The 243,235-nt window shown below is 52.7% G+C and overlaps 9 protein-coding genes, 6 long non-coding RNA genes and 1 pseudogene across 168 annotated transcripts; 8 read left to right on the forward strand and 8 right to left on the reverse strand.

The window, feature by feature from the left end:
- Nucleotides 1-2,959: 2,959 nt before the first annotated feature.
- G6PC3 (glucose-6-phosphatase catalytic subunit 3) lies at nucleotides 2,960-9,256 on the forward strand. Of its 7 annotated transcripts, none has more exons than XM_077969378.1 (7): nucleotides 2,960-3,001; nucleotides 3,927-4,105; nucleotides 7,075-7,181; nucleotides 7,597-7,687; nucleotides 7,882-8,000; nucleotides 8,223-8,364; nucleotides 8,593-9,254. In XM_077969378.1, exons 4-7 carry the CDS (start codon nucleotides 7,617-7,619, stop codon nucleotides 8,954-8,956), a joined length of 696 nt encoding a protein of 231 aa, XP_077825504.1. In that variant the 5' UTR covers nucleotides 2,960-3,001; nucleotides 3,927-4,105; nucleotides 7,075-7,181; nucleotides 7,597-7,616; the 3' UTR covers nucleotides 8,957-9,254.
- Nucleotides 9,257-11,193: 1,937 nt separating this feature from the next.
- Nucleotides 11,194-57,980, reverse strand: HDAC5 (histone deacetylase 5). Of its 50 annotated transcripts, none has more exons than XM_077969067.1 (29): nucleotides 57,836-57,973; nucleotides 44,816-44,887; nucleotides 38,033-38,212; nucleotides 36,216-36,265; nucleotides 27,633-27,717; nucleotides 26,833-27,092; nucleotides 26,565-26,736; nucleotides 26,342-26,456; nucleotides 25,934-26,064; nucleotides 25,639-25,785; nucleotides 25,430-25,542; nucleotides 24,954-25,085; nucleotides 24,525-24,747; nucleotides 21,968-22,179; nucleotides 20,994-21,278; nucleotides 20,085-20,250; nucleotides 18,524-18,657; nucleotides 17,440-17,560; nucleotides 16,676-16,725; nucleotides 16,411-16,518; nucleotides 15,620-15,675; nucleotides 15,440-15,527; nucleotides 13,650-13,769; nucleotides 13,288-13,385; nucleotides 12,994-13,112; nucleotides 12,049-12,182; nucleotides 11,695-11,779; nucleotides 11,400-11,565; nucleotides 11,194-11,315 (listed from the first exon to the last, which is right to left on the reverse strand). In XM_077969067.1, exons 6-29 carry the CDS (start codon nucleotides 27,061-27,063, stop codon nucleotides 11,276-11,278), a joined length of 3,246 nt encoding a protein of 1,081 aa, XP_077825193.1. In that variant the 5' UTR covers nucleotides 27,064-27,092; nucleotides 27,633-27,717; nucleotides 36,216-36,265; nucleotides 38,033-38,212; nucleotides 44,816-44,887; nucleotides 57,836-57,973; the 3' UTR covers nucleotides 11,194-11,275.
- LOC144335764 (uncharacterized) lies at nucleotides 36,827-41,574 on the forward strand. Its single transcript, XR_013406915.1, has 2 exons — nucleotides 36,827-37,006; nucleotides 40,865-41,574. It is a non-coding gene; the product is annotated as an uncharacterized LOC144335764 (long non-coding RNA).
- Nucleotides 39,902-58,250, reverse strand: LOC144335758 (uncharacterized). 2 transcript variants are annotated; one of them, XM_077972029.1, is made up of 3 exons: nucleotides 57,587-58,228; nucleotides 49,417-51,759; nucleotides 49,153-49,287 (listed from the first exon to the last, which is right to left on the reverse strand). In XM_077972029.1, exons 1-2 carry the CDS (start codon nucleotides 58,115-58,117, stop codon nucleotides 51,700-51,702), a joined length of 591 nt encoding a protein of 196 aa, XP_077828155.1. In that variant the 5' UTR covers nucleotides 58,118-58,228; the 3' UTR covers nucleotides 49,153-49,287; nucleotides 49,417-51,699. The 2 variants fall into 2 exon arrangements, with proteins under 2 accessions (XP_077828154.1, XP_077828155.1); XM_077972028.1 differs by lacking the exons at nucleotides 49,153-49,287; nucleotides 49,417-51,759 and adding an exon at nucleotides 39,902-40,013 and having other exon boundaries at nucleotides 55,207-58,250.
- Nucleotides 52,006-55,442, forward strand: LOC144335775 (uncharacterized). Its single transcript, XR_013406926.1, has 2 exons — nucleotides 52,006-54,810; nucleotides 54,949-55,442. It is a non-coding gene; the product is annotated as an uncharacterized LOC144335775 (long non-coding RNA).
- Nucleotides 58,251-75,657: 17,407 nt separating the features above from the next.
- HROB (homologous recombination factor with OB-fold) lies at nucleotides 75,658-99,649 on the forward strand. Of its 7 annotated transcripts, none has more exons than XM_015119838.3 (10): nucleotides 75,694-75,935; nucleotides 79,256-79,306; nucleotides 81,908-83,095; nucleotides 85,123-85,206; nucleotides 87,735-87,875; nucleotides 90,009-90,117; nucleotides 90,306-90,391; nucleotides 90,735-90,860; nucleotides 94,556-94,664; nucleotides 99,049-99,649. In XM_015119838.3, exons 1-10 carry the CDS (start codon nucleotides 75,933-75,935, stop codon nucleotides 99,108-99,110), a joined length of 1,959 nt encoding a protein of 652 aa, XP_014975324.2. In that variant the 5' UTR covers nucleotides 75,694-75,932; the 3' UTR covers nucleotides 99,111-99,649. The 7 variants fall into 7 exon arrangements, 6 of the variants coding, with proteins under 6 accessions (XP_077828107.1, XP_014975324.2, XP_077828108.1 ...); XM_028836565.2 differs by having other exon boundaries at nucleotides 75,696-75,935; nucleotides 85,126-85,206; XR_013406896.1 differs by having other exon boundaries at nucleotides 75,702-75,935; nucleotides 90,202-90,391.
- Nucleotides 99,650-106,687: 7,038 nt separating this feature from the next.
- ASB16 (ankyrin repeat and SOCS box containing 16) lies at nucleotides 106,688-121,984 on the forward strand. 7 transcript variants are annotated; one of them, XM_077971996.1, is made up of 6 exons: nucleotides 106,688-107,631; nucleotides 112,366-112,633; nucleotides 117,866-118,358; nucleotides 118,733-118,846; nucleotides 119,331-119,815; nucleotides 121,156-121,984. In XM_077971996.1, exons 1-5 carry the CDS (start codon nucleotides 107,331-107,333, stop codon nucleotides 119,514-119,516), a joined length of 1,362 nt encoding a protein of 453 aa, XP_077828122.1. In that variant the 5' UTR covers nucleotides 106,688-107,330; the 3' UTR covers nucleotides 119,517-119,815; nucleotides 121,156-121,984. The 7 variants fall into 7 exon arrangements, with proteins under 7 accessions (XP_077828122.1, XP_001114331.1, XP_077828120.1 ...); XM_001114331.5 differs by having other exon boundaries at nucleotides 119,331-119,740; nucleotides 121,260-121,984; XM_077971994.1 differs by having other exon boundaries at nucleotides 119,331-119,740; nucleotides 121,268-121,984.
- LOC144335759 (uncharacterized) lies at nucleotides 109,613-126,619 on the reverse strand. 2 transcript variants are annotated; one of them, XR_013406908.1, is made up of 3 exons: nucleotides 126,453-126,616; nucleotides 117,383-118,940; nucleotides 109,613-110,991 (listed from the first exon to the last, which is right to left on the reverse strand). It is a non-coding gene; the product is annotated as an uncharacterized LOC144335759 (long non-coding RNA). The 2 variants fall into 2 exon arrangements; XR_013406907.1 differs by lacking the exon at nucleotides 109,613-110,991 and having other exon boundaries at nucleotides 116,985-118,940; nucleotides 126,453-126,619.
- A 237-nt stretch (nucleotides 126,620-126,856) lies between these two features.
- Nucleotides 126,857-132,152, forward strand: TMUB2 (transmembrane and ubiquitin like domain containing 2). 13 transcript variants are annotated; one of them, XM_077969410.1, is made up of 5 exons: nucleotides 126,857-126,996; nucleotides 127,504-127,631; nucleotides 127,797-127,898; nucleotides 128,824-129,477; nucleotides 130,735-131,948. In XM_077969410.1, exons 4-5 carry the CDS (start codon nucleotides 128,936-128,938, stop codon nucleotides 131,096-131,098), a joined length of 906 nt encoding a protein of 301 aa, XP_077825536.1. In that variant the 5' UTR covers nucleotides 126,857-126,996; nucleotides 127,504-127,631; nucleotides 127,797-127,898; nucleotides 128,824-128,935; the 3' UTR covers nucleotides 131,099-131,948.
- Nucleotides 126,859-130,383, reverse strand: LOC144335774 (uncharacterized). The gene is made up of 2 exons (XR_013406925.1): nucleotides 130,155-130,383; nucleotides 126,859-129,822 (listed from the first exon to the last, which is right to left on the reverse strand). It is a non-coding gene; the product is annotated as an uncharacterized LOC144335774 (long non-coding RNA).
- ATXN7L3 (ataxin 7 like 3) lies at nucleotides 132,025-140,198 on the reverse strand. Of its 36 annotated transcripts, none has more exons than XM_077972024.1 (13): nucleotides 139,849-140,198; nucleotides 138,372-138,482; nucleotides 137,950-138,082; nucleotides 137,578-137,749; nucleotides 137,304-137,401; nucleotides 136,600-136,622; nucleotides 136,248-136,293; nucleotides 136,014-136,042; nucleotides 135,632-135,700; nucleotides 135,311-135,354; nucleotides 134,994-135,065; nucleotides 134,743-134,900; nucleotides 132,025-134,639 (listed from the first exon to the last, which is right to left on the reverse strand). In XM_077972024.1, exons 2-13 carry the CDS (start codon nucleotides 138,420-138,422, stop codon nucleotides 134,491-134,493), a joined length of 1,044 nt encoding a protein of 347 aa, XP_077828150.1. In that variant the 5' UTR covers nucleotides 138,423-138,482; nucleotides 139,849-140,198; the 3' UTR covers nucleotides 132,025-134,490. The 36 variants fall into 36 exon arrangements, with proteins under 36 accessions (XP_077828150.1, XP_077828136.1, XP_077828142.1 ...); XM_077972010.1 differs by having other exon boundaries at nucleotides 136,014-136,099; XM_077972016.1 differs by having other exon boundaries at nucleotides 136,248-136,314.
- Nucleotides 139,157-157,230, forward strand: LOC144335760 (uncharacterized). The gene is made up of 2 exons (XR_013406909.1): nucleotides 139,157-139,280; nucleotides 156,652-157,230. It is a non-coding gene; the product is annotated as an uncharacterized LOC144335760 (long non-coding RNA).
- UBTF (upstream binding transcription factor) lies at nucleotides 146,879-162,748 on the reverse strand. Of its 35 annotated transcripts, none has more exons than XM_015119844.3 (21): nucleotides 161,813-162,748; nucleotides 158,774-158,898; nucleotides 157,154-157,329; nucleotides 156,467-156,550; nucleotides 156,207-156,362; nucleotides 153,773-153,837; nucleotides 153,374-153,494; nucleotides 152,905-153,015; nucleotides 152,435-152,568; nucleotides 152,168-152,309; nucleotides 151,852-151,893; nucleotides 151,646-151,759; nucleotides 151,400-151,555; nucleotides 150,916-151,071; nucleotides 150,724-150,834; nucleotides 150,246-150,334; nucleotides 149,952-150,141; nucleotides 148,158-148,205; nucleotides 147,991-148,062; nucleotides 147,746-147,889; nucleotides 146,879-147,657 (listed from the first exon to the last, which is right to left on the reverse strand). In XM_015119844.3, exons 2-21 carry the CDS (start codon nucleotides 158,829-158,831, stop codon nucleotides 147,532-147,534), a joined length of 2,295 nt encoding a protein of 764 aa, XP_014975330.1. In that variant the 5' UTR covers nucleotides 158,832-158,898; nucleotides 161,813-162,748; the 3' UTR covers nucleotides 146,879-147,531. The 35 variants fall into 35 exon arrangements, 33 of the variants coding, with proteins under 33 accessions (XP_014975330.1, XP_014975328.1, XP_077828069.1 ...); XM_015119842.3 differs by lacking the exon at nucleotides 161,813-162,748 and adding an exon at nucleotides 161,345-161,484; XM_077971943.1 differs by lacking the exon at nucleotides 161,813-162,748 and adding an exon at nucleotides 161,345-161,484 and having other exon boundaries at nucleotides 150,916-151,138; nucleotides 151,377-151,555.
- LOC106994058 (uncharacterized) lies at nucleotides 162,730-164,333 on the forward strand. The gene is made up of 2 exons (XR_001440479.3): nucleotides 162,730-163,443; nucleotides 164,108-164,333. It is a non-coding gene; the product is annotated as an uncharacterized LOC106994058 (long non-coding RNA).
- Nucleotides 164,334-169,634: 5,301 nt separating this feature from the next.
- Nucleotides 169,635-171,154, reverse strand: LOC100427528 (SHC-transforming protein 1-like; annotated as a pseudogene).
- Nucleotides 171,155-187,870: 16,716 nt separating this feature from the next.
- SLC4A1 (solute carrier family 4 member 1) lies at nucleotides 187,871-208,452 on the reverse strand. Of its 4 annotated transcripts, none has more exons than XM_015119856.3 (20): nucleotides 208,262-208,452; nucleotides 202,307-202,389; nucleotides 202,090-202,180; nucleotides 201,041-201,102; nucleotides 200,101-200,281; nucleotides 199,870-200,005; nucleotides 199,282-199,396; nucleotides 198,942-199,026; nucleotides 198,608-198,789; nucleotides 197,850-198,060; nucleotides 197,409-197,621; nucleotides 197,085-197,233; nucleotides 196,769-196,963; nucleotides 195,174-195,347; nucleotides 194,712-194,801; nucleotides 193,996-194,162; nucleotides 192,612-192,865; nucleotides 190,906-191,075; nucleotides 190,646-190,819; nucleotides 187,871-190,025 (listed from the first exon to the last, which is right to left on the reverse strand). In XM_015119856.3, exons 2-20 carry the CDS (start codon nucleotides 202,319-202,321, stop codon nucleotides 189,945-189,947), a joined length of 2,745 nt encoding a protein of 914 aa, XP_014975342.2. In that variant the 5' UTR covers nucleotides 202,322-202,389; nucleotides 208,262-208,452; the 3' UTR covers nucleotides 187,871-189,944. The 4 variants fall into 4 exon arrangements, with proteins under 4 accessions (XP_014975342.2, XP_077828065.1, XP_077828066.1 ...); XM_077971939.1 differs by having other exon boundaries at nucleotides 197,409-197,658; nucleotides 197,791-198,060; XM_077971940.1 differs by having other exon boundaries at nucleotides 199,282-199,421; nucleotides 199,802-200,005.
- Nucleotides 208,453-243,235: the final 34,783 nt, after the last annotated feature.

The following is a 243,235-nucleotide window of genomic DNA, read 5'->3' on the forward strand; positions in this document are numbered from 1 at the left end:
AATAGGCTGGTGAAGGTTGAGGCTAGATCCAGAGCAAACTTTCAAAGACTCAGTAAACAATGTAGGCTTTCTCCTTGGGCAATTAAAAAACTTCCTGGTGGTGTCTGGGCACGGTGGCTCACACCTCCAATCCCAGCACTTTGGGAGACCAAGGCGGGCAGATCACGAGGACCATTCTGGCTAACATGGTGAAACCCAGTCTCTACTAAAAATACTAAAGATTAGCCAGGTGTGGTGGCGGGCGCCTGTAGTCCCAGCTACTCAGGAGGCTGAGGCAAGAGAATGGCGTGAACCCGGGAGGCGGAGCTTGCAGTGGCTGAGATCGGCGCCACTGCACTCCAGCCTGGGAGACAGAGCGATACTCCGTCTCAAAAAACAAAAACAAAAAAAAAACAACTTCCTGGTGTTGGAGGTATTGGTACAATCATTGTAACAGGAATAAAAATTCTGTTCACTACGAAGGCAATAAACTAAGATTTATATCCAGCTTCCCTCCCTTACCCTTTTTTTTTTTTTTTTTTTTTTTGACAGGGAGTTTTGCTCTTGTTGCCCAGGCTAGAATGCAATGGCAAAATCTCGGCTCGCCACAACCTCCACCTCCGGGCTCAAGCGATTCACTTCCCTCAGCCTCCTGAGTAGCCGGGATTACAGGCATGTGCTACCACATCCAGCTAATTTTGTGTTTTTAGTGGCGACAGGGTTTCTCCATGTTGGTCAGGCTGGTCTCCAACTCCCCACCTCAGGTGATCCACCCGCCCTGCCTGGCCTCCCAAAGTGCTGGGATTACAGGTGTGAGCCACCTCACCCAGCATCTTTTTTTTTTTTTTTTTTTTTTTTTGAGACGGAGTCTTCCTCTGTCGCCCAGGGTGGAGTGCAGTAGTGCAGGCTCGGGTCACTGCAACCTCCGCCTCCCTGGTTCAAGCGATTCTCATGCCTCAGCCTCCCGAGTAGCTGGGACTACAGGCACCTGCCATCACGCCCGGCTAATTTTTTGTTTTGTTTTTTGAGACGGAGTCTTGCTCTGTTGCTGAAGCTGATGTGCAATGGCTCAATCTCAGCTCACTGCAACCTCTGCCTCCCGGGTTCAAGCGATTCTCCTGCCTCAGCCTCCCGAGTAGCTGGGATTACAGGCACTTGCCACCATGCCCAGCTAATTTTTTGTATCTTTAGTAGAGACGAGGTTTCACCATGTTGACCAGGCTGGTCTGGAACTCCTGAACCTGTAATCTGCCTGCCTTGGCCTCCCAAAGTGGTGGGATTATAGGCGTGAGCCACTGTGCCCGGCTTAATTTTTGTATTTTTAGTAGAGGCGGGGTTTCACCATGTTGACCCACCTGGTCTGGAACGCCTGACCTCAAGTGATCTGCCTGCCTCCGCCTCCCAAAGTGTTGGGATTACAGGTGCGAGCCACCGCACCTGGCCCCCTACACTTTTCTAATTAGTGAAATTAATCTCTTTCGGAGAACACAGATTTACATTATCATTTTAATCTACCTATTAGAAAACTTTTAAAGAACTGGGCGCTGTGGCTCACGCCTGTAATCCCAACACTTTGGGAGGCTGAGGTGGTTGGATCACCTAAGGTTAGGGGTTTGAGGCCAGCCTGGCCAACATGGTGAAACCCCATCTTTACTAAAAATACAAAAATTAGCCAGACGTGGTGGCGCATGCCTGTAATCCCAGCTACTGTAGGGCAGAGGCAGGAGAATTGCTTGAATTTGGGAGGCGGAGGTTGCAGTGAGCCGAGATTTTGCCAATGCACTGCAGCCTGGGCAACAAAGTGAGACTCCGTCTCAAAAAAAAAAAAAAAAAAAAAAATTAGCCGGGCGTGGTAGCGCGGGCCTGTAATCCAGCATAGAAGACAAGAACGAAGATCCCTCTCAAAAAGAAAAAAAAAAAACTTTCCTTTTTTTTGTTTTTTTTTTTTTGAGATGGAGTCTCGCCCTGTCCCTGTCGCCCAGGCTAGAGTGCAGTGGTGCCATCTTGGCTCACCGAAACCGCCGCCTCCCGGGTTCAAGCGATTCTCCTGCTTCAGCCTCCCTAGTAGCTAGGACTACAGGTGCATGCCACCACGCCCAGATAATTTTTGTATTTTTAGTAGAGATGGGGTTTCACTATGTTGGCCAGGCTGGTCTGGAACTCCTGACCTCGTGATCTGACCGCCTCGGCTTCCCAAAGTGCTGGGATTACAGTTGTGAGCCACCGCGCCTGGCAAAAAACAAAAAACAAAACCAAAAAAAAAAAACTTTTCAAGAACAAAGTTGATCGAGGTAGGAAGAAACTAAGGAGACACTGTTCAACAGTCTTCTAGGCAGGACCTCGCCTAGAGTAGCTGAGATTTCTATTTTCTATGTGTGTTCTTCCAGATGACTGTTTCAAACTCTGTCGCGGGTGTGTGCCAATCCTCTTCCCATACCAACACTGTTACTATCTCTTGGTTTCATCTGCCTAAGCAGGGTTTTGGATGGCAGGAAGATGGGGGTGGGGGAAGCAAGGGAAGAACTGGGAGGAAGTGTGACTTTGCACTATATGTGAGAATTCGCCTTTTTAGGGAAGACCCCTCAAAATCAAGAGACTTATCTGTCAGCCTCCAAATTAATAGCGGGCGATTTAGAAAGGAAGAGTCTTGAGGTAGGCGAGTATGGGGTGAACTGATTAGGTGTGTATCCAAATTTAGGATCCCGCTTCAGCTCCCAGGAGGAGGGACTGTCTGCAGCCTTTTCTCCAGAGGATCTCAGATTTTTTTTTTTTTTTTTTTTTGCTTTTTTTTTTTTTTGGTGGGTATTGGTACTGGAGAAGAGGGGTCCGGTCGGGAAAGAATCCTGGCCCTGGAGATTACATATCTGCCTTCGCATCAGCAGAGCAGGGACGCTAGGAGCGCGGGCAGCCCGCCGGCTAGTCCGTCCCCTGACCCGGAACCGCACCGGTGCCGCCGCTAGCCGGCTGCCCACGTGCCGGCAACAGCGGCCACGTGGGGCCCTGAGGAAACGCCTTTATAAAGGTTTGTCCCCTACGCTGCCCAGTAGGAAGGAAAACTGGAGGAGAGCGCAGGAGGAAACAGTACCGGCTGGAGGCCGGTCTTGCAGGAGCCGGGGACTGCCGGGGGCGGGTCCGGGGGCGGGGCTTGGTGATGACCGCTGGCGGGGCGGGGCCTCGGACTCAGAGGGGTGGGCTTTAGAGAGCCGCGGGCCGACGCTGCTTCGGTGTCTGGACATTTTGGCTTCCGTCCTGGAGCAAGCCCTGGCCTCGTCGGTAGCTGGGCCGCCATGGAGTCCACGCTGGGCGCGGGCATCGTGATAGCCGAGGCGCTACAGAACCAGCTAGCCTGGCTGGAGAACGTGTGGCTCTGGGTCACCTTTCTGGGCGATCCCAAGATCCTCTTTCTGTTCTACTTCCCCGCGGCCTACTACGCGTCCCGCCGTGTGGGCATCGCGGTGCTCTGGATCAGCCTCATCACCGAGTGGCTCAACCTCATCTTCAAGTGGTGAGACAGAGAAGCCCTCCGGCATCCTGGTCCCCACCCCTGAGGGCCCTGAGTCATGTGTAAGCCCTGGTCTCTCTCAGCAACTGTCTCAAGGGCCTTCCCACCCCCTACTCTGTAGTCTCTGATTTTTTTTCCCTTTGAGCATCTTTGTGCCGCTTGGACTCAAACCTCAGAGTCTACCCATCCTTCTCATTAGACCAGTGTTCTTCAAACTGGTCTGATCAAAAAATCACCTAAGAGGCGTGCCTAAAATGTAAATATCCCGTCCTCATCTCACACTTTCTGATTTAGAAACTCCAAGGGTTGGGAATTTATTTTTGTTTGTTTGTTTTTTGGGAATTCATATTTTAACAGATATCTATGGTGATTTAAGTAGTGGAGAGCCCTACCTCTCAACTCACTTTTTCATTCATCTATTCACTCATTTGCTATAATTTTTAAGAAGCATGCTTTGTGCTGGGCATCACAGCTGCTACGGACAGACAGCTTGCAGGTTAAGGTGTGGTCCCTGGACCATGCCCAACGGCACAGGCAGCACCTGAAAACTGACTAGAAATGCAGACTCTCAGTCCCAGGGCCAGAATGACAGAATCAAAATCTGCATTTTAACAAGGTTCCCAGGTGATTCCCTGTGCGTGTGCAGTAAAGTCTGGGCTAAAGCACTGCTTTCCAGGGAACACTTTCCCTTCCTTCTCTTTCATTCACTAGTAGACTCTTCACACTGAGACTTAGAAGCCAGGGATCCCAGGAACGTGGGTGGAGGCCCTGTGACCCTTGGGGCTGGGCATGCAGCCACACCTCCCTTCACCTCAACCTCTGTTGCCAGATCCTCAGCCTGGGGGAAGAAAGGGAGGCTCATAGGAGGTATTTCAATGGGCTCGAATGACTTGCTGAAAAACAACATAGAGTTCCCCTCCCTTCCACTCTTTTCCACAAGAGCCTCATCCTTATGTAAAGGGAACCACAGTGGTCTATTCACTTCTTTCTTGCCTAATTGCCCTTTGCTTTGTGCTCTCTCCTCCCTCAAAGTCTGTATAAGCCTCCCCCTCTAGTTCTTGTCCCCCAAAGATCACAATCTCCCTCAGACACTATTAATGTCCCCCAAGTGGCAAAGTCCCTATTCATTTTCTTTTTCTTTTTTTTTTTTTGAGACGGAGTCCCGCTCTGTTGCCCAGGCTGGAGTGCAGTGGCCGGATCTCAGCTCACTGCAAGCTCCGCCTCCCGGGTTTACACCATTCTCCTGCCTCAGCCTCCCGAGTAGCTGGGACTACAGGCGCCTGCCACCTCGCCCGGCTAGTTTTTTGTAATTTTTAGTAGAGACGGGGTTTCACCATGTTAGCCAGGATGGTCTCGATCTCCTGACCTCGTGATCCGCCTGTCTCGGCCTCCCAAAGTGCTGGGATTACAGGCTTGAGCCACCACGCCCGGCCTCTTTTTCTTTTTTTCTTTTTTTTTTTTTTTTTTTTTTTTTTTTTTTTTTTTTTTTTTTTTTTTTTTTGAGACGGAGTCTCACGCTGTTGCCCAGGCTGGAGTGCAGTGGCGCGATCTCGGCTCACTGCAAGCTCCGCCTCCCGGGTTCCCGCCATTCTCCTGCCTCAGCCTCCCGAGTAGCTGGGACTACAGGTGCCCGCCACCGCGCCCGGCTAATTTTTTGTATTTTTTTTAGTAGAGACGGGGTTTCACTGTGGTCTCGATCTCCTGACCTTGTGATCCGCCCGCCTCGGCCTCCCAAAGTGCTGGGATTACAGGCTTGAGCCACCGCGCCCGGCCTCTTTTTCTTTTTTTCAAGACAGAGTTTCGCTCTTGTCACCCAGGTTGGAGTGCAATGGCGTGATCTTGTCTTACTGCAACCTCCACCTCCTGGGTTCAAGCCATTTTCCTACCTCAGCCTCCCAAGTAGCTGGGATTACAGGTGTGTGCCACCACACTCAGCTAATTTTTGTATTTTTAGTAGAGAAGGGGTTTCGCCTTGTTGGCGAGGCTGGTCTCAAACTCCTGACCTCTGGTGATCCACCCGCTTCAGCCTCCCAAAGTGCTGAGATTATAGGTGTGAGCAACCCGGCATTCTTTTTTTTTTTTTTTTTTTTTCTTTTTGAGATGGAGGCTTGCTCTGTTGCCCAGGCTGGAGTGCGATGGCACCATCTTGGCTCACTGCAACCTCTGTCTCCCAGGTTCAAGAGATTCTTCTGCCTCAGTCTCCCATGTAGCTGGGATTATAGGCGCCCACCACCACACCCAGCTAATATTTGTATTTTTAGTAGAGAAAGGGTTTCGCCATGTTGGCCAGGCTGGTCTCGAACTCCTGGCCTCAAGTGATCCGCCCTCCTCTGCCTCCCAAAGTGCTGGGATTACAGGCATGAACCACCGCGCCTGGCACTCCCATTCATTTTCTGTGTGAGCACTTGATGTATACTAGGCTCAGTTTTCAGAGGGGAGAGGCAAGTGCCTTCTGTGTTTGCCTCCCCAGCACGTGGTTTCCTGCCAGCATCTCTTTTGCTATCCCATCTTTTGTCTTTCTGGCCACAGCAGCCTCTTCATTGTGTGGTTCCCAGGGCCCAGCCAAGCACTTACTAGACCAGGGGATTTTGACATATTTTTTTCCTCCTTATTCTTTCTCAGCCTTCTCTGTCCATTTCCCACTCCCATTTTCAGACCTGAGAGGCTCACCTAAATAATTTAGGTGTGGATAATTCAGGCTGTAACTGGGGACATGGAGGCAGGGGTAGCAGGAGGGTTAGTGAGGGCCTGTGGGAGAGAGCTGGGTCCTGGGTTCCCTGTGGATGATAAGAGCTGGCCCTGCAGTGAGAGGGGGTGGAGTGGGACAACTGAGTATCTCAGAGCACACACACATGCTTACCACAATCTCTTGCCTCTGTATCAGTTTTATTTTTTATTTTATTTATTTTTTCTTTTTTTGAGACAGGATCTCACTCCATCACCAGGCTGGAGTATAATGGCACAATCACAGCTCACTGCAGCCTCAACCTCCTCAGCTCAAGTGATCCTTTCCACTTCAGCCTCTGGAGTAGCAGGGGCTATAGGCGTACCCCAAGATGCCTGGCTAATTTTTGTATTTTTTGTAGAGATGGGGTTTTGTCATGTTGCCCAGGCTGTTCTCGAACTCCTGGGCTCAAGCAATCTGCCCGCCCAGCCTCCCAAGTAGCTGGGACTATAGGTGTGCACTACCACTTCCAGATAATTTTTTGTTTTTGTTGAATCTGGGTCTTGCTATGTTGCCCAGGCTGGTCATGAACTCCTGGCTTCAAGTGATCCTCCAGCTAAGGCCTCCCAAAGTACTGGGATTACAGTCATGAGCCACTGCACCTGACCCCAGGCTAGTTTTTAAAAATAGTGTTTCCACAGGCTCTGAGGGTTAGGAAAAAAAAGAAATAGTGTGCTTTCTTTCTCCCGTTCTAAGGTAGAAAACCACGGCAAGGTATCCATGGATACCTTAAGAGCAATGGACAGAATCGTAGTCCCTTTTTGACTTCACCCCTCAGGCCCTCCAGAGTACTCTGTGTCCTGCCCACCTTGTACCCCCCTGGCTGTGTGTGCATGTGGAAAGTCATCTTGCATCTGTTCTCTTCCAGGTTTCTTTTTGGAGACAGGCCCTTTTGGTGGGTCCATGAGTCTGGGTACTACAGCCAGGCTCCAGCCCAGGTTCACCAGTTCCCCTCTTCTTGTGAGACTGGTCCAGGTGGGAAGCCTCAAACATTCTCCCTTTCCCAATGTGGTTAGGGTTCAGGTGAACATTTCAGGGTACTTTTCAGCCTGGGTGGCCCAACCAAAGGTCCAGCCTCTCAATTACTGGCCCAAAGAACAAAGGAACCCCAGGGAGACCAAGCTGAGTTATGGGAGGAGGGCACCCATGCTATGTACCAGCTGCCCACTTTGTGTAGAGTACAGCCAAGAGACGCATACCAGGACAGAAACCTGAGTGCAGTGACCTCAGGTGGCAGTAAAAAGGCCTCAGAACAGAGCCAGTTATGGATCAGTGCTGGGGAAAAGCTCTCTTCTCAGCCAGGAGAGACAGCTGTATTATTGAGGCATCACCAGAGGCCCCTGGGTCCTGCCTCCATCTTCTCACCACAAGCTTCTGGATTCACTGGCAGGCAGCCCTTCTGGACACTGCATGATCACAGGAGCAGCCCTCTGGCCCATAATGACGGCCCTGTCTTCGCAGGTGGCCACTCGGGCCCGCAGGTATGCCCTTGGCATTGCCCACCATTGGGAGCAGGGGTGATGGCACCCTGTACCTAAAAGACCCAGCAGCATGCAGTCTGGGAGCTGGAGTTTTGGGGACCCTAGGTTGTGTGGTTCAACCATGGGGTACCTGGGTGCTGCAGGCTAAGCTGTGTATGGACACGCTCTGAGCTCCTTGCCTCTCTTCTTTCTAGCCGCTGGGTAAGGGTGATGCCTAGCCTAGCTTATTGCACCTTCCTTTTGGCGGTTGGCTTGTCGCGAATCTTCATCTTAGCACATTTCCCTCACCAGGTGCTGGCTGGCCTAATAACTGGTGAGCAACTGGGGCAATGGGGTGGACTGAGAGGATGCCTTTGGCAGTGGGAGGTTCAGTCTAGGATCTTCCCATCGCTCCCAGCTTCTGTAGAGCCCAGCCAAGAGGCCCCCCGTTATATCTCAGTTTGTTCCCTTGCCAAGCTGCACTGCAGCTGGGGGTGGGTGTGGGGAGGGTCATATCCCCAAACTCCCTGAAGCTGCCGTCACTCCACTCTCCTAGGCGCTGTCCTGGGCTGGCTGATGACTCCCCGGGTGCCTGTGGAGCGGGAGCTAAGCTTCTATGGGTTGACCGCACTGGCCCTCATGCTAGGCACCAGCCTCATCTATTGGACCCTCTTTACGCTGGGCCTGGATCTTTCTTGGTAAGTCTCGCTTTGAAGCCTGGGCAGGCTGGGCCCTGTCCTATCTCGCCTGCACCTAGCCTGGTGTGTCTCTGGTTCATTATAGCTAAAAAAGGACACATTACCTATTCCCATAGACCCTCACAAGCACAAAGCAGAACATGGGAGTGGGCCCCAAGGGCAGATGGCGAAGAGCCAGTGGCCTTCTACGTTCCAGCCTCTCCTGGCAAGGACTCTTCTTCCCCACAGGTCCATCAGCCTAGCCTTCAAGTGGTGTGAGCGGCCTGAGTGGATACACATGGATAGCCGGCCCTTTGCCTCCCTGAGCCGTGACTCAGGAGCTGCCCTGGGCCTGGGCATTGCCTTGCACTCTCCCTGCTATGCCCAGGTGCGTCGGGCACAGCTGGGAAATGGCCAGAAGATAGCCTGCCTTGTGCTGGCCATGGGGCTGCTGGGCCCCCTTGACTGGCTGGGCCACCCCCCTCAGATCAGCCTCTTCTACATCTTCAATTTCCTCAAGTATACCCTCTGGCCATGCCTAGTCCTGGCCCTCGTGCCCTGGGCAGTGCACATGTTCAGTGCCCAGGAAGCACCGCCCATCCACTCTTCCTGACTTCTTGTGTGCCTCCTTTCCTTTCCCTCCCACAAAGCCAATGCTCTGTGACCACCACACTCCAGGAGGCAGCCCCATCACCTTCCAGCCCCTAAGTAGGCCCTCCCCTCCCTAAATCTGCTTCCCCACCACCTGGTCTTAGTCCCAAAGATGGGCCTTCTCTCTCCCAGAGAAGCTGGCCCTCCCTTTGCCTTTCCTCTCAAGCCCCCAAAGAGCAAAGGCAACAGCAAGACCAGCGGGTTCCTGCAACACTGTGAGGGGCAGCCAGGGCGGCCCCAATAAAGCCCTTGAATACTTTGAGATTCCTTTCTTGCCTATGCGCACATCTCCACGGGCCTTGCCTGTGTGTGCACAAGCGGAACCCTTGCCAGGCTGCTCCAGTGGTCTCTGTGCCACCTCCAGCCCTGTTTCCAGGGGCAGACAGGCAGGAAAGGAGAGGGCTGTAAACTTGGGTGAGACCTCTCAGCCCTAGGTCCATCCCCTGCCTCATCACTGGCTAGGCCACATGAGAGGTCCCATGAGATGCTGTGACTATATTCAGTGTAACCCTGTCTTTCACCTACAGGTCAGATCTTGCGCCCCAACCTCCAGTTTCCTAAATTGGCTTCTAGTCCAGGGACTGGAGAAAATAGTGTTTTTGGCTAGGAAGGAGGATGAGAACCTCTATTCCATTTGGGAGCCCAGAGAATAGACACACTGGCCCCAGAAGGCACTGCCAGAAACAAGTTTATTTACACAAGGACACACAGTGTAACGGGTTACAAAAAACTGAAATCCATATCCAGGGAGACAAAGCAAGGAGTGGGTTTACATGAGAACCAGACCAGCCACAGGGAGAGTGTGTGTAAGGGGCTGGGAGCCTGGGGCTCAGCACAGAGAGGCCTAGTACACTGGACCTAGCTCCATCCCCATCCCCCAGGAGGATCTAAAACACACAAGCACACAATGAACTGATGGTGCTGGGGCTCCTGCCCCTCCCCTGGCTCCCTCAATCCTGCTTAGGCCCCCAATAGGATAATAAATATGTAAACAGATTGGTGGGGCCCTGGGGATAGAAGGAGAGAAAGTATATGTGGTACTGGGGAGAAGGAAGGAAGGAAGAGTCAGCCCCCTAGGAGCCACTTCCCATCTTTGGTTTCCTACAGGCTGGATGGCATTCCCTGGAAGCCTTATAGGCCCACAGCTGCTGGCAGGGCTCCTGGGAAAGAGAAGGGACAGCACCCAGCCCCCTCCTGGTCTTAGCTCCCTTGGGCTGGTGGTCAGCAAAGGGAGCCCAGGAGGTATGGAAGCTCCAGCTGAGAGCTGACTCCTGGATCCCTGGGTTCTGGCCTTACGCCTTCTAGAACCTCCATTCTCACCATCCCCAGGCTCCAAAGCAAAAAGGCCCCAGGAGGGAGGTGAGCCCCTGCCCCTTCTCCCCGCAGCATGCTGGATGGCTGGGGAAATCTGGTCCTGACAGCAGAGGGGCTCTCACCAGCCTGGAGCCCCCCTGCAGGGACCACCTTCTCCCCCTGCCCAGGCTGTGCCAGCAGAGGGGCAGGGAGGCCATCCGAGTAAGGTGGAGAGCAGACCTGGTTCTGCGGCTCCTCCTGGCCTCTGAGAACCCAGGAAACCAGTCCTCTCCTTCCCCACACACTTTCACCCTCTCAGCCCCGGGGAGGGGGAAGCAGGCTGTGAGGAGTGTGAGGCAAGACAGCCCTCCTCACAGACCGCAGGCCACGGCTTGGGCACCAGCCTCCCATCAGTGCTGAGACCAAGAGGAAGGAGGGAGAGAGGGGTCTGTGCAGAGATGGTGAGGATGAAAGGGGAAAGGGTGGAGAATCACAGGGTGGGTGCCCACCTCCCCTCCACTCTGCATCTTAGACAGCAGTGGATCCTCCAGATCCTCCCCTGAGGCTGGAGAAGGGAGGAGGGTGAAATTAAGGCATTTCCCCCCAAGTCAGATGAAACCAAGGCACCGACTTCCTATTCCCTCCTCACTCAGGGGGGCCCCAGAACTGGAGAGTACTGTCTGGGTCCCCGTGCCCAGCTTGAGCTGACCGAGGCTCCAAGGGGGAAAAGGACAGAATGCAGGAAAATGGGTGGAGGGACACGTGAGACAGGGCTGGGAAGACGCCCCCACCCCCTGCAGAGGGCGCAGGCTTCTAGAGCTGAGGTGGAGGCCACAGGGCTGGGGGCCTGAGGCAGCGTAGAGGAGCAGGAGGGGCAAGGCTGAGAGACCCACACGGCACACCTTGTTGAATGTGTGACTTTTTGTTTTTAATAGAAAAAATAAACAAAATCACAATGGTGAAGCCCAGAGGGATGGGGGCCGGGGTGTCACAGGGCAGGCTCCTGCTCCATGGGCTCCTCTGCCGGCCTGTGGGGCAAGCACAGGGGAGGATATTGAGTGGGGCGCACCAGCAGGGGCAAGGGCAGAGAGGTGGTAGGGGTTGCTGCTTACCTGGGGCTGTGTTCCCGGGCTGCTGCAGCCTGGGCCTGCTCAGCCCCCACCGACAGCAAGGCCATGGCGCTCACAGTCTCGGCCTCCTCGGTCTCACCTGCCTGGGCCTCCCGCAGGGAACGGCCCAGACCAGCGGCAAACTTCTGCACACAGCTCCAGTGTTTGCCTGTGGACGAGAGACAGGCAAGGGGTCAGGGAGGGCAGAGGACACCCACATGAACAGCCCCAGTCCTGGTGCTCCCACAAGCTCCGTGCCCCCTTGGCAGCCTGAGCCCCTCTACGTGTCCCCACGCACTCTGGATCTCGATGACTTTCTCTAGCGTGGCCACTGCGTTGATGTTGGGCTTTTGCTGCAAGACTGCCTCGTCCAAGGGCTGCAGCTGGCAGGTGAAAGAAGAGAAGGTTTAGGGTGGGGAGTAGGGTTGCCATGCATACCCCTCTAACTGCCCCACTTAGCCCCAGATATCCCTCACGACAGGGGCAAACATGGCCTTTTTGGACAAACCCATACTCAGAAAGCCTTCCCTGGCCATTAGCTATTCCTTAGGACCAAGGAAAAGCTTCCTAAGGGGCTACCAGTGCTGGCTGACCCCTTGCTGGCCCCTCAGCCCTCTGGCCTGCCACCTCCCAGCTCCTTCCCACCCCTTACCTCTACACTGAGCAGAGCCGAAACACAAGCCTCAGAGGCATCACAGATGGCGGTCAAGTCATGGCCTCCCTCCAGGGCCAGCACCACCCGGCCCCCTGCCAGGGTCATCAGCTGCCTGGTCAAGTGGCCAAAACCTTTGGGGATGGGTGAAGGGAGGAAGAAGAAATGGCGAAAGGTAATCAATTCAAGAGCCAGTAAGAGAAGGAGACAAAAAAGGCCGGGCGCGGTGGCTCACGCCTGTAAGCCACTTGGCACTTTGGGAGGCCAAGGCGGGCAGATCACAAGGTCAGGAGTTCGAGACCAGCCTGACCAACATGGTGAAACCCCGTTCTCTACTAAAAATACAATAATTAGCCAGGCATGGTGGCACGTGCCTGTAATCCCAGCTACTCAAGAGGCTGAGGCTGTGAACCCGGGAGGCAAAGGTTGCGGTGAGCTGAGATTATGCCATTGCACTCCAGCCTGGGCGACAGAGTGAGACTCCGCCTCAAAAAAAAAAAAAAAAAAAGAGAGAGAGAGAAAAAGAAACACAAGAGGTGGGACAAATAACACAAAATATGATGGGAGATATAAACTCAAATATATCTATAATAAAATACAGCGTCAATGGACTAAATGCCCTATCACAGTCAAAACATTAACAGATTGGCTAAAAACTCCAATGACAAGGAGCATCACTGAAACACCAGGGACCAACAAGCCCATCTCTACAGCTCCAGCAGGATACATCCTCTATCCTCTGCTACCCCACCTCCACCTCCTGTCCCCTTAAGGCCAGGGTTGGCAGAAGACAAGTTGGGGGAGTTACCAAGATGATTCCAAGTCTAGGCTCTGCCCCCTGCTTTCCCCGTCCCCTGCAATATCAGTCTGTTTCCTGCCCCATGCCCCACTGGACTCCATATCCTCACTGTTTCACTTCCTCCCTCAATCCCCCAGCAGGCTTACATCTGGCGGTGACAGAGTAGCCACCCAGAGGAGACAGATGTCCTTCAACAGCATCAAACCCAGCAGAGACTAGGACCACGTCAGGTGAGAACTCGTGGGCAATGGGCATCACCACTGTCCTGCAAAGGGATGGCCCAAGCTGAGCCCAGCAGATGGCCAGGCCAGGCCTCGCCCCACTGTTGTCCTCCCAGAGACAACCCCCTCCACCCACACTAAACTGAGTGCCTTCTGCCCCTCTCACTGCAGGGCCCAGAGGGGCTCCCCTTGACTCCTATGGCCCTTTTCAGTCCCTACCTGAAGGCTGTAAGGTACTCCACGTCTCCAATGGGGGGGTCCACGCCTCCTGTCCATGCCACGTTCACATTGTACCCCACACCTGGCCCTCCACCAACCTGGAACCAGAGTCGGGGAGACGGCTATTCTCACTGCCTGGGGATAACAAACATTGCCCCTGCCCTCACCCCTGCCTCCAGGTCTCACTCCACTGACCTCTGTTCTGCCTGGAGGGGCAGTCAGATCAGTGTGGTCCTCCCACTAGGAGCCCAGACTCCCCAGGTACCAACACCACCATGGGCCTCCGTGGCTCCCCGCCAGGTCCCATTGTGCCACCTCCCAGAGGGGCCAGGAGGGTCTGCATTTACGCCCAGGAGCTGTACCTCTTCAGGAGCCCCAGAGCCTGGAAAGAAGTTCCCGTTGTCATAGCGATGCAGTGAGATGTAGAGCACAGAGGGGTCATTGTAGAACGCCTGCTGGGTGCCATTGCCATGGTGAATGTCCTATGAGGGGAGGTAGAAGCATCAGGAAAATGGCCCACGCTCTGACCCAACGATCAAATTCCACATGTCAGCTGGGCGCTGTAGCTCATGCCTGTAATCCTAGCATTTTGGGAGGCTGAGGGCTGGGAGAATCGCTTGAGCCCAGGAGTCCACCCTTGGCCACAGGGCATCCATATTCTGTTCACAATGGTATTGCCTACCCCACACTTCTCTAACTAGGTCTGAGCCTCTGTGGTGTGGCACTGTGTAGGTGATATTCAAAGCCATGGGATAAATGTGGCATATCTCCCTACAGAACCCATTCCACTTCAGTTTGTGGGAAAACATTAAGGCTAGTAGGGAATTTAAAACAAGCAGATAAGATTCTTCTTTTTTTTTTTTGAGACCGAGTTTCGCTTTTGTTGCCCAGGCTGGAGTACAGTGGCACGATCTTGGCTCACTGCAACCTCTGCCTCCCAGGTTCAAGCGATTCTCCTGCCTCAGCCTCCCAAGTAGCTGGGATTACAGGCACCCACCACCATGCTCGGCTAATTTTTTTTTGTATTTTTAGTAGAGATGGGGTTCACCATGTTGGCCAGGCTGGTCTCAAACTCCTGACCTCAGATGATCCACCCACCATGGCCTCCCAAAATGCTGAGATTACAGGTGTGAGCCACTGTATCCGGCCTTTTTCTTTCTTTCTTTTTTTTTTTTGAGACAGTCTCACTCTGTCATCGAGGCTGGAGTGCAGTGACATGATCTTGGCTCATTCCAACCTCCACCTCCCGGGTTCAAGCAGTTCTCCTGCCTCAGCCTCCCCAGTAGCTGGGATTACAGGCTCCCGCCACCACACCTGGCTAATTTTTTTGTATTTTCAGTGGAGATAGGGTTTCACCATGTTGGCCAGGTTGGTCTCAAACTGCTGACCTCAAGTGATTCACCCACCTTGGCCTCCCAAAGTGCTGGGATTACAGCCACTGTGCACCACCACAAGCACAGAAGATTCTGAAGGAGGATCCAACATTTACATGAATTTTTAAGCCAGAATTGGGCTTCCAAGAGATTTTGTCCTTCCTGAGGCTTGCTCCTGGCTACTTCCCCAGCTTACAGAGAGTGGCGTGTGCCTCTGCCTCCACCATTAGGAACAAGGTTTGAGAAGCACTCATGGTAGCAAGAGCAGAGTGCTGGGAACAAGAGGCCTGGTCTGAAACCCAGTGCCGACATCCCCAGCTGAGTGGCCTTGGGTAAGTCATGCAACAACACCTTCATTCACAGAAATGGACAACCTCGTTCTTACTACTGGAGGTGGCCATAAAGTACTCATTGGGTTCCTGGTATATAGTCTGCTCCCAATTGTAGGGGGTGGGAGGAAATATCGGCTACTAGCACTGGCAGCGGCATCACTACTGTTCAAGGTAGGAAATCCCCTTCGTTGTTTGAAGCTGCAACGTGAGGGCCAAGATGGAACAGGAGCTAAATGTCTTTCATAGTTGAGGAGAGCGCCCTGTTGGAATGTGACATTAGTCATCCAGCAGGAGCCCCAGCGCCCTTCCTTCCGCACCCGCACCGGGCACCCGGACGAGGATGACTGGGGGTGCTTGGAGGTGGGGCTGGGGGAGGGGACTTCCTGAAGGCTGACCCTGGTCCCAGCTCTACCCGCCCCTGCCCAGCCCCACCAGCTCACTGCCTACCCAGTCCACGATGAGGACCTTGCCCACGTTCAACTTCTGCTGTAGGAGTTTTGCAGTGATGGCTACAGAGTTGAAGAAGCAGAATCCCCTGAGGAGGGGAGAGAAGGGCGGGAGGTTAGCCTCAGCATGACGTTTGCAAGAGACAGGAAGGGGCGAGGGCAGAGAATCTAGGGCACTCACATGGCTGTGGATTCCTCGGCATGGTGTCCTGGCGGCCGGATGATGGCAAATCCATTCTGAAGAGGTGCAGGCCAGGCAGAAGTGAGGGACAAGATCCAGGCAGGAAGGCCGTGGAGGGGGTGGCACAGGACAGAAGCACAAGCCAGGCAAGGAAGTGAACACAAACCAGAAAAGCAGATCTATATGTTCAACGCACAGTTTTGTTGGGGTTTGTTTGTTTGTTTGTTTATGGTTTTTTTTGGAGACAGGGTCTTGCTTTGTCACCCAGGCTGGAGTGCAGTGGTGCGATTACGGCTCACTACAACCTTGGCCTCCCAGGCTCAGAAAATCCTTCCACCTCAGTCTCCCAAGTAGCTAGGACTGCAAGCACATGCCACCACTCCTGGTTAATTTTTTGTAGAGACAGCATTTCACTATGTTGCCCAGGCTGGTCTAGAACTCCTGGGCTTGAGCTATCTGCCCACCTCGGCCTCCCAAAGTGTTGAGATTATAGGCATGAGCCACTGTGCCCAGCCTCAATGGACCATTCTTAATGCCAACCATGAGGCTTGAGCAGGCAGACAGTATTTCTGCCTCGAGACACCCACGAAAGCAACTGGGCATTAGTGTCTTTTTGTTGGTCCTTCATAAACCTGAATCCCCAGCTGATAACTCCTTCCTACCCTGGTGCCTGAGAGTTGAGCTTGCAAAGGACAGTGCCTCACTGAAAGGATCTCAAGGCTGCCCCTGTCCTCTGCCTCTGAGGAGCAGGACCATGCCAAGGGGCACCGAAGTCACAAGCACACGCTCACCTTGAGCTCTCCTGCAGCCACCTTGAAGGCCAGCTCCAGCAGGCAGCCCACCGCCATGCGCACAGCACTGGAGGAATGCATCTCATTCCAGACGGTGTCACTGTCCACCTGCAGGGCAGGAGAGCAGGTTTCAGCGTGCCCCCTGTAGGGGGAGGGCAAGAACAGGGAGGGCACCTGGACAGTGGGCCAGTGACTGTGGCAGTCAGGGAAGAGACAGAGCTATGAGAGCCACCCACCCACCCCCACTGCTGCAAGCCCTACTCACCCCGATTCCCCCACAAGGCAGCACAGCATACATCTTCTGGCTGATGGGGCCTGCAGGGAAGAGGGATAGAGCTACTCTAGAAGTGGCCTCGGGCAGATCACCTGAGGTCAGGAGTTCGAGACCAGCCTGGACAACATGGTGAAACCCCATCTCTACTAAAAATACAAAACTTAGCTGGGCGTGGTGGCACACACCTGTAAACCCAGCTACTCGGGAGGCTGAGGTAAGAGAGTCGCTTGAGCCTGGGAGACGGAGGTCACAGTGAGCCGAGATCGCACCACTGCACTCCAGCCTGGCCAACACAGCAAGACTGTCTCAAAAAAAATAAAAATAAAAATAAAAAACGAAGTGGCCTCAACTGCCCCGGCTACAGGCTTAGCCACCAAAAATGAGGGCTCAGACCCGAGTACAAGACAGGCCTCTGCAGCCCACACCAGTTGGGAGCTGTCAATCCCCTGTCCTTGAGAACACCCTACTTCTGGGGGCAGATGGCAGGGAGAGAGGAGCATGATAGGCCGGGGGATGGGGAGGAGCAAAGCAGTCCCCCCAACCGAGCACTTTCATCCTCCTGCACCGTGCCCCACAGCATGCCCTAAGTTAGTGGCGCCCTCTGGAGGTGTGTGACGTGGTAATTGTGCCACCTCTGCAGCACTAATGCCCTGCCTGTGCCCATGGGGACAACCCTCCTAACCTGGCCAGGCGGTCCTCCTGAGAGCCCCCATCCCACCCTGACATTGGACATGCCCGCCCATGTGCCAGCTCACCAAGCAACTTCTTGTTGTCCAGCTTCTGCCGGTTGAGGGGGCTGGTCCCATACAGCAGGGTGTGGTATTCAGAGTGCACTGTCTGGATCTCATCTAGCGTGGCTTTGCGACCCCGGATTCGCTGCCAAGAGGATCAGTAAGAGGGGTCACACAAAGGCGCAGCTCTCTCAGACCCTTTTTTTTTTTTTTTTTTTTGAGACGGAGTCTCACTCTGTCGCCCAGGCTGGAGTGCAGTGGCACGATCTCGGCTCACTGCAACTTCCACCTCTTTGGTTCAAGCGATTCTCCTGTCTCAGCCTACTGAGTAGCTAGGACTACAGGCGCATGTCACCACGCCCGGCTAAGTTTTGTATTTTTAGTAGAGACGGGGTTTCTTTTTTTTTTTTTTTTTTTTTGAGACGGAGTCTCGCTCTGTCCCCGGGCTGGAGTGCAGTGGCTGGATCTCAGCTCACTGCAAGCTCCGCCTCCTGGGTTTACGCCATTCTCCTGCCTCAGCCTCCCGAGTAGCTGGGACTACAGGCGCCCGGCTAGCTTTTTGTATTTTTTAGTAGAGACGGGGTTTCACCCTGTTAGCCAGGATGGTCTCGATCTCCTGACCTCGTGATCCGCCCGTCTCGGCCTCCCAAAGTGCTGGGATTACAGGTTTGAGCCACCGCGCCCGGCCGAGACGGGGTTTCATCATGTTGGTCAGGGTGATCTCGAACCCCTGACCTTGTGATATGCCTGCCTTGGCCTCCCAAAGTGCTGGGATTACAGGCGTGAGCCACCGCGCCTGGCTCTCAGACCCTTTCTGCCCCATAGCCAGGGGTACACAGAGTCACTTCCTGGCCTCAGGAGATCCAAATATTTTTCAGAAAGTAGATCCTGGCTCTGTCATGACCTTACTCCCAGATCCTCCCTGACTCAGCTGGGGACCATGGGGGAAAACAGGCTGCAAAGGATGGAACAGGGGGTGGTGGGAGAACTGGCCCCGAAGTCTGGGGCTGAAGAGAGGATGAGGAAGAAGCATGAAGAGAGGCTTCTCTAATGGGGAAACAAAGGCTGAATTTAAGTTGAGGGCCAGAGGAAGGAGGGGCTCCCTTACCTCGCACTTGCTAAGCAGGCCTGTCTCCTGCAGCCGGGACCAGATGCTCTGGATCCGGCCAGCATGCTCAGGGTGCACGTGTGTGTTCCCGCACATGCACTGGTGCTTCAGCATGAACGTGTCGTAGACCACACCTGCGCCACAGACCTATGTGTCAGCCAGCACTGCTCTGGGCCCCGGGTCCCAGTGTGGCTACCATGATCCTCAGCAGGGCTCATGGAGCTCTCTCCAACCCCCAGGTCCAAACACCTCCCCGTGGCCACTGCAGCCACCCTCCCACACACCTGCACCCTCTCCTCTCCAGCTTTTTTTTTTCTTTGAAACAGGGTCTCACTCTGTCACCCAGGCTGGAGTGGAGTGTGCAGTGGCGCTATCATGGCTCACTGCAGCCTCAACCACTGCCCCCACCACCCTGGGCTCAAGCGATCCTCCCACCTCAGCATTCTGAGTAGCTGGGACTATAGGCGCTACCACATCTAGCGTTTTTTTGGTTTTTGTTTTTTTTTTTTTTTGAGACAGAGTCTTGCTCTGTCGCCCAGGCTAGGGTACAATGGCACGATCTTGGCTCACTGCAACCTCTGCCCCTGGGCTCAAGCAATTCTCCTGCCTCAGCCTCCCAAGTAGCTAGGATTACAGACATGTGCCACCACGCCCGGCTAACTTTTGTATTTTCAGTAGAGATGGGGTTTCACCATGTTGGCCAGGCTGGTCTTGAACTCCTGACCTCAGGTAATCTGCCCGCCTCAGCCTCCCAAAGTGCTAGGATTACAGGCGTGAGCCACCGCGTCCAGCCTATTTTTTTTTTTTTTAAATAGACGGGGTCTCACTATGTTGCTCACGTTGGTCTCAAACTCCTGGGCTCAAGTGATCCTCCCACTTTGGCTTCCCAAAATGCTGGGATTACAGGTGTGAGTCACTGCACCTGGCTTTTCCTCTCCAGCCTTTGCCCCCTCTCGACGACTCCTGAAATTCCTTTGCTCCATTACTGCCTGTCAGAAGCTTCCCTGCTACACAAGCCCCAGTAAGGCTGCCCTGGACACCCGCATGGGTCTGATCTCTGCCAGCTGTGCCTCCTTGGCTGCACCCTTCTCATAGCACCTCCTGCTTTCCCCCTCCTGCCAAACCCCTATGTCTTACTCCCCACTGGTTATACAGGCCCACCCTCAGGCACATCTGTGTCCCCGCAGAGCCCAGCCTGTGGCAGCTTCATGGGGAAGAGGACTCTGGTCTCATCCCAGACCTCACAGGGAGAAGGAAGGGAAGGTGGAAGGTCAGGGCCCAATAGAGACAGCAGGCTCTCTCTACCCAGCACTTCAGGCTGTGGGGCAGTCCTTCCCTCAGCGGGGTGAGAAAGATGCTACCCACTCTCCCAGCTGAGGCAGAAGGCCCTGCCACTACCACGAACAGCTCTGGGGAACTGGGAGAGAACAAAAGCCTGTGTCCCCTCCTTTCAGGGTGCCTAAGGGGCCCCAGCAGCCTCTTCCCCCTGCCCATGGGGCAGACACCACGCACAGGCCCTCTGGTGCCTGGTAGAAGGACATAACAAGTGGTGGGGGCTCACCTGTGGTGAAGAGGTGCTTGACGGGCTGGTCTGGGGGGCTCTTCATGCCCCCAGGGGCAGCAGGGGAGGACTGGGTGCGGCCCAGGGCCTGGTGGGGCACAGTGGCCAGGCTGAGGGGCGCCTGGTACACCTGCAGCGGCTGCAGCGGCTGGGCATCTGAGAACAGCTGCAGGGGAGGAGAGTGGGAGGGGGCCTGGGTCAGACTCAGCCAGGACAGGGGTGAGGGCAGGCCCTGTCAGGGCCTCCAGAGGGGCCCCAATCCAGACCTTTTCTTCCAAGTCTCCTCCTTCCCCCACCTCCTCCCACTTGCTCCCTCTAGGGACAGGAGACACATCTCCTGAGACAGGGAGGGATGGGGGAGATGTGATGAGTCACATCAAAGAGTAGCATTGAGGTAAGAGGCTGGGAGGGGCGGGGGCGGGGTGGGGGCGGGATGAGTCAGGCCTGGAGGGCTCGGCTGTGTCCGCAATGAATGGAGTGCCAGCTAGGCGTGAGGCAGACAGTAGTAACAGCGGGGGCGTGTGTGTACACACACGCACAGGCACGCACAGGGACCGACGCACAGCCGGCCCTACGCAGGCAGAAACGCAGATACACACAGGCCACGTGTGCACACGTGCACACCCGCACATGCACACACACACAGACACACATGCAGAGAGGCAGGCCAGTATCACAGAGACAGGGAGGGAACTGGCAGCCCAGGAGACACAGCTCTGAGATCAACACAAACAGCTCCCCCTTCTCCCCACTGGCCTCCTTCCCACTCCCCTTTTACTCTCTACAGAAAGCTGTTCCTGCACAGCCTGGAAACTGCAGATGGGGGAGAGGGAAAGACAAGGGCAAAGGCACGGGTGGGGAAGGACAGAGGGGTGGTGACTAAGGGCTGGGACCAGAGACGGGGCTCACTTTTTTGTAACCAGCACCAGGCTCCTCCGAGTCGGGCCCCTCCTCAGCACCACTCTCGCCCTCCTCGTCCTTGACCTGGATGCAATCCTCCTCCTCCTCCCCATCCTCTTCCTCCTCCTCCTCCTCCAGGTCTTCCTGTGTGCTCTCACTCTCTGTGGAGCCCTCCCGGGGCATGGTCAGGGCTCCCTCCCCCAGCAAGGCCTCCTGCTGCTCTGTCAGCTCCTCTTCTGTCTCCTCAGGGTGGGTGGTGGGCTGCCTGGGCAGCTCCCCTGTCTTGGTGAGGATCTGGTAACAGAATATGGGGGCACATAAGCTGGGAGTTGGGGAGCAGCTGTGCAGCCTGTAACCCAGAACAGTCTATCCTTCCCTCCCTCCCTTCTTCCAGGCAGAGCTTCTATGTGAGTTAGAAAAAGGCAAGGTGGCTCCTCTGAGAGGAGGACTTTTTTCTTTTTTCTTTTTGAGAAAGAGTCTCCCTCTGTCGCCCAGCCTGGCATGCAGTGGCGCAATCTCGGCTCACTTTAACCTCCGCCTTCCCGATTCAAGAGATGCTCCTGCCTCAGCCTCCCCAGTGACTGGGATTACAGGCGCATGCCACCACGCCCAGCTAATTTTTGTGTTTTTTTTGAGAGGGTCTCGCTCTTGTCACCCAGGCTGGAGTGTAACGGTGTGATCTAGGCTCAGTGTAACCTCCATCTCCCAGGTTCAAGCGATTCTCCTGCCTCAGCCTCCTGAGAAACTGGGATTATAGGTGTCTGCCACCACGCCTGGCTAATTTTTGTATTTTTAGTAAAGACAGGGTTTCACCATGTTGGCCAGGCTGGTCTCGAACTCCTGACCTGAGGCGATCTGCCTGCCTCAGCCTCCCAATCAAGCGCGAGCAACCGTGTCTGGCCTGAAAGGACACGTGCCAGCCTGGTGCTCTCCTGTGTCTTGCCCCCACCACAGCCCCAGGCCATTCGCCTTTCCAGGCTCACCTTGCCCAGCTGTAGCTGCTGCTGCTTCTGCTTCTCCAGGAACTGCTGGTGCTGTTGTTGCATGACCAGCTGCTGCAGGGCCTGGGGACTCTGCGGCAGCGGTGAGGACTGAGTGCGGCTCAGGGGCCGATGCCGCGGGAGCTTGCCCACCGTCCGCATGCTGGTGGCCACACGTTCACCCGTCACTAGTGGGGACTGCCCGTGGAGTGGCACTATGGAGTTAGGGGTGATGACTAAGCATCATTGTCAGGGCACCTGACTGCGCCCCCCCAACCCTGCATCTTCCCCCCATAACCCCCTCTGGAACATCACCACCTACATACTCAGGAAAAAACCTGGGGGACCTGGAGCACCCTCCACCCAAACCTGAGCTCCGTTCTCCCTCTTCCCCATGAATGAAGAGTTTCACAGCTCTAAGATACCGCCTCCAGCAAGTCTTCCTGGATTCACCATCTTTTCCCTTCAATTTGCTTAACTGAATAAACTGAGCACACAGTAGTCTTGAGCCCTCTGAGTGAACAATGAATGACTTGTTCTCCCTAAGTGCAACAAGGCCTCGCTGATCATGGACCCCGTGGATCCCGCCAGGCTAGGAAGCCCTGGGGCCAGGATCATGTATCTTTCAAGCAGAACCTCTTCTGGTGCCAACAGGTACTTAAGGGCTGTCTAAAGCTGTGCTGTCCAATCCCATAGCTACTATTACATGTGACTACTGAGCCCCTGAACACAGCCTATCTAAATTGAAATGTGATACAAGTGTGAAGTATACACTAGATTTCAAAGGCTTAGTATGAAACAAAAAGCAAAGTATCTCATTGGTAACTGCATATTGGCCAGGCACAGTGGCTCACACCTGTAATTTCAGCACTTTGAGAGGCCAAGGCGGGAGGATGGCTTGAGCCCAGGAGTTCAAGACCAACCCGGGCAGCTGAGTGCAGTGGCTCACACCTGTAATCCCAGCACTTTGGGAGGCTGAGGCAGGTGGATCACTTGAGGTCAGGAGTTCATGACCAAGTTGGCCAACATGGTGAAACCCCGTCTCTACTAAAAATACAAAAATTAGGCCAGGCGCAGTGGCTCACGCCTGTAATTCCAACACTTTGGGAGGCCAAGGCGGGTAGACCACCTGAGGTCAGGAGTTTGAGACCAACCTGGCCAACATGGTGAAACCTCGTCTCTAATAAAAATACAAAAAATTAGCCAGGCGTGGGGGCACACACCTGTAATCCCAGCTACTTGGGAGGCTGAGGCAGGAGAATCGCTTGAACTTGAGAGGCAGAGATTGCAGTGAGCCAAGATCTTGTCACTGAACTCCAGCCTGGGCAATAAGAGTGAAACTTTGTCTCAAAAAAAAAAAAAAATTAGCTGGGTGTGGTGGCACACGCCTGTAGTCCCAGCTACTCAGGAGGCTGAAGCAAAAGAACCGCTTGAACCCAGGAGGTGGACGTTGCAGTGAGCAGAGATCCCGCCACTGCACTCTAGCCTGGGCGACACAGTGAGACTCTGTCTCAAAAAAAAAAAAAAAGGGTGCAGTGGCTCACGCCTGTAATCCCAGAACTTTGGGAGGCTGAGGCAGGCAGATCGCCTGAGGTCAGGAGTTCGAGACCAGCCTGGCCAAGATGGTGAAACCCCAGGTCTACTAAAAATACAAAAATTAGCCAGGTACGGTGGCAGGCGCCTAAAATCCCAGCTACTTAGGAGGCTGAGGCAGGAGAATTGCTTGAACCTGGGAGGTGGAGGTTGCAGTGAGCCAAGATCGCACCACTGCACTCTAGCCTGGGCGACAGAGCGAGACTGTCTCAAAAAAAAGAAAAAAAGACCAGCCTGGGCAACACAGCAAGATCCTGTCTCTACAAAACTTTAAAAATAGGAAGAATAACTGCACGTGTATTACAGAAATTATAATATTCTGGATATACTGAGTTAAATATATGTGGTGAAATTAATTCCACTTGCTTTTTTTTTTTTTTTTTTTTTGAGACGGAGTCTCACTCTGTTGCCCAGGCTCGAGAGCAATGGTGCAATCTCGGCTCACTGCAACCTCTACCTCCTGGGTTCAGCGATTCTCCTGCCTCCAGCGATTCTCCTGCCTCAGCCTCCTGAGTAGCTGGGATTACAGATGCCCACCACCATGCCCAGCTAATTTTTGTATTTTTAGTAGAGATGGGATTTCACCATGTTGGCCAGGTTGGTCTCAAGCTCCTGACCTCAGGTGATCCACCCGCCTTGGTCTCCAAAGTGCTGGGCTCACAGGCATGAACCACTATGTATGGCTCTACTTGCTTCTTTTTACATTTTTTAATGTGGATGCTAGAAATTATATACATAGATTGTGTTGTTTCTACTGAACAGCACTGCTCTGGGATGTGAACTCCAAGATGGCAGCAGATTTTGTCAAGAACAGTGCCCGGCATCCTGTAGGTATCCCATGTTTCCAGAATGTGGAAGAAATCACCGATGCTGTTGATTCTGCTAAAGGGAACTGTGACAGGGCTGGAGAGTATCCCTGACTGTTGGTCCTGAGCCCCCTCCCTTGCACAGCTGCCTGTCCACTCACCAGCAATGAGGGTGCTCTGCTGCCGGGCCTGCTCCAGCAACAGCACATGCTGCAGCAGGGAGGCATGCCCGTGGGGGCTCCCGTCGCCCTCCAGTGCCACGCCCAGCAGGCAGCCAGGGATAGAGGATGTGCTCATGAACTTGCCCGTCAGCGTGCCACCCTGCCGCAGGGACTGGAGGGCCTGCCTCTCGGCCTCCTGCTGTGTCGACAGCTTCGGGGAGGCCTGGGGGGTGAAGGGAGGGGCTTATACAGCCTCAGTCCTGCCAACTTTGGACCAGCATCCCCATCTACCCACTATCTACCCCCCAGCTCTGGGTAGGGCCAACCGATCTCCCTTAGGGCCTTGGAAGGGGAAGACCCCAGCTGGGGGCATGCAGGACCTGTGACCTCAACACTAGAGGAAAGATGGGGTATGTGCCCTATACTTACAGTGAGGTGTGAGTTGGTGACAGTGACCGTGGCCTGCAGCCCTAAGGAGATGTTGGGCAGAGAAGGAGACGTGTAGAGGCTGAACTGGTTGGGGGAGCTGTCCAGAGGGAGGGCTCGGTGCTGGGGGAGCATCTGGGGAGCAGTGAGAAGAGACAGGAATGAGAGTGCGCAAAGGGAGGCAACAAGGGAGGGCAACCTGGGGCCAAGACCAAGTTCTCTGAATGGTGCCCAGTTCCCTCTACCCTGAGCTCCCACTGAGGGAGCCTGAGCCATCAGGGCTCTTCATAGTCCTGTGGGACAAATTCCCCTTTGATGCAACTAAGTCCAAGCAAGGACCCTCCAGCCTATTCATGTGGGCAGAGAGGTCTCTGCTGGGCACTCAGGCAGACAGACTGGAAGGAGCTGCACTCTTTCTTTTCTTCCATGGGAAGGAGCAGCTCTGTCCCCGCCCCACCAGCCCTCAGCCAGGCCTGTACCTCGGTGGGGATGTTGGGGACTGAGCCAGTAAAGCCATTCTCAGCGATGGTGCTGTGGGAGCTGTTGGGAGAGCTGGGGCCGGAGCCAGGTGCGCTGTTACACACGGACGACGCTATAGGAGAAGTGGCTGTCACCTGGGCCTGCTCTGAACTATCCCCCACCCCCGATTCCCAGACCCTCAGAACCAGTACATGAGAGCAGCCCTTACCCCCAGGCCCGGCACCTGTGATCTCAACAGCTCTTTTCTTAAAGGTGCTAATAACAGTCCCATCCTTGCGACGCAGGAGGGGACTGCTTCTCCGCTCGGCCACCTTCTGTTTTAGCCTTGAACGCACTTTCAAGTTGGGTTCAGAGGCTGGAGAGAAGGTAACCGAGGTTCAGATACACGCATAGCAGCACACATCTGCAGTCGAGCCCACTGTGGTCAGGGCTGACACTGCCACAAGCCCACCTCTGCCTCCCGGGAGCCATATTCTGGGAGGCCAGGTGGGGGACTCACTTACCTGTTTTGCGGAGGGGGAAGTCATCTCGACTGTCGTAGGGCCCAGGCAAAGGCAGTTTGTAGGAGGGAGGCGTCCCAGGGGGGCCGCTCTGGGGAGGGGAACTCTGGTCCAAAGAAGCATGGTGGGCTCCCCTGGGGGTGGGGGTGGGGATGGAAGCAGATCTAAGTTATCGCCCAGCCTGCTGTGCCACCTGGCAATCTACATTTATGAAAAATCGTTTGTATATAGGAAGAGGACATGGATCTCGGGGAAGGAATGAGGAAATAAACCAGGGATGGAGGTCCTGTCTCTAAGGAGAGATTGCAGGGCCCATATATGGGCACGGGGCAGAAGCCCCTTGCCATCCTATAGCCAGGCAGCCCCTGAGCAGCTCACCTATGCCCACCCGTGCCTGCCCAGGGCCATTACCAGCATTTGGGGTGCTGTGGGAGGGAATGGTTGAGGCCGCCTGGTGTGGGCTCCTTTGACTTCGACAAGAGGAATTCCTGGAGCCTCAGCTTTACCTCGGTGCTGGCAATGGCACCTGCAGGACAGGGCACAACTGACCTGGCTGCTTAGGGCCAGACCCCACCATGGCAGGGGCAGGCGTCATGGGTGGGGCCCTAGGAGGTCCCAGGACTCCCTGCCTTACTCTCTTTGCTCTTCTCCTTGTTCCGCAGGATGAGCAGCTGCTGCTCCAGCCGCTGCTTCTCCAGCTCTTCCTGCCGCTGCTGCTCCCGCTGCCGCTGCTGCTCCAGCTCCTGCTGCCGCTTGGCTGCCAGCATCTCCTGCTGCTGCTTGGCTGCCAGCATCTCCTGCTGCTGCTGCAGGGGCATGGGGAGGGAGGCAGGAGTGAGCCAGGCCCGGGCGGGGGGTGGGGGGCGGAGGCCTGGGAGGCCCCCCGCACCCCTCTCGCTCACCTTGAGGTGCTTCTGTAGCTGGACCTCATGCTGCCTTGTCAGGTGGTCATGCTGTTTCTGGAACTCAGCGAACAGGAGCTGCTTCTGCAGCTGCTGCTGCTGCTTGAGCGCCAGGAGCTCCTGCTGCAGTTGCTGCTCCCGCAGTGTGGGATCCACAGAGCCCACCAGAGCACCCCGTAGCTCCACAGGGCTGGGGCTGCCTCCACCCCCACCCCCCATGGAACTGGGCATGGCTCTTGGCAGCACCGGCTTCACCTCCACTGTGGGCAGAAGAGACAGGAAGGAGTTAGTGGGCCCAGCCCCAGACTCCAGTTGTGCCTGAGGCCCAAACGCTACCAGGTAGGATTCTAGGAGACCCAAAGAGATCAGAGACAGAGGGGAAATCAAATCCCTCTGCTCCATGGATGCAACATTTTACCTTAATTAAATGAGGCTGAAGCCATGAACTTCAATAGGAAAATATAGGCCAAGCACGGTGGCTCACATCTAGAATCTCAGGTTACCTTGGGAGGCTGAGGCAGGCAGATCACCCGAGGCAAGGAGTTCAAGACCAGCCTGGCCAACGTGACGAAACCCCCTCTCTACTAAAAATACAAAAATTAGCTGGGCATGATGGTGCACACCTGTAATCCCAGCTACTCAGGTGGCTGAGGCATGGGAATCTCTTGAACCCCGGGAGGCGGAGGTTGCAGTGAGCCAAGATCATGCAACTGTACTCTAGCCTGGGTGACAGAGCAAGACTGTCTCCAGGGAAAAGAGGAAAAAAAAAAAAAAAAGGGGCCGGGCACGGTGGCTCATACCTGTAATCCCAGAACTTTGGGAGGCTGAGGCGGGCAGATCACGAGGTCAGGAGATCAAGACCACCCTGGCTAACACAGTGAAACCCTGTATCTACTAAAAACAAAAAAAATTAGCTGGGCGTGGTAGCACATGCCTGTAGTCCCAGCTACTCAGGAGACTGAGGCAGGAGAATCGCTTTAACCCTGGAGGCGGAGGTTGCAGTGAGCCAAGATTGCACCACTGCACTCCAGCCTAGGTGACAGAGCGAGGCTCCGTCTCAAGAAAAAAGAAAATATGCATAAGCATGAAGCTGTACCTGACAGATTGTGAGTACTCAACACATTTTTTATGTGTGTGTGTGTATATATACATATGTATGTGTATCTCTCTACCTATATATATATATATCAGAGACAAGGTCTTGCTCTGTCGCCCAGGCTGGAATGCAATGGCATGATCATGGCTCATAATAGCCTCGACCTCAAGCAACTCTCCCACCTCAGCTTCCCGAGTAGCTGGGACTACAGGAGCATGCCAATGCACCAGGCTAATTTTTAAATCTTTAGTAGAGACAGGGTCTCACTATGTTGCCCCGGCTGGCCTTAAACTCCTAGGCTCAAGCGATCCTCCCACCTCAGCCTCCCAAAGTGCTGGGATTATAGGCGTGAGCCACTGCCCAGCCTTCAACACATAATATTGTCATTGATAGTCAACATCTCTGGGCATTTTACAAGAATGACTCATTTAAATGTCATGGTTACCTGTGACTTAGATGCTATTATTACCCCATTTTACTGATGAGGAAACTGAGATTTACAGAAGTTTAAGTAGCAACCAGACACAGCTAGGTGATCAAAGAACCAGAATATGAGTCCAAATCCTAAGCTTTTAACCACTGTGTCCACTCCTATTTCTCAACACCGTGCCCCGTGCAAAGCCTCATACTAGAAGAGAAACTCAGGCACAGAGGTTGGTTCTAGGACTGACAGTGCCCTTGGTAACCCCAAGAGAGGCTGGTGGAGACCTTCTGGATATCTCTACCCTCTGTCCCCTTCTGGGGCTTCATCCCTATCTGGGGCACACTGGGCAGGAGAGAGAGAGGCTGTGGGAATGGGAGTGGGGTGGGAACAGGAGGCCTTGGTGAAAGCGGGTGCAGGGCTGCACCAAGCCAGGGACAGGAGGGGGCTGGGAGTCAGACTCGCTTCCTTTGCTGGATTATCTCCTTTCAACAGTTTTATTGTAATTACCCTGAAAATGCCGCTATATATAGAGTGAGCCAAACAGCAGCTGTGCCTGGGGGGAGGGGGAATGAGAGGATGGGCGGGCAGGCAGCAGGGAGGAGGTGGGAGGAGGAGACAGGAAAGGAAAGGGAATCAGACAGGAAGAAGGGTAACGGCAGGGGGAGGGCGGGAGCTTCGGCAGATCTCTCAGAACTCTGGTCCTAGGGAGAACTGGCTGGGGAGAGGAAGGCTGCTGGCGAGGGGAAGGCAGTGGAGGACCTGCTGGGTTCCAAGACCTTGGGTCCAGGCCCCACATGAACACTGGGCCGAGTGGCTTGAGGTCCCAATGGGCTTATGGGAAGGCTAGGTCTCCACTTCTTTGTCCCTACACACGGTTCTCGGGTCACTGCATGTCACTCTCCACCACTGCCCTGTGGTTGCCAGGACAACTGGGCAAACACCACACCAGCAGGGAGCCCCAAGCACAGCCCACGCCCCACAAAGCCTCCAGCCAGGAAAGGGAAGGCAGGATACCACTGCCTGGGAAGGCGGAAGTGAGAGAGGCAGGGCCAACCCATTCCTGTTTCTCTTCTACTTCTTTCTCCAAAGAAAGCCCTCACTCTCCTCGCTACAGCCCAGAGAGGTCACGAGGGGCTGGGAATGCTCCTGTGGCAAAGTGGACCACTCCAGTCCAGGCCTGGGAAGAAAGGACCCCCCAAATCCTTCTGGCTACCAGTATCTCCTGCCCTCATGAGCTGGCCTCTCTCCAGATCACCCCCCAGCATTAAGAGGCGAGGGGGGGGGGGAAGTTTTTTTGTTTTTTAATATTTTGAGACAGAGTTTCGCTCTTGTCACCCAGGCAGGAGTGCAATGGCACGATCTCGGCTCACTGCAACCTCTGTCTCCTGGTTTCAAGCAATTTTCCTGCCTCGGCAGGCACCCACCACCAGGCCCAGCTAATTTTTGTATTTTTAGTAGAAACGGGGTTTCACCATGTTTGTCAGGCTGGTCTCGAACTCCTGACCTCAGGTGATCCGCCTGCCTCGGCCTCCCAAAGTGCTGGGATTACAGGTGTGAGCTACCACACCCAGCCGAAAAATTTTTAAAGAGAAAAGAGGGAGGTGGGAGGTAGGAGGTGGCAAAGGGTAGGCTAAGAGAGGCCCCCACACCTGCTAAGATGGGTCTGGATCTCTCCAGAGAACCTAGCACTGAATGGGTGTCAACAAGGCAGGAGCAAGGCCTGCGGGAGGCCAAGGCCACGCCACCCGCATGCCTGGAGTATGGCCTCTGGAACCCCCTGCAGGCAGGGTGGGGTGGGAGAAGGTAAAGGGTGAGCACCACGATGTGGCAGTCCCCACCAGCCTCTTCTCCCCCAAGCATGGCTGGGAACATTCCTTTGTGGTTTTCCCGCCAGCCGTACTGACGACTCTGTGGCCACAAGGCCAGAGTCACATGTGCAGAAGTGGCCAGATGTGGCCAGAGGGTGGGGTTACACATACTCATCCTCCTTCCCAACCCATGTCCTGCCCCAGCACCAGGCGGAAGGGTCCTTGGAAACTGCAGACGGCCTTCCTGGAGGTAGCCAGCCACGGTCCACGATGGTGGCAAGGAAATGGCAGCCAGCTCAGGTCTCCCCAGCCCGTGAAGTGTTCAGCAAGGCCCTGAGCTGGCCGGAGGGTTATCTGTTCTTAGTCAAGGCTGGCTTGGCCCGTGGCACTCTGATCACTCAGCCAAGCAACGGACGGGCTTCAACCTGCTGCTCCCGGCAATGCCGGGGTTGTAGGAGCAGGATGCCAGCCCGCCTGCCCAGAGAAGGGCAGGGGTCCAAGCACTCCTGGCTCCCAGCAGATAACCCTGCCTAGGGCTGGAACTGTCGCCAGCAGTACTGGCTTCCCTTGCAGGAGCCCTGCAGAGAGCACATGGGCTCAGGCAAGGGGAATCTCCCACCAGACTGTCACTGCCACTGCAGCAGCAGAGATGTTAGGCCCGGAGCTGCAGTGGGAGCCACTATTGGTATGCAGGTGGCAGGGCAGGCAGAGGGCTCTGCATGCAGCCTCGTTCCCATGCAAACGGGAAGCACAGGCGACTACAGAACATTAATTTGCAGGGGCTGCAGGGCCTGGGTGGTATGCAGCACCCCAAGGGTTTGCCAGGTAGCAACCTGCTCCACCCAAAGTGGAAGGGGCCATGGCTGCTCTGAGTCAGGGAAAGGAGGGGCATGGAGCCCCATGAATAGAGTCTGCCCAGGCACAGACCCTGGAGCCGGGCTGGCCTTGAACTCTCTCAAGGATCTGTGCCCTCTGCCAGCCTGGCATGAGCAGAGCAGGTGGCAGCAGCTGCCATCAGCACCAAGCACCTGGGTGTGTCATGATAGGAAGAGGCTCTTGGCCGCCTCCTGGTGGACCTAGGAAGGCTGGGGAACCTCTGGGGAAAGAAGAGGATAGATGGGCTTCGGCGAGGTGGCTCACGCCTATAATCCCAGCACTTTGGGAGGCTGAGGTGGGCGGGATCACCTGAGGTCAGGAGTTCAAGACCAGTCTGGCCAACGTGGTGAAACCCCATCTCTACTAAAAATACAAAAATTAGTTGGGTGTGGTAGTGGGCACCTGTAATCCCAGCTACTCATGAGGCTGAGGCAGGAAGAATTGTTTGAACCCAGGAGGCAGATGTTGCAGTGAGTATAGATCATGCCACTACGCTCTAGCCTGGCATGTAGCCTGGGTGACAGAGTGAGACTCCATCTCAAAAAAAAAAAAAAAAAAAAAGAGGGTACACAAAGGCACACTGTTCCCTAAGAGGACAGGCCAAGAGCTCTGGCTAGCAAAGAGTCTGAGTGAAAGGCCAGGCAGAGGGCGCGGTGGCTCAAGCCTGTAATCCCAGCACTTTGGGAGGCCGAGACGGGCGGATCACGAGGTCAAGAGATCGTGACCATCCTGGCTAACGCGGTGAAACCCCGTCTCTACTAAAAAAAATACAAAAAACTAGCCGGGCGAGGTGGCGGGCGCCTGTAGTCCCAGCTACTCGAGAGGCTGAGGCAGGAGAATGGCGCAAACCCGGGAGGTGGAGCTTGCAGTGAGCTGAGATCCGGCCACTGCACTCCAGCCTGGGCGACAGAGCGAGACTCCGTCTCAAAAAAAAAAAAAAAAAAAAAAGAAAGGCCAGGCAGAGCTGGGCACAGTGGCTGTAATCCCAGCACTTTGGGAGTCCGAGGCGGGTGGATCACTTGAGGTCAGGAGTTCAAGACCAGCCTGGTCAACACGGAGAAACCCCATCTCTACTAAAATTACAAGATTAGCTGGGTGTGGTGATACATGCCTATAATCCCAGCTACTTGGGAGGCTGAGGCAGGAAAATCACTTGAACCCAGGAGGCAGAGGTTGCAGTGAGCCAAGATCACACCATTGCACTCCAGCCTGAGTAACAAGAGTGAAACTCTGTCTCAAAAAGAAAGAAAAGAAAAAAGAAAAAGGAAAAGAAAAGAAAGCCAGGGAAAGGGTCACAGGGGAGGACAAGGCCCTGGGTCCTTCCCTCACCTGCCAGGGTCTCACTCTGATAGGAATCAAGAGGCCAGCAAAGCCACCTCCTGCGGAGGTCAGAGGCAAGGCTCCGGGGGAAAGCCCTGGGCCCCCCACCTGGCTCTATACTTTCCTCTTTCCCGGGACTGAGAACCTTCCTTCTCCTGGGAGTGGCGGCCTCAGGAACCAGCAGCAACACCATCCTGACCTCTGGTTTTCTGCAGGATTGACCACCCTGCCTCCATGGGAAGTCCCAGCCTGGGTTGCTGGGTAGGTGGGGCTATGTGTTTCTTTTTTTTTTTTTTGAGACAGAGTCTCGCTCTGTTGCCCAGGCTGGAGTGCTGTGGCGCAATCTTGGCTCACTGCAAGCTCCAACTCCTGGGTTCACGCCATTCTCCTGCCTCAGCCTACTGAGTAGATGGGACTACAGGCGCCCACCATCACGCCTGGCTAAGTTTTTGTATTTTTAGTAGAGACGGGGTTTCACCGTGTTAGCCAGGATGGTCTCCATCTCCTGACCTCGTGATCCGCCCGCCTCAGCCTCCCAAAGTGATAGGATTACAGGCGTGAGCCACTGCGCCCGGCCTTGGGGCTGCGTGTTTCTAGCCATGCGAGGGGCCAGGAAAATAGCAAGTTCTGGCTCAGGAGCTGCCCTGCCCAGCTCATGAGCACAAGTGGCCATGGGCAGTGCACCACCTGAGTGACACTTCTTTCCCATCCCGCTGGGCCTGCCTCCTCTTCAGGAACCCTATCAGCCCAGTGGGGGCTTCTGGGGTAGATTCAGGCAGCATGAGGGAGAGCCTGGTCCTCTGGGGGAGATGATGTAGGTGCTCGCGGGGCAACCCCTGAGACTACTGCCAGCACAGCCTTAGTCTAAAAAAATGGTGTCCAAGCAAAGAGACACTGCCTCCAAACAGACAAGTGGCTCTGGGCCATGAGGGACAGGTTTCAGCAGTGCCTTGGGAACAAAAGTTCACAGTAAAAAACAGATCTAGCTTCCCAAGAGCAAGGCCAAGCCTTCCCCCTGCTCTGAACACACCATGAGCTGCACCCCAGGTCCAAGCCCCCTCTCAAGAGACAGCATCTCCAACTCAAGAATCCTTGTGACAAGAACCCTGGCCAGCAAGGAAATGGGACCTTTAGTTCCCCCTAGATAAGCCCTCGGGGGAGGCAGCTGGCACAGTGTGGACCTGCCTGGCAGACCCAAGAGGCTTAGCACCTGGCTCTAAAAGACCCTGCTCCATAAAATAAATATAAAAATAAGACCAGGCGCGGTGGTTCATGCCTATAATCCCAGCACTTTGAGAGGCCAAGGCGGGCGGATCACGAGGTCAGGAGTTTGAGACCAGCCTGGCCAACATGGTGAAACCCCATGTCTACTAAAGGTACAAAAAAACCCAAATTAGCCGGGCATGGTGGCCCACACCTGTAATCCCAGCTACTTGGGCAGCTGAGGCAGGAGAATCGCTTGAACCCAGGAGGTGGAGGTTGCAGTGAGCCGAGATCGCGCTATTGCATCCAGCCTGGGCAACAACAGGGCGAGACTCCGTCTCAAAATAAATAAATATTTTTTTTTCCTTTTTTTGGGACGGAGTCTTGCTCTGTCACCAGGCTGGAGTGCAGTGGCACCATCTTGGCTAACTGCAACCTCCGCCTTCTGGGTTCAAGCGATTCTCCTGCCTCAGCCTCCTGAGTAGCTGGGACTACAGGTACGTGCCACCATGCCCACCTAATTTTTTGTATTTTTAGGTAAAGATGGGGTTTCACCATGTTAGTCAGGATGGTCTCGATCTCCTGACCTCGTGATCTGCCCACCTCGGCCTCCCAAAGTGCTGGGATTACAGGCGTGAGCCACCACGCCCGGCCTAAAATAAAATTAATTTTTAAAAAGACTCTGCTCCGGCCGGGCGCGGTGGCTCACACCTGTAATCCCAGCACTCTGGGAGGCCGCAACAGGCGGATCATGAGGTCAGGAGATCAAGACCATCCTGGCTAACACAGTGAAACCCCGTCTCTGCTAAAAAATACAAAAACTTAGCCAAGCGAGGTGGCGGGCGCCTGAAGTCCCAGCTACTTGCGAGGCTGAGGCAGGAGAGTGGTGTAAATCCAGGAGGCGGAGCTTGCAGTGAGCCAAGATTACGCCACTGCACTGCACTCCAGCCTGGGCGTCAGAGCGAGACTCCATCTCAAAAAAAAAAAAAAAAAAAAAGGCCCTGCTCCAGGAGCCACCAGCCCCAGAAAGCTAGGAGGAGTGGAGGGGACCCAAGGGGCATAGGGTACAAGGCACGGGGCATTATTACGCCATTTGGAATGTCTATACAGGACATAAATGAGGTCCGTGCAGACACTCCCTGGATCTGAGGAGCTGCCTTCACAAGAGAAGAGTGAGTGAAAGGGACCTTGGAGATCATCTGTTTCAATACCCTCAAGACACAGGTGAGGAAACCAAGCCTCTTAAAGAGGCTGCTCTGCAGATGATCCTACCAGCTAAGCAGCAGCAAAACAGGAATCTGAACCCAGGTGTCCTGACTCCCGGCAGAGGGAGGTTCCCTCTGAACACACACGTGTGCAGTCTGGTTCCCACGTGGGGGGTGTCTTATGTGCTCAGTGTAAGCCAGCCCTGGGACAGGTTAGGGTCTCAAAAATAATAGAGGAGATGAGGTAGGCGGAGGGGAGCAGGGGAGGTTGTACCGGGGCTGGTGTTCAACTTTGTTCCTGAGCCCCCTTCTCTCCTTGGGCTAAAATCCCTTCAGGGAGGAAGACCACAGACCAGGTGGTCCCCAGTATTTACAGAAAACAAAGCCTCCTCTCAGAACCCCACGAAGCCCCCAAGGCCAGAATGGTTCCTGTGCTCTAGGAGCACAAACTGTGGACCCACACTGACAGGCCCAGCACATAAGGCTGTGTAGGTTGCATATTGCACATGGGCTCTCATCTAAAGGGGTGAGTTGGGGCTGAAACCTAACCCAAGCTCCAATCGCCAGGCCACGCACACTGGCATGAGGACGTATCTACCCAGAAGGGCCACCTTTTAAAAATCTGCACAAAGAAGCTTTTATGTGGATTAGCAATGTTCCTACCCAGAGACCTGAGTTCAAATTCCAGCTCTCACTCTGTGACCTTGTGCAGGTTCCCTTTTTCTTTTTTTTTTTTTTGACAGAGTCTCGCTCTGTTGCTAGGCTGGAATAGTGCAGTGGTGCGATCTCGGCTCACTGCAACCTCCGCTTCCCGGGTTCAAGCAATTCTCCTGCCTCAGCCTCCTGAGTAGCTGGGACTATAGGCGCGCACCACCACACCCAGCTAATTTTTATATTTTTATAGTACAGATGGGGTTTCACCATGATGGGCAGGATGGTCTTGATCTCTTGACCTCGTGATCTGCCTGCCTCGGCCTCCCAAAGCGCTGGGATTACAGGCATAATCCACCATGCCCGAGCAGGTTCCCCCTTTTTTTTTTTTGAGACGGAGTCTCTCTCTGTGGCCCAAGCTGAAGTGCGGTGGGGTGATCTTGGCTCACTGCAACCTCCACCTCCCGGGTTCAAGTGATTCTCCTGCCTCAGCCTCCTCAGTAGCTGGGACTACAGGCACATGCCACCATACCTGGCTAATCGTTTGTATTTTTAGCAGAGACAGGGTTTCACCGTGTTAGCCAGGATGGTCTCTATCTCCCGACCTCAGGTGATCTGTCCACCTTGGCCTCCCAAAGTGTTGGGATTACAGGCGTGAGCCACTGCACCCGGCCCAGGTTCCCTTGTTTTAAGAGACAGCCCTGGGTAACTGGCCTACCCTGGAGGGCAGAATCTCCCACCAGCACCCAGGCCCTCAGGACCTCCCTCACCAGGCTGGGGAGTCAGCAGCTTCTAATTACCTTGTTCTGTCTCTTGGAGATTGGGGAAAGGCTCTTGTTCCTGTCTTGGCCTGAGGGAGTTTGGAAGGAGGCGGGAGAACAGCATTTCACACCCTGAGCCCATGACGCTGTGACACCAATGACCCCTCCCCACCAAGGACAGTTTCCCATGATCTATTTCTGTGCTCTTGTGTGACTAGTGAGGCCAATTTAGGCTCAACAGGTTCTACCACAATTCAGATACTATTTCCACATAGGCAAGCTGGGTCTGACTCTCACCTAGCAATTTTCACAATTCCTTAAGTAACACAAGTGATCACACATCACATAGTGGTTAAGAGCAAGGGCTCTGGAGTGAGAGGACGCTGGGGGTTCAATTCAGGCACCCCCCTTCCTAGGGCAAGGCACGGAGTACCACCCTGCGCTCCATGCAGGCATCTATAAACTGGGAGGCAGAAGAGCACCCACCTGCCAGGGTAGTTAGGCTCAGGAGAAGGTACACAGAGGAGCTTGGCACAGAGCCTGGGAAGATCAAGAGGTGCCAGGCAGGGCTATTATTAACGGCTCCTAGTATTTCTTGTGTCCTGAACTCTTTCGGCAATCTAGTGAAGCCTGTGGACCACTTCTCAGAATGTTTTTTTTTTTTTTTTTTTGAGACGTAGTTTCGCTCTTGTTGCCCAGGAGTGCAATGGCATGATCCTGGCTCACTGCAACCTCTGCCTCCCAAGTTCAAGTGATTCTCCTGCCTCAGCCTCCCAAGTAGCTGGGATTACAGGCATACACCACCACGCCCATCTAATTTTGTATTTTTAGTAGAGATGGGATTTCACCACATTGGCCAAGCTGGTTTCAAACCCGTGACCTCAGGTGATCCGCCTGCCTCAGCCTCCCAAAGTGCTGGGATTATAGGCGTGAGCTACCATGCCTGGCCTTCTCAGGATGTTTCTAAAGTGCATAAAATCGGTCAGGTTCAGTGGCTCACACCTGTAATCCCGGCACTTTGGGACCCTGAGGTAGGAGGATCACTTGAGGTCAGGAGTTCAAGACCAGCCTGGCCAATGTGGTGAAACCCCATCTCTACTAAAAATACAAAAATTAACCAGTGTGGTCTCACATACTCGGGAGACTGAGGCAGGAGAATTGCTTGAACCCAGAAGCGGAGGTCTCAGCGAGGTGAGACTGCACTACTGCACTCCGGCCTGGGCAACAGAGCGAGACTCTGTCTCAAAAAAAATAAAAATAAAAATAAATAAAAAATAAAGCACATAAAATGAAATACTTAGAATTCCCAAATCTTTTAAGTGGGGCCAACTTCACAGACCACCTGGATTCTAAGGGTGCCAGCCTCAGACTCCCACCAGAGGGAAGTCTTAGCACTCATTTCAGACTGTCTGAATGTCACTCTGTGGTCCTGTCACAAACAAAGCCCTTCTGTGGGTCACACACAACACAAGCCGGTGCAGCCAGTAGCTAGGTGTCAGTGCCAGAGGAGGAATCTCTGAGAGCTGCCTCCTTCCCACTCCCGCACTTCCAGGCCATCTCACCTGCCTCACTACCTCCAGGAAGGGCCACTCTGTGCTCTATGGCTCAGGCCACAGCTGTGGGATCCCTTTTGTCCCTCAAAAACATTACTTAGCACAGATGAGCACAAGTTTTGGGCCTTGCTCTCGGGGCCCCCAGCTGCAAGCAGTCCAAAATTCTTCCCTGGGCTCTAACGTCACTGAGCCCCACTGCAGGTGACACCTCTCTCCCCAGTTCTATTCCACATCCTCCTGGGTTGAGGACATGGGAGGCCCTAAGCCCCTCTTCCCACAAAGCAGATACAATGTGAAACTGACCTCAGAGACCCTTAGAGTGTCAGGGAAGGAAGGGCCTGAAGATCAGCAACTCAATTCCCCCAGTTTTCAGAGGAGGAAAGTGAGGCCAGAGAAGGAAGAGACTTGTCCAAGGTCACCTGGAAAGGAGATGGAGGACCCAGGGCTTAATACCAGCTCTTCCGGCTCTCTGTCTGCTCCCCACTAAAAAACAGAAGGGGAAACACTAAGGCCCGGTCTCAAACTGAACGAGAGAGATGCAACAAGGGGTCAAACTCTGTATTAAGGATCCAGAGGTCTAGACAAGGACACCTGGTTGGTCCCCAGAACATCAGAGCCCAGGAGTGCAGGGGAGAATGGGATCAAGTGCAGGGAACCCCCAGAAACCTTGAGGCAGACTGTGACTCTGAAGGACCTTAAGCTCGGGATGCAGAGCCCTGATGGTGGGCACAAAGCATCTCTCACTGGCACAAATAGAGTTAGCAGTTGATCCTGGGATGCTCTCTGGGGAAGCAGACTCACATTTCCCAGTCCAGCCATTTCTGGCATATACCTGTCCAGCCATTTCTGGCATATACCTGGGTACAAAGCTACAGGTAAGTAAAAGGCACACTAACCATTCAAAGTCTGCAGCTGTTGCTAGGACTGTTTGCTCCACACCTGGGGGAGAATGGCAGGGGCTCCAGAGCAGATCCACCTCCACTCCCCAAGCACAGCACAGCCCTGGGTGTCCAGCAGGGTGCCCTGCCCACCTGGCGGCTTGCCATAATCCCCCATTCCGCTGGGGTTTAGACACCTGCTCCCTGGTGGCTGGAAACATCCTTTCTCCTGACTAACAGGCAGCTGGGAGTTGGATTCACCTCTCTCTGGGGCGACAGCCTCCCTCCTCCTGTATAGGCCCTTCTCCCAGGAGTCCCAAGACCCACCAAGGCCTTCCAGGGATGCTGAGGACATCCACTGGCTGACTGCTGGGCCCTGTGACCCATGTCCACACAGCTCTTACTCCAAGGATGGGCTGAGTCTACTCGCATCAGAATCACCTGAGACATGAGTTTAAATCATTGGTTCCTGGGCTGCCCTACGGAATCCAAACCTTTGTGGGAGGGGGGAGGGTGTCAAGGTCTGAGAATCTGCATTTTAATACATTCCTTTGGTAATACTGATGCAACCAAAAGTTTGAGAACCACTGTCTCAGTGTCCCCAGGCTGCCTGCTGCCAACCTAACAGCTGTTACAGCTGTGTGTGTGGACACAGTTAATCTGATTTCCTGTCTGGCAGCTGTGTGGCAGGGAAGGGACAGCTGAGGGTCTCAAAAACAAGAAGAGGGGATGAGGCGGGGGAGGGGCTACAGGAGGTTGTACGGGGGCTGGTGTTCAACTTTGTCCCTGAGCCCCCTTCTCTCCTTGGGCTAAAATCCCCTCAGGGAGGAAGACCACAGACCAAGTGGTCCTCAGTATTTACAGAAAACAAAGCCTTCTCTCAGAACCCCAGGAGGTCCCTGAGGCCAGAATGGTTCCTGTGCTCAGCGCACTGACAGGCCCAGCACATAAGGCTGTGTAGGTTGCATATTGCACATGGGCTCTCATCTAAAGGGGTGAGTTGGGGCTGAAATCTAACCCAAGCTCCAATCGCCAGGACATGCACACTGGCATGAGGACGTATCTACCCAGAAGAAGGGCCACCTTTTAAAAATCTGCACAAAACAAGCTTTTTTTTTTTGAGATAGAGTCTCACTGTGTCGCCCAGGCTAGAGTGCAGTGGCACAATCTCTGCTCACTGCAAGCTCCACCTCCTGGGTTCACACCATTCTCCTGCCTCAGCCTCCCAAGTAGCTGGGACTACAAGCGCCTGCCACCACACCAGCTGATTTTTTTTTTTTTTTTTTTTTTTTTGACAGGGAGTCTGGCTCTGTCGCCCAGGCTGGAGTGCAGTGGCCGGATCTCAGCTCACTGCAAGCTCTGCCTCCCGGGTTTACGCCATTCTCCTGCCTCAGCCTCCCGAGTAGCTGGGACTACAGGCGCCCGCCACCTTGCCCGGCTAGTTTTTTTTTTTTTTTTGTATTTTTTAGTAGAGATGGGGTTTCACCGTGTTAGCCAGGATGGTCTTGATCTCCTGACCTTGTGATCCGCCCGTCTCGGCCTCCCAAAGTGCTGGGATTACAGGCTTGAGCCACCGCGCCCGGCCACACCAGCTGATTTTATATATATATATATATATATATATTTTGTTTGTTTGTTTGTTTGTTTGTTTTTTGTTTTTTTTTTGAGACGGAGTCTCGCTGTGTCTCCCAGGCTGGAGTGCAGTGGCGTGATCTCGGCTCACTGCAAGCTCCGCCTCCCGGGTTCACGCCATTCTCCCGCCTCAGCCTCCCAAGTAGCTGAGACTACAGGCGCCCGCCACCACGCCCGGCTAGTTTTTTGTATTTTTAGTAGAGACGGGGTTTCACCATGTTAGCCAGGATAGTCTCGATCTCCTGACCTCGTGATCCACCCGCCTCGGCCTCCCAAAGTGCTGGGATTACAGGCTTGAGCCACCGCGCCCGGCCGATTTTTTATATTTTTAGTAGAGATGGGGTTTCACCATGTTAGCCAGCATGGTCTCGATCTCCTGACCTTGTGATCCACCCGCCTCAGCCTCTTAAAGTGCTGGGATTACAGGCGTGAGCCACCGCACCTGGCGCTTTTTTTTTTTGAGGCAGAGTCTCGCTCTCGTTGCCCAGGCTAGAGTGCAATGGCGCAATCTCAGCTCACCACAACCTCTGCCTCCCAGGTTCAAGCGATTCTCCTGCCTCAGCCTCCTGAGTAGCTAGGATTACAGGCATGCACCACCACTCCGGCTAATTTTTTGTATTTTTAGTAGAGATGGGGTTTCTCCATGTTGGTCAGGCTGGTCTCGAACTCCCGACCTCAGCTGATCCACCCGCCTAGGCCTCCCAAAGTGCCGGGATTACAGGTGTGAGCCACCCAGCCCAGCCAAAAGCAGCTTTTATGTAGATTGGCAATGGTCCTACCCAGAGACCTGAGTTCAAATTCCAGCTCTCACTTACTCTGTGATCTTGGGCAGATTCCCTTTTTTTAAGAGATAGGGTCTTGTTACAGCGCCGAGGCTGGAACGCAGTGATCATGGCTCATTGCAGCCTCAAACTTCTGGGCTCAAGCAATCCTCCTGCCTCAGCCTCCTGAGTAGTAGAACTACAGGTGCATGCCACTATGCCTGGATAACTTTTTAAAAACATTTTCTTGTAGAGACAGGGTCTGGTTATGCTGCGCAGGCTGGTCTCAAACTCCTGGCCTGAAGTGATCCTCCTCCCTCAGTCTTCCAAAGTGCTGGGATTACAGGTATGAGCCACCATGTCCAGTAAGTTCCTTAACCTCTCTGATCCTTCTCAATTGTACACCACAGCTATCAATACTTTCCTAAAAGAGATATGGCAAGGGCCAGGTGTGGTGGCTCATGTCTGTAATCCCAACACTGTGGGAGGCTGAGGCAGGCGGATCACAAGGACAGAAGTTCGAGACCAGCCTGGCCAACATAGTGAAACCCTGTCTCTACTAAAAATACAAAAATTAGCCAGGCATGGTGGCGTGCACCTGCAGTCCCAGCTACTCGGTAGGCTGAGGCAGGAGAATCGCTTGAACCCAGGAGGTGGAGGTTGTGGCAACCCGAGATCGCGTCACTGTACTCCAGCCTGGGCAAAACAGCGAGACTCCATCTCAAAAAAAAAAAAGTAGGGAAAGTACCTGATAGCCTTGTCACTTAGTGCATTATAATAGTTCCATCTCACCCCTGAGTCTTGTACTTCTTCCCCTCCTGGCACTACACACACACAGTCAAACCCAGAAAGTCTGAAAAGCACAAACAAGAATATCCAGGGAAAGCCCTAAGACCAAACTTGGACCCCATGGCACTTCCCAGTGTCCACAGCATTCCTTCCTGGCACAAGCAGGATTCACACCCTCCCTCCATAGGAAAAGCAGACTCCTCCTCCATGCTGTCTCATAAAGCCTGCACATTGTCTGAGCATCAGCTCCACCCAGTATAGGACAAAGGGGAATCCAGGGTCTACATAAGGGAGGCAGAAAATTCCCCACCCTCTGTGTCCTTGAGAATCCCAGACTAGAGTTCAAACTCCCAGGCTCCCTAAGCCAGAACCAAGCTTGGATGATGGTGGTGCTCACTGTGTACTGGGGGGCTATGGCAGGGTGGCCAGGCAGAGACCCCATCCATCAAGGGAGATCTCTGATCGCTAAGAGCAGATGCTGAGATCTGCCCCGCTCTTCAAGCAAGAACAGCAGAGTGCCCCTGTCCTTCGGTAGGCTAAGGCTCTGTCTCACCCGCTGGGGTGACTCACTAAAGCTGTCTCTATTCAACCAGAGGTCCAAGCCCCAGAATAGAGCCCAGGAATCCTGCCAGCAATTCTGGACTCCAGCCCTCCCCATGCGACATTCATTCATCCATGTGCCAGGCACTGTGCTAGGTGCTGGGCAATGGCAGCAACCAAGACAGCCCAGAGAGCAAAGGCTGTCCCTAAAATAGGGTTCCAAAGATGCTGCTGGAGGTGCCAGGCAGGCACCACCCTCGAAAGACCCTCGCTCCAACCCCCTGGGCTTGGGAGACCTGCACAATTCAGACTGTCCCAAGAAGCTTCCCTGGACACCTGCCTTTTCAGCCATAGGCTCTTGCATCCTGTCTGGAGACCGATCAAGAGACGGGGAAAGCGGGTGGGGAGGGAAACACCAGGCTGCCTGGGCCCTCATGGCCGTGTTTATCCGGGGTGGATTTTTTTTAACCCAAAGGTTAAAGTGTTTCTATTTGAAACATCTATTTACATTCCAGAGTCCAAAAAAAAAAAAAAAACAAGGCAGCCAAGCTCCAGGCCTATATCTGTCCCTAGCCGCGTCACAGACACAGCATCAGAGCTGCGCAGGGGGAACATTCTTAGCCCTCTCCCCGAGCCGAGCCGCTGAGGTGACTCACGCCTCCCTCCTGCCAGCATGGACCAAGCCACCACTCTGAAGGCCAGCCAGTGTTGGGGGTGAAGCAGGGAGACAGGGATCTGGAGAGAGGGGCTGCCTGGAAGTCCATGCAGGGGCAGCCAGGCCTAGGGAGGAGATGAGAGAGCAGGGTCCCAGCCTGCAAGGTTTCTGGGGTACAATCTGAAATGAGGTGAGTGAACAAGCTGGGGAGGAAACTTCCGGCCAACTGCTGGCTCCTGCTGGTAGCAAAGAACAGAGGGGACAGGGCAGGAAGGGTGGACCTGATAAGCCAGATAGGGTGGAGCTGTCCCAAGAAGATGCTCTGTGATTATTCTGGCTTCCAAAAGACCACCTTGAGTCCCAGAGGCCATGGGCTGGGGGCCAGCAGGCAGGGTCTTTAGTTGGACCTGTGGACTCCAGACCAGGATAAGAACCAGCCCTCTGGGTTTATTCCTCATCCCAGGAACCTGTGTAGGTGGCCCCCAGGCATATGCCCCTACCTTAGGGGACTACCTGGGTATCTTGTAGAGCTGGTCCCCAAGGTTACGCCCCCATCCCCACCCCAGCCTACAGGGCTGGCCCCAGGGTAATGCCCCTATCCCCGGGGCCTGCATGGATACCCTGCAGGGCTAGTCTTCAGGGCCATGCCTCTACATGAGAACACTGCATGGGCATCCCTGCCTGGGCAGATGACAGTCCATGTTCCAAAGATTTTTTGAATCTTCCCAAAACATTCATGCTCTGACACATCCAAGTCCCATTGCAACCTTATCCCTGGGTAGCTCAGAGCCAAATCACAGGCACCTGCAGAGGCACACAGTTCCCACCTTCCAATGTGAAGCTTGGGATGCACACCCACATATCCAGAAGCAAGGACTCCCCATTCACATGCACACACACAGACACCCACACTTGAGTGCCAAGCCACTGCCAGGAGGGGCTGAGCAGGCATAGGTCCAGCAGGCCCCTCCCTGGAGGAAGCATCTTGTGGTGCCGGCCTGGTGGGGAGGCTGTGCCAGGAAGGCTTGATGCTACCAACAGGTTCCCAGGAGTGAGGGAAGGAGTGGCCCAGCTTTGGGGGACCCCACCCCTAGCCAAGAGCCAAAAAAGTTCCTGCTGAGAAGGTGGCAGGATTAGGGGGTCCTGAAGCCCATCTGAGCCAGAGTAACACCTCTTCATCCTCATGAGATGGTAATCAACCCAGACCTGGGGAGAAAAGCGCTATCGGGAGCCAGCTAGGGGCTAAGGCAGCCAAGCCCCTCAATTTCCGAGTTGGAAGCCTCTGCCTAACTCCATCACAACTGCACCAAGCCTCCCCAAGTGTCTGATTCTCAGGAGACTCCTGGCTGGGGACTTGTGGAAGTCACTGTACTCGATCCTCTAGCCCCAAGAACCAAGACAGAGGAGCTGGGGTAACCTTTATTCTTGTGGACACACAGCTACGCCCTCTTCCCTTGTCCAAACCTGGGGAGCGGGCAGCGTGGAGGCGGGTCACTGACCCACTTCCTCCCCTCTGACCACAGTGCCAACTAGGCCAGGATCCTCCAGTAACCCCCAGCCCCCAGCAGCGGATGCTGACCCTGCCAGAGACCGAGGGGACTGGAAGAGATGCAGCAGAGTACAGCTGCGGGGCACAGGGGAGCAGGAGGCTCTGGGCAGGGAGGACAGGGGCCTCTCTGAGCAGGGATCCCCCAGCCCCATGTATTCTCAACAAAACTCTCAAGACAGATCTATGCAGGACTGTATCTATGCAAGGCTCAGGGCCAGATGCTCAGCCCAGGGACAAGGATGCCTGATGACAGAGGGCAGGCAGGGACACCAAGGCACTTACCTGTCACAGGGATGCTGTGCAGAGAAGTCCGCGGCAGGATTTCCAAGGATGGTTCCCGGCCTGACATCCCATCTGCTGAGAAACAGGATTCTGTCTCATAGATGGTCTGCAGCATCTCCACGAGCCCCTGAGCCTTGGGCACCAGCAGCATGCCAGGGAGGGGGCCGCCAGAGGCGGGGAGCAGGCTGAAGGGAAGGTGGTCCGGCAGCCCGCACTGCACAGGTTCCCTCAGGCCACTGCCGATGGGACCCGCACTGTGGGGAAGTGCCTCATCCGGCCTGGGCACTCCTGGCGGCAGGAGGGGCAGGGAGTCCCTAGAGGTGCAGGCCCAGCTCTGCTCTAGAGGGGCATCTGACCACCAGCCTCTCCCTGATTCCTAGGAGCTGGGGTATGGCTGAGCACTTGGGACAGGAAGGGGAGCTCAGCGGGCAGGCGGGCTCTGTGTTCCCTCCCAACCCTGGGTGACAGCTCTGGGCCCGGCTCCCTGCTTCTCCTTCCCGAATGAGCCGCCGCCGGCAGCTGGCAGGAGACTGAAATAGCAGTTGGGGGAGGGCCCTGTCTATAAATAGGTGGAGCATGCTCAGGGAGCTGCGGGCCGGCTGCCAGGAGGCCCCATGGGGGGGGAGGCGGTTCTACCCCAGGAGGAAGCGCCAGGCGAGGGGGATGGGAACAGGGGAGGGCCTGCACTCAGGGCCAAGGCCACAGCGCTGGGTGGCCAGAGGCTGGGCTAGGGAAGGACGCCGGCTGGGGTACCCAGGCATCTGGGAGCGGCTCTGGCTGCTACTCTTGGCAAGCAAGCCAGGGGATAGAGACCAAGAAGCCAGACTCAAGCCTCCGTCTTCCTTCTTGCCTTCCAAAGCAGGTAAAGGAATCAGAAGGGCCTGGGAGAGGCTGGCAGACAGGCACTTTCCCTGGATTTCTAATAGCCCCATGGAGGTTTGCTTAACTTCTGCCCTCCCACAGTGTTGAGAGGTGTCTCCCCACCCCTTCGACCAGCAGAGAGTCCCCTAAACACTCCCGCTCATTCTGGAGTGTCACCTCCAGAGGCTGCTCAGCCTCAGCTTCTTTCTAGGTTATAGGGATACTCCTCCTGGGCAGACAGGTGTCCCCTGGTCCCCTTTCCTCACCCCAGTCCAGGAAAGGGGACCAGGGAACATCTGCCAATTCTCATAGTACAGGTAGCTCCTCCCTGGCAATGTGCCAGGTGCAGTGCTAAGAACATCATATACATCATCTCATTTATTCTGTGTGGTGACCTTAGGAGAGAGGTACAGATGAGAAAACTGAGGCACAGGGAGATGAAGTCACTCATGCTAGGTCATACAGCTGCTTACATGGCAGGGCTGGGATGTCTGAGGCTCAAGTCTGAGCTCTAACCACCACACTCCACTGCCTCCCATTTCCCAGGGTTTCTATTAACTGGTATAATGACCCCTGTGCTCAAGTAGGAAGAGACTTGAGGATGGAGCCTCGCTAAGGAGAGTCAAGAGTTTTTCAGCATCCAGCCATTCCCCATCAGTCAGCCCCAGGCCTGGCAGCACAGCCCCTGCTCCCTCGGTCCTGGGGCTGATGCGCCATGAGGACCAGTGCCACTCACCCACCCTCCCCACCACTGGCCTGCCCCTGCTCTTCAGGTTGTGCCTCCCACTGGTACAAAGATCCCACTTGGCCCCCTGACCTCACTAGAGCCTTTTAATAGCCTGGTTATTCCTGTGTCTGCATCCCCCTCCCGCTTCCTGATGTCACAGTTGCTATTTTGGAGCCCCCTCCTTGACCCCCACTCCAGGCATGCAGCCAGGGACACCTGTCCTCCCTCTGCACTGGATGACCTCACCCTCTTGTTGGGAGCCCAGGAGGAGCTGGCCAACCAAGGACACAGTGGCTGTGGCTCCTGGAGCCAACTTCCCAGCCAGCTTCTGCCAGTCAGGGATGGCAAAGGGGTCTCCTGCCCTCAGGCTGGGAGTGGGAGGATTAGGGGGACCACACCTATAGACAGAGGCAGGCTTTCCCAAGCCCTAGACTAGTGAGATGTATATGTTGCTAGAGGGTACCCAGTGGTGGACCAGGAAAGAAACAGCGGTCTGGAGCTGCAGCTTCTAAGCCAGGCAGATTCTAGAAAAAGGGCAAGGAACAGTACTCCCTTACAGGCCTAGCGCTGGTGGACATCTCATGGTATGGCTGGGGATCTCATTCACCACCTCTTGCCCCAACCTCATCCTGGCCAACCAGGCTCTCTCAAGAGGAAGGGAAGGGAAGGTCTCCATCAGTGGGGTGATGGGCAGCAGATTAAAGGGAGCCCAGAAAGCCGGGAGCAGCAACCCCTCCCAGCCCAGGACTCCACCCACCCACGCTAGGAGCAACCAGAAGGGCTGGCTAGCCCTGTCCCAGCTCTCTCTGCTTCCCCCAGGCATAGGAGAGTGTGGCAGGAGAGGCTTGTTCTAAAGAGGAAGGCGTCAGTTACCAGGACTCAAAAGTAGGGCCCCCAGAACCTGGAGCACCCAGACATCGAAGAAAGAGGCCTTCCTGCTTAGGAAAGATAGGAGCACCCAGGACAGGGACACCCAGGACAGGTGGCTGGAGCAGGGAGCTGGGCAGCCAGCTCCCAGCACCATTACAGCCTCCAAGAAACAGGAAGCAAAGTGTCAGACACAGCCAGAAAATCCTCAGTGCAATTCCCAGAACCCTCCAAGGGAATAAGAGAGGAGGTTTGGGATGGGGACAAATGTCTTTTTTTCTTCTGAGATTCAGGTGATACAAGGTCCTCCTAATGTCTAACTTTAATCCTTCATGCTTTAGCCCCCCTCCTTGCAGTTCACTTCTCTTTTCCATTCTCTCCCATCCAGCACACCCATGTATCATCCCACAAACCTTATGGAGCACTCACCAAGCATGGGGTACATGAGCTTCACCCAGAGCCAGGACTGTCCTCCCCAGACTCACTCTGCCTCTCCCTCAAAGGCTGCACTCTGACCTCCTAGCCCTCTGAATCTGAAGGAGGAAAGCACCTAACCCTGGCTCCAGGTTCCATTTCCTGAGCCCAAAGGCTGTGGGGGATGGGGGACCCTGACCAAAAGAAAGCAAAGTCTGCTTAGTGCACAGTGAAAAAGCCAAGGGCTGGCCGAGGAGCACCCTGGATGGAGTGTGAGATGCCAGCTTCCCTGAGCCCCAGACATCAGGCCTGCCCGCCCTCCTGTTCTTTCCTGCCCTTCGAGCCCAGTCGTGCTGGAGCCCATCAGCATGGTCTGGGAGCTGCCATGTGCCAGACCCCATGCTAAGTATTGGCTGAACGCTCTCATTTGAAGCCAAGTTCAGAAAAAATGTGAACACCTACTTTGGCATCTTCTACTTCCCCTCAGGGTTGACCCTGCCTTCTCTGGCCATTCCATTCTAAGCCTTCAATCCCTTTGGAATGACAGAGCAGGGAAGAGGAGGGGAGAAGCAGGTCCCACTCTGCAGTGAGCACAGAGGTGTGTCAGGGGACACACCTCTGTAGAGAAGGGACGCCAGGAGTCCACTTCCTAGACCCCAGCCCCATGCCAGGGCTGACCCACTTTCTCACTGCCTGCCGTCCCCGGGGGCTTAGAGGCAGAGCCCAAGGCTGGGAGGCAGGACACCGAGGTTCCTGGCTCCACCCTACACCCATGCCCCAGTTTCTTTGGTCACCCAGAGAGCAGGGGTTGGCGGGGGCTGCTGCCCTCCATCCTAGGAAAGGGAAAGAGAGTGTAAGGGTTCTGGGAGGTGCTAGGCAGGCAGGTGTTGTCCTGAAGCTTGTCTTCCTCTCACACTGGGGAGAAGGATCCTGGCCGCCTCCCCCATGGCCCCGCTGCCACCCAGACTGGCTTGCACAGTGGGCCTCACTCTTGCCTGCTCTTCTGGGCAATGGCACTGAGAAGAGGGTTCAACCAAAGCTGGCCTGGGTCCCAGGCCCCTGGGTGGCTCCTCCAACCTGGCTGGGCCGAGTCTGAGCTGAGGGAAACTTCTGTCAGCCTTTCAGCCCCACTGAGGAGAACGTGCAGAAGCAATCAGTTCCAGAAAAATAAAGAAAGCCTTAATCCTCAAGCCCCCTTTGGCCTGAAGAAAAAGCAGAGATCAGCTAATGGTCTCAGGGAAGCAGGTAACCCCATCAATAGCCTCCACCCGTGATTCCAAGACTGCAAAAGAGGTAAATAAAGTCAAAGGCTGGCAGGCAGCCCAAGCCAGAGGGAAGTCATCAGCTCCCACCTCCCTGGTGGGCCCCAGAAGGAAATCACTCACAGTCTCCACCTGCTGCCCCTCACCAGAAACAGTCTCTCTTGCTAACGTGTTCACTGTGAGGGCCAGGGATGGCCCATCTCATGTTTTCTTCTGTCTTCCACAGGCTGAGCCTGTTGGTGATACTCAGTGAAGACTTGCCAAACAGAAAAGCTCCTACGCTGAGAGGACTTGAGAGAAACCAGAAGCTCTGCCCCTTACCCAGCCTGCTGTTCTGTACTCTGGGGAAAGAGGAGCAAGTGTTCAGGGAAGTGAGGAGAAGGTAGGAGGCGCTCAGGGGCTGCAGCAGACCCTGGGGACTAACCATTTCCATCCTTCCCACCTCTTATCTCCTGCCCCGTGGCCCATACCTTTCCTTCTTGGGGCTCGCTGCAGGGTGTCTACGGAGAGTGGACACCCGCGTGCTCTGGCTACAATCGGTGGTTTCATTTTGCTTCCGCCGAGTTCCAAGGCATGTGGTTTCCAGGCTTCTGCCAGGCGCTGGGCAACCCAGCCCTAGCCCAGATGCCAGCCCAAGCTCTGGGAATGGCAGACGCTAGGCCCCTCAGAAAGAAAGAGCTGCGGGCAGGCTGGCTATCTCCCTGGCCCAGGGCAGCTGGAACCCCACAATTGGGAAAGCCAGTCCCAGAACCCCAGGAACACTCCGCAGGAAGGGCCTCAAGCAAACATCCCTAAGCAGCTGCCCCAGCTCCAAAGCCTCTCAACAATCCTAAAATGAGGTTCCCAATCCCTGGCCCCCTCCTTTTCTCCCTCTTTCCCCAACACAGAGAAGACAGCATCTCCCCCTGCTGGGGGGAGCTGGAAAGCCAGCCAGGAGGCGGGGCCCACTCCACAGGCCCACTCAGGATGCCCTCCTGGCCAGGGCTCAGCAGTGGCTCTTAAGCCACTGGCCTCCTACACTGGTGGACACATCCAGCAACTCCAACACTCCTGTCAGCTCCCGCAGAGGTAGCTGCAAGGGAAACTCAGCCCGCCAGCATCTGGAAAGGTAACCCAATAACTTCATCTATCCTGGGTTGCTTATCACATTTCCCTGCGAGGGAAGGAAACCCCAAACCTGGGAAAAATCCTCTCCAAGCCACCAACAGATGCCTCTCGGCAGCTTCAATTCCCATGGCCAAGAGTTAGACCCCAGCCCCACGGGAAGCACGGACTGGAGATGGCTCCTGGACAGGTCAGCGTCACAACTCAGAGGAAAGAAGCAGCTGGCACTACTGCCCGACATGGCTGAGCTTGCTGGGGTAGTGTTCAACCGAGATGCACGAGGGACAGATGAGGACCCAGGCCTCTCCTTTCCCTTCGCCACCCAGTCTCAGAGGGGGAAGCAAGAAGGCAGAGCCGGGCAGCCCACCCAGTCCAGCCCCTATGGGCTGAATGAGGGCAAGGGCAGAGGCAGGAATATCTGAGGGGGAACCGCAAACCCTGCAGGAAGGATGACGGGGAAGAAAATGTGGGGTGGTCTGGATTCCTCCCTCATGCTGCTTCCGTACAATCCTGCGAATGGGTATTCATCCTAGGCCCTAATTGCCCTATCTCTAAAAGGAGAAATATCCACTCACCCCTACATAAAAAGATGGAGCGTATTATGGGCCATGGACGGCTAAAGTTGAGCAAGATGGACCTTTAACACCTTGCAGAAGAAGACAGTCAAAGAGGAGGAGACAGCCATGACTCTGACCACACTGGCCCACGACCTTCCTGGGAAACTGCTGAGGGTCCAGCTCAGGCCACTAGAACACAGCCTCACAGGCACACATCCAGAAGCAGCTGCACATCAAGCTGCCTGGAGTCCCCCCAATAGACTATTTCTGGCAGCACTGGACAGGGTCCTAGAAGCAGACAGGAACAGGAAATCTCAGAGTAAAAGACCCCAGATTAGCAATCTATCATATGAACGGCCCAAGAGGAAGAGAGGCAGTCTACCTGGACTCAGAGGAGAGCCGAGACTCCTCTACCCACGTCACCCCACTCCCACCCAACACCACGCACCCATACACGGAGGTTAAGGCCCAGTGCCCTTGTAAACCTCCACTAAGAAAAAAGTGTGGAACACAAACATTCCACCAAGTAAAGAAGCCACCACCACAAAAAGGAAGCTGGGCATTCTGCTATAGTAAAGAAATTCCTCCAACTTCGTCTCAGACTGCCGAGAGAGATTCAGGGATACACACTGCCCCTTCAGGCCCGTCTGTCTTGGCTAGCAGGGGAAGGCGGAGGTAGAGCTGAATACCCCTAAGTTGAGAGGGCAAGCATGGGGGGCAGAGTAGGACCCATTGCCTTCCCAGGACCAGGCCGGACCATCAATCCATCAATTCCCAGGTCTACCTCATGGGCCTTTTCTTGCAACACCTCTCCACTCCTGACCCTCTCATTCCCTTATAGATCAGACAGTAAAGGTCAGCTGGCCTGGAAGGGAAACCCACACAGCCCATTGCATCCAAAGCTACCCCAGGGTGCTCTTCTCCAGCCTCCCAGCTCTTACCCGACTCGTTGGGAGAGTTCATGCCGGCTCTGGGCCTGCAGGAAGCTGGCGTTGGGGGCTGGGACGGGAGGGGGTGGAGCTGCGGTGATGTCAAGAGAGACAGACGATAACAGACAGACGGACGGGACGGGAGCCCGGGGCCGCCGTGCCTCTAATGCCCATCCGAGGCCATCCTTCGGGGCGAGGCAGTCAGGCACTCAGAACGGCATCCCTGGGGAGAGATGGAGCAGGGTTAGAGGCCCCTAACTCAGGAATCTGAGAGTCGAAGGAGACCTTGGAGCTTGTCAGTTTATACCTGGGGATGAGAGGGATGAGAGGGATGAGAGGGAGGGATACCTGCCCACAGCCACAGTGGAAATCAGCAGAACTGGATAGACCCTGGTTTCTTTCTTTTTTTTCTTTTTTTTGAGACGGAGCTCCGCTCACTGCAAGCTCCGCCTCCCGGGTTCACACCATTCTCCTGCCTCAGCCTCCCAAGTAGCTGGGACTACAGGCGCCCGCCACCTCGCCCGGCTAGTTTTTTGTATTTTTTAGTAGAGATGGGGTTTCACCGGGTTAGCCAGGATGGTCTCAATCTCCTGACCTCGTGATCCGCCCGTCTCAGCCTCCCAAAGTGCTGGGATCACAGGCTTGAGCCACCGCGCCTGGCCAGACCCTGGTTTCTTATCTTACTAACTGATGAGGCTCCCAGAGCCCAAGGGATAGGAAATGGCTATGGTGGTCAAACCCAACAGATCCCTTTTCAGGTGAGTGTCTACTGCCAGGTGGGGAGACCCTATAGACTCCCAACAGTGCCTGCCATGGTACTAGGTGTGCACCAAAGGAGAAAGTGCAGGGGGCTTCTGATCTCTGTCCATAGCAGTGGGGAGATGCAGGGCTGATCTAGAGTCCCTGGCAGAAATTAAGGGAGAATCCCAGCCTCCAAAGCCTAAGCTGGGACTTCTAGGGGTCTTCTCCCGACTTTCTGATCCTTGTGCCACCCAACTCTGGAAACATGGATGTATTTCCGTTTTGGTCTCGCCCAGTTCAACAACAGACCAGGACAATAGCTTCTCTTTTCAGGAACTGAGAAAATCAGAGACCTCTCCATTCCAAATCTAGTACCCCTGGCCTGGCAGGTGCAGGGCCCAAGCCCAGGGCTTTGTGTATATTGTACAGGTTGTGCTCTGTGTAAGGAGGTCTGGCCCAGGGAGGTATAAAATCCAGCCTGTGCCCTGCCTGCCAAGCCATGGCCTGACATGCTGAGTCCACCCAAAACAAGGGACAATTTTTTCCCAGTTTGTACAAAAGCAACAAAAGGCCCAGCGGTAACCCTGCTGAGGCCAGCATAGTAAAGGAGGAGGTATTACAGGACCATGGCTTTGCCAACCCATGCCCACTCCTCCAGCTCTCCCCCACAGTTAGTCCTCAAGCCTCAGACACTATACACACAGCCACCTGGCCCATCCCTTAACAGCCCACGATCCACCCCAGACATGATCTCATTCATTTGCTTCCAAATGAAGGCAGGCCTTCCAATACCCAATGAAAGCAAGGTAGAAGGAAGCCATCAGAGGAGGCTGTGAGCTGCTGCGAGTTTAAGCCCTAACTCTGCTCCCCAAGCCTCGAACCAGCAATCAGCTCTGCCCAACCTAGACAGCCCCACCTCCTGGCAGGATTAATTCTCAGTAAGCCTTGCATTCTCATCAGATTCCCAAGGGTGGGGTCCATTTGGAGTCCAGAAGCCAGCTATGGCAGAAACACAAGAACGTGAATACACATGCGCACGCGCATGCACACACGAGACCTTGAGGTCCCAGGCTTGCTGCTGTCTGCTCTTGCCCATAGGACTTGGACTCTATGGCTGGAGAAAGGTACACTCAGATTGGGGGGCAGAGTTGAAGGGGCTAAATTGCTCCTGACAGGCACAGGTATGGGATTAGGACAAAAAAGGCTACACAGGCAGGGCTGAGGCCAAGCTCAGGAATGTGGCAGGTAGGGCTGTTGGTGCTCTGGCAGGGCCCATGTGGGCAGGCAGTTCGGCCTGCGCACACACCAGGGCTGGCGCCCAGTCCCGCTCACACCCTTTCCCGTGGGCTGGGGAACACAGGTTCAGAAATTCCCACGATTCCCAGAAGCCTGAGTAGCCCAGCCCATCTCCACGTTGAGAGGCACCTCCACAACAAGGTGCTCAGAAGGGGCACAGCCCCAAGCGGCACAGAAACCAGATTAAGCTTAGCCCCCAGCCCCCATCATCCTAAGCCACCCACTGTCTCTCTGGGTCTTAAAGGCGCTGATCCTCACCCCTGAGGCAGAAGAGGAAGGGAGTAGCTCTTTGAATTCATGGTGGGCTCAGGACTTAGGTACATCTACTCCTCCCTATCCTATAAAATTCAGCAAGATCCCTGGGCCCCTGTCCACCTGTAAAGAGTGTCTGCCAACACCCCCATCAAGTCTCCCAAGTGAACCAGAGCCACAGGCTGGGCCTCCCTGAGAAACAAAGCAGTGTCCACGGTCTGATTGGGACAAGCACAGATTCTTGTCTGGGGTGGGGCATGAAGGGGAGAAGGGGAGTCTGATGTTTAAAACCTGAGCTGTTTGTTCCCACATCTGCCAGAGAAATCCGTTGGGTCTCAGTGGGCAGTCAGGGACCAGGAGCTGTGTCCCAGATGACCTAACACTTGGATGCCAAACCAGGGAGCGGCCCAACTTCCAGGACATCATAAGTAGGCAGACCCCTTGCCCACCCCAAGCGTCCTGCCCCACTACCTCACACCAACTCTTTCTTCCAGACAACCCCTACCCTACTCCAGGATCCAAAACCACCTCCCACATCCAGCCAAGACAGCTGGGCTAGGATGAATGAAGGAAACGGGCTGCATCTCACCCTACAAGCTCAGGGCTGAGCCTGGGGAAGTAGGGCGGAAACCCCAAACTCTGGCAAAGGGTGGGAGGAGGAGGACAGACAAGTGAGGGGCACATGGTACAATGCAATGCTCCAAAGGCCATAGGTTCACAATGTTACCCTGTAGCGATCTTGTCGCTCGAACAACTCCCTCAAAATTATTGGGGAGTCAGGTGTCCCTTGGAGACCCTCTCTGGAACCTGGACTCCAGTACCACCATGCAACCCCCTCCCAACACACCTGCTCTGGCCCCAGGCCAGGGCACCCCCTAGGTCATAGGTGACAGGGTCAAGCAGTGTGAACCAAGTCTTGGGAGTCTGAGATTGTTTCACTCTACCTCAACAACCTCATCAAAAAGTTACAAACCGGCCAGGCACGGTGGCTCACGCCTGTAATCCCAGCACTTTGGGAGGCCAAGGCGGGCGGATCACCTGAGGTCAGGAGTTCCAGACCAGCCTGATCAAAATGGAGAAACCCTGTCTCTACTAAAAAAAATACAAAATTGGCCAGGCATAGTGGTGCATGCCTGTAATCCCAGCTACTCAGGCGGCTGAGGCAGGAGAATTACTTGAACCCGGAGGCAGAGGTTGTGGTGAGCCAAGATTGCGCCACTGCACTCCAGCCTAGGCAATAAGAGTGAAATTGCGTCTCAAAAAAAAAAAAAAAAAAGTTACAAGCCAAGACATCCCACCCAAAGGTCAAAGGTACTAGGGACTTATCTTGACCCTTCCTGACCATGGCCACAGCCTACCACTTTTCTCAGCCTCCGAGAGCTTCTGTTGCCTAGTGCCTCCCTCAAGCTATGCCAACAGAAACCCAGAAGGATCAGAGCCATGAAGGGTGGCAGAGTCAGATGTCCAGGCCCCAAACCAGGGAAAGGGGGAGGGTGACAGGGAAGGAAAAAAGGCACCAGGCTGACAAATTCATTTTTGCAATCGGCCCATTTCTGTTTGTCTGCTCAGACGCAGCTCCAGGCATCTGCACAAGCCAGATGGAGGAGGCTGCTATTTCTAGAAAAAAAAAAAAAAAAAAAAAGAGGGGGGGTGGTGAGAGGGGAGGAAGGGAGGAGGCGGAGGCAGAGGGCAGAAGACAGGGTCTGTTTGCCCTAAAACCTCAGGCAGAATGATACCCTCTTCCCAGCACTACCAGACAGGGTCCCCATTCAAGAAAGGGCTGGGGCTGGGCCTGGGGTGAGGTGGGATGGGGAAGAAGAAAGGCAGAGAAAGTTTAATTAGCTAAAGTCGGCTACAATAGGCCCCCTCACCGGCTGCATCAGGTTTTCATTCATGAGCAAGCTACAGTGCTCCAAAAATGCCAAGAACCACCCCCCCCTTGCTGTCTCCCCCTCCCCCCACCACCGCCACCAACAGGAGTGCGTCCTCTAGCAGGCTGGCTGAGCCTGATGCTGTGTTCCAGACATCCCTCCTCAAAGGGATGTGAGTAGGAAGAATTAATTATTAAAGAGCAGCTGGTACTTCAGCACCGACCGCGCTACCCCCAGCTCCTATAGCTGATTCCCCTCCCCCACTATGCGGGAACACAAATGACACCCCCCAACATTCCCAGGCCCCATTTCTAAACACACAGTTAAGATGCCACCCCTAGAGAAGGGAAAGCAAACCTTTGTCTCTGCAGCTACTTGGGGTGGGTGGGGCATGTGAAACTGCTGCCCCCCTCCAAATTACACGATCCAGCCAAAGTAGGAGGATATACTGGAGAAGAAGGGGAGGCTGGCACAGAACTAACATTTCCTCCATCCTTGCCCCCAAGTAACCCGCACCTGAGATCTGTCTCTCTGGTCTCCGGCATGCCCACATTCCCAGGACAGAGTGGAGATGCTGGGAGCCCATTTCTCTAACTCAGAGAGACCCCTACTGCATTGTCAAGAAAGCCCAGATCCAAGTTCAAGTGAAGAGAAGGCAAAGAGAGGAGTCAAGAAAAGAGGAAGGAGACAAACCAAGATCTCCCCAAGCTTTGTGTTTAGGAAGGGAGAGGAAGGAGGGAAGACTGGAATGAAGAAGCAGGCAGTCCCCAACATGGCTCATCCACCATCCAGCCCAGCCAGCCCAGCCAGCCCAGCCCAGCCCAGCATCTCAACAGCCAGCATCGGCTCAGGGTGCCTAGGACTTGGGAGACTGAAGACCATCCCTGCCTGCCTACATCCTCCGAACCTAAGAGGAGGCCGAAGGCAGGACCCAGACCCAGACTGCAATCCTGCAAAGCAATCTGGCCAGGGGTCCCTCTGACCAAGACTCCTGGATCTCACCCTCCCCCCAACCTCCTTTTGTTCCCATAATCTAGCTCCATCCTCCCCTCCCAGTTGGACACTGAACCAAATCATCACCACCTACCCAAGCTCCAAATCTAATTCCAGGTCCCAAAAGCATGGTAGTCACTGACAAGAGTGATGGGTCCCTTTTGCACCCTCCTAAAAGCAACTGCAGCTGTTACCTTTCCTCTTTAGGGACACACCTCATCTCAGAAGGGGTATCAGTCAGGGATATCAGGTGGTTATCTCCTCTCCCAAAGGAAGCACCCAACCTCTCCACTCCAACAGCCCCCACCAGGCTCCCAGATTAATTAATTACACCCAGCCACTTCTCATCTTCCCCAGGGCCCCAGGGAAGGGTGGGGTGGAGAAGGTGACTCCCCCAAGTTAACAAGACACTGGTAGTGCTCCCGCTTCCTTGAGATACAGACCCGGGATGAAAAATGGGGGGCATCCACCCCAGACAAGAAGGGGTTGGGGGAGAGCTCCATTTCATCTCCTCGCTCTCGTATCCTGGCTCCAGGGTGTCAGACAGGAGAAGAGGGTGGAAACAAACGCAGTAACGCCTCAGAGGGGACGGGGTGAGAATAATGGAGAGAGAAGTAAGGTGGACTCCGCAGTCCCCCTCCTCATGCACACAAGTCAAGGGCATAAAATCAAGGATGCGTTCGTAGCTATGGGAAGAAGCGCTGTGGGTGGGCAGCACACCTCACCTCAGAGTACCAAGAAAGGGGTGTCCAGCGAAGAGGGGTCTGCACAGAATCCGGGTGCAGGGCTCAAATGGCTCTGCAACGCAACATGCGCCGCCAGGGAAGGGACAAATCTGACAACCCCGCCCGGTCTCCGAGCCATTTGGGGGCGCGGGAAGGCGGGCCCCTCCCTTACCTGCAGGGAAGGCGCCCCTGTCTGGGAGGGGCAGGGAGGGGCGCGCGCAGCAACCCCGATGCCCAGCTCCCGGGCTGGCGACGCTCCCGGGGAGCGCCGGCTGGCACCCGGGCCCAGGAGGAAGGAAGGGGGGCGCGGAGCTCGGCGCGCGCGCTGGGAGCCTACGGACAGAGACGGAAGGCGAAGGGGGCGCCGCCTCGCGTCCCGGGGGCCGGGAAGACGGGGTCTGGGCCGGGGCGGCGCGCTCACCCGCTGCGGCTCGAGCTCCGGCTTCGCGGGCGGCGGCGGCAGCAGCGGCGGCGGCAGCGACGGCAGCGCCTCCTCGACGGCTCCTCCATCTTTGCGGCGGCTCCTCCGGCTCCGCTCGCCGCCGCCACCAACAACAACATTCGGAGACGTCACTCCCGTCACGTGACCCGACCCGAAGCTAAAAATAGACCCAGACCCCCCCTCCCGCCCCATCCCCGCAGCCACCACCAACCCCTCCCCTGCCTCTCGGCCCTCCCCGCCGGGCGGGGCCAGCGACGCCATCGTGACAGCTCCTTAAAGGGCCAGTGCCCAGCATAGAGTTGGGCTGAGACGGGATGGAAGGGAAGGGAAAGGAACCCAGCGAGTAAGAGTGGAAGGGTCGTTGCAGGGGCCGAGTGTGGATGCTGGGACTCAACCTTTGGGTTGTACAAGTTTCCTCCTTGCGCTTCCCGGACTTCCTTTTCAAACCGTGGATGGTGCAATCGTTGCCTGCCTAAGCTGCTCCCCTAACACGCCCTCCCGCGGTCGGGGAGGGGACCTGGGGATGAATTCCCAGGGGCTGGGAGTGCCACCGCAGCTGCTGCAGCGGGGCCTGGCTGGGTGTTGATGGTTCGGACAGGTCTCGAACTCGCCATCTCTGACCGCACACACTGCATCCGTGCCAGGGAAAGAAAAGCCTGGGAAAGGCCAGGGTATGGCTGTAACAGTCCAAGGCCTTCAAAAAGGCAGACCAGCAGACCAGGAGCCGGAAAGACTTCCCTGACTTTGGTGCTATCCACGTCACATCTCCCCTTGGTACACAGTATGAACATGTTGAATTAGACCTAGACAATTTGTCAATGACCCAGCAATTCCACTAACAAAAATGTATTCCAAAAAAATAAACGTTGTTATGTTAAAAAATGAACATGAGATCGTGTGTAATGATGTGAAAAGTTGAAAACAACCGAAATATCCATCAATAGGGAATTGGCAAACCAAGCAGGAGACATTGATTCAGTAAAATATTATCCAGATATTAAAAGTTTCATAGGGGACGGGACTTGGTGGCTCATGCCCGTAATCCCAGCGCTTTGGGAGGCTGAAGCAGGCGGATCACCTGAGGTCAGGAGTTCAAGACCAGCCTGGCCAATATGGTAAAACCTCGTCTCTACTAAAAATACAAAAAATTAGCCGGACAGGGTGGCAGGCACCTGTAATCCCCTGTACTCAGGAGGCTGAGGCAGTAGAATCGTTTGAACCCAGGAGGCAGAGGTTGCAGTGAGCCAAGATTGTGCCATTGCACTCCAGCCTGGGCAACAAGAATGAAACTCTGCCTCAAAACAAACAAGCAAACAAAAAAGTTTTATAGGGGCCAGGCTCATTGGCTCGTGCCTGTAATCAATCCCAGCATTTGGGAAGCTGAGGCGGGAGGAATACTTGAGCCCAGGAGTTCAAGACCAGCCTGAGCAACATGCAAGACACTGTCTCTATTTTTAAAAAGAAGAGGCCAGGCGCGGTGGCTCACGCCTGTAATCCTAGCACTTTGGGAGGCCGAGGTGGTCCGATCACGAGGTCAGGAGATCGAGACCAGCCTGGCTAACATGGTGAAACCCCGTCTCTACTAAAAATACAAAAAAAAAAAAAAAAAAAAAAGACGGGGGTGGTGGTGGGCGCCTGTAGTCCCAGCTACTCAGGAGGCTGTGTCCCAGCTACTCAGGAGGCTGTGGCAGGAGAATGGCGTGAACCCGGGAGGCAGAGGTTGCAGTGAGGGGAGATCATGCCGCTGTACTCCAGCCTGGGCAACAGAGTGAGACTCTGTCTCAAAAAAAATAAAAATAAAAAATAAAAAAGAAGAATAAAAATTGTATAGGTCTACACCGACCTGAAAAGATGCCCATGATATATTGTTTTCTTGGAAATCAGGACTCAAGCAAGCATTACTGAATTGTTCCATTATTATAAAAACAACAAACTAGATTCATATGCCTGAGTATATGTGTATATCAAAAAGCCTGGCCAGAGGCCGGGCGCGGTGGCTCAAGCCTGTAATCCCAGCACTTTGGGAGGCCGAGGTGGGCGGATCACAAGGTCAGGAGATCGAGACCACAGTGAAACCCCGTCTCTACTAAAAATACAAAAAATTAGCCGGGCGCGGTGGCGGGCGCCTGTAGTCCCAGCTACTCAGGAGGCTGAGGCAGGAGAATGGCGGGAACCCGGGAGGCGGAGCTTGCAGTGAGCCGAGATCGCGCCACTGCACTCCAGCCTGGGCAACAGCGTGAGACTCTGTCTCAAAAAAAAAAAAAAAAAAAAAAAAAAAAAAAAAAGCCTGGCCAGGGGCCAGACCTGTGTTCACGCTGTGGGGCTAAGGTGGGAAGATAGCTTGAGCCCGAGAGATGAGCTAAGTACACACCACTGCACTCCAGCCTGGGTGAAAAAGTGAGATCCTGTCTCAAAAAAAAAAAAAAAGCCAAACCAGGCATGGTGGAATGGTGGCACATGCCTATAGTCCTACCTACTTGGGAGGCTCAAAAGGGAGAATTCATTGACCCTAGGAGTTCAAGGCCAGCCGGGGCAACATAGAGAGACTCACACCTGTAATCCCAGCACTTTGGGAGGCCAAGGCGGGCAGATCACGAGGTCAGGAGATCGAGACCATCTTGGCTAATACGGTGAAACCCCATCTCTACTAAAAATACAAAAAATTAGTCGGGCGTGATGGCACACGCCTGTGGTCCCAGCTACTCAGGAGGCTGAGGCAGGACAATCGCTTGAACCCAGGAGGTGGAGGTTGCAATGAGCCGAGATCGCACCACTGCACTCCAGCCTGGTGACAGAGCGAGACTCAGTCTAAAAAAGAAAAAAAAGAAAGAAAACAAAAAAAAAGTCTAAAAGAATAAATACCAGAATGTTTGTCTTTACTTTTTTGTCTTATTTATTTATTTTGAGACAGAGTCTCATTGTGTCTCCCAGGCTACAATGCAGTGGCACAGTCATAGCTCAGTATAACCTTGAACTTCTGAGTCCAAGCAATCCTCCCACCTCAACCTCCCAGGTAGCTGGCACTACAGCTGCACGCCATTACATCCATCTAATTTTTTTTTTCAGGGTCTCGCCATGTCACCCAGGCTGGAGTGCAATGGCACCATCACAGCTCACTGAAGCCTCGATTTCCCAGGCTCCAGCGATCCTCCTGCCTCAGCCTCCGAGTAGCTGGGACCACAGCTACACGCCACTACGCCCAGCTAATTTTTGTATTTTTTTTAGAGATGGGGTTTCCCTGTGTTGCCCAGGCTAGACGACTTTTTTTTTTTTTTTTTTTTTTTGAGATGCAGTCTCGCTCTGTCACACAGGCTGGAGTACAGTGGGGCGACCTTGGCTCATTGCAACCTCTGCCTCCAGGGTTCAAGCGATTCTCCTGCCTCAGCCTCCAGAGTAGCTGGGATTACAGGTGCAGGCCAACATGCCCGGCTAATTTTTGTAGTTTTAGCAGAGATGGGGTTTCACCATGTTGGTCAGGCTAGTCTCAAACTCCTGACCTCGTGATCCGCCCATCTCAGCCTCCCAAAGCGCTGGGATTATAGGCATGAGCCACTGCGCCCGGTCTAGGCAAGTCTTATGCTCCTGGACTCAAATGATCCACACATTTCAGCCTCTCAAAATGCTGGGATTACAGGAGTGAGCCACCACACCTGGCCACTCCAGGGGATTTTTACTGCAGCTGGTCCTTTCCTCATATTTGCGGGGGGAAAAAAAGAGAAACATCCAAAATTTCTGCGTGATCTGATCCCTGCCCACGTCACCTCTCTTTGCTAGCTTTCTGTACTCCTGCCATGTGACTTTCTCTCAAACAATGTGCTCTCTGCTCTTCAGGGCCTTTGCACAGGCTGTTTTTTATCTTTCTAGAATGCCTCCCTCCCTTCTTCTCTTTACCTGGCTAACTCCTACTCATTCATCAGAGTGCTTTTTTTTTCTTTTTTCTTTTTTCTTTTTTTTTTTGAGCCAGGGTTTCACTCTTATTGCTGAGGCTGGAGTGCAATGGCACGATCTCAGCTCACTGCAACATCCGTCTCCTGGGTTTAGTGAGTCTCCTCCCTCAGCCTCCCAAGTAGCTGGGATTACAGGCACCTGCCACCATGCCCGGCTAATTTTGTATTTTTAGTAGAGATGGGGTTTTTCCATGTTGGTCAGGCTGGTCTCAAACTCCTGACCTCAGGTGATCCACCTGCCTCAGCCTCCCAAAGTGCTGGGATTACAGGCCTGAGCCACCGCACCAGGCCATCAGAGCTCATTTAAATAACACTGAAAGAGGTCTTTCTTGGTTCTTTAATTAGAATAGATCCCCTTGTTATATATGCTTTCATCAACCCTGCTAACAATGTGTAAATACATATCTATTTATGGCATTATGCTTCATTGTCCATCTTGTCCTCTAAATTACAAATTTCTTTATTATTATTATTATTTTTTGAGACAGTCTTGAACTGTCACCCAGGCTGGAGTGCAGTGGCACAATCGGGGCTCACTCCCAGGTTTAACTGATTCTTGTGCCTCAGCCACCAAAATAGCTGGGATTACAGGCGTGTGCCACCATGCCCAGCTAATTTTTGTATTTTTAGTAGAGACTGGGTTTCACCATGTTGGCCAGGCTGGTCTTGAACTCCTGACCTCAGGTGATCCACCCACCCCAGCCTCCCAAAGTGCTGGGATTACAGGGGTGAGCCACCACGCCCCGCTTTAAACTATAATGAAATTGGCCTCAGCCTCTCAAAGAACTGGGATTACAGGCATGAGCCACCACACCCAGACAACTATAAGCTTCTTGAACACAGAAACTATACATCTTCGGGCAGTACAGTGCCTGGAACAAAAAAAGAATGAGCATGTGTGGAATGAGATGAATGAGTGAATGTTAAAAGATTAAAATATATACATATATATATATATATATATTTTTTTTTTTTTTTTTTTGAGACAGCGTCTCACTCTGTCACCCAGGCTGGAGTGCAGTGGCGCAATCTCGGCTCACAGAAAGCTCCGCCTCCCGGGTTCAGGCCATTCTCCTGCCTCAGCCTCCCGAGTAGCTGGGACTACAGGCACCCACCATCACGCCTGGCTGATTTTTTGTATTTTTAGTAGAAACAGGGTTTCATCATGTTAGCCAGGATGTTCTCGATGTCCTGACCTTGTGATCCACCCGCCTCGGCCTCCCAAAGTGCTGCAATTTCAGGAAAAGATTAAAATATCTAGCTGAGCACCTTCCACCTGGACAATGGACTCTGTGCAGAAATGGCACCCCATGGAGTCACCCACATCACTCCAAGATAGGGGTCCTCCTGCCTCCTTCCTGTAATGATGGCATCATCTATTTGTTTTGTTTTGTTTTGTTTTGTTTGAAACAGAGTCTTGCTCTGTCATCCAGACTAGAGTGCTGTGGTGCAATCTCAGGTCACTGCAACCTCTGCCTCCTAAATTCAAGCAATTCTCTGGCCTCAGTCTCCTGAGTAGCTGGGATTACAGGTATGCACCACCATGTCCGGTTAATTTTTTTGTATTTTTTAAGTAAAGACAGGCTTTCACCATCTTGGCCAGGCTGGTCTTGAACTCCTGACCTCATGATCTGCCCACTTCAGCCTCCCAAAGTGCTGGGATTACAGGCATGAGCTACCACACATCACCTATTTGTTATTGCATTTGCACAGCCTTTCGCCGTCTTCTGGCAGTTAGGATGAGTTGGGTTGGGATTTTGCTTTCTCAAGGCTTGTGCTTTGTCTCCCCAAACGGATTATGAGCCATTGAGAAAAGAGACAAAATCATATATCTTTTTGTCTTTCTAGCACCTAGCACATCACCTCGCACATAGTAGGTGCTCAGTAAAGATTTGGGAACACTGGGAGATTCCAGAATCTTCTCTCTGGGGATCTCAGAACATGGGAAAAGAATCTCCCCTGTAATATGACAAACGATGGTCAATAACTGCCTCATGGAGCACATTGGCTTGGCACTTCCCACTTTACAGATGAGGAAACAGAAGCTCAGATAAGTTTAATAATTGCTTGCGGCCGGGCGCGGTGGCTCAAGCCTGTAATCCCAGCACTTTGGGAGGCCGAGACGGGCGGATCACGAGGTCAGGAGATCGAGACCATCCTGGCTAACACGGTGAAACCCCGTCTCTACTAAAAAAATACAAAAAAACTAGCCGGGCGCGGTGGCGGGCGCCTGTAGTCCCAACTACTCGGGAGGCTGAGGCAGGAGAATGGCGTGAACCCGGGAGGCGGAGCATGCAGTGAGCTGAGATCCGGCCACTGCACTCCAGCCTGGGCGGCAGAGCGAGACTCCGTCTCAAAAAAAAAAAAAATTGGCCGGGCGCGGTGGCTCAAGCCTGTAATCCCAGCACTTTGGGAGGCCGAGACGGGCGGATCACGAGTTCAGGAGATCGAGACCATCCTGGCTAAGACGGTGAAACCCCGTCTCTACTAAAATACAAAAAAAAATTAGCCGGGCGAGGTGGCGGGCGCCTGTACTCCCAGCTACTCGGGAGGCTGAGGCAGGAGAATGGCGGGAACCCGGGAGGCGGGGCTTGCAGTGAGCTGAGATCCGGCCACTGCACTCCAGCCTGGGCAACAGAGCTAGACTCCGTCTCCAAAAAAAAAAAAAAAAAAAAAAAAAATTGCTTGCCTAAAGTCCAGATCACCTGAGGTCAGGAGTTAGAGACCAGCCTGGCCAACATAGCAAAAACCCATCTCTACTAAAAAAAAAAAAAATTAGCCAGGCGTGGTGGCACACACCTGTAGTCCCAGCTATTTGGGGAGGCTGAGGCAGGAGAATCACTTGAACCTGGGAGGCAGAGGTTGCAGTGAGCTGAGATGGCACCACTGCATCCAGCCTGGGCAACAGAGGGAGACTTCATCTCAAAAATAATAATAAATAAATAAATAAATAAATAAATAAATAAATAAATAATTGTCCAAAGTTACAGAGTTTCTACAAGCAAGAACTGAGGTTCAAACCCAGGTTTCTCTGTTCCCTAACACAAGGAACAGGGGCTGATGGAGCTGGACTCCCAACCCCAGAGCTTTAGCCTTCTTCTCCGGAGGCCTCTGGGATTATCATGTCCATATCCCAGTGGCCGAATTCCCAGAAGTTACAAAAATGTACCTTATGGGGCCCTGATAAGTCTTCAGATTTCCTCTTCTCAGGTAAGTGGGGGCTAAGTAATTCAGCATGCATTTGTCATGTTTCTTGAGTACCTGTGAGAGATGCTGGAGATATAGAGATGATTCTGCCTTCACTCAGTCTCAAGTTCCTACAGAAAACATAACTGTCTTTTGTTGTGAGTCCCTAGGGTAAGCAGATATCCTTGCCAGCACCATTCACCATGGAAACAGGGGTCACGGGACTGTCTCCTTCACCCCTGCCTCAGTTTCTTGATGTAGAGTGAGCCTGCAGATGGGATCTAGAAGCTGGCTGGAGAACTTCTGACCCTGGGAACCAGTGGTGAATTTGGCCTCTGGGTAGAAGGAAATAAATCTCAGAGAAGAGCCAGGTATTTAACCGATAGCCTGCCAGATGGCAGCATGATTGGACTTTGGAAGGGGGCAAGGAGAGGAATGGGTGTGTTGAACAATGCTGCTAGGCTGTCTGGGAGTTGCTACTCCTATCTAGAATCACAAAAAAAGTCATAGGCTCACGCCTGTAACCCCAACACTTTGGGAGTCCAAGGGGAGTGATCACTAGAGGCCAGGAGTTTGAGACCAGCCTGGCCAACATGGTGAAACCTCATCTGTACTAAAAAACACACAAATTGACTGGGCGCGGTGGCTCACACCTATAATCCCAGCACTTTGGGAGGCTGAGGTGGGCAGATCACCTGAGGTCGGGAGTTCAAGACCAGCCTGTCCAACGTGATGAAACCCCGTCTCTAATAAAATTACAAAAATGGCTGGGCATGGCAGTGCACACCTATAATCCCAGCTACTCGGGAGGCTGAGGCAGGAGAGTTGCTTGAACCTGGGAGGCAGAGGTTGCTGTGAGCCAAGATTGCACCATTCCACTCCAGCCTGGGCGACAAGAGCAAAATTCTGTCTCAAAAACAACACACAAAACGAAAATTATGCCGGGCGCGATGGCTCATGCCTGTAATCCCAGCACTTTGGGAGGCCGAGGTGGGTGGATCACTTGAGGTCAGGAGTTCAAGACCAGCCTGGCCAACAGGGTGAAACCCCATCTCTACTAAAAACACAAAAAATAGCCAGGTGTGGTGATGGGTGCCTGTAATCCCAGCTACTTGGGAGGCTGAGGCAGGAGAATCGCTTGAACCCGGGAGGCAGAGGTTGCGGTGAGCCGAGATCCTGCCATTGCACTCCAGCCTGGGCAACAGAGCCAGACTCAGTCTCAAAAAAATGGATAAATAGGCCGGGCGCGGTGGCTCAAGCCTGTAATCCCAGCACTTTGGGAGGCCGAGACGGGTGGATCACGAGGTCAGGAGATCGAAACCATCCTGGTGAACACAGTGAAACCCTGTCTCTACTAAAACTACAAAAAACTAGCCGGGCGAGGTGGCGGGCGCCTGTAGTCCCAGCTACTCGGGAGGCTGAGGCAGGAGAATGGAGTGAACCCGGGAGGCGGAGCTTGCAGTGAGCTGAGATCCGGCCACTGCACTCCAGCCTGGGCGACAGAGCGAGACTCCGTCTCAAAAAAAAAAAAAAAAAAAAAAAGGATAAATAAATAAATAAAATACAAAAATTAGCTGGGAGTGATGGTTCAGGCCTGTGGTCTCAGCTACTTGGGAAGGTGAGGTAGGAGGATTGCTTGAGCCTGAGAAGCGGAGGTTGCAGTGGGCCAAGATCAGTACACTGCACTCCAACTTGGGCAACAGAGTGAGACATTGTCTCAGTAAAAAAAAGAAAGAAAGAAAAGTTATGAAACCAGCACGATGTTAGGTACTGCGGGGAAGGCAAAAAATAAAAACAAACAAAAACAACAGGACAGGAGGTAAGAAAATCTGGGTCTTAGGGATGGAGACAACTCCGTGCTGGCCTGCTGTTGGAGGAGTCATTTGCCCATTTCCTTGGTCTTATCTGGAAAATAGGACTTGAACTTCTGTTCTTTGAGGTCCCTTTCAGTTCTGACACTTCATGAGTCCTAAATTAGATATGATGGCAGATATGACAATGTCCAGCATGGAGCTGGGTGGCAAAGTTTAAGCTGGACCTTCATTCCTCCAGGATATTCAAAGTCCAGTCCTGCCCTTGGGCTGTTTACAATGAGCTCTGGAGACAGAAGAGAGTTAATTTCCCGGCAAACAATCCATGTGCCCCAGGCACAAAGCAAAGGCATTGTCATTGAGGATGACTTATGCAGAGTACAATGAAAACTGAAAACTGCCCCTAGGATGCCTGAGTTTGGCCCAGGTTTCCCTGTGTGACCCTGGGCAAGTCCGTCTCTCTGAGCCCCTGTTTCTTTTTCTTTTTTGAGATGGAGTCTCACTCTTGTTGCCCAGGCTGGAGTGCAATGGTGCAATCTCGGCAACCTCTGCCTCCTGGGTTCAAGCAATTCTCCTGCCTCAGCCCCCCCAAGTAGCTGGGATTACAGGCACCTGCCACCACGCCCAACTATGGGGTTTCACGATGTTGGCCAGGTTGATCTTGAACTCCTGACATCAGGTGATCCACCCACCTCAGCCTCCCAAAGTGCTGGGATTACAGGCATGAGCCACCATGCCCGGCTTCTGGGCCCCTGTTTCTTTATGATTAGAGGGTTGGACTGAATTTCCTTCCTTCCAGCTGGAGACTTTTCTGGGTGGTTCAACAAGGTGAAGTTGAGAAGGAAGGGTGGAACAACAACTTCTTCCTCCTTTCTTTTTTTTTTTTTTTTTTTTTTTGAGGCGGAGTCTCGCTCTGTCGCCCAGGCTGGAGTGCAGTGGCGCGATCTCGGCTCACTGCAAGCTCCGCCTCCCGGGTTCCCGCCATTCTCCTGCCTCAGCCTCCCGAGTAGCTGGGACTACAGGCGCCGCCACCACGCCCGGCTAATTTTTTTGTATTTTTTTAGTGGAGACGGGGTTTCATTGTGTTAGCCAGGATGGTCTCGATCTCCTGACCTCATGATCCGCCCGTCTCGGCCTCCCAAAGTGCTGGGATTACAGGCTTGAGCCACCTTGCCCGGCCTCTTCCTCCTTTCCTTCCTTCCCCTGACTCCTCTGGGCTTGAGGAGAAGAAACCAGTTTCAGCCCAGCATCCACCATGTAGTCTTGCCTGACTGTTTGAGATGTTTAGGGGGAGAGCAACAGGCAGGGTCCTTGGGCAAGTCACCACCCATCTGAGCCTCAGTTTCCCTGTCTGTAAAAGGGCATGGTTGGATAGATGACATCTGAGGATTTTTCCAGCTCTGCCAGCTAACTCTAGAATTGGATCTCAAAACAAACAAACAAACAAGGAGGACCTGGCTAGAGGCAAGAGCCTCAGTCATTCCTCACCGGAGAGCCCTACCTAACCCTTGATACCTTCTGTCCATTTTCAGGCCTCCCACCTCCTGCCTTCCTGGTCTAGAGATCAGGAACAGGCCACTGTCTCTATACTCAGCAATGGCCAACCCTGAGGAAAGCCAGAATAAACATGGCTCCTAGAACAAGCTGTGAATTTGTTTAAAAATAAAGACTATTCTGGGTGCAGCTGCCACCGTTTGTCATGGCGCCTAAAAAAAATAAAAGATTTCTAATATATGTAGAAAGAGAGCAGAGCAAAGCTGTTAGTCTGCTGGTCTGTAGATCCCATATCCACCAAGAGCCGCCATCAGTAGCCAGTCACCAGCTAGAGGACAGCAGATGACCAGGAGGCCTGGCACATAATTGGGACTCCAGGACAGGCTTCTCAGCCCAGCTCCCTCCAGGTTCCTGGAGTGCCCCAAAAGCCTTCTTACCCCTCCCAGCAGCAAAAATAGCAGAAGTCCAAGGGGATGGCTGAGAAGGAAGCCTGCCCTCTCCCCTACCTCCCTGCTGGGATGAGGAGCTGAGGCCCAGGGTTTCCTGGACTTTACAGAGTTCATGCCTGCCTGCTCAAGAGTCAAGGCCACATGGCCACAACATTGCAAGTGACAGTGGTGGTCGATCACATCCCGCATGTCTGCAGGTCATTCCAGAGTGTCCTCTCTGGGCAGGGTGTGCCCAGATAATGTTGGGAGGGGACAATGGGAGCCCATGTACCTGCCCTCAGGGAGCTTCCCATCCTATGAAAGCAACATGGCCACATGAAGCAGGGTGGAGCAGAGTGGGAGAGAAGGGGCCTGGAAGTTCAGGCAAATCACTTGCCCTCTCTGAGCCTCAGTTTCCCTTAGAGAGGGAAAAAAAAAAACTTAGAGAGGGTGGACCCTGTGATTCTGGAAGACCTTCTGAGCCATAAGGTTATGAAATGATAGTGAACAATACACAGTGAGCTTACAGGCTATGTGGAGAGGTATGGACTACTGGCACCCTAAAACTCACCCACATGCCTTCCCTCCAGCCTGCAGTTTTGGGTTAACACACATTTTGTACATCTTTTATTGTAATCATTTATTGAACGACTTCCTTTCGAAAGACTGTCACATATATTATCACTGTCATAACAACTCTGCGAGGTAGATATTATGTACTCCATTGTATGGATAAGGACACGGAGGCTCAGGGAGCTTAAGCAGTCAGTGAGTGACAGGGCCAAGGCAGGACCCAGACTCTCTGGGTGCGTAGCCACATGAGGTCTCCCCCAAACAGGCAGAGACAGCCTGAGGACCCAGAACACTCTGGCGGGAAGTCCTGAATTGATGGTGTATGGAAGGCACATTCCATCATCCTCCAGCAGCTGAATTTCTGCCACATCCATGATGACACACTTCTGCCCAGTAGACACACAAGCAGATGTAATCCTCCCAAAAACTCCTCAGGGTGGACATTATTATGATTGGTTTTATTGTTGTTGTTGTTGTTGTTTTTTGAGACGGAGTCTCACTCTGTCACCCAGGCTGGAACGCAGTGGCCGGATCTCAGCTCACTGCAAGCTCCGCCTCCCGGGTCCACGCCATTCTCCTGCCTCAGCCTCCCTAGTAGCTGGGACTACAGGCGCCCGCCACCACACCCAGCTAATTTTTTGTATTTTTAGTAGAGACAGGGTTTCACCGTGTTAGCCAGGATGGTCTCGATCTCCTGACCTCGTGATCTGCCCACCTCGGCCTCCCAAAGTGCTGGGATTACAGGTGTGAGCCACCGCGCCCGGCTCTCTCTTTGTTTTTTTTTTGAGACAGAGTCTTGCTTTGTTGCCCAGGCTGGAGTGCAGTGATGCCATCTTGGCTCACTGCAACCTCTGCCTCCTGGGTTCAAGCAATTCTCCTGCCTCAGCCTCCCAAGTAGCTGGGATTACAGGTATGTGCCACCACACCTGGCTAATTTTTGTATTTTTAATAGAGACGGGGTTTTACCATGTTGGACAGGCTGGTCTTGAACTCCCAAAGTGCTGAGATTACAGGCATGAGCCACCGCGCCTGGCCCATGTGATGCACATTCTTTTTTTTTTTTTTTTTTTTTTTTTTTTTTGAGACGGAGTCTCTCTCTGCCGCCCAGGCTGGAGTGCAGTGGCCGGATCTCAGCTCACTGCAAGCTCCGCCTCCCGGGTTCACGCCATTCTCCTGTCTCAGCCTCCCGAGTAGTTGGGACTACAGGCGCCCGCCACCGCGCCCGGCTAGTTTTTTTGTATTTTTTTAGTAGAGACGGGGTTTCACCGTGTTAGCCAGGATGGTCTCGATCTCCTGACCTCGTGATCCGCCCGTCCCGGCCTCCCAAAGTGCTGGGATTACAGGCTTGAGCCACCGTGCCCGGCCTGTGATGCACATTCTTATAGGTAAATCTTGGCACATGTCAATGACTGTATTATGTTCTCAGGATGAATTCTCAGAAGTGGAGCTGCTTTGTCAAAGGGTCTACACAACTTCAAAGTTTTTGAGGGTATTTTCTGACCCAGCGAAGGACACCACTATGGTGCCCAGTTGTTCAAGTCAGAAGTATCAGGTAATGTTAAGTCCAAGAGAAGAAGGCTAATTGATGAAAGAATGAGTTGGGGTGAGTACCAGCGGGTATGCAGAGGAGAGAAGTTACCAGGCCCTGAAGATTGTCAGCCACTGGGGAGATACTATGAGGGTCTTTCCTGGAAACCTGAGGAATACTTTTGTCCCCTGCCTACCTGGTCCTGCCCAGAAGCCACAAGTGCTCCAGGTAGCAACCCTGGGTAACTCCTTTCCTGCTGTCCAAGCAAGCAAGATGCCAGTTCCCCAGGATCCAGCCAGCTGCAAATGACCCTGAGCCAACTCCCATAGCCTTGCGTGGGTCAGCTTTGCTTATGAAGCAGGACTCTGGCACCTCACCAGGGGGTCCAGCTTCCCTTCCCCCAGCCCCCAGCCTCGAGGCGGGGGGCGGGGGGGAGCAACTGGGATAGGCTTGGGGAGGTGGGTGTCGGATGGGGGTGTAGAGGATAGAGGAGCTGAGTGTCTCTGTCCTCAGGGAAATCTTGAGATGACTCACATGCCACTGGAGGGGAAAGAGAAGCTGGGGGATGAATGGATTGCAAACCAGAGGGAGGGGCCGAGCTTCCGTGCCTTGATTCGCCCGCGTCAGTTGCTTCAACAACATCTGCAGTGCGTGGGGTTGAGCGATCCCACCGGGGAGGGGCTAGGGCGGGTAGGGCTTCCAGGCTGGCTGACGTTTGCTTCCCGCCCGCTGGGCCAGCCCGGAGCAGTTCATGAATGACTCACCTCATTGTCAGGCTGATTCACTGCTCCGCTGGGGACTTAGGTAGGGGGGCGGCTCCCTCGGTACAGCTCACACCCGCACACAGGCGCACATACATGCGCACAGGCCCAGGCGGGGCTCCACACGAGGGATGGGATTTCTGTGGTAAGAGGCAGGGGCATGCACACCACCTAGTGTGTGAATAACCTTGAAGTTACAGTCTGTGGTATACCAGTGTTTACTCACATTTAAATTAATTAAAATTGGCCGGGCGCAGTGGCTTAAGCCTGTAATCCCAGCACTTTGGGAGGCCGAGACGGGCGGATCACGAGGTCAGAAGATCGAGACCATCCTGGCTAACATGGTGAAACCCCATCTCTACTAAAAAATACAAAAAAAAAAAAAACTAGCCGGGCGAGGTGGCAGGCACCTGTAGTCCTGGCTACTCGGGAGGCTGAGGCAGGAGAATGTCATAAACCCGGGAGGCAGACCTCACAGTGAGCTGAGATCCGGCCACTGCACTCCAGCCTAGGCAACAGAGCAAGACTCCGTCTCAAAAAAAAAAAAAAAAAAAAGAAAATTAATTTAAATTAAATGCAATTAAAACTTCAGTTTCTTAGTTGCACTAGCCACATTTCAAGTGCTTAATAGCCACACATGGTTAGTGGCTACTCTGTTGGGCAGTGTGAATAGAAAACATTTCCATCAACACAGAAAGTTCTATTGGACAGCTCTGGTTTACATAGCTGCCTACACACCAACTCAGAATCCACAACCTTCACACACAAAGCCACACAAACAGATCAGTCCTCCCTGTCCCCATAGGAAGCAAACAACACACATTTAATTCCATGCACATATTCAACAGGTAATATGCAATCACCAACACAACACAAGATTCTCAGTGTGTACACATACTTCCTATCCAAATATGCCACAGTCCATACCAAGGCAAATGTAAAGATAAACACATAAAAAAAGTATGTCATCACACTGACTCGAATACAACTGTTTGTTCGATAAAAATGCAAATTAGGGGCCAGCCGTGGTGGCTCACTCCTGTAATCCCAGCACTTTGGGAGACCAAGGCGGGCAGATCACCTGAGATTGGGAGTTTGAGATCAGCCTGGCTAACATGCTGAAACCCTGTTTCTACTAAATACACAAAATTAGCTGGGTGTAGTGGCACACACCTGTAATCCCAGCTACTCAGGAGGCTGAGGAAGGAGAATCGCTTGAACCCAGGAGGTGGAGGTTGCAGTGATCCGGGATCGCACCACTGCACTCCAGCCTGGGTGACAGAGTGAGACTTCATCTACAAAACAACAACAACAACAACAAAAACAAATTAGGGTGAAATGCATTTGCAAGTTTACTGAAATAGATACAAACCCAAGCCATGCGGTTCCCATAACAATTCCCAACACATGTTTGCAAATTCAAGTAAGGGGGAAGGGAACCCACGTTTGTTGAGGTCCTGTTAATAGGCCAGGCATGGCGTTAGCCATTTCAATGCATTAATTCATTTAATCTCACAACAACCTTGTGAGGAAGATTATTCTTTATTTTATTTATTTATTTATTTTGAGACAGAATCTTACTCTGTTGCCCAGGCTGGAATGCAGTAGCATGAGTCCAGCTCACTGCAACCTCCGCCTCCCAGGTTCAAGGGATTCTCCTGCCTCAGCCTCCCGAGTAGCTGGGAATACAGGCGCACGCCACCATGCCCAGCTAATTTTTTTTTTTTAGATGGAGTCTTGCTCTGTCGCCCAGGCTGTAGTGCAGTGGCGTGATCTTGGCTCACTGCAAGCTCCGCCTCCCAGGTTCATGCCATTCTCCTGCCTCAGCTTCTTGAGTAGCTGGGACTACAGGCACCCGCCACTACACCCAGTTAATTTTTTAAAATTTTTAGTAGAGATGGAGTTTCACCATGTTGGCCAGGATGGTCTTGATCTCCTGACCTCATGATCCTCCCCCCTCGGCCTCCCAAAGTGCTGGGATTACAGGTGTGAGCCACTGCGCCTGGCTAAATTTTGTATTTTTAGTAGACACAGAGTTTCACCATGTTGGCCAGGCTGGTCTCGATCTCCTGACCTCAGGTGATCTGCCCACCTCAGCTTCCTGAAGTGCTGAGATTACAGGTGTGAGCCACCGTGCCCAGCTGTATTATTCTTTTTTCATAGATGAGGCAGCTAAGATTCAGAGAGGTAAAGTAACTTACTCAAGGTCACACAGTCAGTTAGCAACAGAGTCAAATATAAACCAAGATTTATCTGACTCCATAGTTAATGCAGCAGGCTATCTCCAAACTTAAACACAGAAACACACACACAGACACATGCCAGATCTGTCCTCCTTTGCACCTAAGAGGATGGGGCTCCTCACCTAGCAGTTGCAGGTATTTGTGGAAGTGAGCATTGAGTTGCCCAGCCATTCACACTCCCTCCTGACAAATGGCATCAAGTCATTCAACAAACACTTGTCCAGCCTGGGCAACACAGGGAGCCTTCATCTCTACAAAATATAAACATAAAAAAATTAGCTGGGTTTAGGCCGGGCGCAGTAGCTGACGACTGTAATCCCAGCACTTTGGGAGGCCAAGGCGGGTGGATCACGAGGTCATGTGTTCGAGACCAGCCTGGGCAACATAGTGAAACTCTGTCTCTACTAAAAATACAAAAAATTAGCCGGGCGTGGCTGGGCGTGGTGGCTCACATCTGTAATCCCAGCACTTTGGGAGGCTGAGGCGGGTGGATTACCTGAGGTCAGGAGTTCGAGACCAGCCTGGCCAACATGGTGAAACCCTGTCTCTACCAAAAATACAAAAATTTTCCGGGCATGGTGGCACACGCCTGTAATCCTAGCTATTTGAGAGGCTGAGGTGGGAGAATTGCTTGAACCTGAGAGGCGCAGGTTGCAGTGAGCCAAGACCATGCCACTGCACTCCAGCCCAGGCGACAGTGTGAGACTCCATCTCAAAAAAAAAAAAAGTTATCTTAGTGGTGTGTGCCTGTGTTCCCAGCTACTCAGGAGGCTGAGGTGGGAGGATTGCTTGAGCCCAAGAGGTGGAGGCTGCAGTGTGCCATGATTGTGCCACTGCACTCCAGCCTGGGTAAGGGAGTAAGTAAGACTCAGTCTCAAAACAAAAACAAACTCATTTTCCGAGTGTCTTCGATGTGCCACATGCTGGTTTACAAAGGTGAAAAGTCACCGTCTTGCTCTGAAGGAGTACTAAGTCCAGCAGGGAGGCCGGGGCGCGGTGGTTCATACCTGTAATCCCAGCTACTTGGGAGGCTGAGGCAGGAGAATCGTTTGTACCCGGGAGGCGGAGGTTGCGGTGAGCCGAGATCAAGCCATTGCGCCCCAGCCTGGGCAACAGCCAGACTCTGTCTCAGACAAAAAAAAAAAAAGTGGTGTGGAAAGGGATTGGTGCTGACTGGGATGCTGATTGGTTGGGAGACCAGATAAAGCAGGGAGGCAGAGGCCAGAGCGCTGCAGGTCCTGGGGATTTTATATGTCATCCTCCAGTGACTGGGAAGGATTGAAGAACTTTTCAGTGGAAAAATAGGATCCATTTGCATGTTAGAAAGAAACCAGGCCGGGTGCAATGGCTCACGCCTGTAATCCTAGCACTTTGGGAGGCCGAGGTAGGTGGATCATTTGAGGTCAGGAGTTCGAGACCAGCCTGGCCAACATGGTAAAACCCCGTCTTTACTAAAAATAGGAAAGTTAGCTGGGCGTGGTGACGGGCGCCTGCAATACCAGCTACTTGGGAGGCTGAAGCAGGAGAATCAATTAAACCCAAGAGGCGGAGGTTGCAGTGAGCCGAGATCGCGCCACTGCACTCCAGCCTGGGCGACAGAACGAGATTCAGTTTCAAAAAAAAAAAAAAAAAAAAGAAAGGAAAAGAAAGGAGCGGGGTCAGGATTAGGCGTCATGGGGCCCAGATTTCGGCGTCATGGGGCCCAGATTTCCCCCGGCCTGATCTCACCTGAATCAGTGCTGAACCAGCCGACTGGGCCGAGGAGCCGCTTGGGGGCGACCGAGAGCCCATCCATTTCCCCTTTAAGACCAGAGCGGAAGAGTAGAGCGAGAAGGACCTTTGTGTCGGCGGGGAATAAATATGCCCGCCCCTTTAAGAAGGCGGAGACGCCCGAGTGGCGGCGTCTTCGAATGAGGTCTGAGGCGCTGCCCCCAGTCTTCCGGCGACTTTCCCTACATCGCAGAGACGCTGCCCTCTGACCCCACCCTGGGAGCACTGTCCCTCGGAGTCCTAGACTTCCACCTGGGTCGTATCCGAGGCCCCGGCGACTCTCCGGACTCGGGGTGCCGGGCCAACTTTCCCGCCGAGGCCCACCCGCCGTCGCCATGGTAATGCCGCGCCCAGCCTGGGGGTCGGCGGGCCGCAGGGCCCCCCTGACCTCTGGAACTGCTGGTGGGGTTCCAGCCCCTCGCCCGGGCGAGCTGCAGGACCGGGGTCTGGATGGAGGTTCGGGGGAGTCGGGAGACCTGGGGTCTCGGCAGGGCTTGTCATGGACGCGCCGGAGACCCTGAGAAAGCATTCTTCTCCCCTGGGCCTCAGTTTCCCTCCTGTTGCCTTCCTACTCTCCTGGGAAACCTCCTTTTCCAGTGCGCTCAGACATCACTACCGCTTGGGTCCATCCCTTTCCCCTCTCCGCCCCACCCGTTCCACTTTTTTTTTGGACGAAGTCTCGTTCTGCCGCTCAGGCTGGAGTCCAGTGGCGCGATCTCGGCTCACTGCAACCGCCGCCTCCCCTCCACCCCTTTCTCTCTGACCCTTAGAGTCTTGGGAACTGTATCGCCAGCTGTAGTTCCTGCGGCTCTGGTATCTGGGATTAGGCACCACCTCTGCTCTGGGTTTGACACTCGTCTGGAGCTGGCTGCAGCAGCCCTGCTGGCTAGAAAGAAGGAACCGTGGGCTGGGGTATCCTACTCTCCTGGGACCCTAGTTTTTGGGCCTTGGATTAGATAGGGAAACTACTGGCTTCATTTCCAGAAACAATGCCACTGCGGATGTGTTTGGATTTATGGTAGTTTCTCTCATGTTTGACATTAGATTCGTCAGGGGAAACCTTTGGGATATTGCAAAATCCTTAGGCCCAAGCCAGGTGCCGCGACTGACACCTACTTTTGTTTGTTTGCTTGTTTGCTTTTTTGAGACAGAGTCTCACTCTGTGGCCCAGGCTGGAGTGCGGTGGTGCGATCTCCGCTCACTGCAACCTCAACCTCCCAGGTTCAAGCAATTCTCCTGCCTCAGACTCCCAACAAGCTGGGATTACAGGCGGGCACCACCACCCCCGCTAATTTATTTCTATTTTTAGTAGAGATGAGGTTTCACTTTGTTGGCCAGGCTGCTCTTGAACTCCTGGCCTCAGGTGCTGCACCCGCCTCGGCCTCTCAAAGTGCTGGGATTACAGGAGTGAGCCACAACGCACAGCCTGTGGCTGATACCTATAATCCCAGCACTTTGGAGGCCACAGTGGGAGGATCACTTGAGCCCAGGAGTTCAAGACGAGCCTGGGCAACATAGTGAGGCCCTATATCTACAAAAATTTAAAAATTAGGCTGGGCGCAGTGGCTCACACCTATAATCCCAGCACTTTGGGAGGCCAAGGCGGGCAGATCACAAGGTCAGGAGTTCAAGACTAGCCTGGCCAACATGGTGAAACCCTGTCTCAACTAAAAATACAAAAAAATTAGCCAGACATTGTGGCTTGACCTGTAATCCCAGCTACTCGAGAGGCTGAAGCAGAAGAATTGCTTGAACCGGAGAGGTGGAGGTTGCAGTGAGCTGAGATCATGCTGCTGCACTCCAGCCTGGGTAACAGAGCAAGAAGGAAAAAAAAAAAAAAGAAAATTAGCTAAGCATGGTGGCGGACACCTGTAGTCCCAGTTGCGAAGGAGGTTGAGGTGGGATGGTCACTTGAGCCTAGGAGATTGAGGCTGCAGTGAGCTATGATCTCGCCATTGCACTCCAGCCTGGGCAACAGGGCAAGACCCTGTCTAAAAAGACAAAAACAAAATGTTTACGCCCATGTGCATAGTCCTGGAGAACTGCCATTGCTCCCCTAGGCAGCCTTCCCTTTGTCCCCTTTCTTTCCTTCCAGGATTGGTGTAGATGGTTCTGAGTGGATTATGTTACAAGAAAGTGTTTTAATCTTTTTTTTTTTTTTTTTTTATTGAGACAGAGTCTTGCGCTGTCGCCCAGGCTGGAGTGCACTGGCCGGATCTCAGCTCACTGCAAGCTCCGCCTCCCGGGTTTGCGCCATTCTCCTGCCTGAGCCTCCCGAGTAGCTGGGACTACAGGCGCCCGCCACCTTGCCCGGCTATTTTTTTTGTATTTTTTAGTAGAGACGGGGTTTCACTGTGTTAGCCAGGATGGTCTCGATCTCCTGACCTCGTGATCCACCCGTCTCGGCCTCCCAAAGTGCTGGGATTACAGGCTTGAGCCACCGCACCCGGCCATTTTTTTTTTTTTTTTAAGAGAGTCTCTGTCACCCAGGCTGGAGTGCAGTGGCACAATCTTGGCTCACTGCAACCTCTACCTCCCGGGTTCAAGCAATTATCCTGCCTCAGCCTCCCAAGTAGCTGAGATTATAGGCTTGCTCCACCAGGCCCAGCTAATTTTTTAATTTTTTTTTTGAGACAGTCTCACCCTGTCGCCCATGCTGGAGTGCAATGGCGTGATCTCGGCTCACTGCAACCTCTACCTCCCAGTTCAAGAGATTCTCCTGCCTCAGCCTCCTGAGTAGCTGGGATTACAGGTGCCCACCACCATGCTCAGCTAATTTTTTGTATTTTTAGTAGAGACAGGGTTTCAATATGTTGGCCAGGCTAGTCTCGAACTTCTGACCTTGTGATCTGCCCCCACCTCAGCCTCCCAAAGTTCTAGGATTACAGGCGTGAGCCACCACGCCTGGCCTAATTTTGTATTTTTAGTAGAGATGGGGTTTCACCATGTTAGTCAGGCTGGTCTCGAACTCCTGACCTCAGATGATTCACCAGCCTTAGCCTCCCAAAGTGTTGGGATTGTAGGCATGAGCCACCGTGCCTAGCAGAAAGTGTTTTAATCTTTTTCTAAGAAGTGGGTTTCACTATGTTGCCTAGGCTAGCCTCAAACTCCTGGACTCTAGGGATCCAGCCACCTTAGCCTCCCAAGTACCTGGGACTGCAGGAATGAGCCACTACACACAGCTAAGTAAGTTTTTTAGAACACTTAGGTCTTTTTTTTTTTTTGTTTTAATACAGACTCACTCTGTTGCCCAGGCTGGAGTGCAAGCTCCGCCTCCCGGGTTCAAGCAATTCTCCTGTCTCAGCCTCCCAAGTAGCTGGGATTACAGGCATGAGCCACCATGCCCAGTTAACTTTTGTATTTTTAGTAGAGACGAGGTTTCTTCATGTTGGCCAGGCCTGACCTCAGGAGATCCACCTGCCTCAGCCTCCCCAAGTGCTGGGATTACAGGCGTGAGCCACCACGCCCGGCCTAGATCATTTAAGTCTTTAACAAAATGCCGTTTCTTCTCATTCGTTAGTCCTTTCCCAGCCGTTGCAAAAACAAACAAAAAACAATATACCTGATGGTATTGTTAGTGCTGGGAAGAAGCAGAGTGAGGACAGAATGTGCTTGCAAATGGTATTTCTCAACCCCAGTTGGTTTGTTTTCTTTTCAGGCGTGCAGTTTGCAGAAGCTGTTTGCTGTGGAAGAGGAGTTTGAAGATGAGGTAGGGAAGTGTTGGTGATCAGAGGTGGCAGATAAAGTCTTAAAATATAAACACTCAGGTTCAGAACATCTTGGAGTAGCCTGTACCAGCCTCCTTTTAGTTGATATGTGTATGTTTTTGCCTGTGAGATGCTGAGAAGTGATGAGAAATGTAAACAACCTACTTAAGTGTCTTAGAAACAAAAAACCAGAGAGATGAGTCGCCTAATTGTCATACCTTTCATTTATAAGGGCTCTTTCCTGGAAGATGTGTCATCTAGCTGATTTAATTCACCTTGGTGATAACATATTTGTGGTGGGAAAGGCAGTGTATGTAGAGCCAGAACCATGTAACAGACAGCATAGTTACTGGAGAGCAGGAGGCCAGGGGTCAGCAATTGGCTATGTGAATCAGGGCAAGTTACTTTATTCTCTAGTCTTCTGTTTTCTCTTCTGCAATATGAGGGATGCTCTTCTGTCTCAGATTTCTTCCTTTCCCTCTGTCTAATCACAAAATAGGGGGTGCGACTAGATCCAAAGCTCACACATTAGAATTACCCTTGTCTAGGCCCTACCACACACCAATTAAATCGGAATTTCTGGGAATGACCCAGCCAGGGATAATTCTTTTTTTTCTTTTCTTCAACATTTATTTTAAGTTCAGGGGTACATGTGCAGGTTTGTTACATAGGTAAACATGTGCCATGGTGGTTTGCTGCACAGATCATCGCATCACCTAGGTAATAAGCCCAGCATGCATTAGCTATTCTTCCTGGTGCTCTCCACCTCCCTGCCTGTGGCAGCCCCCAGTATGTGAACTTCTTTCTTTATTTGGAGACAAGATTTCTTTCTGTCACCCAGGCTGGAGTGCAGTGGCACAATCACGGCTCACTGCAACCTCGACCTCCCAGGCATAAGTGATCCTCCCACCTCAGCCTCCTCAGTAGCTGGGCCTACAGGTGTGTGCTGCCATGCGCAGCTAATTTTTATTTTTTTTGTAGAGGCAGGGTCTTACTAAGTTGCCCAGGCTGGTCTCGAATTCCTGACTCAAGTGATCCTTCTGCCTAGGCCTCCCAAAGTGCTAGGATTACAGGTGTGAGCCAGCAGGCCCGTCCTGATTTTTGTTTTTACAAATAATTCACAACTGCCGTTTTGTCAAGGAGATGTGTCCTTGTCTTTATCTTTCAGCTTTGGAGATGTGTGATTACAGGCTGAAAAGGTGACTGTTAAAATGACCCTCTTGGGTCTTACCAGGTGATGATGGGACTGCTAGGCAAGTAATTTACTTTCCTCTAGTAAAGGACTCTGACAGCTGAAGTTTCTGTTCCCTGAAAATGGCAGATCAGTCCCTTCCCCCTTCCTAAAGCAGATGACATCATGTCTGAGAGTGAGCTCTTTGAGAGAAAAAAGATCATCAACCTCCAGAGTCATCAGGATTTTATTACTGCTATAGTTCTGGTCATTATTATTATTGTTGAGTTCTATGGTGGTCCTGCCTGAGTATGAGACTCACTTAATAATGCACAAAGCAGGAAAAAGCCTTTCTCTAGCCCAGACAATCCAGTGCGGCAGCAGAGGGTGAGGGTGGTGGGGACCCTCCTGTCAGTTAAATCAGCAGTTCTGACTCAAAACCACCCTCAGAACAGGTCTGTTGCTCTTGAAGGTGTCAATCTCACCTTGCTTCCCAACTGGAATCCATACTTTATTTAACTTGCCTGAAAAGCTATATTTAACTTCTGCCTTTTTTGCTGGCTCCAAGGCCTCTCTGGCTTACTGAAGGGTAGCTATCTCTGTGGTGTGTGTGTGTGTGTGTGTGTGAGAGAGAGAGAGAGCACACGAGTGCGTATTGGGGATGAAGAGTGAGCTAAGGACAGGCAGCATGACCAGCTGGATAGATCCCTGTTTAGATAACAGGCCAGACATCAGAAAGTGGTCTCGTTGAGATGGTTGTTGTGTGACCTAGGGTGATTTGTCTGACTTCTTGGTGCCCTGGAACATTTGCTTCTCCTGCTGTCCTCCTCTAACTGCCCGTCTCCCCACCCATGAAGACTGAAGAAAGAGAAGCTACCTGAAGACTTAGCCTTAGATTGGAGTGTTTTTGATAGAGCCTTGTGTAGGCCCATGGGTGAGGTCAGAGGTGGTAAGAGACAGAAAAACCACCATTGCCTTTCATGCTTTGGTTTATTTTTATTTTTCTTTCTTTCTTTCTTTTTTTTTTTTGAGATAGTCTTACTCTGTCACCCAGGCTGGAGTGCAGTGGCACGATCTCGGCTCACTGCCAACCTCTGCCTCTCAAATTTAAGCGATTCTCCTACCTCAGCCTCCTGAGTAGCTAGAATTACAGGTGTGCACCCCCATGCCCAGCTCATTTTTTTATTTTTAGTAGAGACAAGGTTTCGCCATGTTGGACTGGCTGGTCTCGAACTCCTGACCTCAAGTGATCCTCCTACTTTGGCCTCCCAAAGTGCTGGGATTACAGGCATAAGCCACCATGCCCGACCCTCATGCTTTGGTTTCTTTCAAGTGTCTACACACAAACATACATGCTATGTTCCTGAACAGTAAAAGCAGAGGGGTTCTTGATTTCCAGATGCCAAGACCTACCATCTCTGCTTCCTTGTAGGATTTCTTGTCTGCTGTGGAGGATGCAGAGAACCGGTTTGCTGGCTCACTGCCTGTGAATGCTGGGCGTCTGAGACCTGTCTCTTCTAGGCCACAGGAGACTGTGCAGGCACAGTCCTCCAGGCTGCTGCCGTTACACCCCACTGCTCCCTCAGAGGCTTTGGGCCTGCCAGACCTGGACCTCTGCCTCCCTACCTCCAGCATGCCCAGTGCCGACAGCCGTCCATCATGCATAGGAACAGCTCCCCTAAGGCCTGTCTCTACTTCCAGCAGCTGGATTGGCAATCAGAGAAGAGTGACAGTGACAGAAGTGCTCAGAGAGCCAGCAAGACCTCAATCCTCAGCCCTACACCCCCTACTCACCTTTGAGAGCCAACAGCAGCAAGTTGGTGGCTTTGAGGGGCCTGAACAAGACGACTTTGATAAAGTCCTGGCAAGCATGGAGTTGGAGGAGCCTGGCATGGAGCTGGAATGTGGAGTCAGCAGTGAGGCCACACCAATCCTGCCTGCCCAGCAGTGGGAGGGTTCAGTATTGGTTAAAAAGGCCTGGTTAGTTGATCTGAGTGGATCTTGCCAGAAGGAGCCCATGCCTGCCACCCACACAACGGGCATCATGTCAGCCCAGGATGACTCTCTAGATCCTGTCATCCAATGTAGGACTCCACGACCCCCCTTGAGACCTGGTGCTGCGGGTCACCTTCCTGTTCCAACTGCCTTAACAGTTCCCACTCAGCAACTCCACTGGAAAATCTGTCCACAAGGCCCCCCTGTTCAAGCACTTCAGCCTCTCCAAGCTGCTAAAGGGACCATTCAGAGCAGCCCTCAAAATCGTTTCCCTTGTCAGCCATTCCAGTCTCCCAGTTCCTGGTTAAGTGGCAAAGCTCATTTACACAGACCTCGAACTCCCAACTCAAGCTGTTCTACTCCCTCAAGGACTAGTTCTGGATTATTTCCTCGGATACCCTTACATCCCCAAGCTCCACTGTCTTCTATTGAGTCTCCTGTTGGTACCCCAAAAGGTCCCCATTCCTCCCTGGGTCCTCAGGGAGCTCTGCAGGCACCCATAGTCACCAACCACCTGGTGCAGCTGGTCACTGCTGCCAGCCGGACACCCCAGCAGCCCACTCATCCCTCCACCCGAGCCAAAACTCGCCGTTTCCCCGGCCCAGCTGGAATCCTGCCTCACCAGGTGAGTGAGCTGACTTTCTAGGATTTGGGGGGCAAGGGAGAGAAGCAGGGTTCCAGCATTGTCCAGCCCTAGCATATCTTCCCTCCTGCAGGGAAGGAAGGAAGGAAGTGCAGAGAGGCTTTTCAAAGCTATAGGAGAAATAAAAGGGAAGAATTGAATGCTAGAAAATCCACCGTGAAAGAAGTGCTTAAGGCTCTGAGGACATCATAATTTTCTTTTCCTTTTTTTTCTGTTTTTGAGATGGAGTCTTGCTGCGACGCCCAGGCTGGAGTGCAGTGGCGCGATCTCAGTTCACTAAAACCTCTGCCTCCTGGGTTTAAGCGATTCTTCTGCCTCAGCCTCTTGAATAGCGGACTACAGGCCCCCGCCACCATGCCTGGCTAATTTTTGTATTTTTAGTAGAGACAGAGTTTCACCATATTGGCCAGGCTGGTCTTGAACTCCTGACCTCAAGTGATCTGCCTGCCTCGGCCTCCCAAAATGCTGGGATTGCAGGCGTGAGCCACCACGCCTGACCCTCTTTTCCTTTTTTTTAAGAATTAGAGACTGGCTATGTTGCTCAGGCTGGTCGTAAACTGGGCTCAAGCCATTCTCCTGCCTCAGCCTCCCATATAGCTGGGACTACAGGTGTGTACTAGGGCAGGAAGTCATTCATGTGCATTGTTTTTTATTATACTTTAAGTTCTAGGGTACATGTGCACAACATGCAGGTTTGTTACATATGTATACTTGTGCCATGTTGGTGTGCTGCACCCATCAACTCGTCAGCACCCATCAACTCGTCATTTATCACGTGCATTTAAGGACTTCTTATGTGTTGAACAATTTGCTTGGAACTGAGAATACAGAGATTAAAATAAATAGTTCCTGTCCTAAAGAGCTTACAGTGAAATGGAAGAAACAGATGCAAACAAACAAACATGCACAAAGTGCACAGTGTGAATAGGGGTCATTCCCTGGGTGCTGGGGAGACACTGGCTCTGCCTTAGGCTTGCTGAGTGGGCTTTGGATGGATGAGTAGGAGATTAACAGGTGTGTGGCGGAGCGGGAGCTGTGCTCTGTGGATGTTCTGGCAGTGGGAAGGCAGGGAAGAGCATATGTAAAGGCACAGAGGCAGAAGAGCAAGGTGCATTCAGATCCACAGAACAGTTCATTGTGGCAGGTGTGGGGAAGCTGGGGCTGAAAACGAGACAGCCCTGGTGAGACTTGGATTAAACTAGTCTTGGATCAGATCCCAGATAATTGGACTCTGAGGATCTGGACTGGTTGTGATAGGTATGCCCTCTTCCTCCCATTTTAAGGGTGTTTGAAACAATTTCTGCCTGTTACTTGCTCTGCCCTAGCACGTTAGCAGACATCCAAAGAGGCCGTCTGTGTTCCTCCTGGGCTGGATCTTCCTGGAGGAAAGGGTTAGGACTGGGGAAAGCTGCCCCTTTGCTCATCACAGGCTTCTCAATTTTTCTTTTTCTTTTTGAGACAGAGTCTTGCTCTGTCACCCAGGCTGGAGTGCAGTGGCATAATCTTGGCTCACTGCAACCTCTGCTCCCCGGCTTCAGGTGATTCTCCTGCCTCAGCCTCCCGAGTAGCTGGAATTACAGGCATGCGCCACCACGCCTGGCTAATTTTTGTATTTTTGGTAGAGACAGGGTTTCTCCATGTTGGCCAGTCCGGTCTCGAACTCCTGACCTCAGGTGATCCACCTGCCTCAGCCTCCCAAAGTGCTGGGATTACAGGCATGAGCCACCAGGCGCCCGGCCAGGCCTCTCTATTTGGGTCACTGCCCCCTTCAGGCAGCCCTGGTTTTCGCGCCTGGGCTAGCTCCAGCTTCCTCACATTTCCAAACCAACCCCCAAAGTATCTTTTTTGAGCTGCCAAAGAGGCTCCTGAGACTTTGTTAGGAGAGATGTAATATGTGTTAATTGTCTCTGATCATTTCCTGAACTCATTATGTAATCCAGACAAAAAGCTGTACTTGTAAATAACAGTTGCTGAGCTTGCTCTCACCTTCTCCTTCTCTCCCCTCTTAGCAGAGTGGGAGAAGTCTGGAGGACATCATGGTTTCCACACCCCAAACTCCGACCCATGGTGCTCTGGCTAAATTCCAGACAGAGGTAACTTATGCAAGTGTTAACTTTCTGGGTGTGATTTGAGAGTGAGGGGCATCCCCGTGTGTTTCAGGAGTTAAACATCAAGAGCTGATGCTGCTAGGCCTGTTTGCTGGTGTCACACACTAAAAGGCGTTTGAGGCAGGTAGTTGGGGGAGGCAGCAATTTTACTGGCATTAAGCGAAGCCTGTCCTGGTGCCAGGTAGGTATTATCTGGTGCCATGGGTCCAGCCTTCTTTCCCATCTAAGAAATAAAGGCCCAGCTAGCTCCAGCTTCCCCCAGGGGAGGAGACTGTGATAAGTAGTATGAGATTGTGTCTCAGGAGCCCTTCCTCTCAGGTTTCTGACAACTGAGCTAGGAGGGATCTGCCTTCTCTTGCCTTTGCTGGGTTCCTTTTGGTGGGTGAGACCCAGCTTCCCTCCTCCTTGGGGTTCTGGTTGACCTGCTCTGCCCTCAAACCCAGTTTTGCTTTTAATTCTCCCCAGTATTTTTTCTCTGCTGTAGCTCCACAGATCCGCCAGTCCGTTTCAGATCCAAAGCAACAAATACTCTCTGGATTCGAAGCATGTATTAATGTAAGAAGGTTAATTGTTAAAGCTAGAAGCATCCCAAATAAAATATGACTGGTTTCAAAATGGCTAAGCCACTCTGGAAGCCTATAAATATATGCGGTGGATCCCTATCCCTAAGACTTTTTGAGTCTGTTACAAAAAATAAGCTTGGATAGCCTTCTGCTTCAATGAAGTTAAAGTCAGGAACTGATTTTATTTTATTTTATTTTTTAATTTAATTTTATTTATTTTATTTTATATTTTATATTTTATTTTATTTACTTATTTATTTATTTTATGTTATTTTAATTTTTTTGAGACAGATTCTCGCTCTGTCGCCCAGGCTGGAGTGCAGTGGCGTGATCTCGGCTCACTGCAACCTCCACCTCCTGGGTGCAAGCTATTCTCCTGCCTCAGCCTCCCGAGTAACTGGGACTACAGGCGCGTGCCACCATGCCCGGCTAACTTTTGTATTTTTAGTAGAGACGGGGTTTTACCATGTTAGCTAGGATACTCTCCATCTCCTGACCTCGTGATCTGCCCGCCTCAGCCTCCCAAAGTGCTGGGATTACAGGTGTTACCCACTGTGCCCAGCCAATTTTTGTATTTTTAGTAGAGGGGAGGTTTCACCATGTTGGCTAGGCTGGTCTCGAACTCTTGTTTTCAGGTGATCCACCCGCCTCGGCCTCCCAAAGTGCTGGGATAACAGGTGTGAGCCACTGTGCCTGGCCCAGGAGCTGATTTTATTAAAAATTTGTTTTTCGTACCTAGTCTTGCAGATAGGACCTGATTTTAAAAAGGAAAAAAAAAGAGTATCTGCTGAATGAAAGCTGTGATATGCAACAAGATTTTCACATGCTTCAAATGCCAAAACAATCAGAAAAAAAAAGAAAAAGAAAAAATAAAGGCCGGGCGCGGTGGCTCAAGCCTGTAATCCCAGCACTTTGGGAGGCCGAGACGGGCGGATCACGAGGTCAGGAGATCGAGACCATCCTGGCTGACACGGTGAAACCCCGTCTCTACTAAAAAATACAAAAACTTAGCTGGGCGAGGTGGCGGGCGCCTGTAGTCCCAGCTACTCGGGAGGCTGAGGCAGGAGAATGGCGTAAACCCGGGAGGTGGAGCTTGCAGTGAGCTGAGATCCGGCCACTGCAACTCCAGCCTGGGCGACAGAGCGAGACTCCGTCTCAAAAAAAAATAAAATAAAATAAAGAGGCCGGGTGCGGTGACTCATGCCTGTAATCCCATCACTTTGGGAGGCCGAGGCAGGCGGATCACAAGGTCAGGAGATCGAGACCATCCTGTGAATGGTGAAATCCCATCTCTACTAAAAATACAAAAAATTAGCCAGGCATGGTGGCAGGCGCCTGTAGTCCGAGCTACTCGGGAGGCTGAGGACGGAGAATGGCGTGAACCCGGGAGGCAGAGGTTGCAGTGAACACTCCAGCCTGGGTGGCAAAGCGAGACTGTCTCAAAAAAAAAAAAAAAAAGATTTCACATGCCATTTTCTGGCCTTGGAGATAAATGAGAGGAGAGACTGTGGCCATTGTACTACAGTTTTTCCGAGGGGATTTGCCTTTCCTCTCTCACCCTTCCACCCTGTTTCTCTTTTTTTTTTTTTTTTGAGACGGAGTCTTGCTCTGTCACCCAGGCTGGAGTGCAGTGGCCGGATCTCAGCTCACTGCAAGCTCCTCCTCTCGGGTTCACGCCATTCTCCTGCCTCAGCCTCCCGAGTAGCTGGGACTACAGGCACCCGCCACTTCGCCCGGCTAGTTTTTTTTGTATTTTTTAGTAGAGACGGGTTTCACCGTATTAGCCAGGATGGTCTCGATCTCCTGACCTCATGATCCGCCCATCTCTGCCTCCCAAAGTGCTGGGATTACAGGCTTGAGCCACCGCGCCTGGCCCACCCTGTTTCAATCAACAGTCTGTAGCAAGGTAGACCTATTCATACAGGCTCCCCCTCTGCTCTGTGGTACCAGATTGTTGCTAGTTCCCAGGCATCCATGGAGGAGGATTTTGGGCGAGGGCCCTGGCTGACCATGAAATCTGCGCTAGGCCTGGATGAGAGAGACCCTAACTGCTTCCTCTGTACCTACAGCATTGTCATGGTGCTGCGCAAGGTAAGGATTCTGGGTGCTGAGACCCATAGGAAAGACCGTTTTTATCCCTCTATCTGACCTACTGCCCTACTCCACCTTAGGAAGGAGCTGTTTGCTCCCTCGTACCCTATACGAGCAGCAGCACAAAGTCCCTTTGGTTGTATCTTCCACTTACCTACCTTTTCACTGTCATCCATAGGATTGGGCCCAGGTGGAAGGAGAGTGTGGGTTATGGCATGCTTCTGCACTTCCAGGCCCTGGATGGGGTGGGGTGAGCACACTGCCACCCTCAAATCTCCCCAGTGGTTAAGGGTTGTGCAGAGACATGCCAGTACTTGTGCCAACATATCCCTGCCTGTGACTGCTATGATGGAACACTGTGTAAACATATATAAACGAAAGTGCTGGATGCAGTGGCTCATACCTGTAATCCCAGCATTTTGGGAGGCCGAGGTGGAAGGATCACAAAGGTCAGGAGTTCGAAACCAGGCTGGGCAACAAAGCAAGACCCTGTCTCTACAAAAAAATACAAAAAAAAAAAAAATGAATTAGCTGGATGTGGTGGCGCATGCCTTATAGTCCCAGCTACTAGGGAGGCTGAGGCCAGAGGATTACTTGATCTTAGGAGGTTTAGGCTACAGTGAACTATGATCATGCCACTGCACTCCAGCCTGGGCAATAGAGCGAGACCTTGTCTCCATTAAAAAAAACCCAAGGCTGGGCATGGTGGCTCACACCTATAATCTTAGGAGGTCAAGGCGGACGGATCACCTGAGGTCAGGAGTTCAAGACCAGCCTGACCAACCTGGAGAAACTCTGTCTCTACTAAAAATACAAAATTAGCCGGGCATGTTGGCACATGCCTGTAATCCCACCTACTCGGGAGGCTGATGCAGGAGAATTGCTTGAACCTGGAAGGCAGAGGTTGCGGTGAGCCAAGATGCACCATTGCACTCCAGCCTGGGCAACAAGAGTGAAACTCCGTCTCAAAAAAAAACCCAAAAAACAGGCCAGGCGGGTTGGGTCACGCCTGTAATCCCAGCACTTTGGGAGGCTGAGGCGGGCGGATTACTTGAGGTCAGGAGTTCGAGACCAGCCTGGCCAACATGGGGAAACCCCATCTCTACTGAAAATACAAAAATTAGCCAGGCTTGGTGGCACACGCCTGTAATTCCAACTACTCGGGAGGCTGAGGCTGGAGAATAGCTTGAACCCAGAGGCGGAGGTTGCAGTGAGCCAAGGTCGCGCCACGGTACTCCAGCCTGGGCGACAGAGTGAGACTCCATCTCAAAAATAAAAAAATAAGCCGGGCGCGGTGGCTCATGCCTGTAATCCCAGCACTTTGGGAGGGTGAGGCGGGCAGATCAGTTGAGGTCAGGAGTTCGAGACCAGCCTGGCCAACATGGTGAAACCCCATCTTTACTGAAAATACAAAAATTAGCCAGGCATGGTGGCACAAGCCTGTAATTCCAGCTATTCGGGAGGCTGAGGCTGGAGAATCACTTGAACCCGGAGGCGGAGGTTGCAGTGAGCCAAGGTCGTACAACTGTACTCCAGCCTGGGCGACAGAGCAAGACTTCATCTCAAAAATAAAAAAATAGGCCGGGTGCAGTGGCTCATGCCTGTAATCTCAGCACTTTGGGAGGCCGAGGCGGGTGGATCACGAGGTCAGGAGTTCAAGACAAGCCTGGCCAACATGGTGAAACCCCATCTCTACTAAAAATAAAATCAGCTGGGCGTGGTGGCGGGCACCTGTAATCCCAGCTACTCGGGAGCCTGAGGCAGGAGAATCGCTTGAAACCAGAAGGCGGAGGTTGCAGTGAGCCGAGATTGCGCCACTGCACTCCAGCCTGGGCAAAAGAGCGAAACTCTGTCTCAAAAGAAAAAAAACCCAAAAATTTAAAAATAAATAAAATAAATAAAAATAAAAAACCCAAACAAAAAAGAAAGGAGGCAGGGGAGAGAAATGAAGGACCTCCCAGCTCTAGGTCTGCCAGAGAGAGAGATGGGATACCTCTTTGTCCTCCACAAGAAGATCATCACTATAACTATACTCTGACCCCTCCTACCCCCGGTTTCCCTGGCACACTTGGAGACCTGGGAAGTCACAGGTGGGCCATAGAAGGCTCAGCATATGCCTCTCCTTGTAAACAGGCAGCCCTGAAGCAGCTTCCTAGGAACAAGGTTCCCAATATGGCAGTGATGATCAAGTCCCTGACTCGGAGCACAATGGACGCCAGTGTGGTTTTCAAGGACCCCACAGGTAAGGAATTAGGTCCTAGATTGTCTGATGAGTGGGCTCCATTGAGGACAGGAAATGAGGAGGAATCACCCTCTCCCTTTGCAGACAGGAAAACTGAGGCAGCGAGCAGCCCACTTCCCAGCCAGGGCCCATACCAGTTGCTGTGCTGCCCTTGACCCCGAGACTGATGAGCCATGTGGTATTTGCAGGAGAGATGCAGGGGACAGTGCACAGGTTGCTGCTGGAGACGCGCCAGAATGAGCTGAAGCCTGGCTCAGTGCTGCTGCTGAAGCAGGTATGGGGAGCAGCTGTCTACACCACTGCCACCTGGATAGAGCCCCCAGTGTCTGTCTCCTTACCTGTCTGGCTGCCTTCCTCTACAACACCAGGCATGGAGTAGCTGAACCATTGCTAGGCCCTGGCTTGAGGAGCTGAGGGAAGGCCTGCAGCCCTTGAGCTGGCTCCCATTCTTCAAGGTGGATGGGGATGGAGGGTTGTGTTGAGGGGAGAGTGTGGCAAATGGTTCTCTGGCACCAAGACTAGGCAGAGGACACCAAGTGAAAAGCAGGTGGGAGCCAGGTGGCCATCTGCTCCCAGTGCTCCATCAGGACACTGACCTTCCCTTTCCTTGACTCTAGATTGGAGTGTTTTCTCCTTCACTTCGAAATCACTACCTCAACGTGACACCCAACAACCTGGTCCATATTTACAGCCTGGATTCTGGGGATGGGAGCTTCCTCAAGCCATCTCAGCCCTTTCCCAAGGTAAGAGGAGCAGGATGGGCCGGGCGCGGTGGCTCAAGCCTGTAATACCAGCACTTTGGGAGGCCGAGATGGGCGGATCACAAGGTCAGGAGATCGAGACCATCCTGGCTAACATGGTGAAACCCCGTCTCTACTAAAAATACCAAAAAAACTAGCCGGGCGAGGTGGCGGGCGCCTGTAGTCCCAGCTACTCGGGAGGCTGAGGCAGGAGAATGGCGTAAACCCGGGAGGCGGAGCTTGCAGTGAGCTGAGATCCGGCCACTGCACTCCAGCCTGGGCGACAGAGCGAGACTCCGTCTCAAAAAAAAAAAAAAAAAAAAAAAAAAAAAAAAAAAAAGAGGAGCAGGATGGAACAGGGGACTGGTAGGGCCCTCCTTCTGCCTGGATCTTCTGATTTCTTCCTCTCTTCCACCCTGGGGAGCAGGTGCTCTGAGGTGAAAAGGTATCTTTGGGGACAGGACCATCTCCTATCCCTCATCTGGCCGCCTGGCAGATGGCTCAGTAACAATACCTAGAGGAGCAGCTGGCTTCTTGGTGATCCCTGAGCATCTGATGGCAGGCTTGAACATCTGAGAGGATAGGAGTCACTTGAGAACTAACCAAGTAGAGGGCCCCCCAGGGGGTGGCGGCAGTAAATGACTGAGGGTCAGATCTGCTACAGGTGGCAGTGTGGAGAACAGTGAGCTACAAGTGGCCTGTCAGGTGAGCCAGCACCTGCTCTGTGTCTTCCCTCTTGGCGTCTGCCTCTGCTAAGTTAGGGGAAAGCTGCACAGAACACTGGTGGGGACATCCTCTTTAGGAACTGAGACAAGCATTTGGCATTTATGGGAGGTGAGCATGGGCTTCCAGGCAGATGCACTCCAGGGTAAGAGTGCAGAGCCTGGGCTTGACATGCCCCGCCCCCACCACCTTCCTGGGATCTTGTGTACTGAAAACGTGTACTGTGACCTTGGGCAAGTCCTGTCGCTTCCCTTGCTGTTGCTTCATCTGTGGTACGTTTGACTTGATGACCTCTAGTCACCTTAGAGGTTTTCATCTAAGCTCCAACTTTCCACTTCCATTTTCCTCATCTTTCCCCTTAGCCCCTCCATTTTCTCTAAATCTCCCCACTTCCAAACCCTTTCTTTTTCTTTTTTTTTTGTTTTGTTTTGTTTTGTTTTTTTGAGACAGAGTCTCGCTCTGTCACCCGGGCTGGAGTGCAGTGGCCGGATCTCAGCTCACTGCAAGCTCCGCCTCCCGGGTTTACGCCATTCTCCTGCCTCAGCCTCCCGAGTAGCTGGGATTACAGGCGCCCGCCAACTCACCCGGCTAGTTTTTTGTATTTTTTAGTAGAGACGGGGTTTCACCGTGTTAGCCAGGATGGTCTCGATCTCCTGACCTCGTGATCCACCCGTCTCGGCCTCCCAAAGGGCTGGGATTACAGGCTTGAGCCACCGCGCCTGGCCTTTTTTTTTTTTTTTTTTTTTTTTGAGACAGAGTTTTGCTCTGTCACCCAGGCCAAGGTGCAGCGGCGTGACCTTGGCTCACTGCAACCTCTGCCTTCCAGATTCAAGTGATTCTCCCAGCTCAGCCTCCCAAACAGCTAGGACTACAGGCACATGCCACCATGCCTAGCTAATTGTTTTTATATTTTTAGTAGAGACAGTTTCGCCATATTGGCCAGATTGGTCCTGAACTCCTGACCTCAGTTGATCGGCCTGCCTCGGCCTCCCATAGTGCTGGGATTATAGGCATAAGCCACTGTGCTCGGCCTATTTTTCTTTTAAATTTCAAATTATCTATACTCATTGAAATAAATCAAAATAGGCTGGGCGTGGTGGCTCATGCCTGTAATCTCAACACTTTGGGAGACCGAGGCGGGTGGATCACAAGGTCAGGAGATCGAGACCATCCTGGCTAACATGGTGAAACCCTGTCTCTACTAAAAATACAAAAAAATTAGCTGGGCATGGTGGTGTGCACCTGTAGTCCCAGCTACTTGGGAGGCTGAGGTAGGAGAATGGCCTCAACTCGGGAGGCGGAGCTTGCAGTGAGCCGAGATCGTGCCACTGCACTCCAGCCTGGGCAACAGAGCGAGACCGTGTCTCAGAAAAAAAAAAAAAAAAAAAGAAGAAATAAATGAAAATAGCACAGAATAAGCGAAAAATGGATCCCAGCCTTTCCCACTCCTATTTCCTAGGGCTAAGCATGGCTAACCATTTAATTACCAGTATTTGTTTAGTTTTTTGAGATGGAGTCTCACTCTGTCACCCAGGCTGGAGTGCAGTGGTGTGTTCTCAGCTCACTGCAACTTCACCTCCTGGGTTCTAGTGATTCTCCTGCCTCAGCCTCCTGAGTAGCTGGGATTACAGGTGCACGCCACCACACCTGGCTAATTTTTGTTTTTTTTTTTTTTTTTTTTTTTGAGACAGAGTCTTGCTCTGTCGCCCAGGCTGGGGTGCAGTGGCCGGATCTCAGCTCACTGCAAGCTCCGCCTCCCGGGTTTAGACCATTCTCCTGCCTGAGCCTCCCGAGTAGCTGGGACTACAGGCGCCCGCCACCTCGCCCGGCTAGTTTTTTGTATTTTTTAGTAGAGACGGGGTTTCGCCGTGTTAGCCAGGATGGTCTCGATCTCCTGACCTCGTGATCCGCCCGTCTCGGCCTCCCAAAGTGCTGGGATTACAGGCTTGAGCCACCGCGCCCGGCCTAATTTTTGTATTTTTAGTAGAGACGGATTTCACTATGTTGGTCAGGCTGGTCTCGAACTCCTGACCTTGTGATCTGCCTGCCTTGGCCTCCCAAAGTGTTGGGATTACAGGCGTGAGCCACCACGCCTGGCCTAGTTTTTGTATTTTTAGTAGAGATGGGGTTTTACCATATTGGCCAGGCTACTCTCAAACTCCCAACCTCAAGTGATCCTCCTGCCTTGGCCTCCCAAAGTGCTGGGATTACAGGTATCAGCCACCGTGCCTGGCCTTAATTATCAGTTTTACTTACCTGCCCATATATTAGCTATATATTCCTTTGGGGATTGTTAACAGCTAATTTTAAATCTCAGGTTAACTCAATGTATTTCTGAATGACCTCTTCACTGTCTGCTCTAGTTATATAGAATCCCTAAAACATCAGATACCAACAGAACTAGAAAAGAAAATCAGCCAAAAGAGGTTTTTTTTTTGTTTTGTTTTATTATCTGCTGCTTTGGGTGTTTGGTGTTTCAGCTCCCTCTCTTCAGCATGGGCCTGGGTGGCTGGCCCCTGCCATACTCTTCCGTCATATACTCTTCCATCATATTTCTTTCTTTCTTTCTTTTTGCAGAGAGGGTCTCACTCTGTTACCCAGGTTGGAGTGCAGTGACACGATATCGGTTCACTGCAACCTCTGCCTCCTGGATTCAAGCGATTCTCATGCCTCAGCCTCCCGAGTAGCTAGGATTACAGGCGCGCACCACTATGCCCGGCTCTGTTTTTGTATTTTCAGTAGAGACGTGGTTTCACCATGTTGGCCAGGCTGGTCTCGAACTCCTGACCTCAAATGATTCACTGGCCTTGGCCTCCCAAAGTGCTGGGATTACAGGTGTGAGCCACCACACCTGGCCCCATCATGTTTCTTTCCTGAGCCCCCCACTGTTCCTTTGAGGTTGTCTGGGTAGAGATGATGCCACCTGAAGGGATTTCAGGGTCACAGGCATTGGTAACCAGATCCTCTGTCCCCAGGATTCAGGGAGCTTCCAGCATGATGTGGCTGCAAAGCCCGAGGAAGTCTTCAGAACAGCACAGAAACTAGAGGCAGAGGCGTGCCCTGAGGAAGAACTCCCAGAAGCAGGTAAGGCAGTCAGCCCATCTGGGAGCAAGAGAGGTTCAATTTCCTGTTGAATAGCTGAACCAGAATCTTCCTGGCTACATCTTGTTCCTCTTTCCATGAATCTTTGGATCTTATATAATTTTACAGAAATCAGATAGAGTGTCTTGTTTGACAAGGCTGCAGGCCACAAACTCATTAACAGTGTGATGGGGCCGCATAAAACAAAGCGTCATCCACAGGTTTCCCCCATTTTCAGGTTATGTGCCATCAGCCACAAGGAGGAAATATCACCATCCCCTGTCCAGATGGACAGGTGCTATCTTTGTGCCACACTCTGAGTCCTCCGTGGGCTGACGACTGGACCACAGAGGCAGATTTCCCATCCTGACTAACCTTAGAGGAGTGCTGAGGAGTCAGACGTCCACGTGGTTTTTGGGAGAACCAGGCTACAAACCAGAGAGGCCCAAATGCAGACCCCTTGTGGTTGGGCCAGCTGCTTCCTCAGGAGGCAACATCACCCAGGTGAAACTAACACCATTCATGATCTAGTTTTAGCTTCTTTTATTTTTATTTTAATTTTTGAGACAGGTCTCATTCTGTTGCCCAGGCTGGAGTGTAGTGTTATGAACACGGCTCACCGTAGCCTCAGCCTCGCAGGCTCAAGCAGCCCTCCCATCTTAGCCTCCCAAGTAGCTGGGACTACAGGCATGTGCCACTATGCCCAGCAATTTTTAAATTTTTTGTAGAGACAGTTTTGCCATGTTGCCGAGGCTGGTCTCGAACTCCTGGGGCTCAAGTGATCCTTCTGTCTCTGCCTGCCAGGGTACTGGGATTAGAGGCATGACCTACCACGCCCAGCCTGGTCTTTAGCTTTTCAATTCCAAAAATTCAATCCTGTCTGGCCCCAAAGTTTACAGGATTATTTGTGGGCAGAAACCTACCCAGGTGCCAAGGCAAGAGACTGAAGGCACAAACTGTTCCAGTATAATAAAGAAAATAGAATAAGAAAAGTTATACTAGAAATAGGATATAGATATGATTATATATGGATATTACCAATCGTTAGTTTTTAGTACTAATCTCTGCATTATCATTGTAACCAAGAAAAGGACCAGCCAATACAGAGTCAGGAGCTGAAGAGACATTGTGAGAAGTGACCAGAAGACAAGAGTTGGGTGCCAGATGTAGGGTCCCGGCCTAAAGACTTTAATACTTTCACTGATTCGCTACTGCTATCTTCCAAGAACTTAAAAGAAGAACCAGGGGCCGGGCGCGGTGGCTCAAGCCTGTAATCCCAGCACTTTGGGAGGCCGAGACGGGTGGATCACAAGGTCAGGAGATCGAGACCATCCTGGCTAACACGGTGAAACCCTGTCTCTACTAAAAAATACAAAAAACTAGCCGGGCGAGGTGGCGAGCGCCTGTAGTCCCAGCTACTTGGGAGGCTGAGGCAGGAGAATGGCGTAAACCCGGGAGGCGGAACTTGCAGTGAGCTGAGATCCGGCCACTGCACTCCAGCCTGGGTGACAGAGCGAGACTCCCGTCTCAAAAAAAAAGAAGAACCAGGTTTGCAGGCGGAACATAAAGTGGACAAGGAGCGTGCCCACTGAAGCACAGCACCACAAGGAGAAGTTTAAGCCTCTGGATGACTGCGGGCAGGCCTGGCTAATGTCAGGCCTCCCACAAAAGCTGGTGGAGCAGAGTGTTCTCTAACTCCCCCAAGGAAAGGGAGACTCCCTTTCCCAGTCTGCTTAAGTAACAGGTGCCTTCCCAGGCACTGGTGCTACCACAAGACCGAGGTCTACTAAGTAACCAGTGCCTTCCCAGGCACTGGTGCTACCGCAAGACCGAGGTCTACTAAGTAACGGGTGCCTTCCCAGGCACTGGTGCTACCGCAAGACCGAGGTCTACTAAGTAACGGGTGCCTTCCCAGGCACTGGTGCTACCGCAAGACCGAGGTCTACTAAGTAACGGGTGCCTTCCCAGGCACTGGAGCTACCGCAAGACCGAGGTCTACTAAGTAACGGGTGCCTTCCCAGGCACTGGAGCTACGGCAAGACCGAGGTCTACTAAGTAACGGGTGCCTTCCCAGGCACTGGAGCTATTGCTAGACCAAGGTGTCCTCAAGCGGCCCTTATCAGGGTGTGACAGAGGACTTTCACTCTTGTCTTCTGCTCACTTCTGGTTGGTTTTTTCTCGGTTACAATGATAATGCAGAGATTAGTACTAAAAACTAATGATTGGTAATATCCATATACAGTCATCTCTATGTCCTATTTCTAGTATAACTTTTCTTATTGTAACTATTTTCTTTATTATACTGGAACAATTTGTGCCCTTCAGTGTCTTGCCCCAGCCCCTGGGTAGGTTTCCACCCACAATTATAGATAGGTGTTCTCACACTACCTAATTCACAGTATACCAATGGATGAACCACAAAGGCCATTATATCTTGTGAAAAAGCATATGTCCCTTATCCTAGAATCTTGCATTGCCTGGGAGCTTGCACTCTTTCTTTGTGAGACAAGCCAAGGCATCACCAGAATGCCAGAAGGTTGCTGGTAGTCACAGAGAATTGACTATAGAATATTAGGGCTGGTGGGCTGAATGCAGTGGCTCACGCCTGTAATCCCAGCACTTTGGGAGGCCAAGGCAAGTGGATCATGAGGTCAGGATATCGAGACCATCCTGGCTAACACGGTGAAACCCTGTCTCTACTAAAAATATAAAAAATTAGCTGGGCGTGGTGGTGGGCACCTGTAGTCCCAGCTACTCGGGAGGCTGAGGCAGGAGACTGGCGTGAACCCGGGAGGCGGAGCTTGCAGTGAGCCGAGATCACACCACTGCACTCCAGCCTGGGCGACAGAGAGCCACCCCGTCTCAAAAAAAAAAAAAAAAAAAAAAAAAAAAAAATATATATATATATATATATATATATATATATATATGGGCTGGTGTCACATCTTCAGTGTAGGGACAGACCTTTGAGCAGGAAGCTACTAATGGTGGCCCAACAGTGCTGAAGACAAATACTTATTCTTTTTTTTTTTTTTTTTTGAGACGGAGTCTTGCCCTGTCACCCAGGCTAGAATGCAGTGGTGCGATCTCAGATCACTGCAACCTCTGCCTCCCTGGTTCAAGCAATTCTGCCTCAGCCTCATAGTAGCTGGGATTACAGGCACGTGCCACCACACCCGGCTAATTTTTGTGTTTTTAGTAGAGACGGGGTTTCACCGTGTTGGCCAGGCTGGTCTCAATCTCCTGACCTTGTGATCCGCCTGCCTCAGCCTCCCAAAGTGCTGCGATTATAGGCATGAGCCATCGCACACAGCCCAAATACTGATTCTTGATTCTTACCCTGATTCCTAGTTTCCTAGCCCAAGCCGATTGCCATTCCCCTTCATTTCATACCGTGTTTCTCTAGACAATCACGGTGTAGTTAATGCAGGGGAACTTTTTTTGTTATAAGCAAATTCCAGTCCTACCTCCCTGGGTACAGTGCCAGTCGCCATAATGAAATTGTGAATGCTCCCCAAACTAACTTTTGTCCTTCCTTCCAGCAGTGATATTTACTGAGTGCTCTTGCCAGATGAAGAGCTAGGCTCTTGGGTGTAGCTTACAGACATCTAAGTTACTCCCAGGGTTTTCTGATCCCATCCAGTAGGCAGGAGTTTTCTAGTTGGCAGCAGTGGCTCTGGTGTCAGATGGAGCCTGAGTATGCTCACCTTGGGCAAGTTGTTTTACCTCTTAAAAACTTGTTTCAGGTAAAGTGGGGTTGATAACAAGAGCTACCCGGAGATGCCCTACCTATGAATGGTTATTGAGGCACACAGCAAGCACTCAGTCAGTATTAGCTGCTGCTAGTAAACAATATTGCTAGGGATTATTGAGGTCAGCTGTGTCCAAGTTCTCAGACATAAGTACCACATCTGAGAACTGTAGTCTAACACAGGCACTTTGAGGAAGGGGGTGATACTTTCCACTGTCAGATGAGAAGCCAATTAAGGAACTGTGCAACTCTGAACACATCTAATGGCTTTTCCCAGCCCTCTTTCTCCCTCAGCCAATGAGGGTTGCACTAGGTGACCTCTGAAGCCTTCCTGTTTGGCACTATGACTGGATGGAAGGAGAGGAATCAGTGAGTCCCAGGGGAATTCTCTTCCTCATCAGAATGGCCCAGGGATTATGCCCCTGCCTTTTGTCATATATGGGTACAGGGGGAGCAGAGGGAAGATTGAAGTCAGGCCAGCCTCAGGCCCATTGGCATGGGTACCACTGCCTGGAGGAGCTGCCTGTCCAGCTATACAACCAGGCCCAGGCCCTCCTGAAGGGCAGAAACTTGGACCTGAGTCATACGGAACCCTGATGTTGTCACTAAGGCTACCCATCATTCCCCTCTCTGTAGATGACCTGGATGGACTCCTGAGTGAGCTTCCTGAGGAATTCTTCTGTGGGACCAGTAGTTGAGACTGCCCCAACACAGGACACGCACTGTGAGCAGGCAGCTCTGGGTGTGTCTGGTCACGTCCAAGGGGGAGAAGAAGGCCAGCATGATTGGAGAGTGGACACAGCGGGGGGCTTCTGTGGTTGCTCCCACCCTGGGTGTTCTCCCTGAGAGCCCCCTCATCTCTGCGCTGCCCTCACTTTGGGCCTTCCTTTGCTGTTGGCCCCAGAATCTGGCCCGAGACTGGCTCTCCAGCCAACAGGAAAGGCATGTCATCCTCGCCTTGGGTGTCCCTCTCCTGCCTCAGCTTAACTTTAGAGGATATTGGGCCTGGTTTTCTCGTCCCTTCATACCCTAGTCCCTGGACAGCTGAGGAGCTGAAAGAAGCCACACCACAGCGATGGCGGCCTGCCCCTCTGCACAGGGGAGGAGCATGCTCAGGCTTCCTCTGCTGTCTCTTCAGACCTGTGGTTGCTCTGCTCATCCGTGCCCAAGGTTCCCAGGTGCAGGACAGAGGTGTGGCCTATTGTACCTTGTTCTGAAATAAAGCAGCTCCTGCTTCTTCTGCCTCCCTTTCCTTTCCACCCCCTGCTGCTTCCTGCCTGCCCTGCCAGTGCTGTGTGGCCACAGAAGGGCTCAGGCAACTGTTTATCTCTTTTTTTTTTCTTTTTTATATAGTTTTAGACTTACAAATTTATAGACTTATTGCAAAGAGAGTACAGAGAGTTCCCACATACCCCACACCCAGTTTCCCAGTTATTATTATTTTATTTATTGATTTTTGAGATGGAGTCCCACTCTGTTGCCCAGGCTGGAGTGCAGTGGCGCCATCTCCACTCACTGCAACCTCCACCTCCCAGGTTCAAGGGATTTTCCTGCCAGCTGGGCGTGGTGGCTCACACCTGTAATCTCAGCACTTTGGGTGGCCAAGGCGGGCAGATCACAAGGTCAGGAGTTCGAGACCAGCCTGGCCAACATGGTGAAACCCCGTCTCTACTAAAAATACAAAAATTAGCTGGGCATGCTGGCACGTACCTGTAATCCCAGGTACTAAGAGGCTGAGGCAGGATAATTGCTTGAACCCGGGAGGTGGAGGTTGCAGTGAGCCGAGATCATGCCACTGCACTCCAGCCTGGGCGCTGGGTGACAGGGCAAGACTCCGTCTCCAAAAAAAAAAAAAAAATTCTCCTGCCTTAGCATCCCAAAGCTAGGATTACAGGCAACATCCCACCATGCCGGCTAAAATTTTTTTTTTTTTTTTGAGATGGAGTTTCACTCTTGTCACCCAGGCTGAGTGCAATGGTATGATCTCGGCTCACTGTGACTTCTGCTTCCTGAGTTGAAGCGATTCTCCTGCCTCAGCCTCCCAAGTAGCTGGAATTACAGGCGCCTGCCACCATGCCCAGCTAATTTTTGTATATTTAGTAGAGACAGGGTTTCACCATGTTGGCAAGGCTGGGCTTTAACTCCTGACCTCAGGTGATCCGCCTGCCTTGGCCTCCCAAAGTGCTGGGATTACAGACGTGAGCTACCGCGCCCAGCCTAATCTTTGTATTTTTAGTAGAGATGAGGTTTTACCACGTTGGCCAGGCTGGTCTGACACTCCTGACTTCAGGTGATTCACCCACCTCAGCCTCCCATAGTGCTGGGATTACAAGCGTGAGCCACCGTGCCTGGCAATTTTTTTGAGACAGGGTTTCTCTCTGTCACCCAGGCTGGAGTGCAGTGGCACAGTCATAGCTTACTGCAGCCTCGACTTTAATGGGCTCAAGCAATCCTCCTGCCTCAACTTTCCAAGTAGCTGGGACTACAGGCAGCACCACTATGGCTGGCAAATTTTTAAATTTTTCGTAGAGACAAGGTCTCACTGTTGTTGCCCAAGCTGGTCTCAAACTCCTGTGATCCTCCTGCCTTGGTCTCCCAAAGGGCTGGGATTACAGGTGTGGTCTCCCCTATTATTGACACCTTATGTTAGTATGGTACATTTGTCACAGTTAATGAACCATTATTGATACATTATTAACTAAGCTCCATACTTTATTCAGATTTACTCAGTTTCCCCCTAATGTCCTTTTCCCCTCAGAATCCCATTTCACAATCATCCTGACTCTTGGATGTGATGTTTCTCAGACCTTCCCTGTTTTTAATGACCTTAATTAACAGTTTTGGGGAGTACCGGGCAGGCATATGGTAGGATGCCCCTCTCTCAGGATTTGTCTGATGTTTCCTCATGATTAGACTGGGGTTCTGGGTTTTGGAGAGGAAGACCAGAGGTCAGGTGCCATTCTTGCCACATCTTATCAAGGGTTCATGCTGACTTTGATCACCTGACTGAGGTAAGCTTTGCCAGGTTTCTCCACTGTAAAGTTACTCCTTTTTCTTCTTTCTGTACTGGACCCTTTGGAAGGAAGCCTCTGTGCAGCCCACATTTAAGAATTGGGGAATTATGTTCTACCTCCTTAAGGGCAGAATATCTATACAGTTTATTTGGAATTCTTCTGCGTGGGAGATTTGCCTGTTCTCCCTCATTTATTCATTCATCCATTTATATCAGCATGGACTCACAGGTATTTATTTTACACTTCGGCATATAATCTCAAACTACTTAATTTTGTTGCCAAGCAACTCTTCGTTGCTGTGGCTTCTCTGTACCACTTTTCAGACTAGAGGTGGACAAGGGGCATGGGTGGGTTGTAAAAGGTCTAATTATACCAAGTTGCCAACCTTGTTTTCCTTTCTGGAAGGAGAGTTGGGAAAACTCTCCCAACTCATGGGCAACAGGAGGCAGGTTAAAGAGCCCAGTTTGGGCCAGGTGTGGAGACTCACGCCTATAATCCCAGCACTTTGGGAGGCCAAGGTGGGAGGATCACTTGAGCCCAGGAGTTCAAGCCCAGCCTGGGCAAGGTGGTGAGATGCTGTCTCTTGAATAAGTAAATAAATAATAAATAGCAGGCTGGGCATGGTGGCTCATGCCTGTAATCCCAGCACTTTGGGAGGCTGAGATGGGAGGATCACAAGGTCAGGAGATAGAGACCATCCTGGTTAACATGGTAAAAATACAAAAAAACTAAAAATACAAAAAAATTAGCCAGGCATGGTGGTGGGCACCTGTAGTCCTAGCTACTTGGGAGGCTGAGGCGGGAGAATGACGTGAACCCGGGAGGCGGAGGTTGCAGTGAGCCGAGATCGTGCCACTGCACTCCAGCCTGGGTGACAGAGTGAGACTGCCTCAAAGAATTAAAAAAAAAAAAAAAATAGCCCTGTGTGACTGCCAACCCCTCCTGTCTTAGGCTCAGCCTGCACTAAGCAGCTAGGAGACAGAGGCCTTCCACGGGCATGGGCTTGGCACTCCTCTGCGGGGAAAGTGTTAATCTCCTTTTCCCAAAGAGGCTGATCCCATGGATTCCAGTTTTTTGTTGTTGTTTTTAGAGACGTGGTCTCACTCTTTCACCAAACTGGAGTGCAGTGCAGTGGTGTGATCATGGCTCACTGCAGTCTCGATCTCCTAGGTTCAAGCAATCCTCCTATCTCAGCCTCCCAAGTAATGGACTACTGGTGCGTGCCACCACGCCCAGCTAATTAACAAAATTTTTCTGTAGAGATGGGTCTTGCTGTGTTGTCCAGACTGGTCTTTTTTTTTTTTTTTTTTTTTGAGGCGGAGTCTTCACTCTGTCGCCCAGGCTGGAGTGCAGTGGCACCATCTCGGCTCACTGCAAGCTCCGCCTCCCGTGTTCGCGCCATTCTCCTGCCTCAGCCTCCCGAGTAGCTGGGACTACAGGCGCCCGCCACCGTGCCCGGCTAATTTTTTTTTTTTTGTATTTTAGTAGAGACGGGGTTTCACCGTGTTAGCCAGGATGGTCTCGATCTCCTGACCTCGTGATCCGCCCATCTCGGCCTCCCAAAGTGCAGGGATTACAGGCGTGAGCCACTGCGCCCGGCCCAGACTGGTCTTGAACTCCCAGGCTCAAATGATCCTTCCCACCTCAGCCTCCCAAAGTGCTAGAATTACAGGTGTGAGCCACAGCACCCCACTGGATCCCAGTCTTAAGGCTGAAGTGAGTAAGTGCTTTGAGAACTCTATCTTCACTTACCTGCTGATTACAGCAGGGCCCTGTTCTAGAAGGCTTCTGTGCCACAAGGCCAGGGCAAGAGGGGGCTAATTCCCCTGCACCCTGTTACCTTCACATTCCCATTGGGTCTTTCTACCTGATCCTACCATGCACTTCTTTATCTTCCACCTTCCACTCCCTGCTAACTCCCCACCTACCATGGGATCTTCCTGCGCCTAAACCCCCACAGCTGGGAGTGGTGGCATGCACCTGTAGTCCCAGCCACTTGGGAGGCTGAGGTGCGAGAATCACTGGAGCCTAGAAGGTTGAGACCAGCCTGGACAACATAGGGAGATCTCATCTCTAAAAAAATAAAAGCCCCCCTGTGCCTTGGGCCTGTTCCCCATTCTCGACACCCATGAGCCCCTGTCTCCCTGCTCAGTCCTGATCAATCCCACGCTCACCTCCTGGCTTCTGCTGTGCTTCACCACCCCACAGGCTCTGAGCTCCCAGAAGGCAGGCTGGGCATCTGATCACCTGGCTCTTTTCCCTCCAGGTTGAAGTCAAGGCCTCCTTTCTCTGCCCTCAGGAAGCTAACGCTACAGACAAGGGGACTGAATACAGTGGTATCTCGGGACTGAGCTGTTAGGGTACCTAGCTCCTTCAGGCCTGTGTGGCAAGAAGGCAGGGGAGAGGCTAGGCTATGACTGTTGTGTGCCTCAGGGAGGAAGCAGACGCCCACCTGCCTTGGTCCCTCTTGGTCCCACCCAGCCTTGCCAGATTCTCAAGCCTGGGAACCCAGCTGTGGGTGCCCAGCCAGGTCGTTGGCGGGGCAATTAACACACCGAATGGGTGCCAACAGGGTTAATCATGGCTGCATTTATAGAGGTGCCGTTCTCTGAGAACCTCCAAGCTTTGCTTTGTATGATCTCATTCCTCTTCTGGAATCCCCCACCCTGGAATGCCACCAAGAGGCTGGGGCCAGGCAGAGAACGGGTGAACAGGGGGGTAAGGGCAGTGCCGGAAAAAGCCCAGGCTGCTGCCACCCACTTGGGCAGGCAGGTGGATGGACAAGTGTTTGCTCTGGCAGAGAATAGGGACCTTCGTTCAATGCGCTACACATAAGAGGCCCACGTGCCATGAGCCAAGTGCTCGGACTGTGCCAGGGCCTGCTCTGGAGCCCACATCCAGCATGGCAGACCCACATCAACAGCACGGATAGGTGTTTTACAGTGTGCCCGATTCCTTCAGGAGTGCAAACTGGGCAGTGGCTGCAACTATAGGGGTCGGGCAACGAGTTGCCGAAGAGACCTCAGAGCAGGTGACCTTAGGGGTAGATCCTCAGGAAGGGGTTGAGGGAGTTCTGAGCTAAGTGAATGGCCTGACAGGGAATGGTTGTGGGGAGCCGTGTGTGATGAGGATGCCTATCCTACGTGAGTGGCATGGGGTCAAACCAAGGAATTGGGGGCTTAGTTGAAAAAGGCAGGCCGGGTGCAGTGGCTCACACCTGTAATCCCAGCAATTCAGGAGGCCAACTTCAGAGGACTGCTTGAGGCCAGGATTTGGAGCCCTATTTAAAAAAATAAAAGGAAAGAATAGGTATTGGAAGTCAGCAGAAGTTTTAAAGCAAGGGAATTAACTATTTTAGATCATTCCGGCAGCAGGGCAGAAGGGATATGGCCAGAGGAAGAAACACCGGGTGAGAGGCTGAGTTGATTCAGGTTTAAGGCATTGCATTGAGGGGCTGAACTTGAGGCGGCGCCTGAAAATGTGGGGCTGGGAGCTAGAACTTGCTTGTGGGAAGGGCCTAGGGAGAGGAAGAAATAAAAGACCACTGGGCAAGGCGCTGCTGCAGGGCCAGGAGGCGGGACAGGTATCAGGAGGAGCCCCAGACGCAGAGGGGACAGACCAGCCCTGCCTGCAGGCCGCTGTGCACTGAGTGAGCTCAGGGTGAGCAGAGCTTTTGAGGCAGTGCCCTCCCCTTCCCCAGCCTGGCAGGCACACCAGCTTGTGTGGTTTCATGGCTTCATTCCTCCCCCTAGAGGCTCCTGGAAGCACAACTGCTTTTTCTTAAGAGTGAACAGGTCTGTGGCTTGAACATCTCAGGTCCATTCCCAGAGTTTCCAGCTCAACCCCTTGGCTCTCCTCAGGCCAGCCATGTAGCCCCCTTAGCAGCTGGGTTAAAAAAGTAAATCAAGAACGATTGAAGGGGCCGGGAACTGTGGCTCACGCCTGTAATACCAACACTTTGGGAGGCTGAGGTGGGCAGATCGCCTGAGGTCAGGAGTTTCAGACCAGCCTGGCCAACATGGCAAAAACTACTACTAAAAATACAAAAATCAGCTGGGTGTGGTGGCGTGTGCCTATAATCCCAGCTACTCAGAAGGCTAAGGCAGGAGAATCGCTTGAACCCCAGGAAACGGAGGTTGCAGTGAGCTGAGATCACGCCACTGCACTCCAGCCTGGGCGACACAGTGAGAGAAAAAAAAAAAAAAGGATGATTGAAGGCAGTTTCTAGAGACCAGTCTGTCCTGCTTAGAGAATGGGGGAGGCGGCCGGGCGCTGTGGCTCACGCCTGTAATCCCAGCACTCTGGGAGGCCGAGGCGGGCGGATCACAAGGTCAGGGATCGAGACCATCCTGGCTAACTCGGTGAAACCCCGTCTCTACTAAAAAAAAAATACAAAAAAATAGCCGAGCGTGGTGGCTGGCGCCTGTAGTCCCAGCTACTCGGGAGGCTGAGGCAGGAGAATGGTGGGAACCCGGGAGGCGGAGCTTGCAGTGAGCGGAGGAGATCGCGCCACTTGCACTCCAGCCTGGGCGAGAGCGAGACTCCATCTCAAAAAAAAAAAAAAAAAAAAAAAAAAAAATGGGGGAGGCTGCCAGGTGGCTGCAGCAGCTGAAGCCAAAAAGTGCACCATCTTTTTTTTTTTTTAAAGAGATGGAGAGGTGGGGGCGGTGGCTCATGCCTATAATCCCAGTACTTTGGGAGGCTGAGGCGGGCAGATCACGAGGTCAGGAGTTCGAGACCAGCCTGGCCAACATGGTGAAACCCTGTCTCTACTAAAAATACAAAAAATAGCTGGGCATGGTGGTGGGTGCCTGTAATCCCAGTTACTCAGGAGGCTGAGGCAAGAGAATCATTTGAACCCAGGAGGCAGAGGCTGCAGTGAGCCAAGATTGTACCACTGTACTCTAGCCTGGGCAACAGAGTAAGACTGTCTCAAAAAAAAAAAAAAAAAAAAAAGATGTAGGTCTCAGGATGTTGCCCAGGATGGTCTCAAACTCCTAGGCTCAAGCGATCCTCCTGTCTCGGCCTCCCAAAGTGCTAGGCTTACAGGCATGAGCCACCATTCTTGGCCCAGAGCACAACATCTATGTGGGGTTCTGGCTCTGCCTATCACAAACGGTGACCCTGAACCAGTAGATTACTTTGTTAAGCCTTAAATTCCTCATCTGTAAAACAGAGATAAGACCACCCATCTCAGAGGCATTCAACTGTGAAAATTTCATTTATTGTCCAAACCAAGTTTACTAATTACTGGGTGGGCTAGGAAGTATGGTCCTCTGGGTGAAGGTGGATATGAATGTGATTTAAACACCATAAAACTCTGTGCACATGTACAGAGTTATTGCTGTTACTGCAGATGCTGGGAAGAGCTGCTCACCTACTCAGTAACTATGCCTTGACCTCCCCTTACCTCCTGTACTGAGATCAGCCCTATCTCCTCCACGTGGGCCAGTGGTGGCTTCTGCCCTCCAGCCAACATCAGAGAGGCTGGAGGCACCTTGTCTTCCTCCCAGCCCTGCCCATCTCCATGACTGACCTGTTCGCGCACCCCGGACCTTGCCAACCCAAGATGCTCACTCTAGGGATGAAGGTGGATGCAGATGCTGGGGTTCAGGGGTGGCCTCAGCTGAGGGCCTGCTGACCAACCAAAGGGTATCAGTAGGGGCAGGGGCTGGCCCTCACCCTGGGCTGGGGGTTGGGCCAGCAGCTTCTCAGCACCAGGATCATGACTCTGAGCAAACTGTGTTTACCAGAGCAGAGAAGGACCTATTTATAGCCTCAGCTGCTGCTTTCTCTGGCTCACGGTGGAGGGGGCAGGGTGGCTTCTCAGAGCAAGGGAGGTAGTCGGGTCGAGGGAACCTGGCTCTGCCCAGGTGCCACTGCTCCAAACCCTGGGCCCCATCCATGGCAAGGGAGACCTTCCCTTTCACCTCTTCCACGCTGCGCTCTCTCCGCCTGCAGCGGGAGTGGCTGGAATGGGAGGACCGGCGGCGGGCAGCTGCCCAGCAATGCCGGAGCCGCAGGTGCCCGTCAAGTCCCCGGGCCCGACTCACTAGGCCTCACCGTTCCTGCCGAGACCCAGCTGTCCACCATGCCCTGTTCTCCGGCGACCTGCAGCAGGTCCAAGCCCTGTTCCAAGATGAAGAGGCCGCCAACATGATTGTGGAGACTGTGAGCAACCAGCTGGCCTGGTCAGCTGAACAGGGTAGGGGGCACCAGAAGAGGGCAGAAGAGGAGGGAGAAAGAAGGGGAGTGGGTGGGGAGGGGGGAGAGTCTAGGGCCTCCCTTCTCTGCAGACCACAGACTATAGCAGCCCTTTCCACCACCCATCCTAGCTCCCTCCTAAACAGAGATGAGGCAGAGTTAGCAGTCTGTATGTCTTTTAAGAATTAAAAGTTGGCCGGGCTCAGTGGCTCACACCTGTAATCCCAGCACTTTGGGAGAACAAGGCGGGTGAATCACGAGGTCAGGAGTTCGAGACCAGCCTGGACAACATGATGAAACAAAACCTTGTCTCTACTAAAAATATAAAACATTAGCATGGTGGTGCGCACCTGTAATCCCAGCTACTCAGGAGGCTGAGGCAGGAGAATCGCTTGGACTCGGGAGACGGAGGTTGCAGTGATCCAAGATTGTCCCACTATACTCCAGCCCAAGCGACAGCATGAGACTCTGTCTCAAAAAAAAAAAAAAAAAAAAGGAGGTAAAAGTTATATTCTTGGCCTGGGCACGGTGGCTCATGGCTGTAATCCCAGCACTTTGAGAGGCCAAGGCGGGACTACTGCTTTAGACCAGCTTGAGCAACACAGAAGACCCCCTCTCCACAGGGGATAAAAAGTACATATGTATATATATGTGCATAAATTCTACTGTAGAGGCATCTGCCATGAATTTTATAACTAGCCCCCAAATCGATTGGGTAGATTTTTTTTTAACTATTTTAAATAGCAGTATGATGAACATCTTTATGTACTTGCCAGATGATATCCTTAGAATATATTCTGGCTAGGCTGGGCGCAGTGGCTCATGCCTGTAATCCCAGCACTTTGGGAGGCCAAGGCGGATGGATCACAAGGTCAGGAGATTGAGACCATCCTAACATGGTGAAACCCCGACTCTACTAAAAATACAAAAATTAGCTGGGCGTGGTGGCGCGAGCCTGTAGTCCCAGCTACTTGGGAAGCTGAGGCAGGAGAATCGTTTGAACCTGGGAGGTGGAGGTTGCAGTGAGCCAAGATCACACCATTGCACTCCAGCCTGGCAACAGAGTGAGACTCTGTCTCAAAAACAACAAAAAAAAAGGGCCTGGTGCGGTGGCTCACACCTGTAATCCCAGCACTTTGCGAGGCCAAGGCGGGCAGATCAGGAGGTCAAGAGATCGAGACCATCCTGGCCAACATGGTGAAATCCCATCTCTATTAAAAATACAAAAATTAGGCCGGGCGCGGTGGCTCAAGCCTGTAATCCCAGCACTTTGGGAGGCCGAGACGGGCGAATCACGAGGTCAGGAGATCGAGACCATCCTGGTTAATACGGTGAAACCCCGTCTCTACTGAAAAGTACAAAAAACTAGCCGGGCGAGGTGGCGGGCGCCTGTAGTCCCAGCTACTTGGGAGGCTGAGGCAGGAGAATGGCGTGAACCTGGGAGGCGGAGCTTGCAGTGAGCTGAGATCTGGCCACTGCACTCCGGCCTGGGCGACAGAGCGAGACTCCGTCTCAAAAAAATAAATAAATAAATAAATAAATAAAAAAATACAAAAATTAGCTGGCCATGTGGCACCTGTAGTCCCAGCTACTTGGGAGGCTGAGGCAGGAGAATCGTTTGAACCTGGGAGGCGGAGGTTGCAGTGAGCTGAGATTGTGCCATTACATTCCAGCCTGGGAACAGAATGAGACTCCGTCTCAAAAAAAAAAAATACATATATATATATATATATTCTGGCTAGCGGGTCTGTCCAGGTTAACTAAATACCTTAGCTGAGATCATCACGATCTCAAGATTGACAGGAGATTGCTTAAACCCCACCCATGGATCTGGGGCTTGAATCCTTGGGAGAGCATGAGCTCCCTCAGTTACTACAGGTTCCAAATTCCTGCTTGGCTGTGACCCCACCAGGGCATCCTGGTCTTGTCCTGCAGCTTGTCCAGAATCCCCACGATGGAACTCAGCCTTAATTTCAAGTCTACTAAGAAACAAAACATGCTTTACTCAAGATTTAGAAAAGCCAGGGACAGACTGTGCTGCCATGCAAACAACTTCTAGTTTGATATGAGGCATCTATGCCTTTTAAACAAGTCCCTGACCACTGCCACCATTCAAATCCAATACCAGTCCCACGATTACCCTCTCCTCATTCTTTTCCCATCCCCACCTCTTATTCTCCCCCTTCTCCCTTCCCCCTATTTCTGAAGGGGTGGCCTGCCCCTCCACACCTGTGGGCGTTTCTTGTTAGGTGGAACGAGACACTTGAGAAAAGAAATGAGACACAGAGACAAAGTATAGAGAAAGAAAAAGTGGGCCCAGGGGACCCGCGCCGGCACCAGTCTCTGAGTTCCCTCAGTATTTATTGATCATTATCTTTACCATCTTAGAAAAAGGAAAGTGGCAGGATAATAGGATCATAGTAGGGAGAAGGTCAGCAGTAAGACATATGAATAAAGATCTCTGTGACATAAGTTTAAGGAAAAGTGCTGTGCCTTGATATGCATATGTAAACATCTCCATAAACCTTTTTAGTGCATAAAGAGCAGCATTGCTAGCAAGTCCCACCTTCAGCCCTAAGGCAGTTTTCTCCTTTCTCAGTAAACAGAACATACAATCAATCGGGTTTTACACCGATATGTTCCATTGTCCGGGGACGGGCAGGAGACAGATGCTTTTCTCTATCTCAACTGCCAAGAGGCCTTCTTTCCTCTTATACTAGTCCTCCTCAGCACAGACCCTTCACGGATGTCAAGCTGGGGGACGATCAGGTCTTTCCCTTCCCACGAGGCCATATGGAGACTATCACATGGAGAGAAACGTTGGACAATACCTAGCTTTCCTAGGCAGAGGTCCCTGCGACCTTTGGCAGTGTACGTGTCCCTGGGTACTTGAGATTAAGAGAATGGTGATGACTTTTCACAACCATACTGCCTTCAGGCACTTGTTTAACAAAGCACACCCTGCACAGCCCAAAATCTGTTAAACCTTGAGTCACCACACACGTGTCTATTGCAAGGACAAGGTTGGGGGTAGGGTCACAGATTAACAGCATCTCAAATACGGAACAACATGGAGTCTCTTATGTCTACTTCTTTCTACATAGACACAGTAACAGTCTGATCTTTCTTTTCCCCACAATTTCCATCCAACCCTCCTTGCCCCAGGAGTATCCCAGAACTCAGTTCTGCTTTTCGGCCACTCCCAAACTCAGCTCCAGACCTGCTTGTGTGTAACACCCACTCCCCTTTTTTGTTCACCTAAGACCAAGGTGAACATTTTGTCTTTTAAAATTTTTTTTTTTTTGAGATGGAGTCTCGCCCTGTTGCCCAGGCTGGAGTACAATGGCACGATCTTGGCTCACTGCAACCTCTGTCTCCCGGGTTCAAGCAATTCTCCTGCCTCAGCCTCCTGAGTAGCTGGGATTACAGGCACTCACCACCATGCCCAGCTAATTTTTTGTATCTTTAGTAGAGATGGGGTTTCACCATGTTGGCCAGGCTGGTCTAGAACTCCTGACCTTGTGATCCACCCACCTCAGCCTCCCAAAGTGCTGGGATTACAGGCACGAGCCACTGCACCCAGCCCTAAATGTTTTTTTTCCTTTTTAAATTTTTTTAAAAAATAGCCAGGCATGGTGGCTCACACCTATAATCCCAGCACTTTGGGAGGCCAAGGCGGGCAGATCACGAGGTCAGAAGTTCGAGACCAGCCTGACCAACATGGTGAAACCCCATCTCTACTAAAAATATAAAAATTAGGCCGGGCGCGGTGGCTCAAGCCTGTAATCCCAGCACTTTGGGAGGCCGAGACGGGCGGATCACGAGATCAGGAGATCGAGACCATCCTGGCTAACACGGTGAAACCCAGTCTCTACTAAAAATACAAAAAACTAGCCGGGCGAGGTGGCGGGCGCCTGTAGTCCCAGCTACTCCGGAGGCTGAGGCAGGAGAATGGCGCAAACCCGGGAGGCGGAGCTTGCAGTGAGCTGAGATCCAGCCACTGCACTCCAGCCCGGGCTACAGAGCAAGACTCCATCTCAAAAAAATAAATAAATAAAAAAAATAAAAATAAAAAAATAAAAATTAGCCAGGCATGGTGGCACGCACCTGTAATCCCAGCTACTCAGGAGGTTGAGGCAAGAGAATCGCTTAAACCTGGGAGGCGGAGCTTGCAGTGAGCCAAGATTGCACCACTACATTCCAGCCTGGGCGACAGAGCAAGATCCTGTCTCAAAAAAATTAAAATTAAAATTAAAAAATAGAGACAAGGACTCACTATGTTGCCCAGACTGGTCTCAAACTCCTGAGGTCAAGTGATCATCCCACCTCAGCCTCCCGAAGTGCTAGGATTACAGGTGTGAGCCACCACACTAGGCCCCAAGGTGAACAAAAAAAGCCATTGACACTATTAGCCATTCAAAGACGCTGAGGTTTCCTTAATGGGAGTCACTCTACTTAGTTGGCCCCTGTGGGTTTATGCAGCAATTAATTTTTTATGATACATACTATGTTTTATTACAGATTGATAAGCTGTTCTAAAAGCCTGTTCCAATTTATTCTTCCAATTCAGGACTTGAATAAGCCCCTTTCCACAGGTACAGCCTGGCACAGTGTTTGTCCTCAGCAGACCATGCAGAGGGAAGGCCAGGGTCAGCTGTCGGCTGGAACCAGCATCCCCACTCCCTGCCCTGCCCTGTCTTATGCACCACACCCCAAAACTATTTGCTCTTCCCAGGGTTCTGGGTGCTGACCCCCAAGACCAAGCAGACGGCACCCCTCGCCATCGCCACAGCCCGAGGCTACACAGACTGTGCTCGCCACCTGATCCGGCAGGGAGCTGAGCTGGATGCCCGCGTCGGGGGTCGCACTGCCTTGCACGAGGCCTGTGCCCGGGCCCAGCTCGACTGTGTGCGGCTGCTGCTGACCTTCGGAGCAAAGGCTAATGTGCTGACCGAGGAGGGCATGACTCCCTTGCACCTCTGCACGATTCCCGAGTCCTTGCAGTAGGTGCCTGGGGGCTGAGACCGTTTGGGGAGGAATGTGTGTGTGTGTCTCCAGCTCACAGGCCAGAAGAGGGAAGCTGACAACTACATGCAGCTTTGTGGTTCATAAAGCATCTCATATACACATCTTCACAATAACCTGGAGACAGGCCTCATTCTACAGATGAGAAAAATGAAGCTCAGAAGGGTTTAGTAACTTGTCCAAGGTCACATCTGCTAAGCCCAGGAGGCAGAAGCCCTGTTGCTTTTTGGGAAAACTCTGTTCCAACGGCGGTCTCCAATTCCCTCTGAATCCTTTGTAGCCAAACCTAGCTGTTTTTTTTTTTGTTTGTTTTTTGTGTTTTTTCTTTTTCTTTTTTTTGAGGTGGAGTCTTGCTCTGTCGCCCAGGCTGGAGCGCAGTGACCGGCTCTCGGCTCACTGCAAGCTCCGCGTCCTGGGTTTATGCCATTCTCCTGCCTCAGCCTCCCGAGTAGCTAGGACTACAGGCGCCCGCCACCTCGTTCAGCTAGTTTTTTTTTTTGTATTTTTTTTTTTAGTAGAGACAGGGTTTTACCGTGTTAGCCACCGCGCCCGGCCCTGTTTTGTGTGTGTGTTTTTTTTTTTTTTTGAGACGGAGTCTTGCTGTGCCCCAGGCTGGAGTGCAGTGGCGCGCGATCTCGGCTCACTGCAAGCTCCGCCCCGCCGGTTTCATGCCATTCTCCTGCCTCAGCCTCCCAAGTAGCTGGGACTACAGGCGCCCGCCACCTCACCCGGCTAATTTTCTTGTATTTTTAGTAGAGACGGGGTTTCACCGGGTTAGCCAGGATGGTCTCGATCTCCTGACCTCGTGATCCGCCCATCTCGGCCTCCCAAAGTGCTGGGATTACAGGCTTGAGCCACCGTGCCCGGCCTGTTTTTTGTGTTTTTGAGATGAAGTCTTGCTCTGTCGCCCAGGCTGTAGTGCAGTGGCGTGATCTCGGCTCACTGCAACCTCTGCCTCCTGGGTTCAAATGATCCTCCTGCCTCAGCCTCCTGAGTAGCTGGAATTACAGATGTTTGCCACTACGCCCAGCTAGGTTTTGTATTTCTAGTGGAGATGGGGTTTTGCCATGTTGGCCAGGCTGGTCTTGAACTCCTGACCTCAAGTGATCCACCCGCCTTGGCCTCCCAAAGTGCTGGGATTACAGGCATGAGCCACCATGCCCATCCAAATTCCTAGTTGTTTTGAGGTATTAAGAAATATCTGGCCAGGTGTGGTGGCTCACACCTGTAACTCCAGCTACTAGGAGGTTGAGACACAAGAATCGCTTGAACCCGGGAGGTGGAGGTTGCAGTGAGCCGAGATTCTGCCACTGCACTCCAGCAACACTCTGTCTAAAAAAAAAAAAAAAAAAAAATTGGGCGCAGTGGCTCACGCCTATAATCCCAGCACTTTGGGAGGCTGAGGCGGGCGGATCACGAGGTCAGGAGTTCAGGATCAGCCTGGCCAACATAGTGAAACCCTGTCTCTATTAGAAATACAAAAAATTAGCTGGGGCGGGCGTGGTGGCGGGCGCCTGTAATCTTAGCTACTCAGGAGGCTGAGGCAGGAGAATCACTTGAACCCAGGAGGCAGAGATTGCAGTGAGCCGAGATTGTGCCACTGCACACCAGCCCCTGCGACAGTGTGAGACTCTGTCAAAAAAAGATAAAAAAAAGAAAGATCTACAGGCCAGGTGCAGTGGTTCACGCCTGTAATAACTACACTTTTGGAGGCAGAGGCAGGAGGATTGCTTGAGTCCAGAAGTTTGAGAACAGCCTGGGCAACATAAGTGAGATTTTGTCTCTACTAAAAATAAAAAATAAAAACTAGGCGGGCATGGTGGCATGAGCCTCTAGTCCCAGCTACTTGAGAGGCTGAGGCAGGATGATCTCTTGAGCCCAGAAGTTCAAGACCAGACTGGGCAACATAGTGACACCCTGTCTCTATAAAACATAAAATTAGCCGGGCATGGTGGCGTGCATCTGTAGTCTCAGCTACTCAGGAAAAGCACTTGAGCCCAAGAGGTCTAGGCTTCAGTAAGCTAGGATCATGCTGCCACTATACTCCAGCCTGGACAACAGGGCAGGACCCTGTCTTAAAAAAAAAAAAAAAAAAAAGTGGGAGGAGAGGTATGGGGGTACCTCACACCAACGTTAGGAAACACAAGGCTAGATTTTTTGTTTTTGGAGACAGGGTCTCGCTCTGTTATCCAGGCTGGAGTGCAGTGGCACAATCATGACTCACTCGTAGCTGCAATCTCCTGGGCTCAAACGATCCTCCTGCCTCAGTTTCCAGGGAAGTTGGGATTACAGGACAGTGCTACCATACCTGGCTATTTTTAAAAAAATTATTATTTTTAGTAGAGACATAGTGTCTCTATGTAGCCCAGGCTGGTCTCTGACTCCTGAGCTCAGGCAATTCTCCTGCCTTGGCCTCCCAAAGTATTGGAATTATAGACAGGAACCAATACACCAACCCTGCCACTTTTTTTAAGGTTGGCAGTTTCTTGGAGTCCCTGCATGAGGGTATTTGCACTTTTACAATCAGGTCACCGGGTGCGGTGGCTCACGCCTGTAATCCCAGCACTTTGGGAGGCCGAGGCAGGCGGATCACGAGGTCAGGAGATCAAGACCATCCTGGCTAACATGGTGAAACCCCGTCTCTACTAAAAATACAAAAAATTAGCCGGCGCGGTGGCGGGCGCCTGTAGTCCCAGCTACTCGGGAGGCTGAGGCAGGAGAATGGCGTGAACCCGGGAGGTGGAGCTTGCAGTGAGCTGAGATCGTGCCACTGCACTCCAGCATGGGTGACAGAGCGAGACTCCGTCTCAAAAAAAAAAAATACAATCAGGTCAACAGACAGGGTGGCAGGTAAGGATCCAAGGGCTCCTGGAAGACTCTCCACTGCCCACAAGCTGGGGACCTCTCTCCGCTACATCTAGATGATGTCCAAGAAGTGGTCCACATTTGCCAGCCCTTTCTTGGGTTCTTACAGGCATTTGGTGTGCCTTCCAACAGACTTCATCTTTCTAAGTAATGTGAGAATGCCCACTTACTGGAACCCTACCAAGCGAGCTTTGGAGTGTTACTTAAATTTAGTATTTGAAGGCCGGGTGTGGTGACTAACACCTGTAATTCCAGCACTTTGGTAGGCCAAGGCAGGGGGATCACAAGGTCAGGAGATCAAGACCATCCTGGCCAACATGGTGAAACCCTGTTTCTACTAAAAATACAAAAATTAGCCAGGCATGGTAGTGCATGCCTGTAGTCCCAGCTACTTGGGAGGCCGAGGCAGAAGAATGGCTTGTACCCGGGAGGCAGAGACTGCAGTGAGCCAAGATGGCGCCACTGCACTCCAGCCTGGGCGACAGAGCAAGACTTGGCTCATGCCTGTAATCCCAGCGCTCTGGGAGGCCAAGGCAGGTGGATCATGAGGTCAGGAGATTGAGACCATCCTGGCTAACACGCGGTGAAACCCCATCTCTACTAAAAAAAACCCGAAAAAATTAGCTGGGTGTGGTGGTGGGTGCCTGTAGTCCCAGCTACCCAGGAGGCTGAGGCAGGAGAATGGTATGAACCTGGGAGGCAGAGCATGCAGTGAGCTGAGATCACACCACTGCACTCCAGCCTGGGTGACAGAGCAAGACTCCGCCTCAAAAAAAAAATTTAGTATTTGGAAACAAAAATTAGCCTATGATTAGAATTTACCAAGGAGATAATTCAGTAGCTTATGGAAGATTGGCTGCTACTCACATCTTGGCTACAGAGCAAGACACCTACATGGAATATATGAGCAAGAATTTTGGCCATCAGGCCGGGTGCGGTGGCTCAAGCCTGTAATCCCAGCACTTTGGGAGGCCGAGACGGGCGGATCACGAGGTCAGGAGATCGAGACCATCCTGGCTAACACGGTGAAACCCCGTCTCTACTAAAAAACACAAAAAACTAGCCGGGCGTGGTGGCGGCGCCTGTAGTCCCAGCTACTCGGGAGGCGGAGCTTGCAGTGAGCCGAGATCGCGCCACTGCACTCCAGCCTGGGCGACAGAGGGAGACTCCGTCTCAAAAAAAAAAAAAAAAAAAAAGAATTTTGGCCATTTTGGGAAAGGGTATTTGGTTATCAGGGTTTCACTGAGGATGGTGGATCTGCTCCTGAGTTTCCAGAAGCTGCCATTCTGGCTTTTTAGTTATAAGTTACTGTTAGTTTGGTTTCATCATTATTAATTTAGTTTGTTGCATGTTTGGTTTACCCTGCAGTAGGTAAGGATGCATGTTTGCTGCCACAGTGTTCTGGTCTATAATTTTCCCTGGAACTGGGAAACATGTGCTCTCTAAAACCTGTTTTTGTTGCTGTTTTTCCTTTGGTTTTGTTTTCTCTAGGGGAAAGTGGAGGAGGGTGGCCCCAAGTGCCTGCCTTTGCTTGAATGATTGTGGCCTGGTTTAGAAGAGTGGTCTTTTAAGTGTGAGGGCAGAAATAAAATATTATAACTTGTATTTTTGTTTTGGTGCATACTTTCTAATTTTCTGTGTTTCATAACGTACACAGAAGTGGGTTTTCCAAATTTTGTGCTATCAAAATGTTAGGAGATAAGGCCTGGTGTGGTGGCTCACATCTGTAATCCCAGCAGTTTGAGAGGCCAAGGCAGGAGGATTGCTTGAGCCCAGGAGTTTGAGACCAGCTGGAGCAAATGGTGAGACCTTGTCTCTACAAAAAATAATTTTAAAAATTAGCCAGGTGTGATGGTGCCCACCTGTGGTCCCAGCTACTTGGGAGGCAGAGGCAGGAGGACTGCTTGAGCTTGGGAGGTCCAGGCTACATGAGCTATATGTAATTGCACCACTGCGCTTCAGCCTGGGCGACAGAGAGGGACCCTGTCTCCAAAAAAAAAAAAAAAAAAAAAGTTAGGAGACAACTGACAACTGAGACAGAGTAGACTCTGGGAGGGACTGTCTGAGGCAGTGAGCACTATATCTGGTGCAGCCACTAACTTGCCGTGTCCTCGGCTGCACAAATCACTTCTGGGCTTAAGTTTTCATATGAAAACTGAAGATGCTTCTGGTAGCTCTCAGCACCTTCCAGTTCTGTTTTCTATAGCGGGGCTTGTGTGATTCATGGAGGACACCAGGTAGGACCTCAAGGTGAGAGGGGTGGAAAGAGAAGGAAGGGTGACAGCAAGCTGAAGGGGTCCCAGGCCTTCAGGATTTTCCCCGGGACCTTGCTCTCTTGTCCCCAGGTGCGCCAAGTTGCTGCTGGAAGCGGGAGCGACGGTGAACCTGGCGGCAGGCGAGAGCCAGGAGACGCCCCTGCATGTGGCGGCGGCGCGCGGCCTGGAGCAGCATGTGGCTCTGTACCTGGAGCATGGCGCCGACGTGGGCCTGCGCACCAGCCAGGGCGAGACGGCACTAAACGCGGCGTGCGCTGGGGCCGAGGGCCCAGGCAGCTGCAGGCGGCACCAGGTTGCGGCGCGCCGGCTCCTGGAAGCTGGAGCTGATGCCCGGGCCGCTGGGCGCAAGCGCCACACGCCGCTGCACAACGCCTGTGCCAACGGCTGCGGGGGCCTGGCCGAGCTGCTGCTTCGCCATGGGGCCCGGGCTGAGGTCCCCAATGGGGCGGGCCACACGCCCATGGACTGTGCGCTGCAGGCCGTCCAGGACGCCCCCAACTGGGAGCCCGAGGTCCTCTTCGCCGCACTGCTGGACTACGGGGCCCAGCCTGTGCGCCCTGAGGTGAGGTGTGCTGGGAGACCGAGATAGGAAGCTCCTGTGTAGGGGAGCCCACGGCTGGAACTACTCAGCCTCTGGGGAAGAGAGAGGGTCCAAGAGACTGAAAGCCCGCCCTCAGTGGCCAGGGGGCTGTCCCCAGCTTGGGAGGGGGAGAGAGGATTCCGGGAGAGAGTCCAAAGGAGGGAAGAGCCCCAGAGGAAAACTGGGGCCAAAAGGTTTGAGCACTTGAGGGTGTAGACAGAGGCACAGAAAAGGGAAGAGAGACTCAGATCTTAGCCCCCCAGATTAGGCTAGGATTGGCCATGTGGGTTAGGTGAGACTTGGGTCTGCCCTTGGCTGGGGGAGGCATGTGCCCAATACCCTCTTTTAACCCCTAGATGCTGAAACACTGTGCCAACTTCCCTCGGGCCCTGGAAGTCCTGCTTAATGCCTATCCTTGTGTCCCATCCTGTGAGACCTGGGTGGAGGCGGTGCTCCCAGAACTGTGGAAGGTATGTCTGCCTCAGGGCCGAGATGGGGAGGAGGGATGAGCCACAGGTCTATTCCTTCAGGATCAGCGTCATGGAGGGAGCAGCAGGAGGGTCCCTGGGTAGAGAGGATGGGTAGAGTGGCACCCCTGAGTTTCAGGGTTCCCCCTCCCCCTGGTACCCCAGGCTGACCCCCTAACTCCACACACCTCTCCTGCCTCCCTCACTTGCATCAGCACAGACATTTATCTGGCATCTCTAACTTGGTGGGCACTGTACTAGCCTCTCTGGGGTGGGAGTGCGTGCAAACATAGTGAAGACCCTTCCCTGAAGTGGAGCCCCAGCCCCCATTATCACTGCAGGGCCTCTATGGTTCTGAATCGGAGTCCTTTGAGACACACGAAACACCCAGGTGGGTGCATGCTGCAAAATCCCAGGACCCTCACCACTGGGTTGCCCCCAGATGGTAGGGTAAGAGTCATCTGATCCTCTTTTACTCCTGGCCTAGGAGCACGAAGCCTTCTACAGCTCGGCCCTGTGCATGGTGAACCAGCCAAGGCGGCTGCAGCACCTGGCCCGACTAGCTGTGCGCGCTCGGTTGGGAAGCCGCTGCCGGCAGGATGCCACCCGGCTGCCACTGCCCCCGCTCCTCAGGGACTACCTGCTGTTGCGTGTGGAGGGGCGCATCCAGTGAGCCCCATGTCAGGCTGTCCCATGGTGTGTTCTGCCCTTCCCACCTGTTCCCGCCTCCAACCCCGGAGGACCAGTTCCTGGCCCTCTTTTCTTTTTTTTCTTTTTCTTTTTTTTTTGAGACAGAGTCTCACTCTGTCGCCCAGGCTGGAGTGCAGTGGGGCTATCTCGGCTCACTGCAACCTCTGCCACCTAGGTTCAAGCGATTCTTGTGCCCCAGCCTTCCAAGTAGCTGGGACTACAGGTGTGAGTCACCACACCTGGCTTTTTTTTTTTTTTTTTTTTGAGATGGAATCTTGCTCTGTCGCCCAAGCTGGAGTGCAGTGGCGCGATCCTGGCTCACTGCAAGCTCCGCCTCCTGGGTTCACGCCATTCTCCTGCCCCAGCCTCCCGAGTAGCTGGGACTACAGGCGCCCGCCACTGCGCCCGGCTCATTTTTTTTTGTATTTTTTTTTAGTAGAGACGGGGTTTCACCGTGGTCTCGATCTCCTGACCTTGTGATCCGCCCGCCTCGGCCTCCCAAAGTGCTGGGATTACAGGCGTGAGCCACCGCGCCCGGCCTACACCTGGCTTTTTTTTGAGACGAAGTCTCGATGTTGTCCAGGCTGGAGTGCCGTGACACGATCTTCGCTCACTGTAAGCTCCGCCCCCCGGGTTCACACTATTCTCCTGCCTCAGCCTCCCGAGTAGCTGGGACTACAGGCGATCACCACCACGCCTGGCTAATTATTTTGTATTTTTAGTAGAGATGGGGTTTCACAGTGTTCACCAGGATGGTCTCGATCTCCTGACCTCAAGATCCGCCCACTTTGGCCTCCCAAAGTGCTGGGATTACAGTCGTGAGCCACTGCGCCCGGCCTAATTTTTGTATTTTCAGTAGAGAGGGTCTCACCATGTTGGCCAGGCTGTTCTCGCACTGACCTCAGGTGATCCACCTGCCCTGGCCTCCCAAAGTGTTGGGATAACAGGCATGAGCCACTGCGGCCAGCCACCTGCCCCTCTTTTCTGTACTCCACGTGCTGTCCTGGTCCACCTCATCCCTCCATGGGCTTCTTGAGACACCTGCTGACCTCTAACCGGACCTGAGCTTCAGACCCTCTCTCCAGCAGGAAGGGCTGCAGACTCTGGCCTTTTCCCAAACTCGGCCTTTACCTCCCTCCTCCTCCTGTGTTGACCAGCCTGGCCAACATGGTGAAACCCTGTCTCTACTAAAAATACAAAAATTAGCCGGGCATGGTGGCGGACGCCTGTAATTCCAGCTACTCAGGAGGCTGAGGCAGGAGAATCACTTGAACCTGGGAGGCGGAGGTTGCAGTGAGCCAAGATCGCATCACTGTACTCCAGCCTGGGCAACAGAGTGGGACTCGGTCTTAAAAAAAAAAACAAAAGGCCGGGCGCGGTGGCTCAAGCCTGTAATCCCAGCACTTTGGGAGGCCGAGACGGGTGGATCACGAGGTCAGGAGATGGAGACCATCCTGGCTAACATGGTGAAACCCCGTCTCTACTAAAAAAATACAAAAAAACTAGCCGGGCGTGGTGGTGGGCACCTGTAGTCCCAGTTACTCAGAGGCTGAGGCAGGAGAATGGCATGAACCCGGGAGATGGAGCTTGCAGTGAGCTGAGATCCGGCCACTGCACTCCAGCCTGGGCGATAGAGCGAGACTCCGTCTCAAAAAAAATAAATAAATAAAATAAAATAAAATAAAATAAATTAGCCAGGCGTGGTGGCGCATGCCTGTAGTCCCAGCTACTTAGGAGGCTGAGACAGGAGAATTGCTTGAACCCGGGAGGTGGAGGTTGCAGTAAGCCGAGACCACGCTATTGCATTCCAGCCTGGGCAACAAGAGCAAAACGCTGTCTCAAAAAACAAAACAAAACAAAAACAACTCAGTAAAACAGAGCCTCTAGCCTCTGCCAAATTATCTGGCCTTCTGACTTCCCTTCTTCCTTCCAAGGTTCATCTCCAGCCTTAGTAAACAAGTCACCAGTTGCTGGATGTGACCTGCTCCTCTTTGCTTTCAGGTTTTGCATGCGTTATTCCCACTGCTTGAAATACTCTTCCACATTTTTTGGTCTGGTCAAGGCTGATTTGGCCCTGAGGACTCAGTTCCAATAGCACTGTCTCTGCAGAGCCCTCCTTGGTACTTATTTAAGTGCCTGTGTCTGTCTCAACTAGGCTGAGATTGGAACTGTATTTCTTGAACGGGTATTTTGGTAAATGACTGTAGAAGGAGGAACATCCATGAGCCTGGGGTCCATCTATGTGCTCCCTCCGTCCCCAAGTGATGAATGGTGTCTTAAACAGTGGTCACCACATATGGTCTCTGAGGGCCCAGCCACCAACTGCCCGAATCCCCCAACTTCTTCCTCTTGTCCCAGAGTCAAAGTACCACAATACAGCTTTTGGAAGAAGCTTTTCAAAGCAAGCCAGTTTTTATGAGTGCAAATAAATGATTAGTGCATGAAATGAAAGTACGGATGTTGTTTGGTTTAAATGTGACAGAGGTGCCCATCATTCCATGTTCATTCCCCACCTCCTGGTGCTCTTCTGTGGTTTTCAGGTTTTCTGCATTGAGCAAATGTTACAAGAAAAACACAAGGGCCAGGTGCTGTGTAGTCCCAGCTACAAGGGAGGCTGAGGCAGGAGGATCACTGGACCCCAGGAGTTGGAGACCAGCCTGGGCAACACACTGAGACACTGTCCCGAAAACAATTTTGTTTTTTTTTTGAGACAGGGCCTCTCTCTGTTGCCCAGGTTGGAGTGTGGTGGCATGATCACTGCTCACTGCAGCCTCAACCTCCCACACTCAAGCAATACTCCCAGCTCAGCCTCCCAAGTAGCTGGGACTACAGGCATGCACCATCACGGGTCTCACTATGTTGCTGAGGCTGGGGGGAAAAAAAAAGGCCCAGCACGGTGGCTCATGCCTGTAATCCCAGCACTTTGGGAGGCCAAGGAGGGGCAGATCACTTGAGTCCAAGAGTTTGAGACCAGCCTGGGCAACATAACAAGATCCTGTCTCTGGAAATTAAAAAAAAAAGAAAACACAAAATACTTAGCCCAGGTGTGGTGGTGCAGATGGTGGTCCCAGCTACTCAGGAGGCTGAGGTGGGAGGATCGCATGAGCCCAGGAAGCAGAGGTCGCAGAGAGCTGAGGTCACAGCAAGCTGAGATTGTGCCACTGCACTCCAGCCTGGGCGACAGAGTGAGACCCCATCTCAAAATAAATAAATAAATAAAAATAACAGAAACACAAATCCCCTCACAGACCCAGAACCTATAGTACCTATCACAGGAGGGAACTGGGGAGGGGCTCCCAGCAGTCTTCTCCTTAGTCAGCAGTCTTTTTGCTGAGGGATCCTGGGGTCTCTAGTCCCATTACCAGTTGGAGTTACACAGTGGAGACAGGGATGCAAAGTCCTGGGGTTGGCCTCCTGCTGCAGCTGCCCAACCTTCCCTCCTCCAGGAGAACTGTTATCTGTGGGATTCCATTTCATCAACACAAAGACAGTTTTTTTTACCTTGCTATGCAGAATGCAACACCCCGTTTCTGGATGAAATTTGTGCTTTAGTTTTACAGAGCCAAAAGGCCTGACAGAAGAAAAAGAACTCCTCCCTAGAGAGGGAGGCTGGGAGCCCCACTCTCAGAGGCAATGCTGAACTTTCTACCCCTTTACAGCAGACGGACCACAGCCAGATCAGCCTTTTCTGATATATTTACAACTACAAAAGATACGGTTAAAAAATAAAAATACTTGGGTGCGGTGGCTCATGCCTGTAATCCCAGCACTTGGGGAGGCAGAGGCGGGTGGATCGCCTGAGGTCAGGAGTTCAAGACCAGCCTGGCTGACATGGTGAAACCCCTTCTCTACTAAAAATACAAAAATTAGGACAGGCGTGGTAGCTCACGCCTATAATCCCAGCACTTTTGGAGGCCGAGGCAGGCGGATCACCTGAGGCCAGCCTGGCCAACATGGTGAAACCCTGTCCCTACAAAATTAGCCAGGTGTGGTGGTGCACACATGTAGTCCCAGCTATTCAGTAGGTTGAGGCAGGAGAATCCCCTGAACCTGGGAGGCGGAGGTTGCAGTGAGCCGTGATCTCCTACTGCACTCCAGCCTGGGTGACAGAGTAAAACTCTGTCTCAAAAAAAAAAAAAAAAAAAAAATTCAGGGTACAAGGCCAGGTGTGCAAATCCTGTTGGTGGGCAAATCACCTCTTTGGGGACAATTTGGCCACTTCCTTAAACACTGTTCCCAGTTACACAAAAGCAGGCTACATACGGGAATATTCCTTTCAGCACTGCTTGCAACAACTCATGTTGGAGTAGTTAGACAAATCCATATTACCCATGGCAGGAAAGAACTAGGGAGGGATTCCAAGTGACCAGCATGTGTACTGCCTTGGGAAGATCTCCTAGAGTGCTTTTTATTGATTGATTGAAACGGGGTCTTTCTGTATGCCAGGCTGGAGTGCAGTGACGCAATCACAGCTCACTGTAGCCTTGACCTCCTATGCTCCAATGATTCTTCCACCTCAGCCTCCCAAGTAGCTGGGGCTACAGGCACACACCACCAGGCTTGGCTAATTTTTAAATTTTTTGTAGAGACAGCGTCTCGCAATGTTGCCTATGCTGGTTTAAAACTCCTGGGCTCAAGTGATCCTCCCACCTCAGCCTCTCAAAGTGTTGGAATTACAGTCTTGAGACACCATGCTCAGCTATTTTCCTTTACTTTTTTTTTTATTTTGAGATGGAGTCTCACTCCGTCTCCCAGGCTGGAGCATAGTGCCATGATCACAGCTCTCTGCAATCTTGACCCTAGGGTCAAGCAATCCTCCCACCTCAGCCTCCTGAATAGCTGGCTTATGGCTCACTGCAGCCTTAACCTCCTAGGGTCAATCATCCCACTTCAGCCTCCTGAGTCGCTGGGACTACAGGCACACGCCACCATGCCCAGCTAATTACTTTTTTTTTAGAGATGTGGGTCTCACCATATTGCCCAGTCTGGTCTTGAACTCCTGGCTCAAGGGATCCTCCTGCCTCGGCCTCCCAAGGTGCTGGGATTACAAGTATGAGCCACTGTGCCCGGCTTTGTGAATGCACTTAATGCCACTGAATTGTAAACTTAAAAATAGTTAAAATGGTACATTTTATATTATGTATATGTATATATTTATCTTTAGAGATAGAGGTCTCCCTGTGTTGCCCAGGCTGGCCTTTAACTCCTGGGCTCAAGTGACCCTGCTGAGTCAGCCTTCAGAGTAGCTGGGACTACAGGTGCATGCCACCGTGCCTGGCTATGTTTGTTTGTTTATTTATTTACTTATTTATTTATTTATTGAGATGGAGTCACTCTGTCGCCCAGGCTGGAATGCAGTGGCACGATCTCAGCTCACTGCAAGTTCTGCCTCCCGGGTTCACGCCATTCTCCTGCCTCAACCTCCCAAGTAGCTGGGACTATAGGCGCCCACCACCATGCCTGGCTTATTTTTTGTATTTTTAGTAGAGACGGGGTTTCACCGTGTTAGCCAGGATGGTCTCGATCTCTTGACCTCGTGATCCGCCCATCTCGGCCTCCCAAATTGCTGGGATTACAGGCGTGAGCCGCTGGGCCCAACAGCTATGTTTGTTTTACCACAATGAAAGGACTTACAAAAAAGAAGCTAGACACTGAAGAGAATACACAGTTGGATTCCATTTATAGCAAGTACAAAAACAAGAAAAACTAATGTCTGGTGACAGACATCAGAACAGTGACTACTCTTTGGAGGTTAATGGCTAGAAGAATGTATGAAGGGGGAGGTTCTGGGGTAATTATCTATTTCTTTCTTTTTTTTTTTTTTTTCCTGAAACAGTCTCGCTCTGTCACCCAGGCTGGAGTGCAGTGGCTCCATCTCAGCTCACTGCAACCTCCGCCTCCCAGGTTCAAGCCATTCTCCTGCCTCAGGCTTCTGAGTAGCTAGGATTACAGGCGTGCGCTAGCACGCCCGGCTAATTTTTGTATTTTTGTAGAGATTTCACCATGTTGCCTAGGCTGGTCTTGAACTCCTGACCTTGTGATCTGCCTGCCTTGGCCTCCTAAAATGCTGGGATTACAGGTGTAAGCCACCGCGCCGGGCCTAATTATCTATTTCTTGATCTAAGTGTTACTTCTGCCAGTGTTCAGTTGGTACAAACCACCAAGCTTTTTGCTTATGTTTGCCCCGTATGCATTATTTATCCTTTAATCATTAGTTCTCCAAAACCCTCAAACTCCAGCGCTTTTTTTTTTTTTTTTTTTTAGACAAGGCCTCGCTGTCGGGTGGAGTGCAGTGGCTCAGATCATAGCTCACTGCAGCCTCGAACTCCTGGGCTCAAGCGATCCTCCCATCTCTGTCTCCCAAAGCGGTGGGAAAAAATTTTAATTGCGGCCGAGCGCGGTGGCTCACGCCTGTCCCAGCACTTTGGGAGGCCAAGACGGGGGCGGATCACCTGAGGTACGGAGTTCGAGACCAGCCTGACCAACAGGAAGAAACCCTGTCTCTACTAAAAATACAAAATTAGCAGGGCGTGGTGGCCCATGCGTATAACCCCAGCTACTCGGCAGGCTGAGGCAGTACTAATCGCTTGAACCCGGGGGGCGGTGGTTGCAGTGAGCCGAGATCGCGCCATCGCACTCCAGCCTGGGCAACAAGAGCGGAACTCCGTCTCAAAAAAGAAAAAAGAAAAAATTTTAATTGCAAAAATCCGAATAAGTTCTTGAAAGCTGGACTTTTCCCCTTTTTTGTGCCCTAAGCCTGCGCTGAATCTGTGCCTTCTTTGAAATGCTTTCCCGCCTTCTTTCTCGGGGTCCCACGCTACCTGGGGCTGCACTCTTCAAGCACTGGATGTTGACTAACTCGTCTCCTTATCTGTCTTCCCGAATGGCCCAGAGCTGAGTTCTTACTAATCCCGCTAACCTGTAGTTCGGTGCGCGCTGCAAAGCAGTAACAAATCCAATCAGCCCGGGAGGCAGACAGCAAGGACCGAAGAACAAGGCTGGAAAGGGAAACGTCGCACCGGCTCTGCCCAGCGGCGCCAGCCCGGGCAACCTTACACAGACGCGAAGCCACACCCCTTTCCCCAAGTACCTCCCCGCTAACTCCTCCCCCTGGCCCAGCGTCTCACACGGATTGTCTAAGTCCCCGCCCACCAGGCGTGGCCCCGCTCTGGGAGGACCGCAATCCCGCCAACAATGACTCCGCCCCTCCTTCCGCTGAGAAACCTGTCCCTTTTATTTAAAGAATACCTTTTACGTCAGCCCGCCTTACGTAGCTTTGCGTCATCAGTGCAAGGCGCGGAGGCGGGACTTCCTGTCCCTGGCATAACAGCTTCCGGGAGAAGCCGGAAGAGACCGGACCCTGAACAGAATCGCAGATTGCCAGCCCTTTTCCCGACCCCTACGGAAAGACGAGTCCAGGGGCCGTCCTGGCGAGGTCAAAACATTTAGTCTGGCCTTTTCAGGTGAGGACTTCCCCATCCAGGCACAGTGCTGGTCAAATCCCCCTTTAATTTCCCATGACTCCCCGCGTCCTCAAGCCCCGCCCCCAGTTCCCCAGCCCCGCCCCGAAGTTTGAGGGGTGTGGACGGTTTGTGACCCCCTTAGCCGACCCTACCCCTCACGGGCCGGGAGAGCTGGGCTTATCACGGAGGCCAGGGCCAGGCAGCCCTTCGGTTCAGGTGGGCCCATGGACCCCAGTCCAACGCCGCGGGAATAGGACCATCCAAACGCGAAACCTGCGCCTCAGAAAAAGGGTGCGGGACCCCTCCTCACCGTGCGGTCACGGTACGGACAGGGTAGATCACAGGCTGAGGGACAGAGTAAAGACCTCTGAGGCCGGTCACCTGGGGTCCTGCTGGACCCCTCCCCACGAGAGTTCCCTGTGTCTGTGCCAGCCGTTTTCGTCTTTCTTCGCCGCAGTTTCTTTTTCTGTAAATCATGGTTAATGACATTAACCTTCTTGCCATCAGGGATTAGTTGTGGGTGTGATAAATAATTGCTACCATTTATTGAGCAATTGCAGTTTGCACTGTGCCAGGCACTGTGCTAAGTATTTTGCTTCGATGATTTCACGTCATCTTCAAAACAACCTCATGAGGTAGGTACTGTTTTTAACCCCATTTTACTGATGAGAAAGCTGAGGCTCTGAGAAAGTTGTCTGAGGTGATATAGCTAGTAAGACGCGAGACTGGGGTTATAATTAGTTGTTGTTTTTCTAACTCCAGGGCCAGTATATTAAAAAGGATGTTGATGTGTTCCACAGATATTCTTTGAGCAACTACTGGGGCATTATATTGGACACTTCAGTACCAAGAGAAATACATACGATCCTTGTCTACCAGGAGTCTAATAGAGAGATGGAGAGGTAGATAAGTATAATGAAGTTTTATAGGTGCTGTGAGAATAGTCTGATAATGATAATCACCAGACTGGATTTGCCCAGGGACAGCTGTGAAAGCAGCAGATTCTCCAAAGGACATAGTAGGTACTCCAGGGATCAAGCAGGGACCCTTCCTGCCTTTCTAAGAAACTGCAGCAGCAGAACCTTCACAGTGAAAGAAGAGAGACTGAGATATGGATTGTGAGAGTTGTTATGGAATCTTTTTCAAATCACTTCCACGTGGGGAGTGGTCATTGCAGGAGTGGGCCCATGGTGACCCAGGAGGGTGGTGCTTCTGGTGTCTGTCCCATGTTGCTCCCCAGGGCTTGCCAGAAGTTTCAGAGGTGGCATATAATGTCTGCTGCATAGTGTCTGCTCGTGACCCCTACAGAGTTGCCCGTTTGAGGTTGTCTGACTCTGCTTTTGATGGTAGGTCAGTTTTCTTTGACTCTTGACATCTGGCAGCCTGGATCTGTGACCAGGAATGAAATAGGCTGAAATGAGACAATCCGGCAGGGATGGCTAAACAGTGCCTCTAAGCGGGCCCCGCAGTAAAATATTCCAGACTTTTGGGTCTCTCTGAAGCCACTTTGGAGGCTGCTTAGGAGACATATTTGCTTGACCAAGTGATAGGAATCCTAGAGAAACTCAGGCCTCAGCAAAGGTTTTTCCTCATTCGCCAAAAAAGCAACAACAGTAGCAGCAGCAGCAGCAAGGCTGTGGGCTTTTCCTGCTGATCCACGCTCATTGGGAAGTTGGAGTGTGAGAGAGGAAGGTCACAGAACCTGAAAGCAAGAGTTTCACAATAGAGGCAAAGGGTACGATAGGTCTTTAGCTTTACGTTGGGGTGCCAGAATTAGGAAGGTTTGTGCCCCCTTCTACAGAACACTGAACTCCTTTTGTTTTTCAGGGCTGGGTCAGTTAGAACCTAAACAAACTAGAGACCTGGTTGCAACCCCTCAGGCTCTGCTGATGCTGTCCCCCTTTGTTCCTGCAGCGTGGACCCTGCCGGCAGCCAGGCCATGGAGCTCTCTGATGTCACCCTCATTGAGGGTGTGGGTAATGAGGTGATGGTGGTGACAGGTGTGGTGGTGCTGATTCTAGCCTTGGTCCTAGCTTGGCTCTCTACCTACGTAGCAGACAGCGGTAGCAACCAGCTCCTGGGCGCCATTGTGTCAGCAGGTGACACATCCGTCCTCCACCTGGGGCATGTGGACCACCTGGTGGCAGGCCAAGGCAACCCCGAGCCAACTGAACTCCCCCATCCATCAGAGGGTAATGATGAGAAGGCTGAAGAGGCTGGTGAAGGTCGGGGAGACTCCACAGGGGAAGCTGGAGCTGGGGGTGGTATTGAACCCAGCCTTGAGCATCTCCTTGACATCCAAGGCCTGCCCAAAAGACAAGCAGGTGCAGACAGCAGCAGTCCAGAGGCCCCCCTGAGATCTGAGGATAGCACCTGCCTCCCTCCCAGCCCTGGCCTCATCACTGTACGGCTCAAATTCCTCAATGATACCGAGGAGCTGGCTGTGGCTAGGCCAGAGGATACCGTGGGTGCCCTGAAGAGGTGAGTGGCCTGGGAAGTGGGAAGCTGCTTGTGCTCATCCCCCAGCCCTTGGTTGCCTCTAAGGAGGCTGGTGCAGACGTAGGAGCTGCAGGGAAGTATAAGATCCAGCCCCTACTAAGGGCACGTAGATACTTTCTTAGAAATACACCCCTCAGGCCGGGCGCGGTGGCTCCCAGCACTTTGGGAGGCCAAGGTGGGTGCATCACAAGGTCAGGAGTTTGAGACCAGCCTGACCAATATGGTGAAACCCCATCTCTACTAATAGTAAAAAAATTAGCTGGGTGTGGTGGCACACACCTGTAATCCCAGCTACTCAGGAGGCTAAGGCAGGAGAATTGCTTGAACCTGGGAGGCAGAGGTTGTAGTGAGCTGAGATTGCGCCATTGCACACCAGCCTGGGTGACAGAGTGAGACTCAGTCTCAAAAAAACAAAACAAAACAAATACACTCTTCATTAGTTAAGGATAAAGATGAGGGAGGCTGGGCACGGTGGCTCACGCCTGTAATCCCAGCACTTTGGGCAGATCACAAGGTCAAGACATCAAGACCATCCTGGCCAAAATGGTGAAACCCCGTCTCTACTAAAAAAAAAAACAAAACAAAAATTAGCTGGGCGCGGTGCCGCATTCCTGTAGTCCCAGCTACTTGGGAGGCTGAGGCAGGAGAATTGCTTGAACCCAGGAGGTGGAGGTTGTAGTGAGCCAAGATCACACCACTGCACTCCAGCCTGGCAACAGAGCGAGACTCCGTCTCAAAAAAAAATAAAAATAGGCCGGGCACGGTGGCTCAAGCCTGTAATCTCAGCACTTTGGGAGGCCGAGACGGGTGGATCACGAGGTCAGGAGATCGAGACCATCCTGGCTAACACGGTGAAACCCCATCTCTACTAAAAAAATACAAAAAAACTGGCCGGGCGAGGTGGCGGGCGCCTGTAGTCCCAGCTACTTGGGAGGCTGAGGCAGGAGAATGGCGTGAACCTGGGAGGCGGAGCTTGCAGTGAGCTGAGATCCGGCCACTGCACTCCAGCCTGGGCGACAGAGCAAGACTCCGTCTCAAAAAATAAATAAATAAATAAATAAAAATAAAATTAAAAAATAAAAATAAATATAAATAAATAAAAATTAAAATTAAAAAAAAAGATGAGGAAAAAAAAAATCCACCCTCTAATTTTTCCCCACTCCCCTTTGTTGGTCCAGGCCTTTTTGCTTTCTCATTCCTCACCCTCTGTCTTTCCTTCCATGTCTTTCATCCTTACAGCAAATACTTCCCTGGACAAGAAAGCCACATGAAACTGATCTACCAGGGCCGCCTGCTACAGGACCCAGCCTGCACACTGCGTTCTCTGAACATTACTGACAACTGTGTGATTCACTGCCACCGCTCACCCCCAGGGTCAGCTGTTCCAGGCCCCTCAGCCTCCTTGGCCCCCTCAGCCACTGAGCCACCCAGCCTTGGTGTCAATGTGGGCAGCCTCATGGTGCCTGTCTTTGTGGTGCTATTGGGTGTGGTCTGGTACTTCCGAATCAATTACCGCCAATTCTTCACAGCACCTGCCACTGTCTCCCTGGTGGGAGTCACCGTCTTCTTCAGCTTCCTAGTATTTGGGATGTATGGACGATAAGGACATAGGAAGAAAATGAAAGGCATGGTCTTCCTCCTTTACGGCCTCCCCCCTTTTCCTGGCCAGAGCTGGGCCCAAGGGCCTGGGAGGGAGGGGTGGAAAGGATGTGATGGAAATCTCCTCCATAGGACACAGGAGGCAGGTACGGGGCCTCCTCTTCTCGTCCACAGGAGTACAGACGTCCCTTCTGTGCAAGCACAACTCAGGTAGAAATGAGGATGTCATCTTCCTTCACTTTTAGGGTCCTCCTGAAGGAGTTCAAAGCTGCTGGCCAAGCTCAGTGGGGAGCCTGGGCTCTGAGATTCCCTCCCACCTGTGGTCCTGGCTCTTCCCAGTGTCCTGCATGTCTGCCCCCAGCACCCAGGGCTGCCTGCCTGGGCAGCTCAGCATGGCCCCAGCACACCTCCATAGGAATCCTGGAGTATCCTTCCATTTCTCAGCCAAATACCTTTTGAGACAAATCACACAGGCGGGAATGAAGATTGTGCCAGCCTTCTCTTATGGGCACCTAGCCGCCTTCACCTTCTCCCTCTACCCCTTAGCAGGAATAGGGTGTCCTTCCTTCTTTCAAAGCACTTTGCTTGCATTTTATTTTTTTGAGTCCTTCATAGAGCTCAGTCAGGAAGGGGACAGGACACCAAGCCAAGCCCCCAGCATTGGGAGCGGCCAGGCCACAGCTGCTGCTCCCGTAGGCCTCAGGCTGTAAGCAAGAGACAGCACTGGCCCTTGGCCAGCGTCCTACCCTTCCCAATTCCAAGGACTGGGTATGGATCGCTGGGCCCTAGGCTCCTGCTTCTGGGGCTATTGGAGGGTCAGTGTCTGTGACTGAATAAAGTTCCCTTTTGTGGTCCTGGAGCCTCTTTCTGTGACAGAGAATGACTGCGCTGCCCCCAGCAACATGGTAATGAGGGTAGGTAGGCCGGGGCTACCAACGGGAGATGCAGTTTATTTACACCAGCAGCCATGGGGGCAGAGGGAATACACAGCGTTTACAAAGTTAGCTACCTGTACAGAATGGATTACATATGCAAAAATAAAAATCTCAAGACCACAGGACAGCGTGAGCCCCACCCCCCTCCCCCAATGACCCCAGCATGCGGTAATGCCAGGCGGGTGGCCCCTGGGCATGCGGGGGGGAGTGATGCATGGAAGGAAAAGCCACCGGCCATGGAAATTAGTACAGAACCCCCCCACACACACTCAGACACATGATAGGATACAGGGCGGACGACACCTAGCCGGGGTGGGAAGGATGGGAATTGAAACCCACACAGCCTGCTGTTAAAGGGAGGGGAGTGGGGAGCTCCTAGCCCCTGTTCAACTACATGGTAGGGGGGCACTCTCTCCCCAGAAGGAAAAGGGTTTGTTCCCTCAGAGTCCCTGCTGGACCAAGCCCATCTCTTACCCAGCCTGGGCAGGGGGCTCTGCCCTGAGGGCGGGCCAAGGAACAATGGGGAAGTTTATGTGGACAAACCAGTTCCCAAACTACTTCCCACTTCTCCCTCCTCCAACCAGAAGGGGGAAAAAGGGAGAAGCCACAGGGCAAAGAGTGTATTAGGGCCTGAGCTGCAGCTGCCTCTCAGAAGGGAGAGTGGCCCACAGCCTTCCTCCCTTCACCTTCAGCCCACTCCCCAGACTGCATCTGGAAGCGGCTGGAGGCCTGCTGAGATCCTCCTCTCCCTCCGGCCTCCCCTCAGAGGGAGAAAGCTACGGAGGGCCAAGAACGGAGGAGCCCAGGCCCCAGGATTTATTCTAACTCCTGCCAAAATGTTTGGCTTTTTAAAAAATAATCACAATTTGTGGGTTAAAAACCAATTTGCAACCAGGCATGAGCCACAATCAGAACCACCCCAGGGGGAGAGCGGAGTTCCAGACAGGGCATTGCAGCCCCATCTCTGTTGTTCCCTTAACCCTCTAGGGTCCCTAACCCGATCAGTCCAACCAGTCCTGGGTACTAGCTACCCAAATGTGGGATGGCTCCTCTTGGGATGAGGGCAGGGGACATGTCCAGGAAGTGCCAGAGAACTTGGCTCAGGGTCACCTCCACCCGTGTCAGTCAGCTCTGCTCCCAGCCCAGGTCGCGGTCCTCCAGCTTGGCTCCTGGGAGTGGTGGTGCCCGCATGGAGGGGGGACGGTACATCTCTTCAGGATGTAGACCAGGCAGGTGGGCACACTGGCATGACAGTCCCAGAGAGGGGCAATGACACCCCTTCCCCTCCACTGACAACCCGGAGCACAGAGGCCACCCTCTCTTCCCACCCAACTCCTAGCAAAGGGGGAGAGGCACGAGATTAGGATTTTCCTCAGAGCCCCAAACCACAAGTACAGAATAAATAACTTAAAAGCGCTAAGGAAGGGAAACAGGGCAGGCTTTGGAGGCAGGAGCGCCGAGAGAAACTGAAGCCGGTCAAGGTGAAGGGGGTGGAAGCAGCAGTTGGGAACCTGGGCTGCCCCGGTAGGGCAGTGGGGCAGGATGGGCAGGAGGAACACGGGGCCACCCCAGGAGGGTGAGGCTGGGTCCCTTCCTGGGGCAGGGAATGAGGTAAGAAAACATTTCAAATAAAGCAGCACCGTTCCCTCTCACCTTGGGGCCCCACTCCTCACCAGCCCTGGGTCAGGGAGGAGAGACAGGGGGAGGAATTCTGACACTTCTCCCTCTTCCTACCCTCCCTTTCCCATTCCTTGAAGCTGTAGAGGCTGGAGGCCCTTTCCTGGCACCCAACAACAAAAGGACAGCTCCTGCTGCCAAGGAGGCCCATGGGGACTGAGGGGAAAGGGCTGCCCCTGTGAGGGGCAGGGAAGGTGGCGGCAGTTCTGGACGCCCACCTCAGCAGACAGCACTCTGTGCCTGCCTACCCCTGGGACTGGGGGCATTTGATAGGATTCTGCACACAGACAGGACATGCCCAGCCTTGCCCCTCAGCTCCAAGCACCGGACCCATTCACATTGCTGAGGGCGGCCAAGGCAGGCCCCCTCCAGGCTCAGCTTCCAACCCACAGCCTCCCGGGTCACCACATTGCCCCTCAGCAGGGCTTAGTCCAGTTCCTGGGGTGGGGGGCAGGCAGTGCCCTGGCACAGCGCCCAGGTCAGGCCCCTGGCCTAGCTGGACATCCAGTAACTCACAGAATAAATAGGAAAACTGCCTCCCCACCAAACTTATGTCCAAGGCATAATATGTCCAGGTCTGAGTCCTGCACGCTGAGGAGTCGTGCTCCATTGCAGAGGACTTTGACACCCCCCAGGGGCGCATAATCGGATCCTCTGCCTGCCTGGCCCACCAAGCTTCCCAAGCCCCAACCCCCAGCAGCCGTCCATTTGCCAGGCTATGCCACCTGGGTGGGGGTCAGGAGAGAGGGCTCTGCTCAGCCAAAGGCTATCCCTTGCACCCAAGTCAGTTGATGTCATCATAGATGCTGGGCGTCGGGGGTGCCGGTGGCTTTGGCTTCTTCTTCTTGTTGGAACCTAGGCCGGAGGCAGTCCCTACCAGGCTCAGATGGGATTTCTTTTTCTTGGTTTTCCGTGACTCAGAGCTGTTGGTACCTGTAGAGAAAGAGACACAAAGGATGAGAGTAGGGTTGTGGCAGGAGAGGTGGCACTCCCATGGCTTCGGGCACAGCCCCTGGGGCCCAACTGTATCACGTACCTAGACCCCATCCCTGATTTTCACTCGTCTTGGAGGAGCCTGAATCAGAGGGTGAGAGGTCAGAGGAGCCATCCCACTGAAGCCGGCTGATCAGGGCCTGGCTGTCAGTCATGTCAAAGCTGTCATTATCCAGGGAGCTCTCGACCTCTGGAAGGACGCTAGAAAGGGGATGAGCCAAAGAAGGGCTTTACAGATAGCGATCATCGCCCTAACTGGTCATAACCCCCCATCCCTCCTGTAGGGCCACTTACGCCGAGGGCCCGAGAAAATAAATCCGCACGGTTCGCCTCTGCTCATCTGTGTGCTGTGGGCAGCGTAGGGACCTGGTGGTGAGGCAAGGCAGGGAGGGGTCTGAGGAACTCAGGTAAAGCCCCTCCTCTCGGCAAGGCAGGAGCCACAGGCACAGACAGGGAAGGGAAGAGTGCAGATTCGTCCCCAGACTGTGGCCGAAGGCCTGATCATTAGAGGAGGGAAGGGGAAGGGCAGAAGCCCCATTGCTCAAGTCCGACCCATGCCCATGGTGAGTGTGCAGGAGGCCCCTGGCCCCCTTTCTAGGTTCTGTGCTCACCTTGTGCACATCTTCTTGGTGTGTTCAGAAATCACCCCACATTGCTGGAAGAGGAATATAAGCTGAAAGGAGGGATGGAGGGAACCTACTCTAGATGCTAGATGTTCCCTTCTGCATAAATGCTAGAAAGCACAAGCAGAGATGGCCCCAAGGTGTCCAGAGCAGACAGTCCCAGGACACTATGGGCCAGGAAACCTAATTCCAGAAAGAGAGAACAATATGGCCCTGACTGCTATGTCACCAGCTTCCTCCCCGGCCTTGACCACTGCCTATGGCTCCAGCCCACTCCCAAGGGCCTTCTCCCTTGCCGGTCCCCCTCACCGTGGTGAGCAGGCTGCGAAGCTCCTCTGGCCCCAGGGTCTCATAGCTGATCCCAGTTGAATTGTTATACTGCAGGAGAACCAGAGGTACAGGTTAGAGATGGGGCAGAGAAGAGACAGGGGCCGGGGGGAAGCGAGAATCAGTCCCTCTGGTGCCTTTCTAAGCGAGAGGCTTTAGGACAACCCTGCCGTTTTCCAAGTGATTTCTCTCATCCCACCTGCCTATGGATAAGGGGCGGGACTCAGAAAGAACATAAATATATAAGATCCAAATAGCTCATCAGTGCCTCTGGCTGTCAGCATTCTGATCCCTACTTGTCCAAATCCCTACCACCTCACAACCAGGACAATGAGAGCAAGTGCGAGGGACGGCCCATACTCACCTTAAAAGGATCCGAATTGCTAAGTTCCCCTGAAGAAGAAAAAAGAAGGGGAAGGGTGTTTGATGCAGAGGTACAGACAGAGAACCCTGAAAATAACCAGAGAGGAAGTGGGGGTGACAGAAGGATCACAGGCCCTCCCTCAATTCCCCTATCCCCGGGCCCCACCTCCACCCCCCGGCAATGAGTCCCAGAAGACGTAGCTAGAAGCAATCCCATTGCTCCGGCCCCACTTACCATTTTTGTGTTTTAAAGACTTGGATCTTCGAGGGGAATTGGGGTTCTGGAATGGGAGATACCATAGCTTTGGGGAAAGGGTAACGATAAGGGGGAGCCGAGAACCCAGGGAAGGAAAAAAGATTTGACAAAGCAGCATCCTCAAATTCCTACTCTTCCTCCCCAGTAGGAGGCCTGTCTACCCATGTGCCCTCCCCTGCCCTCCATTCCCACACCCCACCCGCCCACCACAGACACCCTCAAGCCCCCAGTGACCTCAGCCTTGAGTCAAGACACTTGAGGACTCCCTGCCCAAAGGGGAGGGTATCTGTCCTTTGCCCATTAATTCCCCAATGCTTGCCCCGGCTCTCACCTTGTCTGATTTCCTCTTCTTGGCTAAGGGGGAACAAAAGCATAAAGAGCAGGGTTTCCGTTAAGTTCTCAATCTAAAAGCATCTCAAGAAAACTGTACAATAGGCTGGGCGCAGTGGCTCACGCCTATAATCCCAGCACTTTGGGAGGCCCGGGCGGGCGGATCATGAAGTCAGGAGATTAAGACCATCCTGGCCAATATGGTGTAACCCCATCTCTACTAAAAACAAAAAAATTAGCTCGCCGTGGTAGCGCACACCTGTAATCCTGGCTACTCAGGAGGCTGAGACAGGGGAATCACTTGAACCCAGGAGACGGAGGTTGCAGTGAGCCAAGATTGCGCCAATGCACCCCATCCTGGGCAACAGAGCAAGATTCCGTCTCAAAAAAAAAAAAGAAAAAGGAAACCGCACAACTATACTCTCTCTTCATCATTCAAGACAACAACCTTAGCCAGGCGCAGTGGCGGGCGCCTGTAGTCCCAGCTACTCGGGAGGCTGAGGCAGGAGAATGGCGTGAACCCGGGAGGCGGAGCCTGCAGTGAGCCGAGATTGCGCCACTGCACTCCAGCCTGGGCGACAGAGCAAGACTCCGTCTCAAAAAAAAAAAAAAAAAAAAAGACAACAACCTGTGACCACTTTATACCCAATTTCTGCTTCCCACCTCATCCCAATGCTCCCCAAGTTTCCCCAGATCCCCAAGCACCTTTCTTTTCCGAGCCATAAGACCAATCGTTGTCATTGATGTCATCATTATCCTCTTGGTCACTCTCAGACTTATTCATATTGTTGCTATTGGCAATCCTGCCAAAGGGAGGGAAGAGAAAGGGTCAAGGGGGTCACCCCACTCTGCCCCCAACTTCAGAGGCACGTGGGGTATCTGGGGCCAAGTAAAACCCACTCTCGGTACCCTCCTAATGCCCCCGGGGTACTACACCATGGCACAGGCTGCAGAGAATGGGCATCTCTGGTTCTCTCACCGGCGGTTGGCGATTCGGCTGCTGTTCCGACCCATTCCCAGGCACTTCTCCAGATGGGGAGCAAAGCGGGAGGCGGCAATGCTGCGACTGCAATTGGGGCAAACACACTCCTTGCTCTTCCACTGGTTGAAAACCTGTCCAAAGATGTCCAACCCCGGCTGGTCCACGATCTCTGGGGACAGGAGAGGCTGGCGATCAGGGTGGGCAGGGGACCCTCTCCTCTTGTTCCCACCTGGGGTCCCACGGCCTCTTCAATCCCTCCCCCGGCTCACAGGAGCTCCAGATGCTACATCTAGCACAGTTTCCAGAGAAGGAAACTCCAAACAGTCCCAGGAAAGGGCTGGACTGCTGCTCCTTCACCCTGAAGCTCACCAAAATCCTTCATGCTATCAGGGTCCGTGTCGTCCAGGAAGAAGTAGCCACACTTGACAGCCCGGTGTACCTCAAAGCAGAATCCCAAACAAGAATCCTCGACCAGGTCCGCATATATCTCCTGAGCGATGGCCTGGGCCCCAGGGGAGAACATCTACGGTCACAAGAGTCACAGCCCCCTGGACTCTCACCAACCAAATCTGCTGCCATCTGGCCCCAGCCAAAAATCACGCTTTCTTTGCCATTTTCCCCATCTTGACTTCGTGTTCTTTCTTCTTCCTGGATCCTTGGCCTTTTCAGCTGGCTATTCCCTTTAAGGAACAAGGCTGACTACCCAAATTCCTCTTTGGTGTGGATGCCAGATATAGCGACGTAGAGACATCAAGAGAAAGAACTGGAGGCACACGTGGGGGAGCCCTCACCTCTAGTTTGCTGTTATCCAGGCCAGACAAAGACATTTCCTCCATTTTCATTTGTAAACTCTTGTGGAGACGGCGCTCTGACTGCTCATAGCACAGCGGGCGGCAACACGGCTGCACACACGGGGGTGGGGGTGTTGTTGTGAGTCCAAGGCACCTCTGAAGGCGGCCACCTTCCCTCCCACCTCGCTGCCCAGAGCTCAGTCCTGGCATCAGGGTCTCTCCCTCCCCAAGGCCCAGGCTCACTAAGTCTGGATGGTCCTTCAGGGCCTGAAACCTAAAGGGGGCCTAGTCTTTCCCAGGCCTGAGCTCAGGCCCTGGACTCCACTGCCAATCAGAGTCTGGGTCTATAGGAGGCAGCAGCTCACCCTAGGTCCCCAAAACTCAAACCCCTCTTTGATACCCATGGTGCAATGCAGCAGGGGGAGGAGAAGGAACTCCAAGGCCTCAAAGCAAACCCACAGGGTGTGGCAAAGAACTGCACAGACTCCTAAATACACCCCCCCGCCTTCCCTAAAGACTCTCCTCAGAGTCACCTCTGCTTTCAGCCAGGATGTCCACTTGGGGGGGTACTGCTACCAGAAGTAGAAATGGCCCTAGGACCCTACAACCTTCACCCCACTCTGCCTTCCCTTGAAATCAGCCTGCCACTCCACGAGGGAAGCAGAGCTCACAGGAGCCTAGAGCTAAGGGACATTTCCAGCCACCATGAGCAGGAGCGGCGGGGCGGGGGGGGGGTGCCCGGTGGGGTGGCACGCCAGGAGCGGGCACTCCCCTTACCTGTTCTTCCTTTAAATAACCACCCACCCTCCCTCAGGACCAGCCCGGAAGTCTCTCCAAGAGCCCCAAAGTCCAGGAACCCCCACCCAAGGATTCAGACACAGCACCCACAGCCCAGGGCCCCTCGGAACGGTGGGTACGAGTTTCAGGAGCCGCCGGCCTAGAGTGGGGTGGGGACTGACGAATGAGCCGGGGGCACTGGGAAGGGTAGGAGGCCGGGCCTCGGCTCTTCCCCCGTCCCTGCGGCACTGCTGCTGCATCATACCGACTGGGGGGAGGAGAGCCGAGCCGCCGGGGCCGGCACCGGGCCGGGACAGACCGACCCCCAGAGAGTGGACAGAGTGGGACGCGTCCCGGCCCCTCTCCTTCCCCGCCCGCCAGCAGCCCCGGCCGGCCGGGGAGAGGAGTCCGGGAGGGTGTCTCTATTGTCCCGGGGGCTGGGGCCTGGCTCCCTAACAAAGGCCCCGCGCCCCCTCCCCGGCCGGCCCTGCCCCGCCCAAGGGGGACCCAGACGGGGGAGAGCTGGGGGCCCCGGCCCGGCCGGGAAGCTGGGGGAAGCCGGGCGTTTCCGCGTCGGCCCGGGGGGAGGGGAAGGGGCGCTGACCCAGACCTGGGGGGAGGGGGCCCAAGCCCCGCCTCGGGCCCCGCCCCCCGCCCCCCGCAGGCCCCTCCCCCGTCCCCGTCTCCGTCCCGTACTCACCCCGCCCGGGGGGCCGCGCCGGGGCCCGGCGGCCTCTCAGGGCCGCGTCCTCCGGCGGCGGCGGCGGCGGCGGCTGCTCCGGAGCCCCATGTCCGTCGGTCCGTCCTCGCCTCTCCCCGGGGCCCAGGGCCCGGGGCCGGGGGGTCGGGCCGCCCCCCCGCCTCGCCGCCTCACCGGGCGGCCATGGCCCCTTCCCCTCCCTTCTTGTCCCGTCGCCGCCTCCTCCTCCTCACCTCACCCCGCCCGCGCGCAGTCCGCGCGCCGTCCGCGCGCCCCTCCCCCCGCCCCCCACTCCAGCCCGCCTCTCCCGGGCGGGGGGTGCGGCGCGAGCCCGGAGCGCGCGCGCGTGTGCCGCGACCGGAGGATGGATGGATGGAGCGAGCGAGAACGCGAACGTGCGCGCGCGCGCCCCTCTCCCCCTCCCTCCGCGCGGGCGCGAGGCCAAGCGCGAGCGCGCTCCAACCTCCTCCTCTTCCTCCTCCCGCCCCTCCCCAACACCCCGCCCTCCCCCTCCCTTCCTCTTCCTTCTTTCGCTTTCGCGCGCCCAGCGACTGCTCGCGCCTGCTAGAAGGGCCCGAGCGCGTGCATCTGCCCCGCGGCCGCAGCTCGGCAGCATTTGCTCCAGGGGGCGGGGACCGGGAGGGGAGGAGGGGCGCCACGCCGCCGTCCAAAGTACCGGCGGACGGGGACGGGGGCGGGGAGATGGGCGGGGCCTTCGCGGACCTCCCCGACCAATCGCCGAGAGGCCTCGGCCCGGGAGGCCCAATAAGATGGGGGTGGGTGGGGCGGCGTTCAAGGTGAGGTGCGCGGTGCGCTGGGGGCGGAGACATTGTGCCGTCCCGGCCGGCTCGGGGGCGGGGGCAGCGGGTGGCGTCGAAAGAGAGCGCCGGCTCCTAGCCGATCCTGGGACGCCTTCCGGCCCAGGCTTCCCCGCCCTTCCCTCGGGGCTCCCCGCTCTCTCCCCCCCCTCCGCTCCCCCCTTTACCCCGAGGCGTGCAGCCACTTCTGTGAAGAGGCCAGACTTGAAGTGGGGCGCAGTTAGGACCTCGGAGCGGAAAGCCCGTAGAATCGAAGGGGCTCGCCCGCGCCTCAGTTCTCCTGGTTTCTGGGCGGGTCTCAGCCCACGCCAGGCCTGCGGACCAACAAGCGGCCGAGATGAGGGTCCGCTGCTGAGGTCGGAGGCCAAGCTGCGCCCTTCTGCGCGGAGCGCCCTCCCCACCCCTCATCCTAATTTAGATCCCACACCTGCTTGCCTTTCCTGCTTCCGGAACCCACGCTGGACCCCCCACCCCTCAAGACAGCCTGCCTGGCACTGGCCAGATCCTTCCCCCGACCCAGTGCTTTTCTCCTGGGTGCAGAGTGTCCCTATGCTCACGCTCTCAGTCCCTCTTTAGGAAGGAGCGGGCCTTTTCCCAGCCGCGGTGGATGGCTGGATTGGCGCTTTCATCTCGGTTACTCTGTGTCTGGTGTCCTGGAACGGTTGTGTGACAGCCCTCTCCCCTCAAGAGATAAGATTAAAAAGGAGGATAGTCTGAAATCACATACTTGGAGCCATCTTTGGTTTTTAGTTTTCCGCAAATATTTTATTCTCACCGATTTCTCCTGAGAAACAGCAAACATTTATTGAGGCGATATTCCAGAGTAGTTAAGATCAGGCGTCTGATTTGAATTTAAATCGTTGGATCTAGCAAATGAGTTTCCTCTGCCTCAGTTTCCTCTGTTGTCAGTGGGCATAATGATAGTCCTATCTCATTGCGTTGCTGTAGTGATTAACAAGTCAGTGCATGTGAAACTCTTAGCTCTGTGTAAGTGCTTGGTAAATCTTAGCTGTTATTCTTACGGTGCTCCAGGTGCTGGGACAAAAGATGATATAAGACAGTTGTGCTTCTTCAAGAAGTTCACTGTCTTGTGGGATAGACAGGTAGGATAATAATTGCAAAAGAGTGTGACGAAAACAGCAGAGAGAGAACAGAGGTAGCCAGAAGGAGACATCAAATAATGTAAGAGAGTTGGTCAAGAAAGGCTTCTTGGGTTGGGCGGGGTGGCCCAGGCCTGTAATTCCAGCACTTTGGGAGGCCAGGAGCTCAAGACCAGCCTGCAAAAATGCAAAAATTAGCTGAGTGTGGTGGCATGCTCCTGTAATCCCAGCTACTCAGGAGGCTGAGGCAGGAGAATCGCTTGAACCTGGGAGGCGGAGGTTGCAGTGAGCTGAGATTGCACCACTGCACTCCAGCCTGGGCGACAGAGCGAGATGCTGTCTCAAAACAAAACAAAAAAGAAGAAAAAGAAAAACTTCTTGTAGTGGGAGATGAACCAGGTAAAGGTAGGCCAAGAAAGCATTGGATATCCCCAACCGGAAGCTTCAGAAGCCTGGATCAAGCTGAAACAGAGGATTGGGTGGCAGAATAGCTGGAGGTGAGCAGGCTGGATCATACAGGACAAAGCAAGTAGGTGTTGAAAGTTTCGCCTGTAAGCCATGAGGAATCCTCAAGGGGAATCATTCACCAGACTTATATATTTAGTAGATCATGCTGGAGTGTGGTCTGGAGAATAACTTAGAAGCAGTAGGTTTTTTTGTTTTGTTTTGTTTTTTAGCGTTTTGCTCTGTCACTCAGGCTGGAGTGCAGTGGTGTGATCTCAGCACACTGCAACTTCTGCCTCCCGGGTTCAAGCGATTCTCATGCCTCAGCCTCCCTAATAGCTGGGATTACGGGCACATGCCACCTTGCTCAGCTAATTTTTGTTTTATATTTTTAGTAGAGACAGGGTTTCACCATGTTGGCCAGGCTGGTCTCGAACTTCTGACCTTAGGAAAGCCACCTGCCTCAGCCTCCCAAATGCTGGGATTACCGGCATGAGCCACTGGGCTTGGCCAAAAGCAGGTTTTTGTTACTGATTGGGGTGTATGGAGGAAAGGAGAGGGAGGTCTCGAAAACACCTTTAACTAGGATGGGGAACTCAGGGGAGGACATGGGAGGATGACTTCACTCTGGGATATATTGAGGTTTCTGTGGGATCAGCTGATGGAGACCCGAAAGGTGATTGAACTTAGATCTGGCACAGAGAAGTAAGCTAGGTTTTCAGGAACTTCAGCAACATAGCCTCAGCCTTGTTTTTCTCTTATCTCCCACCTCCTTTTCAGGAATTCTTCCCGCCAGTGATGCTGATCTGTTTCTTACCTAAATATGCCCAGTACATTCTGCCCTAAGGAATTTGCGCCATGGCCAGAAAATCCTCCTGGCTTCTCCCTGTTGACCTAAATCTTTCCTCATATCCCCACCTGTGGCCATCCTCATACCAAACTTCTGTACAACTAGACTGTACTGTTCATTCTGTGCTTGGCCTGGGCTGCTCTGTGGTGGTGACCTCTTTGGGCATGTACCAGTCTTCACTGTTAGCACCAGTTCATAAACACTAAGGCCTGAGCTGGTCCTGACTCTGGGTGAGACCCTGGGGTTACAGCAGCAAGCAAGAGAGACACACAAACCTTGTCCTAGCGTGGCTTACAGCCTAGCAAGGCCTGATGGGAAGGAAATAAGGCCTGAGTGTGAAGGCATTCAGGCTGCTGAAGAAACATATAGTGTGGAGACCCTTTTTCTCAGGAGCTCAGGGAAGGAAGTGGTCTTTTAAGTGGAGCCCTGAATTAACTAGGCAGAGAGAACACCATGTGTATAGACCCTGGGACAGAGCATGTTATGTTCGAGACATGAATGGCCAGTGTGGCTAGAGCCAGGGCAGGGCTAACAGGGGCAGCAGATCCCCTAGGGCCTTGTGGGCCAGACTTATTCACCCACTCAACAAATCTTTCTTGGGTGTCGAATGTATATCAGGCAGTTTCAGGCGCTGAGATTACTGTAATGAACAAGCAGATAAGGTGTCTTCTACTTGGTGAGATAGATAATAAACAAATACATAAACAAGAAGATGGAGGACGCCTCTCTAGAGCAGGTGATTGGGAAAGGCTTCGCTGAGAGAGGACATGTGAGTTGAGGCCTAAAAGATGAAAAAAACATCAGGTATGTGTAGGGTTGGAGGAATAGCCATTCTGGGCCGAAAGAACAGGTGCCAAGACCCCGCGGGTAGGCGTGTTTGAGGAACAAAGGAGATCACTTGGCTGGATCACTGTGAGTGGTTAGGAAGAGCAGGGTGAGTGAAGATAAGAGAAGGAATGCAGGGGCCAAACCTTATAAGGCCATGGTAAGACATGGTAAATTTTCAGTACAGAAATAATCAGATTTATTTCTGAGATAACTTTGGCTGCCATGTGAAGAATGGGCTGTAGGGGGCGAGAGTGCAAGCAGGAAGATCAGCTTTAGGAGGTCTTTGCAGAAGTTGAGCAATGATGGTGGCCTTAAATAGGATGGGCGTGGCAGCTGTGGGAGTCACCCTGTGGGAGGGGTCGACAGATTTGAGACAGCTTTAGGAAGTGGAATGGAGAGGTCTAGGTGATTGAACCTGGAGGTGAAAGGGAGAGAGAAGTCAAGGCCAATACTCTGCTTCCTAGGTTGAATGACTAAGCGTTTGGTAATCATTTCGGGTCTTGAGGTATGAGATGCCTGCAAGATATCCCAGAGGATGCAAGGGTGTCTACACAGGTCTGCAGCTTGGAAGAGCAGTCTCTGTCGGCACCACCCTTCAGAATGGTTGCATATTGGCGATCATGGGAGGTTGAAGGGAGAGATGTGAACACCTGGGATAAAATGAGGAAGAGCTGACACCAGCAGAGTAGATCAAGAAGGCAAAAGACAGACAAGTGTTCACCAGATGTAATGAACATGTTGGTTACCTTAGCAAGGAGCCTCAAGGGATATTGGTAAGTTGGAGGCCAAGAGGCGCAACAAGCTTTTTAGAAGTTTGGCCAGTATAGGATAGGGGTGAGGGCTGGGAGAGAGTTCTTGGACAGGACCTGGGTCTGCAGCCCTTTGAGTTTCCAGGAACCCAGCCAAGGCCTGCACGGGGAAGGGTGTCTTCCTTAATCTCAGAGAGCAAGTCATCTCAGCCCAGCCCAGCCTGCTTCCCATCAGAGGTCTAGATGGTCTTAGGAAAGTCATCCTTAACCCTTAACCTTTAACCCCGGGTGGAGCTGAAGGCTCAGAGTGGGAGAGTGCTCCCTCAACTCCCCACGATAAGCAAGCCCTACACTAGGAAGGGTTGCATGTCCAGGGCAAACCCTTGACCCTAATAGCTCATCACCTCCAATTCCCCAAGACCATGTACTCTGAATGAAAATGCATTTGTTCTCCAACTTCTCAGTCTTTAGTGGTCTGACAACCCAAAGTGAACAAATGGAATTGAGAAAAGGGCAAGAACAGTAGCACAGAACAATGTGAATATAGGTTACCTATGGAATCTTCAGGGAAGAGGAAGATAGTTCTAGGGAAAAAAGGCAAATTGGCTTCAAGCATTTTTATAGATCAAACCTGTTGGGTCACCCCTGTGAACTACATCACCTTCATTGATTCCAGTGACCAGACAGCAGTCAAACATTTGTTTTTCACTTTATTATACAAAAAAGGGAAAACAAAACTTCCACAGTTGGCTTTAAGCATAGGCAGACACCTCTAAGCCACTCCCTCCCACCTCCCATGATACAAATTCAAGTTGTGGTTGTTGTTGAATCCTACAAAACACTCTTTAAATATTAGAAAAAAAGTTGGGGGCGGGGACGGGGGTCTTCCCACCCCAGCCATCCCATCCCAGTGCCAAAATGCACTCAAGAGTGACCTCTTACAGCACCAACACCCCCACCCTGACAGTCCTGTTTGTACTGTAAGAATTTTTCAATTTTTAAAACAGGAAAAAAAAAAAGGGCCCCATTGCAAGTTGTTTTTAAATGAAAATACATTCCACTGAAACACAACAGTGTAGGGCAGCCAAATAGGAGACTGGGGTTCTTTGCAGGGCTCTTGGGAAGAAATAGAACCTATAAACCCCTTTACTTAATTCCAGGATTAGGACAAAGGAAGGGGAATGGGAGTGGAGAGTAACCCCCCAGACCTCCCCACCCCCAGCACCAAGGTCCAAGGCGAAGCAGAGACTGTCTGCCTGCCTTTGGGAGAGGGACCCACCAGCCTCTCTGGGGCCAGGGCCTTTCCCCATTCCTGCCCCACTTCTGCGGCGAAGTTCCCGCTCTTCCCCCATTCCTTGGCTTTCATTCACAGGGGGAAGGTGGAAAAGCACCAAGCCCCAATTTAATAGGTCATTGACATGATCATAAAAAAAAAGAACCCTCCAAATTTAGTCAACAAAAAAGTAAGAACTACAGATATAAGGTGACTTGGCTTATTAAGGGGAATAAGGTACCAAAAAATTTGGGAAATGGCTGGGAAGAATTAGAGACAGCTGAGAAGCAGCTTTTGCAGACTTCTTGCCCAGCTGTGGGGTTGGGGGAGGAGGGAGCAGACCTGAGAAATTAAAGGAAATAGGGGGTGGCGGGAGGATTTAAGGAAAGCTGAAGGGATGTGTAAGATAGGAGCTCCCAGCACATTTCTTGAAGCCCAGGTTCTGAGCCTAGGGTGGCCAGGCTTGGCCCCTCAGATGAGCAGGGGAGGCCTTTTCCACCAAATACAAGCTTTAAGCTTCACACCATCTTGCCTGTCTTTCCGGAAGCCTTCCTGCTGGACAATGGAGACCAGCAGCTCGGATGCATGTGACCCTGGCAGAGGGAGCCTGGTCTGGGAAGCATCCTAGAGTGGCTTCGGCACACTCCCCCAGTGGAATCAGAGACTGGGCAAAACAGAGGATGTGGAGAATGGGATAGCCTCAGTCCGCTCCCACCAGGGTCAACATCTCCCGGCTCTCACCGACCCTTTTTCCAGATTCACAACAAACTGATGTGGGCTCTAGGACAGACCCCCTTACACACACACACACTCTCTTTTGCACACATCCACAGCTGCACCCATGCTATGTACAGGAACACACATACACATACTCTCTTCCACACACATCAAGACCATTTTTAAAAGGTTCCAAACCTACCCCTAAACCCTCCCTCTCCCAGAAATGACAACAGAGACGGCAGCCGAGATCGGTAGGAAACGTCTCGTTGACAGCTCAGAGCTTAAAAAAAAATATATACACATATATAAAAAACACTTCTGCCCCCTCCCCCATGAATGGGTCCAGGCAGCTCCTTCCTGCAGGGGGCAGGGGAGAGGGCCACCAGGGCAGCGCCTGTTTTCTCGAAGGCACCAGCCCTCCTCTCCCCACATTCCCTGCCTCCAGTTCCAATGCAGGGGTCCAGGTGGCAGGCCCCTCTGGGAAGGAATGCGTCTTCCCCAAGCTTCCACCCCACCTTGGATTGGGCCGCAGGTGTGGAGGGCCTCGTTGAACTCTTTGGGACCCCCCCCACCCCCACTCTCCGGTACACTGTCCATGCCGGAACTGCAAGTGCAGAGAAGTCACAGGGGTGGGCCAGGCTGGTCCGGTGCTGGCTTAGTCTGATGGTTGCTGTCCCTGGAGGAGGACCCCCAAGGGCTGATGTCTCTGAGGCTGCAGAGTCCTGGCCTGGGCTCCTCCAGCCCCCTACCCCCACCGTATTTTTTTTTTTTTTAAAAAGAAAGAAAGAAAGTGGGGGATGCCAGGGGGGCAGGGGACAGAACATGGGGGAGAAACAAAGGTGGTCAGTTGGGGAGGGGAGCTCCTGGGCTCTCCCTGGCTGCCCTGGGGTGGGGCTGAGCCTCAGTTGGAGTCAGAGTCTGAGGAGTCCCCTGAGGAGGAGGAGCTGGAGCTGCTGCCCTCGGACTCGTTGTCTTCATCCTCATCGTCATCCTCGTCATCATCTTCGTCCTCATCATCCTCTTCATTCTGGGGGGTGAGAAAGGATGTGGAGAGTCATCAGGTGACCATCCTGGCAGGAATCCCCTCCCCTCCCACTGTGCCCTGTCTGCCCCACCTCATCCCCATCCTCGCTCTCGTCTTCGCTGCTGGACTCGGAGGAGTCGCCGCCATCTTCAGAGGAGTCCCCATTCTCATCATCTTCCTCTTCTTCATCCTCATCCTCATCATCCTCATCCTCTTCATCATCCTCCTCGGACTCCTTGGAGGGACAGAGGCACATCAGTGGTCTCTGGTCTCTGCCCAGCCATTCCAGGCAGTCCCACCCGCCCCATGCCCCTGCATCTGGCAGGGGCTCCTTACCGACTTGGACTGCAGAGTAGTCCGGCTGGATTTGGGGTTTGGGCCTCGCAGCTTGGTCATGCTCTTACGTTTCTGCAGGATGGGGACACGAAGGTGGCAGCCGTGAGTTCCAGACACCCCTGAATCCCCCCACCCCTACCCCACTGCTGCTCTGCTCCCAGACTCACGTTGGAGATGTACTCTTTATATGCTGCACGGTCCTGGGGAGACAGGCTCTGGGGGAGACAGAGGTGGCAAGGGTTGGAATATAGCCAACTACTGCTGACTGAGCATGCTGGCCCAGTGCTAGGCAGTGGGCTGAGCATTTATATATCATCACCCCATCTTATCCCTCCCAGGCTCCCTAGATTTTAGGTCTCTGCAGAGAGCCCCTGTGATCTGAGAACACAGCTCCAATTTTTTTTTTTTTTTTTGAGACGGAGTCTCGCTCTGTCACCCAGCCCAGGCTGGAGTGCAGTGGCGCGATCTCGGCTCACTGCAAGCTCCGCCTCCTGGGTTCACGCCATTCTCCTGCCTCAGCCTCCCGAGTAGCTGGGACTACAGGCGCCCACAACCGCGCCCGGCTAATTTTTTGTATTTTTAGTAGAGACGGGGTTTCACCGTGGTCTCGATCTCCTGACCTTGTGATCCGCCCGCCTCGGCCTCCCAAAGTGCTGGGATTACAGGCGTGAGCCACCGCGCCCGGCCTCCAATTTTTTTTTGAAACAGGGTCTTGCTCTGTGTCCTGTGTCACCCAGGCTGGAGTGCAGTGGCACAATCTCAGCTCACGACTTGGCCTTCTCAGGCTCAAGTGAGCCTTCCAACTCAGCCTCCAGAGTAGCTGGGACTACAGGTGTGTGCCACCACACCATGCTACCTTATAATCATTTTTGTAGAGACAGCAGTCTCACTATGTTGCCCAGGATGGTCTTGAACTCCTGGCCTCAAGTGATCCTTCATACCTTGGGCTCCCAAAGTGCTAGGATTACAGGCGTGAGCCACTGCACTGGCCCAAGCTCTAGTATTTCTGCTTCTGATGCCCAGAGTCCTTCTATAAACCACTAAGACTGTTGGTTTTCACATTCACCCTATTGCTCTACACAAATGGAAGCTCCTATCAGAGTCTTCCTCACTCTTCCTCACTCCAAAGAAGTGCCCCTGTGATGAGTCAGCCTGGCATCATCAACCACACCCCAACATCAAACCCTTGAGCCACTGATGAGGCAGTGGGGCTCGCCAAGCTCCTGAAACAGCAAATCCCCACAATCTTCCTGGGTCCTTGGCCAATGTGCCTTGGTGAGTGGGAAGGACACAGGTGATTCCCTCCACTTTTCAGATCTGACTACTCACCCAAAGCACAGAGGGGAAGCACAAAGGCCAGCAGTCTAGGAGAGGTCCCATGGTCCCAGATAGGGGAGGAAAAGGCAGTCTGATTTGGATTCTTCAACTTACTGTGTGACCTTGGACAAGTTACTTAACCTCTCTGAACCTTGGTTTCCTTATTTTTAAAAGGGTGATAGTGGCTGGGGACGGTGGCTCAAGCCTGTAATCCTAGTGCTTTGGGAGGCCAAGGTGGGCGGATCACATGAGGTCAGGAGTTCAAGACCAGCCTGCCCAACATACGGTGAAACCCCATCTCTACTAAAAATACAAAAATTAGCTAGGTGTGGTGGTGTGGTGCCTGTCTGTAGCCCCAGCTACTCTGGAGCTGTGGAAGGAGGATCGCTTGAACCTGGGAGGTGGAGGTTGCAGTGAGCCGAGATCACACCACTGTACTCCAGCCTGTGCAAGAGAACAAGACTCTGTCTCAAAATATAAAAATAAAAGGGTGATAGTAACCGTTATCCTGCAGGATTGCGAGGGCATGGAATGAAATCATGAATGAGACCAGCCAGCACAAGTGGGTGGGTGGGCCAGGCTGGGCTGGTGCTGGCTTAGTCTGATGCCTCCCTGTTCCTTTCAAGGGCCCCTTGCTCTCTCACCTTGACCCAGAGGTCCAGATGCACCTTGTACTGCTTTTGCTGCTCCTCGGCCAGCTTTTTGTAGTGCTCCTTCTGGCTCTGGGAGATGCGCTGCCAGCGGCTGCCTATTTCCACCATGCGCTCCTTCAGCGGCAGGTGGTTCAGCTCCCCATTGGACAGCAGCTCCTGGGAGAACTTCTGGTAACCGTTCCTGGAAGGTGGGGGTGGTACAAGGAGGGTCAGGACCCCAACAAAGCAGCCCTCCAGCCCTGACCCTCCCCCACCTCCAGGGCAGGCTCCAGCCCCCAGGCTCACATGGGAGGCTTCTTGGGTTCTCCCTGGAATTTCATCTTCTTAGAAGAATTTGTAGCAGCTGGAGGTGCCCGCATCTCACTCAGCTCTCTCTGGAAGGAGAAAGGTCACATTCACCCCCCAGTCCCACCCCCAAAATACTGTTGCCTTCTGCCCCATGCCATCAGCACCTTAGCTGGCGGTCTTTTTCTGTGCTGGGGAGGAGAAACAGGTAGAGCTAGTGAGCAACCTCCTAACAGCTCACATCTGTAGCAGGCACCACAGTTTACAAGTGCTTTCACAACTGCTCGTGTCCCCCGAGTCAGCCTGGAGGCTAGCAATGTCACCCCCACCTTACTGATGAGAGACAGGGGTTCAGAGAAGGAAGCTGAGGCTTGCTGAGGGTCACAGACCAAGACTGGGCCTTCTTGCTCAGAGAGGCTCACCCAAAGGGGAGTGCTCGAGCTTTCAACAAATGGGGTGGCCCCAGCCCCATTCCTACCTCGTATCGCTTTTGGTCTTCGGCTGCCTTCTTAATCCACATCAGTTTCTCCTTCTTTTCCATGTTATTCCAGGTCATTTCCATGGCTTTCAAGGCCTTCACCCGGTCATTCTGGGGACCAACAAGGGTATCAGCCCTGGGAGGGGTCACCCGGGGCTGGAGGCTGCAGTACTACCTCTTCCCACCCGTCACCTTGAAGCGGGCCAGGTAGTCGCCGATGACACTCTGTTGCCAGATCTCCTCAGCTCTCTTGGGGGACTCGGGCAGCTTGCCCCTTTCCTCGCGCTCTCCGCCGGGCTTCCTCTCCGACTGAGCCTTGAGCGCCGCCTCCCGGGCCTTGTACTTGGCCTGCGGGGATGGCCCGGGCGTCAGCCTTCCACCCACCCCCAGGGGGCGCGCGCTCCCCGCGCAGCAGCTCAGGCGCACCCGCCAGCAGGCAGAGGCGTGGGCTGGTGCAGATGTCTCCCGCCTGGGGCTCGCCCCCGCCTGGCCCGCAGCGCTCAGCTGACAGCTTCCCGCCTTCCGGCTGCTGGGCGCCGGCCCCACGTCCCAGCCCAGGCACCGCGTGGCTCAGGCTGGCTGAGGCGGCCAGGGGCGAGGTGGCGCGGCCCGCCAAGGGGAGGAGGGGGCCCTGGCAGCCCCGCTGAGGGCACGGCGCTCCGCCAGGCAGCCTGACCTTCTTCTTCTCAGACAGGTCGTTCCACATTCGGGCCAGCAGGCGGGTCAGCTCGCTCTCGGAGAGCTCAGGCCGCTCCTCCTGCAGCTGCCGCCGCTTCTCCTCCGAGAAGATGAACATGGCCGACACGGGCCGCTTGGGCTTCTCGGAGCCGCCCTGTCCAGGTGCAGAGGGTCGGGGTCCGTGGTGCTGCCAGGGAGCCCAGTCTTGCCCACCCCCGCCTGCGCGGCCGCACCCTCTGCCCACCTTGCCCCCTTCCTGGGCTGGCTTCTTGGAGGCGGGGCTGGTGGCCTGCTTCTTGTTGATGTTCAGCATCTTCTCCTCCCCCAGGACCCGCTGCTGCTCCTCCTCAGGCAGGCTCTGGAGAGGAAAGAGGGGCACAGGGCTCACGAGGGCTCTGCCTGCCAAGCCCCAGTCCTCTCTGCCCACTGCCCTACTGGAGGAACACTTACCTCCAGGAAACGGAGCAGCTCCACCTCGTAATCTTTCTTTTTCTGGGAAAGTGAGTGGAGTCAGGATCATTCTGGTGACAGTGTCACCACAGACCCTGCAGTACTCGGAGGACAGTGACCTTCAGTGGGCCTCCAGAGCCTGGGTGTGGGCTGGACTCCCTGCCTGGATGGGCTCAGTTGCTAAGCCCAGCCCAGCCCCACACCGAATTGGAGGCAAGTACCCAAGGCACACGCCACCAGGGACTGACTAGCCCAAGATGGGATCAGACCTCATGCTTCAAAACCCCAAGGCAGGGTGGCCCCTGCCACAGCTCACCTGGTCACACTTCTTGTGATAGGCGTCCTTCTCCTTCTGGGACAGCAGCTTCCACTGCTGGCTGCACAGCACCATGCGCTCCGTGCTGGGCACGTCCTTCATGTTGGCCATGAGCTCTGCGCAGTACAGCGAGTAGCTGTTCCTATCAGAGCCATGGGGAGAGAGGCGCAGCCCGTGAGCAAGCAGGACAGCAGGCCGCCTCACCCGTAGAGCCCAGCCCAACTTCCCAGCTGCCCACTCGCCCACCCACCCCAGGGCAGCACTCACGGAGGTGGCTTAGTGGGTCGCCCATCAAACTTGTCCTTGAGCTGGCGTTCAGCTTTGGTGAGGGTGGACTTGGTGATACCCTCCTCACTGATGTTCAGCTCTGGGTGCTTCTGGATATAGTCTCTCATGATCTCCTGCAGAGCCAGGTGGGGGGATGGAGGGCAATGGGGTGTGGGGTTAGCTGCGGCAGGGGCACGGGGAGAGCCGCTGGGGAGGGCAGGCAGGGAGCAAAGCTGGGAATGGCTGCGCGTCAATGGTGTCACATGAGACATGGTGCCCTGCCCTGCCCTAGCCTGAGATCTCATAGGGGTGGGGGGTGGGGAAGGTAGGGGCAGAGGTGAGGGGCCCAGAAGGCCCCTCCCTCAACAGAGGATGGGGAGTGACACCTCCCGCAGAGTGCGGTGGCCACGGAGTCAGAGGGCAGAGGCTCGTGAAGAGCCGGACAGGGAGGAGCGCAGCGGAAGCCTAACCTCGTACTCCTTCCGCTGCTCCAGGGCCTTATGAATCCATTTCAGCCTCTTTTTGTCCGAGAGCTGAGACCACTGCTTCCCCAGGGAGTCCTTCACCTCCTTCGTAGTGGCCTGCAAACCAAAAGCCGTCAGACACGCACAGGCAGCCAGGGGCAGGGGGAGGGGGAGGGGGGAAGGGGGCACAGATGCCCCCGCCCCCTCAGGCCATGGGAGGTCACATCAGTGTCCCCCACAGGCCAGGAGGGGAAGGCGGAGAGCGGCAATCCCGCCTAGGTGCAAGGGGACTGGCTCATACACGCACGCACGCACACGCTCGCACGCCAGCTGGCCCGGGCCCTGTCCATGCAGCCCACCCCTGGGGAGGGGCCTCCTCTCCTGCTCCCCTGCACCGTGCCCGGCCGACCTGGTGCGGCTCCCCCCTGGCCACCGCCGTGCATCCTCCATCCCCAGCCCTTGGCCGGACACTCACATCTGGCCGCACTTTGAGATACACCTTCTTCTCGTGGGTGTACCACAGCTGCTGGGGGGTTTTGGGCTTCTCTGGGATGTCCGATTTCTTGGCATTCTGGATTAGGTCGGGGTGATCCTCCCTAGCCAGGACATGGGGAGCAAGGATCAGCAGGGGACGCTGTCAGGGCAGACCCAAGCTAGCTGCCCCACCCACCAAGCCTCCTGGGCCTTTCAGCTGGGGCTTAGTGGGACAGTGGCTGCCTGCCTGTCCCTGCCCCTGAGCATGACACACTAGGGCTCACATGTGACCCATCCTCTTCCATGCCTCAGAGATGGCAAACTCCAGGCTCTGGCCAGGGTTAGCCTATTCTGCTGCCCCCAGTTCCCCATAGCCCTCCTCTGGGCTCCACTGCCTTACCTGAATCGGGCCAGGTTTCGCTCGAACTCCTGTTTCTCTCTCTGGAAGTCCTGAATATATTTCATCTGGGGGGAGGAGGGGATAGGGTCACCCAGGACCCAAGGGTATCTTGCCCTGAGCTATGAAGGCTACCCAGGCCCCTCCTCGCTGGCTCTTCTGCCTCCCACGCTGTGATGCAGGGAGTGGAGGCTGGTGCCCTGCCCGCCTCCCGGCGGGACTCACCACAGAGCAGACCTGCTGGCTTCTACCACAGATGGTGGGAGCTGCAGGGGCTGCCCAGACACTGAATCCTATATCCTATTCTCTCCTTCTGAGCGAGAGTCCCAGAAGGGGGCCATGGCATTACCCACAGTCACACAGTGCGTGGTGGCAGCGCTGAGGCTCCCCCACTCGTTTCTCCAATACCACAGAACTCTCACAGTGGAGTCGGGTGCAGGCCTTGCTCCCTCTTCTCACTGTCTATGAGGCAGCTGACATTAGTCTGGCCCCTTGGAGGTGGCCTCTACATGGGGCCAGGGCTGGGCTGAGTCCTATTTCCAAGGCATGAGGGGAGATTGTGTGGAGGGGAACCCAGAGTAAGTTCTTCCAATACAAGTCACAGCCAGCTGCCCTGCACCTTCCCGCCTATTTCTGACACCATTACCTTCTTCCCTTTCTCTAGGATCCCAGCTGTCTGTCCCCTCCAGCCCTCCCTCCCTCAGCCCACTCATTCTCTCCCACCACTTGGCTTCCCTTCCCTTCATCACCCCCTTTTTGGCCTCCCCACTGCCTTCCCACCCTCACCTCACTCCCTCCCTGCATCTTTCCCCACTTCTGCAAAGTCTCCCTCTTGTTCCTCCTTTCCAATGTGTCTCTTTCTCTTCATCAACCTCCTCTCTTGGCTGCCACGCAATGTCCATCTCTTCTTTCATCCTCGCAGGCTCACAAGAGTGGCACTGGCAGGTGCCAGGAGCTCATGGCAATTGAGCCCAACCCGCCTCTTATAGAAGCACCAGACAGAGAGAGGCAGCGCTCCTTTCCCATAGTTCCCACAGAAAACCAGAAGCAGAGCTCAGCCTCCTCTTCTCCAATCTCAGTCCTCCTCAGACAAAACAGTTTTAGAGCTGGAGAACACCACACAGACCTGGCTCACCTCACATAAGGACCAGGCCCAGAGAAGTAAAATGACTTACCAAAGGCCCCATACACAGCGATTCAGTGGCAGAGCCAGGAGAACAGGCCCAAGTCTTGTGCCCCCCAGGACAGCACCTCATCCACTCTACCAGTTTATTCTGGCCCTCCCTGACTCTGACTCTAGAGCTTGGCCTCTCCCTCCCATCCCATGAGTGTTTGGGTGTGTGCAGTCAACTGTCCAACATCCTTAACAAAAGAGTCAACAACAGTTCCAGCAATCCATACCCCTGCTCTGCTTGGGCAGTGGTTGCAGACAGCTGGCTTTTTTGGGTACAGCACCAAGGGCATGTCAGTCTGCAGCCAGGGCATGCCAACCAGGAAAAAGGGCTACTAATAGCATAGCGGCGGCTGGTGCCACCTTTTGAGAACTGGCTGTGTGTGGCTTTGTTTCCTCTCCAAGCAGATGTGCTCCTTGTCTTTCCCGCTGCCCTTCCCCATCTATCCCTGGCTCTGTCTCCTTGTCCAGTGTCTCTTGTGTCCCCTGTCCCCATCCCATCTTCCTCATGTCCCATCTGCAGGGCTCCTCCAATGTTTTGCTGCCTTTCTCTGGGAGGGACCTTCTGAGCTCTGTGCTGCAGTCCTGCCTGGGAGGCTTGGGCAACCCTCCAACCAGGGTTAATGCTTTGATGGTCTGGGACAGTGCCCGACCTCTGCAAGGAACGGTATGAGGCCAGGAGGGACAATGTGTGTCCTTGAGTGAACATGTGTGTGTGGAGAAGGAAGTGCACTTCACAGGTGGACATGGCAGTAACAGCACTGGACCGGGACTCTGGGGCACTAAATCCTGCTCTAGTATCAATAGTTGTGTCACCTAGGACACTTAACCCTCCTGCACCTCAGTTCCTTGCCCACAAAACTGGGATAACCTTTTCCTGGGGTTACCTTCATGAAGACATCGCAAGTATCAGATGAGACCATGACGGGAAACGTCATAGAGAGTGAAGAAGTGCTGCGCAGCCTAACAGTGAGGATGAGTGTATGGGGGAGAGAGCCTGATGAAACAGAATGCTGTGGGTTTTCTGTAGGGGGAAAGGTTGGTCTGAGCATCTGCTGTCTGAGCATCTGTGGTGGTGCCTGTGCCTGAACACGTGTGGGCCGAGGAAGGGGCGATCAGGTGTGCCTGCCCAGGACCTACTCTGCTGTGCTGACTCACCCTCGTCCCTGATGCCAGGTCTCTCCAAGGCCTACCTCCAACCGACCCACACCACACCAGCTGCTCCCAGCCTCTCCCCTCCTCCCACCTTAACTCTCCTCCCCCCACCTTCTTCTTCTCCGGAAGCTCCTTGTATTTCTTGGACAGAATCTTGGTTAGGTCCAGGTTGCTCATCTCAGGGTGGAGTTTCGCATACTTGGCCCGCTTCTCCATGAAGAAGCGGAAATAAGGGGTCAGGGGCTTCTTTGGGAAGTCTGGGTGTTTCTGGAAGAAGGGACAAGGAACAAGGACACAATGGAGGTCAAATACCATCCGTTCTTTGGATCTTTCCTCCCCTACCCCTCATGCTCCTCCTTCTAGTAACTCACCTTCAGTTTTTTGCCTTTGTAAGGATTTTTAACATGTTCCTGAGCATCGAGGATCAATTCTGTCAATGTACGGAACTTCCTCACCTGGAAGAAGAGGGGCGGGAGGAAGGGGAAGTTGGGAAAAGGAAAATGCCACACAGTAGCATACCCCCATCTTATAATGGTTCTCTTCTACTCTTTACTAGACTAAATTTACCAAAGAAGAGCAGAGGCCAACAGCCAAATGAAGCAGACTAAATTTACCAAAGAAGAGCAGAGGCCAACAGCCAAATGAAGCAGGCACCCTGACACCCAGGCACTGGCCCATGCCTACCACAGAGGCCCAGGCAGTCAGTACACACCAAAGGCCAGCAACAAGGGGACTACCTGACCTCAACCTGGTTGTCCATGCCAGCACCTCCTTCAATCTCAGCATGTTAGCACCTCTGTCAATCTCAGCACAGCTCAGGCTGTTCGGCTCAAGACCACCCAGATAGAAAGTGGCATAACTTTAAGCCAGTGCTGTCAACCGTGCCACCTCCCAAAATGCAAAGGGGCAGGTAGAGAGCTAACGGGCGACCACATGAACGCCTCTCCTGGTCTCTTTCCTTCCTGTTTACAGCCTGTTTCACTTCCCCTACCACGGCTGAGGAGGGGGTAATGTTTGTATATGTTATGTGCGTGTGTCAGAAAGGGGGGATCAGTTACCTCGTTAGAAATCTCCACCCATTTGAGCTTGCACATGTCTCCAGAAAAGTCCTTAAATGCAACTTTTTCCCAGTCCATATGTGATTCGGTGGTTTTGAATTTGGAGCTGTCATTGGATGGAAGGTTGTTCTTCATGCATTCCAGCAAAGTCAGCATGTCTTCCTGGGACCAACGGTCTGGTGAAGGGTAACAGAGGCCATCATGCCTGGCTCATGCTATCCCCCAAATCTGTTCCCCAGTTCTTGAGTGCTCAACTCTTCCTCCCTAGGGCATCCCAGCCCCTGGTTGCTTCCCATCTGAAGGCAGAGACAAGATATGGCTCAGCCCTAAGGAAACTGTGGCCATACTGGATGAGGGCAGGGACTCCAGTCCAGACCATGCTATACCTAGAAAACCAGGCTCAAACTCAAGTCTGGCTTGCTTCAAAGCTATTATCATTTCTACTGTGCCAAGCTGCAACAGGCAGCTATTTGCTGTAAGGGGAAGAGGGGTGGAAATGAAGGTACAGTGATTCAGGACTTTGTGGGAAATGAGATAGCTTGTCAGAGGAGGGAAGCAAGGAGGCATTGTATCTAAATGTGCTGCCAAGTTCAAGTTCTGAGTGGATATTCTAAATGTGCAAGGACTGAGGATGGGGTGTGGGCAGTAAGGAAAATTCATGCACATGTTTCTCCTGCACAGCTGGAGACCAATGTTAGAGATACCCACTATCCCCTAGCCCCTCAAGGCAGATCAAGGGAGAATTTCTGGCAAATAAGAAAAAAGAAACAGAAACAGAAGCAGGATACAGGGCAACTCTGAGGCAAAGTAGGCAGGTGCACAAAAGCTCTCAGGGCCCTGATCCAGGGAGAACCCCCAGAATTACAAGCTGTCTTGTCAGCCCAGCTCCCCAGGGAAGCAAGACCAGGTCTGGACCAGTTATTTTCAGCCACTGAAATGCAGCCCCAGAGAGCTCTAGGCCTCTGTGGATGGGCTGGGAGAATAGTCACCCAAGGCCAGAAGTCAAAAGGGCTCTCCATTTTCATTCGCATCTCGTAACCTAGGCCAGGGATTCTGCAGAATGGGCCACAAGGACCCATAATCCCCTCTCCCCTCAATGTCCCACAAGCATGGCCAGCTGCCCAGCTCCATCCTACCCTCCACCCCCATCCAAACTGGATCACTGCTGAATGAGGCAGAGATCTAGTTGAGTACATATATCCCATGGCTTGGGGCCTCAAACCACCACAACAGCCCTCTTCTCCACCTGCCTCTACAAAAGCCTCATGGTCTTCCTAAAAAGCCTGAGAAGCCTTCCCTCTACAGTCATCATTCCTCCCATTCCAGGACACTGGGCTGGGACACACTTAAGGTTGAATGCAAACCCCAGAAGGCAGGCCTCCTCTAACATAGGGTGTGAGGGACAGGGAGAGAGGGGAGGTAAGCCACTCCAGGCCAAAAAATTTGGATTCAGCCAAACCAATCAAGTGTGGGAGATGCTTGATTCATAAGTACTCAAGGCACTTTCTCCCCCAATTCAGTGTATGCAGACTGGAAAAGCCCTTGAAGAAGGCAGTGTGCCCCACAGCCACGAGGCAAAGAGGGTTTAAGTTTCAGAGGGCTGGGAGTGGATGCCCCTACCTTGGCCTTTGGGGGCGGCCATTTCCAGGTCTGTGGGGCAGTCGGCTTCTCCGTTCATCCTCCAGCTGTCCAGCCACCTCCTCGGTCGTGCTGGCCGGGCAACCCGGGGTCAAAGCCACCTCACCCTTTGGAAGACATACAAGTTCCCACTCAGGAAGGCTGAGAGGTGAACGACTTTCTAACCCTCCCCGCCCAGAGTAAAGGTGGGCAGGTCCACGCTCTCAGAGACCCAGCCATAACCTTATCAGACTTAAGGGGTCTCTGGGAGGGAGAGTACGCCCCTCCTCTTCTTCCTGACCCCCCTCCCCCAGCCCCTGCGGCCCGGCTCCGCGGCGCGCGCCCTCCCCTGCCCACGCGAGGGCCTGCTCCCAGCTCCCGCGTGCAGCGAGCGCCCGCCCTCCGCCCCCCTTCCCCAACCCCAGCCAAAAAAAAAAAAAATCTCCTCCTCCTCTGAGCGCCCGCCCCGGGGAGGCCCCAGGCTGGAGGGCGGGGGAAGAGGAAGGGCGGGTAAAGGGCGCGCGCGGCCACGGAAGCGGGCACGCGCCCCAGTCTCCTCCTCCCGCCTCCCCCCAGCCGGTTCCCCCCGCCTCCGCAACCCGGCGGGGACCCGGACGCAGCGCAGCCGCCGCCAGCCCCGGAGCGCAGCGGCCGCACCGCCCCCGGGGACCGGATCCGGATTCTCGCCGCTCCCCCCTCCCGGGCTCCCTTCGCCGTCCCCGCCCGCACAGGCGGGCGAGCAGCCGGAGAGAAGCGGCCTAGCCTGCCCCCCGCCCCCGAGCCACCCACCCCGGCCAGAGGCGCCGCCACCACCCAGCCACCCCGACGCGCACGGAGGAGCCCGGCACAGAGGCGCGACCGCGGCGGGAACCGCCGCCTCCTCCCCCGAGCCTGCGGCCCAGCCCCGCCGGCGCCCCCGCCCCGGCCTCCGGGGAGCCGAGCCAAGGAGAGGGCGGGAGGACGGCGGCCGGGAGGCGGGGGCGCAGCGCTCACCGGCCCCGCCGCCCCCTCCGGCGGCCGGGGAGAACTGCGCCTGCCGGATCCGAGAAGCGCGGGCTCCTCCGCCAGCGGCCGTGGCTCGGCTCAGGCCTCGCTTCCTGCCTTCCCCTCCCCCGGCTCTCGGCGTCCTCCCAAGTGCCCTGGTCTGCTCGCGCCCGGTCCCCTGCTCGGTGGTCGCTCCGGGTCCCTGCTGGGCGCCCACCGCAACCCGCGGTTCGCTCCCTGCTGTCCGGCCCCGAACCCAGCGCGCGTTCTCAGCCGCCTCGGTTACCCGGCGCAGCGCGGCCTCCGGGCTTCCCGCTCCGGCGGCTCCCTCCCCGGCTCTGAGTGGCGGCGCCCTCCCCCGCTCGGCCGGGCACAGCCGCAGCTCCCTCCCGCGGCGGCAGCGGCTCCTCCTCCGGGCGAGGCGGCGGCGCTGGGGCGGCGGCTGCTGCTGCTGTGGCGGCGGCGGCGGCGGCTGTGGCTGCTGCCTGCTGCTCCTCGCGGCGAAAAGCACAAAGCACAGCGCCCTCCGCCTGCAGGCAGCCCGCCCGCCGCCGGCCCCGGCCTCAGCTCGCACACCCCCCGCCGCCGCCGCAGCCTCAGCCGCCGGAGCGGGGAGGAGGAGGGAGAAGGGAGGAGGAGGAGCGGGAGGGGGGGCGGGAGAAGCGGGGCAGCGAGCGCGTCCTTCCCCGTAGAGCGCACACCGACCCCCGGGGAGCGAGCGCCAGCCCGCCCGCCTCGCCGGCTCCGCTCCCTCCCACAGCCTGCCCGGGCGGGCTCCGCGGGGGGCAGCTGGGAGGAGGGGCGGGAGCTGGGGGGACCCGGGCGGCCGAGGCGGAGGGAAGGAAGGAGGGGAGGGGGGTGGTGGTGGTGCTGGTGCTGGTGGCGGCGGCGGCTGCTGCTGCTGCTGCTGCCGCCGCCGCCGCCGCCGGGGAAGGGGGGGGCCGGGGCAGGGAGACACGCAGCCGCCCGGATGGCGGCGGGGCTCGGAGCCGGGGCGGGCGGGCGGGCGGGCGCCGAGAGCGACCTCGCCAGACCCGCGGGGGAACTAGCAGGCTTTGCCGGCGCGGGAGGGAGGGCCGAGGCGCGGCCGCGGAGAGGGTGCCCGGAGGGGCCCCCGGCGGCCAGGAAGGCTTGGGGGGCGCCCACAGCCCTGCTCCGGAGCTCTCCCCCAAGTCCTCCCAGCTCAGACTGGGGCTTCCAGGCCAGCTCTCTCCCGCCTCCCGGAGCGAGCGGTCCGCGCCCACCCTCATCCCCCGGAGCGTGGCCACTGGTTTGGGGCGCACGCACGCCGATCGCGGCGTCCAGCTTCGGCGCCTACCTCGCGATCCTCTCATTGCCGAACGGTACATAGGAAACTTTAAAAAAACCCAAAACCGAAAATCTCTGCATTAAAAAAAAAAATCCCCGTTGCTCTTTACACCCCGGAAACGGCGAGGGAACGACGGGCTCCGGCGGAGGGGCCGCTGTGGGAGCCGGTTCAATCCAGCCCGGCATGGCTCCCCAGGCCTGCCCGGGCGCATGGAGATCGGTGCCGCCGCCACTCGTAGCAACCCCTCTCCCCCGAAATCCGCGGCGCCCGGGCTCACTTACCGAGCGTGTGGATGGGAGCGCAGGCCGGGGGCACCTGGGAGCACGGCGGGCGGAACAGCCGAGCCGCAGCTCCGCTGCAGCCGACGCCGGGGCAGCGAGTCGCCAGACAAAGCCCGAGATGGCGAAGCGGAGCGACGGCTAATGGCGAGCCCCACGCGCCGCGCTCCGCCCGCCCCGCTCCGCCCGCCCGCCCGCCCGCCTCGGCGCAGCGCAGCGCCGCTCCGAGCGCTTGCCCGTCAGAGCCGCCTCGGCGCCGCCGCCTCCCGGGCCACCCCGGCCTCGCCTGGCCCCTCCGCCTCCTCCGGGCGGCTCAGCCTCACCCCTTCCCTCCCACTGCTTTAGGGGTTGCACAAAAAAAAATTTTTTTTTTAAAGTAAAATGGTTTTCTTCCTTTTTTTTCTTTTTTCCTTTTTTGCAGGGCGGGCGTGTTGAGACTTTTGGATCTTTCTGCCCGCAGCTCGCACTCACCTGCGGAGCCGCCGGGAGGGCTAGGGGTGGGGGCGCGCGGGGCTGGAGCCGGCGAGCGCGGGTTGAAAGCCAGCCAAGCTCTGCAGCGCCCGACCCGGGCGTGTACGCCGCCGCCAGTCCCCGCAGAGAAATCGTCCTCCTACCCCCGCCTCCATCGCTCTGCGTTTCTCTTCCAATCAGCCGGTCGCTTGGTGGCTCCTCCATTCTCCGGCCAAGCCCAGCTGCCTAGAGCGAGCTCCACTCCTCCATCTGTTCGCCGGGGTCCTCGCTCCCCTGCCGGGGCTGGGAGGCGGCGTGAGGCCGGAGGGGGATTTGCAAGGAAACCTGCCTGCTTCCCGCTCCCATTGCTCCATCCCCGCTGCCTCCTGCCTCCTGCTTCTCTCCTGCGTCTTTCCAACTCTCCCCTGTCGCCACTGGTGTGTGTCTGAGTGTGTGCGCGGTTTTTTTTTTTTTTTTTATTGCTCTTTGCTTTTGCAACCCTGAAGCAAAAGGGAGGGGGGGTAGTTACAGGGGAAAAAAAAAAAAAGCGAGAAAGAAGCTCTTAGATTTGCAACACATCGGAAAACCGAGGGAGCACCCCGCCTTATCCGATCTCCATGCTCCGCGAGGGCCTTCCGGGTTTTAAAAGGACGAGCTTATCAATGTCCCCCTCTTCGCTGGGTTTAGGATCCGAGGAGTCCGAGCAAAAAGTTCTCCCCCTGGGTCGTAGTGAGGGGTGTCAGGGTGGGAGTTGCGGGGATTTTTCAAGAAGAAGCGGCTATCCTTCCTACCCCGGCGTCGGTCACTGGGCGGGGGTAGGGGAAAGAGCAAAATCCCAGTGGGTTTGCGCGAGGGATCTTCTGGGGTCGAGGCGGGGCGGGGGGGAGTCGGAACCGGGAGACACCACTTGGCGCATCTCCCCCTCGGTCTATACCTCCTGTCTTTTGCCAGCTCCCCCTTTAATTTTTTTTCTCTCCTTTAATCTAATTTCTTCCAACTCCACCTTTGTTGTTACCGGCGTCACGCCCGGACCAGCCAATCCTCGCCACGCAATCAGCTTGTCAAAAAGCCTCGGCCGGCCCTGGGAAAGCAGGCCGCAGGCGCTGCCCCCCGGCGGCGGCGGGCAGCCGCGAGGGGAGCCCAGCACCCGGTTCTCGCTGCTCCGGGCGGCAGCGGAGCAGCCTGCGACGAGACGTCTCCCGGTTCACTAAACTGCAGGCCGGGGATGAAAGGCCTGGACGGGGTCCACCACCCACCCTCCCACTATCATGGCTGTGGTTGTCTGTCTTTGCCTCCCCTTTTCAGAGGAAAGGTTATCAGGACAGGACGCAGGGAGCCAGAAGACCATCTGAAGGAAGCCTGCTTCCAGCAGGCCCAGTCTCCAGCCACCGCTTCTGGGGCAGCGCCATTGCTCCTGGCTCTCAGGCTGCCAGTCTCCCACACCGAGGCTCTACTGCCCGCATCTCGGCCAGCTGGATCACCCAGCCCCTTTCGACTCTCCCCTGGCATGCAGCCTTCTCCTCCACTCGGCCTGCCTCTTTGCTGCTGTAATTCCTCTTGTCTCCTGGGAGAAATGAGATTGTTTTCCCAGGACTTCCAGATCCCACTTCTGTCACGTTTCACAAACAGGGAGGAAGCCCTGTCAAGATCTGGTGTGTCCTGTTTTTGTTTGTTTGTTTGTTTTTGGGGGCACTGGCATATAGGAGAGGCAGATTTACCACTCGTAGATTAATTTCAGCTTCTAGGCCCCTAACTTTCAGGACCTGCCCAAGACCCTGAACTTAATTTTGTTTTCATCTTTTTTTTTTTTTTTTTTTTTTTGTCAAAAGAGCCACCGACCACCTACCCCTCACCCCGCAATTGCACATGTTTCTGGCCTTACAAACCCAGATTGGCCCTTGGAATATACACAGGGCAATTTGTGTAGGATCACACTGCACTAAAAGTGAGGCATGGTGGGCTAGGCGTACTGGCTCACACCTGTAATCCCAGCACTTTGGGAGACCCAGACAGGAGGTCTTAAGTGATTAAGCCCAGGAGTTCAAGATCAGCTTAGACAACATAGCAAGACCCTGCCTCTACAAACACACACACACCCTATTATAATACGTTAAAAAAAAAAAAAAAAGGAAAAGTGAGGCATAGAACTGACTTGTTTTGACTAGGAAAGAGCAAAGGGTTTGGAATCCAAAGTTTCAGCTTCCCCACCTTCTTAATAGTGTGTGAATCTGAGTGTCTTATTAACTTTCCCTGGTCCCAGTTTCCATATCTGTAAAATTAGAATAGCAATCTTATTTACTTTGCTTCTCTCACCAGGAATCAGAAGGTCAAATGAGATGATGTATGTAAAAGTCCTCCACAGATGGCACTTGCCACATTACAGTGAGAGAACCTGAGACCCCCCCCCCACCAACAACGTTCCAAATCTTCCACAAGCAGATCTGGAGTCCAGGTGTCCTGGCTCCTGGCCCCGAACTTTTTGGCTGGACCAAGGGGCTTTTTGGTAAAATGCTTTGGAATAAAACAGGATGAACATGAATCATAAGAATGAGTATTTATTGATTCCTTGGGCAGCAAAAACTATGGCTGGCACCCTTCCCACTTGGAAACCAATTGGCTTGTTTTACATCTGTTTCATCTGTGGTGAGGTCAGGAGTCCAAGACTTGGGCTAAGGGCCAGAGTATGAGGGAATCTGCCCTTGTCCCTTTTTCTTTGCCCCCTTTCCTAGTTCATCTCCTTCCCCACCCTCCAGCCTTCTGGCATGTGCCTTGAAGCAGATCGCTGGCACTCAATAACCCTAGCCCAGGCTGGTGACAAAGCAGGATCCTAGCTACACAATTTCCACTTGGCCTCAGCATTTCCCCAGGTTGCCAGCATCCAAGCACCAGCTTATATAAAACCCCCAGAGTGCCTGGAATGCGTTAACCAAAGTGTGGTACTTAAATTCCCGGTCTACGGGGAGTAATTTTAGATGGTATACCAATATTTTCAGATTTATATATTTTAATATGTATTGGAAGTGTTCTGTTTGTAAATATTTATTTAAGATGGTAGAAAGACACACGTGTTTGGGCCAAGAATGTTACTGTCCCTTGTTACTTTTTTTTTTTTTTTGAGACAAAATTTGACTTACCGCAACCCCCGCCTCAAGCGATTCTCCTGCCTCCGCCTCCCGAGTAGCTGGAATTACAGGCATGCGCCACCACACCTGGCTAATTTTGTAGTTTTAGTAGAGATGGGGTTTCTCCATGTTGGTCAGGCTGGTCTTGAACTCCCGACCTCAGGGGATCTGCCCGCCTTGGCCTCCCAATGTGCTGGGATTGCAGAAGACTGTGCCCGGCCTGTCCCTTTTTGTTTTTTGAGTCTCGTTCTGTCGCCCAGGCTGGAGTGCAGTGGTGCAATCTTGGCTCACTACAAGGTCCGCCTCCTGGGTTCACGCCATTCTCCTGCCTCAGCCTCCCAAGTAGCTGGGACTACAGGCGCCCACCACCACACCCGGCTAATTTTTTGTATTTTTAGTAGAGACAGGGTTTCACTGTGTTAGCCAGGATGATCTCGATCTCCTGACCTCGTGATCTGCCCGCCTCGGCCTCCCAGAGTGCTAGGATTACAGGCGTGAGCCACCATGCCCGGCCCCCTTGTTATTTTTTTTTATTGCTGTGTAAATTAGAGATAGTAAAGTACACACACTTTAAGTATACAACTTTTTTTTTTTTCTTTTTTGAGATTGAGCTTTGCTCTTGTCACCCAGACTGGAGTGCAATGGCACGATCTTGGCTCACTGCAACCTCTACTTCCCTGGTTCCAGCAATTCTGCCTCAGCCTCCTGAGTAGCTGGGATTAGAGGCATGCACCACCACACCCAGCTAATTTTTTTTGTATTTTTATTTATAATATTCTATTTTTAGTTATTTTTTTTAGATTGAGTCTCACTCTGTTACCCAGGCTGGAGTGCAGTGGCACGATCTCAGATCACTGCAACCTCTGCCTCCCAGGTTCAGGCGATTCTCCTGTCTCAGCCTCCTGAGTAGCTGGGATTACAGGCGACCACCACAATGCCCGGCTAATTTTTGTATTTTTAGTAAAGATCGAGTTTCGTCATGTTGGCCAGACTGATTTCGAACCCCTCACCTCAGGTGATCTGCCTGTATCAGCCTCCTAAAGTGCTGGGATTATAGGCAGGAGCCACCCAAACCAGCCTAAGTATACAGCTTGATGAACTTTTAGGTATGTGTATTTAGTATCATATTACATATATGCATACCATGTAACCAGCACCCAGGTCAAAATATCAAATATTTCTAGTACTTCGCAAGTTTTTTTTGAGATGGAGTCTCGCTCTGTCACTCAGGCAGGAGTGCAGTGGTGCCATCTCAGCTCACTGCAAGCTCCACCTCCCGAGATCACGCCATTCTCCTACCTTAGCCTCCCGAGTAGCTGGGACTACAGGCGCCCGCCACCACGACCGGTTAATTTTTTCTTTTTCTTTTTTTTTTTTTGTATTTTTAGTAGAGATGGGGTTTCACCATGTTATAGCCAGGATGGTCTTGATCTCCTGACCTCGTGATCCGCCCACCTCGGCCTCCCAAAGTGCTGGGATTATAGGCATGAGCCACCGCGCCTAGTGCATTTAGCAAGTTTACTCAGTCAGTATTCCCCTCCAAATGTGATCACTGTTCTGAGCTCTATCACCATTATCACCATAGATCAGTTTTGCCTGTTTTTGTAGTATTTCCATTGTATAAATATACCACAATTTATCCATTCTACATTTATTTATTTATTTTAAAGATGAAGTCTTGCTATGTTGCCCTGACTGGTCTTGAACTCTTGAACTCCTGGTTTTTGTTTTTGTTTTTTTTTGAGACAAAGTTTTGCTCTTGTTGTCCAGGCTAGAGTGCAATGGCATGATCTTGGCTCACTGCAACCTCTGCCTCCCGGGTTCAAGCAATTCTCCTGCCTCAGCCTCCCAAGTAGCTGGGATTACAGGCATGAGCCACCACACTTGGCTAATTTTGTATTTTCAGTAGAGATGGGGTCTCTCCATGTTGGTCAGGCTGGTCTTGAACTCCCGACCTCAGGTGATCTGCCCGCCTCAGCCTCCCAAAGTGCTGGGATTATAGGCGTGAGCCACTGTGCCCGGACTTGTTTTTTTCTTGAGACAGAGTCTTGCTCTGTCACCCAGGCTGTAGTACAGTGGTGTGATCTTGGCTCACTGTAACCTCCACCTCCCAGGCTCAAGCCATTCTCATGCCTCAGCCTCCCAAGTAGCTGGGACTACAGACCTGCACCACCATGCCTGGCCAATGTTTTGTATTTTTAGTAGAGACTGGATTTCATCATGTTACCCAGGCTGGTCTTGAACTCCTGAGCTCGGGCAATCCGCCTGCCTCCACCTCCCAAACTGCTAGGATTACAGGCGTGAGCCACCGCACCCGACCATAAGTTCAAATTAATTAAAATTAAATAAAATGGAAAATTCAGTTCCTCAGTCACATTTGCCATATATCAAGTGCTCCATGGCTGTATGTGTCTAGTGGCTACCTTACTGGATAGTAGAGATATAGAACATTTTCTAGGCCGGGTGCAGTGGTTCACGCCTGTAATCCCAGCACTTTGAGAGACTGAGGCGGGTGGATCACCAGAGGTCAGGAGTTCGAGATCAGCCTGGCCAACAGGGTGAAACCCTATCTGTACTAAAAATACAAAAATTAGCCTGGCGTGGTGGCAAGCACCTGTAATCCCAGCTACTCGGCAGGCTGAGGCAAGAGAATCACTTGAACCCGGGAGGCGGAGGTTGCAGTGAGTTGAGATCCCACCACTGTACTCTAGCCTGGGCGACACAGCAAGACTCTGTCTCAAAAAAAAAAAAAAAAAGAAAGAATAGAGTGTGGTGATTTGGGGTACATGGTGTGAGGGGATGGCAGGATATGAAGGAAAGGGTAACTGAGTAGAGCTCTTGGAGGTAAAACTCACAAAAATGTAGGGCTGCCTCTGACCTACTCCACCTGCAATTTTTATTTTTTATTTTTTAATTTTTAATTTTTAGAAGAAATATGGACTTTAATGAAGAGTTTTCCCTTTGGTACAAGTGAGACCCATGGAAACATCCCAACAACAATAAAAGGAGGCCTTTATCCACAAGGGCTAAAGAGAAAGCCCGGCTTGCTGTTGTGTGGCCATTCCAGGCCTAGGCAGGGCTGGACCTGTAGAAGGTACTCAGGAACTGCAGGTTTTGCATTTCCCCTCTGTGAAACGAACATGCATTCCCGCAAACTTCTGCCTCCCAGCCTCGTTGTAAGAGGCCCAAGTTTTTCTAGTCCTAGCTGGAAATCAATTTCATCTGCCTCAGGTCTCTGATATAAATAATAATGCTGCTGATCCCTGTTACCTCACAGGCCTGGGCAACGAAAATGCTGACAGCTGTAAAAGGTCTTGGAAAATTCAAAAAGGTGATGTATAAATGTAATAATTGATTATCATTTTGTGCTCAAGAATAAGCCATGGAAAACAAAATTAGGAAAGTAAGTCCATATCCCTAAAATGTATGCATATAGAATTTTAAAAGAATGCAGTTCTTGCAGATGGTATTCAGGCATGGTCTACTGCTTTAGAGTCTCAATGCCCTTTTTCCCGCCTCCACAAAACCCACCTGGGAGAGTTTACTGCACATGAAGCCCAAATTCAGTCACCCCACCCCTCCTTTCTCAGAAAGGGAGGCAGGGCAGAGGCTCCAGGAGGAAGGGCTACATTTTGGCTGTAGAGTACAATAGGCATGCATCATGGGAGGGTGGGGTTTATGAAATGTGTATACAGACTCCTTGGATTGAGGGGCCCCGGCCAGGAGGCACTGAGCAAGGGAGGGATCCATCTTCCCCCTGGCTGGGAGCGGGGCTCTGGGGCAATCTCTAAGGGTTGCATATCCCCAGGGAGAGGGGATAGCTGCCACTCCTGCCTCTGTTCTCCCAACCCAAACCAGAGAGGGTGCTGAGCAAGGAGAAAACAGGGTCCCAGAGGCCAAGAAGGTGTCAGCATCCCTGTCATAGAACTCAGGGACCCATGAACTCTTTTTTTTTTTTTGAGATGGAATCTTGCTCTGTCGCCCAGGCGGGAGTGCAATGGTACAATATTGGCTCACTGCACCCTCCACCTCTCGGGTTCAAGGGATTCTCCTGCCTCAGCCTCCTTAATAACTAGGATTATAGGTGCACACCACCACACCCAGCTAATTTTGTATTTTTAGTAGAGGCGGGGTTTCACCATGTTGGCCAGACTGGTCTTGAACTCCTGACCTGAAGTGATCCACCCGCCTTGGCCTCCCAAAGTGCTGAGATTACAGCGTGAGCCACCACATCTGGCATAAACTGTTTGCATAAAATGTCTTCAGACCTAGGAGATGGTCAAAGGCACAAAGTTTAAACATGGGGTGGGGATTGTGGAGGGGGTACAACACAGAGCTCAGGGGTGTGATTTGTTCCCCCTTGCCCAGAAGGGTGACTGCTCCACTGGGCCTATCACCACAGGACATTTTCCATGACAAGCACTCACCTTCTTGGGGAAGGGGCATCAGGTTGGCATGGGGAAGGGGCATCAGATTGGCACAGGAAAGGCCTAGGTAAGGGGCCACTCTGTCCATTAATACTTCAGTGATTAATGTTTGGGGAGAAGCAGGATTCTCCCCCAGGCTTCTGACTCAAACTGTCTCACTTAGCTGGATACTAAACCTGGTGTCCACACTACTCTCAGCTCTGACACAAGGCCAAACCCACAAAACACTCCCAAATGGGGTCCCCAGAGTTAGGGAATAGGGTGGAATCTTCTGGAAGAGAGTGCTGGGGCAGATCACAGTTTCGGCTCCACAGGTTGCTATAGATACAGTTCACTGCCTGCAGAGATGATGGGCCAGTGATTGTCCATGTGGTAGCTGATGAGGTGACTGACACTCTCTCTTTTTATTTATTTTTATTTTTATTTTTTTGAGACAGAGTCTCTCTCTGTTGCCCAGGCTGGAGTGCAATGGCACTATCTCGGTTCACTGCAAGCTCCGCCTCCCGGGTTTACGCCATTCTCCTGCCTCAGCCTCCTGAGTAGCTGGGACTACAGGTGCCTGCCACCATGCCCAGCTAATTTTTTTGTATTTTTAGTAGAGACGGGGTTCCACATTGTTAGCCAGGATGGTCTCGATCTCCTGACCTCGTGATCCGCCCGCCTTGGCCTCCCAAAGTGCTGGGACTGACACTCTCAAAGCAGTGATCCTTTGTCCAAACCAGTCCTTCAGGGTCCACCAGTAGCAGATGCTTGGGCTGCCCACTCTGCAAGCCAGTAAGCACATACTGGCCTTGGTCGTGCTCTCCTGCACCAGGAAGTCCCCGTGGAGCTGTGGCAATGCCTCAGCCTCTTGCTGGCTCAGCTTCCCATGGAACCAGGGCTCCCCTTGGAGCTGCTCAGCCACAGACACTGCTGGGGAGGGGGAGGCACCCAAAGAGCATCGTTAAAGGGCTTCATGTCAAAGAGGTCCCAGGGTGCGCTGCCACTGATGGCAGGATGGGGGGCCCAGTACCACCTTCTTCTTGCTGGGCCTTGTCTGGGTTCTGGATGTTGACACAGGAGGGATCACTAGAGATCTCTCTGCCTTCTGGACAGGGTGGTGGAGGTAGCATCTGTTATGTGGACTTCTGGATCTCCCCCAGCAGGCTGTCCCGCAGGCAGTGTAGCTCCCAAGTGGCTGGGGGACCAGACACTGGGTGGAGTGGGTCAAGCAGCCTCTGAAGCGGCTCCTTCCCGAAGCCTCATGTCTACCACCTCCCCAGGAGGAGGTTCCTTCCCTGGGACGTCATTGTAGTGCTAATGGTCAGGTGGCTCTTCCTCCTCCTCCTCATCCCAAGCTGATCCATCAAAGCCAGCCATCCTGTCATGGGGGTGACCCGTTGGGGTGGGTTCCTGAGGTATTGTTTGAAGCACAACTCAAAGGCCTGGTCAGTGGTGCTGATGACATCCTGGGAAGGCCTTTGGGACACTCCAGAATGTGGCAGGCTCTCTGATTCACAGGGTCTTTGGCAACGTAGGCAACATCCTCAGTTGTGTCCTGTTGGCAGTCTGCGGCCATGAAGTTGAGGCTACTGGTGGAAACCGTGAGAGTGATTGGCATTCCAGCAAATTTCAGGTTACTCCTTCCCAGGATAGAGCTGAGCAGGCAGCTACAGGGCTTTCTCCTCCTTGTCACCCTCTTAGTGTGTGTGCCCTCTTAGTGTGTGCACCCTCTTAGATGCACAGCATCACACACCAGACTGATGGCCTGCCTCCCTGAGTGACCTGAGTTGGGTGTTGAAGTTGAGGGCACGCATTGATTGCAGGACCTCCATATAGCCCGTGGAAGTGAGCCTGGGCCATTAGCATCCTCTGCTACAACAGCTGTGGATTGGAGCTAGCAAAATGAGGACGGGAAGGAAGTGGTCTCAGTGGATGCAGAGCAGGGCCAAGAGGCAGAGCAAACCAGGGCCTCATGGAGTCTCCGCATCGCACTGCGGGCCGATTTGGTTCCAGATCACACCACTGCCTGCTTAGGTCACCACTCCAACTTTCTCCTCTGGCCCTGCCTCCGTATAGAAACTTTATTATACTCACTTCCGGCCTCAATAACCCCTGACCCTCGCCCCCTGGGGTTTTTAACTTTCAGAGTTGCTCACATTGAGCCTACAGCAATTTGTCAATTACACTTCAGGTTTTCCTACAGTGGCACTGGTTCCTGTGGAGGTTGCTGCTTGTGAATTTCTGCTCCCATAAACTATGATTCTCAGGCTGGGCATGGTGGCTCATGCCTGTAATTCCGACACTTTGGGAGGCTGAGGCAGGAGTATTGCTTGAGCCCAGGAATTTGAGACCAGCCTGGACAACACAGGGAGACCTCATCTCTACCAAAAATTGAAAAATTAGCTGGGTGTGGTGGCTCGTGTTTGTAGTCCCAACTATTAGGGAGGCTGAGACAGAAGAATTGCTTGAGCCCGGGTATTTGAGGCTACAGTGAGCTATCATTGTGCCACTGTACTCCAGACAGAGCAAGAGCCTGTCTAAGAAAAAAATTGTGATTTTATCTGACTGGCTCACCAATTTAGGGCACAACAATTTGCTGTGTGACCCCACTTCTCTGATGGACCTAACAAGAGTTGATTTTTCAGTTTTTTCAGCTTTTTACTTGTTTGAATGTAGAGGTGATTTCCAAGCTCTTTACGTGTTAGACTGGAAAGTTTCCTTCTTGGTTTTTTTTTTTGAAACGGAGTCTCGCTCTGCCGCCCAGGCTGGAGTGCAGTGGCCGGATCTCAGCTCACTGCAAGCTCCGCCTTCCGGGTTCACGCCATTCTCCTGCCTCAGCCTCCCGAGTAGTTGGGACTACAGGCGCCCGCCACCGCGCCCGGCTAGTTTTTTGTATTTTTTAGTAGAGACGGGGTTTCACCGTGTTAGCCAGGATGGTCTCGATCTCCTGACCTCGTGATCCGCCCGTCTCGGCCTCCCAAAGTGCTGGGATTACAGGCTTGAGCCACCGCGCCGGGCCTTTTTTTTTTTTTTTTAAAGAGGAAGTCTTGCTATGTTGCCCAGGCTGATCTTGAACCCCTGGGCTCATAATCCCAACTCCAAAGTGTTGGGATTACAGGCGTGAGCCACCTTGCCCGGTCGAAATCCTCTATTTCATTTTGAGTGAATTTGGCTGTTTGTGTCTTTCACTCTGTTTAAAAAATTATATAGGGGCTGGGTGTGGTAGCGCATGCCTATACTCCCAGCAATTTGGGAGGCCAAGGCAGCAGGATTGCTTGAGCCTGGTAGTTTGAGACCAGTCTGGGCAACATAGCAAGACCCTGTGTCTACAGAAAATACAAAAATTAGCCAAGGATAGTGCCCTCATGCCTGTGATCCCAGCTACTCAGGAGGCTGAGGCAGGAGGATCACTGGAACCCAGGAAGTTGAGGCTGCAATGAGCCATGATTGCTCCACTGCACTCCAGCGTGGATGACAGAGTAAGACCCTGTCTCAAAAGAAAAGAAAAAAGAAAAAAAAAATTCCCACACAGCACAGATGATGGGAATTTTTTTTATCCTGATGTATAGGAATTTTATTTTACTTTTTAATTTAATTAATTAATTATTATTATTATTATTATTATTTTGAGACAGAGTTTCTCTCTTGTTGCCAAGGCTGGAGTGTAGTGGCGTGAGCTCAGCTTACTGCAACCTCCGCCTCCCAGGCTCAAGCGATTCTCCTGCCTCAGCCTCCCAAGTAGCTGGGATTACAGAGGCGCACCACTATGGCTGGCTAATTTTTGTATTTTTAGTAGAAACAGGGTCTCACCATGTTGGCCAGGCTGGTCTCAAATGCCTGGCCTCAAGCGATCCGCCTGCCTCAGCCTCCCAAAGTGCTGGGATTCCAGGAGTGAGCCACTGCGCCTGGCCAACAGAAATTTTACAATTTCATTTAAGTTGTCAAATGTATGGGTATTTATGTTTGTAGTACTCCTTTGTTATTCTTTTAATGTTTTTAGGGTCTGTAGTGATGTCTTCCTTTTCTGTTATTTATAGTTTGTGTCTCTTCTCTGTTTTTCTTCGTCAGTCTGAGCAAAGGTATATCAATTTTACTGATTTTTTTTCCAAAGAACTAGCTTTTGGTTTCATCAACGTCCTCTACAGTTTGTTCTCAATTTCATTGAATTTTTTTTTTTTTTTTTTTTTTTTTTTTTTGCGACTCACTCAGTTACACAGGCTGGAGTGCAGTGGTGCTATCTTGGCTCACTGCAAACTCTGCCTCTCGGGTTCAAGCGGTTCCGCCATCTCAGCCTCCCAAGTAGCCAAGACTACAGGTACGCACCACCATGCCCGGCTAATTTTTGTATTTTTATTAGAGATGGGGTTTCACCATGTTGGCCGGGCTGGTCTCGAACTCCCAACCTCAAGTGACCCACCTGCCTTGGCCTCCCAAAGTGCTAGGATTACAGACCTGAGCCACTGAGCCTGGCCAATTTCATTGTTTTCTATTCTGTCTTTATTATTTCCTTCCTTTTGTCTGCTTTGGGTTTAATTTGCTCATTTTTGTCTAGTTTCTTATAGCAGGAGTTTAGGTTATTGATTTGAGATCTTTCTTATTTTCTTTTTCTTTCTTTCTTTCTTTTTTTTTTTGAGATGGAGTCTCACTCTGTTGACCTCAAATGATCTATCTGCCTTAGCCACCCAAAGTGCTGAGATTACAGGCGTGAGCCACCTCACCTGGCCTCTTATTTTCCAATCTAGGTATTTAAGGCTCCTTTTCCCTCTAAGCACTACTTCATTGCATCTCACAGATTTTGATATGTTTTCATCTTCCTTTAGTTCAAAATATTTGCCAGTTTCACTTATGACTTTAGCTTTGGTCTATGGGTTATTTAGAAGTGCATTTTTTTACTTTCCAAATACTTAGGGATTTGTGGCCTGGCGCTGTGGCCCATGCCTGTAATCCTAGCACTTTGCTAGGTGGGCAGATCATTTGAGGTCAGGAGTTTGAGAGCAGCCTGGCCAACATGGTGAAACCCCATCATCTCTATTAAAAATACAAAAATTAGCTGGTCATAGTGACACACACCTGTAATCCCAGTTACTCGGAAGACTGAGGCAGGAGAATTGCTAAACCCGGAAGGTGGAGCTTGCAGTGAGCTGAGGTCGCACCACTGCACTCCAGCCTGGGCGACAGAGAGAGACTCCATCTCAAAACAAACAAATAAAAACAAATATTTAGGGATTTGCTAGATGGCTTTCTGTTATTGATTTATAATTTAATAATGTTATGAACATAGGCTATGTTTTCTGTGATTTCCATTCTTTTAAATTTGTTAAGGTTTATGTTTGTGGCCCAGAATGTTGTCTATTTTAAGGTGAATGATCCATGGGCATTTGAAAAGAATATGTATTCTGCTGTAGTTGGGTGGAGTGTCCCCCAAAGATAAATTAGGTCAAGTTGGTTGCTAGTGCTATTTAGGTGTTCTATATCCTTCGTGCTTTTCTGTGTACTAGTTCTATCGATTACTGAGAGAGTAGTGGTAGCTTCCTGCCATAATGGTAGAGTTATCTATTTCTCCTTTCAGTTCCATCAATTTTAACTTCATGTATTTTGAAGTTTTGTTTAAAAAAATTATATAAGGGCCAGGTGGAATGACTCATGCCTATAATTCCAGCACTTTGGGAGTTCGAGGGGATCGCTTGGGCCCAGGAGTTTGAGACCAGTGTACGCAACATAGGAAGACCTTGTATCTACCAAATTTTATTTTTTAATTGACTGGGTGTGGTGATGGGTGCCTGTTGTCCTTGCTACTCCAGAGACTGAGGTAGGAGGATTACTTCAGCCTGGGAGGTTGAGGCTGCAGTGAGCTGTGATTGAGCCACTGTACTCCAGCCTAGGTGACAGAGTGGGACACTCTAAAATTAAAGAAAAAAAAAATACACACACGCATACAGACATGCTCTATTTTAAAATATATGTAAGGTAGGCTGGGCGCGGTGGCTCACACCTGTTAATCCCAGCACTTTGGGAGCCTGAGGTGGATGAAATCACTTGAGTTCAAGAGTTCAAGACCAGCTTGGGCAACATGATGAAACCCCACCTCTACCAAAAATAAAAAAAATTAGCTGGGTGTGGTAGAACACACTTGTAGTCCCAGCTACTAGGGAGGCTGAGGTGGGAAAATCACTTGAGCCCAGGAGGTGGAGGTTGCAGTGAGCCCAGATCGTGCCACTGCACTCCAGCCTGGGAGACAGAGCGAGACCCTGTCTCGAAAAAAAAAAAAAAAAAAGAAAGAAAAATATGTATGTAAATTAGTGTTCACATATAATAAATCTGGAGGAATATACTCTAAATTATTAACAGTGGTTACTGGAGGTTTTTGTTTGTTTGTTTTTTTAGAGATAGCCTCCCACTCTGCCTTACTCTGCTGGAGGGCAGCGGTGCCATCATAGCTCACTGCAGCCTCAGAGTCCTGGGCTCAAGTGATCCTCCCACCTTAGCCTCTTGAGTAGCTGGGACTACAGGTGAGCACCACTACACCTGGCTAATTTTTAAATTTTTAGTAGACACAAAGTCTCACCATGTTGCCCAGGCTGGTCTTGAACTCCTGACCTCAAGTGATCCTCCTGCCTTGGCCTCCCAAAGTACTGGGATTACAGGCATGAACCACCACACTTGGCCAAATTACTAGAGATTTTTATTCTCTATATTAGATCATTCTGTAGGTATTTTATACATGTATTATTTTTGAAATCTGAAAATACAAAGATATGTTTTAAAGGAAAGAGAGAGACGATTTGATGTGTGTGAGTGTGAATGTGTCCCCCCAGCCTGCAAAGCATTTTCTGGTCCATCTTGGGAAAAAGTCAGCTGAGCACTCCTGCTGGACCCTCAGACCACAACCCACACCTCCTGCTTCTGCTTCCTCACCCGGCCCTTCCTTCCTCACCTCCTGTCAGCTGGCTTTGGGCCCAGGTACATGGGGAAGAAATAACCTTCTGAGGTCACCATGTGGTCTGCCAACCCAGTAGACTTTCCATGATGTCACTTCACTTTGCTGAGCAAATTTCACCCATTTCTCTTCAGGCTACTTCTCACATATATTCCATTTCCTAGACTCTATTCCTTCAAGATATTCCACCTCTCTCATCACTGGGACAGTTACTGCTTGTCCTTCGGGAGTCAGATCAAATGTCTCTGCCTCTAAGAAGCCCTGCCTAACTCCAGCTCCCTCTGCTGCTGCCACTCCCTGCACAATACTAGTGTTTTCTTTTGTTTTGTTTTTGAGACAAGGTCTCACTCTGTCACCCAGGATAGGGTGCAGTGGTGCGATCACGGCTCACTGTAGCCTTGACCTCCTGGACTCAAGTGATCCTCCCACAGCAGCCTCTCGAATACTGACTATAGGCGCGTGCCACCAACAAGCCCGGCTATGTTTTTTTTTTTTTTTTTTTTTGAGACAGGGTTTTGTCATGTTGCCCAGGCCGGTCTCAAACTCCTGGGCTCAAGGCATCTGCCCACCTCAGCCCCTCCCAAGGTGCTGAGTTTACAGGCGTGAGCACCATGGCTAGCCAGTGCTCACTCTTGCTGAATGTCAGGCTCCCATACTGACTGCAGGCCCTATGACAGCATGGGCTGTGTCCACCTGCCTCTGCTACTGACTCACTGACATGCACAGATTCCCAATTTGCCTCCTTGCAGCGAATTCCTCCTGTATGAATTCACTTCCAGGCGAATCACTTTAATCATGTCACTTCCCAGCCCAAGAACCCGCAAGACTCCCTAGTGCCTCCTGAATCAAGCCCAAACCCTTCTTGGCAGTTAGGATTCTTCAAACCTGACCTTGCTTTCCCCATCTTATATGAACCTGTTCTGGAAGGACCTACCTCTGCAGTCAAGCCTTCCCTGTGCTGTCCACACACCATTCCTACCTCCCTGCCCTTGGTCAAACCACTCCCCTACCTACCTGGGAGGTGCCCCACCCTCCATTATCCCTGACCTTAGAGACCAACTTGAATTCCCTTTTCTTTTTTTTTGAGACGGAGTTTTGCTCTTGTCACCCAGGCTGGAGTGCAGTGGCATGATCTCATCTCCACTCACTGCAACCTCCACCTCCCAGGTTCAAGCGATTGTCCTGCCTCAGCCTCCCAAGTAGCTGGGATTACAGGTGCATGCCCCCACACCCAGCTATTTTTGTATTTTTAGTAGAGACAGGGTTTTGCCATGTTGGTCAGGCTGGTCTCGAACTCCTGACCTCAGGTGATCCGCCCACCTCAGCCTCCCAAAGTGCTGGGATTACAGGTGTGAACCACTGTGCATGCCCCCAACTTGAGTTCTATCCAGTGTCCAAAGTCTAGTTCCTCTTCTCCAGAAGCCTTCTGTCTCTGGACTCCATGAGCTTGATGGCATAGAGGTGTAGAAGGACACCAGGCTCTTGGTCAAACAGCCGTGCGTCTGAATCCCACCCTGCCTCTTAGAAGCCATATGACCTATGGTGAGTTCCTTATCTTCTCTGTGCTTCAGTTTCTTTATCACTAAAATGGGGCTAGAACTGACCTCACAGGGTTATTGTGAGAAGGAAAAGAGTAAGAACACGGAAAGCACCTGGCACTGTGCCTAGCACATAGTATGTGCTCAATAAATACTAAAAGCTACTTCTTCAGCCCATTCTGCTCTCTGCCCTCTCAATTTCCGCAGCTCATATCCTGCAGCCTGTCAACCCTGGGTCACATCCTGTCACACAGCCCTAGAACGGTTCCATTTGATCAGCAAAACTGAGAACCCAGACCCCCCATTTACAAAGAGACAGAAACAAAGCTCCCAAATATGACACACCTTGTTAGCAGTGATCAGAAGAGAAAAGGGTTTATTACCCAGCCTGGGAGTGACACCATCCCCTACCCAACAACTCTCAACAACTTGATAGGGCCCAAAGAGGGAAGGGGCCTAGAAGATTGACAGCAGAAGAGACAGGTGAGGCTGGCCAGGCGCGGTGGCTCATGCCTGTAATCCCAGCACTTTGGGAGGTCCAGGCGGGCAGATCACCTGAGGTCAGGAGTTTGCCAGCCTGGCCAACATGGTGAAACCCTATCTCTACTAAAAATACAAGAATTAGTACAGCATGGTGGCGGGTGCCTGTATTTTCAGTTTCTTGGGAGGCTGAGGCAAGAGAATCGTTTGAACCCGGGAGGCGGAGGTTGTGGTGATCTGAGACCACGCCACCATGCTGTTGCACTCCAGCCTGGTCGACAAGAGCCAAACTCCGTCAAAAAAACAAAAAACAAAAAACAAAAAATGAGAAAGATCAGACCTTTAGATGATGGGAGCCAGGTGCGGTGGCTCACGTCTGTAATCCCAGCACTTTGGCAGGCCAAGGTGGGCGGATCATAAGGTCAGGAGTTCAAGACCAGCCTGGCCAATACGGTGAAACCCCATCTCTACTAAAAATACAAAATTTAGCTGGGCGTGGTGGCGGGCGCCTGTAGTCCCAGCTACTCAGGAGGCTGAGGCAGGAGAATTGCTTGAACCTGGGAGGCGGAGGTTGCAGTGAGCCAAAATAGCACCACTGCACTCCAGCCTGGGTGACAGAGTGAGAGATGATATGGATCTTGAGGGCTGCCCTCATGAATGAACTAATTCATTCATAATTAATGAATGAATTAGAGGGGAACTGGTAGCTTTATAAGAAGAAGAGAAACCTGAATTAGCATATCAGCAAGCTCAGCCCCCTGACCATGTGATGTGATGCCCTGCATGGCCACAGGGCACCAGAGACAGTTTCCAAGTTCCAGGCTCTGCCTCTCTCCAATAAAGAGGAGTGGAGTTCCTATCCCTGGTTCTTAGCCTTCAAGACCTCTCCCAAGTTTTCAACCCCACCCTGGCCTCAACACTGGACTTAGGGTGCAGTCTTCCCATAAACTGTGCTAGGAACAGGGGTTGGGGTGTAGGTGGGAGGAGGAAAGAAATGCTCAACCTAAAGTCCCCGCTTCTGGGATCTTCCACTCAATTGGGACATGCATAAGCAACAAAAATCAAAATGGAGAGTGCTGCACAACTGTAAGAATAAATATAGGCCTGCATGGTGGCTCACTCCTGTAGTTCCAGAACTTTGGGAGGCTGAGGTGGGAGGATCGCTTGAGCTCAGGAGTTTGAGATCAGCCTGGGCAACATGGCGAGACTCCATCTCTATAAAAAATACAAAACTTAGGCCGGGCGTGGTGGCCTGTAACCCCAGCACTTTGGGAGGCCAAGACAGGCGGATCACGAGGTCAGGAGATCGAGACCATCCTGTCTAAAACGGTGAAACCCCATCTCTACTAAAAAAAATACAAAAAACTAGCCGGGCGTGGTGGTGGGCGCCTGTAGTCCCAGCTACTCGGGAGGCTGAGGCAGGAGAATGGCGTGAACCCAGGAGATGGAGCTTGCAGTGAGCTGAGATCCGGCCACTACACTCCAGCCTGGGCGGCAGAGCAAGACTCCGTCTCAAACAACCAACCAACCAAACAAACAAACAAAACTTAGCCAGGTGTGGTGGTGTGTGCCTGTAGTCCCAGTTACTAGGGAGGCTGAAGTGGGAGGATCCCTTTAGCCTGGGAGGTGGAGGTTGCAGTGAGCCAAGATCACACCATTGCATTCTGGCCTGGGCAAGAGAGCGACAGAGTGAGATCCTTTCAAAAAAAATAAAAAGAAAAAGAAATAAATATAAACCTAGGGCTTGGAAGCCCAGTAGTGGGAGCCTTCGGGGACATAAAGGATAAAGGAAGGGGTAGCATTCCAGCCTGAGCCTTTGGACTTGTTAGGGTAGATGGTCTTTCTCATTAAAATAAGACCAGGCAGGGTGGCTTGTGCCTGTAATCCCAGCACTTTGGGAGGCCAAGGTGGGCGGATCCCTTGAGGTCAGGCGTTCATGACCAGCCTGGCCAACATGGTGAAAACCTGTCTCTCCTAAAAAAATACAAAGATTAGCCAGGTTCACAGCTACTTGGGAGGCTGAGGCATGAAAACTGCTTGAACCCGGGAGGTGGAGGTTGCAGTGAGCTGAGATCGCACCACTGCACTCCAGCCTGGGCAACAGAGCGAAACTCCGTTTCAAATTTTTTTTTTTTTAAAAAGATATGCCAACAACATTAAAAACATTTAAGCAATCTCAATCAGATTTCCAATTGAATGTTTTGGAAGACTACAATAAGAGTAAGAATAAAGGCCCTCATTATAGCTAAATTATCCTTATGAAAAAGAATGAAGAGGCGTTTGGTTGGAAACATTTTAGTCTGCTTTGAATATCGCTGGGCTCTTCCCGTTTTGGGGCCTCTTTGAAGTTAGGCAGGGCCACATGACTAGTTCTGGTCAAAGGGCTGTAAGCACAGTGACTTCATCATTGCCCAGCTCAGGCATTTAAGAGCTTGTGTGCATCCTCCAGCCCTTTCTTCTTCTGCCAAAGTGACCTGGAAGTCATATATTTCAGTTTCACCGCAGATATAATCAGCTTGGATCCATGGGCCCCATTATGAAGGAAGCTGCCATGGACAAATGCAGTGGATCTTGGTAAGTGGGAGATAAACATTCATGGATTAAGCCACTGAGATTTGGGGTTATCACCACAAGATGATCTACCCTATCTTAATACAAGGAGGACTTGGTCTACCAGATATTAAGGCCTTCTCTAAAACTTCGGTAATAAAAAAGAGCCGTGAAATAGTCTGAAGAAACACAATGGAGAAGACAGAGACAGGACCCTATATATGAGATCTTTTTTTTTTTTAGACGGAGTTTTGCTCTTGTAGCCCAAGCTGGAGTGCAGTGGTGTGATCTTGGCTCACTGCAATCTGTGCCTCCCAAGTTCAAGCGATTCTCCTGCTTCAGCCTCCTGAATAGATTCTCCATACTCAGCCTCCTGAGTAGCTGGGATTACAGGCGACCGCCACCACACCCAGCTAATTTTTGTATTTTTAGTAGAGACGGGGTTTCACCATATTGGCCAGGCTGGTCTCGAGTTCCTGACCTTGTGATCTGCCCATCTTGGCCTCCCAAAGTGCTGGGATTACAGGTGTGAGCCACTGCACCCCGAGAGAGGTAGTGCTTTTTTTTTTTTTTTTTTTTTTTGGTGAGGGAGGGAGTTTTGCTCTTGTTGCCCAGGCTGGAGTGCAATGGTGCAATCTCGGCTCACTGCAACCTCCACCTCCCTGGTTCAAGCGATTCTCCTGCCTCAGCCTCCCGAATAACTGGGATTACAGGCATGTGCCACCATGCCCAGCTAATTTTGTATTTTTAGTAGAGACAGGGTTTCTCCATGTTGGTCAGGCTGGTCTTGAACTCCCGACCTCAGGTGATTTGCCCACCTCGGCCGCCCAAAGTGCTGGATTACAGGTGTAAACCACTGCGCCGGCCAAGAGGTAAGACTCTAAGAGATGATTGGGTCATGAAGGCAGAGCCTTCATGAATGGACTAATCCATTCATGGATTAATGAATTAATGGGTTAATGGATTAGTGAGTTATCATGGGAGGGGAATTGGTGGCTTTGTAAGAAAAGAAAGGCCAGGCGTGGTGGCTCAAGTCTGTAATTCCAACACTTTGGGAGGCCGAGGTGGGAGGATCGCTTGAGCCAAGGAGTTGGAGACCAGCCTGGGCAATGTGGCAAGACCCTGTCTCTACAAAACAAATTTAGTTGGGCATGGTGGCAAGTGCCTGTGGTCCCATCTTCCTGGGAGGCTGAGGTGGGAGGATCCCTTGAGCTTGGGAGGTGGGGGCTGTAATGAGCTGTGATTGTGCCACTGTACTCCAGCCAGGGTGAGAGTGAGATCCTGTCTCAAAAGAAAAAAAAAAAAAAAGAAACGAAGAAAAAACAAAAGAGGAAACAGCAGATCAAGATTTAGAATCTAATGCTGATTACATATAGAAATACACATAAGACAAACCAAGTGTAAAGGTACATTTTGAGACAATTTAAAAATGTTGGTTACGGATTAGATATGAGATGATATGAAGGTATTACTGCTAATTTTGTTGGGTGTGATAGCATTGTGGTTAGGTTCAATGATGGGGGCATGCATAGCTAAAGAATATAGGGGTGAGGCACCTGTAGTCCCAGCTACTCGGGAGGCTGAGGCAGGAGAATGGCGTAAACCCGGGAGGCGGAGCTTGCAGTGAGCTGAGATCCGGCCACTGCACTCCAGCCTGGGTGACAGAGCAAGACTCCGTCTCAAAAAAAAAAAAAAAAAAAAAGAATATAGGGGTGAGATTGCATGAAGTCTGGGATTTAAAGTATTTTGGCAAAGGGAAAAAAGAGGAAGATAGAGCAAATGTATTTTAGGCAAATATTTAAGCAAGATTTCAAGGCAAAATTTTGATAATTTTTGTTTGTATTTTATCATCATCATCATTATTATTATTATTTTGACAGAATCTTGCTCTGTCACCCAGGATGGAGTGCAGTGATGCCATCCAGGTTCACTGCAACCTCTGCCTCCTGGGTTCAAGCGATTCTCCTGTCTCAGCCTCCTGAGTAGCTGGGATTACAGGCACATGCAACCATGCCCAACTAATTTTTTTTTTTTTTTTTGAGACGATGTCTTGCTCTGTCTCCAGGCTAGAGTGCAGTGGCGCAATCTCGGCTCACTGCAACCTCTGCCTTCTGGGTTCAAGTGATTCTCCTGCCTCAGCCTCCTGAGTAGCTGGAACTACAGGCATGCACCACCACCTGAGCTAATTTTTGTATTTTTAGTAGAGACGGGGTTTCACCATGCTGGCCAGATGGTCTCGATCTCTTGACCTCGTGATCCGCCTGCCTCGGCCTCCCAAAGTGCTGGGATTACAGGCGTGAGCCACCGCGCCAAGCCTAATTTTTGTATTTTTTAGCAGAGACGGGGTTTTGCCATTTTGGCCAGGCTGGTCTTGAATTCCTAACCTCAAGTGATCCTCCTGCCTCAGCCTCCCAAAGTGCTGGGATTACAGTGTGAGCCATTGTGCCCGACCTATTTTATTATTTTTTTAAGAGAATAAGTTTGGCTCTGTTGTCCAGGCTGGCATGCAGTGGCATGATCTTAGCTCACTACAGCCTTGAACTCCTGGGCTCAAGAAATCCTGCCTCCTCAGCCTCCCACGGTGCTGGGATTACAGACATTAGCCACCACACCCAGATGATAATTTCTGAATTTGACAGATGAGTATACTGGGATTCATTCTCTACTTTTGTGTATAAAAATTTTCGTAATAAAATTTTAAAAAACAACAATGACGCATGTTTTCAAGAACCCATTCGTATAAAAAGAAACAAATTAAGCAAGTTAAAATGGTTGCTGTGGAGGGGGAATAAAATAGGGGTAGGGAATGAGGACAAAAGAGAAGCAGGCCAGGTGTGGTGGCTCATGCCTGTAATCCAGGCACTTTGGGAGACCGAGGCAGGAGGATCACTTGAGGTCAGTCAGGAGTTCGAGGCCAGCCTAGGCAACATGGTGAAAACCCATCTGTACTAAAAAATACAAAATTTAGCTAGGCATGGTGGTGGGCGCCTGTAATCCCAGCTTCTCAGGAGGCTGAGGCAGGAGAATCACTTAAACCCAGGAGGCAGAGATTGCAGTGAGCCAAGATCGTGCCACTGAACTCCAGCCTGGGTGACAGAGCAAGACTCTGTCTCAAAAAAAAAAAAAAAGAAGGCCGGGCGCGGTGGCTCAAGCCTGTAATCCCAGCACTTTGGGAGGCCGAGACGGGCGGATCACGAGGTCAGGAGATCGAGACCATCCTGGCTGACACGGTGAAACCCCATCTCTACTAAAAAATACGAAAACTTAGCCGGGCGAGGTGGCGGGCGCCTGTAGTCCCAGCTACTCGGGAGGCTGAGGCAGGAGAATGGCGGGAACCCGGGAGGTGGAGCTTGCAGTGAGCTGAGATCTGGCCACTGCACTCCAGCCTGGGCGACAGAGCGAGACTCCGTCTCAAAAAAAAAAAAAAAAAAAAAAAAAGAAGTCTGGGCGTGGTGGCTCACGCCTGTAATCCCAGCACTTTGGGAGGCTGAGGCAGGCGGATCACGAGGTCAGGAGATTGAGACCATCCTGGCTAACACGGTGAAACCCCCGTCTCTACTAAAAATATAAAAAATTAGCTGGGCGTGGTGGCAGGCACCTGTAGTCCCAGCTACTCGGGAGGCTGAGGCAGGAGAATGGTGTGAACCCGGGAGGCGGAGCTTGCAGTGAGCCAAGATGGCGCCACTGAACTCCAGCCTGGGCGACAGAGCAAGACTCCATCTCAAAAAAAAAAAAAAAAAGACGGATGAAGAAAAGAAGAAATGGAATGAGAAAAGGAAGAAGGAAAGGAAACAAGAACAGTTGATGATAACCTGCCCTGACCTCAGGAGGATGACTAATTTAACCCTCTGCACCTAAAGTCCACAAGGAGAAAAAGAAAATGATATCTCCTATAACTCTGTCATGGTGGCATTTTAACCTTTTCTGTCTAAGCCTCGAACCCTCACTCCTGTGCACCCTACTATATATTTCTATGTGGCCGTTACCATGAGGAACACATCACTCTGAATTTTTGCCTATGAAACTGCTAGCACTGGGCCAGAACTTCTGGATATATGATATCATTTTATCTGCTTAACAACATTGTAAGGTAAGTATCATTATCTCTATTTTACAGATGCATTTAACCTCAGAGATCAGGTTATTCATCCAACTTCTACTATTAATAAATTACAAAGCTGGCACTTTGGGAGGCCAAGGTGGGATGACTGCTTGAGGCCAGGAATTCAAAACCAGCCTAGGCAACATAATGAGACCCCATCTATACAAAACAAAATGAAAAAATAAATCACAAAGCTAGTATTCCAAACACCTTGGCCTCAAAGGCCCAGGGTCATGTGATGCCATTAAGTTGATCCAATAGCTTCCTCATAATTATTCTTTTTTTTTTTTTTTTTTTTTGAGACGGAGTCTCGCTCTGTCTCCCAGGCTGGAGTGCAGTGGCCGGATCTCAGCTCACTGCAAGCTCCGCCTCCCGGGTTTACGCCATTCTCCTGCCTCAGCCTCCCGAGTAGCTGGGACTACAGGCGCCCGCCACCTCGCCCGGCTAGTTTTTTTTTTTGTGTGTTTTTTAGTAGAGACGGGGTTTCACCGTGTTAGCCAGGATGGTCTCGATCTCCTGACCTCGTGATCCGCCCGTCTCGGCCTCCCAAAGTGCTGGGATTACAGGCTTGAGCCACCGCGCCCGGCCTCATAATTATTCTTATTAAGGTCTGCCTAGTGGTCCATTGTATCGATGGAGGGTAATTTACTGTAATTTACTAACTGCTGTCCTATTTCTGAGTATTTGGGCTCTTTCTAGCTTTCTGCTCACATAGATAGTCCTATAAATTATCGTCAGGTCCAGAGCTTTTTGAGCCTGTTGAATTACTTCCTTATCAGGGTGGGGTTCCTTTGTGTTCACACACGAATGTTGATCTCATTACAGTAGTTCATTCTCGTTGACATGGTTTTCACAAAAGAGTTGAATGGGCAAGCAGGAGTTAAAACCCAGAGATGGGCAAGATGCAGTGGCTCACACCTGTAATCCCAGCACTTTGGGAAGCCGAGGTAGGTGGATCACGTGAGGACATTAGGATCATGTTAGTTCGGGGCCAGCCTGGCTAACATGGTGAAACCCCGTCTCTACTAAAAATACAAAAGTTAGCCAGGGTGGTGGCTCATGCCTGTAATCCCAGCTACTCGGGAGGCTGAGGCAGGAGAATTGCTTGAACCCGGGAGGTGGAGGTTGCAGTGAGCTGAGATCATGCCGCTGCACTCCAGCCTGGGCCACAAGAGCGAAACTCCATCTCAAAACAAAACAAAACAAAACAAAACAAAAACAAAAAAAAACTCCCCAAAAAACCCAGAGACTGTGTGTGTGTGTGTGTGTGTGTGCATGTCTGTGTGTGTGTGTGTTGGGGGATGGGAGATCATGTGAGGTACAGGAAATTGGGGTAGTGTGAGGCCTCCAGCCAGGCAGGAAGTCAGTCTGGGGGGATTCCTGTGTCCCCCACATTTCCCTAACGCCTTCCTGGCCCAAGCTGTTTGGGGTCTGAGGTGCAGTACAAGGGGGATTAGGAAGACTGTGATCCAGCCGCTCTCTTTGCCCTGATACCCCGCCCCCACCCCAGGCCCCTCTACTCCCTCAAGAAGGCCTCCGAATCTTCTCTAAGGGTGGGAGGAGTGAGATGGACAAGCAGAAGCATGAGGTCTGCACACCCTCGCCCTGCTCCCTGGCTATCTGTTCTTAAGGCCCAGCTTCCCGTGCTGGACATCACCTGGGGATCTGGTTAAAATGCAGATTCTTATTTCTCAATTGTGGGGCAGGGCCTGAGCTCCTGGATTACTGGCAAGCTCCCTAGAAATGGCACTGCTGCTGGTCCCAGAGCCTCACTGAGCAGCAATGCCCTATGGATTCTGGCCAGGATCCCAGCCTCCCCTGCTGCCCGAGCTCCAGGTACTGTTTCAGAATTGCGATTAAAAACATGCTTAACCCTTGGCAGGAGCAAGAAGTGGTCTTCCAAATTGAGGCAGCGTTTATTTCCCAAAGTCCAGATATGATGAACTGGAAAAGGATGGAAAGGATCCTTCTCCAGGCGATGGAAAGGATCTGCCAGAAAGAATTAGCCCAGCAGAAAACAGAGGCCCAGAGAGGGGACTGGCTTGTCCCAGGCTGCACAGCCAGCCTGTGGAAGAGGCCTGGGGATGCCTGAGGCCTGAGCTCTCTGCAAGCTTGTCTCATAGCCTGACTTCTGGGTACATGCAGGTGGGGAATGGGGGGTCTGGCGAGCCCTGGGGACAGGGCCAGTGCTGTGGGGATCTGCAGCTGCTCTGTGTGGGAGGTGGACGCTGGGATGGCTCTCCGCTGGCAGAGTTAGCTCTCTGGCCCTTTGGCAGCTGCCCTGGCCAGCCTGGGAGGGGTCAGCTGGGGATAGGCAGTAAATATAGATCCAGGGCAGGAAGCCAGGTGGCCCAGCCCTGCACTGACCTCTCATTGGAAGTCTGGGGAGGGCAGATGTCCAGTCCCGGCACCCTCCTCTCCCGGAGTGAGGGACATCTAGCCCAACAGCACCCTAGAATTGCTGGAAGTGATTGGGGGTAGGGGACCAGGGTGAGGGTAAGCAGAAAGCTGGCCAGGAGACCCTGTGCCTGTGTGGCCATGTGCCCTCTCTGGGCCTCTGTTTCCTTCTCTGGTCATCTCTGTCAAAGGGGTTGTCCAGCTTCCTGGTAAGGGGCCCACTGTTCTAAAGGGAATTGGGGGCTCACAAATACAATGGGCAGGGGCAAAGTCCCCTTACAGCCCCTCCTCCCACCCCCACAGGTCTTGCTTATTCGAGAGAGGAAGGAGTCTCAGAGCATAATCTCATCTCTTGATCCCTAGCCACTCTATGGGGGCTGGCCTCCCACCCTAGGGCTCAGGGTCACACTTCAGCCTGGATTCCCCTTGCCACACAGATGCAGCCCTGTGCCAGGCCTGTGCCACACACACCATGCCCACCGAGTTCAGCCAAGACCCCCGGAACCCCCGCCTCTGGGAAGGGAAATTCAGGCAAGGCAGCCACTCCAACCCAGATACATTTATTGGCAAAACCTACTCCCAGGCATCGAGGGGAAGGGTGCAGCCGAGTGAATAATTTCTGCTTTTCACTTTCCTTGGTCACGTTCAAGGAGCAAGGGGAGGGGGAGACAGGGACATCCCAATCAAGATAAAGATCCCAGCAGCTCCCCTCTGAGGTTGGGCTCTTCACCAACCAAAGCCTTTTCTTGCACTGCCTCCTTTAATCCTTATCACAGCCCTGCAAGGTAGGTACCATTATCATCCCCATTTCACAGACGAGAAAACTGAACTGTAGCATAGCGAAGTGGTGAAAGGTGGGTGTCAGCTTTCAGGGACACCTGGAGAGCCCCCCATGGACTGAGCTAGCCTGGGAGGCATAAAAAATGATCCCCTGTGTCGGGCTAGAGCCCCATCACACACACATGTTGAGTCTGTGGCCCCAAGGCTGAAGGCTGATGTTTCCTTCTGTTTTTTTTTTTTTTTTTTTTTTTTTTTTTTTTTTTCTGAGACAAGGTCTTGCTCTGTTGCCCAGGCTGGAGTGCAGTGGTACAATCTTGGCTCACTGCAACCTCTGCCTCCTGGGTTCAGGTGATTCCTTTGCCTCAGCCTCCCGAGTAGCTGGGATTACAGGTGCCTGTCATGACACCCGGCTAATTTTTGTATTTTTAGTAGAAACGGGGTTTCACCATGTTGGCCAGGCTGGTCTGGAACTCCTGACTTCAAACGATCCACCTACCTTGGCTTCCCAAAGTGCTGGGATTATAAACATGAGCCACTGCACCAGTCTACCTCCTCTCTTTTCTGCCACTTCCTGATTCTGCTTCCCCCTCTCTCACCACTTCCACGTGTTTCAACTCTTTTTATCTTTTTGTTTTATAAAAAAATAAATCTGCCCATGTTCTGGAGAGCCTGCTGTCTCCTACCCCAATTGGTCAGATCTGGGTTCTCCCCAAGATTCAATCTAGATGGGGTTGGGGATAGTGGGTCTCAAATGAGGGGCCTGGAGCTGTGTGTGAAGCCAAAGTAGGATGAAAACTCTTAGAAAATACACAATTAATAAATTACAAACCCCCTCCCTGTCCCACCTCTACCTTCCCACCCTCCCCAACTCCCTATCCAAATCTAGTATTGACTGTACCTTGCCCCCCACCCCCACCCCAGGGCAGGGCTTGTCTCAGTCCCCTTGGAGTCCACTGACTCCGGGGCCCTCAGTAAATGTGGTGGAATGAATGAATGAGTGAACTCATGAGTGTTTGGAGGGAGGAACCAAACACAGGGGACCTGAGTCCCAGGCCCGATCCCTGGATCATCCTCACCTGTACCTTGCCCTTGCCAGGATGCCTCTCTGTGGGCCCAGAGAAGAGGGTCTCAAGGTAGGGGCTGGGAGCAGAGTGGGGAAGGGAGGAGTCACAGGGGAACGGAAGGTGGACACATGACTGACAGAGGACAGAGCTCAGACCTCGAAGTCAGAAGGCCTGGTTCAAATTCCAGCTGCACGGCCCAGTTCAAATCCCAGCTATGGGACCTTGGGTATGTTCAAAGACAAATGATGACTGCTGTAGAACAGTCCTTGTGGAGTTTACAAAGCCCTATTTTACATGTATCTTTGGTCCTCAGTAACCATCCTGTAATGTGGGTATTATCATTTATATACCCATTTTACAGAAAAGGAAGTATAAGCAGGAAAGGTCAAGGGACTTGCCCAAGGTCACACAGCAAGCACCCCACCCGCCTACCCACCTCCTGCCTTTGCTTCTACCCCTGCCTGAGCTGGGAAGAGGGAGGGCTGAGATCTAAGTCTTCCAGCACAGGGTCCCCAGTGAAAGTGTGGCAACAGAAGGGACTGTGGAGCAAAACCCCTAATGTGGGCCCTGTCGGCCGTCTCCAGCCAGAAAAGCCAGGCTACCCTTTGTGGAAGGTCTCCTGGACACCCCTTCCTTCCCCGCCCACAGCCCTGGGACCTCAGCTGCTGCTCCAGGAGGAGCCTGGAGTCCATGAGGTGCCCATGAACTTCTGCTTTTCCTGGGAAAGTGGGGACGTGGAATGGTGGGGGAGGGTCTAGGGCCTGGGCCCGCCCCTCACACAGGCATCGCCACTTCGTCGTATACATCCCGACCTTCCTCCTCATCAAAGGTTGCCTTGGCATCATCAGCATCCAGCTGGAGGGGAGGGGCAGGACAGAGACAGGGTGAGAGACTCGGGGTCCAGAAGAGCCCTCCCCAGGCATGAGAGGCATCTCTGGAGTTAGGAGAGTGTCTGGCTGTCTTGAACCTTGGGCCAGTCCTGTTTTATCACCCCAGCCACTAGGACTGGCCTAAATGAGTAGTTGTCAAAGTGGGAGGCAACGCTGGGGATGTGGACCCTGGCAGGGGAGGGCCTGCAGAGGATAAGCAGGGGACCCCTTCACCAGGGCAGCCCCACAGTGACCTGAGTCACACTGTGGAAAAATCCTATTAGAGGAGTGGCTCTGTCCCAAATGACTTGGAAGACAGCAAGACTTGCTGCTCAGGGGTCCAGCTCACACCCAGCACACCCTGTCTGCCTCTTGACACTCTCCCCAGCCGTACCATCATTCCCCCCCTTTACAGGTGAGCAAAATGAAGGCACAGAGAAACGAGGCCTTGTACTCCAGATCATATACTAGGACACGGCAGGCCAGAACCTGGACACCAGCCCTAGCCCCAGACTTTACCCATGATGCTGTCCTGCCTGCCCTAGTTCTGAGATGCACCTTTACATGCTCCCAGCTCTTGTGCCCCAGGCCCAGGCAGCCACTCACACACTGAAGCTCCAGGTTCCTGAAGATGAGCGGCAGCAGGACGCGCCGCAGCGGCACAGTGAGGATGAGGACGAAGGGCAGGGCCAGGGAGGCCGGCGTGGACTTCACCACCCACAGCACTGCCAGGCAGATGATCTGGATGCCCGTGAACAAGTGCATGCGCCAGGTCTTCACCTGCAGGGGGAGGCTGGGGTCAGTGCCTATCATGCCCCAGCACCCTCCACCACCCCAGGCTGGGCAGCCAGAAAAGGGTCCTGTACCCGCTTGACGTAGGGCACATCTGGGTGGTACTTGGGTGGCTTGAGCAGAAGCAAGATGCGGTCAAAAAGCTGGATGCCGCTGAGCGATGTGACCCCCATGTAGAGGAAGATGCCAAACAGTACAGCCAGGGGGATGCGGGACAGGATGGGCTCCATGAGGATGGACAGGCCTGTGGGGGAGCCGCATACTCTCAGCCCAGGTTGCCCAAGGCCTGGCACCAGTGGGGGTCAGGCCCCTATCTGGGGCTGGGAATAAAACACAGGCACCATATGGAGCCGTTTTTTTTTTTCTTTTCTTTTCTTTTCTTTTTTTTTTTTTTTTTGAGACAGGGTCTTGCTCTGTCATCCAGGTCGGAGTACAGTAGTGTGATCTCGGCTCACAACAGACTTGACCTCATTTGGTCTCAAGTGATCCTCCCACCTCAGTCTCCCTAGTTGCTGGGACTACAGACACATACTACCACACCTGGCTCATTTTTTTTTTTTTTTTTTTTTTAATTTTTAGTAGAGACAAGGTCTCACTATGTTGCCCAGGCTAGTCTTGAACTTCTGGGCTCAAGTGATTGTCCTGCCTTGGCCTCCCAAAGTGTTGGGATCCCACGCCTGGCCTGGAACCATTCCTATGAGTCTTTTTTTTTTTTTAGACGGAGTCTGGTTCTGTCACCCAGGCTGGAGTGCAGTGGCGCAATCTCAGCTCACTCCAACCTCCGCCTCCCTGGTTCAAGCAATTCTCCTGCCTCAGCCTCCCAAGTAGCTGGGATTACAAGCGTGCACCACCACGCCTGGCTAATTTTGTAATTTTAGTAGAGACATGGTTTCACCATGTTAGACAGGGTGGTCTCCAACTCCTGACCTCAGGTGACCCACCTGCCTCAGCCTCTGAAAGTGCTGGGATTACAGGCGTGAGCCACCACCCCCAGCCTCTATCAGTCCTTTTTATAGGTATTACCCCAATTTTACAGATGAGGAAACAGGCTCAGAGAGGTAAACAACCTGCCTAAGGCCACACAGCTGGCAGGCAGCCAAAGTCCTGCCTGCCTGACTTAAGCCCACTCCCTTAACCTAATGAGGGTCACAGAGGTCAAAGACACACACCTTTCTCCTCACCCTAGTCCACAGTACCATCAACTTTGCCTCCTTTAAGAATTTTCCCTGACCTCTCCATCTGCAACCATGGCACTGCCCGCACTGAAGCCAGCTCGACTCTTGGCTGCTCCAGAACTGAAATCAACCCCAGTGACCCTTCTTTCTTCACCCCCACATCCCTAGACTATGCCTGGAGCACCGCCCCTTGTATCAGTCATGGAGCAGCTGAGCTGGAAGAGAACTTGGGGACATCTGATGAACCCTCCAACTGTGCAGACAGGGAAACTGAGACCCAGAGACAAGGAGGAACACTGGGTTAGCAGCAGGGCAGGGCTAGAACCCACGGTTCACTGGACTTCTGTTGGATAAGTCAGAAGGTGGGGTCTGGTCTGGAGAAGGCCTCGGGAGTGAAGCCCCCTTCCTCCTTGCTCAGACGCCCAGCCCAGTGCCTTGGCCTTTCCTCCAGGATCCCCTCGTGTGAGTAGGGGATGCTGGGGAGATGTGGGGAAGTGGTGCAGGATGGGAGAGGCTGGAGGAGGTGCTGGGTCTGAAGGGGTAGGGGAAGGGGCCGGGGGTGGGGGACAGGAGGATGGTGGAGACCTGACCCAGCTTTCACTCACCCACAAGCACAGAGACCAGGAGTCCACTGATCCGCTGCTCTTTGACCTCCTGGATCTGGGCTGCAGCCCCTGGGGTGCTGGCTTTGCCCATGACAGTGAGAGCGTTGGCATGGGTGACGGAACGCACAGTGGTGGCACTGAGCCAGGGCATCCCAAAGAGGGCAGCCACCCCGCCCATGCCCACTACCAGCAGCAGGTCCAGGTGGAAGCCGGAGCCCTTGACCATCTTGCGCTCGGGTTTGCTGACAATCAGCCTGCGGTAGGGGAAGGCGAGGGGTAAGCAGGGTTCTCCCCTGCCTCTTCCACCTACCCTTCCTTCTCCATATTTGGTGTCCTTGTAGCTCAGTTTTGTCTTTTGTGCCCCTCCCTCTCTGAGTTCCTTGCTCCCCTCCCTCCCGCCCCATCTTGAGAATCCAGACTCTTAAGAGCAGAAATGTCTTCACAACATTCAAGGCTGATTCCCAGGCAATGAAGCTTCAGCTTCAGGGAGCTTTGCTTGTACCCGCCTCTCCAAGATCCAGCACCTAACTTTATAGTTGTCATTTTGCATTTTTTTCTTTTTCTTTCTTTTTGTAGAGTCTTGCTCTGTCACCCAGGCTGGAGTGCAGTGGTGTGATCTTGGCTCACTGCAACCTCCGCCTCCAGGGTTCAAATGATTCTCCTGTTTCAGCCTCCCGAGGTGCTGGGACTACAGGCGCGCACCACCACACCCAGCTAATTTTTGTATTTTTAGTAGAAATGGGGTTTCACTATATTAGCCAGGCTGGTCTCAAACTACTGACTTTGTGATCCCCCTGTCTTGGCCTCCCAAAGTGCTACGATTATAGATGTGAGCCACTTCGCCTAGCGTTTTTTTTTTTTGTTTGTTTTTTGTTTTTTTTTTTTTAGATGAAGTTTCACTCTCGTTGCCCAAGTTGGAGTGCAATGGTGAGATCTTGGCTCACTGCAACCTCTGCCTCCCGGGTTCAAGCGATTCTCCTGCCTCAGCCTCCCGAGTAGCTGGGATTATAGGCTCATGCCTGGCTAATTTTTTTGTATTTTTAGTAGAAACAGGGTTTCACCGTGTTAGCCAAGCTGGTCTCAAACTCTTGACCTCAGGTGATCCGCCCGCCTCGACTTCCCAAAGTGCTGGGATTACAGGCGTGAGCCACTGTGCCGGGCCACATTTTTTTTTTTTCTTAAAAAGAGCTCTCCAAATTATACAACCTCAGGTCCCACAAAACCTGGAACTTCCCCTGGCTTTTCACTATTCCTGCTAGTCGGGAGGGCCACACACCCACAGGGACTAGCTTGCAGTCCTGGGTCTCTTGCCTGCCTGGGAGAATGCCAGGGAAAGGTCCCTGCCCTCCACCCTCCCAGGCCCAGCCCCCACCCTGTCTCTCACGTGGTGATCTGAGACTCCAGGAATATGAGGATGAAGACCAGCAGAGCAGGCAGGGCGGAGGCAAACATCATCCAGATGGGAAAGTGGGAACGCAAGCCCAGTGGGTGGATGATCCAGCCCCGGGCTGAGGAGTTGGACACCTTGAAGCCATCAGGCACTGAGAGTTTCTGCGGGAGGGGGTAGCAGGTAGGAATGCCAAGGGCAGGAGGATGGGGAAGGGTGGGAGCAGGAGGAGCCAGGGTCAGGTCCTGGGGGTCGGGCAGTTAGGTTGGCAGCACTCGGGAACTTACTTATATTGAGCACTTGTTCTGTACCTAATCATTACACTAACCCCTTTACATCCATCTGCTCATTCCCCACTTTATCGATGAGGAAAGAGAATCAGAGAGGTTATGTAGCTTGCCCCACATCACACAGCTATTTGATGGCAGAGCTGGGATTCATGCCTAGATCTGCTTGACTCCAAAGAATACCTATTCCTACTGCTCTGGGTTAAGGAATGAAGGTAGAAACCTGGCCCAGCCCCTTGCTTTGGCCACAGGGGTCCTCTGGGGCTGTGAGAAGCACAAGGGACTCCCAGAGGAGGCATGGATGGGATAGAGGTAGTCCCAGCTGGCTTCAGGTTGGGGAAAGCTATTCTAGGGAAGGGGCATGCTAGGGGGTGGAAATGAGGACCTGGGGGGTATCATGGTCTGAGGGGTGGGAGGAGGGGTCACCTGGGTATAGGTTTCCTCAATGAAGAAATCCACCAGGACCATGATCAGGATGGAGATGGGGACCCCAAAGTCCCCGATGACCCGACGAAGCTGGGGACAGGTGAAAGGACCAGTGGTCAGTGCCCAATCACTCCCCACCTCCTGCCACCCTCCTGCCCTATATTCACCCAGGGGACCTACTCTTCCAGGGGATCCATCAGCATCTAATGCCCTGTCCTGCACCTCAGCTATGTCTGCCTCCTTTCTTTTTCCCTCAGCAGTTCTCAGGCTGGGCATGCCACAAAAGTGGGAGGAACTTCCCCTCAGTGAAACCCTAGGTAAGGATGGGGTCAGGGGAGGTTGGAATTGGGAATGGGAATCTGAAAAAGAAGGGAAGCTAAGGGCACTGGGGAATTTGGAGTCGGGGGCTTTGGGCTGGGATAGGGCAGTGTTGGTAAGGACAGGTGAGGAGGGTGTGCTGACCTTGCCAGGGAAGTAGGAGCTGTTCTTGAACTTTCGCAGCATCACGGCAAAGAAGAAAGTACCAGCCATGAGCACAAGGGAGAGGAGGGCTGTGTTGGGCAGGGGGCCCTGAGGTTTGGGCACCATCAACACATTGTGGTCATAAGTCTTCTGCAGTGGGTGGTCCTGGAAGATCTGCAGCAGAAAACCAAGGCATTCTTTTCCCTCCCAGCCTTGGCTTGGGCTGGAAAGTACCACCAGCTAACTCTACCCAGCACTACCATCCATGCATCCAGTCATCTATTAATTCATCATCCATCCATTTATCCACCCATTCATCATTCATCCATCCATTATTCATTGATCTTCCATTGATTATTCATCCATCCATTCATTATCCATCTACCCATCCATCCACCTACCTATCATCTATCCATCCACCCATTTATCCATCCATTCATCCATGCATCCATCCATTATCCATCTATTCATCCATCCATCCATCTATCTTCTTCCTCAATTGACATGGAAACAGAGGATAAATGGGATTCTACAGCTTGGTTTTCAGGAATGAAGATGCCCAGGTTTGGGCAGGGAGGGCCATGGAAGGCAATGCATGTATGTGTGAGCACACATGCACACCCAGGACCTGGGAGACATGAGAAGGCTAGAGGTCAGGAAACAAGGGTCAGGGAAGTTTCCAACAAGGGGTTAAAAGACCTGGACACAGAAAGACCCTCCATCCGACAGAACCAGGGGACAACACATAGGGCCCACCTTTCTTCCATATAAAATGCAGGTGCAGATGCAAGCAGAGCTTAAGATGACAGGAGGCAAGCCAAGGTGGGTGGGCACTCTATCCACAAGCCCTGCAGCTCTTGGGGACAAGCGCAGGGGAGGGAGTGGGGGACTTCAGAGGCTCCAGAGTCCCCCCTGTTCTCACTGTGCATGCACTTTCACATGCTCAGTGTCACGCCCATACTTACCCATTGCTCACATCATGTGTGGTCATGAACTGGACATGTGCACGCAGAGGCACCTTCTCATGCCTCAGCAAGAATGCTTGCCACAGGCAGCAGCAGGTGCCAGCACATACGTGGTCACAGTCAACACAGCTGCACAGTCCGCAGATGTGTGACTACACAGGCACAGACACATATATTGCCGCAGTCATATGCACAGTCACATGGTTGTGTACACAGGTGAAAGCAAAGCCACACAAATGCTGCACAGACACATGTGTGAGGACACAATGGCTCAGTCTTTTTTTTTTTTTGAGACAGAGTTTTGCTCTGTTGCCCAGGCTGGAGTGCAGTGGCCCAATTTCGGCTCGCTGCAACGTCCACCTCCCGGGTTCAAGCGATTCTCCTGCCTCAGCCTCCCGAGTAGCTGGGATTACAGGTGCATGCCACCACACCTGGCTGATTTTTGTATTTTTAATAGAGATGGGGTTTCACTATGTTGGCCAGGCTGGTCTCAAACTCCTGCCCTCGGGTGATCCACCCACCTCAGCCTCCCAAAGTTCTGGGATTATAGGCGTGAACCCTCGCGCCCGGTCAGGGTCTCGGTCTTATACACAACCTCCCGTGTGCATTAATATCCCCATAGGCCCCCACCTTGATCAGCTTGGAGAAGGTCTCATAGATGAAGATGAGGGAGATGAGGAAGGAGAAGATCTCCTGGGTATAGCGGGAGATGAAGCGGACCAGGAAGCTACCCTCAAAGGCCACCACCAGCACCACCAGCAGGATGAGCCAGAAGCCGATCCACACACGGCCCACGATGTACTCTAGACCGTTGCTCTCACAGAACTGCAGGGTGGTCAGAAGAATTCGGTCAGACAAAGAGGGCCTTGGGGCAAGGCACCGTGCATCAGGCAGGTGGGGCGGGGGACATGACAGGGTCAGGTCAGTGGGGCAAGGACAGAGCTACCGAGAAGAAGGCTTCTTCAAACACCAGCAGGGGTCCTGAGAAGCCAACCACAAGCAGGGGCTGAGCCCCCAGGAGGGCGAAGAGAATGCCCTGCACTGCCGTGGAGATCAGCAGCTCCGACACTCCCATCTGGTTCCCGGTCTTTTCTCCTGTGGGTAGAGGTCACAGTGGGCTCAAGGTCAGATCATTTCCAGGGGCCCATAGAGCAAGTCATGGGCAGGCTGATGCAGGGGTCTGGAGGGTCAGAAAGAGTCAGAAGTTGGGGCTAAGACAGAGGCCAGAGGATCAGAGGCGAGAGTTAGGGAGACAGGTATTGGCACTGACCCAGGAGGCCACCGAATGTGATGGCGGGTGACAGGGCAGCAAAGTAGATGAAGATGACAGCAGCCAGGACCTGGGGGCTGAACGCATCTGTGATGTCACTCAGGTAATAGGGGTAGCGGCGCCGGATGTCACGCACCAGGCCCCCGAAAAGCTGGCCTGTCTGCTGCAGAGGATCGTCTGGGCCCCCGGGGCCCCCTAGGCCCCCATTTAAGTCTGTGGTGGAGGATAAGAGCATGGTCAGAAGGAGCAGCTGGAGGTGAGGGGAAAGGGGACTGGAGGGTGTAGGGGAGATTGTCTGATGGGAATGGGGTGGCCAAGAAGGCTGGGAAATGTGGGCATAGGGAGCAGTGAGAGGGGACATGTGATGGGAGACAGAGGCTACGCTGAGGTGTCTGGGAGTTGGTGGGGGCACAAAAAGCCTCGGCTGGGAAGGGCAGGTACCTAGGCCCTTGTAGAAGCTGGAGTCTGGCTTGGCAGGGCTGGGCTGGTAGCGTCTTCGAAGCAGCTCCCTCTGCACAGGTACCAGACTGAGCAGTGCCTGCTCGGAGGGGGCATCAGTGGGAGGCAGCACTAGGCTGCAGTCCAGGAAGCCCTTCAGGGAGCGCAGCAGCTCCTCTCGGCTCTGAGCCATGTAGGCATGTATACGGAACACCTAGGGGTAGGAGACAGGGTCAGGGCTGTCTGGACCTGCGGAGGGAAAGGACCCAGGAGTCTGAAGTCAGGGCCTCCAGGGACCAGAACCCCCTCAGGCAGCAGCTCCCATTGCAAGGAACTGCTTTTCCTGCCCACTCCCACCCCTTCTCTCTACTAAGAAAGGGCTCTGGGGAGACAGACATGGGCCCCGGGTGGGGAAAGGAGAAGGAACTAAAGCTAACCTGGTGGGTTAAGCAGACTAGACGAAACTAGAGCTAACTAAGCCCGACCAAGCCAGACCTGACCAGGTGGAACCAGGTCAGAGCGGGCTGGACTAGACTAAGCCAGGCCAAAGCCAACCAGATGAGACCAGGCCAGAGCAGGCAGAGCTGGGCCAGACGGCACACACCCGACTGCCCCCGTCAGGTAGCACAGCAGCAGCTGGATTAGGCTGAATGGGTCAAACCAGTGAACCTAAAGTAACCCAGGCCAGGTTGGAGAGTGGGCCTCAGCCACCACCCAGCTCCCAGGCTCCTCCAGCCCAGCCCTCTCCAGCCCTTCCTCACCCTCTCTGACATGAGGGTGGCAGCGGCCCGGCCGAGCTGTGTGCAATCCATGTGGAGGTCGTCAGGTCCCAGCAATACAAAGAGGAAGCGCACAGGCACGGGCTGCTCCACTGCCTCCAGCTCCGCTGCCTCCTGCAGCCTCACGAAGCCCAGCACTGGCTGCTCCAGGAAGGCGGCTCGGCCTGTTAGGGGACCAGAAGATCAGGCCAGGCCGAGGAGCCCAGGGTGGGTGTGCTGAAGAGGTGGGGCTGCGGGGGTCCAGGCTGAGGGAAAGACAGGCTGAACCAGGACACAAGGGGTGTGGAGGGCTGAGGGTAGAGACGCCTGTTCTTACCTACTAGCACCAGCGTGGCCTCTGAATCCGGGGGAATCTTTTCCAGAATTCCAGATGGTGAGTGTCCTTCTGTGCCCCCATCTCCCTGTGGGAAGGAGGGTGGTGACAGGAGTCCTCGGGCCACTCTGACCGGAGAGACCTGAGCATCCACCCTTTCCTCCCCTTCCCATTCTCACTTCCCACCATGTTCAGTTTGGGGGCTTCCCAACTCTCCTGGCACACCCCGGTTGCAGGAGTGCTTCTGGTCCCCTGCTTGTGGTGGGTTTTTCAGGACCCCTGCTGGCGTTTGAGGAAGCTCTCTCCGTGCCCCACCCTGGCCCTGACCATGTGACTGACGCACCTGCTCACAGAAGAGCTGTGTCTCCAGTGAGGAGTGTTGAGAGAGCAGAGGCTCCCCAGAGCGCGTCAGGACCGCAGGCTTCACACCCCCCAGGGCCTCCAGCTCTCCGGCATGGCTGCAGGGCGTACAGGGGACACGGGCTGAGTAAGCTGTTCAGGCCGAGCTATCAGTGGTGGGAGGGATCAAGGGCCAACATCAAGGGACTGGGGTAGACATCAAGGGTAGACATCTGGGACTTCTCAGACCAGACCAGAGAGACCCTGGGATGGAAGGAGAATCAGAGCCTCCTCTTCAAGTACCTTGTAGATGTAAGTGGGTGGCCTCTGGAATGACGAGGCAGGATCAAAAGAGTGGCTAGAGAAAAGGGCCTTGCAGGTCTGCCCTCCTGGGGACCAGCAGTCCCCAACTCTGAGCATAGGACATGGCCACCCCTTTCAAGGTGTCAGAGATGGGAGCCTTAGTGGAGGAAAGTGAGCCCTTGCCTGGTGAGGGTAGGGCCACCTGGATCCCTGGGGAGAACTTGGGGCAAGTGGGCTGGGGAAGTGGGCCCGCTGAATATGGAATCTAGGCCCTGGCAGGCAGGGGCACCTGTGTTTGAGCAGCAGGACCCGGAGCAGCTCCTCTCGGTCCTGAGGCCGGATCTGGTCCTCAAAGATAAACCTGTCTAGCAGTTGATTGGCCACTCCAGCCAGGGAGGTCTCTTGCAGGTCCAGGAGGACGGTACCTGGAGGCAGTGGAGGAGTGAGCTGGGAGGCTGGACCATAGCCCCACACAACAAGTCTCACCTGCAGGGGGCCCAGAAGGACCCAGGAGGCTCACCCTTGGTGAAGACTTTGTGCAACTGTAGAAGGCTCCAGAAGGTGAGGTGAGAGAGGTGCGGGCGGCCCCAGGCCCCGTTCTCCCCCAGGTTCTCCTCCAGTCGCACCCAGCGCGCCGCCTCCATCCATCTCAGTTCCTGGTTCTTTTCATCCATCACCAGCTCCTGTAGCTCCACATAGACCTGTGGCCCCATGTGCCTGAGTTAGTCCGTCAGGCATAGTCCAGGGCATAGTGGGTGCTCAGCCGCTCTCGAGAGAGGCTTGTGCTTGTGAGGCTTGGATCCCTGCGCTCAAGGGTCCGTAGATATGGCTTACACCATTCCCCTATCTCCCAACTTTCTGGCCAGGCTCTCACCCCATTTCAGAAGGCATTTGGAGAACCCTGACCCAAAGGGATGCTGGAGACGCCACTGGGGAGGGAAAGGAGTGGGAAGCGGAGGCCTGGCAGGCTGAGGCTAAAGGGGACTTTGGAGTCATTGGGTCAGTCTCCAGCCTCTAAGATTGTTCGTGGTTGTGCCTCAACATGTCCTTGGGGCCAGGTGGTTGCTCCAAGGGCCATAGCTGAGGGCCGGCCCAAATTCCTAACCAGCTAGACAATTGGGTGCTCAGTGGAGACCTGAGGGGCCTGGGCAGAGGAGAGCAAGTCTTTAATTCCGTGCTTCCCCAGTGAGGCCTGACAGCCCAGTCAGGGCCTGAGGGCCTGGGGACTCAGCCCTTGTCAATCAGGTTATCCCAGCCCAGGGTGCTCCTGGAAGGGGGCCCAGGCCTCCCTGTCAGTGGGGCATCCCTCCCACCTATTTCCTGGGACCATCACTCCTCTATTGGCTGCAGGGTCTCCCCTAGTCTGAAGCTGCCTCTATCCCCTTGCTCCTCTCTTCCCGGGTCAAATGGTGGACCCCAAAGGCAGCATGGGAGAGAACGGGGGAGGCTGGGGTCCTCACCTCGTGGGTACCCGGGCGCGATGTGGTGTGGTAGTCTGTGGCTGTCGCCTCGGTGTCGTGAGCTGAAAACCGGAGGTCGGTTAGTATCGACCTGCCCGTCCCCCACCTGAGGCTCTTCACGATCCACCATGAGCCTCAGAGACCCAGGCATGGGCGGATGCCCCCTCCTTCCCAATGCCCCTGGGCTGGGCCTCTGGTGCCCCATCCCACACTGGCCACTCAGCAGAATGGGGCTCCCCACACCTGTGCTGGGCCTAGCCTTAGGGTCCCCATCTGAGCCTTGTCGAGGACCCCTGGGACTCAGCCAGGAAGGCCTAGCCCCTCCACAGTGATGAAGTGAAGGGACCTTTCCAAGGTGACTGCAGAGCCCTGAGTGGCAATTTTCAGGATCCTCCTAGGACCTCCTCCCTCCCCTTCCACCTCTGAGGCCAGTCTCTTTTCCCACCTGCCTCAGTGAGCCCATCAGCATCAGTGCAGTGTCTCACTGAGCTCAGGCACCAGGGTGGGTCAGCCCCTTATATTCCCGCCCCTCCCACCCCCAGCCCTCATTTCCCAGAGGGGCCTCTTAACTTTAATCCCAATCTCCAGCACTTAAGTCCTGTTGACAGTAAACAGGCCCTGCTTGGGTCTCCCCACCTAAAACCTTGGACAGACCAGGGAAGGCAGGGTGGTTCCTGGTGTCTTTCCACCCAGGACGGTCCCCACAAGACCCTCATTTCTCAGGACCTCTTTCCCCAAGAACAAGCCCAGTTTCTTGCCTGGAATCTGGCATTGGATGGGCACAGATGGCATGTGGGCTCACGCCCTTGTCCTAAACGGGCTGCCCGCCCTTCTCACATTGCAGGAGCACTGGATGGGTGACTGCCCCTGCTCTCCCAGTCACCTCCTGTGATCATTTCAAACAAAACTCTGTTTATCCTTCAATCAGCCAGAATTGAGGGGAGAATGGCCCATGGGGCTTGGAAGGAGGACTGTGGAGAAGGGGAGAGGACAAGTGCCCCTCCTGTCCCTGTCTAGGGCTCCCAGCAGAGGGAGAGAGAGGGGCTTACCTGCTGGTTCCTCCAGCTGGGGCTTGAGGACGCCTGGGTCTTCATATTCCTCCAGCTCCAGATTCTCCTCCAACACGTCTTCATAATCATCCTGTGGGAAGTGGCTATTGAGGCTGGGCTGTGAGGGGCTCTTCCACCCCCAACGAAAATAGGAGTCTAGGGCCGGGGTCCCCAGAGCCTCCAGGTGGGAGCGCTGCTGATGCCAGGGAACACCCACCTGCAGCTCCTCCATGGCGTGGTCCTGAGTGTCCAGTTGTCCACAGTGATCCGAGCCCCCAGCATAACCCGCACCGCGGGTCCCTGCAGCAGAGGGCACAGGCTGAGTGGGGCACAGGGCATCCCAGGATCTCCTGGTCTTCCTCCAGAGGAGGCCACATGTTGGTGGAGGGGATCCACGTGTTGGAGGTGGTAGGGTCAGAGGAAGGAAGTGTGGACAAGCTGGATTTACAGGTGTGAGGGTAGGTGAGCAGGGGCCAGGAGAGAGGGGCAGTGCAGGGAAGAGGTAAGTCTGGCTGGCACCAGTGAACGATGTTTGGGGAAGATGGGCAGGTGACCCTCAGGTCCATCTCCCTCCTTCATTCTCTAGTCTTCACGTGGCTTCTTTTCTTACCCATCCCTGGGACTCAGCCAATGCCAGGGGACATGCCGGTCCCTTCTTCAGGGGGCTTAGCTCCCCTGAGGGGCTCTAAACACATGCTCTTCTCTCAGAAATAGCTGCTGCTCACTGGGCATGGGCTGCAGCATCCTTGGGAGTGGTCCGCAGGTCTGGACGATGTGGTCCTGCTTCTTTCCCTGACCCTATCTTGCACTCCGTCTCTCTTGCTCTCTCCCCACCTAGCCTATTGGCCTCCTGTGGTTCCTAGAACTCACTAAGCCCTTTCCTGTCCCAGGGCCTTTGCACATCCAGCTGTCCATATCCCGGACACCCTCCCCACAACACTTCAGCCCTTCTCACATCTCAGCTCAAATGTCTCCTCTTCAGAGGCCCTCCCTGACCACCACCTTGACCCAATCTGTCACTCTGTCACCTTTTTTTTTTTTTTTTTGAGACAGAGTCTCGCTCTGTTGCTCAGGCTGGAATGCACTGGCGTGATCTTGGCTCACTGCAAGCTCTGCCTCCTGGGTTCATGCCTTTCTCCTGCCTCAGCCTCCCAAGTAGCTGGGGCTACAGGCACCCGCCACCATGCCCGGTTAATTTTTTTGTATTTTTAGTAGAGATGGGGTTTCACCATGTTAGCCAGGATGGTCTTGATCTCCTGACCTCGTGATCAGCCCGCCTCGGCCTCCCAAAGTGCTGGGATTACAGGTGTGAGCCACGGCGTCTGGCCCCCAATCTGTCATCTTCTGGTTTCTTTTCCTTCCTTCCTTCCTTCCTTCCTTCCTTCCTTCCTTCCTTCCTTCCTTCCTTCCTTCCTTCTTTCCTTCCTTCCTTCCTTCCTTCCTTCCTTCCTTCCTTCCTTCCTTCCTTCCTTCCTTCCTTCCTTCCTTCCTTCCTTCTTTCCTTCCTCCCTCCCTCCCTCCCTCCTTCCTTTCTCTCTGTCTCTCTCTCTTTTCTTTTTTGAGACAGAGTCTCACTGTCACCCAGGCTTAGAGTGCAGTGCTATGATCATAGTTCACTGCAACCTTAAACTCCTGGGCCCAGGGGATCCTCCTGACTCCACCTCCCGAGTAACTGGAATTATAGGCATGCCACAGTGCCCAGCTAATTAAAAAAAAAATTGTGTGTAAAACAGGGTCTCACTATCTCAGTCTGGGCTGCTGATTTCTTTCCTCTTTTTTATTTTTTTGAGAGCGGGTCTCCCCCTGTTACCCAGGCTGGAATTCAGTGGCATGATTATAGCTCACAGCAGCCTCAAACTCCTGGACTTAAGTGATCCTCCCACCTCAGTCACCAGAGTAGCTGGGACCACAGGCACACACCACCATCCTGACTAATTTTTAAATGGTTTATTGGTTGGGCGTGGTGGGTCACACCTGTAATCCTAACATTTTGGGAGGCTGAGGTGGGCAGATTGCTTGAGCTCAGGAGTCTGAGACCAATTGGGCAACATAGTGAAACCACGTGTCTACAAATATACAAAAATTAGCTGAGTGTGGTGATGCATACCTGTACTCCCAGCTACTTGAGAGGCTGAGGTGGGAGGATTGCCTAAGCCTGGGAGGCAGAGGTTGCAGTGAGCCGAGATGGCACTACTGCACTCCAGCCTAGATGACAGAGTGAGAGTCTCTCAGAAGAAAAACAAAACAAAACAAAACAAAACAAAAAAACCAATGCATGGTTTCTTGATTGATTTGTGTTCATAGTGTCTGACAATGCTTTTGGAAGGGAAGCCACCTGAGTGCAAAGACCCTGTATGTCTCAATCCCTACAAAATTCCCTGCTCCTAGCAGAGTGGCTGTCACATAGTAGGTGCTCAATAAACATTTATCGAATGCCCGTAAGAATGGCTCCCCATTGCAGGGTTGGGGCTCTGGGACTGGGGAGCCAGGATGACTAGGTCCCAGGCAAGAGGCCTCCGAGCTCGGGGTCTCAGTTTTCTCAGTTGTGTCCCTAGCAGAGAGAAAGGTGTGCCCTCCCCAGGAATGTGAGGGCAGGTCCAAGGGGAAGACAGGGGGCACCTAAGGTGGCCCCAGACTGGGTGTGGAGGGGACTCCTTTCCCCCCTCACCCACTACAGCACAAGGCATTGTGGTGACAGGGAATTGGGTCAGTTCAACAAAGTTTCCCAGTCCGTGCCTGGCATTGTGCTGAGCACTGGGGGCTGGTGGGAGGGAGTGCTGAGCACTGGGGGCTGGTGGGAGGGAGTGCTGAGCACTGGGGGCTGGTGGGAGGGAGTGCTGAGCACTGGGGGCTGGTGGGAGGGAGTGCTGAGCACTGGGGGCTGGTGGGAGGGAGTGCTGAGCACTGGGGGCTGGTGGGAGGGAGTGCTGAGCACTGGGGGCTGGTGGGAGGGAGTGCTGAGCACTGGGGGCTGGTGGGAGGGTGTGCTGAGCACTGGGGGCTGGTGGGAGGGAGTGCTGAGCACTGGGGGCTGGTGGGAGGGAGTGCTGAGCACTGGGGGCTGGTGGGAGGGAGTGCTGAGCACTGGGGGCTGGTGGGAGGGAGTGCTGAGCACTGGGGGCTGGTGGGAGGGAGTGCTGAGCACTGGGGGCTGGTGGGAGGGAGTGCTGAGCACTGGGGGCTGGTGGGAGGGAGTGCTGAGCACTGGGGGCTGGTGGGAGGGAGTGCTGAGCACTGGGGGCTGGTGGGAGGGAGTGCTGAGCACTGGGGGCTGGTGGGAGGGAGTGCTGAGCTGAACAAGGCCTATCCCTACGCTGGGGAAGCTCCTAGCCCTGATAAGGAGGCAAACGGGAACACAGGGCAGCCTCAGTGCTTCTGAGGTGATGTGGACCCCAGGGGCCGAATGTGCTGAGTGCCAAGGATCTGTATGGCAGGAGGAAGAGCAGGATGCATTTGCGGCACCCGGTGGGTGGAGTCACTGGAGGAGGGGTCACTGGTGTGGCCTAAAAGCACAAGTGAGGTTTGAAGGTCTGGGAGCCCAGGTGTGGGGCATGGCTGGATGATACTGCACAGATGGGCTGAGCAAGGTGGGAAAATGCCACGTGAGGGCATGGGGTAGGGAGCCTGGCCAACATGGTGAACCCCGTCTCTACTGAAAACACAAAAATTAGCCAGGCGTGGTGGCACGTGCCTGTAGTCCCAGCTACTTGGGAGGCTGAGGCAGGAGAATCCCTTGAACCAGGGAGGCAGAGGTTGCAGTGAGCTGAGATCGTGACTCCGTCTCAAAGAAATAAAAGGGAAAAGAAGGAAAGGAATGTGCAGAGACCCTTCTTTCTGAGGAATGGGTGACCCTGCAGTCCTGGGGCTAGGGAGGGGATTACTGGGTCTCACCAGACTGGAGAACGGGAGAGGCCCCTGCCTTGGCAGGTGGGGCAAGTGACAGGGTGCAGGGGAGGGGTCCTGGACCTGAGGATGGGGTAGTCCCTATTGCAGGGCTTGGCTTTGCTCCTGAGGACCCTGATCACCCACCTCTTCTCTCTCTCTCTTTTTCCTCCTCCCTCTCTGCTTCTCCCGAAGTTCCTCTCTCTTTCTCTTCCATCTTTATTCACTTTCTTCCTTCTCTGGACTTGCCCATGTACCTTCTTAGACCTCAGATCCCGAGTGGTCTCCAGGGTGTCTAATCCTTAGGTACTAAAAGTCCCGCCCGTGGGGCTGAGACTGTGGCCTTGGTTGCCCATCTGAGGAGTGGAACGGTCAGAGGAGCCCTCAGAGCTGGAGAATCCAGAGGTCCAGGCTGCCTCTCTTCCACTGACTGACTGAAGGGCCTTGGGCAGCTTCTAGCCTGTAGGCCTCAGTCACCCCATCTGTACAATGGGAGTGCCTTCCTGCCAGGGTTTTGAGACATCAGTGAGAAAGAAGAGGGGGGAAAAGGGGGTGCCTTGAGCTCAGCTGGAGACTTATAGGGCGCGCCCATGACCCGGATTGCCACCTGCCAGCCCGGCCAACCCCCAGCTGCAGGCCTTGTGCTGCCTAGCACTGATAAGGGCCTGGACCCAGATCGCTGCTCCAAGTTTGGAAGTGTACCAAACACCTGGCCAGCTAGCTAGCTGGCCACGGCCAGGCCAGATAAGGGTGAGCGGGACATCTGAACCTAGAAGGTATAGCACAGCTGGGAAGACACAGTGGGGAAGGCGGTTGACCAGACAGCTTTCTTTTTTTTTTTTTTTTTTTTTTTTTTTGAGACAGAGTCTTGCTCTGTCGCCCAGGCTGGAGCGCAGTGGCCGGATCTCAGCTCACTGCAAGCTCCGCCTCCCGGGGTTTACGCCATTCTTCTGCCTCAGCCTCCCGAGTAGCTGGGACTACAGGCGCCCACCACCTCGCCCGGCTAGTTTTTTGTATTTTTTAGTAGAGACGGGGTTTCACTGTGTTAGCCAGGATGGTCTCGATCTCCTGACCTCGTGATCCGCCCGTCTCGGCCTCCCAAAGTGCTGGGATTACAGGCTTGAGCCACCGCGCCCGGCCCAGGGACAGCTTTCTAGTGGTGTGGCACCACGTTTGTGTAATCAGCCCGAACTGCACAAAGAACCTTAATGCCTTAACTCTTAGAATCCCCAAAGCACTCGTGAAGTGGTTTGGAGATTCTAAGAGGAAGAAGAGTAATGTCATTAGTCCATTCTACAGATGTGAAACCTGAGGTTCAGAGACATTTACCTGCTTCAGCCACCCAGCAGGTAGGTATCAGAGGCAGGTTTACAGCCTGGACTACCTGACTCCAGCCACATCCCTAAGCACTATGCTGAGTTGCCTCCAACAAAACAGCTGTTAGCTGGTTTAGAGTTAGTGGTTAAGGTCACGGACTCTGCAGTCGGACTGCCTGGGTTCAAAGCCCAGCCCTGCCGTTTACTAACTGCAAGTGACTTCAACTCTCTGTGCCTCAGTTTTCTCATGAGTAAAATGGGAGTGATAATAATGATGCCCACCTCATAGACCTGTTGTAAGCATTAAGGAAGTTTACATCTGTAAGGGGCTTAGAATAGTGCCTAGCATATAAGGAGCTCTATGAAAATGTTTGCTGTCATTATCCCTGCTGCTGGGGTTATAGTCAGACTTGCCATCTTCATTTCCCCTCTGATTTGCCCTCAGTTCCCATGGAATTAGCCTGAGCTAAGCGTTTTGAGATTCTCACGTGGTAGGAGGCTCTGCAGTTCCCTCCAATACTGACCACACTGGGCATGGAGCCAGGTGCCCCAGGTGGACCCCTGGAAGTGTCCCAAAGGGGAGACTGTGTCATCTGACATCCTGCCTCCTAGGTGGGAGATGGGGTGGCCTGAGGACCCCTATTAGGAAGGAAGGAGTCTGAGGTGGACGAGATCTGAGCCTGTGGGATCCAACAAGCTGACAAGGGCCCATACCTGGAGGGCATCAGATACCCCCCGCAACACACACGCCAGAGCCACACACACCACTGCTGCCATTGACCACCTGCCACCCTCCTCTTTTCAGGTTCCCTTAGGGGCAACATGCACCTGGTAACATTCTCACCTTACCCACCTGCATCCCCTTGGAGGTCAGGAGCCTCGCCCACCTGGGCATAGATTCAGGCTGGGCACCTGCAGAAACCCTCAGGGCAGGCACCAAAGGACCATCCCCAGCCCCTCCCTGCCCTGCCCACCTGCTCACGAGCCTCAGGGTCCCTCGGTGAAGTCCTGCAGCCGCTGGTGCCCTCTGCGACCAGCTACGTTCCCACTCGTTCTGACAGCACCAGCACCCCAGGGGCAGCTCGCAAACCCCTGACTCATGCCCCCGCCTCCTAATCTGCCCGCCCCACTGGCCCTGGGTGCCCCTTCCCACCCCCCGCCCTGCTCCCGCTGGGTGCCCAGTAAACAGAGTTATCTCTTACCCACATCTGGACAGCTGTGAGTCTGGCCCACCCCACCCGCCTGGCCAGTCCCCAAGGCCTCCTGGGGCCCTCCTGGTCCCCAGGTTCTCTTGGCTCTTCCTTTGTGGACGAAGGTTTGATCGCTGTGTCCTCAGGGCTCCCAGTGCCCTGGCAGGAAGGCAGCAGCCTCCAGAGGTCCCTGTCCTGCCTCTGTCCATCCTCCACTCTGGCCAGGCCCTTCTGCTTTGGCCCCAAGGTGCAGGGGCGCCTGTTCCTCTCGCCTCTCTTGGTATCCACGCTGGGACTCACTCCTCCTCTGCAGTCTTCTCCTCAAGGACCTGCTCAGCACTCACGGGGCACGGGCAGCCCCCTCCCCTCCTTGATCCAGACTAGGATGCCCCAGCCACATTCTCCCCAAGACCCTGGCTGGCTCTAAAGAGCTGGCTCCTGGACACTAAGACACTGACATTCAGTCAACCTGAAACAATGTCAGCTCAACAAAACAACCATCCCCACACCGAACTCTTCAGCTCACAAAGCCCTAATGTCTGGGCACACTGGCTCCTCTGTAGGCAGCCTGGCTCAGGCCCCCGGGCCAGAGCAGCCACATTCTCGGCCCCTGCCATGCCTCTCCCCTTCAGTTCCCACCCCTACACCTCCAGTTTCTCTGCTCCAGGGAGTGACCAGGGCCTGGTCACCTCTTCATAGGCTCTGGTTGCTAAAGAGGCAGAGACTGAAAGATGAGTACAGATCGGCAAGAATGAAGAGGAGTTTTCAAGCAGACAGAAAGGGGTATTGTGGCACCGCTGGGCACAGAGAGGAGGGTGACCTAGCGCAGCTTCGGCATGGAATGGCTGTGGGAACCTGGGCAATTCCCTGGCCCTCTCCAGGCTTCCGTTTTCTCATCTGTAAAGTGAGAGTGTTGTGTTCTGTGGCCACCAGCCTGAAGTTCAGACTCAAGCAGAAGAGACTCAAACACAGGGACACGGAGGTGGGCAAATCCCGCCACTACAAGACCATTCACTGTCTCCACCACAAGCCTGCCAGGGGCTGAGTCCTGTGGAGAGAGAAAAGGGCAGGTACTCAGACCCTGAGGCAGAATCCTGTTTATGGGGGACCTCGGTTCTAGGAACTATGCTGAGGCCTTCACCTTGTGGTCACTCTGGATTCCTACAAACCTCCCACTTCACAGAGGAGGAAACAAAGCCACAGAGAGGCTTTCCCAGGAAAAGGAATGCCCAATGGACCAGCGCCCGCCCCGTGCAGCGCACCATGCGGGGGCTTCACATGTGCTATCTTGCCAAGCTCTCTAAGCCCATCTGAGGACAACACTGTTTACGATGTTTTTTCATCTCTCACAGAGAAAGGGCAGCAAGAGGAGAGAAGTGACTTGTCCAAGTCCTCTGGGCTGGTGAAGCCAGAGTGGGCACTCCGACCTGGTCATCTGCCTGGACAGCTGGTATTCCACCAGATCTGAGCCCCTCCCGCCACCCAGGCCTTCGTGCCAGTCAGGAACAGAGATTGGCCCTGGCCAAAGGGGGCTGGAGGTGCCTTCTCCTGCTCCAGCTGTGGGATCTGTCCCAAACCCTGGGCCCACACTGGATTGGCTTCCTACGGCCTGTGGCAGTGAGTGCCAAGTGAAGGCCTTGACTCCCCGACCCAGCCAGTGTGCCCAGTCCCCTTGCCCCTCTGCCTGCCCTAGGAGTCAGAAGCAGCTGAGGGCAGGAGGCTGCAATGGCGCACCTCTCCTGGGGCCCGGGACCCGGGGCCCAGGAAGGACTGACAGCTGGCTGGGGATGGAACAACAAATGGCATCATCTGGCTTAGGAGGAGAATCTGGCCAGCTGTTTGGCTGTTCTGCAGGCACCCCCCCCTGGCAGCCCCACTAGATACCCAGGCAGAGGCACAGCAGCTTGGACGCTGGTTCTTTCCATTCACACCACATGTTCTAGATCATTCCTGTTGTCCTGGCTGAATGTAGATGTTTCTTTTCTAACTCTGCCCAATGTCACATTTATTCTTTTTTTTTTTTTTGAGGCGGTATTTTGCTCTTGTTGCCCAGGCTAGAGTGCCATGGCACAATCTCGGCTCACTGCAACCTCCGCCTCCCGGGTTTAAGTGATTCTCCTGCTTCAGTCTCCAAAGTAGCTGGGATTATAGGTGCCCACCACCATGCCCAGCTACTTTTTGTATTTTCAGTAGAGATGGGGTTTCATCATGTTGGCCAGGCTGGTCTCGAACTCCTGACCTCAGATGATTTGTCTGCCTCCCATAGTGCTGGGATTACACGCATGAGCCACCGCGCCCGACCTCTTTTTTTTTTTTGAAATGGAGTTTCACTCTGTCGCCCAGGCTGGAATGCAGTGGCTCAATCTCAGCTCACTGCAACCTCCTCCTCCCAGGTTCAAGTGATTCTCCTGCCTCGGCCTCTTGAGTAGCTGGGATTACAGATGCCCACCACCACACCCAGCTAAATTTTGTATTTTTAGTAGAGTTTCACCATGTTGGCCAGGCTGATCTTGAACTCCCAACCTCAAGTGATCTGCCTATCTCGGCCTCCCAAAGTGCTGGGATTACAGATGTGAGCCACCTTGCCTGGCCCACATTTACTCTTGTTTATGCTTTTCCAGGAAGAGGTGAGGGCAACCAACCCTCCTCATTTTATTCCAATTTGGACTTGGGTCAGTTTGATTCATCTGAAGGCCTCCATGCGCCTGATACTAGGCTGGCCTCTGGGGAAGCAAGGCAGGAGGGAGTCTTACCTCCCTTTGGCTATGCCCTGGGCTGGACAGAGATGGTCAGAAAGATTGGCACCTGTAGGGCTTGAACAGAGTCCCAAGATACCTTAAGCTGTGCCCTGAATGGCCCTTCACACACTCACAGCCCATCCTCCTCTTTCCTTGGAGTCCCTCTTGTCACTACTGCTCTACCACTTCCTAGAGCACTAAGGGAGGAGCAATCAGATTCCCCTCCCCAAGGTCCATATGTGTCCTCGTTCAAATTTATGCTCACTTGGGAGAAAGTTGGGAGCCCAGGCAGATGTCAGCAGGAACGAAGTGAGCTGAGGGCGAACCCTGTAGTGTTATTTCAGACCACACAGCTGAGGTATCACAGGTTGGGATGGGTTGTCCCAGAGGGAGACTCTGTGGGCAGAGGGTGGAGTTCTTCTGAAAGGACAAGACTTTCTCATTTTCTTTTTTCCCTCCCTCCCTCCCTCCCTCCCTCCCTCCCTTTCTTCCTTCCTTCCTTCCTTCCTTCCTTCCTTCCTTCCTTCCTTCCTTCCTTCCTTCCTTCCTTCCTTCTTTCCTTTCTTTTGAGACAGAATCTCACTCTGTTGCCCAGGCTGGAGTGCAGTGGTGTGATCTCAGCTCACTGTAGCCTCCGCCTCCCCGGCTCAAGTAATCCTCCTACCTCAGCCTCCTGAGTTCCTGAGTAGCGGGGACTACAGGTGCACACCACTATACCTGGCGAGTTTTGTATTTTTTGTAGCGATGGGGACTTGTTATGTTGCCCAGGCTGGTCTCAAACTCCTGGCCTCAAGTGATCCACCTCAGCCTCCCAAAGTGCTGGGATATCAGGTGTGAGCCACGGCACCTGGCCTTACTTTCTCATTTTCAATCATCCTGGATGCAGTCAGCCCTCAAGTGAGAAGTGAGGACTTGGTAGTGGCCTTAGAAGGGCCAGTTGCTTTCTCTATCCTACTCTCAGGAGTAGAAGCTGAGACTAGGTAGAATGGGGGCTCGATAGTGGTTAAGGGAGCTGTCTCTTGCAATGGGCTTGGCCATGAGGTGTCAACTTGGCCTGTGACCGCTGAGGGCAGACCCATTCCATGTGAGTAGACTCTCACATCTGCAATTCCACGCCCAGCCGGTAATTCTCAACTGCTATCCTGAAGTCCTCAGCAAAGCTTGCTGGACTGGATCACCTGCCTCTGCTACCCCATGCAAATGGAGGGGAGGGTCTGAGACCATGTTCGAGGTAGAGCAGGCCGTGGTTTGTGGTGGTAGCTAAGGTGAGTAGACATCCAGATGGCACTGGGGAGCCCTTGAAGGGAGGTGTGGTGGCTGAAGCCAGGAGGCTGGAGGAGGGGATGTGGTCTAGCCAAGGTGGCCTAGAGGGATCTATGTACATGGCTCGGTGAAGATACTTTCTGTGCCCTCATAGACTAGGGACTCAGACCTCTGGAATTTTGCATTAAAGGCAAGTGTCCCACGGCCAGGACATGTGGGCTGTAGAGGACCTACTCGGGTTGGAAGCCCTGTGTGATCTTGAGCTGACCACACCCCCACATACTCTCTCTGGACTTCCTTTTCCTCTCTGGACTGTTGTGACCACATGGGATGACAGGTGGGAAACAGCTTGAAAACAGTCTTCTGTAGACCCAGGCAAGGGGCTAAGTAGTGAATGGGAGAAGGAGCCATGGGGCTCGTGTATCAGGCAGCCTGTGCCAAGGCAGCAGGGCAGGGGCCATGCAGCAACAGGAGTTCATGTCCAGCGGGGAGTGTATACAAACCTCAGAGGGAGGATAAGGGATGTAAACAAAGGATGGGCCCAGAGGGACAAGTAATGCGGGAAGTATGAGATGTCCCCAGGGAGACCATGCTGGTGGAGGGCCCAGAGGTGTGAGGTGCAGCCCTGAGCATTCTGGGAGTGGATGAAGTGGGGCAGGGTGCACACACATTAGGAATGGACCAGTCACCTTTATCACCTGGTGAGGGAGTGGGGAGGTGTGGGGAATCGGTGGGAGAGCCGGGGGATGGGGCTGGAACTGGAAAGGCCCTCAGAGCTGAGCCCGTCCAGTCCCCCTACCCTCAGAACTCTGTGCCCCGTGACCCTCATCACCAGCACCCTCAGCTGGGCCCTGGGGAGTCCTGGGAGGAAGGAGGTTTCTACTGTCTGGGGGCAGCCAGGCCAGATTTGTGCAAAAATAACTCACCCTGAGCATCCTTCCAGAGATACACGCTGGGAGTTCTGCAGGGTCCCCTGAGAGCTGGGGAGGAGAAAGAGGGGAAGCGGGAGTTCCAGCAGGACTTTGAAGGATGGGGGCAGTTTCTCCAAATGGGAGGAGGAGGGAGGTCAAAGGGCAGGTTTGGGCCAGTGTGGCGGCTCAGGTCTGTAATTGGCACCTTGGGAGGCCAAGGTGGGAGAATTCCTTGAGGCCAGGAATTCAAGACCAGCCTGAGCAACATAGCAAGACACCATCTCTACAAAAAGTAAAAAAAAAAAAAAAAAATGTTACTTTTTTAGCCAAGTGTGGTGACACAGGCCTGTAGCCTTAGCTACCTGGGAGGCTGAGATGGGAAGATCGCTTGAGACGAGGAGTTTAAGACTGCAGTGAGCCATGATGGCACCACTGCACTCCTGCCTGAGTGACTGAGACCCTGTTTCTAATAAAGAAAGTAAATAACTATTTTGGTGGCTCACACCTGTAATCCCAGAACTTTGGGAGGCTGAGGCAAGCAGATCACTTGAGGTCAGGAGTTCGAGACCAACCTGGCCAACAAGGTGAAAGCCTGTCTCTACTAAAAATACAAAAATTAGCTGGCTGTGGTGGCGCATGCCTATAATCCCAGCTCCTCAGAGGGCTGAGGCACGAGAGTCACTTGAGCCCAGGAGGCAGAGCCCAGGTTGCAGTGAGCTGAGATCGTACCACTGCACTCCAGTCTGTAGAACAGAGGAAGACTCTATCTCAAAAAATAATAATATATAAATAAAATCATTTTAAAAACAAAAACAAAGGGCAGGTTTGGAGAGCTGTGGGATCAGTTTGGCTCTGCAGAGAGGTCAGTGTGTGGGGGTGTCCTGGGAGGAGGATCTGCTTGAGGGGCTCAAGGCAGTCTGTGAGCTCTCTGAGTCTTGACAGTCGCCCTTCTCTGAATGTTCTCTGTTGTCTTGGCTTCTGGGTCTTTCCATGCACTGTTCCCTTGTCCTGAGATGCCTTTCCTTTCCAGACTTGCTGGACCAAAGCTTTGACCTTCAAGGTTCATTGTTTGCATTCCCAACTCTGTGAATTCCTTCTCTCCTACCCACCTTCCACCCCCTGGAGATTGACAGGTCCCAGCCCAGCACCTACCTGTTCCCTCTCTGTTCCCTACTGGGATGGTCCATGGTCCTGTGTGTCTCCTCCACAGATCATGTTCCCAAAGACAAGGACCCTCACTCAGGCCCTTAAACCTGACCAGGGCTCTCATGGTAGTTAATAGTTTATATGGGTTTGTTGACTTGAATGAAATCATTACAAAAATCCGTCCCTTGGCCGGGTGCAGTGGCACATGCCTGTAATTCCAGCATTTTGGGAGGCTGAGGCAGGAGGATCACTTGCGACTGGGAGTTTGAGACCAACCTGGGCAATACAGTGAAACCTTGTCTCTATTAAAAAAAAAATTATGTCCCTTACCCCATTGCCAAAAGTATAGGTGAGAAAACTAATATTTGGGTTGGACGCAGTGGCTCATGCCTATAATCCCAGCACCTTGGGAGGCCAAGGCAGGCAGATCACTTGAGGTCAGGAGTTCGAGACCAGCCTGGTCAATATGGTGAAACCCCATCTCCACTAAAAATACAAAAATTAACCAGGCATGGTGGCACACATCTGTAATCCCAGCTACTCAGGAGGCTGAGGCACGAGAATTGCTTAAACCTGAGAGGTGGAGGTTGCAGTGAACTGACATAGTGCCACTGCACTCCAGCCTGGGTGACAGGGCGAGACCATGTCTCAAAAAGAAAAGAAAACTAGTATTTGAGAAAGGTCAAACAAGTGATACATTAACAGTCTTATTTAATTCGAATCTTTTCCCTAAACACAAGCAAGCAAAGAAACAAACCCTGAGCCTCCTCCAGTCCTCTCCATCCACTTGCTTCCTCAAATCCCCAAACCCAGTTGCTTCCTTGATTCTTATTTTTCCCTCACTCCCAATCCCCACATCCAATAACAGCTCATTCTACTGGATCCAGCTTCATGCTTCCATCCTCTTTGCCCCATCTCCACTGCCCACCCCCGGACCCCTCATCATGCTCCTCCATCACCCCAGGAGTCTCCCACCTGGCCCCCTAGCTTCACTTAGGCCCCCTAAAATGCAGTTGCCACACAGCAGCCAGAGTGACCTTTTGGAAACATAAATCAGACGATATCATCCTGTGTGTAAAATCCTTTGTGACTTTCCCACACCTATTCCCTACTCCGGGCAACTCCTGCCCTCTGTTCACCTCCTTTGTTCCTCGAAAGCATGAGTGCCATACGGTCAGGATGCTGCTCCCTGATCTCCCCATGGCTGGCTCCTTCTCACCAGGCAAGTCTCAGGTCAAATATTACCCCTGCAAAAGGCCTTGTAAGGCCTTCTTTCATCACCCAATTGGACATAAACCCCAGCCACTCTCGCTGTGGCAAAGAAAATCAAGACAGGCTGTGTGCGAGAGAAGACTCAAAATTTTAGTGGCTTAAGCAAGATAGAAGTTAATTTCTTGACTGGGCGCAGTGGCTCACACCTGCAATCCCAGCACTTTGGGAGGCCAAGGCAGGCGGATCACTCGAGGTCAGGAGTTTGAGACCAGCTTGGGCAACATAGTAAGACCCCGTCTCTATTTTTTTTGAGACAGAGTCTTGCTCTGCAGGTAGCAGGAAGGGGTAAATAGGAATGTGTCCCCTTTCTTTATTTTTTATTTATTTATTTATTTTTTTGAGACGGAGTCTCGCTCTGTAGCCCAGGCTGGAGTGCAGTGGCCGGATCTCAGCTCACTGCAAGCTCCGCTTCCCGGGTTCACGCCATTCTCCGGCCTCAGCCTCCCGAGTAGCTGGGACTACAGGCGCTGCCACCTCGCCCGGCTATTTTTTTGTATTTCTTAGTAGAGACGGGGTTTCACCGTGTTAGCCAGGATGGTCTCGATCTCCTGACCTCGTGATCCGCCCGTCTCGGCCTCCCAAAGTGCTGGGATTACAGGCTTGAGCCACCGCGCCCGGCCCCCTTTCTTTATTTTATTATTTTTTGAGATGGAGTTCGCTGTTGTTGCCTAGGCTGGAGTGCAATGGCACAATCTTGGCTCATTGCAACCTCGGCCTCCTGATTCAAGAGATTTTCCTGCCTCAGCCTCCTGAGTAGTTGGGACTACAGCCATGTGCCACCATGCCCGGCTAATTTTGTTTTTTAGTTTAGTTTTTTTTTTTTTTTTTGAGATGGAGTCTCACTCTGTCGCCTAGGCTGGAGTGCAGTGGCACGATCTCAGCTCACTGCAACCTTTGCCTCCCAGGTTCAAGCTATTCTCCTGCCTCAGCTTCCTTAGTAGCTGGAACCACAGGCTACACGCCACCACACCTGGCTAATTTTTGTATTTTTAGTAGAGACAGGGTTTCACCATGTTGGCCAGGCTGGTCTCCAACTCCTGACGCTGTGATCCACCTGCCTCAGCCTCCCAAAGTGCTGGGATTATAGGCGTGAGCCACTGCGCCCAGCCTAATTTTGTAGTTTTAGTAGAGGTGGAGTTTCTCTATGTTGGTCAGGCTGGTCTTGAACTCCTGACCTCAGGTGTTCCACCCGCCTTGACCTCCCAAAGTGCTGGGATTACAGGTGTGAGTCACTGCATCCAGCCTGTGTTCCCTTTCTTTAAGGGTATTTCCCAGAGGTTGCTTCTGCTTACATCCCATTGGCCCAGACTCAGTTCCATGGCTACATTTAGCTTCAAGGGAGCCTAGGAAATGTAGCCTTTATTCTGGGAAGTCCTGTGTTCTATTCCCCTGGAAGAAGAGGAGAATGGAAATTAGAAGGCCCCTAGTAATCTCAGCCAGAATGATATCATCATATCACCTACTAAATTATCTTTTCCCTATTAGCTGACAGTTTCCTTTCTTTTCTTTTCTTTTTTTTGCAATCCTCCTGCCTCAGCCTCTTGAGTAGCTGGGACTACAGGCACACCCCACCAAGCCTGGCTAATTTTTGTTTTTTTAGTAGAGATGGGGTTTCACCATATTGGTCAGGCTGGTCTCGAACTCCTGACCTTGTGATCCACCCGCCTCGGCCTCCCAAAGTTCTGGGATTACAGGCATGAGCCACCGTGCCTGGCCGACAGTTTCTTATTTAATTATTTGTTTATTATGATCTATTGCTGTCTCTAGAATGTAAGCTTAATGGGGGCAGGTCCTTTGCCATCCTTGTCTGTCATCATGTTGCCAGTGCCTAGGCACAGAGCCTGGCAAAGGCGGGCTCTACATTTTTACTGAATGAATGATTGAATGACTCCCCACAATAATGAGAATAGTGAGAATGCATTCTCGTTCCCATCTTACACGTGGGGAAAATGAGACTCAAAGAAATTAAGTAACTTGCCTAAGGACAGTTGGCAGTAGGGCCAAGATTTGAACCTTGCTCTCTGTGGCTCCAGCACTCTTCAACACTTTCCACTTCACATGCTGACTCCCCTGATGTCTCAGCTCCACCCTGGATCAAGTTAGATGCCAGGAAACTTGGCTGGGTGAGGTGGCTCATGCCTGTAATCCCAGCACTTTGGGAGGCTGAGGCAGCAGGATTCCTTGAGCTCAGGAGTGTGAGACCAACCTGGACAATACAAGGAGACCCCATCTCTATTTAAAAAAAAAAAAAAGGAAAAGAAGAAGGCAGGAGGCAATCACCCGGAATCTCTTAGTGCGATTTCCCTGGGAAATTCCACCCCAAGTTCTCACTAATATCATGCCTATAGCCTCTAATGGGATCAACATAATACCTTGTTGTTTGGGAAGAGTTTCTGTAACCTTCCTGCCAATCAACGGGTGAGGATGTCACATAGAATCCATAAAATCAATCATGCTGGAAGTAAGTACCGGATACAGTCTGAAACTCCAGATGAACTGATAGGTTTCTTTGTTTCAGACAAGGCAGGACCATCTAAGTCATCAGGTTTCCCTTTTTACTTTGGCTGCTAGGAAACTTAGAATTTTAAGTAAGCATACAGAACCCAGAGGCAGCCCCAACCTCAGGTAAAGTGCTATAATGAACAGAATGTATGTGATTTGGAACCAGGGAGCCTAAACTTGAGTCTAAGCCAATGCTCCTGTGAGCGAGACATTCAAACTTCCCTGGACCTTAGAACCGAGATGATAAACACATAACTCCTCCGTCCCAGGGCTGTTAAGAGGGTTATGTGAGCTAATGTATTGGCAAGCTCTTTAGAAATGATTTGATGCTGCAGAGATGGTCAGCTCGTGTCACATGTGGTCACAGGGTACACTCAGCTCACAGGGGCTGAACTGTAGCTTCTCATGCCCCAGGAATTATTGAACAAGAGAATGAAGTGGTCAGGGAAGGCTTCTAGGAAGAGACACCTCGAAGGATGGGTGGAACCCTCTGATGGAGAAAATTTGACAGCGTCATTCCTGTACCCTGTAGTGCTGACCTCCCAGGTCACCTCTAATTCCCATTCTGGCCTGCATCTTCCCATCCTTTTAGGTACCCTCTAACCATTACTAATCCCACTGTCTAGCTTCTGTCCCCATGGGTGAAAATCAGCCCATGGGTGGATAGAGCTGCCCTCAGATGGCTCACAAGTTTCCAGAGACCCAGGGGTTCAAAATGAGCAAGTCAATCAGCAATTACTATTCCTTTATTCGTTCAACACCTGCTCACATGGTCAGGGGTGGTGGCTCATGCCTGTAATCCCAGCCCAGTACTTTGGGAGGCCCAGGAGGGTGGATTGCTTGAGCCCAGGAGTTTAAGACCAGTTTGGTCAACATGGTGAAACCCCATTTCTACAAAAAAAAAAAAAAATTAGCCAGGTGTGGTGGTGCACACCTGTAGTCCCAGCTACTAAGGAGGCTGAGGCAGGAGGACCACCTGGGCCCAGGAAGTCGAGGCTGCAGTGAGCCATGATCACGCCACTGCACTCTGGCCTGGGTGACAGAGCAAGACCTTGTCTCAAAACAGAAACAAAAACTCCAGCTCACACAAGGGTCATCAAAGAGCATTTAGATGCTTGAGGGGATGGATATCCCATTCTCCATGATGTGCTTATTTCACATTGCATGCCTGTATCCAAGCATCTCATGTACCCCATATATGTACCCCATAAATATATACACCTACTATGTACCCACAAAAATTAAAATAAAAAATAATGGAGCCTGGGCACTGTGGCTCACGCCTGTAATCTCAGCACTTTGAGAGGCTGAGGCAAGTGGATCACCTGAGGTCAGGGGTTTGAGACCAGACTGGCTAACATGACAAAACCCCGTCTCTACTAAAATACAAAAATTAGCTAGGCTCGGTGGCAGGCACCTGCAATTCTAGCTGCTTGGGAGACTGAGGCAGGAGAGTCGCTTAAACCTGGGAGGCAGAGGTTGCAGTAAGCCAAGATTGCGCCATTGCACTCCAGCCTGGGCGACGAGAGTGAAACTCCATCTCAAAAAAAAAAAAAAAAAAAAAAAAAAAAAAAAAAAAAGGATAGTTTAGTCTTGGAAAAAGCCCCAGCCCAGCCCAGGATGAGAGGCTCATCACAAAGACCATTCTCAATAAGGGGTGCTGTCTTTACTGTCAGCCTGTACTCAATCTTCCTAAAACTTGAAGGAAGTAGGGTACAGAGAGGTGAAGTAAATTCCCTGAGGTCACACAGCTCATAAGCAGTAGAGCTGGATTGGGACTGGGGATTTGCACACTGAAGCTTGGGATGGGGGTAGGGAGGGGAAACTCTCCAGGAAATGGCTCTTCTCAGTCGGTGAAATTTCGAGGTCAAACTGGCCGGAGGGAGCCAGGCTCTGGCGGGGCTGCAGCAGACCGGAAACCACAGCCGACTAAGACTGACCTTGGCCTGTAGGGCTGGCTGGGTAGGGCGGGGACGGCCTTGGTTCCCAGCCCTGATTCACTACGTCATTGGAGTCGGTGGTTGACGCCCTCAGCTCTGTCTACTCAGGCTTAGGTGACGGAGACACAGGCCTGACATAGAGGGGCGCCTGGAAGGGCCTGCATGCAGGTGCAGAGAACCTGCAGGGCGTGGGACCCGCGTAGGGAGAGTACCTATCCTATGTCTCGGGGGGGATCTATGCTGGGGAGCCCTGTGGCCGGCAGCCCCCTCTTCCTTCCCCTGACCCTGCACTCCTGGCTCCCTCCCACTTCTGACCCTTCCAGCTGTTACCTGTGGTCTCAGGATAAAGTCCAAATTCCTCCTTCTGACCTGGCCTGTGCTGTGAACTTGCTCTCCATCCCCAGCCTGCCCTACTGGTCCTGTCTCTGCACACTCCCTTAGCTTCATTCACTTTAAAATTGAGCTCAGGCCTCTCTGCAGTCCAGCTTCCACTCCTTCTTCGACTTGGACCTGGCGTGGAGGACTGGCTTTCCTCTCCTCTCTCCTGAAACCTGTCGGACCTCTGCCATGCATGCCTCCCCTTCCTCTAAGTCCTGAGGACCCACCCGTGACTCAGTCACCCTCTGCTTTCAGGGCAGCAGGCACACAGTGGCTCAGAACAAGATGTGATGGGGGCTGACTGCCTGAGGCCACTGCTGGGGAAGCTGCCTCTGCCCTGCCCCAGCCCCCAGCAAGATATGACCCTTTGAAATACCCAGAACCACAGAGCAACCTCCTCTGCTGTGGGGTAAAGGTAGAGGTCAGGGGTCAGCCCCAGGCAGCATCCCAGGGGCCATCAGAGGGCCCCTGATGCCTGGAGCCAGGGTAGGGAGGTGCTGTGTCTAGAAGGGTGTACTTGGGCTCCCATGGACGACATTGGCTGTGTGAAAGGAACCCGAGCATTAAGGAGGGGTTCCCCTACCCCTGCTGTGCACTTGATTTAAAGCCAACCAAACACTGTTAAAATATGAATCCCTGGCCAGGTGCAGTGGCTCACGCCTGTAACCCTGGAACTTTGGGAAGCTGAGGTGGGCGGGTCACTTGAGGTCAGGAGTTCGAAACCAGACTGGCCAACAAGGTGAAACCCTGTCTTTACTAAAAATACAAAAAAATTAGCTGGGCGTGGTGGCACACACCTGTAATCCTAGCTACGCTGGAGGCGGAGGCAGGAGAATAAACAAATAAACAAATAAACAAATAAATAAAATAAGAATCACTGCAGCTGTGAATCCACATCAACCCAAAACAGCAGCAAGTGACTGGACCACCCACACTCCTGGCTAGGCCTGGGCTGGGCCAGGAAGGGGGAGCAAGGGGGTGGGTGGAGGTAAAGGGAAGGAGAGTCTGTCTCGTGCCAACGTGCCTGCGTGTCCTAGGGCATGTCTGTATGACAAGGCAGCGGCTGGTGCACCCAAGGGGGTGAGGATGGCATTGTAGGTGATCAACTCCCATCTTCCCTCTGGCTTGCTCCTGTCTTGTCTCCACTACGAATCCCATGGTTCCTGGGTCGTCTCGGTGGCTGACCCAACCTTCCTCAGGGCAGGTAGCTCCTCTTGTCAGTCCTGGCCTCCCATCCGAGCCCATGAGGGCACCTTCCTTGTTGGAAAAACTCTATCTATGTCCGTGCTGGAGGATGGAACAGAAGGTTCCCCCAGAAAAGGGCCAAGCCTCCCTTGGGGAGCAGCTCAAACCCTTCTTGGTCTCTCCTATCTGCTAAGCCAGATGTTTGGGGCCTCCACCTGACAGCTGATAGCAGGGTCTGTCACAGGGCCAGGACTATGGGTGTGTCCCCCACTGTGTGTATGTTTGGCAGGGCAGGTAGAGGAGCAGTTAAGCCAATGGCTTTGAGAGGGTCTGGTGTCTTACTAGTTGTACGACCTTGAATAAGTTCCCAGAGGTCTCTAAAGTCAAGTTCCTCATCCTTATGGCCAGGCATGGTGGCTCACGCCTCTAATCCCAGCACTTTGGGAGACCAAGGTGGGTGGATCACCTGAGGTCAGGAGTTCGAGACCAGCCTGGCCAACATGGTGAAACCCCATCTCTACTAAAAATACAAAAAATTAGCTGGGTGTGGTGGCGGGTGCCTGTAAACCCAGCTACTTGAGAAACTGAGGCAGGAGAATTGCTTGAACCTGGGAGGTGAAGGTTGCAGCGAGCCGAGATTGCGCAACTGCACTCCAGCCTAGGTGACAGAGAGAGACTCCATCTCAAAAAAAAAAAAAAAAAAAAAAGTCTTCATCCTTAACACCCAGCCTCCTAGAGAGGATGTGCTGGTAGGATGACGTTGCACAGGCAGCCCTTAGCACAGCTCCATGCACACAGTTAAGCTTGATAAATAGTAGCTATTGTCACTTTTAGGAGAAAACCCCAGTGAGCATGGGGGCTGCTGTGGGAGCAATCCCTGTTCTGGATCCTGAGACCAGGGACCTCTGCCACCTTCAGGATGCTCTGGGCAGGGAGTTAGATGCACAAAGGCCTGGCTGATGGAGCAAAAACCCCTCTGGGCCCCAAACCCCTGGCCCTGGCTTCTCCTCCTTTGTGGACTTTCCCAAGTAAGGGACTTGAGAAGCCCACCCCCAATCCCAGCAGGAAGGTTGAGCTCTGGGGAGACCTCATAGGGAAAACCCCAGAAAGTCTCTTCCTCCTCTGTGCCTCAGTCTCCCTTTGTGGTGGGAGGTCAAGCGAACCCCAGCTGACTCCACTCAGACTCAGCTGTCCCTCCGAGAGCCTGTAGAAGGACAAGGAGCCCCCAAGTCCAAGCTCCCCCATCCTTCTGGCTCCTTGTTTCTTTCTTTCTTTCTTTTTGTTTTTAGTGACTTGGTCTGGCTCTGTCATCCAGGCTGGAGTGCAGTGGTGCGATCACAGCTCACTGCAGCCTCGAACTCCTGGGCTCAAGCGGTCCTCCCACCTCAGTCTCCCAAGTAGCTGGGACCACAGCCACACACCACCATGCTGGGCTAATTGTTCTTCTTGTTGTTGAGACCAGGTCTCCCAATATAGCATAGGCTGGTCTGGAACTCATGGACTCAAGTGATCCTCTCACTTCGGCCTACCAAAGTGCTGGGATTAGGAGAGTGAGCCACCTTTCCCAAGCTCCTCTTGTTTTTTTTTTTGGTTTTTGGGTTTTTTTTTTTTTTTTTTTTTTTTTGAGACAGAGTCTCACTCTGTCATCCAGGCTGGAGTGCAGTGGTGCAATCTCACTCACTGTAACCTCTGCCTCCTAGGTCCAAGTGATTCTCCTGCCTCAACCTCCCAAGTAGCTTGGATTACAGGCATGTGCCATGATGCCTGGCTATTTTTTTTTATTTTTGGTAGAGAAGGGTTTTTGCTGGTCTCGAACTCCTGACCTCAAGTGATCCACCTGCCTAGGCTTCACAAAGTGCTGGGATTACAGGTGTGAGCCCCCATGTCCTGCCACCTCTTATTTCTTTCTGAATAGACCTTGGAGCAGCCAGTCAGGACCCAGAGCCGCAGGCCTGCCTCTGCACTGGTTAATTTCAACTGGCTCTGGGTCCAGGGTGTTGAAGGAGCCCTGGGTGGGGTTGGGTGGGGAGTAGAGACTAGTGTCTATGGGGCCCAGGCTCCTATCTCAGAACCCGGTGCTGTCAGCTGAGAGACTTGGGAGGGGCCAACATTAACCCATCTTGCTTTGGAGGAAACATACTGGTTCTGATGTCAGCCTTGGGGTGGGGCTCAGTTTCCAGTCTGTGCCTCAGTTTATCCTTTGGAAATAGGAAGAATGGAGTTTCCTAGCCTCCACTTTGAGAAGATGGGGGAAGTTGGTTAATTTATTCATTCAGGTAGTCAATCTACAAACATTTATTTTGAACCCACTCTGCACCACCCATGTGTCAGGCACCACATTGGCACCTGGGGATACAGAAATTTGAAACCCAAGCTGAGGGACCTGGAAGCCTCCAAGCCTAGGGGAGAGTAAACACACCCAATCCTGGGTCTGTGCAGAAAGAAGCAGCATCCCAGAGCCTATAGGAGCCACTCATGCACCAAGTTACACATCATTTTGGCCAGCAAATCCCAGGAATTAGTAGGGATTTCCTCCCGTGATTTAGCAGAGAGGTAAACGTGCTGGAAGCCTGGTACAGGTGTGTCAATGATGAAATGAGCCAGCAGTTTGGTGGCTACTGCCATTCCTTCTTCATCTCAGACAGGAAGGCCTGGAGGGTAGATGCCACGAAGGAGTGACAGTAGCTGTGATGTATAAACACCTCTGCCTTCTGCCTCATCTGCCCATCAGACCCTGGATTTGCAGGACCCCACCGTGGGGGTGTTTGCTCACACCAGGACTCTTCGCCACTGGAGGCCACTGACCACACTAAATGTGGCCCCACATCCAGATGTTAATCTCTAATACATTTCCACTCAAAGGAAATAAGATTCTTAGGATGATAATGGATTCTCTGTCTTGGGGTGTGAAAAAGAAAGTCAGGTCCTGGTGCAGTGGCTCATGCCTGTAATCCCAGCACTTTGGGAGGCTGAGGTGGGAGGATTGCTTGAGCCTAGGAGGTTGAGACCAGCCGGACCAACATAGTGAGCCACTGTCTCTACAAAAAATTTAAAAATCAGCTGGACGTGGATAGGCGCAGTGGCTCAAGCCTATAATCCCAGCACTCTGGGAGGCTGAGATGGGGGGAATCAAGAGGTCAAGAGATCGAGACCATCTTGGCCAATGTGGTGAAACCCCCATCTCTACTAAAAATACAAAAACGAACTGGGCGTGGTGGTGCGTGCCTGTAGTCCCAGCTGCTCGGGAGGCTGAGGCAGGAGAATCACTTGAACCTGGGAGGTGGAGGTTGCAGTGAGCCAAGATCACGCCACTGCACTCCAGCCTGGGGACAGAGCAAGACTTTGTCTCAAAAAAAAAAAAAAAAAAAAAATTAGCTAGGCATGATGGTGTGTGGCTGTAGTCTCAGCTACTTGGAAGGCAGAGAGCGGAGGCTCTATTGAGCCTGGGAAGTTGAGGCTGCAGTGAGCCATGATTGTGCCAGTGCACTCCAGCCTGGGCAACAGAGTGAGACCCTGTCTTAAGACAAAAAAACAAAAAAAAACCCCAGAAAATCAGGATGTGACTTGAAAATCTGGTTGATCCCAGGAAGCAAGAAAACTTTCAAGGATGTCAGAGGCAGTGTTGATAAGTCCATTGCTGGGCAGAGATCATTTGAGCATCAGCAAGACAAAGAGAATTAGGCTAACCTGAAATAAACCAGGAAACCATCAGGGCCAGACAGACAGAAGGGCTCGAGGGTCAAAACATGCTTGTAATCATGGACAGGCCTCTGCGGGATCAGCGGAGTTGGGGGGATGGGGCATGAGATGAAGGCAAAAAGAAAGCAAGGACAGAAGGGACACCTCTACTTTAAAGAGAGTTTAGGGCCAGGTACAGTGGCTCACGCCTGTAATTCCAGCACTTTGAGAGGCCAAGGTGGGCGAATCACTTGAGGCCAGGAGTTCAAGAACAGCCTGGCCAACACGGTGAAAACCCATGTCTACGAAAAATATAAAAATAAGCTGGTGTGGCCAGGCGTGGTGGCTCACGCCTATAATCCCAGCACTTTGGGAGGCTGAGGCGGTGGATCATGAGGTCAAGAAATCGAGACCATCCTGGCCAACATGTGAAACCCTGTATCTACTAGAAATACAAAAATTAGCTGGACGCGGTGGCTTGCACCTATAGTCCCAGCTATTCGGGAGGCTGAGGCAGGAGAATTGCTTGAACCCAGGAGGCGGAGGTTGCAGTGAGTCGAGATCGCACCACTGCACTCCAGCCTGGCGACAGAGGGAGATCCTGTCTCAAGATAAAATAAAATAAAATAAAATAAAATAAAATAAAATTAAATTAAATTAAAAATAAAGAGAGTTTAGAAGTTTACCATCACAAAGAAGCCCTCAGTTTTCGAGATAACCAGATTTATAGTATGTTTCTTTTTTTTTTTTTTTTTTTTTTTTTTTGAGACGGAGTCTCGCTCTGTCACCCAGGCTGGAGTGCAGTGGCCGGATCTCAGCTCACTGCAAGCTCTGCCTCCTGGGTTCACGCCATTTTCCTGCCTCAGCCTCCCGAGTAACTGGGATTACAGGCGCCTGCCACCTCACCCGGCTAGTTTTTTTTTGTATTTTTTTTTTTAGTAGAGAGGGGGGTTTCACCGTGTTAGCCAGGATGGTCTTGATCTCCTGACCTCGTGATCCGCCCGTCTCGGCCTCCCAAAGTGCTGGGATTACAGGCTTGAGCCACCGCGCCCGGCCTAGTATGTTTCAAATAATTTTATTGGTGTATGCTTTGTCAATTGTTCAGGGTGGCCAGGCGCTGTGGCTCATGCCTGTAATCACAACACTTTGGGAGGCCGAGATGGGAGGATCACCTGAGCCCAGGAATTTAAGACCAGCCTGGCCAACATGGCGAAACCCTATCTCTACAAAAAATACAATATATTAGCTGGGCACGGTGGCATGCACCTGTGGTCCCAGCTACCAGGGAAGCTGAGGTGGGAGAATTGCTTGAGCCTGGGGAGGTCGAGGCTGCAGTGAGCCGTGATTGTGCCACTGCACTCCCACCTGGGTGACAGAGTGAGGCCCCGTCTCAAAAAAAAAAAAAAAAAAAAAAAAAAAAAATTGTTGGGCGGGTGCAGTGGCTTATACCTGTAATCCCAGCACTTTAGGAGGCCGACGTGGGTGAATCGCCTGAGGTCAGAAGTTCGAGACCAACCTGGCCAACATGGTGAAACCCCATTTGTACTAAAAATACAAAAATTAGGTAGGTGTGGTAGCGGGTGCCTGTAATCCCAGCTACTTGTGCCTCAACCTCCTGAGTAGCTGGGATTACAAGATTATAGGCAGAAGAATTGCTTGAACCCTGGAGGCAGAGGTTACAGTGAGCTGAGATCGCGCCAGTGCACTCCAGCCTGGGTGATAGAGTGAGATTCCATCTCAAACAAACAAACAAACAAACAAAAAAACCGGGCACGGTGGCTCATGCCTGTAATCCCAGCACTTTGGGAAGCCGAGGTGGGCACATTACAAGGTCAAGAGTTTGAGACCAGCCTGGCCAACATGGTGAAACCCCGTCTCTACTAAGAATACAAAAATTAGCCGGACATGGTGGCACATGCAGGTAATCCCAGCTACTCGGGAGGCTGAGGCAGGAGAATCGCTTGAACCTGGGAGGCAGAGGTTGCAGTGAGCTAAGATTACACTGCTGCATTCCAGCCTGGGCAACAGATCGAGACTCCATCTCAGAAAAAAAAAAAAATTGTTTAAAGTGTTTAAAGTGTTCAGATAAATCACCCGTAATTTCATTACGGTGTGTAATTGAAGCAGCGTCTCCAGGGCCCATGGGACCGAGTTAAAAATCCCAATGCTAACATTCACCAGCTGTGTGACCTTGGGCACATCACTTCACCTCTCAGGGCTTCAGTTTCCTCAGCTGCAAAGTGGGAACCAGATGATAATAATTGTATGTCCTTCATGGGGTTGTTGTGAGAATCAAATGAAGAATACGTTCAAAGCACTTCAAACAGTGCTTGGTGCATAGTAAATGCACGACAGTATTTTAATTTTCATTGTTTAGGTAAGTCATGATTTTTTTTTAAAGATAAACATGAGTTATTTTATTTATTATTATTTTTTGAGACAAAGTCTCAGTCTGTCACCAAAGCTGGAGTGCAGTGGCACAATCTCAGCTCACTGCAATGTCTACGTCCCGGGTTCAAGTGATACTTATGCCTCAGCCTCCTGAGTAGCTGGGATTACAGGTGTGCACCACCACACCTGGCTAATTTTTGTATTCTTAGTAGAGACAGGGTTTCACCATGTTGGCCAGGCTGGTCTCGAACTCCTGACCTCAAGTGATCTATCTGCCCACCTCAGCCTCCCAAAGTGCTGGGATTACAGGCGCGAAGCACCATAGCTGGTCTAGGTAGTTCAAATTTAATATGTTAAGAAAAATTTAATTTGTCAAACTCCTAAGTGTTTACTTTTGCTTAGGTGAATATTAAAGATATGTTGATTATTTAAAGAGATATCAATTATTCGATAAACCCATTAGCTGAATAAACTGTACATGAAACCAAGTTTTGGCAATAGTGAGGTTTTCTCTCCATTCAATAAACGCCCTTGGATCTTGAAAAATTTAATAAATCACCTTCCCTGCCCCAGCTCCACCCTTCTGCCGGGGGGCTCAGGCTGTTTAATACCACTCCCTGCCACCCTGAGTCCTCCGTCAGGTGCCAACACAGACCCAGGCCTCAGGTCTCCCTCCCTCAGTCGACCCCTCTCCTAGAAGCCCATTCTCCCTCTACTCACGCCTTCCCCAAAGCCTGAGTCTGTCCTGTTCAAACCACCAGACAATCCTTCACCTAGAGCCATGGCCCTATGGCTCTCCTCCCCTTCACAGCTCAACTGGGAGTGACGCTCTCCTCTTCCTCCACCAAGCTTCTCCCCCATCTCCCCTTTCCATGAATAACCTGTAAATGGCCACATCTAATGGGTGACTCCAGATCCCTGGCTGGATTTTTTGTTTTTTTTTTTGAGACAAGGTCTCACTCTGTCATCCAGGTGGGAGTGCAGTGGCACAATCAACGGCTCATTGCAGCCTCGACCTCCTAGGCTCAAGCAATCCTCCTGTCTTTTTTTTTTTTTTTTTTTTTTTTAAATTTTTGGTAGAGATGAGGTCTCATTATGTTGCTGGTCTTGAACTTCCAGGCTCAAATGATCCTCCCATTTCTGCCTCCCAAAGTGCTGGCAGTACAGGCATGAGCCACCGGGCCCGGCTCCCAGCTAGGTTTCTCTGCAGCATTTGACACCTGCAGCCTGTCCCTTCTTGGAAATGTCTGCACCCCAGGTCCTCTCCTATCTCTTTGGTGGTTTCTTCTTTATCTTCCTGGCTAGCTAGTCTTCCTCCTATCACCTCCCCCCACGTCGGTGCTCCCCCAAATCCATCCCTCCTGAGCTATCTTCTCCGTCCACTCTGCCCTTTCATAGTGCACTCTCACAACCTGGCCCTCCTCCAGGGTGGCCTATCTCAGCCAGTTACACCCCTTCCAGCCATCACTCACACCAGAAACCAAGGAGTGACTGCAGAACTTCCACCTTATCTGGCCAATCACCAAAGAGCCAACCACTGGCTTCCCTATAACTGGATGACCTTCTCAAGCCCAAGCGGGAGCTTGCCACTTCCTACTAATGTTCATATGCTGATGTTCAAATTCTTCTGTCTCGCTTCCCATTACATTCCTCTTCTTTATTCTCTCCCACTACATGTCCATCTTGTATGATTAACCCAGGGCACAGCACACAGTAGGTTCTCAATTTTTTTTTTTTTCCCGAGATGGAGTTTCACTCTTGTCACCCAGGCTGGAGTGCAGTGGTGCAATCTCAACTCACTGCAACCTCTGCCTCCTGGGTTCAAGCAATTTTCCTGCCTCAGACCCCTGAGATTACAGGCATACGCCACCACACTGGCTAATTTTGGTGTTTTTAGAAGAGTCGGGGTTTCACATGTTGGCCACGTCTAGAACTCCTGACCTCAGGTGATCCACCTGTCTCGGCCTCCCAAAGTGCTGGGATTATAGGCGTGAACCACTGTGCCCGGCCTCAAATGTTTGTTGAACGTGTATGCTAAAAGGTAATGGTAAGTAGGTGGGAAAATATATACCATGCAGTTCCCAATGGCTAAAGGTAGAACAATTATAGAATTTAAAGTAAAATAACACTACAGTAGTCCCCCCTCATCTTCAGAGAATATGTTCCAAGACCCCCAATAGTTGCCTGACACTGTGGATAGTATGGAACCCTGTAGGTGGAGAGAAAGGAACCCTATATATATTATGTTCTTTTTTTTTTTTTTTTTGAGACAGAGTCTCACTTTGTTGCCCAGGCTGGAGTGCAGTGGCATGATCTCAGCTCACTGCAACCTCTGCCTCCCAGGTTCAAGTGATCCTCCTGCCTCAGTCCCCTCCCCAGTAGCTGGGATTACAGGCACGTGACACCACTCCTGGCTAAGACGGGTTTCATCATGTTGGCCAGGCTGGTCTTGAACTCCTGACCTCAGGTGAACTCCACCTCAGCCTCCAAAGTGCTGGGATTACAGACATGAGCCACTGTGCCCAGCCTATACTATGTTTTTTCATACGTACACATACCTATGATAAAGTTTAATTTATAAATTAGGCACAGTAAGAGATTACAACAACTAATAATAAGATGGAACAATTATACTGTATTTAAAGTTATATGAATGTGATCTCTCTCTCTCCAAATATCTTATTGGGCTGGGCATGGTGGCTTATGCCTGTAATTCCTGCTACTCAGGAGGCTGAAGTGGGAAGACAGTTTGACCCAAAACTTGAAGACCGGCCTGGGCAATAGAATGAGACTCTATCACTGAAAGAAAGAAAGAAAAGAAAAAAGAAAAGGAAAGGAAAGAAAGAGGAAGAAAGAGAGAAAGAAAGAGAACTAAAGTGGTGGTAAGCCATAGAATGTTAGAAGATACTTATAACACATATAAGTGACAAAAAATTAATATCTGTACCAGTGTGGCGGCTCACACCCATAATCCCAACAACTTTGGAAGGCCAAGGCAGGAGGATCCCTTGAGACCAGCCTGGGCAGCATAGCAAGACTCCATCTCTACAAAAAATTTTAAAAATTAGCAGGATGTGGTGGTGCTTGCCTGTGGTCCCAGCTATTTGGGAGGGTTAGGTGGGAGAATTGCTTGAGCCTAGGACATCAAGGCTGCGATGAGCTGTGATGGTGCCACTGCACTCCAGCCTGGGTGACATAAGGTGATCGTCTCAAAATAAATTAATATCTGGAATATACAAATAACATATAAAGAACTACTACAAAGCAATTAAAGAACAAAACAAAACAAAAAACAGTCCAATAGAAAATGACGAAAATACTTTGAAGAGGAACTTCACAGTAGAGAAAATCCAAGTGACCAATAAGAATTTGATTAATTTTATTAATTTTTTTTAGACATAGGGTCTTTCTTTTATTTTATTTTTATTTTTATTTTTGAGATGGAGTCTTGCACTGTTGCCTAAGCTGGAGTGCAGTGGCACGATCTTGGCTCAATGCAAACTCTGCCTCCCGGGTTCACGCCATTCTCCTGCCTCGGCCTCCCGAGTAGCTGGGACTACAGGCACCCACCACCACCACACTCAGCTAATTTTTTGTATTTTTAGTAGAGAGAGGGTTTCACCATGTTAGCCAGGATGCTCTTGATCTCCTGACCTCATGAGCTGCCTGCCTCGGCCTCCCAAAATGCTGGGATTACAGGTGTGAGCCACTGCGCCTGGCCGAGACGGGGTCTTTCTATGTTGCCCAGGCGGGAGTGCAGTGGCTATTCACAGGCGTGATCCCACTACTGATCAGCATGGGAGTTTTGACCTCCTCCATTTCCACCCTGGGCTGGTTCACCCCCCCTTAGGCAACCTGGTGGTCCCCCACTCTTGGGAGGTCACTATATTGATGCTGAACTTAGTGTGGACACCCGATCTGCATAGTGCACTACAGCCCAGGACGGGCCTCAAGCAATCCTCCTGCTTCAGCCTCCCAAGTAGCTGAGACTACAGGCTCACATCATCTCACCTGGCTCAATAAGCACCTGAAAAAACAACCAACATCATTAATATGCATGAACATGCCAACTACAGTAAAATGTCTAACAACAATATTCAAAGTCAGGGACAGAAGAAATGGAAGTATACTGTTATAAGTTTCCTTTATAACATCTTTATTGAAGTATAATTCACATACCGTAAAATTCACCCATTTAAAGTGCACAATTCAGTGGCTTTTAGTACTCCCAGAGTTCTACAACCACTACAATCTAAGTTTAGAGTGTTCCCATCACTCCAGAAAGAAATTCCATGCCCATCAGCCATCACTCCTGATTCCTCCCTCCAGCCCTAGGCAACCATTAATATTGTTTCTGTCTCTATAGATATGCCTATTCTAGACATTTCATGTAAATAAAATCATGCAATATAGGCTGGGCACGGTGGCTCATGCCTGTAATCCCAGCACTTTGGGAGGCTGAGGTGAGCAGATCACCTGAGGTCAGGAGTTCAAGACCAGGCTGGCCAACATGGTGAAACCTGTCTCTACTAAAATACAAAAATTAGCCGGGCATGGTGACGGGAGCCTATAGTCCCAGCTACTTGGGAGGCTGAGGCAGGAGAATCACTTGAATCCGGGAGGTGGAGGTTATAGTGAGCAAAGGCTATGCCACTGCACTCCAGCCTGGGCAACAAGAGCAAAACTCCATCTCAAAAAAAAAAAAAAAAAAATCATACAATATAGGTTTTTTGGTGGCTGCCTTCTTTCACTTACCATGATATTTTCAAGGTCATCCATGTTGTAGCATGTATCAGTATATCATTCCTTTTTATTGCTGAATAATATTCCATTGTATGTATATGATACATTTTATTTGTTCATCAGTTGATGGACTTTTGGGTTGTCTCCACTTTTTGGTTATGGTGAATGATGCTGCTTCAGGGGTATTCCTGAAGGGTCTGAGCCCCTGGTTTCCATATCCATTCAGATCATGGTTTTGCTGCAGTTGCCCATTCAGTTATCATCACTCACGGAGTCAACACAAGGTGACCAGTCAATCCCCTGAGGTCTGGATTTATTCTTCCTGCGCCCATTATATAGCAGCAACTCTATCTCCTCACGATAATCAGGGTTGATTACCCTGCCAGGAGAGTAGCTTCTTTTTATTTTGTCTGTTGATCTACTGGCTCGGGGAGCTCAAAATGATCATAAGGCAGCCATAGCTTCAGTTTTAGTGGAATCCTTACTGAGTGGCCTGGTAGAAGCATTCCCTTCACCTACCCTTGGGAATCAGGATCACCAATCATCATCACTAGTCTACCAAAGTATAAAGCGGCAGGAGGTGAAGCTGGACACCGTGGTGCACATCTGTAGTCCCAGCTACTCTGGAGGCTGAGACAGGAGGATCACTTGAGCCCAGGAGTTCAAGACTGTTTTGTGTGATGATCCTTCCAGTAAATAGCCACTGCAGTTCAGCCTGGGCAACACAGCAAAGCAGCTGTCTCTTTTTTTTTTTTTTAAAGGCAGGGCTCAGTGGCTCATGTCTATGATCCCAGCATTTTGGGAGGCCAAGGCAGGAGGATTGCTTGATACCAGGAGTGTAAAACCAGCCTGTGTACCATAGTGAGACCTTGTCTCTACAAAAAATAAAAAATAAAATAAATAAAAAGTAGTGTGGGTGAGAAACACATATTGCCCAGTGGGTTCCTGGGAATTATGGTAAGGGGGATCACTCCAACTTCTACTCCTGGGTTTTATTTATTTATTTATTTATTTTTATTTATTTATTTTTTTTTTGAGACGGAGTCTCGCTCTGCCGCCCAGGCTGGAGTGCAGTGGCGCGATCTCGGCTCACTGCAAGCTCCGTCTCCCAGGTGTGGTGGCTCATACCTGTAATCCCAGCACTTTGGGAGGCCAAGGCAGGAGGATCGCTTGAGCCCAGGAGTTCGAGAGCAGCCTGGGCAACATAGCAAAATCCTGTCTCTACACACACACACACACAAACACACACACACACACACACACACAATTAGCCAGACACAGTGGCATGTGTCTGTCGTCCCAGCTACTTGGGAGGCTGAGGTGGGAGGATCATCTGAGCCCAGGGAGGTCAAGGCTGCAGTGAACCATGATCACTCCACTGCACTCCTGGGCAACAGAGCGAAGTCCTGTTTCAAAAATAAATAAATAAATAAATAAATAAAAATAAAAAGAAGCTGAAGGACATCTACTGGCCAGGCTATCTTGTCTGCTTGGTTGCTTAGTACCCCTTCTGCAGAGGATGCTCACCGTGGAGCACTGATAGAGATGTAGTGCAAACTTTGTGCTCACTCCAGGAAATCCATCCATTTGCCCTCCCCTCACAAAAACCTGTCTCAGGTCTTCCAGCCTTGCTCCTTCTAGATCTCTGACCTATCAGAGAAGACGCTGGCCTCTACCTAGTAGTCTATGTATATCCTCAGCTCAGAGCCCTTTTCTTTCCACCTTATGTCGCTGACCAGGTGCAAATGCCAGCAGCTCTGTCATCAAGGGGGTTTCCCCTCACCACTGCCTTTCGGGGCCACCCTTGATTGTGGCTGTAATGTGGCTTCAGTTCATTTTCAGTCCACACCAACCTAGGAAGCCATTTTATCTGTGAATCTGATCTGGGCTTTTTTTTCCTCCTCTGTCAACTGGTGATAGAGAACTCCCCATCAGGCCAAAGGTGTGAGTTGAGGGAGAGGCGTAGGTGCAACAGGGGGAGGTGCCCTGGGCGTCTGGCTGCCTGTTCATGTAACTTACTTGTGCCCTTTAGGCTGAGTAGTCCTTATCTGGAATGTACTATTTCATGGCAGGATGGATTATTGCTGCACCTGCTCAACTGTGTGACTTGGTATATCTGACAGTTTCTTCTTTGCAATGGACAGCTCTGATCACATCACCATACCTGTCCAATGGTCAGGACTCTGCAGCACAGCAAGACTTTTTTTTTTTGAGACAGAGTCTTGCTCTGTCACCCAGGCTGGAGTGCAGTGGCACAATCTCAGCTCATTGCAACCTCCACTTCCCTAGTTCAAGCCATTCTCGCGCCTCAGCCTCCCGAGTAGCTGGGACTACAGGCACGCACCACCACACCCGACTAATTTTTGTATTTTTAGTAGAGACAGGGTTTCACCATGTTGGCCAGGCTGGTCTCGAACTCCTGACCTCAGGTGATCCACCACCCCCTTGATCTCCCAAAGTGCTGGGATTATAAGTGTGAGCCAATGCACCCGGCCAGAAGATTATTTTTTAAAACTGGAACAGTTCTCTGCTGTAGATGGCATGGCCTTGCTCCAGAACCTTCTGGGCTTGCCAGAGACTCCTCAAAGCATCCTATGAATCACAGATAGATGGCATCTGCTAGGCTATATGAGCCCAAGTGGCAGGGAACTTTGCATTTTGGCCTGGACTGAAAAAAACCTCTCTTGTTATGGGCCCCACTCAAAACCAGCAGCCTTTTGAGTTCCCTGAAAATTAGTTAGAGCAGTATTTCCAAGTGTGGTGTGTGCCATCTCCCATATCTGAAGGGGCCTGCCAGGCTTTGCGCATCTTTCCTAGGGATAGGAGACACATGGTGGTGCCAGCCCACTGGACCCTGACAAATTTTGCAAAGATCCTTGAGTCTTTGTAGGTTTTATCCTCCAACGTCTGGCAAGCACGTGCCTCGCCACTTTCTGTTCACCAGGTTCCATTAGCTCAATGTCATCAGTACAATGGATCGTGTGATGTTGTGTGGAATGCCAAGATGATCAAGGTCCCCACTCTATTGTGACAGAAAGCAGGACAGTTAACATAGCCCTGGGGAAAGGGGAAAGACTGTGGACATGCACTTTTGTCTGTCCCCAGGGAAAGGAATCTGCTTTTTTTTTTCTGAGACTGAGTCTTGCTCTGTTGCCCCTGCTGGAGTGCAGTGCCTCGATCTCTGCTCACTGCAACCTCCCTCTCCCGGGTTCAAGTGATTCTCGTGCCTCAGCCTCCCAAGTAGCTGGGATTACAGGTGCCCACCACCACGTCTGACTAATTTCTGTATTTTTAGTAGAGACAGGGTTTCACCATATTGGTCAGGCTGGTCTCAAACTCCTGACCTCAAGTGATCTGCCTGCCTTGGCCTCCCAAAGTGCTGGTATTACAGGCATGAGCCACTGAGCCTGGCAGAAATCTGCTTCTAATCTTACTTCCTTCATCAAATTAACAGTTATGGACTAAATGACAGGGACTCTGTTGATCTGTTCTAAGAAAGCTAGCACATCTGGCACAGCACTCAATCAGGACGCCACTTGGTTATGTGCATCCTCATCTACAGTGATCCGTCTGGTTTTTGCAAGAGCCAGATTGATGAGTTAAATGGGGATATCCTGGGAACCACCACTTTTATATCCTTTGTGAGTGACTCCAACCACTGCCATTGTGCCTGGGCTGGGGAATTGCTTCTGATTTACTCCTTTGGGAGGGATGAGGAAGCAGTTTCTAATTGGCCCTTCCTACCCTAATGACTCTTATTCCTTTTTTTTTTTTTTTGGTGACAGTTTCATTATGTCTCGTATGCTGGAGTGCAGTGGTGCAATCTCAGCTCACTGCAATCTTGACCTCCCGGGCTCAACCAATCCTCCCACCTCAGTGCCCTGAGTAGCTGGGACTACAGGAGTGTGCCATGATACCCAGCTAATTAAAAAAATTTTTTTTTGTAGAGATGAGGTTTCACTATGTTGCCCAGGCCGGTCTCAAACTCCTGAGCTTAAGTGATCCTCCCACCTTGGCCTCCATACTTGGGATTACAGGTGTGGTAATGGCTCTTACTTCAGGAAACCAATGTGAGAGATCTGCTATCTGCTAAGTACCTCTATGCCACTATGCATTCAGGGGCCAGGGAAATAACCATCAGGCAGACTGATGGGCCAGATCTCCTTTCATCACCTGGCCTCCGTATGTCCCACCCTAATACGTGCCCATGATGGCATTTTGGTTCCTTAATATTAGTGTCAATTTCAACTCTATATCCAAAAGCCTTGAAAGATCTGAGTATTTCTCTTTCCCCAGGATGCAGTTGCTCTGATAAGCAGCTGTAAGTACCTTTGGGGGAAGAATAGGATAATTACCACGATATAAACTTGCCATGGCATTGTAGGATTCTTCCTGAAGGGAACTGGCCCCCACTTCACTTAAAGGGCTCTATATCTGGCCATGTTTGGTGGCTCATGCCTGTAATCCCAGCACTTTGGGAGGCCGAGGTGGGCACATCACTTGAGGTGAGGAGTTCGAGACCAGCCTGGCCAATATGGTGAAACCCCGTCTCTACTACAAATACAAAAAATTATCTAGGTGTGATGGTAGGCACCTGTAATCCCAGCTACTTGGGAGGCTGAGGCAGGAGAATTGTTTGAACCCGGGATGTGGAGGTTGCAGTGAGCCGAAATTACACCACAGCACTCTAGCCTGGGCAACAGAGCAAGACTCCATCTCAAAAAAAAAAAAAAAAAAAAAAAAGACAAAGGGCTCTATATCTGAAAACTGATTTGGGCCTGGAAACTGGGTATGAGATGGGGATTTTCCTTTGCAGAGGCTAACTTCAGCCTTCTGCTCTCTCATTCTTGCTTGTTTCTATAAGCAAGAGATACCCTCCTTCACCATCTTCCTATCTAGGAACACGATGGTCTTTTGGTCATTACAATAGATCCCTGCTTATATTTCTGCTCTTTCTGCCTATTATGGTAATTATGTCCACTTAGCCTCTCATGACCACATGCTGTCGCCTGACCTCTGTTCTGGACTCCTGTCATACCCACTGACTCTAGAAAGGCTAGTTCCATAGCAGCTTCCGCTACCATTGCTCTGGCCTGCTGAGGACAGCCACCACTGGCCGGCAAATGCCAGTGGCCCTGCTCCAACTAGCACCTTTTGTATCAGTTTATTTATTGAGTATTTCTGGGCCCTCATGAAGAACACAGTAGGCTGGAGGGTTCTATAGTCTTATATAATAGTCATTTTATTCTGGCATGCCCACTTTTCTGAGCCTTTATTCTTCCAAGTATTCTGTCAAGGAAGTTCCAACATCTCTACCTCATTTGCTGGAACTCATAATTTTTCCACACTTTGAAGATCTATCCCAGGGGGCATATTGCAACAGGCTTCAGATGTCCTTGCCAAGCTTTAAAATGTTAAATCCCAGGCCAGGTGTGATGGCTCACTCCTGTAATCCCAGCACTTTGGGAGGTCAAGGCGGATGGATCACTTGAGGTCATGAGTTGAGACCAGGCTGGCCAACATGGTGAAACCCCATCTCTACTAAAAATACAAAAATTAGCCCAGCATGGTGGTGCGCGCCTGTAATCCCAGCTACTCAGGAGGGGCTGAGGCAGGAGAATCACTTGAACTCAGGAGGCAGAGGTTGCAGTGAGCTGAGATCGCACCATTGCACTCCAACCTGGGTTACAGAGCAAGACTCCGTCTCAAAATAAATAAATAAATAAATAAATAAATAATAAATTTAAAAAAATAGTTAAATCCTTACCAGGTAGGGCATCCCATATCAATAAACATACCCTTATTTCACTTTTTTTTTTTTTTTTTTTTTTTTGAGATGGAGTCTTGCTCTATCACCCAGGCTGGAGTGCAGTGGTGCAGTCTTGACTCACTGCCAACCTCTGCTGCCTGGGTTCAAGTGATTCTTGTGCCTCAGCCTCCTGAGTAGCTGGGAGTACAGGCATGCACCACCATGCCCAGCTAATTTTTTTGTATTTTTAGTAGAGATGGGGTTTCACCACGTTGGCCATGCTGTTCTCAAATTCCTGACTTCAGGTGATCCACCCACCTAGGTCTCCCAAAGTGCTGGAATTGCAGGCATGAACCACTCCTCCCGGTCTTACTCAGCCTTCTATTCCACCCGCTGACCCCAGTCTAACAACCTCAAGATATGTTCCCAAACATGTTCTGTCAAATTCTGCTGGTAAATGTTCACCAGCTCCTGCAGGTCTTTTGGTGAATCATCCCTTTCTTTCCATAGATGGGACAATACTTCCCACTTGGTCCCTGATGAGACGACCAACGTTATTGGTCTAGAGTCATGGAGGGGAGTCACCATCAGGCCTTGAAGAGGGCAAGTATCATCTTGTGAGGTGTCTGCCTCAGGTGAGGAATCTGCATGTTATCTAGGCAAGGGGAGGCTGCTCTCTTCTACCCAGGGGGAGAGGCCAATTCTGCCAGCCCAAATAACTCAGCATAATAAGGGGGTTTTAGAACAGATGCTCCCATACCAGGCCTCAGGATCCCACTCCGTCCCTCCCAGGGCCCTGACTTGCTGGGGCTTTAAATATAAAACCCTGCTACTCTCGCAATCAGATTATGGGACTGATTTTCATCACAGTCTGCCCTGCACAGGAGGTGAGGGTTTCCTTACATGCTGCCATAGAGGTCGTCTGGTTTTTGTTTTGTTTTGTTTTGAGATAGGGTCTTGCTCTGTTGCCCAGGCTGGAGTGCAATGGCACAATCATGGCTCACTGCAGCCTCAGCCTCCTGGGCTCAAGTGATCCTCCCACCTCAGCCTTCTGAATAGCTGGGAACACAGGTGCTCATCACCACACCTGGCTAATTTGTTTTTTGTAGAGACAGGGTATCCCTATGTTGCTGGGGCTTGTCTCGAACTCCTGGGCTCAAGTGATCCTCCCAAAGTACTGGGATTACAGGTGTGAGCCCGGCTTCTTCTGGCTTTTAACTGTACCCTAAATTGATAGCTAGCTGATGTGAGTCTGTCTTTTCTTCTTTTAACACTTTGATGGCATTAACAGCAACCAAACAACTCCTTTTTTTTTTTTTTTTGACAGAGTCTCACTCTGTCATCCAGGCAGGAGTGCAGTGGCATGATCTCAGCTCACTACAGCCTCTGCCTTGTGGGTTCAAGTGATTCTCATGCCTCAGCTTCCCTAGTAACTGGGATTACAGGCGCCTGCCACCACACCCAGCTAATTTTTGTATTTTTAGTAGAGATAGGGTTTTGCCATGTTGGCCAGGTGGTCACGAACTCCTGACCTCAAGTCATCTACCCGCCTTGGCCTCCCAAAGCGCTGGGATTACATGCATGAACCACTGAGCCCAGCCTCCACAGTCCTTATAATTACCATTTTCCTCTTACATCTCAAATACTAGAGCTATTGCATAGGCAGTGCATCCCTGTCTGCATCCCATTTCACCAGGGTGACAGTCTGACAATCAGTCCAGTTCTCCAGTGGGTATTAGCACCCCACTTACCTCAGCAATGGAATCTTTGGGCCATCTGGATGATGAGTGATCCAAAACCAGAATCCTATCCTGTGGGTCTACTTCCTAGGACAGCTTTGGATACCAAATGTGTTGGTTCGGGTTCCCCCCAGAAGTAGAACCTGAGTCAAGGATTCAAAGGAAAGTGTTTATTTGAGAAACACAAGTGTTTATTTGAAAAGCGATGCTAGGAAAACCGAGCAAGCCGGTGGGAGACTGACGTTGGAAGGAATGCAGGCTCACAAAGGGTGTGTTATCAAGCAAGTTAAAAGCGTGGACAACTGGCTGGGCGCGGTGACTCACACCTGTAATCCCAGTACTTTGGGAGGCCAAGGCAGGTGGATCACCTGAGATTGGGAGTTCGAGACCAGCCTAACCAACATGGAGAAACCCCGTTTCTACTAAAAATACAAAAATGGCCAGGCTTGGTGGCACATGGCTATAATCCATAATCCCAGCTACTTGGAAGGCTGAGGTAGGGGAATTGCTTGAACCCAGGAGGCAGAGATTGCAGTGAGCCAAGATTGCACCATTGCACTCCAGCCTGGGCGACAAGAGTGAAACTCTGTCTCAAAAAACAAACAAACAAACAAACAACAACAACAACAAAAAACACGTGGACAACCAGAGCTTAATCCTAAGAGGGAACTCAGGGAGCCAGTCATAATGTGAGCTCCAGGACCTAAAGGATGAGGAAGCTGGGTATTTACGCACCGATCCCCATCAGGATTGGCTGAAGGTTGCTGCCGCTGGGAGTATAATTCCCCAGAACTTTCAGCCTGCCCAGCAGGCTCCAATGGCCAGGGAGAGTCCCTCAGGCAAAGAGCTGCAGGTTCTGGCACGTGGAAGTTCATCCAGTGAACCCGAGAGCTTCGGGAACATGGGAGGGCACTGACAGCATCTGCCACACTAAGGGAGGAATCCCTTCATGAGGAGATACCGCAGTGGTTCCACCACCTGGAAGAAGGCTCTCACCTGGGCTCAGAGCAAAAAAGGGGTTACCTTCTGGGATGACTGATCCCAAATGCCAAGGGTAAGCTGGGTTCTAACTCCAAAAGAAAGGCAGGGAGGACTATGTCTGGAATCCAGGGGACACCCTGGTGTGCCATGTCCTACTTCCGTGTCCAATGGTAAAAGTTAAAAAAAAAAGAGCAATACAGTTCTGAGGATTCCAATTTGTAGAATGCTAATTTCAAGAATAAAGGTTTATTCTTGAAACCTTTATTTTAAGAATAAAGGTTTGGGCCAGGCGCGGTGGCTCAAGCCTGTAATCCCAGCACTTTGGGAGGCCGAGACGGGCGGATCACGAGGTCAGGAGATCGAGACCATCCTGGCTAACATGGTGAAACCCCGTCTCTACTAAAATATACAAAAAACTAGCCGGGCGAGGTGGCGGGTGCCTGTAGTCCCAGCTACTCGGGAGGCTGAGGCAGGAGAATGGCGTGAACCCGGGAGGCGGAGCTTGCAGTGATCTGAGATCCGGCCACTGCACTCCAGTCTGGGCGGCAGAGCAAGACTCCGTCTCAAAAAAAAAAAAAAAAGAATAAAGGTTTGGAGGCCGGGCATGGTGGCTCATGCCTGTAATCCCAGCACTTTGGGAGGCTGAGGTGGGCGGATCACCAGGTCAGGGGTTCGAGACCAGCCTGGCCAAGAGACCAGCCTGGCCAATATGGTGGAATCTTGTCTCTACTAAAAATACAAAAATTAGCCGGGCATGGTGGTGGGTGCCTGTAATCCCAGCTACTCAGGAGGCTGAGGCAGGAGAATTTCTTGAACCCGGGAGGTGGATGTTGCAGTGAGCTGAGATTGCGCTATTGCCCTCCAGCCTGGGCAACAGAGCTAGACTTTGACTCAATAATAATAATAATAATAATAATGAAAATTTGGGGCCAGGCACGGTGGCTCACGCTTGTAATCCCAACACTTTGGGAGGCCAAGGTGGGTGGATTACTTGAGGTCAGGAGCTCGAGACCAGCCTGGCCAAAATGGTGAAACCCTGCCTCTACTAAAAAAAATACAAAAATTAGCCAGGTGTGGTCGTGGGTGCCTGTATTTCCAGCTACTCGGTAGGCTGAGGCATAAGAATCCCTTCAACCCTTCAAGGGTAATGGAAAAGGCAAGTTATAATATCAGCTTCTGACCAGATATAGAAGCAAGGATTGTAGAAGGTGCAGATTGCAGTGAGCCAAGATTGTGCCACTGCACTCCAGCCTGGGCAACACAGCAAGACCCAGTTAAAAAAAAAAAAAAGAATAAAGATTTGGGCTAGGGCATGATGGCTCACGTCTGTAATCTCAGCACTTTGGGAGGCTGAGATGGGCAGATGGCTTGAGTCTAAGAGTTCAAGACCAGCCTGGGCAACATAGGGAGACCCCCATTTCTACAAATATAAAAATAAATTAGCCAGGCGTGGTGGTGGATGCCTGTAGTCCCAGCTACTTGGGAGGCTGAAGTAGGAAGGATTGCTTCAGCTTGGGAAGTTGAGGCTGCAGTGAGCCGTGATTGTGAGGCTGAAGTAGGAAGGATTACTTCAGCTTGGGAAGTTGAGGCTGCAGTGAGCCGTGATTGCACAACTGTACTCCAGCCTGAGCAACAAAGGGAGACCCTGTCGCCAAAATAAATAAATAAATAAATAAATAAATAAATAAAGGTTTGTTGAGAAATTGATACTCTCTTGGTATAAATAAATAAATAAGAATAAATGTTTGGTCACCCAACCTGGTCAAAAACAAACAAACCAATGAATTGAGGGACTGGCTCAGAGCAAAGTAAAAATGGAACAAGTAATGGAAGAGGAAAGTTATAAATATCAGCTTCTGACCAGATATAGAAGCAAGGACTGTAGAAGCTATGGGTATGTTTTCTCTTGCTTGTTTTATTGTATACACTCTCTAAATATTGGTTAACTTTCCTCTCCTTCTTTTCTCTTATTATTTTTTATGAGGATTGTTGTTGGTAACGACCTTCATAATTTAGGTTGCAGAATACTCTAGAGGACATGTGACTGTACTAGGAGAATTCACATCACACGGAGACGGATCCCATTGCTGTAGAGACTTTGCATCTCTGCTTTTGGGGGAGGGCCCCAGAGCATCTTCATTT

Source organism: Macaca mulatta, chromosome 16 (assembly GCF_049350105.2).
Source record: "Macaca mulatta isolate MMU2019108-1 chromosome 16, T2T-MMU8v2.0, whole genome shotgun sequence".
Classification (NCBI taxonomy): domain Eukaryota; kingdom Metazoa; phylum Chordata; class Mammalia; order Primates; family Cercopithecidae; genus Macaca; species Macaca mulatta.

Excerpts from the sequence above, each read along its gene's own strand:
- G6PC3 (XM_077969374.1), top strand. The coding sequence starts at position 3,267 with ATGGAGTCCACGCTGGGCGCGGGCATCGTGATAGCCGAGGCGCTACAG. Across the intron at positions 7,688-8,199 it reads GTGGCCACTCGGGCCCGCAG|CTGCCGTCACTCCACTCTCC; the intron begins GTATGCCCTTGG and ends AACTCCCTGAAG. Across the intron at positions 8,365-8,592 it reads CTGGGCCTGGATCTTTCTTG|GTCCATCAGCCTAGCCTTCA; the intron begins GTAAGTCTCGCT and ends TCTTCCCCACAG.
- HDAC5 (XM_028835607.2), bottom strand. The coding sequence starts at position 49,379 with ATGGAAATGGTTAGTCCCCAGGGTCTGCTGCAGCCCCTGAGCGCCTCC. Across the intron at positions 22,180-24,524 it reads GCAGAGCACCCTCATTGCTG|TGCCACTCCACGGGCAGTCC; the intron begins GTGAGTGGACAG and ends CTAACTCCATAG. Across the intron at positions 16,519-16,675 it reads TGCCTTGTGGGGGAATCGGG|GTGGACAGTGACACCGTCTG; the intron begins GTGAGTAGGGCT and ends CCTGCCCTGCAG.
- LOC144335758 (XM_077972028.1), bottom strand. The coding sequence starts at position 58,117 with ATGGCGTCGCTGGCCCCGCCCGGCGGGGAGGGCCGAGAGGCAGGGGAG.
- HROB (XM_015119838.3), top strand. Across the intron at positions 79,307-81,907 it reads AAGAGGAGTTTGAAGATGAG|GATTTCTTGTCTGCTGTGGA; the intron begins GTAGGGAAGTGT and ends GCTTCCTTGTAG. Across the intron at positions 83,096-85,122 it reads CTGGAATCCTGCCTCACCAG|CAGAGTGGGAGAAGTCTGGA; the intron begins GTGAGTGAGCTG and ends CTCCCCTCTTAG.
- ASB16 (XM_077971996.1), top strand. The coding sequence starts at position 107,331 with ATGGCAAGGGAGACCTTCCCTTTCACCTCTTCCACGCTGCGCTCTCTC. Across the intron at positions 118,359-118,732 it reads CCCAGCCTGTGCGCCCTGAG|ATGCTGAAACACTGTGCCAA; the intron begins GTGAGGTGTGCT and ends TTTAACCCCTAG. Across the intron at positions 118,847-119,330 it reads TGCTCCCAGAACTGTGGAAG|GAGCACGAAGCCTTCTACAG; the intron begins GTATGTCTGCCT and ends CTCCTGGCCTAG.
- TMUB2 (XM_077969407.1), top strand. The coding sequence starts at position 127,597 with ATGATTTCACGTCATCTTCAAAACAACCTCATGAG. Across the intron at positions 127,632-127,796 it reads CTTCAAAACAACCTCATGAG|ATATTCTTTGAGCAACTACT; the intron begins GTAGGTACTGTT and ends TGTGTTCCACAG. Across the intron at positions 127,899-128,910 it reads TCTAATAGAGAGATGGAGAG|CGTGGACCCTGCCGGCAGCC; the intron begins GTAGATAAGTAT and ends TTGTTCCTGCAG.
- ATXN7L3 (XM_015119848.3), bottom strand. The coding sequence starts at position 138,581 with ATGCCAGGACTGAGCTCTGGGCAGCGAGGTGGGAGGGAAGGTGGCCGC. Across the intron at positions 136,623-137,303 it reads TTATGGCTCGGAAAAGAAAG|CCAAGAAGAGGAAATCAGAC; the intron begins GTGCTTGGGGAT and ends GTTCCCCCTTAG. Across the intron at positions 135,355-135,631 it reads TTCGCAGCCTGCTCACCACG|CAATGTGGGGTGATTTCTGA; the intron begins GTGAGGGGGACC and ends TTCCTCTTCCAG.
- UBTF (XM_077971943.1), bottom strand. The coding sequence starts at position 158,831 with ATGAACGGAGAAGCCGACTGCCCCACAGACCTGGAAATGGCCGCCCCC. Across the intron at positions 153,495-153,772 it reads CGAAACCTGGCCCGATTCAG|GGAGGATCACCCCGACCTAA; the intron begins GTAAGGCAGTGG and ends TGTCCTGGCTAG. Across the intron at positions 151,556-151,645 it reads CAGCCCAGGAAGGGGGCAAG|GGCGGCTCCGAGAAGCCCAA; the intron begins GTGGGCAGAGGG and ends GCACCTGGACAG.
- SLC4A1 (XM_077971939.1), bottom strand. Across the intron at positions 194,802-195,173 it reads GCTCCTACTTCCCTGGCAAG|CTTCGTCGGGTCATCGGGGA; the intron begins GTCAGCACACCC and ends ACCTGTCCCCAG. Across the intron at positions 190,820-190,905 it reads ATGTGCCCTACGTCAAGCGG|GTGAAGACCTGGCGCATGCA; the intron begins GTACAGGACCCT and ends CTCCCCCTGCAG.